This window comes from Pinus tabuliformis, chromosome 7, assembly GCF_031772625.1.
Source record: "Pinus tabuliformis cultivar Carrire ecotype Pingquan chromosome 7, CPIR1, whole genome shotgun sequence".
Taxonomy (NCBI): domain Eukaryota; kingdom Viridiplantae; phylum Streptophyta; class Pinopsida; order Pinales; family Pinaceae; genus Pinus; species Pinus tabuliformis.
The window spans coordinates 1,870,963,278-1,871,251,635 of NC_142293.1; the positions used below are offsets into that span (position 1 = coordinate 1,870,963,278).

Sequence of the window (288,358 nt, forward strand, 5' to 3'; positions counted from 1 at the left end):
CTAATTGGCGAAATATTGAGTTTATGAATGAGATTTTCTTGTTGTTCAATACCTTTTCTTTCTTAATATAGTCACTCATGTTATAAGCAAATATTTTCGGAGCCTTTAGCTAATGACTGATCTTCAAGCCTAATTGGCGAAGTGTTATGTTTATAAATGAGTTTACTTGTTGTTCATTAGTTTAGAGTTAGATAGCATTTTCTCATGTTATAAGCTAATATTTCCGGAGCCTTTAGCTGATGACTGATCTTCAAGACTAATTGGTGAAGTGTTATGTTTATAGATGAGATTACTTGTTGATCATTAGTTGCCTTTAGTTTAATTGCAATAGTTTTATTTTTGCTTTCTTGGATTTCATTTAGCTGTTATCATTTTTGCTTTCATTTCATAGATATTTTGTCGGCTTAGATTAATCTAACTGTTCAAAGTTTTGATTTGTTTCATTTTCTCCTTTCTTTAGAAATTAGATTCTAACATTAGAAGTCATTAGATTTAATTGTCCATTAACATTTAGAGATTTCACCTAGAAGCATAGCTTTTCTTTCTTATATTAATTTCCTTAAGCATAAGAAACAAAACCCCCAAAAACTATAAAACAACGAAGTAAGAAAAAGGATTAACTAAGCACATATAGTGCACCACACTTCATCAGTTTACGATACCCAAATTGATAATTTATGTAGAGCAATTTAGGACATTAAATTGACTAGACACTTGAGATGAAGAAGTTCTTCATATTGCATGATTATTCAGAGAATATGAAAGCCAAGATAGCAATCTTCAGTCTCAAGGAAAAAATAGATATCTGGTGGGAAGATGTGAAGTGTGTCAGAGGCATCGTGGTAGAGAAGCTTAGTTGGCAAGAGTTTAAAATACTCTTGAGGAAGAAGTACTTGTTTAAGAGATATTATAGTGGAAAGGCCAAGGAATTCTATGAGTTGAAGATGGGTTCCACGACAAATGAAGAGTACACAACCAAGTTCCTGCAGTTTTGAGGTATGTACCCTACCTTAAGGATGAGAAGAAAAAGTTCCAAAGGTTTGTCAGTGGATTGCCAGTAGCATTTAAAGATTGAATTGAGTATGATGAGCCTCGGTCATTGGAGGAAGTCATCAGGAAGCTGAAGCATTGTTATGAGCAGTTTAAGTGCAAGTCTGAGCCTAAGCGGGATTGGAAAAGTAATGAGAATACTAAAGGAAAGTGGGCTAAGAAGCAAGGAACACCTCAAGATGTAGGTGACAAGGAGAATGTAGCGTCATACAAGAAGTTCAATTTCATTGATAGAAGACATGGATTCAACCTAAGGAGAAGAATAAGGGTAATGATTGGAGTCCTTTGAGGTGTTGGACTTGTTAGTGTCAGTATTTTCATACTGCCATCAGTTCTCAAAATCCTCTTTTCATATCATATTAGGGTCCCATTCTGAATTTTTTTTCATTCCACTAGGTCATCATGCAAAAATTTGGTCATTGAAAGTTGAATTAGGGTTTCCTTTACTCCTTTTAGAAATTTACCCCTTGTTGGCTCATTTCACCTTTTGCTGAAGTATACCATTAGTCATGACTTGTCTTCATCATGACAGTCATTTTCATCATGGTCACGACCACTCAAAGTCTCCATTAGGTCTTAGGGTTTCCAAGCTCCACTAAAACACCATTTCCTGCATAAAAGACTAGTAAGTGAAGGAGTAAGAATAAACAAGATTTCATCAGCAAAATAGTTTGTAATTTAAATATTCAAGCAAAAATGTAATTTTATGGTTTTAATATGTAATATTTCTCATGGTTCCAAGTGTTGTAAGTTCAAAGTTCCATCAGCCAAAAGGGTAAATTTTCAAAAGTTAACTGAATGCCAAAGGGAGTTGTCTTTTCCCAAGGGTGTCCAAATCATCATTTTCCACAAGCACTAAACCCTAATTTCCTCTCCAACAGAGCTAGGGTTGGCTCTGGAATCAAATACATCTGAGAAGAGGAGGCCTAAGGGAGGTAATTTTAGAAAATATGAGGCCATTCCAATTCATAAACAGCATGCCTCCATCATTTTTCAACAAGTCATTCCAAGGGACAAATCATTTTCCACACATGGGGCCAGTTTTTCTTCCAAGTATGTTTCCAACCAAAAAGAGATGATTTTTACAAAAGTGAGAGAGGTTTTTGTCCATCATAGGAAAATCATGAAAAACCTCCTTCAGTTTTTACACAGGTGTTATGGTTTTGGATAAATGTCAAAAATACAGTTGCTACAAGAGAGTTGTTTCACTTCTGGAGTGACCTTGGGAAAATCAATTTTTATCCTAGATGGAGTGTCCAAATGACTTTTTGGATGAGTCAAATGATAACTAGGTAGAAATATCTTTCCCATGAGCTATCATGAGCTCAATTGGGAGTTGAGTAAGGCCTCCAAAAGTTTCCTTTAGGAAAACATTTCATTTTTGCACCCTCATTCTGCACTTTTTTACCAGCCTTGGGAGAATCAACTTTTTGAGGGTCCAATCATGTCCATTTTGGAAACTAAAGGTAGATTTACAAACTAGACAGGACAATCTTTCCAATGAGCTATCCTAGGATCAATGTGGGCACCGGGAAGGTAGTCAAAATCAACCTGCAAGTTGGAGGGCGCGTTTGACCAGAGTGTTGCGTGTTTGCCTGGAATTTCTATGCATTTCCTAAGGGTGTTGCGCGCCTGTAAAGAGAGGGCATGTTTGCCCAAAAACTTCCAGAGGTTTCCCAAAATGCACTACATTTCTCCAAGCATCGAAATTTGCCACCAAGGTGCTCCAGCAAGCAATTAGGATAGAATTGCATTATTCCTCTCCTTCAATTGATTTATATGGTGTTTCATTTTGTTTGGAGTCATACTAAGTTCAAAACCCTAGTAACATAGTACCACTCCTAAATATCATTTCCTAGATGCCCACTACCATTCCTACATTTCAAAACTACCCCTTGCCACCTCCCTCATATTACACATCCCCATTTCCATCTCCTCAATTTCCTCACACCATTCCATACTCTCTACACCTACATTCCATTTCATCACCTCCCTAGGGTTTGACTCCAAAAACTCAAAGCTGCAAAAGAGAAGATTGAAGCCTTGACCAAGCACAAGGAGAAATGGAGGCTAGACATTCTTGCTGAGGTGTCACTCGATGCCTCAAACACATGATCAGCTATCATCCCACCAATTTTGACAAGTTTTGAAGCAAATTTTGTAACTTGTGAATTACTGTGTTTTTTGAGGCATTTTTAGCACAGTCAAAAGGTCAAACGTGCAGCACCTAGGGTGTTGCGCTCTTTTTTGGGGCATCTGATGAGAAAAAGGTCAACATATTTGGATTCAGAGTGATGAGGACATGCACCCTATGCATTTTCTAAGCATTTGGAGACAAACGGGTCAGCCAAAAAGGTCAAAAACCACCAAAAAACCACATTTCTGCCTCATTTCTGGCTTGGGCGCTGCACGTTTACCAGTATTGGGAGATTGAGTTTTTGACAGGGAAAATTAGCTCCAAATTGAAAATTGAAGACATATCTGGAAAGTAGACTTGAATGGAGTTCCAACAAGCTATCTTGGAACAAATTTGGACACCGGGAACGCACCCAAAAGCGGTCCTAAACTTCGAGGGCGAGTTTGACACTGAAAGGGCGCGTTTAACAGCCTTCTCCAATTTTCACTGTTTCTCTCCAAGTTGATTTTCGCTTATGGGAAATTGATGTTTTACTGATTTAATTGATAAGGATGATGTAATTATTATGTTTCTTACTGTTATCTAGGGTAAATACATTAGTTAAATGGCCTACATGACTTGTAATGAATCAGTTTTCTTAAGTTAGGGATGAGTCACTTTGACCACCCTATACTCTAGCTATCAGTTCAGTTTTTCTTGCAATTGCTCCTCCTCTCATGGATTTGACCCTTGAGGCTAGGATGAGTTGGTTTGAGGCCTATATTATGTATTTTCTTAGTCATTTTACAGGTTGGACTCTCTTGGATGTTGTAATAGCTTTCAGACTTTGGCATGGAATATATTGGATGAAGTTGCAGCTATTTTGGTGGGATTCCTGTGGCATGGTATTTTGATCTTGTTTCTTCTTCAGTTTCATATGTGTGAATGTTTTGTTCCTTTCATGATCCATTTCACTCTAATTATGTTTGATTTTCAAGGTGTGATCAAATAAATTCATCTTTGTATGCTCTGTTTTGGGAAAATCATCATAGATTGTTTCATTTCTTCAGTTTAAAAAGAATTCATGACCCTCATGCTCTTTTTAGCATCTCACTAGTCTAAACCATCTCATCACTATACTATTAAGTTTAAAGTACCTTGCCCCATCAGATGTCTGCAATTCATATTCACTTTGCCCTAACCTAGTTCATTCTCTGACCTAATTCACTCATCCTTTTGACTACCCAACCAAAATCAAATCAAACAACCCTCTGCACTTTACATCTAGCCTAAAACCCTAATCTACTCAACCCTCTTGGCTGTGATCCTTTGGAGAGATCCCTCTCTGGTTTAGTAGGGCTAGCTACCAAGTCAAAACACTAGCCTATGGTTACCTTAGTTGGACTCTTCCTCAACCTTGGAGATCCAGAGGAGTGATAACAGGACTTGTGGTGGAGAGCATTGCACCAAGGTGGCAAGTCTCATATTTAAAGTGCTAAGGAGGCACATAGAGTTGGACATTTTGCGTAGCGTATTCCTCATATTTATGCAATAGTGGATAACAGGCAGGCTAATCATCAGACATCCATTATTGAGATGGAAGGTAAGCTTCATGATCAAGTTGTTTCCATTTTGATTGACCTTAGACCAAATTAGAGTTATATCAGTCCTAACCTAGTGGATAAGTGTTGCTTGAATTTGAATAAATAAGTGCATGCAAAATCTTGGTTGGTGTAATTGGATACAAGGACCAAGAGAAGAGTTCATCATTGGGTGAGATATTGTGCATTTAAGTTGAATGGTATGGGTCCATATAGTATGTCATTGGGCATGGATTGGTTGTTCATTCACAAGACTAAAGTGGACTTCTATGACAAGGTTATTGATTGTCTGGATGATGATGGCGAAAGGAGAATTTTGCAGGGTAAGAAGAATCCTACATTAGTGAGAATCGTTATAGCTATGGAAGCAAAGCACAGCTGCAGAAATGGATGTGTATTGTTTATAGTTCATATTTCGAGTGATAAAGGGAACGATGTTGAGGATGACAAAGTCTTGAAGAAGTATCATGTTTTGAAGTACTTTCAGGATGTCTTTCCTGCGGATATTTTAGAGTTCCATCCTCATAGAGAGATGTACTTTTCTATTAATTTAATATCAAGAGCATCAACGAAATCTAAGGAACCATACAGGATGAGCATTCTAGAGTTGGTGGAATTCAAGATGCAGCTTAAGGAAATGGTTGATAAAGGATGTATAAGGCCAAGTGTGTCACCTTGGGGTGCACCAGTATTGTTTTTAAAGAAGAAGGACAATACTCTTAGATTGTGCATTGATTACAGGCAACTGAACAAAGTGATTGTCAAGAACAGGTGTCCATTGTCAAGGATTGATGACTTGTTTTATCAGTTGAAGGGAGTAGTAATGTTTTCAAATATTGATTTGAGATCAGGATATCGTTAGGTGCGCATCAAAGAAGAAGACATCTACAAGACTGTATTTCATACAAGGTATGGAAATTATGACTTTATGGTGGTCCCTTTCGGTCTTACTAATGTTCCAGCCACCTTTATGTATTTAATGAACAATGTGTTGTGTCCTTACCTAAACAAGTTTGTGATAGTGTTTATTTATGATATATTGATATACTCCAAGAATGAGGAAGAGAATGTAGAGCACTAACAGTTGTGTTGAGATTGTTGAGAGAGCATCAGTTGTATGTCGAGCTCAACAAGTGCAATTTATTTCAGTCTCAAATTCACTACTTAGGACATGTTGTTTCCAAGGAAGGGGTAATAGTGGACCCAGAAAAGATTAAAGTTATCATGGGGTGGCCAAATCCTAGGAATGTGGATGAGGTCATATCATTCTTAGGACTAGCAGGTTATTACAGGCAGTTCATCAGTAACTTCTCAAAGATTGGCTATCCCATCACATCCTTGTAGAGAAAAGGGAAGAAGTTTGAATGGAAGGAGGATCTAGTTTTGAGCAGTTGAAGCATTTGCTTACAAATGCTCCAATATTAAAGATTGCAAATCCTGACAAGACTTTTGTGGTTTGTATAGATGCTTGCAAAGAAGGACTTGGTGGTGTCCTGATGTAGGAAGGGTAGGGGGTATACTATGAATCAAGGAAGTTGAATGACCATGAGTGCAACTATGTGACTTGTGATCTTGAGTTGGAAACTATCATTCATGTATTGAAGATGTGGAGACATTATCTTCATGGTAGGAGGCTCATCTTGATGAGTGATCATAGTGGGTTGAGGTACTTGTTTGACCAACCAAATTTGAATTCCAGGCAAGCTAGATGGTTGGCTACCCTCACTGAGTTTGACTTTGAGATCAGATACAAGGGCAAGGAGAACAAGATTGTAGATGCTCTCAGTAGGAGAGCGTGGGTGAATCATATTTCAGTTATGAGCTCTTATGGGACTCTTGTAGCAGCTGCAACACCCTCCAAAATTTTGGCTTGCACTCAAATTTTGAAGCCTTCCTTGGTCTTTCCCTTGATTGTTGCAAACACTTAAGCTCATTTCATGAGCTTTCCTAGAGTCCTTTGACCCTTTTTCTTGTTGGATCAGTTATCATCTTTTGGCATGTTTGACTATTTTTCCATGCTTGCAGACCTTTTCTGGTGGTTTTGAAGGTTGGTATTTGTCTATCTCAAGTGTCACACTTGTCGCTTCTTGTTATGAGACAATCACGCAGAGGGAAATTCTTTCTTGTTGTTCCAGTGGTCTATGTTTTCATGTCGACGAAGTATGTTAAGTGTGATCACAAGTTCAGGTTCATCACAAGTCTATCTTCCTCCCACACTTAGCCACTTTTAAGCAAATCTTCCTGATTGGGAATCTCAACTTCACTGGATCCTGACTGAATGCGCACTGTGCAGTCTCAGCCCTCAGCGATGTCACCTTGGTACCTAGAACTATGTCGTGCGCAGTCACTGTCCTCTAGGGCAGTTGTAGTGCGTAATTTCAGAGCTCAACAACCTTCCTTGACCGCCAGAATTGTGCAGCAGTTCCTCCCAGTCTGACTTGAACTACGCACTTAGCACTTTCAATCCTCAAGCTTTACCCTTGCTTGCTAGAACCCCACAATGCTAGAGAACCCAGCCTCCCTTGGCCTCTAGAATTGTGTAGAGGTGTCCCCCAGCATCCTCCCTCAACCAAAGCTCACTGATCTCAAGAACTACATAAATTTGTTCTCCATGTCTCTTTATTGCCGAGTCCCCCTTGCCTTTGAAAATTGTGCATATCTGTCTCCCAGGGTCCCATCCTGCATCAACCACTATCTGACTAAAATGTGCAATCCTCACTCCCAATGGCCACTGCGCAATTTTTCTCCTCGGTGAGGATTGTGCTCAAAAGTTCCTCAATCAAGCTTAAGTTGCACTTTGTGTAGTCTTAGTGATCAACCCCTCTCCCTATCACCTGTAATTGCACAATGTGCACTTACTTAGCCCTCTCTCCCAGCTTGTCACTGGTCTCAAGCTCATTTCATGGATAATAATGCATCATCTTAGACTAGGGAGTTTTCAAATAGATGTCGTCCCGTCATGAGTGAATTGCAGGAACAAGTACACTGTCAAATTCTGGTGAGATGATCAAGATGGAGAAGAAGGAGGTAGCATGCCTAAAGACTCAGTTGTAGGTGAACAGATGAATGAACCTTCCAAAGGAAAGAAAAAGGAACACAAGTGTGCAACCACCTTCCAAGACTGAATATCATTGAATACCCCACATCATTAAGCTATGTGGAGGTGAAGAGAAAGCATATCCAAGAACACGTCCATCACTAAGTAACAATAGTGGCTTGACATTGCCACATCATCAAGCCAGTCCATGTCAGCAGTGTCATTTTAAGTCATGTCATGAGTTTCCATATGCCACATATCTATTGTGTGCCATGTATATTGTAAATCAAATGTACTGTAAAGTGGAATTCCAATGGACACACATGAATATGAAGAGTCATGTAAGTTAAAAATTCATAGGAAGTTGAACATTCATGAGGGTAGTCAAAGAGTCGCAAGGGGTAATCATCACCCCTTGGTTATATATACCCCCTCATTGTATGAGCAAAGGACTTTCACCTTGGCTCCTCTCGCAAGGCATTAGAGAGATCAGCTAGTTATTTGAGGAGCAAGGAGTGGCTCCAATGTCCCACTATTGGGTCTAGTGATGTACAATGTAAATATATGTCTAGGAACTTTTGCCTAATTACTAAATCCTTTTAAGGCCAGCTCGTTCTTCATGCATGACTTATGAATGTTTGTAAGACTATTCTGTGAAAGTTTGTATTTCATGTTTGCTTTCACATATACTAATACGGTTGAACTATTTCAGTTATTTTAGTGCTTATCTTGTTGGGAATGTGTTGTAATGGTTTTCACTATTGTCTCATCCTTGTGGACTATTCTGCAGCATACTAGATAAACCTTCCTTTACTTATCGGTTATAATGACCGTCACATTCGCTATGGACTATTCTGTTGGATGTTAGATGAGTCTTCCCTTATTCATTGGTTGTAACAACCATCACATCCACTATGGACTATTACGTTGGATGTTGGACAAGTCCTTCTGGTTCATGTGTGTCTCTTCCTGGGTGGTATTATTACCTCTCACTTGTAGGCTTACTTTCTCCTCCCTTTTGTAGCAAGAGAATCTAGACACAGTTGCGCTGCACACTCAGCTTGCTTTTTGGAGATACCATTGCATCACTCTCTTTTGCTGACAGATAGAGCTAAGGAAAATATTTAACTATTTCGAAACCAGGCCTTTATATTAGATGGGACTCCTACACCAAATGGTGTGAGGTTTGATTGGGACTTCATATCGGGGAGATCCCCTGAATGTTGGCAGGTCTAGCACCGTCAACATTTCTGGCGCTAGAAGGAGGGAAACGAGTATTTTATGGTTGATTTTCCAACCAACCCCACTAATCCATATTCTGGTCAAGGAAGTAACGTTCATTCCCTCTCCCCTACTCGTAATTCTGAAGTTGGTAACTCTTCACTGCCCAAGCCCGAATGTAAAATCTCATACCATCAACTTCAGGTTGTCCGCCCCATCACCCGTCATGAAAAAGTTGTTGGATTGATTCTGAGAGTAATTGAAGAAGCAATTCTCACCACTCTTGAAGAACTAGCAGAAGTTGTGGAAAGGGAAGAAGAACCTACACTCTTTCAAGGAGGAGAAGGAGGCAACTCCTTACTCTCGGGTTCAAATTCCAGCGGGGAAGGCAGAGAGGAAGGAAACGAAGGAGAAGAAGAGGAGGAGGAGGACAACGAAGAAGAAGACATGGCATATCAAAATATGTATTGGATGAATAAGGGCCCACTGGCACTTCCAGGTGTCCTGCACAATATGCCGAGACACGCAGAGAAGCTCTTGACGAAATATGACCCTGGCAAGATGTTGGAAATACTAAGAGGGGGGTGAATCAATATTTCTTTTCAATTTTTATGATTACCAATTAAGATTCTTCACAAATATAATAAGAAAAATAAATAATAATAATTTTATTTGGAACAAGTGAGGACACCAATCCTCTTTTTTACAAACGTTTGAGTACAATGATGATGAGGGCTCCAACCTGTTGCCAAGCTCCAACTTGGGCTTTTATGAGGATCCAACCTCTAGGGATCTGACATTATCTCCTCAAGGCTCCAACCTTGTTTTATAGGCTCCAACCCTTCAAATTTTTAATAAATAGAATGTATAAGTAACTTACAGCAATTTCTCCAAAAATTTGTTCCGGACCTGCAATTTGTCCACTGAATTCTCTTCATTGTCTAATACTTCACTTATCAAAAACTCCAAATTCTCCATTATCCAGGGTCTTCAAATGCTTGACTCTACAAGGTGTAACTACTAACCTTCCACATGTGATTGGTTCCAAAATTATCATAGGTTTAAGGCTTTAGGCATTGACTATTTGAGCCTTCACAGAATTGTAACCAAACTTCTCCACAGTTATGTAAGCCTTCATCGAGCCTTCCACAAGATTATTATATCATAAATCCTTTACTATTCTATCTGATCTCCAAGGAAAGGTCGATAGTCTGTTGTCTGAGCTTCCAAGATAACATAGGTACAAAAAATTTCTCCACAGGTTCAAGCTTTCTTAACCCTGGTCTGAGGCTTTAACATAGGTCTGAGGTATTAACATAGGTCACAGGTCATAGGCATTATATTACTAATCCAAATACTGTGGATGATCATGTGCCAATTATCCTCCCAACTGTGCGAGATATGAGGTCTTCACTTCAACAAATTCAAGCCATAGATCTTAGATTTTTGTCCTCCAATCTGAGCCACAGGTTCGATCTAACAATATTGACTATTCTAATAGATATGAACCCTGAAGCTTATTCAGCTTTCTAAGCATTTCCTTATCGGCCTCCACAGTTGTACCATAGTTGAATTTCTAACAGAATTTCAATGTATAAGATTATTGTTCCGAGGCATAATTCAACTAGTCTGAGGCTTTTATTTGACTGCAATCTAAAATAGAGGCCCGAAGGGAAATATTTTTTTCTTGTCCGAGCTACAGAGATGACCCACCACTGAATTAGACCAAATATTTTTTTCTCAACATCCTTAGTTCACGAGTTGTGAACTCTATTTGTTGTTATGTATCTTTGTAATGATCTTCACCGAATTGATAATCTGAATAGACGAGTTTTTACTTGTATTTATAGTGATTTTCGACTATAAATGAAGGGACATATCTCATGGTGGTCAAGCTGACTTAGACCTGTAAGGATAGGTCAGCTAGGGAAAATTACGATATATTATCTTAAAAATTAATTGTCTCTTAGAATAACGGGAGTTAGAGGGCGAGTGAGGGCTCATTAGAAAGGGAAAAGAGTCCTCTATAAGTTGGTGAAGGAGTCATTGTAATACGATGTCCTCAAGATGTCAACAAATAATTTTCTTTATGATTGTTCAGGAATTATAGTACAGACCTTGGGGTTTTTTAGGATTCTTCAAGCATAAGGTCATTGAGACTAGGATAAGGGTTAGGGCATATTCATTAGGGCTCCAAGTGTGGCCTCCAACAACCATCCATGTCATAATGACCTTTAATAGTGCTCATATTGACATCAATGACACATATTGAACAATATAAGACATTGAAGGTTGAAGATCACCTAGGCAACTCCTACCTACATCTGCAAACACTAGAGGTACATTACGATGATGTTGCATGCAGACTTTTCCATGTACCTTGGATGGTAGAATAGTTTTATGGTACCACATCCTTCCTCCAAAGTCCATCCAGAATTGGTGGGCATTCAAAAGAATATTTCTTGAGAAATTTACTAAAGATAAGACCCTTTCCATGTTGCTGAAGGAATTGGGTAGTCTCAAGATGGAGCAAAAGGAAAAGGTTAAATATTTTAATCATAGGTTTAATCGCATCTTGAACAAGTTTTTGGATGACAAAAAACCTCATGACTCCATCACCATCGACTACTACACTTCTTCCTTTCCAGCAAACTACGAAACCAACATTAACATAAAACTATGAAGAGGCTATTTCCATAGAGAAGAAGCTCCGTGCTATTGGAGTCATCACAAATAATGAACCCATAAAGGACTCCAAGGACATAGGTAAGAGTTCTCAAGCTTCTATGAGAAATTCTAAGGAAAAGGAACTGAATGATGTTGAAAACCTTACTCTTCTAGTAAAGTTCCTGACCACCGAAATGGCTAAACTTAAACAAAGGACAAGTGAGACTATTGTGAGCAACAGGACCCCCAAGTACATGATGAGAAGGAATGCATCTTTTGGAAGTAGTAGCAATCAGTCGAAAAAATCTGCGTAGAGTTCCAATGTGGTGTTGAACATTGAAAAATTTGGCACGGATTCATAATGAGCATCATTCGAAAAAGACGTGCCCACAGTGGAACGAGCTCGCAAGAAGAATAGTTGTGCAAGTTGTAGACACAGTCATGGTTAAGGAACAGGCTGACCCTAATGAAGAGGAGGAAGAAGTTCCTGCAACTGATGAAGCTCCAAGAACTGGGCATGTAGTAAACATGTATCATTGTGTTCTTGCAACCCATAAAATTATTGCCAATAAGGAACCTCTGAGTGATGGTCTGACCCAGAAGCAGGGTAACCAATACAACTTGATAACTCAAGGGCCGAATACTATGATTGAGGTGCCGAAACATAAATTCAAAGAAAATTTGTTAGGAAAATTAAATCCTCTGGCTAACTTAGTGTAGAACACTCAAAGAAAGTTCGAGAAAACAATTCCAACAAAAATTGTTTCCACCAACAATAAAGACAAAACCATTCCACCGGAAACCATAAACCCAGTTACATCCCAGGACACCTCGGTCAACAACATTGCAGAAGATATGAAGAAGGTTCATGCAAACATCTCCCTATTTGAACTTACTAAGATCACGAGCCAGCAAGACATCTTTCTACGGGCACTTGGACAAACTTATACTAGTAATGCTACCTCTTTTGACAAGGGATCTAGTAAGTCTCCTAACACTCTCGCATATGTACTTAATGCACTTCCCTTGGAGGCAAACACACTTTTCCCATCGTTCTTGTTAACATTTTAAATCTTCAAATTCAATGTACGTATTTTCTTGAATGATTTCGATGCATCAGTTAATGTCATGCCACTATCTGTGGCCAAGAAGATCAATGCTCAATGGAACAAGAAAAATGCATAGATCATTCAGCTAGACAGAACTTGTGTTCCATTAATTGGTAGACTCGGGGATGTCATCATCTGGTTATCAGCTAACAGACGAGTTCATCAGTGCATCAACATTGTATTGTGGACATTCCGGAAGCATATTGGGTATTAATGAGCAGAGACTGGTCAAGCAATATGCAAGGATACTTTGCCACACACTGGTCACACTTATGGCTTCCATACAAAGGCAGGAACAATCAGATCCGGGTAGAGTCAGAGAGATACACAAAGCACATAGTAACTCCCTTGAATGGTCATAACGAACCATTTGCTTTCGCAGAACTTGTTTTTGGAAATTGTTTTCTGGAAACACAATTGGGGTGTTATATTGCAGAGCCCTCTCCAATTCCACTAGACACAAAGTTAGACCTCCTTCCATAACCAACTGGCAATAATGAACTTTGTATAGTTAGCAGTAGTAGCAGTTTCACTACTAGTACTAGTGGAGTGTTTGGTCATTGTACATATGATATTTGTATATGTACTTCTACGGATCCAAGGCATAGGAGGGCTCTGGAGATGGTTGTGTTTTAGTATACTCGCTACAGAGAAAACACTTAAGTTCTAGTCGCTTGGAGTTCAGGTGCAAGAACAACACTGTAGAGTATGAAGCACTTGTCTTGGGCTTACAGAAGGTCATTGACCTCAATGTTGTTGTCCTAAAAGTGTTAGGTGACTCTGAAATCGTGGCACGTCAGGCAACACCATACATTGTGTGCCACCTCATCTTAAGAGTTATCAGTAAGATGTATGGCGACTCATCTCTCACTTCCAAGCTTTTAATATTATTTCAATACCAAGAATGCATAACGCAGCTCCAGATGCCTTAGAAAACACAATTGTTAGGATGTTACCTTTAAGGCACGACTTTTCTATTGAAATTTTGTATAAACCATATGTCCCAAATAACATAACTAACTTACGTGTTTTTGATGACGATCAACAAATATTGTACTTTATGGCCAACATTGATGTATTCAAAGACGCAACGATTGATGAGGACGAGTACAAGTAAACACTGCAGGACACAGCTAGCACAAGTAAAGGCAACCTCATCCCTAAGGGTGTGGTATCATTGGAAAAGATGTATGATTTTCAGAACTGCTTTCGGGGACTTGCAAATGCTAAGACTCACAGTTCTACATTGTTGCATGAGAAAATCAACTTAGGAATTAAGAAATATCTGAAGTATGTTAATCTCCGTACTTGTTGCACACCATAAGAGCGGCAAGCTTTCATCTGCTTATTCAAGCAGTACTGTGATGTCTTCACGTTAACTTACAATGATCTCAAGGCATATGACACTCGAATAATCTAGCATCTGATACCAATCAAGGAATGGGCCAAGCCGTTTCAACATAAATTAAGGAAAGTACACCCAACACTTGAGCCCCTCATATAGAAGGAATTGAGAACTATTGGATGATCGAATCATTTACAAGGTGCGAAATTCAACATGTGTATCCAACTTAATCCCTGTGAGAAAGAATTATGGGGAAATCCGCCTGTGCATATATTTTTGTAATCTCAACCGCGCCTTGGAAAAGGACAATTTCCCAGTGTCGTCCAAGGAGCATATATTGCAAACAATATCTAGGGCCGAAATGTTTTCTTTGCTTGATGGATTTTCAGGTTACAACCAGATTCTGGTAGTAGAGCCTGACAGATTAAAAACTACATTCTGAACAAAGTGGGGCACGTTCGCATTTCGATGAATGTCATTTGGGTTGGTCAATGCTGGTGCAACATTCCAACGTGCAATGGACATCACCTTCCGTGGGCTTATTGGATAGAGCGTAGTGGTCTACCTTGATGACTTGATAGTATTTTCGAAATAATGGTTAAACCACCTGTGCCGCCTGAAGAAGATTTTTGAGTGATGTCGAAAATACGGGATATCCTTGAATCCCAAGAAGAGCATCTTTGCAGTGTCCAAGGGTAACCTTCTTCGACACATCATTGCTAAATCTGGGATAATGGTAGATCCGTACAGGGTTCAGACTATCATGCATATTCCCCACCCAGTGAACAAGAAAGCTATGTCATCTTTCTTGGGGAATATCAACTTCCTTAGAAAGTTCATCTCTGACTATGCTGAAATTGTTAAACCAATACAGGAGATGATCAAGAACGGCACAGTCTATAAATGGGATAAAAGGGAAAATGACACATTCATCTGTATTAAGAAAGCTATAGTATAAGCACCAACATTGTACAACCTAGACTTCAACAAAGACTTCTTGCTTTACACTTCCACTTCTGACATCTCTCTTGTTGTTGTACTCACTCGGAAGGATGAGTTGAACAACGAATGACCTATCTCCTTCGTGATTGCAAGCCTACAAGAACCAGAGCTCAATTATCCTGTCATGGACAAACAAACTTATGTAGTGTATAAGGAGGTAAAGCATTTCAGACCCTATCTATTGAAAAATCATTGTATTATCTTTGTTCCACACCCAACATTCAGGTCATTGCTTGCTTAACAAGAGTTGGGTGAGAGAAGGGAGAATTGGATGACCGGATTACTCGAACATGCTCTTGGAATCAAGCTAGTCCACACCATCAAGGGTCATGGTCTTTGCAAGTTAGTAGAAGAAGCAGTCAACGCAAAAGAGGAAGAAGAAGAACTCGCGGGATGGGAGAAAGAGATCGAAATGTACAACATTGAGCGAGCCACCCCCACTTTAGAAAAAAACTCCTGGTACGTAGATGTGTGCCAATACCTTGAGGATGGCACCGTGCCCTCTCACTTCTCTATGCAATAGAAGAGGGCACTCTAACTCAAAGCACTATCATATCAGTTGGTGCATGGGGTGTTGTTTAGGAAGCACCACAATGGGATATTGCTCAAGTATATGGAGGCACATGATTCAGAAAAGTTGTTACATGATCTCCACGACAGACTAGTCGGGGGACACTCCGCAGGAAACACTACAATGCACAAGGTCATGCGGGCCAATTTTTACTAGCCTAAATTATTAAAGGATGCTCATGCCTATGCTCACAAGTGTCGGTCTGTCAAAGGTGTGTCGATATAAATAAGAGGTCAGCAACCCCGCTACAGCTCGTTGTAGTAGAAGAACCTTTCCAACAGTGGGGATTGGAAATCATTGGGGAAATTTTCCCTCACTCATCGAAGCAACACCGCTATATTTCAGATGTTACATACTATTTCAAACGGTGGGCAGAGGTGGTTCCACTAAAACAGGTGAAAGATCAGGAAGTCATCAACTTTCTGCAACAGAATATCATCTCTTGGTTCGGCGTTCCTACATCACTTTTTTTTACAATGCAACATACTTTTCCTCGTTAAAGCTTTATGATTTTGCATTGGAAAATGGTATTATCTTAAACATTTTGCTAATATCCACAGGAGAATCAGGTCTTGCTGAATCCATGAATAAGAACCTCATTTGTATCATCAAAAAGATTGTATTCTCTGAACAGTGAAACTGGCACTTCACTTTGGTGAATGCCTTATGAGTTGACCAAGTCACGCCTTAGCCTTCTTTGAACACCTCCCCTTACTCCCTGGTGTATGGAAAAGAAGCCATCCTCCTGCCAAAAATCTACTTGGTTGCTCTCCAATTGTCCCAAGAATCCGAAGGCAAGCCATGTCTTTTAGTCCAACGTAGGATGGACACTTTGCACAAGCTACAGGAAGAAAGGTTGAAAGCAAATGAATTTTTTTTCACTTCACCAAAGTTGAATCAAGAGATGATTTGATAGAAAGTCTACAGGGAAGAATAGATTTAGTGTGGTTGACTTAGTCTTGAAGTGGGACAAAGCCCAAGAGGAAAAAGGAAAACACACTAAGTTTTAGTCCCTATGGATTTGTCCTTACACAATCCACGAAAAGCTTGGACAACACACTTATCATCTTCAATCACTTTACAGGAAGATTGACTCTCTCCCTGTACACGGCCAAGACTTATAGCAATATTTTCAGTGAAGATCTAGGGCTACTACCCGCACTATTTACATAGTCTTTTGTTGTTTGTTGTTTATTTCTTTGCTTTATTTTTGTGTTGTTTTGTCATGTAAATAAGTGTTGTGCCTTACTGCATTGTGGCTTCTAAGTGTGTGTGTGGTTGAAGTTCAAAGAGTCTTGTGACACTGTAGCGCTTGGCTTGCCTCCTATTTGTCTTCCTTGTGTTGGTTGTATCTTTTGGCCAATGAAGTTTTGACGGAAAATACGATCCGTCCATAAGGAGAGTTTTGGTCTAACCACGAACCCATGTCTAATATAGAAACTTCAAGACTATACTCAATTTTTCTTTGGTGCTTTCAAGCTTATCCAACTAATAGAAATGGAGAGAGGGAAAAACTAAATGAGCAAACCTAAATCAAAGGTCTTTTTATGCTTCTCTGAAGGAACAACCTCTCCTACTCTCAATAAGTCAGGATCCCCCTTCCGACCCAAAATAAATAAGTGTTGATGCACAAATCTCTTTAAATAAATAAATAAAAGCGAAAGAAGAGAAAGACGTCCTCCACAGAGAGGTGAAGAAAGAACCTCCACCAGGGTACTGTCCAGGATCACTAGCATTGGAGCAATGCTTGTGTTCCTGCGTGACTCCGCCAGGGTACTATCTAGGCCTTCTTGCAGCGGAGCAACACCAGAGATGAAAAATCATACTGTGACAATCTTAAGCTTGTAGGCTTAAACTACCCTTCCTAATTTGAAACATTATGATTACGTTGAATCTTATATTGTGTTCAACTGAGAAGGTACAGAGGGGACTGTGTTTGCTCATGGGTTAAGTGGGGAAGCCAAAGTAATCTACATGATGAATCAATACACCTTGAAGGACCAAGGCCCTGCACAAAAGAAACTAACCAAGATAGAGAAGTTGAAATTCAACCAATGTGTCGCCAAGTGTTGTAGTGGCTGCAACACCCTCCAAATTTTGGCTTGCACTCAAATTCTAGAGCCTTCCTTGGTCTTTCCCCTTATTGCTGCAAACACTTCAGCTCGTTTCATGAGCTTTCCTAGAGTCCTTTGACCCTTTTTACTTGTTGGATCAGCTATCATCTTTTGGCATATGTTAACTGTTTTTCCATGCTTGTGGACCTTTTCTAGCAGTTTCGAAGGTTGGTCTTCGTGTATATGAGTTTTCCCAGCTATGTAAACACCTATCGCACTCATACACAAAATTTTGAGCATTGTCGCAAAAGTGTCATCACAGTCGTCCTAAAGTCTATCTCAAGTGTCGCACCTGTTGCTTTTTGTTATGAGACGGTCACACAAAGGGAAATGTTTTCTTGTTGTTCTAGTGGTCTATGTTATCATGTTGACAAAGTATGTAAGTGTGGTCACAATTTCAGGTTCATCACAAGTCTACCTTCTTCCCGCACTTAGCCACTTTTCCGAAAATCTTACCAACTAACAAACTTAGCTTCACCGGATCCTGACTAAACTATGCACTGCGAAGTCTCAACCCTCAGTGATGTAACCTTGCTACCTGGAACTGAGCAGTGCGCAGTCATCATCCTCTAGGGTAGTTGCACTACGTAGTTCCATAGTTCAGCAACCTTCCTTGACCCTGATAATTGTGAAGCAGTTCCTCCCAGTCTAACTTGAACTACGCACTTTGCACTTTCAGTCCTCAAGCTTTCCCCTTTCCTACTAGAACCCCACAATGAGCAGAGAACCCAACCTCCCTTGGTCTCCAAAATTGCATAGAGGTGTCCCCTAGTGTCCTCCCTCACTTGGAGCTCACTGATCTCAAGAACTATGCAAATTTGTCCTCTAGGTATCTCTACTTCCCAATCCCCCTTTCCTCTGAAACTGCAGAGATATGTCTCCTAGGGTCCCATCCTGCATCAACCATTGTCTTCCTGAACTGCACAATCCTGACTCCCAGTGGCCACTATGCAATTTTTCTCTTTAGTGAGGACTGTGCTCAGAAGTTCTTCAGTCAAGCCTAAGATGCGCTTTACGCAGTCTCGGTGATCAACCCCTCTTCCTGTCACTTGGAACTGTGCAATGTACAGTTACTAGGCCCTCACTCTCAACTTGTCATTGGTCCTAGGCTTAGTTCATAGATAATAATGCATCATCTTAGACTAGGGAGTTTTCGGATTAATGTCGCCCCGTCATGAGTGAATTGCTGGAACAGGTACACTGTCAAATCACATCAAGATGATCAAGTTGGAGAATAAGGAGGAAGCATGCCTAAAGACTCACTTATAACTAAACAGACGAATGAACCTACCAAGGGAAAGCTAAAGGAATACAAGTGTGAAACCACCTTCCAAGATCGAAGATCATTGAAGATCCTTCATCATCAAGCTATGGAGAGCAGAAAAGAAAGCATATACAATAACACATCCATCACTCAGCAGAAATAGAGGCTTGACATTGCCACATCATCAAGCCATTCCATGTCAACAGTGTCATGTCAAGTCGTGTCATGATTTTTCATACACCACATCATTATTGTGGGCCATGTATGTTGTAAATCGAATGTATTGTAAAGTGGAAGTCCAATGGACACACATGAATATGAAGATCATGTAAGTTGAAAATTCATAGGAAGTTGAACAGTCATGAGGGTAGTCAAAGAGTCACAAGGGGCATTACCCCTTGGTTATATATACCCCTCTTTATATAAGCAAAGGACTTTTCACCTTGGCTCCTCCCGTAAGGCGTTAGAGAGATCAACTAGTTCTTTGAGGAGCAAGGAGTGGCTCCAATGTCCCACTACTGGGGCTAATGATGTACAATGTAAATATGTGTCTTGGAATTTTTTCTTAATTACAGAAGCCTTTTAAGGCCAACACATTCTTCATGCATGACTTATGAATGTTTATAAAACTATTCTGTGAAAGTCTGTATTTCATGTTTGCTTTCACATGTACTAAGATAGTTGATCTATTTTGGTTATTTTAGTGCTTATCTTGTTGGGAATGTGTTGTAATGGTTATCACTGCTATCTCATCCTTGTGGACTATTCTGCGAGATACTATACATAACTTTCTTTACTTATCAATTATAACAATTGTCACATCTGTTGTGGACTATTCTGCTAGATGTTAGACGAATCTTCCTTTGTTCATTGGTTGTAACGATTATCGCATCCGTTGTGGACTATTCCACTAGATGTTGGACAAGTCCTTCTGGTTAATGTGTGTATGTTCGTGGGTGGTACTATTGCCTCTCACTTAGAGCCTCACTTTTCTCCCCCCTTTTGCAGTAAAAGAACCTAGGCACAGTTACGTTGCACACTCACCAAACACACTCACCGTGCTTTTCAAAGATACCATTGCATCACTCTCTTGTGATGACAGCTAAAGCCAAGGAAAATATTTAAGTATTTGGCAACCGGACCTTTATACCAGATGGGACATCTACACCAAATAGTGTGAGGTATGATTAGGACTTCATATCGGGGATATCCCCTAGATGTTGGCAGGTCCAACACCATCAACAAGGACATATTTAATAGAGAAAATCTTGCATGTCGGGTAGCATGATGAGAGGCATCAACAGCTAAAGTAGAGATTGCAATAGCAAGGTGAAGGTGATAGAGATTAGAAGTATCAACTCATTGCAGATCAATTGATGAGATTCAGGAACATGATTTATGTGTCAGATAACAATGAGCTCAAGAGGCTTATCTTGAGGGGGATTCATGTCAACCCATATTTAAGCCACCCAGGATGACAACAGTCAAGAAGTTCTATCATTCGCTGAACTTGAAGAAAGAGGTGGATGAGTTTGTTGCAAGATGTTTGGACTGTCATCAAGTCAAAGCAGAGTGTAAGCATTCAGCTGGTCTATTGTACCCTATTCTAATTCTGGAATGGAAATGTGATGTCATTTCCATGGACTTCATTATAGGTTTTCTAAGGACATCAAGACAACATGATTCCATCATGGTTATGGTTGACAGGTTGAGCAAGGTAGCTTACTTCATTGGAGTGAAGTATTTTTTACGGTGCTGGAAATCTATCAACCAAGGGGGTCCTCCTGATGTGAAGTCCCAATTCGACCTCACACAATTTGGAATAGGATCCCGATCTAGGATATCAGACTAACTGCCATGTATTCTTATAGGTTTTCCTTGGCTACAAAGTTCAACACAAGAGAGTTATGCACAGGTAATATCGGATCAAAAAGTGAGTATGCATGGTGAGTGTGTGGTAGCATGTGTGCCAAGATTCTTCTACTGCGGAGGGGAAGGAAAGTGAGCCTCTAGGAGAGAGGTAATAGTACCACCCTAGTACACACACACACACACACACATAAAAAATATATGTCTAACAGCCAGTGGAATAATCCACAAGGTGCGATGATCATTACTACCATCATAAACAAGAAAGATATGTCTAACATCCAACAGAATAGTCAACAAGGATGTGACAATTATAGCAACCATTACAACACATTCTCATTATGATAAGTACTAAAATAACCGAAATACTTCAACTACTTTAGCACAGATTAAAGAAAACATGAATTACAAACATCCACATAACAGTCTTACAGATATTCATTATCCATGCGAGAAGAATGTGCTGGCCATGAGGCTTCTGATATTACGTAAAAGTCCCAAAACAAATGTATACAACAAACACCACTAGCTCCAACAGTGGAGTGTTGGAGCCACTCCTTGCTCCCCAAAATAAATAGCTTGTCTATCTAATGCCTTGTAGGAGGAGCCAAGGTGAAAAGTCCTTTGCTCATACAATGAGGGTGTATATATAACCAATTGGGTAATGCTTCACCTCCCTTGTGACTCTTTGACTACCCTCATGATTGTTTTACTTCCTATGAATTTTCAACTTTACATGACTCTTGATTTTTTGTACATGTCCTTTAGACTTCCACTTTACAATACATTTTCGAATAAGAAATTACATAATCCACAAGAATGATGTGTCATATAACAACTCATGACATGACGGGGCATGCCACCGCCGATAAAGATTTCTTGATGATGTGGCAATGTCAATCCATTCTTGTTGCTCCTTTGTCTTTAGCAAGAGATGTGTAATGCTTCATATTCATGAGAGATATGCTTTTTCTTCATATCCACCCTTCAAAGGGTTTTGAATCAAATGGAGTCTTCATGTGATCCTTACCTTTAATATTATGTTGTAATCTAGTGTTCCTTCATATTCTCGCCTGATGATCATCTTATCTCTTCAGCTCCATATGTGTCTTCTACTATGTCCTCCCTCTCCATATAATTCTTCATCATCTTGCCATAGCAAGATAGAGTACCTACATCTGCAATCCACTCATGACAAGACAACATTAGTCTGATAAACCCCTAATCTCAGATGATGCGTGTTGATCCACTGACTGAGCCAAAACTGGGTTGCAAGCTGAGGAAGAGACTTAGTGATTGTGTGATTACATAGCTCAGCGAGTCAAGGGTTAATCTTGAGCCTTGCAACTACGCAATGCGTAATTTAGGCTGGACTAGGTAGGAAGATTGTGCAGTTTTGGGACTCAATGAGCCGGGCTGAGGGGTTTTGCAATGTTTCAGCCAACTGCGTAGTTCTGGAAGGAAGGTCAGACTTGGTTATTGTGCAATTATGTAGATCAGGAGCTCAAGAGCTGGACTTGAGCTCAATGACTGTGCAATGTGCAATTGGGGCCAGGTTGGAGGGCTGAATTGTTCAGTTTTGGAGGCCAAGGCCCGACCTTGAGCACTAAAATTATGAAATGCACAGTATTGGAAGGATTAGAGACCAAGTGATTGTGTAGTTGTGTATTTCAGGAGCTTAGGACTAAGGCTTGATGACTGAGACTACGCAATGCATAATGTTGGCTTGGCTAGAGAGAAAGACTGTGCATAGGAGGCAGAGACTGCGCATTGCATAGTGCCAAGAGACAAGGTTGTTGCTTCATGACTGAGACTACACTTTGCATAGTTCAGGAGGGTCAGATGAAGCTGAGTGGCCCGGTCGGGAGTTTTTTCCAATTTTGACTAAGTGTTGGATCAATGAGAGGAAGTTGAATAAAAGCGAGACTTGAACATGATCACACACTTAGTTCACTTGACGACTCAATAAGGAATACTCATAAACATGAACAACATACTTTCTTCAATGCAACAACATTGCGACAGTCCATTACAAGTGCAACACTAAAGGTACACTTTGCAATGATAATGACAACACTTGGTGACAGTGTGTGAAACTTTGGAAATGAGAGCGGAACATTTCTACATGATAATAACAACTCATTATCACAAATATTTCCCCTTGAAACAAACCAAAACTCCAATTTACACGATAAGCGATATTTCTCACACCAAAAGAAAACACTTGCTATATGAAAATAAAAGTGCGAATGACACTTACGAAAACAAAAGTGCGCGAAAGCGAAAGTTTGCAAAACTTGCCGAAATAGGAGTACAAATGCAACTAGAAGTGAGAAATCGTCGATGTCAGTGTGCATTGACTGTCGAAATGCATTGGACATGGAACAAGCACAATATTGACGGATCGTGCTATCTTGTTCAAGCTTGCGTAAAATAATGCGCCCATGCACTTGTTACAGATGCTATATGAAAATAAAAGTGCGAACGACACTTAAGAAAACAAAAGTGCGTGAAGCGACAGTTTGAAAAACTCACCGAAATAGGAGTACAAATGTAGCAAGAAGTGAGAAATTTTCGATGTCAATGTGCGCTGACTTTCGACATGCATTGGAAATGGAACAAACACAGTATCGATGGACCATGCTATGCTTGTTCAAGCTTGCATAAAAGAATGCGCTCATGCACTTGTTATAGACGGAGCATGTGTGAGCAAGTGACTTGAACACTTCCAATCCAAAAAGGAAGCTCAAAAGCATCAACTGACCGAGAAGTAAATACAAAACAATCGATCCAAGATCCATAGTAGGCTCCAAAATTCGAGTGTAAGCAAAATTTTGGAGGGTGTTGTTGCAACAACAACACTTGGCGACTCACTGGTAGAACTCCAACTTCTCTACCTTGATCAATTATTTCATGTAGGGTCTAGTTCTTCAGTGAGTATTGATTCATCATTGAGATTACCATGGCTTCCCCATTTACCCCATGCATAAACATAGTCCCCTTCATTCCTTTACTTGGTTAAACACAAACATAAGGTCAATGATCACACAATGTTTCGAATCAAGAAAGGGTAATGAAGTTTGTGAGATTTAGATTTTCAGAGTATAGTTTTTCATCTCTAGTGTTACTCCTTTGCCAGTAGGCCTAAATAGTACTCCAACGGAGTCACTTCAGGAACACAAACATTGCTCCGCTTCTAGTGAGCCTGGATAGTACCCCGACGGAGTTGCTTGCTTCACCTCTCTGTGTAGGAAGCCTTTGTCTTCTTTCACCTTTATTTATTTATTTATATAAAACTATGCAAAATCACTTATTTATTTCATGGGTGGAAGAGGGATCCTGACTTATTGAGAGTAGGAGAGGTTGTCCCTTCAGAGAAGCATATATAATACCTCTGATATTGGTTTGCTTATTTATATTTTCCCCTTGTCCTTCTCTACTTGATTGGATCAGCTTGAAAACAATGAAACATAAAAACCCGAGTGTAGGCATGAGGTTTCCATAATAGACATGGAGATCATGGTTTGACACAAGGATTTCTTAACACAAGGATCATATTTTTCGTCAGAACATCATCAACCAAAAGATGTAACCAAGACAAGGAAGAAGGACAGAGAGTTAGCCAAATGTTGCAATGTCACAAAGTCCTTTTCTATTTTTCCACATTCCCTTTTGAGCCAACAAAGCATCACAAAATGAAAGGAAAGACAACACACAACAAGGAAACAAAACCAGAAGACAAGACAGAAAGTGGCTAAACCAAAACATGATGCAAAACCAAAACCAGAAAACACAAGATAAACTACAGGAAATGAATGCAGGATGAATGTGCAAGTAAACTAAAATGAAACTAGACCTACTCCTAATCTAACCAACTAGAAGGTCGGGGTCACGTATAATGGAATTTCCAATGTTGCCATCGTAACTATTCACGACCTGCAATCACAAAGATGCGATTGATTAAATTTGATATAAAATAACGTGCAAGTGAAAAAATGAGAGCTTGGAGAACTTACACAACAAAAGGAAGGTCTTGCCAATGGGCGGAAAGATGTCTCACAACCACTACTTTTATCCAGTTCACATTCTTACATTTTGTACATAAACCATAATCAGACAAACCTCGAAGACTTGTTGTGAGTGCACCTTCTTCTATTTCATTCCTTTTAGCAAGCATGAGAAAAGACCAAAAACTATTATTAGCAAAAGGGATTTCTAAATAAGATTTTTCCAAGAAATGGTAGATTGGATCACGAAACTCGAAACAAACCTCTTGAGGACCCCAAAATCCTTGAAAAGATAAATTTTCAATTAGGAGCATAGGGTGGGGATGAGAATCGTGTGAGATACAATTGATCTTATCACATTCAACCAGCATGTCAAGACAGTGAGGACCCGACATGGCCATTATTGAAGGCTGAAGTGCCTCAACTGCTTGGCAAGTATCCGAATAGTGAGATGTTGAACCGTGAGGATCAAAGGATGTAAAAAAATTGTCATTCGATATACTGGTGGAAAAATGATAAAACGAGTGACAACCAAGAGAAATAGAATGATGATCAGATGGCTTGATTAAAGCATCAGAGCTAGCATGATTCCATCATAGTTATTGTTAACAGGTTGAGAAAGGTATCTCACTTCATTATAGCGAAGTATATAAATTCGGCTAGCAAGGTAGCTCATATCTTCATTAGGGAGATAGTGAGGTCGCATGGTGTTCCCAAGGAGATTATATCAGACATAGATTCCAAGTTTACTTCCAGGTTTTGGAAGGAGTTGTTTGAAAGCTTGGGGACAAAGTTAGCTTTCAGTGCAACTTGTCATCTGCAGATAGATGGAAAGATAGAGAGGGTGAACAAGATTCTTGAGGATATGCTCATGATGTATGTCATGCATAAACATAGGAAGTGGGAGGAGTATCTTCCACTAGTAGAGTTTGAATATAATAATGGATGTCAGGAATCCTTGAAGATGAGTCCATCTATGGGTGGAGTTGCAATACTCCTATTAGCTGGAGTGATCCAGTGAACAAGGTGTTGATTGGACTGAATATGTTGGTTGATATGGAGTATGAGATGCAGGTTATCAGAAGGAATTTAAAGGTAACACAAGAAAGGCATAACAGTTATGCAGATAAACATAGAGCATTCAAAGAGTTTCAGGTTGAAGAGCATGTGTACTTATGAATCAATCCCAAGAGGAGCTCCTTGAGGATTGGGTCATGATCCAAGATGGCACCTCGATATTGTGGGCCTTTTGAGATCCTTGAGAGGATTGTGTTGATCATGTAATTGTTCGGTCAGTATTATATGTGGAACCAGAGGGAGAGTTCCAGCCAGATCCATAGTGCATTTTGCATCGAAAACAACTCATTCTCTGGAACCAAGCAATAGAGCAAGTTAAAGTGCAGTGGAAGCACTTTAGGCTTGATGAAGCTACATGGGAGATGGCTGATCAAATGTCAGCTTTGTATCCTTCCTTATTTGTTGGTTGAGAAGATGTGTTTGGTTTATATTTATATATGCATATGTGTATTGTAAATACAACAACGAGTTGTGTTATCAAGCTCTAATAAGTAATATGTTGTAAACACCGCATCGAGTTGTGCTATAAAGCTCCAATAAGTAGTATGGTGTTCATGGTTTCAACAACTTGGTATGATGTAAATGTTGCATCGATTTGTGTTATAAAGCACCATGGGAAACATTTTTTGTTGGTTATAAGTGTCATTGAACACCGAGGACAGTGTCCCCCAAAGGGGGAGGGATTTGTAACAACCCCTTGTTGATTTTCATATAAATAAAATAAGACCAAGGTCGTGGGACATGTAATCCAAGCTGAATGGTGGGAAAAAATTATAGTGGGAATCACTTGTGTTTTATTAATGGCTATGGAACTTGGCAAAGGAAAAGAGACAATAATTGGAATTTAATTATGAAAATAAAGGAAAATAGGAGAAGAGGAAGATGAAGAGACACAAATTTTCATGCAAGGGAAATTAGAGGAAAATGAAGAAAAAAGGAGACATCAATAATAAAAAGGCATCAAAGAATCAATTCAACACTTTTGATCAATTGATGGCTTTTGTCAGTTTAGCATTTGGCTCTCTTACACTCTTTCACACTTAGAGCATTATTGCAACACTCCATCATTCTCTTAGATTTGGAAGAAGACAAGTAAGAAAGTAAAGGGAAAGCAAATGAAAGCAAGGAAGCACAAGGACACAGTTGGATCAACAACTACAACACACTTACTTTGTAGGTAACAAGTTGCATGTGTGATCTCTATGCTGGTTTTTGGATGCATGATATATGCATGTAGTTTCTTCATTATGTACTTTCATTGACATGTAGATTTTCCTAGATTGATAGTGGCTTTAACCTTGCCTTGCCATTTCCTAGATAGCCATGGTGTAGTGGGTTCCCCATTTGGTTTTTCTGATTGGTTCTCAGGTTTCATATGGTTGTGGGTTGGAACAAATTCTTTGGAGCCCTGAAATTGCTTAGGTTCCCTAGAGGCTGTGGGTTGAGCTATTAGTTCATGGAGCCATGAAAAACTTGGGTAGAGACCAATCTCGTTGATGTTAATGATTTATGGACCATATAGGTGAGATGATTGTGCTTGAGGGTTGAGGTGGTTTGGCCTTTGGAAGCCCTGATTGGTTTTATTTTGGTTTAACCCTTATGATCCCACATTCATGCTTGGAATATGGCACAGGGGTGATTGGCTGAAAGAGAGATTTGGTTCAACCCAATTTATGGTCAGGTGGTACATGAAAGTCCCTAATTTGGTTGGCATTTTCATATGTTAATATGAGCTATTTTACTATTGTGATCTATGAGCACTTGTATTGGTTATTATGGTGATCTTATGGTTGATTTGTCATAGTTTCTATTCTAGTTATATGTTGATTATATGCATGGTTTTATGATGTGCTCTAGCTATGTCTCTTGTTCATGATTTGATAAGTTATTGGATGGTTGATGAATGCATGGGCCAAAAAGTATTGTTGTAGATAGCTTAAGAGGGCATAGAGCCTTCTTGGTGATTCTCAGATGAATTTCAAAAGTTTATGATCAAATAAGCTTTCATGACCTGTAGCTTATATGTTTTCTATCTATTCGATGAAATGTGTATCTTGCATTAGCCATGTCTAGGTCAAGATCTCACTCAAGCTTTGATTGTTTAACGTTGTTATCACCATTGCCATGATTTTGGAAATTTATATGCAATTATGGGAAGTGGTCTGGCGGCTAGCTTGAAAAAAGTGGCATAGAACTCGTGACCGCATGCTCTAAACTGAGGAATTTGGGTCATAACTGCATGCAGATAGGCTTATGAGTGTGGTTGGAGCCTCATAACTGCATGCATAGTGTGTTAAGGGTGCAGTTGGGGACTAAACCTAGTGAAAAAGAGTTCCAACTCAGGGATTGATCACCTGGGGTGGTTGGTAGGCTCCTGCGTGATCTCTAGTCTCTGAGGGATTTTAGTATACTTTTGGTTTGTAGGCCCCACTTCCATAACTGAAACTTGGAGGTCGGGTCATATCATAGTGACACTCAGCTCATGTTTACCTTGGAGATCTTATAAAAGTGGGTAAATGTGGGAGGGGTTGTTACACCTTTGTCTAATTGTAGAACAGAGCTTTCCTTTCAGAAGATAACACAAACACAGAGGAGAATTTGCTATTCATTGATTATTAATTGACTATTAGTCAAATGTTCTGTAATCACCCGCCATAACTTGTAGTTACCAAATTTAATCATTGAATAAGGATGAGGCACACTAGGTTGACGATTGCACCATCAAACTAGCCAAATCCTTCACCTTAGTACTTTTCCCCCTAGTAAAAATCCAAATTAGGAAGCAATCCTGACCTATGGTGTGGTTTCAACCATAAACAATGCCTCTTTCCCTGAATCCCATATGCATTTTGCAGTACCTCTATGTTGATTTTTGTTAGCATCGGATGTGTTATAGCCTTGAAATTTGGAGGAGAGGCTAAGGCACATGAGATCTCCAAGACCTAGAAATTGTTTTGAGAAATTCCACGCAGATGAGGAGTTATTAAAATAATTAATTTTTTAATGGGTTTCTAAGTCTAAACTTAAGAAAATAAAAATATTAATGAGTATTAATAAAGATAAGGGTGAGAAACTTCTAAGAGACGAGGACCAAGTCTATCTTAATCTTAGCCGTTGATTAGAGACTTAATCTCGGCTGTTGATTCATCAACATGAAAATTTTAAGAGAAGACTTGAGGATCATCTGGAGACACACTGACAGATACTTAATATCTCAAGGAAAATCGATTCTCAAGAGAAGGAGATCGATTTCAGAGGGAGAATTGCAGGCTGGAGGAAGAGGAGGGCATAAGAAATAGTCCATGACTAAGGAGGAGGTGACACAAGGACAGAGAAAGACGCAGTATAGAGGAGAGATGTAGCCCTCACGTAGGTTGACACAGAGGGACACAGAGCCACGCAAAGTGACGCATGAGTGAGAGAAGGGTCTCCAAAGTGTGAGAAAGTAAGAAAGGGAAAGTCTTAGGTGTTTTCTTTCAGTTTCTCTATAAAACCATTCATTGTAAAAGTGATTCTTGCTTAATATTAATAAAACCCTCATCTACTGCACCAGTTTTCCCGCATTGGGTTTTTCGGGGGACAATTGTCCAAAAACAACTGTGTTGATGTGATTGGTTCTTGTGCATGTATTTTCTTGTGTAATTATGTGATAATTGCAGTAGAATTTATTTTAATATTTGTTGAAGGGATTTTGTAAATAACTTATTGTGAAGAATAAATAGGCGAAATAAATCAGTTGTTGCAACAGAATTTCAGTTTAGAAATTTTCACTGTACATTATTCCTCATAATCACCAATCCTCTGAGATCAGTCATCGATGAAGGCATATGTCCTATGCAAGGACTATACTTCGGCTGCCGAATTGAGCTATGATCTTGAGGGGATTGTTGGATTATGTCATCTACATGTTGTGAACCTACCTGAGGTCCCACGACACCCATCGGCCCTCCTCCCCATTTCATATTATTATTCCCTTGGCCAATGTTGGGTTTAATAACACGGGCCTTGCAATGTTTGAAAATTCTTTTTAGGGCCATGAGTTCTTTCATAAACATTAATTGAGACTTTGTTGTTAGGGTAGGTTCCACCACCTAATCTTCTAATTATGTCTAATTTACCTGCTTGGAGTTGGCATACGATATTGGCACACCTATAAACTTCCTCATTTTCCTTCTTAAAATGTGGAATTTCTTTTTGTGAAATTTATTCTAGGAGCCCTTTGATTCACATCAAAATATTATCTAAGTGTTTGTCTCTCAACAAGGTTCCTTTGTGTAGGTGTTGAATAATGATGAGGGATCCCCCAAGACGTTAATGTTTAGTACCTGTGTAGTTTTTGCCAATATCAGACTTTACAACAAACCATGCATTTCTGCTTGTTTCTAGTCATTTGGCCCAATCCCCATGCATAGCTTTTAACAATGATTCCTTCAGGGCAATACAATATCCCTCCCCCTCCTACCACCCCTAAAACATCACTACATATTATAATATTAGTTCTAATATTATTAATTTATAATTAAAAAAAACATATAGTTAATATAATATTTATTTATTTATTTTATTTTGTACCAAAGGAATTGACAACTAGGTTGGGCTCATACTTGCGTGACATGGGGTCGATTCCAATAGTTACCACTACACCTCTAGAGCCTCTGACAATCCTCCTCTCTGTGGAGATTTGAACCTTGGATCTCTTAGTTTACACAATACTTCATATCATAACGATCGCTAATAGAGCTACCCCCTGCGACATTATATATATATATATATATCCAAAATTGAATCCAAAATTGAAAGATAATAAAATTAAAGAAAAAAGATTATAACTAATAGAAAAAGCGTTTTCAATTGTTCTTTTTCTCTCTTAAGTCTAATGATCTTGTAAAGATTTTTTGACAACATTATATACATTATTGTATTGGTATATATTACTTATTTTTAGTTACACAATATTAATAACTAGTATATATGTGATAGTATGAATAGATCCAATTATATCAATGGTGTCAATACCTAATTTGCAATTAATAATCATTCACGTGAATTTGTCTTTCATAAGATTTAAACCTTATTTTGCTTTAAGTATGAGTAAATAATTATCTTTTGACAAAGTTTACTTAGTTATATTAACTTCTACTATTCATTATTGTTTTTTCTTTCTTTCTAATTTTAGTCTTGCTATACAAGACTTGTTACTCTTTAGCTATCCTAGAATTTTATATATATCCATATATTTCTTATTACTTTTTGTCATGCAAGTATGACACTAGTTTAACCCATCCATATATATATATATATATAAAGAAGTGAACTATCCATAAAATATGTTAAAAGGAAAAAAATTATTCTAATTCAAACATATTTAAAAATAAAAATAAAATTATCTCTAAAATACTTCTTATGAATAAAATACTTTTTTTTTTTACAAAAGTAAGAAAATAATACCCGTGCTAATTAAAAGTGTTTTTTAATTGTATCTTTAATTATGCCAATTATGGAGGGTAGTCTTTCACCCTAGAGGAAGGCAAGTTTCTTGGAAATTAGGTGTCATGTCTAATAATCTTGTTGAAGGTTATGCTCTCTAACAAGGTATACTCATATCTCACTCTCTTTGTCCTCGCCACCTCATTGTCTTTAGAGAATATCTAATTCTCATTCATTATATGCAAAACAAAGACCCATGCAAGGGACCTTCGAATGTAAGTTATCCTCTCTAGAATTAGAGACTTGTTAGCTTTGATGGAGTGTCACATCGAGCATTAAGCCCTATATAAGCCTTATGTTAACCCTAAAACCCATTATTAAAACCTAGATATTGATTGATTACATTTCTATTGTTATATTGTTCTGTAGGCTAGAACTTCTCATGCTCCCATTTTATTATAATTGTAGTCCTTTCTCTCTTTCTCTCTTATATATATACACACACTAAGAAGACCTGGCCTTATAATTATCAAATATTGTCTTATATATTGTATTCATTATAAAAGGAGGTTTCCCTCTCGAAGAGGATTTTAGTTATTGGTTTCTTAACATGTTTAAGGCACATGATCCATAAAATTGGGTGGTTTCATATTCAAATAAACACCAATAATTCGGTGGACATTCAAGCCAACATGGCCATCCACCTTGTAGCAATAGGGGCCTTTGTTTTTAATGTCCAATGTGATAATGTACCATTTTCATGACAAGATTTCAACTACATGTCACCCTTGAAGGATCCATTGAATGGCAACAAGTCACATTAAGTTCACATGAGAAGCACACCTTACAACACACCCCCACTCCCTTGGCATTCACGTTGTTCCTCCATAACATCATGGGAAATAAACTTCCCCATCCGATCACCCATAACTCAGGTGGGATTTCTCCTATCACTGTGTCCTAACAAAGATTGTTTGTAAAGCAGGTTTATGACTCTCTCATTCGTCCCTTTTTAGGCATTGATTGCTCTGTCTTTGGCTTCATGCCCCAATTCCCTCTCCACTCTCAATGTTGTATTGGCTACACTTGTTGGAAATAATGGATTTTAATGAACTCTGGTCTACTTATTCTCAACTCCAGTGACATGGTGACACTCTGCAAGAAATTCAATTCGAAATGGAAACAATCGATTAAAGGATTGAGGCTTTGGATGTGATAGGTGGCGCGAGAGGCCTTAGTGAAGAAATTTGATTCTCAACACACCTCCATCTGAAACAACAAGTAGACCTCCTAGAAGCGGTTGTGCTCAAACTTGTCAACATTGGTAATGTTCTTCTATATGGTTCAAAGGCCAACGGTTCCACTTCAATCCAACATTATTTTTCTGTAGTTGCTCCCCTCTTTGGTCCTCCATTTGCCTCAAATTCATTTGAGTCTCTTAGGGATCACTTTGTGCCTACCTAGAATTGGCGAACTCCTTTACCCCCGTAGTCCAAGTAAAATGTTTCAACTTGCATCCATTATGATAATATATATGATAATGGTTACAATCTTTGTTTTTATTGTCTATCAAGGCCTCTGAGTCCAAATATGGTTATCTAGTTCTATGAATTTTAACTCTGCATCTTCAAAAACTTTGTGTCCTCATTCTCTTACATCATTATACTAGTTAGGTAATTACAATCACTCATTTTAGAGTAACTAGGAAGAAATTAATCTCAACCTAAGTGAGATGCCACATAAAGAAACTTAAAGAACCACCGTACAAAAGTTATGACCATCATAAATTCCATGAATATGAAATAGCAATTTCAAGGACTGTGAAAATAAATTTTAAAAAGATAATTCAATCTTAAATTTACCTTTTACACTATAATGATTCAAGACCTCGTGGGGAATAACACATTTTCATTATAATATCTCTATATTACTTTATAATAATTACTATTTAAAATATTAGTGAATAAGTTTAGTATTTATATATTACGATGAAATTCCATACAATAACTATAATAAGAATCAAATAAAAGGAATTTTGGTTTTAAAGTGTAGTGAAAGCTTAAACTCGATGCACGTGAGTGCATGATGTAATGGTCGGGGCGGTCGGTTTACACGCCCCACGGCCAGTATCGAGTCCTGCGAAGCTGCGCTGCAGCGTAGAATGTATTTGACAATATATAGCTTCTTCAGTGGGCCCCGCCCCCCGAGAAAAAAACAAAAACAAAAACAAAAACAAAAACAAAAAAAAAACACGACATTTCACAAAATTATGTAACCTTTTCTTTCCCTTAAAAAAAATCCATTACATTACACATTTTTCTTCATTCTTTCTTTTATTTTTATACCTTAACAGTAAAATTAAATAACGTTTATTAATCCAAATAAATAATGAATCTTTCTTACATCAAATATTCTATTAGAATATAAATTCGAATATATAATACCATATATCATATTGTTACAATGATGACTTAATATGTCTCGATGTGTCTATTCTGACACACATTTGTAATATATGTATAAAAAAAACCGCTTCTATAGGGAACTAGCCCCTCTCATTTCTAAAAAAAAATATCATATATTATTTCACTTAGATTTGATCTTCAATTTTATTCATAACCTTTCCATAGAAAAATTTCATACCATAATCATAATCGCACTAAGAATCAAAGAAAGAGATTTTTTTTTTAAAACTACCTAATGAGAGCAAACCTCAACAATCAAACATTCCACACAAAATTATGCAATAGTCTCCCTTTACTTTAAAAATACATTACACGTTATTTTCTTTCATTATTTTAATATTATATCTCAATACTATTTCAAACTTAAATAATATTACTCGACCCAGATAAGTAGTTCCCGCATCAAGCTTTTAGTGATTATAAACTAAGTATATAATAACATATATCCCATATTAGTGTAATTATATTAATATTCAATTCAATTCTTTATTTATTACTTCTTAATAAGTCTCATATATAAATACACACTTTCTACTGTGTATATTCCAACCGTATTTAAAATGCTTTTTGGAATTATAACAGGTAAGATACAATTTTAAAATAATAATAATATATTATTTTTAGAGTTTTTTTTTTTCTTTTTTCTGTTTGTTAGAAATCAAATATAAAAAAATTTAAAATTTTTCTCATGCGATTTTTTTTTTATTTTTTTGGCTTAATTCATTATGGACCACAGAAACTTGAATACAGAAAATATATTATTTTTTTAAATTAAAATTTTTTGTCATAATTTTTTTTAAATAATTTAATGTTTATTTAAAATTGAATAAATCTATTTTTATTATAAATTTTTCTTTTCCAAAAAATATTATCTAAGATCCTACTTTATTTCAAGAATGGTTTTTTACTTCAATGATAATGAATTGAAATCAATCATGTGTAATATTACCAGATAATATAATTACATTTAAGAAAATAAGTGTTAGATATTACCTAATTCACTCATCCCGCTTCAAATTTAAAAGCAGGCTTAACAAGCCAATTATCTCAGCTATTATTACTGTCATCTTCTCGGAGGAAGAAGATGAGCTCACAGGCTCTGTTGAAACCTCCAAGGAAAAGTCTCTTTCTCAAAATTCCAGTGACTCTCAGGGCAGCTTGGCGGGTGATGTCCTCAATAATCCCGCTGCGTTGCAGGAAGAAGGTCAACAAGAAGATTCTCGCCATCAGCAAGACTCTTCTCAAGAGGATATCATTGCTTGTGCGCCGGCGCAATTCTCTGGCAGCGTTCTGCACCTTGTGACTCCTCCAGGCTGCAACATGATGGAAGTCGAAGATAATGTGATGGTTCATTGGGTAAGCTCTCCCAGCAAGGCAAATGAAGAAGACACAGACTTGCCACCTCAGGCATAACTACCTCTGCCTCAGCAAGTCATCTCAGGATTGCTGGTTTTTTTGGATGTAATTCTCAGTGGGTATGGCTTCTGATATTATCAGTATGGTTTTTTCTCATCTTCCAGGTTATGATTTTGGCTTTCTAGCTTTTTTGTAATAGTTGCATAGAACTGCATTTTGTAATAGGGCGGCTCACACTAAAGTGTCGATCCTATCTAGCTCTATTGAGTTTTGGGTCTATGATTTTCATCTATGTAAACAGAAGGCCAAGTGTTAACTGCAACAGTTTTTCTGACAGAGGGCAGGCTACAGCCCCCTCAGAGGTTCAAACCTCTTTGTAAATATTTTTCTTTTTTATTCATAATAGAATAGTCTTTATACAGAAAAAAAAAAGAAAAGAAAAGAAAAAGAAATAAAAAAAAAATTGATTGCCCAAATATCTAAAAACATGGCATAAATATTCTAATTGCATTCATAAATAACTACAAAAAAAATTTGACGCATTGATGTACATGGCATTGTATTGTGAAAATTAATTGCCCAAATATCTAAAAACATGGCATAAATATTGTAATTGCGTTCAAAAATAACTACAGAAAAAATTGAGGCAGTGATGTGCATGTCATTGTATTGTGCAAAGGTTACGATAAGGCCTTCAAGTTATGGTTGAAGGCTGTGATGTGCATGGCAGTGTATTGTGCAAAGGTTACCATAAGGCCTTCAAGTTATGGTTGAATTAAATGTTTGAAAAATAAAATTTTCAATAATGTTGAAAAATAAATATTAGTTTTCAATATTAAATATTATAATTTGCATTGGTAAAATCTAAACTAAAAATAAATAAATTGCTAGAATCCTACCTTAACAAAAATTAATAATATATTGAAAATAATTATAAATAAATAAATAAAATAATTATGTATTTACTATATTATAGTATTTTGATTCACATTTATTTTTTAAAATACAAAATCACTGTTAGTTGTTTAGATATTATTATATTAATGGTGATATAAATATATTATTTAAATTCAAAATATTTTTATATAATAATAAGATTTTAAATTTTGTTTAATTGGGTAGATCTTGTTATATTTGTGAGATATTATTATACTAATGGTGATAGGACTATATTATTTAAATTCAAAATATTTTTGTATAATAATAAGATTTAAAATTTCATTTAATTGAGTAGATCTTATTATATTTGTGGGATGGTGTATATAACAATTAATTTAACAGTGATGAGTCAACCCAGCATTCGCGGATAGCAGCCAGAGATGGCTGTCCTCACTGTTGGTTTGACCCCTGAGTTGATAGGTTTTACCACCTTCGGAAAAAAAAAAAAAAAAAAAAAACAATTAATTTAATTTTAATGATTTATCTTTCCAAAAAATAAATTGTTCTCGTAATTGTACAATGCTTCCTAGGGCTTGGTGTGGGGTGTGGGTTTGATTGGAGGAGCGTACCATTTACTTAGCATGTGAGAGAAGATTAAATCTACCTCATAAAACTTCTATTAAATTAATCGCAACGCGTATATGAATTCAATGGCATTCATAATCGATATAGAATGACATGACACCTATACTTATATTACAGAGAGGAGAGTGGGTTGTACAATAGTCATTGTTTTTTTATTAATTACATTAGTACATAAGTAATGATGACAAAATAAGAGTTATAAGAATTGAACCAATTACATTTTAAATAAATAAATTTAAATATTATGAAAAAATAATAAAATTCAATTGTTAATGTTAAACTATGGAGGACTTGCAATTTTTTTTTTGGTCAAACACAACTAATAGCTAGTCAATGCAAAATTGAATGTGTTATATACTCCATGCGGTAGGTATAATAAGATGCATTCCACCTCCTAAATAGCATGCATGCACATGCTACCTGTAATAGGAATGCATTCCTGCACTAAAATAACATGCATATTTAGTGTAATAAGAATTCATAACAATTTGTTTGACACTATGAAAATAGAGTAAACAATTTAAATTGCAATATAAATATGTAAATTTATTTTTTGAAATAAATATCATGTTTTTTTTTGTCTTTTTTTTTTAATCTAGTGGAATTGGCAACTAGGCCAGTCTTTTTCTCGCATAACATGTGGTCAATTCTAGTCGCTACCACTATACCTCTAGGGGCCTACAATCTGTCCTCCTCTCCATAGATCGAGTCACGACTGCGACATTGAACCTTGGATCTCTTAGTTTGTACAATTTCACAACACTTCAATCACCAATTGAGTTTCCCCCCAGGACAATATCATGTCTCATTTTACCCAAACTTCTATGTACATTACAATAACAAAACATTTTAAATTCTTTCGAACCAAGTTTCTTTTAAAGAATGCATATTGGATCTTATGGTCTAGTGGCAACTTGAAGTAGTTGTTGTGACAATAATCAAGGTTGTAATGTATATCAATCAATTAGGTTATGGTCTAGTGACAACTTGAAGTTTTTGTTGTGACAATAATCAATGTTCAAATATCAATGGACATGTGGGTTGTGGACATGGGGTTGTGGTTTACTGGCAACCTGGAGTGGTTGATGTGACAATGACCTCGATTCAAATCTCGATGGACATGCAATACTAGGCTTAATACTAGGTCAACAATTAAAAATGGTTCACAAAGAGAGAAAGTATGTCACAAAATGGGATTTGAACCTAGGAGAGGGAGGATAGCAACTTTCATCTTAGTAATTAGAGCTACACACACACACACACAAAATAATTAACACAAGTAAGGAGGATACTACTTTTCCTCTTAACAGCTTGGATAGACCTAATTGACAAGTGCATGTGTGTTGTGTGTGTATGTGAGCGATCTTGGTCTTAGCAGGCATGCACCTTCCTTGTGTGGGGTTCACTAAAAGTGGCTATTAATAATGTTGCAGTTGTCTGTGAATAATTGAGTTCGCAAAATGTGTCATTCTTAAGTTAAGTGATGAAGGGTGTGATGTTTATTTCTTATTTACTATCAATTTAAAAAATGGATTCCATTTTAAATCATACACATCAAGGTCATACACTTAAGGAAATTGATCAAATAAATGATATTTCTATAATCATTCAGTAATTTGATCATATTAGTAGTACACTCATGTAGTATAGATTCAACTATGATTTTTCATTCAAAAAATAAAGTTGCACAATAAGATTGGACACCATTAAATTTTACAACAACTAAGAATCAACTCATCCATCAACAATTAACCAACCAATTTATAATTCAAGGTTCAATTATAAATAATGTATAGGATTACTTAATTTAAGTGTTTATGTCATAACACTAATAAATTATTTAATACTATATATATATATACATATATATATATATATATATATATATATATATAGTGATGGTTCTCAACTTGCAACAGACACTTTGTAATGTCAGCCCCCCTCACACTTGTCCTCTCGGTGTAATGGCATAACAGTGGGCAGTTAATGTAGCAATGTTTGATATGTGGGCAAGTTGTGACTCTAAATGTCGAAACATGAGGAGGGGTTGGTTGGTGTACGTGCTCTATGTGAAAGGAGGCAAGGACTTCTCCTTGCTCTCTAATTTGGGCTTCTTCCTGGTAGCATATTCCTTCATTCCTTATTTGTAACGGTGGTATTCATGGGCCTTTAGTCTCGCACGGACTTGGTTCTTCCATTATATGTTGGTGAGTTACTTATGGAGTGTCATGGGCCTAAAGTTTTTTGTATTGGGTCTACGTTCTAAATGTGATTAGTCTATCTTTTTGATTCCTAAGTTCTTAAGCAAATATCTCTTACCTTGGTGGCATTTGTGGTTAATGGTATTATTATGTTTCAAAAGAACTTTGTGTTTGAAGCTTTGACCCTTGTCTCTCTGTGTCTTTTTCATTTTGCACAAAAGCTTCAGTGGTAGGGGTTTGATAATGAATTTCAAGTTTTAATTTGAGGTTCGAGCTTGGTTTATAGTGTCACTATGTCAAGTCTCATTCTTAGGATCTCTTGTTGGTTGTCTTTGCCTTCCAGTATGTCATTGCAATGTGGTAGTTTTGACTATTTGCTGGCTTTGGGTCCTGAAGTGTGTTGTTTGGGTGACGACATAGTGTTTTCAGATCTAGGTTTAGCGGCCCTTTGTCTCGTCCTTTCTACTATAGTCTTCTCGATAGATGTTCTTCTTGACTCTGTCCACATTGTTCTTTGGCATCATTCCTAAGGCCTCCTAAGCAAAGAATGAATTGCAAAAGGTTTGGTGGTAGTAATATTGGGCACAAAAGGGCTTACCCTTTTGCCTATGACTCAGTTGCAACATTTTTCAATGATGTTCCTTTGGAGGTACAAAAGGAAATATTGTTGCTGGAGACGAAAGAGTCTAGGGAATGACCATATCATACAAACTCTAAATTGGCAGAGGAGGATATGAAATAGGTCCCTGACCCTAGTAGGTTTCAAAAAAGGAGACTTTGTTTTTTGAGTTCTTTGTTGCTTCATCAACAAATGCTGACTCTCTTGTGCCTTATTTTTTAGGACAAACAAATGGAGAGCTATAATGTTTTCTCTTCTTTTGAGGACATTAAGTGTATGTTGAGAAACCAATACTTTTTTCTAGATAATGTAGATCAACATATTTCTCACGTGGAAAGTTTTTGGTAAGTGACTATGCTTATGGTGATCTTACGCATCCTTCAGATGATAATGCTCAAACACCTGCCTTAATTTTTGTAGATCATGACTAGTAATAGAGGTTTAAGGTATTTTTGTCCTCAATTTTCATATATGTTCTACAGCTTGGTTTCTTTGGGGCAGTCTACATCTTATCTCTATTCTAGAGCATGGAGCAATGGTATGTTTTTGTTTGCATTTTTTCTCAATATCTTTTGCATTCATTGGAAGCCATGTATCTCTAAATTTTCTTATGGGATGTCTCTGGAGGGTTTTCAGTCCTTGTATCTACTAGTTTCTCCTAGTAGATGAATAATTTGATTTTTCTATCTTTTAGCAACAAATTATACTAGCTCTCTTTGGCAAACTGGGTACAATGCTTTTGGTGTGAATTTTGGTTTAGTTGTAGTGCATGGACTTACTTTCATTTACAAAATTATGTGTCCTATATGGAGGTTGTTTTATTTGAGCTACTTGGCAGAAAGGTCAAAGCTTTTCAAGGAGAGTCGTCTTCTCCCTTGAGATTGTGCGACTAGCCGTATCTTGTGAACACTCTTCAGGACTTGGGTCTAGTTTTAGGTGCCCTTTGACTACTATGGGGGATAGACTATTGCATCTTTTCATATTCTATTTGATGGTGTCGATGTGCCCACTGTGCAATTTATTTGGCTATAAATTTTGTGGTAATGTTGAATCTTCTTTTGTAGATCAACTGATTATTTGTTGGTCTTGAGCTTTTGGTCTAATATTATTTGTTTAGATTAGCTTCTCTAGTCGTCAACAATCTTACTCTGTTATTGTTTTTAGGTTAATAGATCTTATGTGAACTCTGAAAATTAATGTAAATTATGAATACAATTTCTATATTAAATTAAGATAATTTGTATATGATTTGAATACCATTAAGATATTTTTTTAATTAAATTTGTATATTAAAAAGTATATTAATAACAAAATTAATATGGAATCCCCACTACTCTTTTCACAGCTGCCAGGGGCCTCCGGCAAGGCTGCTCCCTTTCGCCCCTTCTATTTATTCTAGTAATGGATACTCTCAACCTACATATAAAAAGAGTTGTCTCCATGGGTAATTGCCATCCACTTTCTATAAACAGGGGTAACAACTTCTCGCATAATCTTTTCGTGGATGACATATTACTTTTTGCTATGCTCTGTAGACAGTCTTGGCAAATTTTGCATGAAATTTTAAGATCCTTTCAAAGGGCGACTGGTTTGTGTATCAATGAAGGCAAATCATCTTTTCACTATGGAGAGGTCAATATGGAAGATATGGAATATATTTCTCAACTCTTCAAGATACAAGCAATATCAATCAAAGAGGGCATGAAATATTTGGGCTATCATTTGAAGCCTTCGGGCTATTCCATATCCGACTGGTCTTGGATCCTCAATAGATTTTACAAAAGGATATCAGGTTGGGAATTCAAATGCCTATCTTTGGCTGGTAGGATGATTCTCACTCAATCAGTGCTTGCACAACTTATTGTCTATTGGGCACACCTTTTTTACATTCCAACAAGCATCATTAAAAAATTAAATAGTTTAATGACAATCTTCATATGGGGGGGCTGTAAGGAAAAAAGAAAATTCCATCTTACTAAATTGACAAATATTTCCCTCCCAAAAAAGATGGGGGGTTGGGGCATTATCAACCTTCGCTGCTTTGGAATGGCCCTTTTATGTAAATCACTATGGATAGCGGTACTAGGAGATAGCTTATGGAGCTGTGCTATTAGGATTAAATATCTGGGGAATAGAGATTTTACATATTGGTACAGGAACAGATCATTGGAACCCACTCATGGATCGGCAATATGGAGGAGTTTCCAAAAGATTCAACACATCTTTTTCAAGAATCTGGTCTGGAAATTTCAATCTGGCCACAAAATTCTCATCGGCCTTGATTCTATCATGGGTGTAGAGGTGGGTTACCCTATCCCACAACAACTTCTACTGTTCCTACAACAAAAAGGTATATTTTTCTGGGCTCAGGGTGCAATTCCTAGATGGAAATCTACTTTCGATCTGGGCCTTCATGATCAAATGGCTGCCCAATGGGATAAGGTTATCTGGGATATGAAGAATGGTGGGATAATCAAGACAAAGGAAAAAGACAACATAGTTTGGCGGGGTATGAGAGGCAGGACCAATGTTTTGGTCAAAGATATATATCTCTCCTTAATTGAAGAACATCATGATAATTCCCGGAAAATATTTCCAAATACATTCTGGAAATCTGGATGCCCATTAAAAATTATACTTTTCTCGTGGCTTGTATTCCATAACAAAAACCTTACATGGACTAATCTACAAAAAAGGAATTGGCACGGCCCAGCTATCTGCTCAATCTGTCTATCTGAGATAGAGGACAATATGCACATATTTCTTAACTACCCCCACACACAGGACCTTTGGAAAAAGTTGGCTTCACACTTTGGTTTCATCGTCATATCACATTCATCCATTATGGACGCTTTTGAATGGTGGGGCTCCCAAAAAGTTATTTGGCAGCCTATTCCCCTTATAGTGTGCTGGTATGTATGGAAATGACGGAATAGAGTGATTTTTCAAAACAAAAAATAGGATTTCAAGCACACATATGATAATATTACCCCCTATTATCTTTCTATCCTCCCTTATATTCCTCAACCAATGAAACAACAATCTAATGTAGATGCCCCTCCTCAGTTAATTTACCCGCGGGCCCACTTTGATGGAGCTGCAAAAGACGGTTTATGTGCATGTGGAATTTACATCAACATACTCAAAGACTAGCACTTTTCGATCTACTGGAATGGTGGCCCAGGGACTAGCAACAAAGCAGAGGCCATGGCATTATATGGTCTCCTTATTTTTTGCTCTTTTTGAACATTGGGCCAATCTAGATTTTCGGTGACGCAAAAATCATCATTGAGCATGTGACTGGAAAACATTCAATAAAAAACGCCAATCTATCTGGATGGATGCGTAGGATTTCATCAATCTGGAAGACTTCTCTTTTCTCCATATCACATGTAAAACGCTCATAGAATATGATGGCTGACGCGCTTTCGAAGAGGGGCTTACAAACTCAATGCGACAGTTGGTATCTGAGCATCACTGTGGGATCTACCACACACCAAATTCAACCATTCTCCATGCCGGGTATATAGGAAAACTTATCTATCCTGGTATGTATCATGAACCCGTCTTTAAATCATTGTCTTATGCACAGGTATTATGTATTTGGCTCCTTATTCTCTGTATTAGGGTCTAATCTTTCTATCAGTCAAGATATTTTGATCTATCAACAAATGCAGTCATGTTTCTGTAGATGCATATGGTCCCTTTTTGTAATTTGGCTGGAAATATTGTCAATATTCCCTCTTCACCATTCTGTACATGATGAATTATCATAATATGAAAATATGCAGCTTTTTCTTCTAAATATATATATATATATATATCTTAATTTTTAGAAGTAAAATTAATTTTTATTTTTATTTTTAAATTACACATTATTAAAAATAACTATTTATTTAATTTGGATTTCACATATACTATCTACTTCGACAATGAGATCTATTTGTTAAATTCAAAATATTAAATATAGTTTTATGATAATTATTACACAATATATGATCATTGACCATATATATATAATATCTTAATTTTTAGAAGTAAAATTATTTTTTATTTTTATTTTTATTTTTAAATTACACATCATTAAAAATAACTATCTATTTAATTTGGACTTTGACAATGAGATCTATTTGCTAAATTCAAGATATTAGATATAGTTTTATGATAATTATTACACAATATATGGTCGTGGTCATGGCCATGGCACATACTTACTTTTGTTGATTTTAACAAGGTTTTTGGTGGCCCAACGTAAGGAAAAATAATGGAATAAATGTGGAATGGGGTCCATTTGGTTGACCTATTTTTTTTCCATAAGAGGAGTATCTTTTTGTGTAAAGTGATTAGTTTATACTAATATATTTTAAAAACAAAAAATACATTTAACAATGGTTGTAATTGTGCAATGATACATATAAATATTTATAAATTAATTATTTATATTAATTATAATAAATTATAAATTATGAAAAAATTAAATGTATTAAAATTAAAAATATACCAAGTGTGACATATGATTTATTTGGTTGACATGGTTTCTTTTTCTTAAGCGGGTAAATTTTTGTGTAAAGTAATCTGATTGATTGATTGATTGATTGATTGATTTTTAGATATAAATATTAAATATGGACTTCTATTATAGACAATTATATTATTTATTTAAAATTAAAAGACACATAAAAAATGGTTGTGATTGTGTAACATAGATATATATAAGTGAATGGATTAATTGTGATAAAATGTAAATAATGATGATGATTAATGTTTATTAAGACCAATGTGGTTTATCGGATCTTAAGAAGAAGAATCTAATTGTAATTCTTTAGGATCTTATATCTCCCCTCAAAAAGAAGGGAAAGAAGTGTACCGTGATCACTATAGTTGGGTTGACTTAGTAAGTCAAGAAGATTGGAAGTGTGACAGATGTTAGAGAAATGAGAGCTGATGTGAGTAAAGGCCAAATAATCTAAAAAAAAAAGTGTTTTTCATCTTCCACTTTTTTAGTAAGTCAAGAAGATCGGAAGTGTGACAGATGTTAGAGAAATGAGAGAAAAAAGGGCTTTTCATCCTCCACTTTTTTAGTATCGCAAAGCTAACAAATTCTATCATCCCAAAGAATCTTGGGAGCAGACCGCCACCTAGTTTCACTTTAAAATTCATGAGAATTAGTTCTAATCTTAACAATGTTCATATTAATAAAACTATAACATATAATGATATAATAAAATATTATTTGTGTTAAATTTTAATTTTAATTTTGAATTTTAATATAAAGTTTTAATTTGATATTATAATATTATTTTTTTATAATATTAATATTATATTTTATGAATATTTGTTTATTAATTTATAATAATATTATTTTTTAAGTAAATTTTGTTTTATTTTAATAATTAATTTAATTTATTTAATAAACAAGAATGTATTCATTAATGAATTGCAAAATTTATATGTACTATTTGTATGGTTTCGTAGCTTGATTACAATTGTTTATTTAATGAACTTGATAAAAAAATTTAAAATGATTTTGCCTTTGTTAATACAATAATTTTTATTAGAGATTTTGCCCGTGGTTTGTAAAAGGGATTTTACTTTATATTAATATGATTGCCTTTATGACTTTGGAGATTTTTGAATGATTGTCTTTGTAATGATGAATGGTAAATGTAGCTTAAGAGTATTTTAAGTTGAGTATTTTTAAAAGAGGATGAATTCACTTTTGTATAGGGATGTTGGGTAGGTCACAATACATATATTTTAAATTAATGGTAATTTATTTTTCATTTATAATATTGTTAAATGTTTTAAATTTATATTTTGGTTTGTAGTTGGTGAAACTTGGGTTTTGAATATATCTTTTTGCTTATTAGGCACCCATATATCCATTGTAGCTTAAGATATTTGCAACCACTATGTACAAGGTTTTAATTATCATGGTTTACCTAGTTGATAGTAGTAATAGTAACCTATAACACAATTTAAATTTGGCACAATATAAGCATGATTTTGACAATATCACAACTTATCCACACATCGTTATGTCTAGGATTTGTGTAGGTTATCCCAACCCACTTAGTAAGACCTTTCAATATATTGTTTTCTTCCCCTCAAACTAAAGAACCAACAAAATCCTTATGACTATATTTGTCACCCAAACCTTTCAATGAGCCTTATGTTTATTCCCCTCAAAATTTGAGCTCTTTGAGGGGAATAAAACATAGTGCTTTTCATGTTTTGGTTGACACAGGACCTTACTCTCAAAGTATTGGCCTTTTAGAACATTATATTTCTTCTCCTCAATTCAAATCAAACTTAGAGGGTTTACGATGACCTCACTAGGTAAAATCTTACTTGGCATTTCAAGAATATCTATCCAATGAATTAGGAAGGACCATGATTATATATTTGTCGTTGCGTATGTGTGCATTCTTGTTTTTGGCCATTGGTTTTATATATACAAAATTTATATTGTAACACTAATTAGTAGATCAAGGTTAAATGATGCTACAAAAGAACCATTTGTATTGTGCACGTTTTTGTTAATACAATGAAAAAGGCGTGGTCATTGTCCGAGTTCCCCATTTTAGGTTTATAGGATAAATTTCGTGTTTACAATGAAGTTAGTATTGCTTCTCTTGCATAAGCTTATCAATCTTTATATCTCTTCATTAATCAACAAATTAGTGGTCCAACAAAAAACAATGATCCAAATTAATGATCACATCAAAAGATATACGTAACCAATAATACAACTCACAAGAAACACACCTTTCTATTGATAAAACAATAACACTTGACATATGTAGATATTTCAATTATCTTGGGAGATCTTGACTCCCCTACTCTCCTCACCATTCTCTCTTTGATAATGTTAACTTGGCTAACTCTCCCAATGCGTATTCAAACTATTTAATACTATGACTCTTTATTTTTCAATTGTATGTTAACTTGACAATTTCTTCTTTACCCTTTTATCACTTCAATTTAACATCTAATTATTTCAACGTCCATTTGAAATATCTATTTCTGCATTGTTCCTTCTACACTTTGCTTTATGATTCTAGGATGAACTACTTGTGTGTTCTTTACATTGCCTTCATAGTTTCTCCACTTGGGACATCTCTAGCACCCATCTATCCTCAATACTTGTATTCTCAACACACCTTGTTCAAATATATGGTGTGTTAGCTTTCCTATTTTAATTTGAAATTACATACACCTTAATGGTGTGCTAGTTTTCATTTTTTAAACTAGAATCGCACACTCAAATTGTGCATTAGTTCTATCTGCTTATGGGCATACAAGTTGTATGGCATTGACACTATTTCCTCTTCATTTCTTTTATCCTTCACACATACTTCTTGTGCTTATACAACTTAGAAATTCTATCTACTTATGCATGTATATGTTGTATGACACTTGTTTTATTTCTTCCACACTTCTTTTATGAGTTGGCTTCTTTTCTCCTTCACACACACTTCTTACACTTACGTAATTTAGAAAGCCCATTGATTTGCCTACATCTGAGAAGGTTGCATGTACTCATTTATATATTGATGATTAAGTAACAACATGCATGGGTACACATTCCAACTCTCTTAAGGCCTTTGATTCTCTTTTTCTATTTCCCTAGTACCATCTAATTCGATTGGTTTGGCGAACTCTTCCAATGCCTATTCAAACTATTTATCACTTTGATTCTCCACTTGCCAACTCTTTGCCTACTTGTTAGTCTTTTGGGTACACATTGGTCACTTCAATGTAGTGCTTCATTGCTTAGCATGTCTATATACACTATCTCATCTCGGTTTCCTTCTATGTGTTACTCTTCAGTGCTAATTTGAACTATTTACATACTATTAACTTGGCTTCACACTTGTTCCACATGGTCCATCTCTAAGCACCTTTCCTTCTCGACTTAACTTCTCACCCCACCTTGTCCAAATATTTGGTGCACTTTCTTATTATGAGTCAAACTACATATTAACATTGTGCTCCTCAAATTGTACATTACCACTCTTTGCATTTGTGCATTCATGCTATGTCATGCTTGTGTTATTTCATCTATGCTTATTTTTCTCTAGCATATTTTCTCTTTCATGTGCACTTTTAAGTGCTTATACTTTGAAAATTTCATGTGGTCCTACATTTAAATCACCACCCTCCAAACAAGTGAATGATAACAATATTAATTCCTTTATGTGTGCTTTGAAAAAAATGCAAAGCCTACATTTATAAGATTGACCCATTGGTTGCCTTTCACACCTTTGAAAAAGAAAACAAGCCTTATTAGACCCATTAGCCATCTCTATGTAATCTAAGTTAAAAAACACATACCACACGAGCTATAAGAGCAGTGAAAGGCACAAAAATCATGTGTTTGAAACACATCGTAAACTTTTTCCTTATCGACGTCTTCATTATCCTTTTGATGCTTCAATAAGTAATCAACATTTCACAATGTAATTCCCATCAATGTTGTTTCATCTAACTCTATCTGCTTTTGCATTATTTCCTTCAATATAATTTCACATGCTTATTTACACTATTTCTGTTTCCCTACATGTTCTCTTTAATTATCGCCAAACACCCTTCTTTTCTCAACAACTTGCTTTCTTATCTTTTGTCCAACTCTCTTATACACTTTGCTTTTTCCAATCACTTGTACACTCTTCTAACTCCATGGCTCTTTATCAAATTTATACATTTTTTATACACATATACACACTTTGCTATTACATCTGCATATACATATGCTATTATATCACATTTACACTACTTTCTTTTCAATTCCTTTCTAATTTAACATTTACTTAATAAACTTCGTATGTTCATATATGAAAAACACCTACATATCATAAGGGTCATGAATAAAAATCCATTGCTAGCTTATATTTGTTTTGGAAAAAAAAAGCAAACCCTTTAGAGGGATTCATAAGGAATCACCCTTACGTATCATTTAAAAAGAGACAAAACCTCACTGTTGCATTCCTTCGTCATCCTACAGGGAAACATTATCCACCATGAGGAGGCTTGCATGTAACCATGAAACATAATCCTCATCCACCATGAGGGGAGCCTTTGCCCATAACGATGAATTGATAAAACATTCCTACCGGTATTCCAAATTAGTAATAACAGTACACGATGCTTTCTGTCCCTGCGCGAGGAAACGCAACGCCCGAGGCAATACAAAGTCTACTCGCTATTAGACTGGGCTAAAAATCACAAGCTCAAAAATCAGCCACGTGGCATCCCATGGAGGGCTGGAAGAGATCGGACCGGCAAAAAGCACGGTGACATCATTTGGCAATTCAGACAACGGGATGGTGAAATATAATGCGGGACGGCTTCCTGTATCCACTTTCTTTCTTTATTTTCTTTCTGTCTTACTGTTAAATGTTGTTCAGCAGAGGGGAGAGAAGAAGGGTTAGGGTTTGATGGCGAAATCGAAATCGGTAGCGAAGAAGGTCTTGCAATCTTACAGCATCAAGGGTACGAACAAGCTCGTTAAAGGTAAGCAGATTCCGCACAGCGATGGCTGCCTTGTCTTTGGCTTTGAGTATCGTTGAAGGTTAGGTTGAATTTGAATTTGAATTTGAATTTGATTTGCATTATTATTATCAGCCGGGGACTGCGTATTGATGCGCGCCCAGGATCCCGAGAAACCTCCATACGTAGCGAGAATAGAGAGCATCGAGATCGATGGCAAGAAGAAGAACGTAAACGTGAACGTACGGTGGTATTATCGTCCCGAGGAATCGATCGGTGGGCGGCGTCAGTTCCATGGCGTTAAAGAACTCTTCCTGTCGGATCACTATGATGTCCAGAGCGCGGACACGATCGAGGGTAAATGCACCGTGCACAGCTTTAAGAATTACACGAAGCTGGAGTCGGTAGGGTCGGAGGATTATTTCTGTCGTTTTGAGTACAAGGCTGCCACGGGAGGGTTCACGCCTGATAGGGTTGCCGTGTGAGTTAATAATGATCTCTGTGGGATTTGAACCGTCGTCGTCCAACCGCCGGTGAAATTCGTCGGAAACTAGCTTTAGATTTCTTATGCGTGGATGTTAATGAAAATTTCATTTCATCTCGTTTCGTTTTTAGCTGCCTTGCTTATTTTGTTGACATTTGCGTCGTCTCGGGCACAGATATTGTAAATGCGAAATGCCCTACAATCCCGACGATTTGATGGTGCAGTGTGAAGCGTGTAAAGACTGGTAAGATGTCTAGCCTGCCTGGGAAAAACTAATTATCTAGCAAATTAGCTGATATTCTCTGAAAATATATTTTTTTTTCAACCTTCTGAAATGAAATGAATACAATGACAATTTTACAAAGCATTTTCTCATCTCTAACTAATTATTTAGCAAATTATCCGTTATTCTCTGAAAACATATTTTGTTTTCAACATTCTGAAATGAAATGAATACAATGACAATTTTACAAAGCATTTTCTCATCTCTAACTGTGTGCTTAAAGTATACGCAGTTGCAGTTTTACAAGGCCTTTCTCTAATTTTTTATTACAATCTGTTAGGTGCTAAAAATATATCCAGTTACAGTTTTACAAGGCCTCTCTCTTATCTTTAAGTGCAATCTATTAGGTGCTAAAAATATATGCCGTTTAACAAAGCCTTTTTCTTATTTTTAACTGCAGTCTATTCGGCGCTAAAAAGATATCAGTTACAGTTATATAGAACCCTTCTCTTATCTTTTACAGTATATCCAGTTTTACAAAGCCTTTTTCTTATCTTTAAGCACAATCTATTAGGTGCTAAAAATATTTCCAGTTACAGTTGTACAAAGCGGTTGCCTTATCTTTAACGGCTATCTGTTAGGTGCTATAGCATATCCAGTTTTATAAAGCTTTTCGTATCTTTAACCGCATTGCATCAGGTCCTAGGTGCTATAGCATATCCAGTTTTATAAAGCTTTTCGTATCTTTAACCGCATTGCATTAGGTCCTGTTGTAGTATTATGAGGAGTTTGCCTTACCTTCAACTGCAATCTGTTAGGTGCTAAAAATGGATCCAGTTTTACAAAGCCTTTTTCTTATCTTCAACCGCAATCTATAGGTGCTAAAATTATATCCTGTTACAATTTCACAAAGCCTATCTTATAGCTTTAAATCCAATCTGTCAGGGAATAAATATATATCCGGTTATAGTTCTAAAAACCATTCCTCCCATCTTTAACTACAATCGATTATGTGCCATATCCTGTTACAGTTTTAAGAAGCCTTTCTCTTATCTTTAATTGAAATTTATTAGGTGTACAGTGTTGATTCGTCCAGTATAAACTACCTGGACATGTCCTCCGATATTCCAAGACATCTGTAATATAGGATTAATTTTAAGTGCAATTCATATAGGCGCAAATAATATATCCAGTACACTGTAGACTTTTGTAGTCGTATTAAGTCTAAATCACCTAGACACGTTCTCCAATATTCCAAGGCATCATGAATGTACAGTTAATTCTAACTGCAATAAATGTCACTGCATGTGTTGAATTTTTCGTGTTGTCCTCAAGCTAGGGCGAGTTTAGTCTGTGCGTCCAGATTTTTTTGGTTCAGTTTTGGTCCAGTTTCAAAAACATAAAATGATTTATCTTGGACACTTATAAATTATAAAAAATAAACTATATTTTATATATATGCGTGCAATTTAAAAAGGACAAATATATGGATTATGTTTATATGTATGTTTGTAGTTCAAAAAAACAGAATACTTATATCTATGTATTCACATTTGATATTGAATTTGAAATATTTTAGATTAAATTTCAAGTTTTATATATATATTTATGTTGGCGTAACTAAGAAATTTAAATTTTGAATTTTTTGGTTTACACAATATTTCTTAACATGACAATAGTTAATTTTGTTGCTCTCTTTATTTATATATATATTGGTCTCAGAAAAAATTAAATATATATTTTGGATAAATTTATTAGATATTTTTTTTTTCATTTTAAAGATGATATGTAAGGTAAATTAGGCTCCATAAAGGGTTGAGGTTTTGTTAACACAATGTTCAATATTATTATAACAATATATTTATTAAGAGCTCATCATGTTACTTGCAGGAGTTGAACTCAGGTAGGAAGAATAACACTCCTCGCAACCACTCGAACTAGATCTAGTTGACAATATACAAGCATAGATCCATCTTAACTTCACATCTATCATGTTCTAAGAAGATCAAATTTCTGGAGGTGCAAACATTTTCTCAAGTTGTTTCAAATAAAAAAGGTTTTCACCTTGAGGGGCTTGATCTCTCTCCACACATTACGTCCCAAGTTAAGATGACTTTTAAGTTTTTATTGGTTTTATATACAGCTTGAGAGATCCTAATGGTTAAGAGCACGTGTTTCCTCATAAGAGGTCACATATTCAAATCCAGAGGGGGGTAAAGCATGTACACCTTTGTAGCTTTAGCAGTCACGTCCCAAGTTAAGATGACTTTTTATTGGTTTTATATACAGCTTGAGAGATCCTAATGGTTAAGAGCATGTGTTTCCTCCTAAGAGGTCACATATTCAAATCCAGAGGGGGGTAAAGTATGTACACCTTTGTAGACTTTAGCAGTCAAATCGCTGTGAGGAGGTGGGTCCCTTTGCCCCATAAACAAGATGGTCTCTTACACCAATTTTGTTTCTGGCTTGGCTGTGACTTAAAAGATAGATTATATATGACTTAAAAGAGAGATTATATATATAATCTATCTTTTAAGTCACAACCAAGCTAGACACCAAATTATGTGCCATGTGTCAAGTTTGGATCTATCTTAAATCCGAATTTATCATGTATCAACTTTCTCTCTCTCTCTCTCTCTATATATATATATAGTTGATATGTATGAGAGGGAACTAATATTAAACATGAAATGGAATGAATACACATCTCATTCATACTTATTTTTAAGCATAAGAACTTTTTTACTTTCAGTGGCTTCTCGCTCAATATATATATATATATATATATATATATATATATAGGCCTAGTCTAACATATAGACAAAATATATTTTTTCACCAAAATTCGGTAAAACAATTTCAAGAAAGAATGTGATTTTTTGTTGTTTAAAATGCATTTTTGAATGCATAAATGGATTTAGCACCTTGAAAAACCTCCTAGGGCACTCGAATTCTATAGATTAAACAACTTAAACTCAAGTTTATAAAAATATTTGCCGGATTTTGGTTAAAATTAATAAAAAAAATGTTGTAAAAGGCCATTTCGTCTATATATATATTAAGTTGATATTAAGATATTTATTAAAGGTGCACATTGAAATATTTTATATATAGTTGACATTGAATTATTAATTTTAAATGCCATGTGTCAAGCTAATATCAAGCACTGAAAGAATTACACATTCATTTTGTTGGATTGTCAAAAATATCTAACAATATAATAATTTCTTTTAACTTTTAATATATATATATATATCATTTTTTAACTTTTAATATATATATATATATATATATCATTTTTAACTTTTAATATATATATATATATATATATATATATATATATATATCATTTTTTAACTTTTAATATATATATATATATATAGAAGTTGTTTGTGTTCTACAGAGATGACTACAGGCTTAACTTTTGGCTTGAGAAACTGTGACCTAGGGGCATCTAAGCTGTCAAAATCACTAAGGGATCGAACCTAGCTTGGTCTCCACTAGTCCTTAACATGACTAGACTTTTGCCCCATGAAATTTCGAACCAGTGACCTTCACATCACAGAGTGACTTAAAAAGACACCCATCACTGTTATTCCAGTGTTCATAATATCGGTATCGGCAAAATATCAGCGAGGGTCCAGAAAACATCTTATTCGACAATATCGGCAAATATCAGCAAGCATACAAAATGCATGCATAATATATTCATTTTTTTTCTTCAGATTTTTAAACATATAAAGAACAACATGAAATAAACACATTGGCACATAAATATGAAGAAAGCACTGATATATATGATGTTAAATAGAAATGAATCATCAAAGGCTATACCAAATCCTGCTGATCCCTAATAATTGTCCAATCAAGGACTCAAATGTGGAGAACCAATACAAAATAACATCACATATATAAAAGTATCTTATTATCATGAGTTATATGTAGCAAAACAAATAAAACTAGCAACTATCTATCTGAAATCACTGCCCTCTCCCCATTTTATGGGAAAACATGATGGATTGTTTGGCAGGCCTGCCCCTAGTAGTAGAAGGCCCTGGCCCTACCTCTGCACCTAATGTTAAATAATGAGTGCTAGGTATGGAGTTGTGCTCTCTTATATCTATAGCAGATGGTGTTGATGTTGATGCTCCCATAGTGTCCTCCTCCTCCTCCTTGTGTTGCTCCTCTTTCGAGTCCTCTTCTCGCTACCCCTGTTTTAATGGATCATCTGGCTCTAACCATGAAGGTGACTCCTCCAAGATGGGCTCCTCAGGCTCTTCCCTCCACTGAGACAATACATCAATATTGTCTAAGGAAATGGCATCTGTATCCATTGGTGCTTCTATTTGCTTCACTCGAAGTCGGATATTGCAATGCACATACATTAAATCATTGAGGCGTGCGAACTCCAACCTGTAAGAGTGTTAAAAAAAACTAATGAGTCTTGACTCTTGACACTTGAAGGTCATAAATTAAAAATTAAAAATTACAATAAGTGTAATTGCTCAACTGAAGGTTGGAGCTCAAAGTTATACCTGTTGTGCTTTTTTGCATGTATCTTCTCAAATACACTCCAATTGCACCCACACTCTGAAGAGCTACATGTTTGACTCAAGATTTTTATGGCCAATTTCTGCAAATTTGGTGCCCTTGCACCATAACTTCGCGACAAAATATATACAACAAAATAAAGAAATAAAAAATTCAAAAACTTAAAACATAATTAAACTTTCAAATAAAAGTTACATAATTGAATTTTAAAAAACTAGAATTATAAGTAAGGAAGTTCTAAATTGAAAATTCTAATTTCTAATGAGTGATGACTTCTCACTTATGCGGCATGAAGAGGGTCCTTTCCCTAATAGCATCATCAAATCCAAATAGGCCATCACAATCCTGATAAAACTGTATCTCGCGATTGATTAGCTACGAAGCTCAGTATTAGGTACCATCTTATGAATACAGGAATGGAGCCCTTCCATCACTTCGCCATCAAAATCAAAGCCACATTTGTATGAAAATGCGGGGTTGAGGAAGAGTGTTGCTGCATGAATGGGTCGATGAAGCATCCCTTTCCACTGACTATCAATCACATCCCATGACATCATATGCCTATCAAGGCTATCAAAACCCTTGTCTGCATAATAAGAATGAATGGCCTTCTTGGCCCTATCCATGGCCACATACAAATAAGCCATTGCAGGCTTCTCCCCATCTACCAATCTCAAAACCTTTACTATAGGTTCACTAACTGAGCATGCTTCTTCTACTCTCTGCCAAAACGTGTCAGAGTACATTTTTGCAATGGCTCTCCCGTCCTATCTCCTGCTGTATCTATAATTATGCCAGTCATCAGAAACAAACATTTGCTTCAACTCGAACTGACATCGAAGCAAAGACTGAAGAGTAATAAAGTTTGTGGCAAAACGTGTGATCGCAGGACGTCGCAACTCCTTGTTTCTAGTGAACCTCCTCATGAGGCTAAGAACAAAAGCATGGTTATAAATAAACTTGGGGACGCTCCTAGCCATATCAACCACCTCCTTGATGAAGGAGAGTTTCCCCATATCCTCAAGCAGCAAATCGATACAATGTGCTGCACACGGAGTCCAGAACAATGTGCGATGTCTCTCCATAAGCATCTTGTCGGCAGACACATAATTCGCTGCATTGTCTATTATGACTTGCACCACATTCTGCACACGAATCTCCCGAATGAACCCATCCAAAAATTCACATATCATTGCTGCATCTTTGATATGTGATGATGCATCCACTGATTTAATAAACATGGTACCCTTAGGACAATGTACCAAGAAATTTAGAAGGGTCCTACCCTTCCTATCTGTCCAACCATCAGACATCACTGTGCATCTAGAAACTTCCCATGTTTTTTTGAACTCCGCCAATCTAGAGATGATGTCCTGCTTTTTTGCTTGAAGAATTGGCCCCCGCAACTCCTCATATGTAGCACTTTTGTACCCTGGGCCCACAACAACAATAGCATCACACATTGGCTGCCAAAATGGATTGGTTTTGGTGATGTTGAGAGGTAAGTTGCTCCAGAAAAGACACCTCCCCATGACTCTATCTACTTCTTGCTTCTCCTTTTTTTTTTAACAATTGATTTTAAGCCAGGGTGTGCTCCATGTCCTGTTCGTGGAACAAAAAATGATGGCCTTGCACTAGCAGTAGCGTGATGTTGTGGAGCCCCTCCCACTACCCTCAGCATCAAAATCAGAAGAAGATATCCCAAAATATCTACCTGCACGTTCAGTCTTGTTTTTTTCGTCTCTTCCTTCTTTCTGTCTTTTTCATCAATTGCTTCAAGAGCTTTTTGTATAAGCTCTGAACTAGAAACTATACAAATCCCAACATCATGTCCAGTGAGTCTAGCCAGATGGTATTTCAATCGCGTAACCCCTCCTGTCATCTTGCTCCCACACAATTTGCATGATAGATAACCGGATTTGTCCCACCATCAGGCTCCCCATACTGCGAAAATGGGTCCAAGGCTTTCGGCATATTTGAATTTTGTAGTGAGCTAACTCAAACCTAAGGCACCAAAAAAAATGGAATTAATAAGTAATAACCACCTCATTTTACAAAATAATTTTTTTGCTACATTATTTGCAATGTGAATTCAATGAAAAATCATAAATGACAATAAGAGGGTGCATTTGAAAGTTAAAAAAAAAGGAGTTTGCTGTCCAAATATGGAGAAAACCCTTGCATTTGCTCATGGGCATGAAAATCATAGCAAATGGAAAAAAAAAGAAGCAAAATGTTTGTAGGCAAATAGGCAAGCAAGAATAACCCTAAAACTATCAAAAAAATCATTAACATAGGGGTTTATTAGAACATACCTGTTAATGGAAGAAATGAAGATTGTCTCATTGTTCTTCAATCTTTGATCAACAAAATATTCGTTGTTGGTGGCGATAATGGCTATTCAACCCTCGAATCCTCCTTGACAGCAAGCACAATGCTCTCCCCTTCCTTCTCCAGCAATCAGAAAACAAAATGAGGGAAAAAAACGAATTCGGCCTTTTCTAGCTGCGGCGGCAAATTTTTCTCCATGCCCGACGATGTTTTCCATCGTAGTGCGATATTTTCTCGAAATATCGCCGTCGGCGATATTTCGGAAATATCGCGATATTTTCGGGGGAGACAAAATATTGTGATATTTCCTTGGTGATATCTTGTCTCCCCGAAAATATCACGATATTTTCGAATATCAGCGATATTGTCTTCACTAGTTTATTCTATACCCGGTGGGCTATATATATTATAATTGATTAAAAAATATTTAATTTAAAATAAACATTAAATATACTATTTTCTTTATTATAAATATTTTTTTAATATAATATATTAAATTCATGTTAAACCAATGTTGATAATATCGGTATCAGCAAAATATCTGTGAGGGTCCACAAAACATCTTATCGGCAATATTGGCGAAAATATCGTCAAGCATAAAAAATAAGTTTTTCGAATTTTTAAACATAGCCAATATTTTCAAAACATCGCCATATTTCGCCGATATTTACTCGGCGATATATTGTTTTGCCAAAAATATCGCAATATTTTCGAATATCGCCTATATTATCAATAGTGTGTTAAACACACCAAAAAAATTTACATTATTGATAAATTTTATCATATATTTCCATAATTTCTATGTATTGATAAATTTTATCACATATTTTCTTTGTATTGATAAATTTCATCATATATATATATTTAATTTCACTGACTTTTTTTTTCATTACATTTACTAACCAAACGCACTATACAATATTATGATATTTCAAGATATTCCTAGAGCAGCACCGATATTGTTTGTTTCAGATATTATTATCTCAACATTAACTGATTTGTTTAATCATTATTAACTTTTTAATACCCTTAAAGTATATATTTAATTTCACTGACTTTTTTTTCATTACATTTACTAACCAAACGCACTATACAATATTATGATATTTCAAGATATTCCTAGAGCAGCACCGATATTGTTGTTTCAGATGTTATTATCTCAACATTAACTGATTTGTTTAATCATTATTAACTTTTTAATACCCTTAAAGGAGAAACTTGGTTTATGAGATCTATTCTCGAGACACTACCTGGTTATCACTCACAAATTCTTGAACTGATAAACTCCATGCAAGGAAAAACAGATGAAAAAGCAAGACCTGATAAATACCAAGTGAACGAACCCAACACAAAAAGGAAGAAACGAATTGGATATAGATATGAAATGAAATGAATTTTAGTAATAAACATGAAAGGCCCTGAGAATATATGGGATGAACAAAATGGTTACTAATTTATAGAGACTCTCATATGGATTTTAACTGCAATCTATAGAGGCACTTTAAATATATCCAATAAGCTGTAGTTATGTCAAGTCTAAACTATCTAGACACCGTCTCTGATATTACAAGACATCTTTAGTGTAGCTGTCTCCTTGCTTAGCAGGCAGGCTCAGCAAAGCTTATGTACTTCTAAAAACTTCTTTCTTTGTTAAATGCTTCGATCTTATATTCTCATTATTATACCAAAATTATAGCTTCCTATAGGTTACAGCAACTGATTCTTTTATTAACCTTTTATTAACCTATCTCAAGAAGCCTACAAAATTAGAGACTAGTTCTCAGGTGAGCATTCTCTTAAAATTACTAACTTTTTAATACCCCTAAAAGGCAAAACTTGGTTTGTGAGATCTATTCTCCAGACCCTACCTGGTTATCACTGACAGATTTCTGAACTGATAAACACCATGCAAGTGAAAACAGTGAAAAAGCAAGACATGATAAACACCAAGAGAACGAAACCAGTGTTGTGAACATCTTGATAACATCCCGATTTTATTTCAAAATCACGATTTTTTGGCCTAGCCGATGTTTGCAGATTTTTAAAAATATTTTTATGGTATCTTAATTTGGCCGATGTTTGCCGATTTTTACTAATATTTTCCCGATTTTTACTATTTTTTGGTTTTCCGGACCCTTGCCAATTTTATCTTGATGCCGATGTTTCCAACATTGAATGAAACCAATGCAAAAAAGAAGAAGTGAATTGGATATAGATACGAAATGAAATGAATTTTATTAATAAACATGGAAGGCCCTGAGAATATAAGGGATGGACAAAATGGTTACTAATTTACAAAGATTCTCATTCGGATTTAACTGCAATCTGTAGTGGCACTGAAAATATATCCAATAAGCTGTAGTTTTGTCAAATCTAAACTATCTAGACACAGTCTCCGATATTACAAGACATCTTTAATATAGCTGTCTCCTTGCTTAGCAGGCAGGCTGAGCAAAGTTTGTGTACTACTAAAAACTTCTTTCTTGGTTAAATGTTTTGATTTTCTATTCTCATTATTATACGAATAATTATAGCTTCCTTAGAGATTGGCAACCACTACATCCATGAAATATTTGTATTAGGCAGATCCACTCGAAGGGATCACTTCCGGTCGACTCAACCATGAAGCCTGACTCATGAGTGTCGAGAGAATTGAACCCGTGAGTTCTCAATAAAAAAATGCTTTAATGATGAAGACTCGACCTAGCTAATCCTTGGGGCTATAGCTCCATCTAGTTTACAGGAACTGATTCCTTGAAAAATAGAAACTAGTTCTCAGGTGAGAATTCTCAGAACAAAACCTCTTAGTTTGAGTAAACACTACCGGAAGTATTTAAATCCAATACAAAAAGAAAGAAGCAAATTGGATATAAATATGAAATGAAATAAATTTTATTAATGAACGTGGAAGTCCCTGAAAAATTGCAAATATATGGGATAAACAAAACAGCTACTATTTTACAAAGATTCTCACTTGGGTTTAACTGCAATCTATAGAGGCACTGAAAATATATCCAATATGCTGTAGTTATGTCAAGTCTAAACTATCTAGACACATTCTCTGATATTAGACATCTTTTGTGTAGCTGTCTCCTTGTGTAGCAGGCAGGCGCAGCAAAGTTTGTGTACTCTTAAAAACTTCATTCTTTATGAAGTGCTTCGATTTTCTATGCTCATTATGATACCAACGATTACAGCAACTGATTCTATTATTTAATATTATCCTAGCTCAGGAAATGCCTAGAAAATTAAAGACTAACTCTTAGGTAAGAATTCTGTAAACGAAAACTTTTACATTGATTGAACACTACAGGAAGTATTGAAATGTGCCCTCAGTCTATGGTAATGACATCAAGTAGAAAGCAGCATTTTATGACAAGACTAAAATGAGACTGGAATCAGCACTGGTCCGAGAAAATAAGAGACTAGACCTTAGGTTAGAATTATGTAACATGAAACTTGGAGATTTGAGTGAATATTACAAGACTCGAGCACTTTTATGTGCCCTCAATCTATATATCAACTAGAAATCAGTAATTGACGACAACTTAGACTAAAATATTTATTATTTGATTTTTTAATGCTTTATAATTGCATGGCAATTGACGAATGGCTAAGTACATGAAATCTCCGGGAATTTTTCGTCGCGTTTTTGTATTTGAGCATTCTTTAATCTGTAAAATCATTGCAGCAAAAGGGATGCATGAAATATTTTCAAAGTCTCAGCTCAAAGAATGCATAGAAAAGTGGAGACTAACTCTTACGTTAGATTTCTCTAGGACAAGACTTGTAGATTGAAGAAACAGTACAGGTGTCAAATATTTATATGTGTCCACAGTCCATGTCAACCAAATCAAATTTGAAGCCACATTGGAATTCGACTTAGACTAAACTAAAATGCAAATCTGCATGCTTTAGAACAGAATGGCTACATGTCCTAACAACTGATAATCTTTGGGAGGGTTGTCCTTTGAATGCATTTTTGTTCAAATGGATCTTCTCATTTACCGGAATGTCTCAACATAGTATTTTATGCGATGCTTTGAAATTAGTCTTGACAACGTCACTATCCTTTGTCTAATTTTGGATATCTTTACATGTTATACGCTAAAGCTGAATTGACGCTGGTATAGGAAAATGACCATTTTTCTTTAGAAATCATAATAGCTTACTAAGTAAAGGCTAAGTCTTTCGTGTTTTGAATGATAGTCAATGGTTATACACCCTCCTGTACTAACTGTCTTTAGTTTAGTTCAAATGGATGGGATTTGTTCTTATCTAGAAATTCAATTGTTTCCATCATTTATTGAACATGAACGTATTCTCAAAGGACCAATACCTTCTCATCTATGAGAGGAGAACGTTTATTCATATCGTTTTTTTTCCTTCTTATATAAAGGGGATTATTTATTTCATGGATATCTTGCTTTTTTATGATAGAAAAGGGAGATTTAAGATACTTACAATATTGTTATTGTTGGCGTTGTTATTTAAATTTGGAGAATTTAACACCCTTTTCTGTATTTTCTCAAAACATATTTTCATATTTGAGAGTACTTATTGTTATTAGGGCAACTTTTTTATTTTAGGAAGTTGTATCCTGTTTGTTTGTTTGTTTTTTTTGTCAAGAAAAAATATGTATATTTGATATTTCAAGGAGAATTGCAAATATACATATCATTGTGCCATGGCACTCTAGAGGATTAGATCACTCTGTTTTTTTCAAAGGAATTGAATCCTATCTACTATCCAAAACAGACTGTCAAGACAGACTTCCAGTTTGACCTTGGCTACAGGTGCCCGTCATAAAATTACTGAGAATCACGACAACGATTCATTCCATTCTGATTATACAGTCTTCTTAAAAAGTCTTGGCTTAAAATGCCATAATACAATACTAACAAACAGTGAAAACAGACATTCGTATTTCCTTGAATCAGAAGGTTCAAAAAAGTCTTGAGGGAATTAGCTTCTTCTCAGTAAAGAGACATTACCTCATCAGGAAGAGGTTCTCTCTGGTTGATTTCATTTAGCGCCAGCAGGCCTTCTTGTAGGGCTAAATCTTCTTTTGAAATCTTATCAGGTTTCTCATTAATCTCTCTGCAAACATGATGAAAAGAGACCTCTTTAAACCTGTTATCTCCTCAACTTTTTCCATGTCTGTAGTAAGAATTAAATTTTCCAGTTTCACGATGCCATTCGCCCAGTATATAATTAGTTTTGAATCCCCCCATAATATGAAGATTATCTATTCTTCTGTCTGCTGCTAATTTTAAGAGTACCGACAGAGGACATAGCTCAGCTCTGTTGTTGGATCCTTGCCCAAAAGCTGCTTTAAAGGAGATGTAATGATTCTGACTAAAGAATGGGGTACCACCAGATCCACAGCAACTTAGAGTGCCTTGGCTTGCTCTGTCAAAATATCCCCGAGCTTTAGTGAAATCTAGTTCTGGAACTTTTAAGAATCCGGGGGACTTGCAAATTCTTTCGTATGAATATCTTACCTGTTGACTTACCTGAAATGAAATTAATCCCTTCCCTTGAAAAATCAATTCATTTCTGGCAACGGAAATTGCCTGTATAACTGTACCTGGTAAAGCTGTGTTTATGCACATTTCTGTCTATTCACCAATCCTTAAAACAGTCAGTGATAGTTCTGTGATTACACTTTCTTTTGCCTTCTGTTACTTGTCAAGCGTTGCACCATACCTCGTTTGAAAAACTGCAACGCACAAATAGATAGTCTACTGAATCTTCATTGATTTTACAGAGAACACGCTTTCCAGGCCCTTTCCATGTCCTCTTTATGCAATTATTCCAGGTTAGTACCTTATTAGAAAAGGCCTGCCATGAAAGGCCATGAAAGTATTCTGGATTTTAGGGACTGCTCAATTTCCAGTTTACCATCCACAAGTTGTATTTTGTTATTTTTATTTTGTAGGTAACATATCTCGGGGAAACCTCCTAGGCACTTCCCCTCATTCTATCAATGGTACCCAGGGTAAACTCTAGATTCTTCAGGACACAATGCCAAGTCAACAACTTATAAATAAATTACACATAACTCATCAAGGTTCAACAGTTAACTCATTAAGAGGATACATTCACAAAGTTGGATTTCACCTCCGATGAGAAGGACAATAACCTAATCTCACAACCGCTCAAGCTACACCCAATTGACAGATTGTATCTAGCTGTTATACACGACAGCACAGCAACTATTTTCTTCCTGCAATGGAAGCATGGACCAACCAGTTTTATTTTGTGTTTCATTTACCAGAAGTCGGATGTTTCCTGCATTTTATTTATCTATTCATTTATTTATATACACTTACATCTGTTCATTTATGTACATGACTTACCTTCAAATTGTCTATTACGTGGTATCAAAATGTATAAGCACTGTGAGCACGATAACCTCGTTATTCTTATTCTTATTATGTTTATTCAATTGGCTTTGTAAATTGTTCGTAGGTTCCATCCTACTTGCCTCAACATGACCACAAATCAACTCAAAACAATTGAGCATTTTATATGCCAAGATTGCTCAGATGATTCTAAAAGGAAGCCACGAAATGGTGCAAAAGATTCCTCATCTCTTGAAACAAAGGTGGGAAATATTTTCTCTTTTATTTATTTTCTTGCAGGGGATTGGTATTTTTCAGAATATAGGTTGAGTTTTGGCATAGTACACGTGATTTCAATAAAAGTTGCCCACAAGTTGAACGAGCAGAATTATCAATGTGGAACCATATGGAAGCATATTAAACTCTCTCGTGGTGTATATATATATAGTTAGTTAGTTTGTTTTTTTTGTTAATTTCTATTTTTTTCCAATGAAAGTTTTGTGGTGTAACTCAAGCATGCTTTGCCACATTTGCGGATGGAATTTCTAATAAATCCATTGGTGTAGATTAGTGCACCTAACCCAAGGGAATCTGAACCGAGCCCATGCTGAGACGAAACTAGCCAAATGCCCAATAATATTGGTATGATTTGTTGAGCTAACTCCTTAAACCATTAAGAAATATTTATCCAAATATAATAATCAACAAAGATTAACGAGGATAATTTTAAAGATAATATGAAACATATTTACAAACCATAATATGAGGTAGGACTCAAAATTATATAAAATGGCTACATTATCTAGGTTTGGAATGAGGTGTAGGTGAGAGTGAATTCATGAATTCTCTTCATAGTAAACCAATGTAATGCCTTGCTTTATCTTCTAAAATTATGATTGTAATACTGTTCAATGATAGTTGTTTACACATTGCAAATGAGCTTTATCTTCATATGGTAGTGATTGTTTTTTAATCCCTTATGTTGGCAATCCCTTGAGGTATTGAGAAAAGAAGCTATTGGCACTCGAAGAAGAAATATAAGATATTTTTGTAGAAATGGGAATACAATTTGATTGATGAATTGGAATATGCAGGATATATTTCACGGGTCAGGGAAATGTGCTTTTTATAGTCAACTTGTATTATGGAAGCATTAAAAAATTGAAGACATAATCTCCCATAGCAGGACATAGTTCTGGAGGGTTAAGATCTAGCTAGCTTTTATTATCAGGTTGGTTTTCAGTGATAGGAGCATCTGATTTCTTAGGGATTAGAGTTCATTTCAAAATTCAGAGGCATTTTCACAAAATTTCGAGAAGATTGCTAATTTTAGCAGTTTTTCTATTTTTTAGGAGTCAAATTATTGTTAGAGTTGATCAGATATTATTGGTCCTTGAGAGCTCATAATGCCAATGAGCTCTTTCAGGTAAATATGAGCATTTTCACAGCACTGCCAATTTTAGCTGCTACAGTTTTAGAAGTCCCATGTCGATTTTGAGCATTCATTTGGGTTCCCTGCAAAAAGGCTAGTCTGATGACATTGCTTTCATTGACATGTGAGATGCTGCCACTTTTAGCAATGCTTATTTTAAGACGTGTTGTAGTTGGCAGCAGTCACATAGCAGTTCCCTTCATTTTTTGTCTTTCCTATTTTTAGGAGCCGGGATGGTACTTTTGGCATGGCTATGCTTAGCAGTTCTATTTGTGGTAGGTATGGGGTCTAGTTTTATGGTTCAGATGCGCAGTAATGAGTAAATGGAGGTGTTGTCATTGTGGCATGTGGTAGCCATTGGCATGGTTGTCACTTGAGGCAAACCCTAGGTCGAATTTGTGCTGGCTATGCCAACCTCCAAATCCTAATCCAACCTCCTTCAATATATTTTGCATTTTGCTAAGTTTGGTTACTTGGTACAGTCTAATGCATATGTCCTTCTCGTGGCATGAGTTTTAAATACCAGTAGATGATCCTTTACCAATTTTAGAGATCCTAATTTGTCTTGGTATTTGTGCTATCTTTGGCCAACAAAAACCCTATTTCGACTCGTACTATTTTTGATCAACTAAAAACCTAGTTGCTTTTGCTATGATAAAAAAACCTAAGTTGGCCTCCTTTTAAATCAGAGTTTTGGCTGAAGGTCTGTATGAGCCACAGTCATTCAAGGGAAGTCTATGGCTGTTTTATTCTCGGTGGCATGGACTTTGAGGATGAATTATCTCTTGAGTTGTGTGCAAATATGTTTTTTAAAGGTGAGATTCAAGGTTGGACTGTGAGAATGGCCATATATGTGGCTGTAGCAATGCTGCAGTGAGAGTTTATTGGCAAACTACTGAGCTAGAAGTGAAATGACAACAGTTTTGAGTTTTGACCCACTCAACTTTCGCAGTTTGAGTGCTTAGGTTTCTTTTAAGAGGTTTCTCTTCACAGGTGGCAGCTTAGTGACAGTTTTTGGGCAGGTTCACGTCTTATCAGCCAGCTGCCAGCATATGTATGCACAAAATTTGCCCTGAAACAGCCTTTTATTTGTTTATTTGGTGTGATTTGACAGCAACTTGAGTTCACTGTTGACAGTAGTTCCATTTAGAAAATGACTGCCTGATATCCAGTGTACATGGAGCGTGGATCTTCAGTTTCTATTAATGCACAGTTGGGGCGTGTCATGCCCTAGATCCTCTGCAGTGTACGGTACAAATTTTTGCTGGATCAAGTGTAGAAGTGTTGGTTATCAGGTATCTTATATTCCACACGTGGAATACTCATGCCTAGTCCTTTTAGTCCCCATTGTTAAGGTGCTTGGTTTTATTTCCTTTATGGCTGACTATCACTTGGTGGGAGTAACTCCCTGCCATGTTGGGTATCTATGTTTTGGGTAGGTATGCAGGCATTCTTGGGATGGATCTACTTGGACAGATGATTTAGGGGAGCCCTTAGTTACTCACTTATGTTATTGCTATGTAAAGGTGATCTCACTATGTAAGGGTGGAAACACACATGTTTAGTGCACCTATGTTTGTTCCTCACATGGACCATTCTATCTTATTTATGCACTTCTTTCGCCTTGGTTATTTTATATCATCATTTTTACATGGCAGTCTCACAGTTCATGATGCATTTACACTTCTTGGGGGACCTATCATGTTTCCCAATGCAAGGAAAGATGTCCATTGCACTTTATAATGTGAGCCAAGTCATCTTCAAGTCAAAGCATTTTTCTGTAATGACAGTCTCCAAGCCTTTTGTGGATGACAAATCAATCTTTCTTGAAGTTCCACAAACATTTCTAGGAAGCAAAAGGGGGAGAGATCTTGAGAGCCTCATCTATATAATGAGAGCCCCCTCTCCTACCAAACCGTTGTAAATTGTTGAGATCATTATGTGACAATATAATATTTTCATAAAGCGTTGGTGTCAACTATTGACATCTCTCTTTCTTGTTTATTCTACATATTTTTTCTAAGGCATTATTTTGATGATTCAAAAGTACTATAAGGCTACATAGATCGATCCATTGAAGGGAAACATTGTCACTTGGACGGAGGCGTCAAGGATTTGTTCTTTCACTTCTCATTTGTTGGTGTGAGGTAAGTATTGAATCTTCTTGTTAGGCCATTGCCTCAAGGGGTCCTTAACAAGGGTTTTGATTTTATTTCATTCCATAGTTGATCTTGTGGTTGAAGGCTTTCCCCTAGAGGGATACCTTTATTCAAGGCTTTGTTTTCATAACTTGTCTTGATTAGACAAGAGGCTAATTTAATTTCTAGGGTCCTAACCTCTTTCCCTAATCTACAAGCATTAGATAACCAACTTTAAGAGGGGCATTCATCTTGATTCTTATTGATTTAGTGGAGATAAGGCACTTAAGCCCTAATCCAACAACCAATCACTTATCACGAGACTCCAAAATTATTGTCTTTTATTTTTCTACAAGTTAAAAGATACAAAAAAAAAGAAAAAATAAGAAATAGAAAAATCTAACTGTCAAAATATACTATTGAAAATTATTTATTTATTGTCCATAATAAATCCATGGATTGCATTTTTGAGCTAGATGTTTTTCTTGGGATTTGTGCCATAATTGCTTATCTAATGGGGTCCAAGTACAAGGTGATCCTCTTATTTTGTGCTTTCAAGGTTTTATCTAACATCATTTTAAGGGTTTGAAGGTGTCCTTAAAATTCTAGAATTTTATTACAGCAATGTCTTTGCAAGAATCAATAAGAGTGGTCTTAGGGCTTTGTGAAAAAGGTTGTTTCGAATGCTCATAATTCCTAATTTCATTTCTAAAATGTTTCAGGTGCGTGTCTTTTTTCCCAAGAAAAAGCGCAATTTTCATTAATTATAAGAAAATTACATGTTGTATCTTCAGCATGTGTGAGATGCAGTCACCAGTAAATGGAAAAACCATTCAGATCAGTACAGTGTCATAGTTCAATATTTACAATATCAACATAATATTTACATAAAAAGTTAAAATCATAACAGTCTTGTGAACACAAGGTTGATCAAAAAGCAAAATAAAAGACGAATGATCTTTATAAAGATCATTCCGAAATATTCCCATCCATCTTGATGAATGGTCGATGAAAAAACTGGTAGAACACCCGATCTCTGAATTCCTATATCAACCACTACCCCTTGTTTTGCTGCGCGGCCTCTTTGGAAAGAAAATCAGCGACTGCATTCCTTTCCCTGTATATATGAGAGCATACAATAAAATCAAATTGTGATTTTCGAGTGACGACTTCATCCAGTAAACCCCCGAGTGTGTGCTTCATCCAGTAAACCCCTGAGTGTGTGCAAGTGGCAATGATATGCAAAGTTGATCCAATTTATAACTAGCTGTGAGTCCCCAAAGATTTGTATCTTGTGGCAATTTTGTTCGAGAGCAAATATGAGAAGGTATCTTAGGCAATTAAGTTCAACATAGTTGTTGGTGCCTCTCCCTAAGCCCACTTTGATCTTGAAGAAGTGAAAGTCATTTATATGAAGTACAACCCCCCCCACAACCAGCGGCCTGAGCCGACCCATTGAAGTATGCCTAGGGTATGCTCTTGTCTATTACTTTCGGGATGATGACCCAAGCATGGTGGTGTTTAGAGTCTTCAAGAATCAGATTATAGATAGTAGCGATATAATTGCATGTGGCTGGCCAATGAGTCGGAGCATCCTGGAAAATACTGCTATTCTTGGTCAGCCAGATACCCCAATAGACAATTAGAGGGAGGTTTCTGACTTTTTGTGAGGCTGCCTCATTCCACCAAAGTTGCCAGGCATCAGATATATGCGGGCTTTCCCATCTGTGCATAATATTGAGGGAGGCAGTGATATGAATCCACACTTGACTAGCAACCGGGCAGTGAAGGAATAAGTGGTCGATATCCTCTATGTTTTCCTTGCAGAGACAACATCTAGACAGACCATGAAAGGCCCGTCGCATAAGGTTGACCTCCATGGGTACTTTGTTCGATAGTATACACCACATAAACAACCGAGATTTGTGAGGTGCCTTAAGCTTCCATAGTGGGCACCACCACCAGCACCTTCTACCGGGTCTAGAGCATTCATAAGAGCAGTGTACCCATCCTTTGGAGTATATCGGATATGAGGTGCTCTCACCCATATGATTTCATCTTCCTGTAGAGTAATTCTGATATTTGCTTCCTCCAATGCACTGATAAATCTATGTCATACCCTTCTCCATCTGCCCGATATTCTGAGGTCCAGTGCATCCATCCATTTCTGAGACCTGTTTGGATGTCTGCCATCAGCTATATGAGAGATCTGGGTGATGCCAGCCGTTCAAAGGATTTGTCGTAATGCCAGTGGTAGTATGTGTGCGTTCCCACATCCAGACTAGGCATCAATAACCAGTTGTGACTCGTACCTTCTCTCCATTCTCGATTCACTAAGCCAGTCCATCCTTGATGATACTAATAGACTGCGAGATAGTCTTCCATATGATAGATCCATCGGATATGCATTGTGTTGGCCTACGAATCCATTCAATGATAGATAGAGGGTGAATATATTTAAAGTAGACCACCTCTTTCCATAGGCTATCTGATGTGATAATTTGCCATCCCATCTTGGTAGCCAGTGCCTTTGCAAAACCATGTAGGTCCTTTATACCCAATGTGGAAAAATTCGAAGTCGGGATTAATTCGGCAAGGGTCCAAAAGTTGAAAAACTCGTCAAAGTCAGGAGTTTTTTGAAAAAGTTGGCAAAATTAAAAAACCACAAAATTATTCATTTTTTATTTATTTTTTTAACATCTAGAGTATCCACAACATCAAATAAATGCATTTCCAGATAAACATGTAAAGAAAGCTAATATATAATATGTATATGAAATCTAATGCTACATCACATATCAAAATAGTGAATCAACTCCTGAATTTTGAGTCCTGTCCGAGTCTCAACTCTCAAGAGTCAAAATATCAACAAAAAATATAATAAATGTATATCCAAGTAATCAGTCACTGAGATCCTCTTCCCCTTTTAATTTTTGTTTCTGCTAATTGTATTAAGAAATAAGTCATGCATTTATTCAGTAGATTGTAATCTGCTTGGGTAATAAGGTGTCAGGTGGTAGGTCCAATGAAAATTAACAGTGAGTATCACAGTAGATGTGAAAATTAACGCTTGGTGAATCCACGCTGCTTATTTTCTGAGAAAACAATAGATGTCAGATTATTAACCTAGCCTTGGCATCTATTGCTCAAAAACTCTTGGAGGTAAAATCCACTTCTGATACATAACCTTTCCCCACATTTATAGGGAATTCACCACTAAAGAAGATTCCCTTTCAAAACGTGCTCTCATTGCAGGAAGGATCTTTGTTGTCACAAGATTTCACAGGTACTTTGTTCCTGTCTGATAAATGGGTTCTTTTTTGAGGCACTGGTTTTGTTTTTTTTGGACAGATTGTTGCTATTTGATCTTCATTACCTCCTCTTTGTTGTTTCTTCTGGAAGCATTCAACAACTGTAACAATGTTTTTGATGGTGTGGGGTTCTTTCTACGGAAGACTATTGTATGCATGTCCTTTTGGTACTTTTGTAATCTTTTGAAGGGGCAGTGGTTGTTAGAGTCTGGATCACTGAAAGTCTAGAGGCTTAGCCAATGTATACTTTGCTTTCTAACTAGAAATATGAAGTATAAAGATTTGTTTTTCCTTGGAAAACAAAAACATATCTTAACCTCAAAACTAACAGATTACAAATGAGATTGCTATGCTCGCAAGAAGTATGACAAACAATACAATGCAATAACTTGAAAATGCATGGATGAAAGCTTCAATTTATAGTTTTTTCACTTTTGCGGCCTCTTTATCCGCGACCTGGGAAGGGAGGAAGACTTTTTGGGTCGACTCCCAATTAAATCGGGAGTATAAGGAAAAAATCGCGTTTTTTTTCGTTTGTGAAAAAGTCACCAAAAAGTCGGGGGATTAAATCGTTTAGTTCAAAAAATCGCGTTTTTAGGATTAAATTGGGATTTTTTGCAAGACTTTTTCCACACTGTTTATACCCCAACCTCCCCATATTTTAGGTTTCCTTATCCTGTCCCAGTGGACCCAAGCAAATGTCCTCCCCACATTTTTCCCTCGCCATAGGAATCAACAACATATTTGTTGAACTTTGTTGATGATACCTTTTGGAATCCAGGCAAGGGTCATCCACTATACCGGGATGGCCTCCAACACATATTTGATCAGAGTGAGTCTGCCAGCTTTGGATAGCCATCTATATTGCCATATGTTTATACGACCATCGATTTTTGCAATGAGCCATGTCCAATCAGCAATACGATAACCGTTGGGTTTGAGCTTGAATCCAAGGTATTTGTGTCCCGTCTCCAGCTCTTTCCTGACAAATTGAAATTGTTGTAAATCATGTCTTTGTTCATTTTGTAAGAAAGACACCAGTAAGATGGTGGATTTGTTGAAGTTGGGCTCCATACCTGTAGCTTTACAAAACAGGGATAGTATTTTCTTGAAGCATGTGGTATCACAGATTGAACCATTTAAAAAAATTAGAACATCGCATACAAACAATAGATGTGAGGGATAAGACACTTCAGATATCTTTACACCACCCAATGACCCTTCAGCACGAGCTTTAATTAACAATCTACTTAATCCCTCCATGATCAAAAGAAATAACAATGGTGATAATGGACATCCTTGTCTCAGACCACGTTCAGCATGGAAAAACCCCAATGCAGCCCCATTGATGAGAATACTATAGGATGTGGATGTGAAACAACACATGATCCATTTTATGAACGAGTGAGGAAACTTGATATGGGTAAGAATAAGCTGAAGATAAGACCAACTGGCACGATCAAAGGCTTTTGATAGATCAATTTTAAGGATGATACTCTTGGTGTTCTTTTTTTTGATCGAGTGGAGCCCTTCTTGAGCGGTCCCTATGGCTTCATGGATATGGCGCTGGTTAAGGAAAGCAAATTGTTCCTTGGAAATCATCTTGGATAAGAAAGGTTTGATGCGATTAGCAATAATTTTAGAGATTATTTTGTATATACAATTACAAAGGGAGATGGGTCGATAGTCGTCAAAGGATAGAGGGTTATCAACTTTGGGGATGAGGGCAAGAAATGTCGAGTTGAAACCTTCATACATCGGCTAGAAAGTCTGCATTCCTCAATAGCCAATAGAAGGTCTGGCCCAATATGATAAAAAAAGTGAGGTAGAATTCCATAGGCCAACCATCAAGTCTTTGGCTCTTATCTCTTTTGAACCATTTCAGGATAGCTTCTATTTCCCCCAGCGTCACTAGTACATTTAGGGTCTTTGCATCTTCATCCTCCACAAATCTAGGAAAAACTTCAGCAATGCGAAATATCTCAGCTATGGAAGCTTCCCTAGGCACTTTGAATATATGTGAGAAATGTCTAATGCCCATATCAGCAAGTTGGTTGAAAGTGCTGGCCTCCCTACTAGTCTGATCCCTCAGTGACCAGATAGTGTTAATAATTTTTCTCCCCTTGGCATATTGTTGGAAAAACTTTGAGTTTTCGTCCCCGACCTTTAACCATATCGCTCTGCTCTTTAATCTCCAAGTCTCCTCTTTCTATCTCAGGAGGCGAATCTTTTCAGTTTCCAATCTGATTAGATGATCCTTTGATTCAGTGTTTGTGTAACTTGTAATCCACGAAATTTCCAGTTCCTTAATGTCAGATTCAATCCTCTGTAAAGTGGCCTCATCCTTTTGTTTCTTTTCTTTGGCCCAACTAATGGTTTTGAATTTGATGTGAGTCAAGTTGCAGGCAATCACCTCTGCCGGTGAGTTGCTGTTGTCTAGACCACAATGAGTCTAGGACTCCATGACCAACTTATGGAATTCAGCTTCAGCAAGCCAAGTGGCGTTAAATTTGAAAGGGGAGTTTGGTTTATGGTTGGAGTCCATAATCTCCATAAAAATCGGGGAGTGGTCGGATATACCCCCTGATCCCACCCATTGACGAATTCGGTCCAAGCTAGCCAACAAAGGAGTTTTAATCAAGAAGCGGTCCAGTCTTCTGGCCAGAGCATCCTCGCCTGTTCTTCTATTCCTCCAAGTTGGCAGAATCTTGGTCGAGTCTATGTTCATGAGATTATAGGAGTCCATCATATATTCAAAATAATCCGTCAGGGGGTCAGTCTGTGCCCTATTGCCCCAGGATTCTGCATGCCCCAAAGAGAAGTTTAGGTCACCCCCAATGATCAAATTGTTCACCTGCATGAAATTTGCACTTAGCAGCTTGTCCTAGTAAGCCTCCTTGTTGTGGTATGGTCCATAGATATTAATCAATCTTAAAAGTAAATCGATATTAGTGGGGCTTTGAGATCAGCCCCTAGAAATCCTCCGCGCCCCCAAATATTGTCTACCTTAATAGTCTTGTTATTGAAACCCAAAGCGCAGCCCCCAGATCTCCCTCTTACATCCAGTGAGTGGAAATCCCAATCCGGGAGCATCTTTAGCAAGATCTTGTTAATGGAGATCCCTTCTCCCAGAGTCTCCTGCAATAATATTACATCTATCCTATCTGTTCCAATCAGCCTCCTGAGAGCTAGTTTCTTATCCAGGCTGGCCAAACCCCTGCAATTGAAGGAGAGGCATTTCATGGGGTAACCCTGTCAAGGTTTCCTTTTGCTCTAAGTATCGGTCAATAGGAGTCTGTATGCCCGTCACCACCGCAATACCTGCCCTCTGGATGGCTTTGGATAAATGAGATTGTTTGCCCCTAGGTAGTTTGAGGGTTTTAGAGGGTATAAGGTCCTCGCCAAAGCCGAAAGAGAGGGTTCGAGGATGGCGTAGCGATCTCAGGTTATATCTATGGGATCCACAACAGCTCGAGCCTTCCCTAGAGGTGTTTGGTAGAGGGTCCAAATGAGTGGCCGAAGTAGCAATTAGAGGAGAGGGGGAGTGGACACCACATGACAATTTATATAGCTCAATTTGCTTGCCCCAATACCCGAACCCGAAACGATAAAAGATGATAATGCATTTTCAGATATCATAAAATTTTGAGTAGAGAGGGGAGAGGATTGAAGAGTACCTAGAAATAAATCAGGGCCCCTTGATCGAGAGCGGGTGACTGGAGCATTGGGAGTCCAGGAGTTTGTCTGGTGTGCCACCTCCACTTCCCCTCTCCGACTCATCTGGGGTTAGTTTGTGTGCACAACTGGAGTTGTATCTGCCTCCGCTTTTGTCTGCGTACTCACTGATACATAGCTTCTTGGGGGTTCCAGCTGTTTCCCAGTGATAAATGGGCAGTGTTTGTATAGGTGATCGACCTCATGGCACCTCCTATAGCGGAAGGGTATCCCCTCGTAGTCCAGTATCTGCCACCACACAATTTCCCCCATCTGAAGCAGATAACTCTCCACCAAACCCTCACGGGTGTCCAAATGCACCAGTATTCTGGCTATGTCTAGGCACCCTGTTTCATTATAAGATTTGTTGTGGTCCAGATAAACGCCTAGATCATCCCCAATGCACTTAAAGATCTCCTCTGACTAGAATTGCAGTGGCAACCCTGGGAGCCGCACCCAAATCGGCCCTGCCCCCATTTTTTCCTTCTCCGGGTCGAAGAGGGGCGACCATCTCTTAAGGAGCACTGGCGTCATCTCAATGTGCCAATATCTTGTTAAAACCCAGTTAACAGGTTTCGGTTGCGGGAAAATAAGAGCGAACCATCCCCTGGACATGGTGATTACCGCAGGCAACTGTTCCATTAGATGACCCCATATCTCCGCTGTACACCGCTTTAGCGGCGCCGGTGTATAGTTTCGGCCCTAGGCCCTTCCCACCAACAAAGTGCTCTCAGTGAGCGTCACTTGAGCCATGCTTATACCATAACCAAATACCAGTAGATGCCCCCTTTCGCGCACCTTTGAGCACTTGGTTTTTTTATGCCCTCCCGACCTGTGTTCCTGTGTTATTGATTGCTGCTCCTCTCCCGCTTGATGATTTTCGTCCGAGTCTGAGGCCTTGTTTTCCTCAGGACCCAAGTCTTGTCGGGTAATACCATCGAAGCACCTAGATGTTCGGGCCGCTGGAGCAAGACCCGAAGATGGAAGATCAGCAACGATAGCCCCAGGAGTGCAGTAAGCTTGATTTAAACCCCCATTCTTGTCCACAACCGTTCTGCTCTCACTTCCCGCAGCCACACACGAGATCTCCTGTACATTATGCTCAATACCTTGTTGTTTGTGTGCCTAGTACAACAGCTTTGAAGGCAAAGGAATATTCAGAAAGGGTTGTTCCTGTTCCACCCCCAGGTTGAGTAATCCCTTGGTCACCACTAAGTCCGGTTGTGTAAACCCTAACCCTTGTAGGGTTACTTCCATGTCCTCCATTACCGAGGAGTAAACAACAACTTGGGCGTCCGGTGGCAGGTTCGGGTCCGGTGAAATCCCTCCCCTCGACAGATGTTTATCTTCGACCCATATTTGGGATGAGTCCATGGTATCGGATGAATAATTTATTAACTCTTCATCCATGCATAAACGCCATTTCTATCCACCGGTTGCTGTTTCGAGCAAAGGTTCACGAGCCACGACAAGCGCTGACTTGGGTTCAGTATCCGCCAAAAGACCACCATTATTTCTTGTTGTTGACCTTAACACCCTCAGGTAAAACACCACTGACAAACCTCCGCAGCAGGGAAACCTAAAGGGACCGACCCTCCAACTGTTGCCGACTAAAACACTACCCGATAACAATTACCGTAGCATATGATAATGGTGTATACTCTCCCCATAGCGTCCAGGTATAAACTAGTCACGACTAAGCTGCACCGCCATAACCACCGACTGAGGATTTCCTCCCTGAGCTTAAACCCTAATTTCGCCATTTTCGCCGCAGAGCCCATTCTAACTATGCTCTAAATATAATTTTATTATTATCATCATTTTTGTTTCAGGTGCATGTTATTAACATTTGGAAGTCATTTAAGTTACCCTAAGTGCTGCAAAAATTTTCATTCTTGTTTAGGGCATTTTTCAATTTTGACCCTAGTGGAATTGACTCCCCTATTTCATGCAAGTTTGGATCAGATTGCTGTAGTTTACTGTTTACTTGCATTTTATTGTTGTTGGGCTGTATTTTCTTTTTTCAATGCCCAGGCTCAAGGATCCATCATTCTAGTGTGTTTATACACCTTCGGGTTGCTTGAGAGACACTCCAAATTTGGGATTAATTTTGCAGGTCTGGATGTGTAGGGCAGCAGCAAACTAGTCCAGATCAGGTAACAAAATCAAGTGGCAACCAAAGGCAAATCGTCTCATTTGATATATGCATCCTTCCCTCTTTATGTGAGCTTTCACATGCTGGTTTGAATTTTCTGCATTCTTATTCATATATCAGACCTATCATTTTCTTCCAATCAATTCCTAACGTTCATCATCTATAGGCACTAGTCTCTAGAATTGTTGGTGAAGTGTGTGTAGATTGGAATACCCCTTGTGGTTTTTTAGGAGTTGGCCTAAGGTGATAGGCAATCATGCTAAATTAACTATGGACATATATTTTGTGTGCTTACCCCCTAGCACCTTGACTGTGACCTTACTAAGGCTGCTAATTTGGATGGTAACAGCTTGCACTTATCCTTTGACCTTTTACTCCTATAAAGATACTGTGGAGGAGACTTGAACTAGGGAGACAAAAGTTCCAGCAAACAGTCTATATAATACAGTCCCTTCATTCTTTCATTTGTAGTCTTCTTTCATTGCTGCTTCTTGAAAAGTGGGGCAGCTATGGGATGGATTTCCCATAGAAATCCTAAGTCTCCAAGAACAACCGCTTGAGCCCCAAAGAAGATTTATATTGGCAATAAGGAAAAATTCGATTGGATTAAAATGAATTATTATTATTATTAATTTAATAACAATGTGAAAAAAATTATGTAGAAAAATTTCGAATTTGAGATCCCTTCCATAAGCTGGCCTCAAACATCAAGATGGCTCATCCTAAGATGTGATAAAACTTCTATATATTGGCTTTCCTATTCATCTATTTCACAAGCACAATTTGATAATATTCTATGGTGATTTCTGAGGCAGAAACAACTCGTATAGATGGCTCTTCTTGGTTGAAGTTCTAGGCGTCTAAGGATGAATTATCTCTATGAATTAATCAGCATTATTATGGTTCCTCTTCTGCGAAATATGAGAAGCCCTAATCTTTTGTGATGCGAAAAACTAACCCTAGCTTGTGTGACGTGAAGGCTACAAGTTCAATGATCTCTGTAGTTTGCTTTATTTTCCATGACTTCTTGACCTTCTTTGCGGCACATTGGACGGCTCGAATATTATATTTTGTTTTTGATTCGTTGACTATTTTCATATATATGTTTGAGAGATGTAGTCTTTGGCTCGCAACATGTCTACACGTCTCGCATTCTGTATGTTACAGTGGCATGCTGTCCACTCCTTGTAGCTCGCACTCTACATGAACAGTAGCTTGTTCTATTCATCACAGTGGCTCGTAATACAATATGTGGTTTGCATTCTCCATGTGGCATTGCTATGCTCAAAGAAATTACTGTGACTCGCTCCTATCTCTCTGAGGTTTGCTTTAATATCTGTGACTCACTTTATGGTTCGTAATTATGTCTTTAAGGTTTGCATTTGCATAGCCCGTGGCTCATGTTATCTATGCTACGCATTATGCATCGTGGTTTAAATTGCTTCCACTGAGGCTCGTTTTAGCTATGACACATATTATTCACTATGATTCCTATTGCAGAAGATATATGTTAGTAATACCTTCGACTATGAAAGTAGGACTATGATCATGATATATGGCAATACTAGCTACAATGTATTTATGACAACGTAAGCATGGCTTGGGTGAAAATTTCAAAGATGCATGGTTATATGAGAGAGACTTTGATGTGATTATTGTAACAATGATATGTGATATCGTGCAGTAACAGTGACCTTGTGAGTCTGTGACAACATACTCTTGTTGACAATAACCCACGTGAGACAATGACTTATGTTACAGTGAGACAATGACCTATCTAACATTGAAACAATAAGCTTTGATATGATAGATTATTTGTGATGTGCGGGTTATCTCATGAACAATGACATAGATGTATGTGACTGTAATACCTTGATGTATAACTGTAACCCTAACATTTCAGTGACCTCTAGAGCATTGCAGTAACACTGATATGACAACAACTTTGATGACGATAACTATAATACAGGATGGCAGTCACACTCTGATGTATGGTACGTTCCTTTTATGATGTCTTGACAGTTAAGATATTCTTTGACAACGATATGGTAGCAACTCTCTAGAGATCAATTCACAAAGAAAGTTATGAACTGTCTTGAGTTGGCTCTTGGAAGCCTAATGTAATTGTTCTCATTGTACTTTGTGTCTCAGCTGAACAATCAATGAATATCTAATAGAAGAAGATTCAGATGGGTTTTCCCCTTTGTGGGGTTTTGCCCTGGTCTCTGACCTAAATCATGGTGTCTCTATTGTGCATGTTTTTCTTCTGTTGTTCTTTGTTGTTCTGTTGCGCTGCTGATGTTATTGTTTTTTCTATATAATTGCTGATGATTTTTTGATATTATGGGGTGAGTGCAATATATGAATTTTTTTGCAAAATGCAATTATCTAAAGCAAAGAACAATCTAGCCCAATGAAAATTTAACACTTCCCTCACTGTGCCCACTGCTTGTTATGCAATCAGTCTCGTGTTCATCATTGTGTTGAAAACATTTTTTGATTACTATACAAATAGGGTTCAATTATGTCGTGTCTTAGCATCTCTTTAAATCTCATGGTTGAATAATTGTCTTTTGTTATAGTGATGCGCATGGCCTTGGTACCCTTATTTTGATTCCATATCCACTTAAAGTGCATATCTGTTAATTTTTGGTAACAATGGTATGTTCTATGCTTTAGAGCAATTTTACTTCAATTTCTGTATTAGTCCAATATCAATATCCAATTTAGCAATCACATCAACTTGATAGTAAAATGCAGATAGAACATAAACATAAACAGTAGAAGACAAGCCAAGACAAGAGGACACAAGATGTGGCACCAGCCAGGGACAAACCTCAATGTGGGGAAACCCTTGATCAATTCTTCTTATATTCTTTGATAGTTCAGCACAGAGAGAGATAGTACAATTTACAACTTTGATAATTTATGACAACAGTAAAAAAAGCCCTAACCAGAAAAGTCAATGTTGATCAGTAGGGCAAAATTCTTCCTCAATTCAGCTTGGTCAAACCCAATCAACTTCAGCCTCCAACAACAAGTCTAATCAGCCCAAAACAATCCGAAAAAGTCTAGTAAAAACTGGTCAATAAAAGTCAACCCTACGACCAACCCTAGTACAGTCAACGTTGGTCAAAGGAGAGGTCAGATTGCCTCGGTTTTTGTGCCCAGATCTGCGGCCTGCTAGGACAGAGATACCTCACCCAAACCGAATTAAAAAAATTTCAACGTAGTCAAACAACCTCCCTGCAGCTTGGTCAATGCAGTCAACAAAATTCTGTCTTCCTTTCCTTCGCACGTGTGAGACAGAAGATTGCCTAGAAATGCATACCCAATCACAAGAGGAGAGAGAGATGTGAGATGAGATGATGATCAAATGACTTGAGGTCTCCTTCTTTTTATATGCAACGTTGAGGATGAATTGGGGGTTTGAATGCTTGTTTTGCTTGCTAGACGACCTTGACAAATTGTCCATAATATAAATAAATTCATATCTTCATTTGTACATGTCGGAATCGGATGATCTTTAGATCAATCCTACACTTTTCGTAGAGAGGAATCCAAGAAAAATATCAACGGCCATAAATAAGATGACCCATGTGGAGTTTGGCCCTAATTGCCAATTTTAACAATATCCATTTTTTTTTTTTATCATTAATAGCTCTAGTTGGTTAATGAAATTAAATCTCTCTTTTATTAATTTGGCTAAAAGTTTACTTTCATCCTCAGTTGTTTACACACATCTCGAGGACAAATATTTTGTATGCTAATCACTTGTGCTATTTAGACAGATTTGTTAGGTTGTTGACAATGTCTGATCACTAAGGACACCCCCTTGTGATTGGAAAGGCATTGGTTCAAATAGAGGAGTAATTAGCAATGACCATAGACTAGTTGCTCATAATTATTTTGTAGACTCGCTAGTGCAGATTTGAGAGATGATAAATTGCAATTGTTTTTTTTTGTGAATAAGATAAAATATATTACTGTAGGAACCAACAAATTACATATTTTGGGTTGTGTGGGAGAGAGAGCCTGACACAAGACCCAACAAAAATCCTTGAAATGGCCATGGATTTATCTTTTTTACAATGCAACCTTGACAACAATGGGTTCTGAGTCCATAGGTGGAAACAGAGAAGAACCCTCTTTACAACATTCTCAAAACTCAAAGTATAGAAACAGAGAGAGTAGAAGTGTTGTTTTGGGGTAGCATAGGATGTGCTCTAGCCATGAAAATTGGTGGAGAGGCTAAATCACATGAGATTTCCAAGACTCAGAAATGGTTTGGGCAGATTCTACCCGGTTTAGGAGATATTAAAATAATTAATATTTTTAATGGAGTTCCAAAGTCTAAACTTAGGAAAAATAAAATATTAATGGGTATTAATATAAAACTGGGTTAGAAGGTTTTAAAGGACATGGATCAAGCCAAATCTAATCTTAGCTGTTGGTTAGAGATGTAATCTCGGCCGTTGAAGGACCAACATGAAAAGTATAAGAGGAGGCTTGAGGGTTAGTTGGAGAACACACTAGAGTGATCAGTCATTCGATTGTCTAGAGTGGGGTTTGCTAAGAGAAATCGAATCAGTGTTCAGTTGCAGTGAGGGGCAGTGAGTATGAGGCAGAGATAGTGTCGAGAGACCAACGCAGAAGCAGAGAGAGGCAGACACTGAGCTAGAGGGAGCCACACAGAGGCAGAAGGGACTGCGCAGAGGCCAGAAGGGCTTGCGTCATCCACACAGAGGCTGCAGGAGTGACGCAGAGGGCCGTAGAGGTTGTGTAGAGCCTCATAGCGCTGACGCAGAGGGCCGTAGAGGTTGTGTAGAGCCTCATAGCGCTGACGCAGAGGCTAGGAGGGCTGACGTTGACCTTCAGATTGTGCTGGAGAGGGTTTCACGGGGCAGACTTTCCGAATATATGCTTCCGAATAGAGAGGTATTACTGCCGGACTATTTTCTCTGTCGGGTGAGCCGGTTTGGCACCCAGTTGTACTCAGAAGGATTGCATAATAAAATAACCCTCAGAATTGTTGCATCGGTTTTCCCAAGTTGGGTTTTTCTGGGGATGAGTTGTCCAAAAATAACGGTGTCACTTGTGTGTTTGTCTATTTCTTTCAGCTGTTGATCTGTAGATGGTTGAGACTGTATTGTGTTTATTTCAGTATTTATATGGTTAAATAACTTGTTCGTAATTAACAAGTAGGAGAAATAAACTAGAGAATCCAGATAAAATTTTTAACGAGTAATACTTAGAAATTTCAACAAGAAGAAAGCCATAGCGAGGCAGACAAGGCGAGAGTCGTTTTCCTCCACGACAGACAGTCCTCCGCGGAGGAAGAGAGACAAAAAGGAGGTTGTCGAAGTCAATCCTGGTTGGTGGTTACCAGATCTTCGTCCAGACGAATGGGAGTCTCCTGAGAGCTTCCCTCCTGTTGCGCGGTGGTGTTCGGACGACTGGTAGAGGCCCCAACGGCCTCTTTCTTGATGCTTGGGGATCCTTCAGCAGTCGAATGGACCTTCGTCATCGACTTCTTCCTGATAACAATGTATTGCGGTGCGTCCCGAGTTATAAATCGGCAGTGGTGGATGGCTTCGACATAAATCACAAACTTCTCAGTCAGACTGTCAATCTTTGTTTCGAGTGCCTTGGTGCGCTCCTCCTGCTCCTGCATCGCTAGCCCCATGATGGTTTTCATTTGCCACCATGTTTCGATAGTTTGCGTGTAGAGGTTTTCGCGCGCTCGAGTGAGGGTAGGATCCAGAATCCAGGCAAAGTCGGTGTCGACTTCCTCAGTCGTGACCTCTCTTCGAAGATCATTTGCTTGGGCTTCTAATTCGACAATGCGCTGTTGAGTTTCAGGATTAACCGCTGCCGCGTAGCACAAAGCTGCGCACCTTGCGGAGGTCTCCACATGAGTAGTGGGGGGCAAACCTAGAGACTGCCAATGGGAGGCTGCACGACTGCGTGCACCTCCCCCATTGGAACCAAGGGTCGAGCATTTCTTCGGAGCCATGAGAGGAGCAGAAGGGCTTTGCGTGTGAGAGGAACCAAGGAGCGAAGGACCAATGGAGAGGGATGAAGGCAGAGAGGAGAATGAGGGGGAGAAGGGGGAGGGGGAAATATATAGAGGCCGGGGGATGGAGGGAGGCCGGGAGCAGGGAATAGGGGTGGGAAGGGGAAGCATGCGAAGATTTGATGTGAGGCGGTGGAAGAATAACCAAGCAGAGAGGATGTGACTGGGAGGCGGGGGTCGCACAAGGGAGAGGGAAGGTGGCAATGAGGGCTCTAGAATCAGGCAAGCCAAGGATGAGTCTGGGCACGTGCGCCATACTTCTGTCCTTCCTATGGAACTGAGAATCGACCTTGAAATGATGAAGGGGACATAGACAATTATTGTTCAGTGGAGTGGTTATCTTCGACATTGATTGATGCACAGTGCTAACAGAGTTCACTCTCCTCCAAATCTTGCCAAGCTACTTCATGGTTTATGGTTGGATATATCTTATTGTCATCTTGTAAGTGCTTTTTGTTGAATATTTTATCTTGAAATAATGTCTAATGTATGGAATTTTGCAACTAATTAATGCCCTTGTGCCCTAATTTGTTGAATATCATTGTAAAAGACTATTTGGTTGGAAATTGCATATGTTACTCATTACATGATAATAGATAAATATTCCTAGTGGATGATTTTGTCTTTCTTCCATGAAAATCCATAATTCTTGAGTGGGTAAATGTTAAAGGTTGGTTGCTAGGGCATCAATCTTTAGCCTCCTTCAGCACGGTTTTGGCCAATTTTAAATCATCTTAGACTCCATAGCCCAAGGGACTAGCACCGGCTCGAAAAGTTTGGTGATCAATCCCTCTTTTATCCCACTTTACTTTCCTCCAAAATTTCAGCCCCTCTTTCCTTGGACGACTAGCTAGGGCATCAAGTGAATTCTTTTAGAGAAGGAATTTTTGAAATCTATTCAGATAAAACTCTTCCTTCAGACCTTGTCTTGAGGATCTCCAAATTTGGTTGAATTCTCACGGTTAAATCTCCATAAATCCTTGTGCCCTAGGTGTGCCCTAGAAGGGAGACTTAGTTGGTTTTCCTTAGATAGGTAGCTTTCTTGAGGGTTGTATGAGCCTTGTATTCAATATGATAAATCATAAGAGACCCCTTCCTTCCTCTCTCTTACCTTGACCTACAGAATACCTTGGAGGAATTTCTTCCCACGGTTATGTCTAAAAACCCTAGGTCTAGAAAAAGTCCTTAGTAGGTCTCTCAAGAAGAGTGAAGAGCCTATCTGAAGTGTCAAATCATCTTATAAAGCTTCCTGGGAGGTCCTACCTCACCTTTGGAGTCTTGATCTTAGGTATACATGTTATCATTGCAAACTTCAAGCCCTAAGTCTTGATCTCCATCCTAGGGTTTTCTTGGAGAGCCTTTAGCTTCTTTGAAGCATTGAACCATTATTATGCCTCCCCTTGAATGGGCTTAGTGGAATCACTTCACACATAAATCACTAATCTTCCCTTTTCAAGTGATTCCTTTCCTACTGGGGCTCCTCAAATCGGTGAAAGTTTGTAAAGAGAAAGGGCCATTGACTAAGGTGACAATGGGTCTTTCCCCATTGTTGTCACTTGGTGTAGTAGGCATCCCATAGGTTCCCCTCACCTGAACTTGTTCATTGCCCCACATTATATGCGAGATGATGCACTTGGACCAACAGTGCCCCTAGCCGGCTTAACAATATATACAAGGTTTGGTTGCTGATTCGAGGCCCAAAGGAGGTTTGTCTCATTTGGAGCAGTCTACAGGCTTATTTTTCATCAGGATACCCATGAGACCACTATTTGTGCTCCAGAGACACTTGGAGCACCACATGATGTTTTTCTTAGATATTAAAGCGCCATCCCCTTGTCAATCATTCATGGAGCCCTCACCCTCATTGTGGCACCTTGAGGACTTAGCGAGGCCCTCCAATGGCCCTTCTACACCATGATTTCATCATTTCGGTTCACTTTGGATGGCTTATTCTTCACTTTATGAGCTACTTGGTGGGCTTGTCACCAAGGACATATTATTTGCACATTATTTTATGATTTTAGGCGATATTAGGCTAATTTGAATTAGATAGAGGATCGTATAAATTTACATCTCTCCCATTGTGAGAGATCATCATCATCACACTTGGATATATTCTCTTGAAGAATTTCGCACTTTTTCTTGGGTAACTATTGGAGACTTCTATTGATGCATTTCGATATCTTTGGAGGCTGAAATTTTCTTTCTTTCTTGGAGCCACTTCTTGTTCTATGGATGGATATATCTCTTGTCATCTTGTAAGTGTTATTTTGTTGAAGATATCTCTTGAATAATGTCTAATGTTTGGGATTGTTGCAATTAATTAATGCTTTTGTGTCCTAGTTTTGTTCAATATCATTATAAAAGGTTATTTGCTTGGCAATTGCACATGTAATTGTATAGCAATAGATGAATGTTCCTAGTGGACGGGAATCATCTTTCTTCCATGAAAATCTATAAAAACTTGGGTGGGTAATTGTTGAAGAGTGCTTGCTAGGGCATCACTCTTTGGCCTCCTTGAAGACGATTTTGGCAAAATTTTAAATCATCATAGACTCCATAGCCCAAGGATTAGGCACTAGTCCAAGCAAAATTGGTGGTCACCTTTCCTTTCCTTCTCTTTTCTCTCCAAACTTTTTGGCCTCTTTTCCTAGACGACCAACTAGGGCTTTTGCGAAATCTTATAGAAGGGAGATCTTTCAAAACCATTTGGATAGGTATCTATGTTGGTATCTCCTCTACAAGATCTCCAAGTTTGAGTGAATTCCCATAGAAAAATCTCTGGAAATTTGATGCCCTAGCTGTGCCTTTGGATTGAAACCTAGTTATTTCTTCCCTTGGATAAGGTGGTCTTCTTCGGTGTTGCAAAACTTGGTATTTGTTGGAATAAATCATTCAAGACCCCAATCCTTCTCTCACCTTGACCTAGTGAGCACATTAGAGGGGCTCCTCCCATGATAATTTGTAAACCCTAGGTCTTGTGTGGGCTTCTTTCCGTGTCTCTCTCATGTATAGCAAGATCATATTTCAAAAAGTAAACCATCTGAATTAGCTTCTTGAGAGGTCCTATGACATCTTGGAATCTTGACTCTAGGCACACCTAGCCTCATTGTGTTATCTCAACCCTTAGTCTTGATTTCAATCCTAGGTCTTTCTTGGAGAGCCTTCCTTGCATTAGGCCTTTAATTGAGCCTTTTTCCTTGAATGGGCCTTGGGAATCACTTTATACCTTATCATTGATCCCATCATTACAAGTGATTTCCTTTGTATTGGGACTCCTGCCATTGGTGAAAGTCCATAAAGAGAAGGGGACATTGACTGAGGTGATAGTGGGTCTTTTTCCCATTGTTGTCACTTGGTCTAGTAGTTGTGCCTTAGGTACCCCTCCTTGGACGCCTGCTAGATTGTGTGGCAACAGAACCCCCAAAATTATAAAATAATGTGCAAATAACAAGCCTTGGTCACAAGCCGACCAAGTAGCTTTCACAAGTTATGAAAAAACCATCCATAAGTGAGCTGAAATGATGATGTCATGATGAAGAAGGGTCGTTGGAGGGCCTCATTGAGTCCTTTTAAGTGCCACGATGAGAGAGAGGGCTCCAATAAAGATGAATTAGGGGATGGCCCCTAATTTTCCATGCAAGTCATCATGTGGTGCCCCATAATGGTTTTGGGGCATAAATGTTGGTCTCGTGGGTCTCTTGATGAAAGATAAGCCTATAGATTGCTCCAAATGAGGGCTTTGATGATGGTACTCTCCCTCCCATGTCTCAAGAGTGAGACTAACCTCCTCTGGGCCTTGGATCAACTACCCTGATTATGCTGGTCCAAGTGCATCATCTCACGAATAATGTGGGGCAATGAACAAATTGCTGGAGGTGCTGAGAGTGCCCATGGCATGAAATGATGCTCTAACACACTATGGAGTTCCATGGCTCTCAACACATCCCCTATAAATGTCAATATGATCCTATGGTTGGCTTGGGCCCCAGTTAAGTTTCCCAGCCCATGATGAAACCACCTGCCAATTACATATAAGATCCAATGTGCTTCCTCACCATCAGGTACAATAATTCATTAGTGCATATATGTGAACCAAGCTTGTTAGTCAAGGGCACAAATGAGACTTCATAATGGGCTTCCCTTCCAAATTTGGGGCTTTATGCATGTAATAGTGTTACCTCCCTAGGTATGAGTGGCTAATAAACAACTCTATTAGGTGTTCCCAGACCCTAAAGGGAAACACATGTCTAAGGTACACCCATCAAGTGATAGTTGTCATGTGAATGATTATGCAATGGATGGGGACACAGGGGTCTCAAGGCCAAATGTCATGGGCTCAAGGGTGGTAATGATGAGGGATGTCCACATACTTAGGTGTATAGATGTAGGAGGAAGCAATCATGGTACATGAGTTACCTTTGTTTTCCACCCTTTTTCATTTTCCTTTTGCCTTTCCTTGATTTTTCTTTGTATTTCTGCTCGGGGCTCTAGGAGATGAGAGCACGCTGTGTATGATATAAGATATAAGTACCCCCTTAAGGTGGGGCACTTCATTGCTCGCCAGGGGTTGGGACATGCATGGGTTCCTTAATGATGTGGGGGCACTCATGGGGCCCTAGGAACTAGGGTGATGGCTATAATGAGGGGTAGAGCTCATGTTTGGGTTTTGCCCACGTGCTAATATAATGCCCCAACCATCTTTTGCATTTTATAATATTCTTTTCTTTTGTTTCTTGCTTGTGGCCATGATATGCTTTTAATTTTGTTTTGGCTACATCAACCTGTAGGGAAACATTTCCAAGTTCGACCCAAACATGTTGACAAGGGGAGGGGGTGTAGCAGAGCCGTGTGGACCCAGTGGTCATGTGGACCTAAATAGGGAAGATGATAAAATAGGGCTTGTGATGTGCAGAAGGGAGCAACAAATGTGAAACAGGAAAATGGGACTGCGCTACCAAAATCGGGGTTTCCTTGTTGATTTTTGGTAGCATCGGATGTGCTTTAACCATAAAAATTGGTGGAGAGGCTAAGGCACATGAGCTCTCCAAGACCCACAAATCGTTTGGGGAAATTCCACCTGGATAATGAGACCCTAAGTCTAAACTTAGGAAAATTAAAATATTAATGTGTATTAATATAATATGGGTGAGAAAGTTCTAAATAACGAGGATCAAGCAAAATCTAATCTTAGCTGTTGATTAGGGAATTAATCTCGATCGTTGATTCGTCAACAGGAAAAGTATAAGAGGAGGCTTGACGGTCAGTTGGAGACACACCAAAAGAGATCAAGAATTCGATTTTCTGGGGCTGGGTTTGCTGAGGAAATCGAGTTAGAGATCAGTTGCAGTGAGGGGCAGTTCAACAAGGGATTTCGATCCAAGGCTAAAGAATACATATCAGAGAGGCAACGAAGTGCTGGAAGAGGCAACGTAGAGCCTAGGAGGGTTGACGCAGAGGCTAAGGAGGCCAGCGCAGAGGAAGCAGAAGTCGAAGAGGCAGACGAAGAGGATACAGAGGTAGACGCAGAAAGCCGCAGAGGCTGACACAGAAACATAAAGGGCTGTAAACGCTGACGTTAGGCTGAAGAGGTTGCGCTGAGGAGGTTTTGTGGGGTAGACTGAGAGCAAATTAGTCGGGAGAGGTTGACGCAACTCCAGAGAGGGTGACACAGTTCTGGAGGAGTGCTTGGAGTAGCTTTCGTTGTCTAGCACAAGGAACAATCAGAGTCACTATGGGATTGTTCATCCGATTGTTGGTTTGCTGGTATATTTGTCTCCGGATAGAGGTACTACTGCTGAGGATATTCTCTGAAGTGTGAGCCATTTCTGGCACCCTAGTTGTATTCAGAAATTTGCTTAATAATAAAACCCTTATATATGCTGCACCGATTTTCCTGAGTTGGGTTTTTCCGGGGACGATTGTCCAAAAATAACGGTGTCCCTTGTGTTGTCTCAGTTTATTTCAGTTGCTGATCTGTATATTTGTGAAGGCTGCAATTGTGTTTAGTTTGATGTTTATGTTATTAAATAACTTGTTAATGTAAAGAACAAGTAGTAGATAGTAAACTAGATATTGCAGTAGGGGTTTTTGATGTGTTAGATTAAGAAATTTTCACATGGTAACAGAGCGATTGCATATCAAAGAGGACTGAAGACACCAGTCGAAGAAATCTGAGAATTTGCAGCAGAGAAACCGCTGTCCTGAGAGACAACGCTATTCCAGAGCTGAAGAGGCAAGAGGAGTGACGCCGTGCAAAAAGGGTGATGCAGAGGCTCATGCAGAGCTTGTGTCAGCATTCTAAGCCAGGAAAAGGGCCAATGCAGAGGCAGAATAGGCTCATGTAGAGCCACGTCATCTTTCTCAGCCAGGAAAGATTGACGCAGGTGGCCGGGAAGGGCAGATTCTGCCCAAGACGTGATTGCGCAGAGCTTGAAGGGCTCAGATTCTTCAGTTTTCAAGGCTAAGGGAGCTATGCAGATTGTGATTTGAGGAGCTGGTGAGATGTTGTTTCTGTCTGTGCAGGACAATGTCTAAGGAGACAGAACGAAGGTAGAGGGAAGCACTACCTCGACAGATTTCTAGCTAAGAAATTTAGATTCGAGTTGCAGCGGGAAAGGAGGATTGGAGAGGAGTGATTCGACAGTTGGCTGAAAGATTTCTAGGAGGGGGAAGTTGAGACTCAGAGGGAGTCTAGAAGAGAAGCAGAGATGGCAGTCAACGGATTGAGGGATCAAGACAAATTGGACAAGGCTTCCAATTTTGTCATTTGGAAGGCGAAGATCCTGACAATCCTAGATAAACATCGCATCAAGGACTATGCCTTGAAAACCATAACTGTCCTAGTTGACCCGAATGCAAATGAGAAGTATGAGGAGGCCGAGGCGAAAGCGAAATGCATGATTCTAGATGGGGTCAAGGATCATATCATACCACATATTGTTGAGAAGAACACAGTAAGGGAGATGTGGTAGACGCTGACCACCTTATACCAAGGCTCTTCTATGCTGCGGAAGATGTTATTAGAGAATCAACTAAGGTCATATCAGATGCAGAAAGGAGAGGAGATAGATCACTTCCTTCTCAAGTTGCAAGGAATTCGCGACCAGCTTACTTTCGTGGGGTCTACACCGGATCCAGAGTTTATGGTCAGGACTGCTCTGAATGCAGTCTCCGAGGACTGGGAGACGTTTGTCCAAAGCATTTTGGGCAGAGCGACTCTCCCCAGTTGGGAGGAGATGTGGGCAGCTCTTCGACAAGAAGAGATCAGGAGGTTGACCAAGGCGGGGAGTAGCGGTAAGGGAGTTTCAAGTCAAGAAAGAGGAGGAGGAGGATGCAGCTCTAGCATTGCAGGACAACAGGGGGTTCAAAAGTGGAAGAAGAAAGATATCTCCAAGGTCAAGTGCTTCAATTGTGGGGAGCTGGGACATTATGCATCTCAGTGCACCAGGAAGAAAGGCAAGGGAGAAGCTTCCGACTCAAAGGCAGCTCCAACAAAGGCAGAGAAGGATGTTGAGACTAATGACGATTGTGCCATGAGTGCTCATGCACCTCTAGAGAAGAGGTGGGGAGACATTGAGTTGTAGTCAGGAGGACTACATGCAGGGGCAGGATCCTTGAGGTTCCCAAACTCTTGGATCACATCCGGCTACGGGAGCCCTTAACGACAGTAGCATGATGATAGGTGTCGGGTGGAGCAAAGTGTGGTGGAGTAGCAAGGTAGGGATAGAGTGCAGAGTTTTGTAGCAGCGTAGTAGAGGTTGCAACAGTGTGAGAGGCACAAAAGAGGTTGCAGCAATGCAGTGGCAGCAAAGGGAGCACAGGATAGCAACAGAAGCTTCAGCATCACGAGGCTTCGAGACTGACCGAGATGTCAGTATTTGGGTGAAGTCGGTTACTTACTTCTCGGTGACTGATTTGCAACGCAGCAGTTAGCAGTGGCAGTGCTATGGGCATCATGATGCAACATGTTGAGAGGGAGATGCAATACAGATGTAGTAGTGGCAGTGGTAGTGTCATGGGCAGTAGTATAGGAAGCAACAGTGCAGGGGATGTGAGGCAGCAGGCCAAGCATTAGCACAGGTACCAATGGGGAGGATCAGTGTGATGTTTCTATGGTGAAGCATTACTAGAGCACATTCCTTGCTAAGAGGGCGTGTTGATTTTGGGTAGCATTGGATATGCTTTAGCCATAAAAATTGGTGGAGAGGCTAAGGCACATGAAATTTCCAAGACCCAGAAATCGTTTGGGGAAATTCCACCCAGATGGAGAGATATTAAAATAATTAATATTTTTAATGAGACCCTAAGTCTAAACTTAGGAAAATTAGAATATTAATGTGTATAAATATAATATGGGTGAGAAAGTTCTAAATAACGAGGATTAAGCCAGATCTAATCTTAACCGTTGATTAGGGACTTAGTCTCGGTCGTTGATTCGTCAGTAGGAAAAGTATAAGAGGAGGCTTGAGGGTCAGTTAGAGACACACCAAAAGAGATCAAGAATTCGATTTTTTGGGGCTGGGTTTGCTGAGGAAATCGAGTTAGAGATTAGTTGCAGCAAGGGGCAGTGCAACAAGGGATTTCGATCCAAGGCTGAAGAATACATATCAGAGAGGCAACAAAGTGCCGAAAGAGGCAGCAAGAGCCTAGGAGGGCTGACGCAGAGGCCAAGGAGGCTAGCGCAAAGGACGCAAAAGCCGAAGAGGCAGACGCAGAGGACGCAAAAAGCTGTAGAGGTTGACGCAAACAGCGCAAAGGGCTGTAAAGGCTGACGCTGGGCTAAAGAGGCTGCGTTGAGGAGGTTCTGTGGGGTAGACGGAGAGCAGATCAACCGGGAGAGGGTGACGCAGTTCTAGAGAGGGTGACGTAGTTCTAGAGGAGTGCTTGGAGCAACTTTCGTTGTGTAGCACAGGGAACAGTCAGAGTCACTGTGGGGTTGTTCATCCGGTTGCTGATTTGCCGGTATCAGTGAAGGACGACCCTTATAAGACCCACGAGTACCCGCGGGTCTTGATGGGTTCTATAGCGAGATGGTTTCCTCGCATAGGACCCGCGGTCTCTACTTGTACTCGTCCAAACCCTCATAGAACCCGCCTACTTGTATTGAACCCGTGAAGACCCAAATGTGACCCGCATAGGACCCGTGGACCCACTCAAAATTCATATTTTTTTAATATCTTTTTTTGGGAGATAATTTTTTTTTTGGTCCGTCTTTTGGTTGACTCTTATACGAGTTTTATATGGGTCATTCTCTAGTCTTATACGGGTCGTCGAGTCAAAAGCCAGACGAGTCTTATACAAGTACAAGTCGTGCAACATTTGCTGGTATATGTGTCTCCGAATAGAGGTACTACTGCCGAGGATATTCTCTAAAGGGTGAGCCATTTCTGGCAACCTAGTTGTATTCAAAAATCTGCTTAATAATAAAACCCTCTTATATGCTGCACTGATTTTCTCGAATTAGGTTTTTCCGGGGACGATTGTCCAAAAATAACGATGTCCCTTGTGTTGTCTCAGTGTATTTCAGTTGCTGATTTGTATATTTGTGAAGGTTTTACTTTGATGTCTATGTTACTAAATAACTTGTTAATGTAAAGAACAAGTAGGCGATAGTAAACTAGATATTACAGTAGGGGTTTCTGATGTGTTAGATTCAAAATTTTTCACATTCCCAAGTAGGGTCATTCTTGAAGCTATAAGCTAATAGGGGAGATCCCACGCGACTAGGATTGAGGATCAATGCCCCCCCGGATTAGGTGAGGGAACGATACTACAGTCAAAAGCATTCCTTCTTCCAGGTTAGCCAATAATTCATGTCCAAAGTGCCCAAGGAAAAACAAGCATAAGCACTCAATTGCACAATGAAGAACATACCTTTAGGATTGGATGGCCCACCTTCAAAGATATGCTCTCGACAAATGGGCTAGGGGATATATGACTGGCTCAGGGAACGAAGATCAAATGACACAACATATCGAGTCTCGACTACATTGGTGGATGTCACGGGTTGCTGGCTGCCGACTAAAGACAACTCCAAGAGAAAAATTCTCTTATGGGGTCACCCACTTATGGTGGGAAACAAGACCCATGGTATTTTGATAACCCATGGTATAGGTCCATAGTATTGCACCCTTTGGAAAAGTATAAGTACAAGGGTGAGTGATTCATCTTGTGGGTTACCAGAGAGCATCTTGTGGAGGAGAGGCTATGTAGGCCTTACACCCCTCAAGGGCCTATAGAGTGTGGTCAACAAAGAGAGGTGTCTTATGCAGCTTGGAGGGTCGAGAGGGCTTTTTGTCAACAAAGAGAGTGGAGAGGGTCTGTTGTTGGAAAGAGGGCTGAGAGGGCTTGTTGATAGCAAGAGGGCCTGTTGAGAGAGAGATTCTCCCAGGTAAGCAAGAGATTTGCATGAGTAATATTGCAAGTTTGTTGTGAGTGAGATACTTAGTTGTGCCAGGTCAGAGGAAAGAGCACGAAGCAGCAAAGGAGATCCACATTAGCTAGTGCGAGGATGGATCTAGAGCTTGATCTGTTGGACCACATTGAGAGTAATCGTTGATATGTAATTTCCTCAACGACCATTATCCCAATAAGGGATCTCAAGTAGGTTTCGAGGAGAATTTAGTGAAGAACTATTGATTGGGCAAAACTTGTGTGTAATATGTTATTGTGCATGATCTGATTGTTGGTGTTATAAGTTCCACTGTGCAATTTTTTTTCCTAGTTAGGCACATCATTGTGTTTCAGTTAATTAATTAATTTGAGATTGCTACCAGATCTGGTGTGTGTGTGCATTGAGTCTAGTGCCTAAAAATCTAACATATTGAAAGTGCCTGCCAAAATTTGGAGGAAACAACGTAGTTTCGGATGATGAACACTTAATTGCTTTCTTGAAATTTGTTGATGATTCAGAGGTGGAGTATGAGGATGGGGTGATGAAGATGTTCGCATAGACCTTAGAAGGGGATGCAAGAATGTGGTAAAGGTCTCCATTAATGGTTGGGATGTGTTTAAATGGAAATTTATAGAAAAATGGGGTTACAAACAAATGACAATTCTTTTGTATTAATATAGTTTACCTCTATTTGCAAGGATGAAAATGAGATTATGTTTGAACTTGATAATAATTTTTGTAAACTTTATATGAGAATTCCTCAATCCATGTATCTTAATGATGAATTTGCTTTAGTTTATTATTTTAAGGCAATTGATGAATCTATTGGTTTCTTGCTCAAAGAAAAGTGAAAAGGACTTCTAGAATTCAAACACTGCCTTGGCGACTACTTGTAAGTTAGGGAAAAAGATCATTGCAACCTAGAAGGTCTAATCAAGTCCTTCCATATTGTTTCATACACAAGGCCGAACATCTTAAAAGGTGAAGAAGGAAGGGGCCTGTTAGAACAAGGAGATACTTGTGAGCTTTGTTGATTTGTTGTAGGATTTGAGCAATGAGATAATTAGGTTAGAGAAGAATTTGCAAATCAATAGGCTGTCTTGATTAATCAATGAACATTCCAGCCAAGGCAAACCCCTCACTAGAGACCTTTCTAGTAGGAAAAGAAGGAAAAGATTTGTAGGGGTCTTGTGGCCATGAATGGAAACAATTTCATGGTTATCTTTCTTCCAATCATTACTATAGAGCTTGTGAGCTACCTCATAATGAAGAAGGCTATGGGGTATTTTCTTACTCAATCTATTTGTTTCTTTCAAACCATCCCGAAGATGTTTTTGAACAACTAGAGGACAATTTGAATATGTTGTCTTTCATTGAAGATGATAGCATCCCACATGTACCAATTTTTCAATAGTAAGGAGGGAAATTGGCCAAAGGTTTTTCCTTTCAGTTCAAGATAGTTTGATGCATGCAAGAGCACTGTGGTAACCACTAGTATGGTTGTTACTAGAGGGAAAATGACAACCTCCAAGGTTAGCAATGCACAATCTAAAGCAACAACCATGGTGGCTGAAATAACTACAACATGCTAGAAGGAAGAGGGTGCTAAGTGACCAACCAATGAAGGTTATCAAAAGAATGATATTCAATTGTTAAGTGTTGCAAAACACCATGATCCTTTACTTATGCTTAATTTGAATTTCTATTTGGTGTTTGAATTGTCAAAGATAAAAATTCCAATGCTTCTTAAGGAAGCTATTAGCAAATTATTGGGTTTGGGTGGTTACATTAATGCATCAAACGATCATCTATAGATATATTTGGGTATGACTAAGGTGGATGGACCTCTTCCCTTTTACATTTCTTTGCTGGTTAATGTTTTATTACTTAGAAATTGCTTGTTCGATTTAGGAGCCTCGACTACTTAAGATTAACAAGACCATATAGAAAAGTGCAAGCCATGGATTCATGTGAAATGTAGGTTCGTGGGGTGATTAAAGGTGTTGGGGTCCAATAACAAAAGTATCTAGATAAACTTTTGACTATGGATTTGGTGGTCATTGATTTCCTTGTTAAGTGGGGCTTGCTTTTGTCTAGGAAATGGGTGGTTTATGCAGAGGGCAGTGTCTAGATGGATTGGTCATATGTCTACATTTTTGTGACTCTAGGATATAGTTTGAGGTTGTTATGAGAGAAGATGTTACACAATGTAGAATATCCCCATAAGATGAATAACAAACCTTTATACCTTGAGGCTTCAGGTTTTTGAACTTGACTTAGAGACATGGCAGTGAATGATCATGATGAACCACTATCACCCGAGTCTGTCATTTAGAGTTGACCATAGAGTTTGTGGACTATGCACTTTGATAGTGTACGATTTTGATTTGGAGTTGTTGTGGAGGTTGTTTTAACATCCCATTTAGGTAACATCTTTCCATTTTAGTTTCATTTGGAGTTTGATTTCTCTAACTAGTAACAATATGGCCAAGTGTGAGGCTTTGTTGTTAGGTCTTCAATAGGAGAAAAATGAGCATAAATTTGTTGAAGTTTTGTGGGGATCGAGAATGGGTGGTCAATCATGTAAGGGCTTTATGTGGCATAAGAAAAAACATGGCTCAAGAAGTATCAAGATGCAATTTAGGATGAGATCGTATGTTTTTAGGCATTTTCTTTTGTTGTTGTTCCAAAGGCTTAGAATCACTATGTAGATTCCATGGCGTCATCTGATGTTTGTTTCCAACCATGAATGACTATTCTTCAAAATTGTTATTTGGTTAACGTGATATTCAGAGTTTCTATCCTTGATAACATAAGTTGTTGCAAGGTATTTAAAAACGTTAGAAACATTTATAATTTTTTAAATTGCATAAATGAATTCATGTCTCATTTGGTTGATGAAGTGTAAGAGGGTGATCTCCCCCACAGTTCCAATTGTGGACTAACATGACACTAGGAGCTTTAGTTTCTTTAGAAAAGTTATTTGATAAATTTGAACTTTTTAAAGGAATCAATAAATCTAACTCGGATGAATAGGTGATTGAGGTGAACATTGGCTCTAGGGAGTCCCCCAAAATTATCAAAGTTGGTGAGGTTGCACTGAAGCAGAAAGGATGAAGATGGAAGTTTTGGTACATGAATATAACAATGTATTTGCATTGTCTTACGATTTATTGAAGATATGATCCAAAGGTAATAGAGCATGCAGTTCCATTAAAGAAAGATGCCAAACCATTGAGACATTGTCAACATCACATGAACTCAAGGTAGTGCTCGTTATACAAGGAAAGTTATCGAAGCTCCTTGAGATCCATGTCATTAGGTTGATTGGGTATTCGAACGAGGTGGCTAATGTTGTTCTATTTAGGAAGAAGAATGATGAGATTTGCATTTACATTGATTTCAAGGACATTAATCTCACTTCTTCCCAAGGATAATTATCCTTTTCCTAATATGGAACATGTGGTGCGATTAGTAACTAGATTGAGAATGATGTCTATGTTAGATGGATTCTTAGCTTTAGAGGGTGATAGGTATAGAATTGCTTTTACTACCCCTTGGGGGTTTTATGTTAATGCTAGGATTCCTTTTGGTTTGACGAATTTTAGAGCTACTTTCTAGTGTGCTATGGACTGTTTTTTTTAGATTTCTTATATAAGTTCATAGTAGTATATTGAGATGATATAACTGTGTTTTCAAAGAACTTGGATGCCTATGTTGTGTGCTTATGCAAAATTTTTGATAGGTGTAGGTCTTTGGGTATATTGCCAAATTCGAAAAAGTTTGTTCTGAGGGTTTTGAAGACAAGCTGTTGGGGTATATTGTCTTAAAGGAGGTTGTAAAAATTGGCCTTTAAATGGTGAAGGGTATTTAGGAATCTCCCTTTACCTAAAACTAGTTAAGCTATTTAATCTTTCTTTGGTCGCATTAATTTTGTTAGGTTTTTTTTCATTATTTTGCAAAGATCATGTGGCATATATCTAACATGTTGAAAAATGGTCACTTTTTGAAATGGAGTGATGAAGCAAAGAAAGCATTTATGGATATCAAACAAGCTTTGTGTTAGGCTTATTACCGCTCAATCTAGCAGGGGCCCTCTAGGTCAAGTGGCAACAATGGAGCGATAGCTCATTGTCACCTCAGCGAAAGCTCCATGCTCTTTACAGAATTTCACCGATGGGAGGAGTCCTGGTATTAAGGAAACCACTAAGAATAATATATCAATGGTGCGAAGGAAGTGATTTCAAAAGCCTATTCAAAGGAGAGACTCTATTGATGAGGTTTACTTGCTCAAGAAGCAAGAGGAATGACTCTCCAAGAAGAGCTAGAGGGAGACCTAGACTTATGGTTGAGGAGTATTTCTTGATATGAAGTTCCCTAGACCTATGAATCCTAGGAGAATAGGGTCTTCTAAGTAATCCTTGTGAAATTGGAGTGACAAGGTTGCAGGACCACAAAGAAACCCTAGTGGACCCAAACGAGGTCAAGGGTTTGGGATGAAACTTCAAACAATAGGTCTTGACCAAGTAAGGGGAGAGGAAAAAGGATCAAAGAGATAAGATTTATCTTGAATTTTTTAATGCAATGATCCTTGATGAAACCACTAACCAAAGGAAACCTAGGGAGAAACGATCTTTGAGCTAGGGCTTGGGAAAATTTGAGATTCAATTGTCGGAATGGCTTCAAAATTGGAGGACATCTCAAGGACACACAAACGTAGTTCTAGACCAAGTTTCAACAATTTTGGATGGCTGCAATTAATTTCACATGATGCCCTAGGGAGCCTACTAGGGTCAGGGCCTTATTTGGAAGAAAATATGAAGAGACAAGATTATAGTGACCACCAAAGGAATTTGAGGATCAGTGCCTTGTCTTTTGGGCTTAATGGAGTCAAGATACACCAAGATATCAAATTTTGATATGCTAAGGAGCCCTATATGACTTTCGTTAGCCTTCCCAAGTGCAACAACTAGGTCATAGGGATTTACACTTCGATTTGCAAGATAGATGAAGTTTCAAGGTTTGTTAAGCTCTTAGGCCACCCCTAGGAACATTCGCTCTTCCTCCCAATGAGTAACACATGCAATATATCAATCATTCAAGATTCAATAAAATTTCACATTAATTCATGGCATGTACAAGAACAATGATAAATATCCCATGCGTTAGACAAGTAATAAGACAAAATATCGTTAAAGTGCACTTACAAGAGAGAGACAAGTATATCCTTTCATCATATTCGCAAAAATAGAAGCTCCAAAGACAATAGCGAAAATCCAAACATCGTAATGCATCAAGATACTCCAATTTCGTCCAAAAAGAACAAGTGCGGAAATCTTTTTACAGATACTAATCCAAATCCAAGTGATGATCAAATGAAATGATCATCACATCAATATATATCCTCATCGAAGGGGTTCAATTTGCCTAATTAGGCCTAATGATGCCCCAACTAATAAAATAATGTGCACAAATAACATTACTTGGTGACAAGCCCACCAAGATAGCTCCATATACAAAAATAGGTCTCTCAAGAGGGAAAAATGACAGAGAAAATAGGTCGAGGGGCCATTGAAGAGGCCTAGTGGAGTCCAATATGTGCCAACATGAATAAATGGGCTCCAAACATAGTGATAAATGAGGTAGCTCCAAGCAAATGACCTGTGGTGACCCAAAGTGGCTGTGGGGGGTCGGGGGGCCAAAAAACATCCTCATGGGTCTCCAAATGGATCAAACATGCCTGTATCCCATTTGTAAGGGCTAGAAGGATGATGCAAGTTCTCCCTTTGTCTCCCATGTTGAGACACATCCTCATCTAGGCCCTGGATCAACTGCCAAGTGTGTGGTGCAAGCGTGTAGCTGGCTGGGTAAGGTGGTCCAGGTGCATCACCATTGTCAAATAAATGGAACACGAGCAAGAAATGAGTGGAATTGTAGGATCCCATGATGTAGTAATCTGCGTGCTACTGTGGTGGAGGCCCATGTCTCTCAACGCTCACCTTAAAAATGCCCGTATGACCCTTTGGAGGGCTTGGACCCCATATAGGGAGACCAAACCCATGATGAAGACCCACCCGCAATATTGTATAAGATCCAATGAGTTCCCTCATCTTTGAGTACAACAAATCATTAGTGCAATCGAGTAAATAAGCTTACAAATCATGGAACCCAGTGGACACTTCATAGTGGCATGCCCTTCCATAATTGGCTTTAGAATGTACAAGTGTCTCCAAGCTCAAAAAGAAGGTTAACCAAGGCACGTGGCATGTGATAAATGATGGAATAGAATGGGGCATCAGGGGAAGGCTCCAAGCCACATGCCACAGTACAAGGGTAGCCATAATGAGGGAAGCCCACACTTCAGTGTATGAATGCAAGAGGGAGCAATCGTGGTATATAAGTTACCCCGACCTTTGTTTTTCCACCCTTCTTCATATGCCTTTTTCCTTTTATTGGTTTTTCTCTTCATAACTGCTCGGGGATCCAGGGGATGAGAGCATGATGTATAAGATGTAGCAGTGAATACCCCTGTAAGGTGGGCAGTTCATCACCCACCAGGGGTTGGGACAATCATGGGTTCCTTAGTGAGGTAGGGGCCAAATATGAGGGGCCCTAGGAACTAGGGTGATGGCCATGCTGATAGGGGTAGAGATCGTGATGGCTTTTTCCCATGTGCTAAATTTGTATGTCCTGGCCATCTTTTGTATTTTGTGGTACTTTTCTTATTGAGAGTGACCAAATTATGCTTTTAACTTTATTTTCAGCTGCCTCAACCTCTGGCGCATCGTTCTAGGCCTGACCCAAAGTGTGTAGAATGGGATAGCGAGGCTAACTCCTTGTGGACCCAGTGGACAAATGTGGACTCAGATGGGAACTATGTGAAAAGGGGTTATAATGAGCAGAGGAGAATGATGTGTGTGGTGTCAGGAAGCGGGACCACGCAACCAAAATAGGGATTCACCATGTAGTGGCACCCCTAGAGCTAGTAGTCAATAAAAGAGATCCCACAGGACTAGGATACAAGGTTAACCACCAAATTGGACAACGGGACGAGTACAAACCAAGCCCATTATTTCCGCCAAATCCTCCCACTAATCCATGTTCAAAAGTGTCCATGACAACAAGTAAGCAAAAATACACAACTACATAATGAAAGCCATACCTTTGGGGTTGGAAGGCCCACCCTCAAACATACAATCATAACAAATGGGCGAGGAATCATAATGGCTAGCTCAGGTGGTGGAGATGGTGGCACATCGAGCTGTCTAGTGGTTGCAAGGGGCTGCCGACCGAGGATTATCTAAGAGAAAATTTCTCCCATGGGTGTCACCCACAGGTGGTGGGTAACAAGGCTCTAGTTTTAATCAATGTAGATTATGTTAAGGAGATTTGATTATTTTCCTTTGCTTCTAACTTTACCATGGTTCCAGTGTTATTGCAGAAGAACCAACAGGGAAGTGAGCAACAAATTGTCTTTATGAGCAAGATATTTCAAGGAGCAGAGTGGGCTTATGCCTCATTAAGAACTGGGTTTATGCCTTGGTCAAGGACTTAAATATTTTCGTGATTACTTCTAGAATGTTGAGATTGTAGCCTTTGTTCCTGATTCCATGGTGAAGGATAGATTGTTGTAGGAGTGCAGTGGGATGTAGGTTAGGTGGATTACTATGATTCAAGAATATGACCTTGGGATAAATCCACATTGGTTTGTAGTCAAGGGTTGGCTATGTTGATGTTTGAGAGTAGCATTGGCGCATTAGGATTTGCAATTTGACAATCAAGTAAATTCATTGTTATCTTTGTTATAGTAGGACTGGTATTTTAATATTATGTATTATTTAAAAATTGTCATGTCTATCTAGTTTAAGACACAAAAGGCAGTTAAGTATTGTTTGATGCAGGGTGGACTTTGATGGGGAAACCAAATAGGGTTACCCTTTGATTTGTTTATCCATTTGAGTCGAAGGATCTTTTGCAATAGTACATGCAAGTGTTTGTGGAGGACATCTCTTTGGTAGAACCACTATGCATAAGATCATGTGCGTTGGGTATAACTAGTCCACCTTGTTTGTAGATACACATGTTTTTATCTGTGCTTGTGACGTTTGCCAAAGATTTAAGGGAAAGCATATGTTGTTGGCTTTACCTCTTGATCCTGTCATAGTGCAGGCTCCTTTCCAATAATGGGGCTTGATTTTATTTTTTAGTTGCATCCATGGTTTCAAATGTTGCTCGGTTTGAACCAATAACTAGTCAAAGTGGCCGATCAACAACCCTCAACCAATGAATCAACAAAAAAAATCTAGTTTGGGGTTTGGTTAGTACTACTAATCAGTTTGTTACCTAACTAATACCAACTGGATTGAATTGGCTGGTTACACTCCAAACCTGACCAGTTCATATAATGACATGTATGGTAAATTGTGGGAACTGTATGCGTTTTTTGGAGGGATTTCTAAGGAAACCAGGGGTTGTTTCTAGTTCTACTAGGCCTATTTTTCTTGCTACTACTACTGAGGTTGAAGAGGAGTCCTCATACTCTGAGCTAGATGATGTTTTTGTAGCTCCTAGTGATGATCTCATGTCTAGTAGTGGTGATGAGTTTGATGAGTGATCATGTTGATCAATGATTTGTAGTAGGCGAGTGGTCTAGTAGCTTGAAGCATTGTTTTTGGACTCTAGAAGCCATTTAAAGCCTCACTGATTAGGTATTTTTTGATGATATGTTTAGCACTTGGTGTCATTTTTATATATGCAGCCTTACATGGTATGCAGATGAGCAAATTTTGTATATTTTGTTCTAATGGTTTGGAATCATGGTTTGAAATCTTAAAAATATTTTTTTCCTTAGAAATTAATTATTTTATGTATTTTTTCAATTCCGATTCATTGAATCTATTTTGATCCAAATCTGGTTTGATAGGTGACATGGTTCAAAACTTCGTTCCTGTTTTTAAAACTATGGTTGCGTCAAAACCACATCAGTGGGTTTAGTTGGATTGTTATAGTTTCGTACTACTTTACTAGATGGGCAGAGACAATATCATTGAAGACTTTTTTCAAATGCTAATATTATTAAGTTTCTGTAGGAGAACGTTGTTACACGATTTGGAGTATTGACCATGATTACCATAGATAATGTATGTGTCTTTCAATCAACAAAAATGATGGCTTTCTGTTGCCAATACAACATTACTTTGGTTCATTTAGCCAATTATTATCCTTAGGGAAATGTATTGGCATATTTTAGTACTAAGAACCTCATTCGGATCATCGAGAATGTCATTAGGAGAACAAGAGAGTGTTGGATGGTTGCCTTGAATTTGCACCATTGGAAGATCATAGTACAAACGAAATGTGCCATTGGGAAAAGTCCCTTCAAGTTGGTGTACAGTCTAGATATGGTGTTAGTCGTCAATTTGAGGTTGCTAGTTTATAAACTTTTCGAGGAGTTTACTACCAATAAATAGGCGTGGTAGGTTCATGTTGATCACCTAGCCCAACTTGATAAGGACCAAAGCATAACTTACAATCATTTTGTTGATTATCAGGGTCAGGTAAATACGGTATTTGATTGAAAAGCAAGGGGTAAGTTATTATAGGTGGGGAATTTGGTGTTGTTGTGGGGCAAGAAGAGTGAGAAAGTAGGAGACTGTAATGTTCTCTCCAAATTTATGGACTAATAGAGGATGAATTAGCCTATCTGACTGCATAGGTTATAGTCTTGATAAAAGGGTAAAAACCCAATTTTTCCTATGTTGGGGCAACATTGGGAAAAAGTTGGGTCGACTGGGGCAAAATAACCCAAAATTAGCGACTGCACCCACAACCCCTCACATTTTGGAGCCCATGGAAAAATCTGTAAATACAGAAGAGTTGAGATGAAATGAATCATCATAGATATTGGATCAAATCATCTACTTTCTTGAGTTGTGGCTTTGAGGGTTTTAAGACCCTTTTTTCTCCTTATAATTTCGGTGGTGAAAGATTCCACCCTAGTTAGTAATTCTACTTTTTTGTTTGTTTGTTTTGGCAAGCAGGGAGAGTTTCTGTCTAGAGAATATCAAGGTTTTGGTGGACAAAGGCTAAGGCAAGGCATTCACATTCCTTCTGAAGCTAGATAAATCGTCTAAGGCAAAACATAGATTGAAGTTTGACGCAGATCGAAGTTGTGAGGATGAAGACATGCAGATCCTTTATGAAATGAATTGATTTGAGGTTGGTCGAAGTGCTTCCTGAGGCTGGACGTCACCTTTCTTCTTTGTTTTGAGACCATTCGAAAGGCTAGCCCTAACTTGTAGTAGATCCGAAGACACCCATAAATAATTTAATTTGTTCTAAGATAAGGCATAGGTCTTGTGAGGTATTACTGCTCTGAATTTTGGGGGAGAATTTGTGTTGTTGTACGAAGTTAAGAGTGGATAGCTGAGGCCATGTGAAGTTCTAGTCAAAGGCTGTAAATCGATCAAAATTCTCTGAGGAAATACAAAAGCATTGAAGCAATTTTGGAAGAGTTCCTGAAGGAAGTTGTATTCAGAAAACATACGATTATCAATCCTAAAGCTAGCTGGATATTCTCTGAACAATACTTGCAAATGTGTTTTCCCAAGATTGCAGAGTAGTTTAGAATAGCTCAGGTTTGGTTTAATATAGTAGTTTAAGTCTGTTGAATTCAGATTACACTGAACTATACTGGAATTGTTGAATCTGGGTTATATTGGCACTGTTGGATTTGCTACAATGTTTTGTTGAATGTTTATTGTGTGGTTGAAGAAAACAATACTGCTTTGCTGAAGACTACATTACTTGAAATTTCTATGTCATTATCTGAATAAGGAAAAGAGGAATTTGTTGGCAACCCTAGTTACTTAAGAAGACCCCGGGGCAAAATTTTCCTCGGATATCACAGTGGTATTAGAGCAAAAGCATCCTGCTGACTTTTGAGTGCATGAGCCTTGTATTCTTCCTGAAGATACGAACAATGCCATTATAAGAAGAAAGAGAAAAACCTATGAGCCAACTATGGGGCACAAAACAGGGTATAAGGGGAATAGGATCCTGGTGCCCTACTAAATGCAATACTCCAACAAGAACAACAAATGAAAAGCATACTAATGGAAGGGTAGCAACAAAGGGCTTAGGTTATTGTCCAAGCCATAAATAATCTTGGTAACAGTGGATTGAACGTAGGTAACAGGGCTGGTACGGAAGTAAGAAACAACCATAACCCTGGCTCCTCTAGTGCTGTTGCTCAAACAAACACAAGTCAACCAATGGAAGGAGTCACAAACCTTTACTTCCTCAATTTTTAAACCATCAATAGACAACAACCCAAGAAGCAGCTGAGTCGAATAGACTCTCTGACGAATACTTTCGGGAGTATGCAGCGCTAGAAGAGAACACTCAAGCAACCATGACTTTCCAAGAATACAGTAGCGCTAGATACAAAAATAGACCTAGGGGAAAGCCTAATTCTGATGGTAAGCACATGGTAAGTAAACTTTCCCTCCCCTCATTTGATGGATTATCTATATGTTCAGCTTGAGCTTGGGTGCAAAAGTTGGACACATACTTTAGGCTCAACCCTATGTTAGAAGTGAAAGCTATCCAATTCACCACACTTCATCTAGAAGGAGAAGCGCATGATTTGTGGTACCATGGTCTGGTTATGTGGAGGCATGCAAACATCAATTCTTATGTAGACTTTACGCAAAGATTGATAGATAGATTTGATCGAAAGAACTCGGACATACATTTCAGAGAATTGGCACAACTAAAATGGATAGGATCACACTACGAATACATCTCATAATTTGAACGAATTGTTGTCATGGCAACAGACATATCTGGAGAAGACTAGTCATGCTCTTCATGGAAGGACTACGAACCCCTACAAGGTTGGGTTAAGGCATTCGATCTTGTAACTCTATAAGACGCCATCAAGAAGACTCGTGATATGTGGAATGCATCAACCAAATCTAAGGCCTCGTTCAAGCCTTTTGTCCCTCAAAAAGATAAGGAGAAGAAACCCTTTCAATATGATTGGCCCAAAAGGGACAGGTTGGATGAGGAAACCTGAAGTGAACTAAGGCAGAAGAAGCTTTGTTTCACTTGCAAGGAGCCATGGGAGCCAAGACATCGTTGTTTAGGCAAAGGAAAGATCCACTACATCAAAGTGGTCTCCAACAATGAGGATGAAGAAGGAGAACCCACCCCAAATGATGAGCCTAACAACCCAAAGAAAGAACAAACCCATGAGGAAGCTAAAGAAGAGGAAATGCCCTGCGAAGAGAAGAAACCCCGACCACAAGTTAAGATTGAATCTATATCAGGGAACCCCATATATTACCCCTTCAGAATTAGGGGAGTCATCAAGGGACAATGCATCACAACATTGGTTGATGGAGGAGCTACACACAACTTCATTGATGCAACATTAGTAGCAAAGAGAGGGCTTCCCATAGAAGAGTTCGAAGGCCTTGATGTGATAGTAGCGGATGGGTACAACTTGGATTGCACATGGTTGATCTGAGGTTTGAGCATAACACTTGGTAATTATACTTTCACCAGTGATTTTTATGTAATAGATCTTGCAAATCTCAATATGTATTGGGGGTTCAATGGTTGTATTCGTTGGGAATGCACACTATGGACTACCAAGTAATGGAGATGGAATTTAAAGCCCCCAATGGAAATAAAGTAGTATTGAGGGGCATGTCTAGTGGTAGTCCTCAAGTTGTTTTTGCCAGAAGAATGGAGGCCATATTTAGGCATGGAGATGTAGCATATGCGACAGAGTGCATGATTACTAGCCAGAAGGCGCCCAACCATAACAAGCCATAGTATAAAGCAAACATTCAACAAGTGTGAGACAAGCATGGTCAGGTATTTGGTGATATTCCCCTAGGATTACCTCCAAAAAGAAGATTTGACCATACTATAGAGTTGGAAGAAGGGGCCAAGGTTGTAGTCAGTACACCATATTGACACCCAAAGAAATTTAAGGATGAAATAGAAAAGGTTGTACAAGAATTGCTAGCGATGGGCCACACCAGACCCAACTCGAGTCTGTTCGCCTCTTCAGTGGTTTTAGTGAAAAAGAAGTATGGCATGTGGAGGATTTGTATTGATTATTGAGCAGCCAACAAAAATACCATCGAGAACAGGTATCCTATTCTCAGTATCATTGAGTTAGATGGAGCAATTTACTTTTCAAAGATTGACCTATGGTTAGGATATCATCAAATTTAGGTTCGAGAGCAAGATGTGCCAAAGACAACATTCTGATGCCACTATGGACACTTTGAATTTTTGGTCATGCCATTTGGTCTAACCAATACTCCCACCACATTCCAATCTTGCATGAATAACATCTTTAATAGACAGTTGAGGAAATTCTTAGTAGTAATTTTTGATGACCTTCTCATATACAATAAGACATGGGAAGATCAGTTGGGGCACCTGAATGAAATTTTGGGCGTAATGCAACAACAATCACTCTATGCTAAAGCATCAAAATGCGAATTTGGAATAACAAAGATTCTCTATTTGGGACACATAATTAGTGCGAAAGGAGTGCAGGTACATCAAGAGAAGATTCAGGCAATATTGGACTAGCCAACAACCAAGAATTTGACGATTGGCCAACACCCAAGAATTTGACCGAGTTGTGAGGATTTTCAAAATTTGTAGCTATTACCGACAATTTGTCAAGGGATTCTCTCAACTAAGCACACCATTAATATATTTGACAAAGAAAGGAGTGTTCAGGTCGATGATGGAATCATACAAGACATTCAATAAGCTCGCTAGTACTTCCCGACTTCAGTCAACTTTTTGTATTAGAATATTGTGATACATCAGGAGAAGGAATAAGAGTAATGTTAATGCAAAAGGGCTTGTTACCCACCACCAATGGGTGACCCCACAGGCGAAATTCCCCCCTAGATTTGTCTTTAGCCGACAACTAGCAACCCCTTGGCAGCCACTTGATAGCTTAGATGTGCTAGTTTTCTCCGCCATTTGAGCCAACTGTTGTGTATCCTCACTCATTTGTCATGATCGCATGTTTGAATGTGGACCATCCAATCCTAAAGGTGTGATTTTTCATTATGTAATTGGGTGTTTATGTTTGTTTTCCTTGGGCACACTTGAGTATGGATTACTGGGAGACTTGGAAGAAGGAAGGGCTTTGACTGTACTCTTATTCCCTTACCCTAATTCGGGGGTTAATCTTGAATCCTAGTCCCGTGGGATCTCCTTTATTGGTTGTTGGCTTTAGGAATGACACTACATGGGAAACCTTGATTTTGGTTGTGTGGCCTCGCTTCCCGATACCATATATCTCACGCCCCTCTGCTCATTACAAACCCTTTTCACATTTTCCTATTGTTGATTTTGGGTAGTATCGGATGTGCTCTAGCTCCGAAATTTTGTGGAGGGGCTAGAACACATGAGATCTCCAAGACCTAGAAATCATTTGGAGAAATTCCACCCGGATGAGGAGTTATTAAAATAATTAATATTTTTAATTAGTTTCTAAGTCTAAACTTAGGAAAATAAAAATATTAATGTGTATTAATAAGATATGGGTGAACGAGTTTTAAGTGATGAGGATCAAGCTAGTTCTAATCTTAGCCGTTGATTAGGGACTTAATCTCGGTCGTTGATTCGTCAACAGGTAAAGTATAAGAGGAGGCTTGAGGGTCAATTGAAGATACACCAAGTGATCAAAGAATTCGATTTTCTAGGGCGAGATTCGCTGAGGAAATCAAGCTAGTGATCAGAGTTGCGGTGAGGGGCAGTTCAACAAGGGATTTTCATCCGAGGCTAAAGAATACATAGCAGAGAGGCAGCGCAGTGCCGGGAGATACAACGCAGGCCCTAGAGGGCTCACGCAGTGAGACGAAGAGGCTGACGCTGGGCCTTAGAGGCAGCGCTGGGGAGGTTCTGTGGGGCAGACTGGGAGCAGATCAACAGATTTTGAGCCGGAAGAGGGTGATGCAGTTCCATAGTAGTGCTTGGAGCAGCTTTTGCTATCTAGCATAGGGAACAATCATAGTCATTGTGGGGTTTGATCATCCAATTGCTGATTTGCTGGAATATCTGTCTCCAGATAGAGGTACTACTGCCGAGGATATTCTCTGTTGGGTGAGCCATTTCTGGCACCCTAGTTGTATTCATGAAATCTGCTTCATAATACAAACCCTCTATATGCTGCATTGGTTTTCCCAAATTGGGTTTTTCTGGGGATGATTATCCAAAAATAATGGTGTCCCTTGTGTTATTGTCTCACTATATTTTAGTGCATGATCTAGATATTTGTGAAGGTTGCAATAGTGTTTACTTCGATGTTTATGCAATTAAATAACTTGTTAATGTAAAGAACAAGTAGGAGATTGTAAAGCAATAATTGCAGTAGGGTTTCTTATGTGTTAGATTCATGAATTTTCACACCTATCTGGGTCCACATTTGTCCATTGGGTCCACGAGATGTTAGCATCCCCTTCCCCTTGTCCACTCCTTGGGTTGGGCCTAGAACGATGCCTCGAATGTTGATGCAGCTTAAAAAAATGATAAAAGCATAATATGGCCACATGCAACAGGAAATGTACCACAAAATGCAAAAGATGACTGAGACAATTAAAATTAGCACATGGGAAAAAACCAAACATGAGCTCTACCCCCTATCATTATGGCCATCTCCCTGGTTCCTAGGGCTCTATGAGTGTTCCCTGCATCATTAAGGAACCCATGAATGTCCCAACCCTTGGTGGGCGATGAAATGCCCCACCTTAAGGGGGTAATCACTGTTATATCTTACACATCATGCTCTCATCCCCTGGAGCCCCGAGCAGTAAAATAAAGAAAAATCAATAAAAGGCAAAAGGCAAATGAAGAAGGGGCGAAAACAAAGGCCGAGGTAACACATGTACCATGATTGCTTCTCCCTACATTCATATACCCAAGTTGTGGGCACTCCTTATCATAGCTGCCCTTGTACCATGACATGTGTCTTGGAGCCTTCACTTTGTCCCCACTCTGTTCCATCATTATTTCACATGACACCTGCCATTTGAAGGGTGTACCTTGGACATGACATTCCCTTAGAGGTTGAAACTTGAAACCACATAATAAAGTCCTTCATTAACCACTCCTACCTAGGAAGGTAACACTATTACATCTCGAAGCCCTAAATTTGGAAGGGAAACCCACTATGAAGTTTCACTTCTGTACTTGATTAACAAGCTTATTCACTTAATTGCACTAATGAATTATTGTATTTGAAGGTGAGGAGACGCATTGGATATTATACATGATTGCGGGTGAATTTTCATTTTGGATTTAGCCTCCCTATATGGGATCCAAGCCCTCCAGAGGATCACAATGGCATTTGTAGGGTGAGCGTTGAGAGCCATGAGCCTCCATTCATGCAGAGCATTGATTGTGACACCATGGGCTGCTTCAGCACCATCATTTGCATGTTCGAGCCCCAATTATTCGAGATGATGATACACTTGGACCAAGATGCCGTAGTCGACTACACATTGCACTTGACACTTGACAGCTAATCCAAGGCCCAGAGGAGGTTGTGTCTGTCCTAGGGAGACATGGAGGGCATGTGACATCTTCTAGCCCTCATTGATGGAACATTGACATGATTTTGAGCCACTTGGAGACCCATGAGACCGATTTTGGAGCCCCAAACCCAAATAGGGGTCCTAGAGATGTTTTGCAGCATAAGGTATCACCTTCTTCATCATCATGTTTGAGGCCCTCTCCCACATTTATAGCAGAAGAGGCCTCAACGCTGCCTCTCTAGGCCTCCACGCGTGCATGATGTCAACCTTGCCTAGACTTTGGAGAGAAAAGAATTTTAAAAGCTATCATGGTTGGCTTGTAACCATGGGTGGGTTGCTTAGCACATTATACATGTTAGAGGGGCTTCTTTCATTTGTTATTCGAACTACTTAGTCTTGTATTGATTGGAAGGCTCTCTCCCATTTCAAACCATGAAATTTTGGATTTTCGGCCTCATTGGCAAATTCAAACCTGCAATTTGTGGATGATTTTGGAAGATTATGGATGAATTTTGATGTTTGAATGATCTTCTCTCTTGTAAGTGCTCTTTATTGTTGAATTTTTGATTTTCGCTAATTTCTAATGCATGGAATAATGTCTCATGGTTATTAATGTGCCCTAGTTATTGAATATTGTTTAAATTTGTAACTATTGGGAATTTTTTATTGTTGAATTTTTGATTTTCGCTAATTTCTAATGCATGGAATAATGTCTCATGGTTATTAATGTGCCCTAGTTATTGAATATTGTTTAAATTTGTAACTATTGGGAATTTTTGCATGTGTTATCATTGGATAGTGAATGAATGAATGTTCCTAGGGGATTGTTGCATTTTATCCGCGAAACTCCATTAACAAGTATCTAAGAAGTGTAAATATGTAAACGGGTAGTGGAAGCCTTAACCTTTATGTCTCCTTGAAGAGTGAGTTACCTATATCAAGATCATTCATGACTCCAAACCTCCCAATGGCCAGACGCTGATCCTAAATCCTTGGTGGTCATCATAATTCAAAATTTCTTTAAACCTATATTTTTCACCCCTTTAAGGATAAGAAGACTTATCTAAGACTTGGTGTGAATTCTATTAGAGGAGGAATTTTTGAATTTGGTTTGGATAGAAATCTTCCTTTGTGTTTCCTCTAAAGTTGCTCAAGTTTTGGTGGAATTCCCATGGTGGATTCTCCATAAATTTTGATGCCCTTTAGTACTTGGTGAAGTAAATTATTCATTGCCTTTTCTGTCTCCTACCTTGACCTTGGGTGCGTATACATATCGTGTCAAATTTCAACCCTAGGTCTCGTGTAGTTTCTTTTCCAAGGGGTTTTTCATGGAAAGTCTTAATAACTTGCATATTTGTTGAACCTTTCCATTGAATGAGCTACCTTGCCTCGCTTCAAGCTTATCATAGAGACATATATCACAAGTTAGTAATACTGGGACTCCTCCCGTGGGTGAAAATATAAGAAGAGTAGGTGACTTAGGCTGTGGTGACAATGGGCCTCTGTCCTAGGTGTTGTTATGCCCTCTAGTTTTTGCCTATTTACAAGGCCTGCTAGTTTGTGTAGCAACATGGCCATGCAGTGGCATTCAAAAGTCGAAAACTCCAGAACACAAAGAGATTTTACTCCATATATGAAATGTTGGCTATTATGCACGCCTTCGCAAAGTTCAAGCAATACTTGGTGGGGAACAAGTTTGTAGTGAAGACAAACCACAACAACTTGTGCCATTTCTTGGACCAAAAGACTCGAATGAACAACAACAAAAGTGGGTAAGCAAGGTCTAGGCTTATGATTTTGATATTGAATACATAAAAGGAAAAAATAATATTGTGGCCGATGCACTCTCCATGAAACCAATAGCATGTTCCCTCATGGAGCTCAGAGAAGATTGGAAGGCTCACCTCTTGGTGGAATATTCCAAGAACAAATTTTCCTCTACTCTGATGGATAGATTCATTCAAGATGACAAGTACAAGATACTTAATGGTATTATTTACTATAAAGATAGGATATACTTGGTTTTTGAATCTACACTTAAGGAGAAAATCATGAAGGCTGCACATGACATACCATCAACTGGGAACCAAGTATTCTTCAAAATTTATTGACAAATAAGGGAGCGATTTTCATGGAAAGATCTTGTTACCCACAAAAAGTGGGTGACCCCATATGGGAATTTTCCTCCTAGATTTGTCTTCAGCCCTTAGCCAGCAACCCTTGACAACTACCAATGTAGCTGAAATATTGTGCCATTTGATCTCTGCTCCCTGAACCAGTCATATTTCCCCTCCCCCATTTGTCGAGAGCATATGTTTGAAGGTGGGCAATCCAATCCTAAAGATATGTTTTTCATTGTGTAATTGGGTGCTTATGCTTGTTTTTCCTTGGGCACTTTGGGCATGGATTATTGGGTGACTTGGAAGAAGGAAGGGTTTTGACTATAGTTTTGTTCCCTCACCTTAAATGGGGGGTTAATCCTCAACCCTAGTCTTGTGGGATCTTCCATATTGACTTATGGCTTGCTGAAGTGCACTACTTGGGAAACCTTGATTTTGCTAGCATGGTCTCTTTTTCTCGTTTCACATTTTTCACCCCCATCCACACATTACAAGCCCTATTACACCATCTTCCCTCTCCGGTTCCACAAAACCATTGGGTCCACAAAGCACTAATACACACCCCCTCCCCTTGTCCACATGTTTGGGTCAGCCTGGAAATGTTGCCCAAAGGTTTATGCAACTAAAATAAAGTTAAAAGCATATCATGGCCACAAGCAAGAAACAAAAGAAAAGAATATTATAAAATGCAAAAGATGGCCAGGACATTATATTAGCACGTGGGAGAAAGCCAAACATGAGCTCTACCCCTTCATTATGGTCATCACCCTGGTTCCTAGGGCCCCCATGAGTGCCCTCACATCATTAAGGAAACCATGCATGTCCCAACCATTGGTGGAAAATGAATTGCCCCACCTTGAGGGGGTAATAACTACTTATATCATACACAAGATGCTCTCATCTCTTGGAGCCCTAAGTAGTAATACAAAGGAAAATCACGAAAAGGCAAAAGGAAAATGAAGAAGGGTGGAAAAAGAAAGGTCGGGCCACAATTGCTCTCTCCTACATCTATACACCTAAATATGTGAATATCCCTCATCATCACCACCCTTGAACCCATGGCATTTGGCTTTGAGACCCTTGTGTTCCTATCATCTCATCATTATTCACATGTCCCCTATCAATTGAAGGATGTGCCTTGGACTTGTCTTTCCCTTTAGGGGCTGGGAACACCTAATAGGGCTATTCATTAGCCACTCCTACTTAGGGAGGCAACACTATTAGAAGCTTAAAGCCCCAAATTTGGAAGGGAAGCCCATTATGAAGTCCCAATGTGCCCTTGATTAACAAGCTTGGTTCACTTAGATGCACTAATAAATTATTGTACTTGATGGTGAGGAGCACATTAGATCTTATATATAATTGGTAGGTGGTTTCATCATTGGATGGGCAATTTAACTGTGGCCCAAGCCCACCAGAGGATCATATTGACACCCCTAGGCGATGCATTGAGAGCCATGGGACTCCATGTGTTAGAGCATCATTTCATGCCATGGGCACCCTCAACACCTTCAACCATTTGTTAATTGCCCCACATAATTCGCAAGATGATGCATTTGGACCAATGTGCCTCGACCAACCTAGCATGATAATGGTAGCTGATCCAAGCCCAGATGAGGTTTGTCTCACCTTTTAGACTTGGGAGGGCAGGCACCATCGTTAGAGCCCTCGCTTGGAGCATTTTACAAGCTTATCTTTTGATGCAGGAGCATCCCACTTCCATGTCAAAATGTATTTTGACTAGTATAGGGGTTTTTCATTTACCAAGGGAGTTGGTTCCCTAAATGTGTGAAATTATTTGATTTAATGTATTTTCCTATGTTTCTTAGAATAATTGTATATAATTGACTAAAGTGAGGATTGATGTAATCAGATCTCTTCTAAATGAGAGATCTCGAGAGTATTTGGGAGTGTTAGAGAGATTTTAGAGTTAGTTTGATTTATGAAAGAATTTTGTGGATTTAGAGATCTAGAGATAGGATTTTTGAGAAGGTTGTGGATCTGAGCTAATTTAGGTTCAGAATCCTATTATTATATGAATGTAATCAAATTTTTGTAATTAGAGGAACAAAGATCCATCATAGAGAGTATAAGACGAATAGAGTGGATAGGAGAAGGAAAGAGGATTTGAGGGTTGAGTAGGGCAAAAAAGGCCGAGGGGTCCAAATGTTGTATTCAGGCCAAGGGTCTTTTGTAATTATTTGTATATAATATATGGGGACACTCTATTTGAGTGTATGGATCCAGAATACCTAGTCATTGTTTATTATTTGCAAGCCTAGTATATATATGCATGGTTATTTTGGTGTCTGCAGGTGTTAAATCTTATGAGGGACTTGCGTTGTGCATGATTAGAATGTCATAGCAGAAGAGCTAATCGAGAGGGAAGATTATCACAGAGGAAGAGTAACGCTAATTGATGACTTTATCAGAGTTGCGCAATAGAGATGTAATAGAGGGCGCAACAGAAGTGCATAAGCTGAGTGTAAATATACATCGAGGGAGTCACAGAGCTTAGTTAACAGAAGTAACACAGACAATGCCGAGGAATGCAAAGCTACAGTAGAGGAAGTAAACAGAGGAAGGATGAATGGCAAAATACACAGAGGAGCCATAGAGGAGCGGAGCCAGCAAAACACTTAGTGTTTTTAAGTCATGATGAGAGTCCGCCATTCAACAATACTGGGAGATAGAAGTTAGAGTTTTGTCTGGAGGAAGACCGTCAGTTAACAGTGTCGGGCCGGAGGTATGTTTGTTAGTTAATAGCGTCGAGCTGAAGGTATCATCTCGGAAGTAGAAGCTTTGAGTTCACCTTTGGAGAGATTGAGCTGAGCCAGGGTGTTAATTTTAATCCCTTTACCCCAACAACCTTTTGGTAATCCCTTTACCCATGAGCCAGGCTATTGTGAACGGGCTAGAGGCTTTATAGCCAGGGTGTTAATTTTAATTGCAAGTGGGTATGGAATTGGTCGAGCCGAACTTTTATATGCGAGTGGACCATACTTGGAAAGTTAAGGCTGGGAATTATTTTAATTGATGAGCGAATTTATAAAGTGGCTCATGTGCAGTTAGTGGCGCAACGAAAGTGTGAGGAAAAGCCATATAGAAATAGAAATTGGGCCAACTCGGAAGGGTGAAAGCCCAGATACTTCGAGGAATTGCATATAAAGAAAGGTCGGGCTCGGGCTTTTATAAAGCCTTGGTCATAACAGATGGTCATAAGGCATAGTCACAAAGGAGGCAGAGGAGCTAAACAGTGGGGCACATTGCGGAATCATTCAGGCATGCACAGACACACACACATTGTGTGTGCGCATGCCTGCATGATTCATATATCTAACAATGGTATAAAGAAGAGTCGGGCGCATATATCAAACATAAGCTCTCATACATAGGTAAAGGCGGCTGAGTTATAGTTTAATATTAGGGCATATGTTTGTTAAGTGTGCGCCTGTATTGAGTTTGCATAAGGGATGAGACAATATAAAGGGACCTGCATTGATAGTTTGAATGTGTAACCCTTTCGGATCCTCCCACTGGTGATTTTATATAAAGGGATTTATATCTAGGAAGAAATTTGTTCAAACAAGGATGACGAGGAAGTGCTTATTTGAGATAAGTTTGGGAACTATGGGTTCTTGATATGGGCAAATGATTTGGCAAGTCTCAATTTGGGCCTGCATCGTCTTTCATCAGGAGATCCACGAGACCAACATTTGTGCCCCAAACCCACTATGGGGAACCATATGATGACTTGCTTTGAAAATTAGGGGCCATCCCCTAATTCATATTTATTGGAACCCTCTCTCTCATCATGGCACTTGGAGGACTCAACATGGCCCTCCATCGACCCTACATCATCATGACGTCATTGATTCAACTTGCATATGGATGGCTAGTTCATAACTTGTGATAACTACTTGGTCGGCTTGTGACCAAGACTTGTTTCTAGCACATTATTTTATAATTTTGGGGGCTCATTAGGGTAATTAGATTTAGTGAGACATATAAATAGAAGCGGATTTCATTTGTGAGAACTCATCATCACACTTGGATTAGTTCTCTTGTAAAAGAATTGACACTTTTCTTTGGAGTTATTGGAGATTTTTTGATGCATTTTGATGTGTGGAAGATAATTCACATTTCTTCTTTGGAGCTTCTTCTTGAATGATGGATGGATATATTCCATGCCTCTTTGTAAGTGCTTCTTGTTGATGGAATTTTTCTTTGAAAGTTGTTTAATATATGGAATTGCTGCTCTAGAATATGCAAATTTGTGCCCTAATTGTTGAAGATTAAATTTGGAAAGCTTTTCTAGTAGAGTATTGCATATGTTATCCAATGCAAGGCATGTAATGAATGTTCCTAGTGAATGAATGTCTTTGAATTCTTCATGAAACTCCATTATATCTTGAAGAGGGTAAATGTTTGAAATTGGTACCTAATGCATCGATTATGAGCCTCCTTAGAAGACATTTTATCTTGAGCATCTCAAGACTCCATTGCACAAAGGACAAGGCACTAGTCCAAGGATTTCGGTGATCAAATTCCTCTTTCTCCATATTTTGTCCTCCTAATTTCGGTCCCCTAAAGGTAAGGAGGAAATCTAGGGCTTGCAACAAAATTTTAGGGAGGTGATTTTTTGGGAATCTGAAGGTTCAAACATCTAGCTTGGGGTCTAGGCTACCTATGCTCCAAGTTTGGTGGGCATCCCCTCGAGTTTAATCCATAAAATCTCTTTCCCTAGGTGCTACTCCAAGAGGGAAAAATTAGGTGTTTCTCTCTCACCTTGGGGACTTCTTTGATGGTTGCATGAGCATAGTATTGGTTGGAATAAATCATAAGAAACCCTTTCTCCTCCCTTGCTTTGACCTAGTGAATGCCTTGGAAGTATTTCTTCCCACGATTATTCATAAAACCCTAGGTGTAGCGCAAGTCTTTCTTAAGTCTCTTAAAGGGAGTGAAAGAACCTCTTGGAATTGTTAAAGCATCACACATAGCACTTTTGAGAGGTCCTACCCATCACCTAGTGCCTTGATCTTAGGAATACCTATTATCATATGCATATTTCAAAACCCTAAGTCTTGATCTCCTTCTAAGCCTTTCTTGGAGAGCATTTAGCTCCCTTGAAGCATTGATCCGTTGTTGTGTCTCTCCTCGAATGGGATTTGTGGAAACACTTCACACCTAATCATTAGTCTATTCATTTTTGGTGATTCACCTCTTACCGAGACTCCCATTGGTGAAAGTCCATAAAGAGCAGGGGACCTTGACTGAAGTGACAATGGGTCATCGTCCCATTGTTGTCACCTAGTCTAGTAGTTGTCCCTTAGGTTTTTCCCTTCCTTAAGGCCTTGCTAGATTGTGTGGTAGCATTTTTGGCATCGTTGCTGGGGAGGAAGCAGGTCTTCCTCGGTCAAACATTTGAAGAGATGATTCCTTTAATGACAAATTAAATCCTTGTGCTTTGTGGAATCACTTCACACCTAATCATTAGTCTATTCATTCTTGGTTATTCCCCTCTTACTGAGACTCCTCCCATCGGTGAAAGTCCGTAAAGAGCAGGGGACCTTGATTGAAGTGATAATGGGTCATCGTCCCATTGTTGTCACCTAGTCTAGCAGTTGTCCCTTAGGTTTTTCCCTTCCTGAAGGCCTTGCTAGATTGCGTGGTAACATTTTTGGAAACATTGTTGGGGAGGAAGCAAGTCTTCCTCATTGGTCAAACATTTGAAGAGGTTATTCCAATAACAATAATGTAGATCCTCTTCGGGTGACTCCATTGGAAGAACGAAGCCCTTGTTCTTCATTCAACCTCAAAGTCAATGCTTGTAGGGTGAAGCAAGCATCTCTCAAGGCATCTTTGAATTCACCCTGGCGACTCCTACATGATTGATATGTGTAACCTAATAGGATGTCTTACCTTGATGAAATCCCCGCCTTGGACATCGCTAGCATTCCTGGGTACCCGAACTGTGTCACCTTACGCACAATACTCAGGGTGCCCAAGTTTGATGGTGATCCATCTTCTACTATTGATCATGTGACAAGATTTGCTACATATACCACAAAAGTTGATGTGGTTCATCATGATGTGCTCATAATGTTGTTCATAAGGTCCCTTCAAGGTCATGACTCATGGTTGTATAATTGCAAGCCTAGGAGTATTTCATCAATTGAAGCATTCTTTGATAACTTTCTGGAGCATTATCAAACTAAGGACCAAGCTTGCCCAACCTCAGATATTGATTTTCAAAAGGAAGCCTTCATTGAACATAATGAGGATCATGAGGAAGAAGAGGATCCCTTTCTAGATCATCAACATGAGATCATTGATGAAGACATTAAGGGAGATCTTGAATGGAAGCAAGATAAGGAGTTTGAAGGATGTTATCTCTGACATTGTACATATCAAAGACCTTGAGAAAGACAACCCCATTAACCCCTTGGACATTAGTGATTTCTTGCATATTGAAGAAGGGAAGTGGGAGATCATAGGCCATCATTTCGACAAAGATCCTATCTATGACATCGATGAAGAAGGGGAATTTGTGGAAAGTGAAGTTGAGGCTAGCCCTGTTTCTGTCAAGGATATTATTCTTAATGATACGCATTTTGAGCCCCTTGAAGAGAAAGGTGATCCCATGGCTCCTTTGAGAATTGACATTGAAGACTACTTGCATGTTGTAGAAGGGAAATGGGAGATTATTAGCTATCGCTTTGACAAAGACCCCATTTATGATGTTGATGATGAACTTGATAAGGATCTTGATTTACCTTGTATTCCATGTCATCAAGAAACATTGATCACTTTTGAGCAATCCTTGGGCATTAGTATTAAAAATGATGAACACATGGTGGTCTCCCCTTTTCAACATGATCCTTGCAATAGGAAACCTGATTGGTGTAATTCCCCTTGCCTACCTTATTTTCCCTTCTATCCTTCTGAGTCAGAGCATGAGGATATAAAAGGGAACTTCATGAATAAAAAAATCTTTGAGAAAGAGTTATGGATTTTGATCATTGATTTCTCCATATTCTTGATTAAAGAAAAGACCCAATGTTGCATGCTTGACTCATGTTCCCCTCCTTTGTCTGTTTTTCCTTTACATGATTCATGGTCGCTTTATTTTCCCACCTCCCACCCTTGTGACCTTGCATATGAGTGTCATGATTGTCATGTTTGCTTTCAAGTGTATATCATAATTGATCATAGGGATAGGAAATATAATCTTTGATTATACTTAGCATTTGCATAGTGTAGCATTCTTGTTACAGTAGGATGCATTGCATATTGATTTTGCATAGCTACTATTATCATATCATGTTCTCATGCTAGAATAGGTGCATTTAGATTAGATTTGCATCATAGAATAAATTTTATTTTTTGTATGTTTTTATTATTTGATGAAAACAGGGGCAAGAAAGTGTGCCTAAGATAGATGCTTCCAACATTGTTTGTGATGCGGAGGAGACGAATCTAGGGTCCCAAAGGAATACTGGTGTTCTCATGACCTCCTGTTCGAGTACATGGTTTGTGCATTCTCAAGTGAGCTCATGTCCCAGTTAGAGCTAGATGTTACTGTTGGAATTTCTAAGTCTATCCGTTAGAAATTCTTCCTGTACTATTTGATTTATTTCTTCCTACTTGTTCAGTTACTTAACAAGTTATTTACCATGTAAACACTGAAAATAAATACAAGTACAATATCAACACATACAAATCATCCACTAAAAGAAACAAGCACACAAGTGACACCGTTGTTTTTGGACTAATGTCCTCAGAAAAACCCAATGCGGGAAAATCGGTGCAACTATTCAGAGGGTTTTATTATTATGTAGTTTTCAGAATACAAACTGGGTGCCAGAAATGGCTCACCCAACAAAGAATGCCTTCGGCAGTAGTACCTCTTAGTTGGAGACAGGTATTCTGGCTAAATCACCGGATGAACGATCCCACAACAACAATGTAGCTTCTGTTTCTCTGCGTCACTTTGATAGGGACTACGTCACCCTATCCAGCTCTCCAGCTCCAATCTGTCCCACGAAAATCTCCCAGCGCTGCCTCTAGGGTTTGCATCAGCCTCTATGGCCTAGGGTCAGCCTCTCGGGGCTCTGCGTCAACCTCCCGAGGCTCTGCATCAGCCTCTGGAGCCTTTGTGTCTTACACGCTGGCCCTCTCTGGCTTTGCGCAGCTCCTGGCTGCCTCTGCGTGGACTTTGGCTGCCTCTATGTGGCCTCTTGTTGGCTCTGCGTCAACCTCTCCTAGCTTCTGCACTGATCCTCCCGGTACTAACTCTGCCTCTCTGCTATGTATTCACTGTCCCTCAGCAGCAACTCAGATCACTTCCCTCAATTTCCTCAACAAACCCTGCCCCGGAAAATAGAGTTCTTGATCTCTCTCTTGGTGTGTTCTCCAATTGACCCTCAAGCCTCCTCTTATACTTTTCTCGTTGGAACATCAACTTCCGAAATTAAATCTCTAATCAATGGCTAATATTAGATTTGGCTTGATCCATGACTTTTGGACCATTTTAACCCAGTTTTATATTAATACCCATTAATATTTTATTTTTCCTAAGTTTAGACTTAGGAACTCCATTAAAAATATTAATTATTTTAAGATCTCCCAAACTGGTTAGAATCTGCCCGAACCATTTCTAGGTCTTGGAGATCTCATGTGCTTTAGCCTCTCCACCAATTTTCATGGTTAGAGCACATCCGATGCTACCCCAAATCAACAGTTACCCACCAAAAGTGGGTGACCGCATAAGAGAATTTTTCTCCTAGATTTGTCTTTAGTCGACAACCAACAACCCTTGATAGCCACCAGTGTAGCCGATATATTGTGCTATTTGATCTTCGCTACCTAAGCAACTCATGTTATTTTTGGTAGCATTGGATGTGTTCTAGCCATGGAATTTGGTGGAGAAGCTAGAATACATGAGTTCTCCAAAACCCAGAAATCGTTTCTGGAAATTCCACCTAGAAGTGTCTCAATTAGATTATTAACCGTTTTTAAATATTTTCTAAGTCTAAACTTAGGGAATATGGTTAATTAATCAATATTAATTGAGATAAGGTGAGAATTATCTAGAAACTCATATAGATTGACTCCGAGATGATCCTAGCCATTGATTAAGTTTTAATCTTGGCGTTGGTGCTCCAACAGTGGATTATAAGAGGAAGTCAATGGGCACTTGGAGAAGACACTTTTGTAGTTCGATTTTCTTGGCAGATCGATGTCCAGAGAGCAACAACAGTTGCCGGAGAGCCAAAGATCGAAGCAGGTTAGTGAGGGGTAGAAACAATGATCCTGAGGAATTTTTCCAGATCCAGAGAGGCAGTAGCAAGGGGGCAGAGGGTCTAGAGTGCCGCAAAAGCGATTCCCTCAGTAGAGATAGACAGAACGACTTCATCAGAGGCAGTTCAGAGGCTTGACATCATAGGGTCTGCATAGAGGGTCCAGAAGGACGAGTTTCCGAAGAGAATTCATGCCGGGGTTGGTTGTGAAAGAAGGGTAATTCCCTTAAGATAATTTTGGTCAAATTTACTTGCTGTTTGGATTGCTAGTTGGGCATCCATAGATTGTACTTAGATTTCACTGTTGTATAATAAAATAAAACCTTCATCTGTTGCACTGGTTTTCCTGCATTGGGTTTTTCCAGGGACATTTGTCCAAAAATAACGGTGTCATTTTTATTGTGTGTGCTAGTATTTTCTCAGTTTCTAGCGCTATTTTCTTTTGCAGTTTATTTGTGAAAATCATAATGTGAATTATTTGATATTTGTCGTAGCAGGCAACAAATAAATTGTTAAATAAATTAACAATTAGAAAAATAATTTCTAGTTGCTGTGATAGATTAAATTTTCACATGGTATGAGAGTGTGACTGATCAAACGGGAAGATCAAAAGGGAGAAAGAATTTCGCTGCTCAGAGGGAGCAGTAGGCCGAAATTCTTGAGGCAGTGCAGTGCTTAGACAGGAAGGCCGAATTGCTGATTTTTAGTTGCAGGGGTGCAAAAAATTTAATTTGCTGAGGAGAGTGATTCCAACATTCAGAGGGAGCAGTTGCAGCTTAGATTTTCTCTGAGTAGATTTTTGGTTGGACGCAGAGGGTTTGTGCAGCAGCAGAACCAACGTTGGGTTGAAAAAAAAAGCACACACAACAAAGGGAAAATTTCTCTCTGGGAACTTAGAGTCTCAGAAGTTCAACGTTTCCTTGTAGATTGGCAGTAGTTGTGAGCAGATCTTCTCACTCCAGAAGGGCGTGCGAGTAGCAGCCAAGCAGAAGGAAAGAGGGGATTTTCAACAATTTTCGAGATGGCCATTGTAGGGCTTAGAGATTAGGATAGGTTGGATGGAACTTCCAACTATGTCATCTGAAAGGCTAGGATGTTCTTCCTTCTAGATGAATATGGCTTGAAAGCCTACATTGATAATGTAGTGGCAGTTCCTGAGGATGCAAACTAACTCAAGGAATCTAGGAAGGAGATGACGTGGGCGGAGCTTTTGATCTTGGATGGAGTCTGGGACCATATAGTCTCACATATAGCGGCCAAGGGGACAACCAAAGAAATGTGGGATGCTCTCTCCACGCTCTGCCAGGGTACTTCCGAGCAACGAAAGATGTCGTTGGACGAGAAGCTGAGATGCATTAGGATGTAGAAGAGGGAAGGAATAGATCCCTCCCTCAACAGGATTTAGGAAGTCCAAGACCTGCTTTCAATTGTTGGGGCAGTGCCTCAACTTTTAAAGATAGTATGATTGGCACTCAACAGTGTCTTAGAGGATTGGTAGGTCTTTGTCCAAAGCATATTGGGCAGGGACATGCTACTAGGATGGGACAAAATGTGGGCCAATTCGCAGCAGGAGGAATTGATATGAGCTTTGCTAAAGAGCTCCATCAGTGGCAGCACTGAGCAGTAGTAGTGGATCGAAGGTGGTGAAGGAGGAGGAGAATGTGGCCCTCGCATCAAAGGGTCCCAGTCAGGGGTAAGGGGAGCAGAGAAAGACGAAGGAGGACTTGTCAAAGGTCAAGTGCATCAGATGTGGTGAGCTTAGTGACTACAACACGTAGTGTCTTCTCAGGAAGGACAAGTCGAAGAAGCAGGACCACCACTGAGCGTCCATTGAGATCGACAAGTTGTCCTCTAGGGTAGAGGAAGATTTCACGATGATGGAAGCCATACCTCCAAGATTGAGGTGGGGTGACCTGGAGTTGTAGCCCCAGGGATCTACAGAGATTGGGGAGTCCACCTCATGGATCATTACCTTGCTATAGGGGCCCGGATTAGTGGCAGTTGATGCTGTCAGAACTAGAGTGATAGTTGCAGACTAGTAGTAGTTAGCTACTGAGGAGCGCAGTGCAGAGTTGGGAACAGTGCAGAGTCAGCATCAACGTAGATACTTCAGTGACAGTGCAGAGACTAGTAGCAGTCGGGACTTGGGAGACAGATGCATCATACTGAACACAGTTGATTCAATATTTTGGATGCTTTTCAGTTGCAGTAGTTGCAGTTGCAGCAACAACAGATGAGAGGAAGTTGCAGTGATGGCAACAGTATGGCAGTGTCAGCAGCACCACAAATGCAGCATCAGAGTTGTGCAGTGGTTGGTGGGTAGTATAGCTAGATGTCATCAATGTGACAGAGGTGATATTGAAACAAGGTGTTGTAGTAGCAGGATGCAACAGATTGCAACATGAGTTATTGAGCACTAGTTGGAGAGAAGACAGTCCTCTCTAAGAGGGAGTGTTAGTGTCTGTAGCATCGGATGTGTTCTAGCCACGAAATTTGGAGAGGCTAGAATACACGAGTTCTCCAAAGCCAAGAAATCGTTTATGGAAATTCCACCTAGAAGTGTCTCAATTAGATTATTAGCCGTTTTTTAAATATTTCCTAAGTCGAAACTTATGGAATATGGTTAATTAATCAACATTAACTGAGATAAGGTGAGAATCATCTGGAAACTCACACAGATCGACTCTGTGATGATCCTAGCCATTGTTTCAGTTTTAATTTTGGTCGTTGGTGCTCCAACAATGGATTATAAGAGGAAGTCGGTGGGCACTTGGAGAAGACACTTTTGTAGTTCGATTTTCTTGGCAGATCGATTTCCAGAGAGCAACAGTAGTTGCCGGAGAGCCAGAGATCGAAGTAGAGTCAATGAGGGGCAGAGACATTGAATCAAAGGAATTTTTCCAGATTGGGAGAGGCAACAACAAGGGGGCCGGGTTATTCCCAGTGAGGCAACACAGAGGACTACGTAGTTGCTTTAGTAGGAATTTGTCTTTGCTGGAGAGAAATTCGTTTTCAGTTCCAGAGGCTGGGTAGATGGTTGAGAGTGCCAGAGAAGGGATTTCCTCAGCAGAGACATGCATAACGACTTCACCAGAGGCAGTTTAGAGGCTTTACATGATAGGGTCTGTGCAGAGCAGTGCAGAGGCTGACGCAGAGGGTCGAGAAGGATGAGTTTCTGAAGAGAATTCGTGTCGGGGTTGCTTGTGGAAGAAAGGTAATTCCCTTAAGATAATTTTGGTTAGATTTACTTGTTGTTTGGATTGCTAGTTGGGCATCTATAGATTGTACTCAGGTTTCACTACTGCATAATAAAATAAAACCCTCATTTGTTACACTGGTTTTCCCGCACTGGGTTTTTTCCGTGGACATTTGGCCAAAAATAATGGTGTCATTTGTATTGTGTGTGTTAGTATTTTCTCAGTTTCCAGCGCTATTTTTCTTCCGCAGTTTATTTGTGAAAATCACAATGTGAATTATTTGATATTTGTCGTAGCAAACAATAGATAAATTCTTAAATAAATTAATAGAAAATAATTTCCATTTGCTGTGATAGATGAACTTTTCACAAGTTATATGTACCCTTGCCCATTTGTCGAGAACATTATGTTTGAAGGTGGGAAATCCAATCCTAAAGGTATATTTTTCATTTTGCAATCGGGTGCTTATGCTTGTTTTTCCTTGGGCGCTTTTTTTATAGATTATTGGGTCACTACCCTAGAGGGCAATGAACTACCCTACCTTAAAGGGGTAATAACTGCTTATATCATACACAACATGCTCTCATCTCCTAGAGTCCCGAGCAGTAATAGAAAGAAAAATCAAGAAAATGCAAAAGGAATATGAATAAGGTTGGAAAAATAAAGGCCAGGGTAACTCATGTATCCACAGTTTCTCCCTCCTACATCTATACACCTAGATATGTGGATATCCCTCATCGTGAGTACTCTTGAACCCATGACATTTGGCTTCAAGACCCCTGTGTCTCTATCCATCTCATCATTATTCACATGACGCCTATAAATTGAAGGATGTGCCTTGGATCTGTTTTTCCCTTTAGGGGTTGGGAACACCTAATAGGGTTATTCATTAGCCACTCCTACCTAGGGTGGCAACACTATTACAAGCCTAAAGCCCCAAGTTTGGAATGGACACCCATTATGAAGTCCTAATGTGCCCTTGATTAACAAGCTTGGTTCACTTAGATGCTCTAATGAATTATTGTGTTAGGATATTCCGACACATAGGAAATATTTAAGTACACCTTGGTCTAGTGTATAGTTAGGTAGAGCGTGTTTCTTTAGTATGTACTTTTTGTAACTTACAATCCGAAGGTCATGATATGTTCTAGACATGAAGTGATCTGACAATTCATTCTCTCCTCTGTATTACCGACACTTGATCCGTGGCTTAACACCCGATTGGTCCATGATCTCTATTTAAAGAGCATGGTGGGTCATTTGTTAGTTGACTGTTCATGAGAGAAGCTTATGTAAATTTTTTTTCTTTTACATTAATAAATTGCCTGAAGTGGCCGCGTTGGCTTAGGTCGTGGACTGTTTTCCTCTTTAAGGGTTTTAACCACGTCAAGGATACTGGTGTACTGATCTGTGATCTGTTTGTGAGCGGTGTCCTTTGGTGTTCAATCTAAGGAACTTACCTTGAAATTCGTACATGGTATCAGAGCTATTCGAGGGCCGCATCCGTTGGTGATCTAAATACGAAGTCGGTGCAATTGCATCCGACTGTTGTTTCGTAGATTTACTATTTCTGGCCGCTTTTGGGCTTAGAGGACTGCTCTATTGTGTTGGGAGCATCTGTTCCAGTGAGGAACCCCTTTCATTTCATGCTAAAAGGTTTCAGGTAGTCCTAACTACGTCATTTTTAAGATCTGGAGGTATACATTCTTTATTTGCAGTTATAGTTATTTATCTCTCTGTTTATTTCGGTTTCTCTATATTTTTGTTTTAATTACCAGATCTATACCTTTCATTTCTGCGTATGCTTCTTGCCCTGCGACTCTGTGCGATCTGGGCAAATTAGAAACAAAAAGAAATGATTTTTCTCATGCTTATGCGCTTTTCTGCTGTGCCTTAGTGTGATCTCGGAAAACCAGAAACGTTGAGGAAAATCTATAGTTTCTGGCCAAATCTAAGTTTATGCCGTAAGGCTTGGATTTCTTTTGCGTGTTTGTTTTGGTTTGTGTGGTTGTTTTTTGTTTTCTAAGCAAAAAGGGGTTTTTCAAGTAAGCATGCACTCCAAAGCTTCAGTGAGCAAAAAAAAAAACCCTTCCTCATTTCCAAAAATTACTAAATTTTTGAACTAGCTCACTTGGTCCAAAGTTACTTTTGAGAATAGAGGTCTTAGGTTCAAGTCTTTCTTTTTGTTGAGTTACTTTTTCAAAAAGCACATGTAACTTATGTTTTAAAGTTACTTTATGTAAAAGTGTTTTCACCCATTATAAAAAGTGAGTCACCTATAATTCTAAAGTCACTTTATCTTTTATTTAAGTTACAATTTAGTGGATAGTTCATAAAATACCATTGTAAAATTGACTTTCACTTATTTATAAAAGTGGGTCACATAAAGTAATCTTTTTTTAAAAGTGAGCTAATTAGATTAAGTTTGGAAACGGGGAAGTATTTTTTATAACATCATCATTCAGTTCCCAACATTCACATAGTTCGTCGGCATCTTCAACAACTTTTCTTAAAAAAAAGCCATAACTTCTTCATTTGGAAGCCGTTTTCAGAGCTGTTTTTTTGAATCGGCCTAATTTTTCGAGATCTTTCCATTGGAACACTTAGTTTCAGCATCTATAGTTTCATTTTCTTTTAAAATGGAAAGTCCATGCGTAGTTATTCTTGACAGCACCAACTACTTCCAATGGTTATCCTACATTGTGGATTCACTTAAAAGTAAAGGTTTTTTTAGAATAACCTCATGCCAAGAGTCTAAACCTAAAGATGAAGATAAGCAAGCTAAATGGGAAAATAAGCAAGATCAAACACGTGGGTTGATATGGATGTCTATTTCTCCAGACCTTAGATTCCATATCCCAGAAATTGATACCCTCGATGAAGCAATGAAACAACATAATAAAGTTTTTGGAATTAAAAATGAAATTAGAGCCCATCAACTTGAAAATGAGTTGCTTACGTTGGACCCCAATAATTTTTCTTCCATTGAAATTTTTTTGTCTAAGTTCAAGACCTTTAGACTTCTCTTGGAAGGTGTTAAGGTTAAGAAAGAAGATGGTAGCCTTATCTATTCTATTCTTACTAAGTTAAGACCAGCCTGCTCTGTGTTTGTTTCCAACTTCCATTCTACTAGAGAAGACTTTATTTCTCGGACAAGACTACAAGTCCCCCTCTTTTGATGCCTTTTGTGATTCTTTAATAAGAGAGCGAGAAAAACTCTTACATCTTTGTCTTCTTAATACTGGAAACTCTTCTAAGAAAGTCTTAGTAGCCCAACAACAACCAAGTTCAAAGAATCCTAAAAAGCAGCATCCTAAAAAGAATGGTCCTAAACCAAACAAGGGTCATAAGACATTTCAGTCTCACAATGAAAAATCAACTCAACAAAATGATAAGGCAACTAAAAACAAAGGGAAGACTGATAGACATTGCAACTTTTGTAATCGTGATGGCCACATAGAATCCAAATGCTTTAAGAAGATGGAAGCCTTGGAAGCAACAATGGAGAAACATAACATCCATTTGGACCACTCTTCAACTTCAACTTCAACTTCAGGAATAACACTTTCTGCATGTGGTTGTCAAGCATCTTGGTCTAGTTATGCACTATATGTATCTTCTTCTTCTCATTCTCATGAGTGGCTCATTGATTCTGGAGCTTCTTATCACATGGCCAAAAACAAAGCCATGTTGTCATTTTTAAATGATTGTAACACCAAAAATATATATGTTGGTGATGATAGATCTCTTAGTGTTGTAGGGACTGGAACTGTTCATCTAGACGATGGTCAATTTAATGATATATTATGTGTTCCTACCTTATCCTACAACTGTCTATCTGTATATCAGATAACTCATTCAGGTGAAGGTAAAACCGTTGAATTTTCACCTCATAATGTTGTAATTAAGGACCTAAGAGATCCTAGACTGATTTTAGCTATTGGCATTGTTGATGATTCTACAAGGTTGTATAAGTTTAACAACTTTGGGTCATCAACTCTTCCCTCGGTGTTTGTTGCTCATAATGATGAAGTGAGCAAACTTGGGCATGAGCGATTTGGTCACTTAAAATATCGCTCACTTCAAAATCTATGTAAAAAAAATATGGTGACAGGTCTTCCTATTGTATCTTGCAGAGATGGTGTTTGTTCTAGATGCGTGCTCGGAAAAGATCACCAGGATAGTTTTGAAAAACGTGCCTCTTTGCATGACTTAGCCCCTTGCAACTTGTGCATAATGATTTATGTGGTCCACTTCCAGTTTTTTCATTCTCTAGCTACAAGTATTTCTTAACTTTCATTGATGATTTCTCAGACGCACTTGGGTATACTTCTTAAAACTCAAGAGTGAAGTCTTTAACATGTTCTTGGCCTTTGTTGAGAAACAATTTGGACATCAAATTCTTAAGCTAAGATTTGATAATGGCGGAGAATATGTTAACAACAAATTCATCAACTTTTGCACTGAGCATTGAATTCAATTGCAACATACTGTTCCATATACTCCACAACAAAATGGTGTAGCTGAAAGGAAGAATCACACCTTAAATGAAATGGCTAATTGTATGCTTCAATCTAAAGGACTTAGTCTTAATTTTTGGGCAGAAGCAATTAACTGTGCAAATTACATAGTAAATCGCACTCCTGCTAAGGTTTTAAAGAATATCACTCCAGAAGAAGCATGGAGCTCAATTAAACCAGATCTAAGTCACTTTCGTGTTTTTGGAAGTGAAGCATGGGCCCATATTCCAGATGAGAAACATAAAGCCTTAGAATCTAAGAGTGAAAAATGTATTTTTGTTGGATATTCTGAAGATGTCAAAGGATATAGACTTTTTCAACCTAAATCCAAAAATGTTATGATTAGAAGAGATGTAAAGTTTGCTGAAAATATATCAACCTACGAGCCTAGTTCGGCGGATGTGCCACCTCTCTCTATCCCTTCTACTTTTGAAAGTATTTCTTCTTCAAATGATGGCAGCAAGGATGACAATCCTCCCCCACCTTCTCAGGATACTCCTTCAGCTCCTCAACTTCCAAAATGGGTCCGTGCTACTCGGGATGCAGCAGGTGCTCTTGCAGGTGATCCTACAGATCAACGTTGTACACGTTCTCAGTTTGATAGAGCCTCTTCTTCACTGGCTTAAGCTTCAGTGAATTATGATCCTAACACTTTTGTAGAAGCTTCAGGCCATCTAGATTGGGACATAGCTATGAATGAAGAATATCGTTCATTATTGACAAAGATATATGTGACCTTGTTCCTCTTCCAAAGGGACGAAAATTGGTTAGATGCAAATGGGTTTACAGAACCAAGTTTGGATCAGATGGAAAAGTTGATAAACATAATGCTCGTCTTGTTGCTAAGGGTTTTTTCACAAGTTGAAGGCATTGAGTATACTGAAACCTTCTCCCCTGTTGCCAAAATTAACTCTATTCGCCTTGTTCTTTCCCTTGCTACCTTTTCAAATGGGAAGTCCATCAGATGGATGTTAAATCCACCTTCTTGCATGGGGACTTGAATGAAGAAATCTATATGTAACAACCTCCTGGCTTTATACAAACAGACTCCAGCCTTGTATGTCGGCTTAAGAAATCTGTTTATGTTCTCAAGCAAGCCCGTCGGGCTTAGTATGCCAAAATGGATAGCTTTCTTTTAGATACTCACTTTTCTAGGTGTCATTCTGACAATATTGTCTATACCAAGAAAGTGGGTGAGTCTCTTATCATTCTTGGTCTTTATGTTATGATCTTATCCTTATTGGTAGTGATTCCAACCTTATCAACCATGTAAAGTCCAGCCTTAAAAAGCATTTTGAAATGATTGAAATGATAGCAATCCAAAGAAGGTATTTTCCTTTCCCAGTCCAAGTATGCCTGTGATATTCTACGCCACTTTCACATGGAAGACTGTAAACTAACCCCTTCTCCCTTTCAGTTTGGAGCCAAACTTTCAGTCACTTGTACTGCCCCTGAAGTTCATGCTACCGTATACCGTCAGCGTGTTGGAAAACTTTTGTATCTGACCTATTCCCGTCTTGACCTTTCCTTTGTTGTTGGCCTTGTTGCTTGGTTTATGCAAAACCCACATGAAAGTGTCATTGGAAAGCAGCTAAAAGAATACTTCGTTACGTTCGAGGTACAATTCAGTTTGGGATTCATTATAGTGCAGAAGCATCTCCTCTATTGGTTGGTTTCATTGATTTTGATTGGGTTGGTGACCTTGATGATCGGAAGTCTACTGCATGTTATGTCTTCACTCTTGGTTCTGGATCTATTACATGGGCTTGCAAGAAACAGAGTGCCATTTTTCTTTCTTCAGTAGAAACAGAGTATCGTGGTGTCGTTGAAGCTAGTAAGGAAGCCCTGTGGTTTCATCAGATCCTGTCAGAGTTTGGTTTTCAGCAGCAACATCTGACTACACTTTGGTGTGATAATCAAAGAGCCATTCAACTATGCAAAGATCCAGTCCAACATCATCACAACAAACACATTGAGCTACACATGCACTTCACTAGAAATCTCATTCATGACCATGTTCTTGAAGTGCAATATTGTTCAACTAATGATCAAGTTGCAGACATTTTTACAAAGGCTTTCACAGAGGCAAAGTTTATTAAACTTCGATTTATGGTTGGAGTTCAGGAAGGTGTCACTAAGGGGGATAAGCTCTAATGCCTCTTTCATTCTCCTATTCTTTCATCTTTGTACATCCTTCAATCCTATCCCAAGTTGTTCTTAAGGGGGGATGTTAGGATATTCCAACACATAGGAAATAATTAAGTACGACTTGGTCTAGTGTATAGTTAGGTAAGGTGTGTTTCTTTAGTATGTACGTTTTGTAACTTACAATCCGACGGTCACAATATGTTCTAGACATGAAGTGATCTGACGGTTCATTCTCTCAGTATTATTGACACTTGATTCGAGGCTTAACACCCGATTGGTCCATGATCTCTATTTAAAGAGCATGGAGGTTTATTTGTTAGGTGACCATTCATGAGAGAAGCTTATGTAAATTTTCTTTCTTTTACATTAATAAATTGCCTGAAGTGGCCACGTTGGCTCAGGCCGCAGACTGTTTCCCACTTTGAGGATTTTAACCACGTCAAGAATACTAGTGTACTGATCTATGATCTGTTTGTGAGCGGTGTCCTTTGGTGTTCAATCTAAGGAACTTACCTTGTAAATTCCTACATATTGTACCTGATGGTGAGGAAGTGCATTGGATCTTATATGTAATTGGCAGGTGGTTTCATCATGGGCTGGGCAACTTATCTAGGGCCAAAGCCCACCAGAGGATCATATTGACATTTATATGGTATGCTGCGTTGAGATCCATGGGACTCCATCATGTTTTAGAGCATCATTTCATGCCATGGGCACTCTCAGCACCTTCAACAGTTTGTTTATTGCCTCGCATTATTCGCGAGATGATGCACTTGGACCAATGTGCCTTGGTTGGCATAGCATGATCATGGCAGTTGATCCTAGGCCCATACGAGGTTTGTCTCACCTTTGAGACTTGGGAGGGCAGGCACCATCATTAGAGCCATGATTTGGAGCATTCTACAAGCTTATTTTTCATCAGGAGATCCATGAGACCAACATTTGTGCCCCAAATCCACTATGGGGCACAACATGATGACTTACGTGGAAAATTAGGGGCCATCCGCTAATTCATCTTTATTGGAGCCCTCTCTCTCATCATTGCACTTAGAAGACTAAATGTGGCCCTCCGTTGGCCCTAAATCATCATGATGTCATCAACTCAGCTCGCATATGGATGGCTAATTCATAACTTGTGATAGCTACTTGGTCGACTTACGACCAAGACTTGTTTCTAGCACATTATTTTATTATTTTAGGGGCTCATCTGGCCAATTCAATTTAGAGAGACTCATATAATAGAAGTGAGTCTCATTTGTTGTTGATTTGGGGTAGCATCAGATGTGCTCTAGCCATGAAATTTGGTGGAGAGGTTGGGGCACATGAGATCTCCAATACCAAGAAAGGGTTTGGGAAGATTCTAAACAGTTCAGGAGATATTAAAATAATTAATATTTTTAATGGAGTCCGTCAGTCTAAACTTAGGGAAATTAAAATATTAATGTGTATTAATATGAAACTGTGTTAGAATGGTCCAAAAGACATGGATGAAGCCAGATCTAATCTTAGCCGTTGATTAGGGATTTAATCTCGGCCGTTGATATGTCAACATGAAAATTATAAGAGGAGGCTTGAGGGTCACTTGGAGAATACAACAGAGTGATCAATCATTCTATTCTCTAGAGCGGGGTTTGCTAAGAGAGATAGAATTAGTGATCGGGAGTTGCAGCTGAGGGGCATTGAGTACAGAGAGACAGAGATAGTGCTGGGAGAGCAGCGCAGTAGCCGCGGAGAGTGACGCAGAGCCAACTAGGGTTCACGCAGGGCCACACAGACGCAGTCAGGAACTGCGCAGAGCCTCAGAGAGGCCAGCGTTGCTGACGTAGAGGGCCAGAAGGCTGACGCAGACCCATTCGGGGTGATGCAGGGCTAACGCTGGGCAGAGAGGGGCTGATGCAGTCCAGAAAGGCTAACGTTGGGGTTTCTGGGGCAGATTGGTGCAGAGGAGCTGCCAGAATGATTATACGGGGTTTCAGCCAATTGATTTGTCTCAAACTGAGAGGTATTACTGCCAAGGAAATTCTGTGTTGGGTAGGCCAGTTTCGGCACCCAAATTGTACTATGATATTGCTTAATAAAAAAACCCTCAGATAGATGCACCGAGTTTCCCACATTGGGTTTTTATAGGGACATTGGTCCAAAAATAATGGTGTCATATGGTGTGATTGTTTTTGTTTCCTTGAGTTGTTGATCTGTAATATGTTGAGCATGCATTAGTGTTTATTTTCAGTGTTTACATTGTAAATAAATTGTTAAGTAACATAACAAGTAGGTAGGAATAAATTAGATAAAGTGCATGGAGGGTTTTTAACTAAGTAGACTTAGAAACTTCAACATTTGTGAGAACTCTTCAACACACTTAGATTAGTTCTCTTGTAAAAGTATTCACACTTTTTCTTTGGAGCTATTGGAGATTCTTTGATGCATTTTGAGGTGTGGAAGATAATTCACATCTCTTCTTTGCAACTTCTTCATGAATGATGGATGTATATATTGCATGTCTCTTTGTGAGTGCTTCTTGTTGATGGAATTTTTCTTTGAAAGTTGTTTAATGTATGGAATTGCTGCTCTAGAATATGCAAATTTGTGCCCTAATTGTTGAAGATTAAATTTGGAAAGCTTTTCTAGTAGAGGATTGCACATGTTATGCAATAAGGCATGTAATGAATGTTCCTAGTGAATGAATGTCTTTGAATTCTTCATTAAACTCCATTATATCTTGAAGAGGGTAAATGTTTGAAATTGGTACCTAGTGCATCGATTTTGAGCCTCCTTATAAGACGTTTTATCTTAAGCATCTCAAGACTCCATTGCCCAAAGGACTAGGCACTAGTCCAAGGATTTTGGTGATCAAATTCCTCTTTCCCCATATTTTATCCTTCTAAATTCCGGTCCCCTAAAGGTAGGGCAGAAATCTAGTGCTTGCAACGAAATTTTAGCGAGATGATTTTTTGGGAATTCGAAGGTCCAATCATCAAGTTTGGTGGGCATTTGCCCGAGTTTATCCATAAAATCTCTTGCCCTAAGTGCTACTCCAAGAGGGAAAACTTAGGTCCATCTCTCTCACCTTGGGGAGTTCTTTGAGGGTTGCATGAGCATAGTATTGGTTGGAATAAATCATAAGAAATCCTTTCTCCTTCCTTGCCTTGACATAGTAAATACCTTGAACGTATTTCTTCTCACGATTATTGATAAAACCCTAGGTCCAACGCAAGCCTTTCTTAAGTCTCTTAAAGGGAGCGAAGAGCCTCTTGGAAGTGTTAAAGCATCACACAAAGCTCTATTGAGAGGTCCTACCCATCACCTAGAGTCTTGATCTTAGGAATACCTATTATCATATGCATATTTAAAAACCCTATGTCTTGATATCCTCCTAAGCCTTTCTTGGAGAGCGTTTAGCTTCCTTGAAGCATTGAGCCATTACTGTATCTCTCCTCGAATGGGCTTTGTGGAATCACTTCACACCTAATCATTAGTCTATTCATTCTTGGCGATTCCCCTCTCATTGAGACTCCTCCCATCTGTGAAAGTCTGTAAAGGAGAGGGGGCCTTTATTGAAGTGACAGTGGGTCATCGTCCCATTGTTGTCACTTAGTCTAGTAGTTGCCCCTTAGGTTTTTTCCTTCCTTAGGGCCCTACTGGATCGTGTTGTAACAGGGCTCAAAGATGACGTATTAAAATATGTCAAGGAGTGCATGACATGTCAACAAAATAAGGTCAAGCACACACATCCTGTAGGTTTATGCCAACCTTTACCAATTGCAGAGCAAAAACGGGAAATCATCTCAATGGGCTTCATTATTAGACTACCCAAAGCACAAGGATGAAATATCCTATCCAACCCCATAGGCTATATTATTGATAAAGCGATAAAATCCCAATTTTTCCTATGTTGGGGCAACATTGGGACTTAGTTGGGTTGGTTGGGGCAAAATAACCCAAAATTAGGGGTTGCACCCACAACCCCTCACATTTTGGGGCTGATGTAAAATATATAAATAGAGAAGAGTTGAGATCAAATGAATAGTCATAAAATGTGGATCAAATCATCTGTTTTGTTGAGTTGTGGCTTTGAGGGTTTTAACACCGCTTTTTCTCTCTACTAATTTCAGTGGTGAAAGATTCCACCCTAGTTAGTAAATCTACTTTTACCTTTTTGTTTGTTCGGAGAAGCTAGGTAAGTTTTTGTCTGGATAATATCGACGTTTTAGTGGAAAAAGGCTAAGGCAAGTCATCCACATTCCTTCTAAAGCTAGATAAAGTCTAAAGCAAAACAAAGACTTGAGTTTGAGGTAGATCAAAGCTCTGACGCTGAATACATGTTGATTCTCTATGAAATGAATTGATATGAGGTAGGCCAAAGTTCTTCCTGAGGCTAGACGTCACCTTTTTTCTCTGTTCAAAGACCATTCAAAAGGCTAGCCCTAACATGCAGTAGATCCGAAGTCACTCATAAATCATTCAATTTGTTTTGAGGTATTACTATGCGAAATTTCGGGGGGGAATTTGTGTTCCTGTACAAAGTTCAGAGTGGATTATTGAGGCCATGCGAAGCTTTGGTCAAGGGCTATAAATCAATCAAATTTCTCTGAGGAAATCCAGAAGCATTGAAGTGGTTTTGGAAGAGTTCTTGAAGGAGACTGTATTAAAAAAAGAGATAACTATCAGTCCTAAAGCTAGTCGGATATTCTTTGAACAATACTCATAGAAGGGTTTTCCCAAGACTGTGGAGTAGTTTAGAATAGCTCGGGTTTGGTTTAATACAGTAGTTTAAGTCTGTTGAATTCAAATTATATTGAACTATACTAGAGTTGTTGAGTCTTGGTTATACTGACCCTGTTGGATTTGCTACAACATCGTGTTGAATGTTTATTATGTTGTTGAAGAAAACATCACTGTTTTGCTAAAGACTACATTACTTGAAATTTCTGTTATTTTTTGAATAAGGAAAAGAGGAATTTGTTGGAAACCCTAGTTACTTAAGAAAACCCTAGGGAAAAATTTCCCTAGGATATCACAGAGACCACAGCAAGTTTGATAGTTTATGTTTGGGACCTTATCTTACTGATGCAATAGTCAGTCCCAACACATTCTAGCTCATGGACCTAGATGGAGAGAGTGTTGTTGCTAGTGCATGGGCTATGTTTGATGGTCTTGGGAAACAAAAAGAAAAAGAATAAAAGAAAAAAAATGGATAAAAGGGAAAAGAAAGACGAAAAAGAAGAAGTGAAGGAAAAGATAAAAGAAAAAAAGAAAAAAAGCAATGAAAGAAAAGAAAAAGGTGAATTGTGGGTTTTGCAGGGCAACCACCTTTTTTTCTTGTTATGGTCCTTTGGTTGATTTCCCTTCTAGTTTGTTGCTTTGTTTCCAGATAACTGTTTTGACAAATTTTATTCTTTAGGTTAGTTTACTTCATAATAAATCCTTCGCATAAATGTAGGTTTTTGTTTTCCTTACCTTTAATTTTTAGCTAAAATTGTCATTTTTGAGTCAAACCCTTGAGCGTTATAACATATTATTATTAGCATTTGCTTGAAGGTTAGTCTAGTTTGAGCCTTGATGAGGATGTCATTCTTTCCATTGTGTGAGTATGATGTCTAGTAGGTGTGGGTAGTGTTGAAGAGACAATAGGAGACTTGGGTGACTTGATTATTTAGTCATTGTATTTCTTTGTTGCTTGGTCGAATTCTCATCCATTTTGATAGATATGGTGCCATCTCTTCGTACTTTCTAATTTCCATTTCATGCTAGCAGAAAGGCTTTTATCATTGCCTTCCTATCGACAGATCATTCCTCATCAACTTTAACACACCATTTGAGGGGCGATTTAGAAGCTAGAGCACCTTAGCGGTTGTTAGCCTGATTGGTGCTTGTGTCACTCTCAACAAGACTAATCATCATTAGTCTTTGGTTGGTGTTTTACTTCAAATAATTATTCACATTGATATGCTATGCTTGTACATTAGGACCCATTAGCATCATTGGTTGGTTCCTTTATGCTTGGGTGGTGTTTTTCATATTGACATCTAACCATATGGCTTTCTCTCATTTGTTGACTTTAGCTCATTTTATAATAGGAGGAGCATACATGATAGGTGGGTTGTAGCTAGCAATTGTAGATGGGTATAGATGGTTCGGTTCTTATTCCACTAGATCAATTGAGGCATCATGCATATGATTCCATTACCAAGTGGATAGGCACATTGGTCTACAAGCTAAGTCTTCTAAAGATTAGTGTTATTCAAGGTTGAAAATGATAGAAATCTTGAGGTTTATGACATCCCATAGGGGAATGCTACCCCCTTGTGTTGCTATTGAAAACCCCTAGATTCACTTGGGAATTTGGAGGGTTAAGATTTAGCTAGCTTTCATTAGGCTTGTTTTTAGTGACAAGTGCATTTGATTTCATAATGATCAAAGTGCATTTCAGATGCATTTTCACTAGATTTTGAGGAAATTGTGTTTTTTAGTAGCATTCCTATTTTCTAGGTGCTAGAGTTCAGAGTTCCACATATCGGAGTTGATCACATGTTATTGGTCCTTATGAGCTCATGATACCAATGAGTGTTTTTGTGTGATATGCAAGCATTTTCATGACATTGCTATTTTTAAAAATTAGGGTTTTAGGGTTTGCATGTCAATCTTGAGCATTTATTTGGGTACCTTATAGAAAGGTAAGTTTGATGAGACCACTTTCATTAACATGCAAGATATTGCTATCCTTAGTAGTGCCTATTTTTAAACATGTTGTAGTTGGTAACACTCAACAGATCCCTTCATTTTATGTCTTTTTCTATTTTTTAGGAGTTGGGTTGCTATTTTGGCATGCCTCTATTTAGCAGTTCTATTTGTGGCAGGTAGAAGGTTTAGTCTCATGATCCAGGGGTGTAGTAATGAATTGGTTCCAAATTGAGTGAATGTAGGTGTTCTCATTGTGACATGTGGCAATCATCGACAAATTGTCATGCGAGACTAAACCCTCTACCTACCACAAATAACATTGCTAAATATGTGCAGGAGTGTAGTGATGAATTGGTTCCAACTTGAGTAAATGGAAGTGTTCTCAATGTGAGATGTGGCCATCATTGGCAAATTGTCACTTGAGGCAAACCTGAGGTTGAATTTGTGCTAGGTATGTCAACTTCAAAAACCTAATTCAACCTCATTTGGTATATTTGACATTTTTTTGAGTTTGTCTAGCCTTTACCCATATGCCCTTCTTATGGCATGAGTTTTAAATTTACCAATGGATGATCCTTTACTATTTTTGGAGACCCTAATTCACCTTGGTATTGTGCTATATTTGACCAACTATAACCCTAGTTTGACTTGTGCTTTCCTTGTTAAGCTACAATCCTAATTGCTTTTGCTATATTAGAAAATCGAAGTCAATTTCCTTTTTAAATTGAAATTTTGGCTGAAGCTTTGCATAAGCCACAACCATTCAAGGGAAGTCGATGGTTTTATAATTTATTCTTGGTGGCGTGGATTTTAATGGCGAATCATCTCTTGAATGCATGGAAGTTTATTTTTTAGAGGGGAAGTTGGATTGCGAGGACAACCATATTTGTGGTTGTCCTAGTGTTGTAGTGAGATTTTACTAGCAAGCCATTGAGCTAACAATGAAATGATAACAATTTTGACCCTATAAACTCGCATATGTTCAATCTTGAGGTTTTTTCAAGAGGCTTCTCTTCACAAGTGGCAATTTAGTGATAGTTTGTGAGTAGTTCATCTCATATTGGTCAATTGCTAGCATATCGATGCACATAATTTCTTTTTTTTTGTGACTAGAGGAATCAATAACTGCGCTGGTTTTGTACTGACGTGACATGGGGTTGATTTTCGCTGCTACCACTATAACCTTTAGGTGCCTATGTATGGCCCTTCCGCAGACACAGGTAAGTTGGGGGATTTGAACCTCAAATCTCTTGGCACATAAAACTTCATTTTTCGGTTGCGTGCCAATTGAGCTGCCCCCAACAGCGATGTCAATGTACTTAATTCACCCTAAAACAACTTTTTAGTTGTTTTTTTTGGTATGATGTGATAGTAGGTTGAGTTCACTATTGACAATAGCATTATTTAGCAAATGAATGTTTGATATCCAACAAGCATGGAAGGCGGATCTTCAGTTTGTCTCCATGCATAACTAGGGTGCACTTATTCTTTGTTCTCTTGCTCCTATAAACATAGTGTGGAGGGGGCTTGGACATGAGAGGAAAAAAAATCCGCCAAACAGTTTGTAGTGCAACTTCTTCATTCTTTCATTTGCAATCTTATTTCATTGTTTCCCTCATCACATCCATTCCTTGTTATGTAGCCAGTCTTTTAGTCATTATCATGATGAAAACAATCTTTTGATTAATATACAAATAGGGTTCAATTATGTGTCTTTGCAACTTTTTCAATCTTCTAGTTGAATAATCGTGTTTTATTACATGGTGTTGGTGGCCTTTGACCTTATTTTGATTACATATTCACTTAAGGTGTATATCCATTTTTTTCATTCATAAATTGTAGTTGGTTAATGAAAGTAAATATCCATCTTATTATTTTGACCAAAAGTTTACTGTTGTCCTTAATTGCTTATATGCAACTTGAGGACAGATTTGGTATACCTAAGAGGTAATGATCCAAGTGGATATTGGTGGCCATCCGCCTATTCCACTTGGACCCCCACCATTGTTTCTTTTAGTTTCCTTAATCACAACACAATTTATTATTTTTGGCAGTTTTTCGGCTCCTAAACTTCCAGAGATGTTTTGAGGCCCTAAACGATGTTTTTTTTGGAAAATGGGCAAACATAAATCTTTGACTAACATTTGTAGTCGAAAGTTGTAGCCCTCGGATAGATCTTTCTAACGAGGTATCATGTGCGTCAAACAGAGAGTGTATGTCAAAGTTACGACACCAGGAAGTTGATGTACCAATTTACCCCAACGGGGCCCACAGTTTTGTTACTTTATCTCCTAGGGTTAGTTTTTTTTGATGTTTAGGGTTTCCCATTGTTTCTTAATAATAAATAGGCCTTCAAGCGTCATTGTAACACAGTTTTGAGCAATGTTGCATGAGGCGGGGACGAAACGGGGACATTTTTTGGAAGCGGGGATGCGGAAGCGTCATTTTCCAAAAATCTAGGAAGCGAAGCGTCTGCTATATATATATATTTTATTTTTTTTGCATTTATACTCAAAACAAACATCCCAAATACCAAATTAGTTGTAGAAGACATGAAAACATGCATATATTTGCATAAATCAAGATAGATATGGCATCCATGACTCCATTGTAGTTACTAGTATGTACATCAATGATTAATTATTCGAACATCAAACATCTATATTCTAGCAATTACAAACATACATCAAATTTTTAAGCATATTATAAAACATAAAACATTTAAGCATATTATAAAACATAAAACATAGAGCATATTATGATAAATCTAGCAAGTGAGCAACTGTCAACATTTGTCATGTCCAAAATTCAAATAATAATGTTTACAAAATAGGTCACTTGGTCACTGCCAAGACAAAAAGGTTCAAATTCACAAGCCTACAAGTCTAATGATTAATCTATGACAAAAGTAGTAAATTGTGAATATATCTACTAATCTCTCCTCGTTGCACCACGAAGAGAACGTGGTGGCGGGCCTCCACGTGGTGGCAATGAAGAAGATGGTGCCTGTGGAAGTTGTGGCACTGAAACGGATGAAGATGAACCCGCTGTTGTTGGTGTTGAACCATGGAACCTAGGAACCAAGGGACCAGAGGCGGGTGACATCTCAACACGATCATCATCATCCTGGAATTGCTCAAAAAATTCATACAAAAAAAAACACTAGTTAACAAAAAAAATTAAAAGCATGAATTAGAGAAATGCTTTATAAGCAAAATTCATACCACAATGGACATACTTGGATAAGAGCATCCTCTAATTTCTCTAATCGCAACACTCCATCCTCCAAATTGGGCTCCTCTGGATTCCTGTCCCAAATCTTAAGGTCTTTATTAGTCTTTGCATCATCACAGTAATGGGACAACAATCACAAGTTGTAATGAACATAAACCAAGCTCTCTGCCCGGTCTAAACTCAACTTGTTCCTTTTAACACTGTGGATGAAAGAATAAGAGCTCCAACACCTCTCTGCAGAAGAAGTGTTTACCACCTGTGATAGCACCCGCAATGCCAAAGTCTGTAGAAGTGGAGTAGCCCCTCCATGCATGTTCCACCACTCAAGAGAAGAAAAAGTCTCTCGATCTCTAATTGCATGCATGCTCCCAAATGGACCAGTGTTAAGTGTATAGTTGCTCAACTGTCTCTGTACCATGGCAGCCTCCTCCTCATCAGGGACTAATTTACTTGATGCAATCATATATTTTTTGTGAACCTCTTGATCTTGGTGTGGTTTTCTCCTGCTCCCCCCCTAGGTGCTGGTGTTGAAAGCCATGATGGATGATAGTATTTAGGTGTCAAAACATATGCTAATGCATGCAATGGAACATTTAGCATTTCCCATCGGTTTTCCACCTCTGCACGAATATAATTGTACAAGGTGATATCTCTAGGCTCAGCAATGTCTTTAATCTGCCCCAACATGCTATCCATTTGCTCATACACCTCCCCAATTATTGGTCGATCTGAATCTCCAAGCTTGATCATGTAATAAATTGGTTTGGTGAATTGCAAAACATATTTAACCTGTGACCAAAAGTACATGTCAAGAATAGTGTCCTTGGCTGCATTAGCACCATCTCTATTAGTGTTAATTTCATCCCATGTTTCAGCACACACAATATTAGTTAAAGCTTGTCTCACCTTCACTAGCCGCCTAAAGGTGAGGTAATAACTGGCAAATCTTGTCTTTGCAAGTTTAAGCAACTGCAACTTGGAGTAAGTGCCATAGAAGTAGTTTACCCTTGTATGCCCTGTGATGAATTTAATGAGTTGCTTCCCTCTCCTGTAAAGCTCATTAATCCACCCACATTCTTTATGCTTCACAATATCATGCATCAAAAGGTTCAATGTGTGAACCAGGCACCCAGACCAAAAGATGTGTGGATGAGTACGCTCAATAATTTTTCTTGTTGCCTTACAATTTGCTGCATTATCTGTGATCACTTGAACCACATTATTCGGACCAACATCTTTGATTGATTGCAATAGGAGATCTGCAATGTTTTGGGAAGATGCACTGATGGAGGAGGAGTCATGACATGTAATAAACACTGCACCACTAGCAGAAACGCCAAGAACATTTATCAAATGTTGGTTTCTAATATTTGTCCACCCATCTGATGTAAAATGTGTCAAAGCTCTTTGAACCATTGATTTTTCTCTTTCTAATAACACTGTTCTAGCTTTCTCATAGTTGGGGGACTTGTATCCTTTTGGGGCTTCATTGATGGCCTTTACCATTTCATGCCAATAGGGAGAGCGAAGCAAATTGAATGGTACACTGCAAACACAAAGAAATCATACTATCTTTCCATCCACATCATCCCTCCCAGCAACATTAAGGAAATCCACTATTGTTCTTTTACCTCCATAGCTTCCAGAAGTACCATGAGGAGATGAGCTACCAAATCTAGAGGTTGCACTTGATTCATAATGAGTTTTTTGTTTCTTGCTTTTTTGTTGTGCAACCTCTTCTATTTGGATGTATTTTCTTCTTTGTTCAGTTGAAATGTTTGGGCAAATTTGTATCCCCACAAAACCCTTTTTATCATCACTGTCCATCACCCCACAAAGATGCCTCCTCACACAGGTATATGAACCACTAAATGGTTTTCCTCCATGACAACCACGAGGGCACAAAAATTTGTAGCTGCCACCACCCTTTCCCCCTTCAAGTTTGGCCACATAGGTCCACAAGGGTGTTAAGGCAGTGTTCCCCTCTAGCGTTTTAGTTTCCCCTTTAGGTTTAACTTTATCCCCTTCCTCTTCAAACCCTTCCTCCTCATCATACATTGGGTCACTCATATTGGGACCACTATCCTCTTGTGCTTCTTCCCTTCTATTCTTACTTCCCCTTGCCATCATTAAAACCAAAAGTGGAATGATACATAGAAGCCAAAAGAACACCATCTTGGAATATGGATATAGGTGGTGGACAATCTGCAACTAAATGAGCAAGTAGAAACAATGGGAAAGAGTAGAAGAGGGAGGAGAAAAAAGCAAGAAAAAATGTCAAAAAAATAAGGGAGTTTGGGGTGTGCACTTACCTCTTTAGCTCTTGTAGATGGAAGTCCTCCAAGCTCTCCTCTCTTCTCCTCTCTTCTCTTCTCCAAGCTCTCATAAACTCAAAGTGAGAAAATGAGAGATGAATGGGGGGTTAAATCCCTTCATTCCTCACCCTAACCTAAGGTCGACCCACCCCCAACAAAGCAAAATGCCAAAAAAAAACCGCTTTTTTGGCTGCGTGGCGGAAACGGAGGAAGCTGTACAGAATCACTCGCGATCCTTCGTTTCGTACTCCGAAGCATGATGCTTCATATGGTAGAAGTGCCGTACGAAGCGTGTTTCAGAAAAACCGAAACACGTTTCAGAAAAACTGAAAAGCGTTTCGGTCACACGCTTTCGAAATTTCCAGGAAGCGTGTTTATGAGCTCGAAATACGTTTCAGTTTTTCCAAAACGCGCTTCGTACGATGCTCCCCCCACACATTTGTATGGATCACGGATCGGGGTTTTGATCCGGGGGGGGGACGTTTCCTGCGACACTAGTTTAGAGGCATGTAGCCACCACATCTCTTCTCAGATATAAGCTACCATTGCCTGAGCTAGTTTATTTCCATTCTGTATGTAAACATATTTTTGTTCTTTGATGTTATTGAACTGAAGTTTTATTTTTGCTGCATCTCTGTGTTTATGTTTATACCTGTGTTTTGTTGCGTTCCTGCATAAGTCTGGTTCAGTGGTATTAGAGTAGTCTGCGCTTTCTCTATTTTTCTTTGCATGTCCCCAACGAGGTTAGGGTATAAAGAGTTAGGGCTTGAACCTTTGCAAGACCAACCTCACAAACCCTGATCGAGCATAAATTTAAACAAAAGAAGTGAGACTTTGGATTTGCGAATCCGAAGCAAGGGAAAGGCACCCCCAAACCGCAGAACAAAGGACAAAGCCAAGGCAGGGCGACCCAGGACAACCCGCTGAACCCGCAAGCAAAGAACAACACCACGAAGACAAAGGACACAGGAAAATGGTGTGAGTTCCATAAGAGCCCCACTCACAACACAACTTTTCCTGGTGTGAGTTCCATAAGAGCCCCACTCACAACACAACTAAGTGTCTAGCCAAACAATCACTAATGGACGAGTTGAAGGCTTCTGAATCAGATTCATGTTCCGACTCTGAGTCAGAACTTGACAAGGGGAATGACAAATGGAAGCAAATTATTGATGCGAAGCCTAGTGCCACTGTTGCCACCACCAAGATCCAAAAGATTGAGCCCGAAGATCTAGAGGAGGGGGAGCGACTCTTCCACTCACAATTGTGGGTGAACGGTTCTTTGTTGCAGTGCATTGTTGATAGTGGAAGTCACAAGAACCTCATTTCAATAGAGGTCGTGAAGCGGTTGGGCCTACCGACCACATCACACCCACAATCATACACCATCGGGTGGTTTCACAAAGGACGAGATCTTCGTGTTAGCCAACAGTGTTGCCTTCCCTACATCATCAAGCCCTTCACAGATGAGGTACTATGTGATGTTTCTCCTCTTGAAGTTTGTGATGTATTATTAGGCCAACCATACTTGTGGAAGCGTCATGCTGTGTATGAATCTAGGCTTTACACTGTTATTATTACTTTGGGCAATAAGTTATACAAGATACTTGAGGTAGCACTGCCTACTACCATCTCTTTGATCTTTGTGAAGCAATGCAGTAAGGTCATTTCCCAGGCCGAAAAATTTGTCTTCTTTATGATTCGCCCTCAGGGAAAGAAGAAGATTGTGGCCACATCCACAACCTTCAAACAAGGCTCCTCCACATGACAACAACAAATGGACAAGGTCATGGAGGAGTATAGGGACATCTTCACCTCACCCACAGGAGTACCCCTACACTGTCCGGTCAAACACTCCATTGATCTGACCTTGGGCGTGCCGCTACCCAATAGACTGATCTATTGACTTTCTGTTTTGGAGAACGATGAAATCAAGAGGTAGATTCCAAAGTTGTTGCAGAAAGGGCAAATAAGGCCAAGTTCATCACCTAGTGGGAGTCCGATCGTGTTGGTACAAAAGAAGGATGGGACCTGGAGACTCTGTATTGACTATTGGACACTGAATAAGATTATGGTCTGGAATAGGTATATAATCCCACATATTGATGACCTCTTGGACGAACTCAAGGGGGCCAAATATTTCAGCAAGATTCACTTGAAGTTTGGTTATCACCAGGTACCAATCGAACCCTCCGATGTATGGAAGATCGTGTTCAAATCCAAAGAGGGCCTTTTCGAATGGTTGGTCATGCCTTTTGGGTTGACGGATGCCCCCACAACCTTCATGAGGCTGATGGACGACATCTTGCAACCCTTCACCAACTCCTTCGTTGTAGTGTATTTGGACGACATCCTGATCTTCAACTAGAGTTGGGAAAAGCACCTTCACCATATTCGACATGTCCTCTAAACCCTGGGTCAACACAAATTGTGTGCTAATTTGGAGAAATGCACTTTTGGTATGACCCATGTTCAATATCTGGGGTACACCGTTGACGAATGGGGTTTACATGTGGACCCAACCAAGATACAAGTTATTTGGGATTGGCCAACCCCAACCACTCTAATAGAGCTCTGCAACTTTCTGGGTCTTGCCAATTTCTACCGCAGTTTTGTGTTGGGTTTCTCTCATATCACTTGGCCTTAGAGTCAAGTCACAAAGGGGAGAGCGAAAACAAAGTTCTTGTGATGTGAATCCCAACAGAAGGCATTTGCCGAGTTGAAGCGTTGCCTTTGCTTTGCACCATTGCCAACATTACCATACCTGGAACAACCATTTGAGATTGAGACAGATGTCTCTGACTATGCTATTGGTGCAATTCTTAGTCAGCATGGGCATCCAGTGGCATATCACAGTGAGACACTTTTAGACATAGTTTGAAAGTATCCCACCTATGACAAAGAGATATATTCCATTGTGCAGGCTTGCTGACAATGGAAACATTACATTCTGGGGAAGGAAACGATCATCTACACAGACCACAGACCTCTGCAATGCGTACTAACACAAGGAAAGTTGCAGAATAATTGCCATTAGAAGTGGTCCACATACCTGCAACAGTTCCATTTGAACGTTAAGTACAAGAAGGGAAGCACCAATAATGTTCCAAACTGCCTCAGCGGATCGCTGGTCATGGCGCTGGCTACTGTGCCTGACTCTTGTGGACATGAGACTTCATAGTGGCCACATCGTTACAAGAGTGATTTGGAATTCGATACCACATACCAGATGCTCCTGGAGCAGGTTCCAGACTTTCACCTCCAGGACGCACTATTATGCCACTTGGGAGACCTCTGTGTACTGTCAAGCGAACGTGCCAAGATGATTTGGGAGGCGCACTACAGTGGAGTCACTGAACATTTTGGGGTAGAAAAGACAGTGGTGGTACTACAAAAATATTTTAATTGGCTAATCCTTCGACAAGATGTTGGGAAGTACATCAGATTTTGCACTGTCTGCGTTATTGCCAAACCTACAATCAAGAAGCAAGACCTATATACTCCTCTTCCTACTCCTAACTGGCCTTGGGAATCCATCTCCATGGATTACATGTCGGGCCTTCTTTCTACCAAGCATGGCAACGACTGTGTTTTCATGGTCGTCGACAGATTCTCTAAGATGGCCATTCTGGTGGCCTGCAAGAAGACTATTTCAACAGAAGCCACTGCCAAACTCTTCTTTGAACGAGTATGGTTACACTTTGGGATCCCACAATACATTATCTCAGATCGGGACAACTGGTTCCTAAGTGCATTCTAGTCAAGCCTCTGGTCATTGTTGGATAACAAGCTCATGAAGTCCATGGCTTTTCACCCCCAAATTGATGGCCAAATAGAGGTCGTCAATAGGATGATCGTGCATATCTTGCGCATGTACAACTTGAAGCACCCACACACATGGGATGAGAGCATCCCCTATGTCCAACACCACTACAACAAGGCTCTTCACAGCTCTATTGGCCACAACCCTTTTTCGGTGGGACTGTGATTCCAACCACTATGTACCATTGATGTTGCCATACCATTTGTAGCTACTCAGGCAAATTTGGTTCATGTCCAGTCCAACGCTGACAGGGCTAACAACTTCATTGAGCACATCAAGCACATTCGCTAGCAAGTCCATAACATATTGGACAGAGCAAATGCAAAGTACAACCAGCGTCATGATCAACATCGGATGTCACACAAGTTCCAGGTGGGTGACAAAGTTTGGTTACATTTGCAGAAGGAGTGCCTCGTTGTGGCCCACCACAAGCTTCGCCTGCTCCGATATGGGCCTTACACCATAACTAAGGCTATAGGAGCCAATGCTTTCGAGCTCAACATTCCACTGTTCCTTGGCCTGCACCCAGTGTTCAATGTGTAATGTCTTCGACCATACTTTCCACCATTACTGGACACATAAGACATTGCAGAACAACTCACACCAACAAAGTTAAACCCAAACTGCATGGAACATGCCACAACTGATCAGATCATGGACATGCAGATCAAGACCACTTGTCAGCAGAATATCCCATTGTATCGGGTTATCAAAGCTGGCAACTTTTGCACCAAGGCAAGTGGCTCACCAGGGACCAAGTTCAACAGAAGTTTCCCCATCTTATGGAGGCACTCAACGCAATGGGGACCATTACTTCTTGAGGGGGGAGGATTGATCCAGGTGGATATTGGTGGCCACTGCCTATTCCACTTGGACTCCCACCATTGTTTCTTTCAGTTTCCTTAACTACAACACAATTTACTATTTTTGGCAATTTTTCGGGTCTTGAACTTCCGGAGCTGTTTTGAAAACATTCAAATGTGAATCTTTCGCTGACGTTTGCATTTGAAAGTTTTAGTCCTTGGATAGATCTTTCTAACGAGGTATCGTGCGCATCAAATGGAGTGTATGCCAAAGTTACGACCTCTGGAAGTTGATGTACCAATTTACCCAGACGGGGCCCACAATTTTTGTGGAAGAAAGCGTAACTAGGTTCGGTCTCCATAAATGTACTTTTGATATTTGTGTTTATACAAGAAAATAAATATTATTTTTGTTATATTTATCAATGAGTTTCTTGCTCATTGAAATAGGTCTAGCACATGTCAAAGTGCTATAGGTAAGTCAAAGAGTCAAAAGAAAATGTTGAAGACCCTTAAGGGCATGTTACACTATGTATACATTTGTATAAGAGTCAAAGATATCCCTCCAAGCAAAGTCACAAGTCCTCCATACAACGACATCACCAAATGAGGCAAAAACGAAGTGAAAAAGTCAAGTCGGCCTTAAGTCTTCAAGTCGGCCTCAAGTCGACCTAAAGGAGGGACAAACCTCTATATATAGAGGTTGTCCACTCCTCCAATGACAAGCAATCAAGTCTCTGAAATCAGTGAGATAAGAAGCTGAGAAAAGGGTGAAGAGAGACGAGCATAAGGAGCCTCTAGTGGAACGAAGGAGGAGACAAAACCAAAGCGTAAAGGGCTGTTCTAAGGGTAGATTACAGTCAAACATGCGAGGAAAGGAGGGCTGTCTACGGTCACTACAACAGCAATATCGTAGTTGCATATTTATCTTTCTTTGGGCTAGAAACTTAGGCCTATAAGGCCTCCCACTAGAGCGAAGAAGAGGCTCTCCCAAGCGAAGGAAAAATGAGTCTCAATAGACATCCCTATCAACCCACGTGCTTGATCTTGCCTATTTTCCCATTTGGCTGCCTTATCTTCATCTTTCGGTTTGGTTTCTTAGCCTGAGGCTATTCTATAAATACCTTTACTTCTAAGTAAATCCACAATGTAGGACCACCATTGGAAGTAGTTGGTGCTGTCAAGAATAACTTGGCATGGACTTTCCATTTTAATAGAAACTAAAGCTTTATATGCTGAAAATAAGTGTTCTAATGGAAAGATCTCGAAAAAATAGGCTGATTAAAAAAAACAGTTTTGAAAATGACTTCCGGATGAAGAAGTTATGGCTTTTTGAAGAAAAGTTGTTGAAGATGCCGACAAAGTGCGGGAATGTGCAGAAATGAATGATAATGTTATATTTAAAAAATTCTGCCCCCTTTCCAAACTTAATGTGCGGAAATGAATGATAACATGTAGGAATTTACAGGGTAAGTTCCTCAGACAGAACACCAAGGGACACCGCTCACAAACAGATCACAGATCAATACACCAATATTGTTGACGTGGTTAAAACCCTCTAAGAGGGAAACAGTCCACGACCTGAGCCAACATGGCCATAAAAGAATGAAACAACTAGAAGTGGACCACATAAATCACTATGCACAAGCTGTGAAAGGTTTGAGGCGTGCCAAGAGGCACGCCTCAACCCCTTCACAACTTGTGCATAGTGATTTATGTGCTCCACTTCTAGTTGTTTCATTCTCTGGCTACAAGTATTTCTTAACTTTCATTGATGATTTCTCTAGACGCACTTGGGTATACTTCTTAAAACTCAAGAGTGAAGTATTTAACATGTTTTTGGCCTTTAAGGCCTTTGTTGAAAAACAATCTAGACATCAAATTTTTAAGCTAAGATCTGATTTGCAAGATTAAGAAGACCAAGGTGTAAGAGTTTTTCTTGTTCTCTTATTAAAGAATCACAAAAGGAATCAAAGGAAGGGGACTTATAGTCTTGTCCTTGAGAAATGAAGGCTTCTCTTGTAGAATGGAAGGTGGAAACAAACACAGAGTAGGCTGGTCCCAACTTAGTAAGAATGGAATAGATAAGGTTACCATCTTCTTTCTTAACCTTAACACATTCCAAGAGAGTTTTAAGGGTTTTGAACTTGGACAGAAAATCTTCAATGGAAGAAAAATTATTGGGGTCCAATGTAAGCAATTCATTTTCGAGTTGATGGGCTCTAAGTTCATTTTTAATTCCAAAACTTTTAGTGATCTGTTTCATTTCTTCATCGGGAGTATCAAGTTCTGCGATATGGAATCGAAGGTCTGGAGAAATAGACATCCCTATCAACCCACGTGCCTGATCTTGCCTATTTTCCCATTTGGCTGCACTATCTTCATCTTTCGGTTTGGTTTCTTGGCCTGAAGCTATTCTGTAAAGACCTCTACTTCTAAGTAAATCTACAATGTAAGACCACCATTGGAAGTAGTTGGTGCTGTCAAAAATAACTTGGCATGGACTTTCCATTTTAATAGAAATTGAAGCTGTATATGTTGAAAATAAATGTTCCAATGGAAAGATCTCGAAAAAATGGGCTGATTAAAAAAAAATGGCTCTGAAAACGGCTTCCGAATGAAGAAGTTATGGCTTTTTAAAGAAAAGTTGTTGAAGATGTTGACGAAGTGCGGGAATGTGCGGAAATGAATGATAATGTTATATTTAAAAAAATCCGCCCCCTTTCCAAACTTAATGTGAGGAAATGAATGATACCATGTAGGAATTTATAGGGTAAGTTCCTCAGACAGAACACCAAAGGACACTGCTCACAAACAGATCACGGATCAATACACCAGTGTTGTTGACGTGGTTAAAACCCTCTAAGAGGGAAACAGTCCACGGCCTGAGCCAACGCGGCCACTTCAGGCAATTTATTAATAAAAGAATGAAACAACTGGAAGTGGACCACATAAATCACGTAAAACTCAAGAGTGAAGTATTTAACATGTTCTTGGCCTTTAAGGCCTTTGTTGAAAAACAATCTGGACATCAAATTCTTAAGCTAAGATTTGATAATGGCGGAGAATATGTTAACAACAAATTCATCAACTTTTTCACTGAGAATGGAATTCAAATGCAACATACTGTTCCATATACTCCACAACAAAATGGTGTAGCTGAAAGGAAGAATCGCACCTTAAAGGAAATGGCTAATTGTATGCTTCAATCTAAAGGACTTAGTCTTAATTTTTGGGCAGAAGCAATTAACTGTGCAAATTACATAATAAATCGCACTCCTACTAAGGTTTTAAAGAATATTACTCCAGAAGAAGCACGAAGCTCAATTAAACCAGCTGTAAGTCACTTTCGTATTTTTGGAAGTGAAGCATGGGCCCATATTCCAGATGAGAAACATAAAGCCTTAGAACCTAAAAGTGAAAAATGTATTTTTGTTGGATATTCTGAAGATGTCAAAGGATATAGACTTATTCCACTTAAGTCCAAAAATGTTATCATTAGAAGAGATGTAAAGTTTGCTGAAAATATATCGGCCTACGAGCCTAGTTCGGCGGATGTGCCACCTCTCTCTATCTATTCTACTTTTGAAAATATTTTTTCTTCAGATGTTAAAGCGAGGATGACAATCCTCCCCCACCTTCTTAAGATCCTCCTTCAGCTCCTCAACTTCCAAAATGGGTCCGTGCTACTTGGGATGCAGCAGGCGCTCTTGCCGGTGATCCTACAGATCAACGACGTACACGTTCTCAGTTCGATAGAGTCTCTTCTTTACTGGCTCAAGCTTTAGCGAATTATGATCCTGACACCTTTGCAGAAGCTTCAGGCCATCTAGATTGGGACGCAACTGTGAATGAAGAATATCGTTCATTATTGACAAACGATACATGGGATCTTGTTCCTCTACCAAAAGGACGAAAACTTGTTAGATGCAAATGGGTTTATAGAACCAAGTATGGACCAGATGGAAAAGTTGATAAACATAAAGCTCATATTGTTGCTAAGGGTTTTTCACGAGTTCAAGGCATTGACTATACTAAAGCCTTCTCCCTTGTTGCCAAAATCAACTCCCTTGTTGCCAAAATCAACTCTATCTGCCTTGTTCTTTCCCTTGCTGCCTCTTTCAAATGGGAAGTCCATCATATGGATGTTAAATCTGCCTTCTTGCATGGGGACTTGCATGAAGAAATCTATATGGAACAACCTACTGGCTTTATACAAACAAACTCCGGCCTTGTATGTCGACTTAAAAAATCCTTTTATGATCTCAAGCATGCTCCTCGGACTTGGTATGCCAAAATGGATAGCTTTCTTTTAGAAACTGGCTATTCTAGGTGTCATTCTGACAATACTGTCTACACCAAGAAAGTGGGCAAGTCTCTTATCATTCTTGTTCTTTATGTTGATGATCTTATCCTTACTAGTAGTGATCCCAACCTTATAAACCATGTGAAGTCCAGCCTTAAAAAGAAGTTTGAAATGACAGACTTAGCACACTTGCATTATTTTCTTGGTCTTCAAGTCTTGCAATCCAAGGAAGGTATTTCCCTTTCCCAGTCCAGGTATGCCTGTGATCTTCTACGCCATTTTCACATGGAAGACTATGAGCTAGCCCCTTCTCCCTTTCAGTATGGAGCCAAACTTTCAGTCACTTGTACTTCCCCTGAAGTTGATGCTACCCGATACTGTCAACTTGTAGGAAAACTTTTGTATCTGACCCATACTTGTCCTGACCTTTCCTTGACTATTGGCCTTATTGCTCGGTTTATGCAAAACCCACATGAAAGTAATTGGAAAGCAGCTAAAAGAATACTTCATTATGTTCGAGGTACAATTTAGTTTGGGATTCATTACAGTGCAGAAGCATCCCTCTATTGGTTGGTTTCACTGATTCTGATGGGCCGGTGACCCTGATGATCGGAAGTCTATTGCAGGTTATGTGTTCACTCTTGGTTCAGGACCTATTACATGGCCTTGTAAGAAACAAAGTGCCATTTCTCTTTCTTCCGCAGAAGCAAAGTATCGTGGTGCCGTAGAAGCTAGTAAGGAAGCCTTGTGGCTTCGTCAGATCCTGTCAGAGTTTCGCTTTCAGCAGCAGCATCCAACTACACTTTGGTGTGATAATCAAAGTGCCATTCAACTATGCAAAGATCCAATCCAACATCAGCGCAACAAACACATTGAACTGCACATGCACTTCATTAGAAAGCTCATTCACAACCATGTTTTTGAAGTGCTATATTGTTCAACAGATGATCAAGTTGGAGACATCTTTACAAAGGCTCTCACAGAGGCGAAGTTTACTAAACTTCGATTTATGGTTGAAGTTCAGGAAGTTGTCACTAAGGGGGGATAGGCTCTAGTGCCTCCTTCCTTCTCCTATTGTGTCATATTTATACATCCTTCAATCCTATCCCAAGTTGTTCTTAAGGGGGGATGTTAGGATATTCCGACACATAGGAAATAGTTAAGTATAACTTGGTCTAGTGTAGAGTTAGGTAAAGTGTGTTTCTTTACTATGTACTTTTGTAAGTTACAATCCGACAGTCACGATATGTAGTGATCCGACAGTTCATTCTCTCCTTGGTATTATCGACACTTGATCCATGGCTTAACACCCGATTGGTCCATGATCTCTATTTAAAGAGCATGGATGGTCATTTGTAGGGTAATCGTTCATGAGAGAAGCTTATGTGAATTTTCATTCTTTTATTAATAAATTGCCTGAAGTGGCCGCGTTGGCTCAGGCCGTGGATTGTTTCCCTCCTAGGGTTTTAACCACGTCAACAACACTGGTGTATTGATCTGTGATCTGTTTGTGAGCGATGTCCTTTGGTGTTCTGTCTGAGGAACTTACCCTGTAAATTCCTACAAAAAATGAGTCAAATATACAAGGAAGCCTCCCACACATGCAAGAAACTAGGGCTGCAATGCTGTCATATTAACTCTGCAACTACACATCAAGAAGAAGCTCGGTTGGACGAGAGAAGGAAGATATCTTCATAGGTGGAGGATCTCACTAAGTATCAAAGATAAGTATATCTTTTAGAGCTCACATAAACAAGGTCTATCACCAGTTGCCAAAGGAAGAAGGAGGATGAATTGCCGGAAGGAGGACGAAGTGTCGGGAAACAAATTGCCAGAAGAAGGAAGGACTTGACTTGTGCTTGGAGGACGTTCTTGTCAAGGGTCTAGGGTTTGGCATTAATCAATAAGAAGCTTTAATAAGAGAAATTTACGAAAGGGTTTTCCTCTTTAAGAGAGATAGGTTTTGCCCTGGCAGAGAGCCAATATCTTGTGTTCTTGTTTCTTGTGTTTTAGTAGCAGTTTGATGAAGTAAACACATATTCAATAATAATAAGAGAAGAAGATCAAGCTAACAAGTTAAATTGAAAAAGTGCTTCACAAATTGTTATCAAGTATAGAAGAATCCTACTATATCTTATTTTCTTAGATTCTTCAATAGTTTTGGTGCTTCATCTCCTCGGGTTAGGTTTTGGATGTTTAGGATTTTCCATTGATTCGCAATAATAAATAGGCCTTTGAGCTTCATTGTAACACAGTTCAGAGGCATGTAGCTGCCACATCTCTTCTTAGAGATAAACTACCATTGCCCAAGCTAGTTTATTTCCATTCTGTATGTAAGCATATTTCAGTTCTTTGATGTTAATGAAATGAAGTTTTATTTCAGCTGCATCTATGTGTTATGTTTATATCTGTGTTCTGTTACGTTCTTGCATAGGTCCAGATCATGTAATATGGGGTATCCATGGAGGTAACTAAGGGAATAACAATAGTTAGTTGCTTATGTATTGTTATGTATGGAGAACATTTCTAGTAAATAAGGTCCATAATGTGGAAGTAATAAATGTAAGAAAGTTCACTAGAAGGTTCCGCCTACTAGAAAGTTCTTTAGAATGTTCCTACGAGGTAGATGGTATAATTAAAGAAGTATAGGCAATGTAACGAGGTATGGTGAAATATATTGTAATTGTAGCTAACAAATATTGTTTGTTTGAGAAGTGTTTCTTTTCTTAAGAAATATTACATGTTGTTACACTACCTCGGGGGTTTTGATATTAATAAAGTGTGGAGAATTTCTATCTTATCATTGAATATTTTATATGTGATTCTATTTCTAGATTTATTGAGTACATAACATTTGGTATTTGAGCTCTTTTTTCGGCCACAAAAAGATCTCTCTCTCTCTCTCTCTCTCTATATATATATATATATATATTTTAAATTCTACTTTGCAAAATTTTCAAGAGAAAAAAAGGCCAGTGAACTTTAGATTAATATCTGAAACTTTTGAGAAGAATTTGAATAAACTTTCTGGATGTTGAGATCCCTTTGGAAAAATAACCATTTCAAAAGAAAAAATGTTCAAAACAAAGCCCGGGAAGTGGAGATATTGCTGATTTAAAATAAGCTATTTTAGGGTTTTTCCTATGACTCCCATAAGTGATTTTCTTTAAAACCTAGTTCTCTTTTTCGGGTCTCAGAGCATGTTGTTTTTTATTGGAAAAGAGGATGGTCCTAGTATTGAAGAATACTTAAAGTCCTAACAATCACTATGGAAAAAGAATTGGAGAGTTTTGTTCCACTATAGTTTCAAAGAAAATGTTGCCATATAGTAGAGATCGTTGGATTTTTGTAAGATTAGGGCCATTTCTGAGCAATCGTGGAGGCATGAGTTACTCTTTTCCTCATTCTGCTTTTCCCACCCCTCTGGTGTACCTTTTAATTTAATGATTTTTTCTTTTTTGCATAACCTAGGAGACTAAGGTTGCTTTATGCTTTCCCAATACCCCTTACAAATGTAGCAATTTCTTGCTCATCGGCGTTGGGACATTCAAAAATTCCTTTTAGATGTAGCATGAAATGCTAAGGAACTGGGTGATGGCTATTAGGGGAAATGCTAAGGAACTGGGTGATGGCTAATGAGGGGTTGGAGCTCATGCTAGGTTTTTTCCCATGTGTTTATTATGTCCCAACCATCTTTTGTATTTTTCTTTTCTTTTATTTTGGCTTCATACGTTTTTATCATTCTTTCTTATTGGGGATTTTTTTTGGACCCTGACTTAGAGATGAGGATATAAGGTGCTATTCCCAATGAAAAATGATGATCAAAGCCAAGAATGGATGTGGTCAGAATGGATTACCTTGGGCATGCTACCTCAGTCAGTGCCTCCTATTAGTATGAAAGAAGGACCTTAGGGGAGGTCACATTGGGTGACTGGAAAGGGGCAAAGGATATCATCCCAGGCGAAGCATGGGAAAAAGGGTACAATTCCAATGAAAAATGATGATCAACCCCAAGAATGGATGTGGTCAGAATGGATTACCTTGGGCATGCTACTTCAGTCAGTGCCTCCTATTAGTATGAAAGAAGGACCTTAGGGGAGGTCACATTGGGTGACTGGAAAGGGGCAAAGGATATCATCCCAGGCGAAGCATGGGAAAAAGGGTACAATCAGTAGTGGTCAATCTTCTAGCTTGGTTTGTGATCCACATTAGTATGCCCCCAAAACATTAAATGAAGATACATGATTACACGAGTGGTTAATGTACCTTCCGATAGACGATCCACCTTTCTTCAAGAAGGATGCTAGATGGGAGAGAGTATTGACTAGAGCATAAGTGGAGCATTGTGATGTAAAGCTATTTGTGGGACATCATAGGGTTGTTGACTGGATGGTTGACAAATGAGGTCAATTTTTTCTCTTACGAGTTACCCACTTTTGGTGGGTAATAGGAATGTTGAGATTAGTAGCTTGGGAGGTACTCCAAACCCCAGGGTTCAGGGTAGTGGAGGAATTGGTACCACAAAAGGGCTTTGTGTGTTACGAACCCAACATGTGGGCTTCACACCGACGCTGGTAGGTGTGAATCCATGAGGAGATTTGGACATTTGGCTTTTGGAGATTGTAGGGCACCCTTAAAGGAGTAAGGGGCCACTTGAAGTACCAAGAGAGGCCTTGTAGAAGTTCTGAAAATAATTTATTTATGTTTCATGTGGGCTTGCAACAAAGAATTCAAGTCGGCTTAGACTTAGTGATGCCCCCAATGGTTAGTTGTTGCATGGCGACACTAAATGATAGCAGAAGTGATAAACAGTGCATGCAAAACATGAATGGAGGATTGAGCAAACAGATCAACATGCATGTGGGTGAGGTCATTCGCCGGTTGGGCGAACGTCCATGCAAAACAATTTCATTTATGCGATAGCAGTGAGATAGCAACGAAAATTGAAACAGAGCTAGGACAAGCTAGAATATATGTAAATGACAGCAAGCGTTCAAAGAAATCAAGCAAATAACACTCACGCAAGTGAATACACAAAAAGCGACAGAAATTTTGAAAAAGACAAGTTGAGGCCACTTACCCGTGAATAACTGAGCCAGATGTGTTGAAGAGTCCTAGATGTGTTGTGGGATGTTAGAGCTCCAATATTGATGTGAATGAATGAACTCTGATGCGTCGAATAGCTAAGTTTGGTCTCAAGACGCGCATGCCACAAATCTAGGAAAAAGCGACACTTGGAGGAAAACTTCTAAAACAATTTTGCATGTAACTCTCAGCTGCTAAAAATAGCTCCCTGAATCATCGGATGTCTTTTGCATGTTGCCTCTTGCTATTCCGGAAAGATCAAGTCATGCATGCATGCAAGTCAAGTTTCCTCGGTCTCGGGTGGAACTGGTCAACTGGATTGTTCATGCATGCCAGTGCTTAACTGCTTGGGAAAAATGCGCATTCCTGATTGTAAGCTGGGCTGACTGCCCAAGGGGATTGTGCAATTTTCGGGTCCTACAGTTGACTGCTGCCCAGATTTGCGCAAATCCTGGGCTGAACTGCCTATTGATAGGAAAAATTGCGCAATTCTTGCTAGGAGGGTTGGCTGGCAGGATTGCACAATCCTGGAGCCCAGCAGCTTGTCAGAGGGAATTGCACAATTCCTGAAGGGAAAGGCTGGTTGCCCTCTAGAAATGCGCAAATTTCACTGGGAAGCTGCTCAGCCTGCAGCTGGACCAAGTCTGGGTGAGCAGCCTGTGAAGGGAAAAGATCAAACTGTGATCAACAGGCTGCCTTTGAGCAAGAAAGACACTGAAGCTTGAGGACTTGATGAAGCAAGGCAAGTTGTTGTGTAAGGTTGGTAGGGAGGCTCCAAACAGGCCAAGGAAAATTTTTGGAGGGTGGTTGTAGCCGCTACAACACTTAGCGACACACTGGTAGAACTCCAACTCTCTGTATAGACCTTGTTCGTGAAAAGAAAGTCTAACACCTCCGGAATTATTGTTCAGTTCTTAGCTCATCTTGGTTTCACACTAGCTTGATTGTAAGATGTAGCATCTGCGAAGCCCTTCGTCGATTGACACACATTCCAAGCCAAGGCAACACAGTTGTTTCGATTTGGGTTGAGAGGTATATAAGTGCATAAGAAGTATAGTCGTCAGAGTCTTAGTTTCATCTCTGGTGTTGCTCCACTGCCAGCAGGCTTCGACAGTACCTCGGTGGAGTCACATAAGAACACAAGCATGGCTCTGCTGCCAACGAGCCTGGTCAATACCTTGACGAAGTTACTTGCATCACCTCCCTGCGCAGGAAACCTTTCTCTTCTTTCGCCTTATTCATTTTTCATTTTGAATTTTTGACTTTTTATTTTTTCATTTTTTATTTTCATTGTGCATAACACTTATTCATTTCAGAGGTGGAAGAGGGAACCCGACTTATTGAGAGCAGATGAGGTTGTTCTAGCAGAGAAGTAGTTTATTATGTCTCTGATGTGCTTGTTAAGGTTTTCCCCCTCACCTTACTCTACTTGACTGAGCTGACAAGGGTTAACCCAAAAAAAACAATTGACTAGAGAAGGTGACAATAATGTTAATTTTTGGTATGTTCTATGCTAGAGCAATTTATTTGAATTTTCACAGTTAGCAATCACATCAGCATTACGATAAACTGCAGATAGAACATAAATATAATATGCAGAAGACAAGCCAAGACAAGAGGACACAAGATATGGCGCAAGCCAGGGACAAACCCCACAATGCGTGGGGAAACCCTTGATCAATTCTTCTTTTATTTTCTTCAAAGTTCAGCAGAGAAAGAGAGAGAGAGAGATAGTACATTTACAACATAAGTCGACACTTTGACTTATCTAGATCTAGCATTAGATCATTTCGTATAACGATGAGATCAGTTGAAGACATTTTGCTTCAACTGATTCTCAAGATGATGGCTTCTATCCATTTCATTCATTTGTTGCACCTTACCGTGTAGCATGTATCATCATGCTGCTCATGATCTCATCACTATGCTGCCCATACATCATGCTGTACTCCAAGTCACTACTACATGTCACAGAGATCCATATAACAGATCTCTAATCCTCTTTTTCATCACTGCGGAGATCCTCCTTATTTCAGCACCATTGGAGCCATTATTACGAAGATCTTCACTCTAGCTTCATATCAACGTGTTCCACTCATTGTGATATCTATGCTGTCATTGATGCACTAAGACAGTTATTATTGAAGTCATCATTATGTGGACTGTTGCAATATATCTTTGTCATCACTGTATATTTGTTGAGACAGTGAGTCTCATTACAACTTTATTATGCAACCCTTGTCACTGTTATACATCCTCAAAGACCAAGACATCAATCCTCTTTCTTGAGCACTGCTGAGATCATCATCTTGCTGCTCCTCTAACATCATTGCATCACCAAGAACTTCATTGTTGTCGCAATATCATTTAGTGTATCATTGTTACGCCATGGTTGCCCTTAGGATCTCTGCACCATAAAGACCACGACAACACTTCACTGTACTGCTTCTTTCATTATACTTAAACTGTAATAATCATGTTACTACTTCTTGTGATCCTTGTCATTGTGACTGCTTCTGAGATCATATTCATGTTGAGATCATTAGATCCGAATACAATGGAGACTATTGATATGGTATATCTCCTTTTTCAGGGATGCCGAGAATCAATGTCATCACCGAAACATACTTCATTAATCTGGTTATGCTGAGACAGTAATATATATGAAATAGAGATAACATTCAACATGACCTTCGTTGATCCGAGAGAGTAGATCCATCATTGCTCCCTTTGAGTATACCGAGACTGCAGCTCTTGATTTGATTGTCACTGCTTAGATTGCAGTAGACACAGTCATCATTGAAATTCTCTTCAACGAGATTATATGCCGAGTCTGAGACAGTATCTTCAGGATCACTGTGATCTCTATTAGGCCGTGAATATGATTAGCCTAGACTTCATGCCAAAACTGCATCCTCATCTGAGATCTTCTCTGGTCCATCTATCCGAGATTTGCACTTGCAATTTGAGAATGTATTTAGCCCAGAACTTGCCTCACTGCTGCGTCCTCATCAAAGTCATTACTGCTCCATACAACCGAGATCATAACTGCACCTAAAACCGAAACAAGGTGCAGTCAAACCCTACTGCGGCTCTGCTCCTATATGCGAAATTTCAGAGGCAAACGAAATTTTTGTTGGTCTTCATGATCAGCGTATTTCATAATCTGACCAGCGTGTAGATGTCTTCATAATCTGCGTGTAGGTCTTAATGACTAGCGCTATGACTGTGGCTCTTCCATTATGACTGCGGCTCTTCCAGGAGCAGATTCTCACGTTGACTGTGGCTTAGGGCAACATACAACAGCTAGGGCATCAGGGCATCACTTGAAGACTAGCGTATCACTCTTGGTGTCTCACTCCTCCCAAAACCCAAGACGTGGAGAGGAAGAGATCACTCAAGAATGAGTGTGTAAATGATATCAAATCCTCATCTATTTATACCACAACGAGGATGATGAATAGACACGTCGGTTGGGCTTCTAGAGCCTACATAAGAGCTGGTCGGCTTGGTAATAATTACATAAACAAAATAAATTCATATCTCCATAAATACTTATCGGAATCGGATGATCTTTGGATCAATCCTACACCTCTCGACGAGAGGGATCCAATAAAATTATCAGCTGCCATAAATAAGCTGACCCACATGGAGTTTTGCCCTAGTTGCCAATTTAACACTCCCTCTCAACTAGGGGGAACTCCATCTGCTGATCCATATGTCCGACTGTACTATCTCTGCCATCAGTGCCCTGCACTGCTCTGCCCATCTTTGCTCAGCTCTGCTGGCTCTGCTCTACTCTACTCAACTCTGCTGGCTTTGCTTAGCTCTGCTCAGCTCTGCTGGCTCTGCTAGCTCTGCTCTGCTCAGCTCTGTTGGCTCTGCTAGCTCTGCTCTGCTGGCTCTGCTAGCTCTACTCTGCTGAACTATGAAGAAGAAGAATTGATCGAGAATGTCTCATACCATTCTCCACTGACTCGAAGTCAGACTCAGAGTGCGTACCACTGGTCCCAGACCAGTCTCAACTGACCCAAAGTCAGCGTCATAGTAGGTAGCACTCGCACTGGTTCCATACCAGTCCTGCACTTACACGAAGTCAGTCTCGGAGTATGTACCACTGGTCCCAGACCAGTCTCAGCCGACCCGAAGTCAGCGTCATAGTATGTACAACTCCTACCACTGGTCCCAGACCAGTACTATTGATCCCAGATCAATGGAGGACATCCTAGCGTAGGGAGTACGGTATATACAACGATGCGTCCATCGGTAGTACTATGGTCCCTAACTTCATTTCCCTACTCATTGATCAGATGAGAGGTACTTCCCATGAGTCCCGGACTTCATGGGTAGGATGCCTCGACGGGAGAACTTAATCAATCCTGTCCTCATAGGAGAACACATCAATCCTGCTACAATCGCCATGGAGAACACATCAATCCAGGCCGCCATGGAGAACACATCAATCCAGGCCTCACAGGAGAACACATCAATCCTGCTACACAGGAGAGCGAATCATCCTGTTCCACAAGAGAGCGAATCATCTTGTCCCACAAGAGAGCGAATCATCTTGTTCCAGTGCGCACCACCAGGGGAGGGTGAGTCACCCTGTGGTCGTATGTTGCTCCAGTAGATTCTGTAAGCCCCACAGAGCTCCCAGAGCTCAATGTATGCAACATGCAGGACCCTTTTACAAAGGTCTCTTGATGACTCCAAGTCATTCGGGAAAATCACAAATTTGATCTTTCCCCCGGGGCTTTAGCGACCTGTATATCATCTCAGTGCGATGGAGCCTCCTTGCTCATCGACTTTCCATATCCTAGATATGGCAGTATCTGATGTCTGTCCGCTGGAGCAATTGTTGAATACAGGATTCCTCAATAATCGAAAACAGCTAAGAAATTTCGCAACCATGCAGCTTCATACAAGATCATACTCGTAGCCATGTATTCGGTCTTGGCGGTGCTTATAGTGACCGACTTCTGCTTCCTGCATCGAAGTAGAATCCAAAGAGAACCAACACTAAAAAGTGCTCTAATGATCCTCCACACTGCCTGCCCACTCATCATTCGAATAATCATGTGGTTTCATATTTTCGGCAGTGTATCTCAATCCATGAGAGATTGTGCCCCTGAAGATATCTCAGAAGATTCTTGGTACCAATCCAGTGAGGCTCAACCAAATATGAGCTCACCATGCTAACTGCAACACATATGTTCGAACGGAGGTTGTCCAAGAACATCAATGCGAATGAGTTTATGAAACTCAAAGGCATTTCCCAAATCTGGTCCGACATCATTACCATATAACTTCTGAAAGTTAAGATCCTCGAGGCAGTCACAAGCTTGCAGCTTATCTTCCCACATTCCGAATCCAACTCCCTTTGTCTCCTATAAATGAGAGGGCTTGCACCTGTCAGACATAGGCGCTGGTACGAGAGGTTTATCATCCACAACCTTCGAGTAATGGTTTGGATCGGTTTCACTCCTAGTGAATCTTAGCTGCATTAGACAGCTATCAATCCTCTCATACTATGCCCGAGGTGTTTTTCTTCAAGCCATAGAGGGCTTTCTTCGTCCTGTATACATGAGATTCCCGATCATGAGTCTCAAACTCCTCGGGTTGTTCCAAGCCTGTGGACCTGCTGCATGAGGGGAATGATACTCTTATAATATTTTCCTTCGGTACATTTCAAACATGTACCTTCATGCTCCTTTTTGAATTCAGGCATCCTAGTCACCATCTGACTCACAAACCTCTGGTGCTAAGTCAATGGACATGGTCCCTAGTGAACTTCCTGCAACTTGATACAACCCTGAACTCAAAAACATCTTTGAAATATCTATTTTCAAACACGTACCTTTCCATCGATAAGTGCCACCCTGTAACCTTTGACTTCCATTTCCGAGATGGACATCAGGTTATTCTTGCGATCAGGTACATAAAAGAGATTCCGGGGTTTCTTTCTTTCATGGAAGAGTCGACCATTCCCTTGATGACCTGCATTACCAGTCATTCCTCTGATTATTGAAGATGTCCCAGGAATCATTGATATCAAGAGATGTGTCTCTGCCATTCAGACACTCCTTTGCATAACGACCAAACTTATTTCAACAAGGCATCTGCCTTTCCTTCCACCTGTAGGTTTTAACCCTGTACAGAAATTACCTGCATACGAATTCTTAAACAAAGAAAATAAACAATGCGAGAGCATAACCCATAAAACACATATGCACAGAGATTTTTCCCTGGATCCCAAAACCGGGACTACCAGCTTGATTTTTCATTATGTTCCTTTCAATGTTACAATACATATTTATACATGCCGAAGCATCCAATACCATGGACCGAAAACCATCGCGTCCAATACCATGGACCGAAAACCATCGCGTCCAAAAAACATGTGTGAAAATCATGCACAAAACCATAGGTGGGTCCGCCCAACTTAACATATGGTCCAAAACCAAAATTTTCCGGGGCGCTGCCCCGGACCCCATAAAGTGGGGTTACGGGTCCCCTTCAAACCCCCTATTAACTACGTGGAAAGAATATAACACAACCCAACAATCTCCCACTTGTTGTTTTCTTTCTACAGGGGGCCACAAGAGAGCTTAGACATTTTTTCAGCCCTGAGATTCCCATTGCTTCTCTACACCAAGAGAACTTCTCAGAGCTCACAGATTTTGTCAATGCATCTGCAGTATTCTTCAAAGTGTCCACCTTTACCAGCAACACCTTTTTGTCTTCTATCATATCCCTCACAAAGTGATATTGAACATCAATGTGCTTTGTCTTTGAATGATAAGCAGGGTTCTTTGCCAAGAAAATTGCACTTTGGCTGTCACAGTCTATTCTTATAGCTCCCTGTACTAACCCCATACTTGAACACAATCTCTGCAACCAAACTGCTTCCTTGCTTGCATGAGTGGCTGCCATGTATTCTGCCTCTGTAGTTGATAGTGCCACTACAGATTGTTTCTTACTCATCCAACTGACTGCACCTCCAAATAGGTTAAACACATACCCACTTGTAGATCTTCTCTGATCCAGATCTCCAGCCCAGTCTGCATCAACAAAGCCATGAATATCCAACACTCTGCCCAATCCTGGTCTTCCTTGGTAGCACAAACCATAATCACTAGTGCCACACAAATACCTGAAAACCCACTTCACTGCTGTCCAGTGCTCCTTCCCAGGTTTTGAGATAAACCTGCTCAATACTCCCACTGCATGTGCAATGTCTGGTCTAGTACAGACCATTTCATACATCAGGCTACCCACTGCACTTGCATATGGAACACGGGACATGTCCTCTTCTTCTTCTTGTGTCTTGGGACACTGTTCAGCAGATAACCTCACAACTTTAGGAATAGGAACCTTCACCGGTTTACTATCCTGCATATTAAACCTCTGGAGTATTGTCTCGACATACTTCCTCTGGTTTAACCAGAGCTTCCTCTTTGACCAATCTCTTTTAATTTCCATGCCCAAAATATAGTTTGCAGCACCAAGATCTTTCATGTCGAATTTGGAGGACAATTGGGTCTTCAAATCCTGGATAATTTCTTTGTCATTTCCAACTAGCAACATATCATCCACATACAAGACCAGATAAATAATACGGTCACCAATTAATTTAAAATACACACGATCTGCTTTGCTTCTGGTGAAGCCAAGTCCCTGTATAAATGTATCAAATTTCTCATACCACATCCTTGGTGACTGTTTTAACCCATACAGAGACTTCTTTAACTTGCATACCAGTTCTTTCTTACCCTTCACGCAAAGCCTTCAGGTTGCTTCATGTAGATTTCCTCTTCCAAATCCCCGTGAAGAAATGCTGTTTTCATATCCATCTGTTCTACCTCAAAATCAAAAGCAACAGCAACAGATGAAAGTAATCTAATAGAAGTTACCTTGGCAACAGGAAAAAAAATATCACCAAAATCAATTCCCGGCACCTGGGAATAACCTTTTGCTACCAACCGAGCTTTGTATTTCTCCACCTTTCCTTCAGCATTTGTCTTCTTCTTGAACACCCATTTGCTGCCAATGGGTTTCCTTCCAGCCGGCAACTCCACCAGATCCCAAGCCTCATTTTTGTGCAAAGATGCCATTTCATCGACCATGGCCTCTTTCTAGAGTTTTCCATCCTCTGAATCCACTGCTTCCTTCACAGTTCTGGGATCATTATCAGTAACAGACAAAGCAAAATTTGAACTGAAAGCAGATGGACTATACCTTTCTGGCTGCCTTCTTTCTCGAACTGATCTTCTCACAGCCAGAGTTTGTGGCTCTTCATCTTCTGATTCCTCCTCTGCTGCAGAGTCTGATTCTTTCTCCTTTGGCTAAACTCTATCTTCTCAGGTTCCTTTGGTTGGACTTCATGTTGAATAACATCTTTTACCTCTCTGAACAACACATCTCGGTTGTACACAACCTTCCGTGTGACTGGGTTCCAAAGCTTATAACCCTTTAAACCATCCTTATACCCAATAAAGATGCACTTTTCAGATTTACTATCCAACTTGGTTTGTTTCTCCTTTGGAACATGTACATATGCATCACATCCAAATACCCTTAGATGTGAAAGAGAGGGTTTCTTACCAGTCCATACTTCTTGTGGAGTCTTATCCTCCAACGCTGATGAAGGTGATTTGTTGATCAGGGAACATGCAGTATCCACCGCCTCTGCCCAGAATTCCTGTCCTAACCCGGCACCACTGAGCATGCTTCTTGCCCTTTCCATCAACGTCTTGTTCATTCTTTCTACGACTCCATTTTGCTGAGGTGTATATGGAGTAGTCTTCTGCCATGCTATACCACACTTCTTACAAAATTCTTCAAATTCCTTGCTGCAAAATTCTCCACCATTATCTGTGCTCAGCACCTTTATCTTCTTCTCTGTCTGATTTTCCACCAGAGCCTTAAATTCTTTAAACCTGTCAAAGACTTTAGATTTCTTCTTAAGAAAATATATCCATGTATTCCTTGAGAAGTCATCTATGAATGATACATAGTACACAGACTTACTCAGTGATGGAACCGTCACAGGTCCAAACACATCACTGTGCACAAGCTCTAATATCTGTTTCGTCCTCTTACCACCAGAGGGGAAACTCACTCGATTTTGCTTCCCATATACACAATTTTCACGGAAATCAAAATCCAAAGAACTATTATTCATACCTTCTACCATACCTTTACCATGAAGTATTCGAAGGCCCTTCTCTCCAATATGTCCAAGCCTTTGATGTCACAACATGGTCTTCTCTCCAGAGACCACTAGATTCTCTACTCCATTTTCAGGAACAATAGAACTATGGCACCCATCAACAACAGTGCTACCTTGCAGCTTGTACAGAGTTCCAATCTGAACTCCCCGCATTAATATCAGTGCTCCTCGAACCATCTTGCAGGTATCTTTCTCGAACACCGTCTTTACACCTGCATCATCCAACTTGCTTACAGAAATCAGATTTCTGGCCAATGCAGGAATATGTAGAACACCTGGTAGTGTTCTAACCCTTCCACCTTGCAACTTCAACTTTACTTTTCCCCGACCAATGATTCTAGCTTTCTTATCATCTTCTAAGAAGACATCACCACCATCGTATTTCTCATACTCGCAGAACCACTCTCTATGGGGAGTGAAGTGAAAAGATGCACTTGAGTCAATCAACCATGCCTCATGATCTACATGTGTACTTGAAGAAGCCAAGTACACATCCCCACCTTCATCTGAGGTGGTTTTTGTCTCTGCAGAAGGAGCATCATCAGATCCCTTTCCTTTATCAGGAGCTTTAGATTTACAATCCCTTCTGAAGTGCCCTTCCTTTCCGCATTTCCAGCACACCACCTTTGTAGGTTTTCCTGGAGATTTAGATCTCCCTCTAGATTTAGATCTCCCACTCGATGACTTATTTTTGTTTCTGTTCTGGGACCGTCCTCGTACAGACAAGGCATCACCATTCTGGTTGTCCATATTTTTCCGTCTCATCTCCTCCGTCAGCAAGGCTGAGACTATTTCATCAAACTGCAAAACAGTTGCATTGCTACCTATTGCAATAACCAGACTATCCCACGAATCTGGTAGAGAACACAACAAACTGATGCACTTATCTTCATCTGAAATTTTAATATCTGATCCAGGTGGATGTTGGTGGCCACCCACCAACCCATTTGGACCCCCAAAACTGTCTCTTTCAGTCTTTTCAGTTTCCTAAATTGCAGCACAGTTTACTATTTTTAGCAGTTTTTCGGGTCCTGAACTTCCGGAGCCATTTTGAGGCCCTAAACGACGTTTTTTTTGGGAATCTGGGGCAACATGGGTCCATGGACCGATGTTGCCTCCCAAAGTGGTAGTACTCGGATAGATCTTTCTAACGAGCTATCGTACGCGTCAAACGGAAATCGTATGCCAAAGTTACGACCCCGGGAAATTGATGTACCAATTTACCCAAACGGGGCCCACAATTTGGCGTTTCATCTTCTAGGGTTAGGTTTCGGGATGTGAAGGGTTTTCCATTGTTTCTCAACAATAAATAGGCCTTCGAGCCTCATTGTAACTCAGTTCGGAATAGTTCAGAGGCATGTAGCCGCCACATCTCTTCTCAGAGATAAGCTACCATCGCCCTAGCTGGTTTCTTTCCATTTCTGTTTGTAAGCATGTTTCAATATTTTACAGTAATGAAATGAAGCATTATTTCCGCTGCATCCTAGTATTTATGGTTATCTCATCTCTGTATTTATGGTTATCTCTGTAATTTATTGCGTTCCTGTTTCAATCCGGATCAGTGGTATCAGAGCGGTCTGCTTTTTCTCTGTTTTTCTTTGCATGTCCCCAACGAGGTCGGGATATAAGGAGTTAGGGCTTGAACTGGTCGAACCTTTGCAAGACCAGCCTCGCAAATCCCGACGGCCTCCCATGGCAGATGAGAAGAAAGACGAGGGAGCAGGAGATCCTATCAAAATCTTGCTCGAAGAAGCGCTCGAGCGGCAAAGGAACGCGATGATGGATAGCTTTGTGCAAATCCTTCAGCGGCTACCCAGAGGCGACGCATCGGCTTCCAACAGCGACTCTGGAAACGCCACACCATTTAAGGTACAAGTTAATTTTGAAATCCCCATCTTCGAGGGTCAAAGATGCCGTAGATAAATGGTTAAATCTGCTAGATGGGTATTTTTCTGTTCATGAATTTTCAAGTCGGGAAAAGATCGTTTTCGCTCTTCTCAAAGCAGCCCCCCACGTCAAGGACTGGTGGGAAACCTATTGCGAATAGAAGGATGAAAGTACAGGCTCACTATTTTCAGCCGCACCCACTTGGAATGACTTCCGAGATGCCATCAAGGAGCAGTACTACCCTGTCGCAAGCTATGAGGACAAATACATCAAATGGACCACACTGCGGCAGGGACGAGACCAAGATGTGCTGGAGTTCACAAACATTTTTCATACCCTTCGCACACAGTTGGGTATCAAAGATACTGAGCGGCATATCGTACTCAAATACCGCGGCTGCCTACACAAGTACATCCAGGAAGAGATGGTGTTCTTGAACATCTCCTCACTCGGCACAGCATACCGATACGCTGTCAAAATCGAACAAAAGTTCAAACAGAAGAAGCGAGACTTTGGATCTGCAAATCCGAAGCCCAAAGGACAAAGCCAAGGTGGGGTGACCCAAGACAACCCGTCCAAGCAACAAGAAAAGAACAATACCACGAAGTCGAAGAAGGACACAGGAAAGTGGTGTGAGTTCCACAAGAGTCCCACTCATAACACAAGTGAGTGTCGGACCAAGCAGTCGCTGGTGGCTGAGTTGAAGGCTTCCGAATCAGATGCATGTTCTGACCCTGAGCCAGAACCTGACAAGGGGAATGGCAAAGGGAAGAAGATCATTGATGCGGATCCTAGCGCCACTGTTGCCACCGCCAAGATCCAGAAAGATGAGCCCGAAAATCCAGAGGAAGGGGAGCGTCTTTTCCACTCACAGATGTGGGTGAAGGGTTCGCCGCTACAATTCATTGTCGACAGTGGCAGCCAAAAGAACCTCATTTCAACAGAGGTCGTGAAGCGGTTGGGCCTACCGACTACACCGCACCCGCAGCCGTACAGTATCGGGTGGCTTCACGAAGGACGAGATCTGAAAGTTCGCCAGCAGTGCCGCCTTCCCTACAGCATCAAGCCCTTCACAGACGAGGTATTGTGTGATGTTACACCTCTGGATGTTTGTGATGTATTATTAGGCGAACCATACTTGTGGAGACGACATGCTGTGTATGAGTCAAGGCCTCGCGCTGTCATTATTTCTTTAAATAATTCATTATACAGGATACCGGAGGTAGCCCCACCTACTGCCACATCTTTGATCACTGCTAAGAAAGGCAGCAAGCTCATCTCCCAGACCAGGAAATTTATCTGTCTGGTTCACTCCCAAAGTAAGGGGAAGATCGTTGCTACATCCATGACCCCTGCAAAGGGTTCCTCCACGCAGCAGCAGCAACAAAGGGATACAGTCATGACAAAACACAGGAACAACTTCTCCTCACCCACAGGGGTACCACACAAGTTTCAGGTGGGCAACAAAGTCTGGTTGCATCGACAGAGAGAACGCCTTACCAGAACCCATCAGAAGCTCAGACCACTCCGACATGGTCCTTACAGCAGTACCAAGGCTGTGGGGAACAATGCTTTGGAGCACATCATTCCTCCATTCCTTTGCCTGCACCAAGTGTTCAATATGGACCATCGTCAACCATGCTTCCCACCATTACTGGACATATCAGAGATTGCAGGACAAGTTCAGCAGATGGAGGAACTCAACGCAATGGGGACCATTGCTTCCTAAGGGGGGAGGAATGATCCAGGTGGATGTTGGTGGCCACCCACCAACCCATTTGGACCCCCAAAACTGTCTCTTTCAGTCTTTTCAGTTTCCTAAATTGCAGCACAGTTTACTATTTTTAGCAGTTTTTCGGGTCCTGAACTTCCGGAGCCATTTTGAGGCCCTAAACGACGTTTTTTTGGGAATCTGGGATAACATGGGTCCATGGACCGATGTTGCCTCCCAAAGTGGTAGTACTCGGATAGATCTTTCTAACGAGCTATCGTACGCGTCAAACAGAGATCGTATGCCAAAGTTACGACCCCGGGAAATTGATGTACCAATTTACCCAAACGGGGCCCACAATTTGGCGTTTCATCTTCTAGGGTTAGGTTTCGGGATGTGAAGGGTTTTCCATTGTTTCTCAACAATAAATAGGCCTTCGAGCCTCATTGTAACTCAGTTCGGAACAGTTCAGAGGCATGTAGCCGCCACATCTCTTCTCAGAGATAAGCTACCCTCGCCCTAGTTGGTTTCTTTCCATTTCTGTTTGTAAGCATGTTTCAATATTTTACAGTAATGAAATGAAGCATTATTTCCGCTGCATCTCAGTATTTATGGTTATCTCATCTCTGTATTTATGGTTATCTCTGTAATTTATTGCGTTCCTGTTTCAATCCGGATCAATATCAACAGATAATAACTGACTTACCACAGTATTAAATGCATTCAGATGCTCTGTCACCGAGTCTCCATCTTTCATCCTTAGGTTATACAGCTTTTTCCGCAGGAACAGTTTATTCACCAGAGACTTAGATTGGTACAAAGTCCCTAACTTGACCCACAAAGCCTTTGCCGTAGCTTCCCCTGATACATTCAACAATACTGAATCCGAGACACACAATCGTATTGTGCTCTTTGCCTTCCGATCCAACTTCTTCCATTCTTCATCAGTCACTCCCGATGGTTTAGTACCCGGATCTACCGCGATCCACTGATCTTTATCCACCAACAGATCCTCCATCTTGAGTTTCCACAACTCAAAATTCTGACCATTGAACTTCTCAATCTCTATCTTTCCACTGCTCGCCATCTTCTTTCACCACCAGAATCGATCTCGCAGATCTCTCACTGAACAGGGTCTACCACAGGCCCGAGCGAAACCCCTCAGCAACAAAGGCGTCCCTTTGAAGCCAAAACAACTCTGATACCAAATGTAGGTTTTAACCCTGTACAGAAATTACCTGCGTACGAATTCTTAAACAAAGAAAATAAACAATGCGAGAGCATAACCCATAAAACACATATGCACAGAGATTTTTCCCTGGATCCCAAAACCGGGACTACCAGCTTGATTTTTCATTATGTTCCTTTCAATGTTACAATACATATTTATACATGCCGAAGCATCCAATACCATGGACCGAAAACCATCGCGTCCAATACCATGGACCGAAAACCATCGCGTCCAAAAAACATGTGCGAAAATCATGCACAAAACCATAGGTGGGTCCGCCCAACCTAACATATGGTCCAAAACCAAAATTTTCCGGGGCGCTGCCCCGGACCCCATAAAGTGGGGTTACGGGTGCCCTTCAAACCCCCTATTAACTACGTGGAAAGAATATAACACCACCCTTAGATCTGAACTTCCTAATGAAGTGATCTTTAGATGGGTCATCAGAAACTTCCGCTGCGCCATTTTGATAACATTCTCTGCTTCGACTTTACCCTAGGTGAATTATGAGGAATCCATTGATCCTTCTGTCTTGTCCCAACTGTCTTCGGTGATTGCTCTTTCACTCTTGCTTGGGCATTGTCTTCACCTCAGCTCTGATACCATGTTATTTTTTGGTATGTTCTATGCTAGAGCAATTTATTTAAATTTTCACAGTTAGCAATCACATCAGCATTACAATAAACTGCAGATAGAACATAAGTATAATATGCAGAAGACAAGCCAAGACAAGAGGACACAAGATATGGCGCAAGCCAGGGACAAACCCCACAATGCGTGGGGAAACCCTTGATCAATTCTTCTTTTATTTTCTTCAAAGTTCAGCAGAGAAAGAGAGAGAGATATAGTACATTTACAACATAAGTCGACACTTTGACTTATCTAGATCTAGCATTAAATCATTTCGTATAACGATGAGATCAGTTGAAGACATTTTGCTTCAACTGATTCTCAAGATGATGGCTTCTATCCATTTCATTCATTTGTTGCACCTTACCGTATAGCATGTATCATCATGCTGCTCATGATCTCATCACTATGCTGCCCATACATCATGCTGTACTCCAAGTCACTATTGCATGTCACAAAGATCCATATAACAGATCTCTAATCCTCTTTTTCATCGCTGCGGAGATCCTCCTTATTTCAGCACCATTGGAGCCATTATTACGAAGATCTTCACTCTAGCTTCATATCAACGTGTTCCACTCATTGTGATATCTATGCTGTCATTGATGCACTAAGACAGTTATTATTGAAGTCATCATTATGTGGACTGTTGCAATATATCTTTGTCATCACTATTCATTACTGCTTTATTATGCAACCCTTGTCACTGTTATACATCCTCAAAGACCAAGACATCAATCCTCTTTCTTGAGCACTGCTGAGATCATCATCTTGCTGCTCCTCTAACATCATTGCATCACCAAGAACTTCATTGTTGTCGCAATATCATTTAGTGTATCATTGTTACGCCATGGTTGCCCTTAGGATCTCTGCACCATAAAGACCACGACAACACTTCACTGTACTGCTTCTTTCATTATACTTAAACTGTAATAATCATGTTACTACTTCTTGTGATGTCGAGATCGTTAGATCCGAATACAATGGAGACTATTGATATGGTATATCTCCTTTTTCAGGGATGTCGAGAATCAATGTCATCACCGAAACATACTTCATTAATCTGGTTATGCTGAGACAGTAATATATATGAAATAGAGATAACATTCAACATGACCTTCGTTGATCCGAGAGAGTAGATCCATCACTGCTCCCTTTGAGTATACCTAGACTGCAGCTCTTGATTTGATTTTCACTGCTTAGATTGCAGTAGACATAGTCATCATTGAAATTCTCTTCAACAAGATTATATGCCGAGACTGAGACAGTATCTTCAGGATCATTGTGATCTCTATTAGGCCGTGAATATGATTAGCCCAGACTTCATGCCAAAACTGCATCCTCATCTGAGATCTTCTCTGGTCCATCTATCCGAGATTTGCACCTGCAATTTGAGAATGTATTTAGCCCAGAACTTGCCTCACTGTTGCGTCCTCATCGAAGTCATTACTGCTCCTTACAGCCGAGATCATAACTGCACCTAAAACCGAAACAAGGTGCAGTCAAACCCTATTGCGGCTCTGCTCCCATATGCGAAATTTCAGAGGCAAACAAAATTTTTGTTGGTCTTCATGATCAGCGTATTTCATAATCTAACCAGCGTGTAGATGTCTTCATAATCTGCGTGTAGGTCTTAATGACTAGCGCTATGATTGCGGCTCTTCCATTATGACTGCGGCTCTTCCAAGAGCAGATTCTCACGTTGACTGTGGCTTAGGGCAACATACAACAGCTAGGGCATCAGGGCATCACTTGAAGACTAGCGTATCACTCTTGGTGTCTCACTCCTCCCAAAACCCAAGACGTGGAGAGGAAGAGATCACTCAAGAATGAGTGTGTAAATGATATCAAATCCTCATCTATTTATACCACAACGAGGATGATGAATAGACATGTCGGTTGGGCTTCTAGAGCCTACATAAGAGCTGGTCGGCTTGGTAATAATTACATAAACAAAATAAATTCATATCTCCATAAATACTTATCGGAATCGGATGATCTTTGGATCAATCCTACACCTCTCGACGAGAGGGATCCAATAAAATTATCAGCTGCCATAAATAAGCTGACCCACATGGAGTTTTGCCCTAGTTGCTAATTTAACAACTAATTAGCGCGCAAGCATTGTGTTTACACCAAGGTTCACTTCAAAGAGTACGTATTTTCCTTCGACGTATCATGGACTAAGAGTAACAAATTCATCATACAGAGGCAAGATGACAGATAACCAAGTAGCAATAGCTGTACAAACCCTCTTGTACTTTACCCAGCTCGTTTCATGAGTCACACATGGTTTCATGCAAACTAACCTACGAACGAACGAAACAAACAACAAAGCAAAGCAAGAGCAGAAGTAAAAGTTTAAGCAAAACAAGCAAACAAGCAAGCAAAGCATGAAAGTTAACAAGCATGCAAGCAAACAATTGAAAGCAAACAATACTCCTACTCCTACACTAACAGTGCATAGCCCTGATCAAGTGAAGTGATACTTCCAATGTAGCCACCGGCGCATTGGTAGACCCATATGGTGAAGGCTTGGTCCGCTAGTAACCTAGTTATGCAGAGCAGCGTACAAGAAATATATAACAGTGAAGACAACCACATTTCGTGTTTCAAAGTGCCCACGAGACATAAGTGAGTGCATGTGCATGACGAACAGTCCATGGACTTATCATGGTGCTGTGTGACACTATGTGCAAATTTGAAGCAAAAGCACACTCTTGACTGAGACATGCAAGCAAACGAAAGAAACAAAGATAACTTGCATCGCGCACGAGTGCTTGCAATGTAAGACTCCTCCAATGCATGAGCAATGGGATCGTGCAGTTCGAGTGGAGGAAGTGTGATCTGTGTGTGAGATGGATCTTCAATGCATACAGATGAGTGATGAGGAGCCTTGGGTGATTGAACAATTTCATGATCGGAAGTGAGACTAACCCTAAGAGAGCGAGGACTTGACATAACCATCAGCTCGGGCTGAAGTGCCTCGACAGTCTTGGGTGTCTCAACTTCATCATCAGGTAGATCATCATAAACTGGTGGCTTCGAAAGATCAACTACGATAGATTCATGATCGTGATAAAAATGGATGCAAATGGATCACCACTGCCACGATCAGAAAAATCAATGAACTCATCCTCTGCGTTTTCCGAAAAGACAGACAAAGGATCAAGTGGATCTTCAATGAATAGCATATCCTCTCCATTGTCAAATGATGGACTAGCATCTGGTGAGTCCTACGAGTGATCAACAATGGGTGCATTCGTAGATGAAGACACACATACAAAATCATGGATGGCAGGTTCACCAAAGAAGCTAGGAAGGAACGAAGGGGGCTCGGACGGAAGGGAGTCATCCTTCGCCGAGTGTTGATGTTCAAGCTCCCACTCATAATCTTCATGAATGACAGCGCATGTTGTGCAACACCAACTCTTTCAGTGGGTTGTTCCTCGTTCACAACAAGTGAAGAGTCCAGAATGGACGAACATAAGACAACATCATCCCGAGAAACACCTGGGTGCGAAGACCGAGGTCGAAGAAAATAATGCATATGGGAACTCGAAGGAATCACAACCAACTCTACGCGAAAATTAAGTGGAGTGATGTTGGGAGGGTGTGAAGAATGAATAGATGTGCGAACATGATCCTCAACATCACTGGGCGATGGTGGAACTGTTGAATGAAAGGGAGGCGGACAATCCGTTGAGACAGTTCCTGCTCCCACATGGGATTATGCAGTTCCATCAACGAAGAAGGTTGAGTGAGGCTTGACATCAAGCTTTCTCTTGGGATGGGCAGATTTCTTAAGACAATACTTGAACCGGTCCCAAAGATAAGCGAACTTCATCTGGCTCTTCGGAGCTTGAAACTGTAAGTCATAGAAGCGCTGCCAAAAATCAATAATGGATTCATGCAGAGCGCTTCGTTGCTGTAACAGTTTCTGGTCAAGATGGTCTGGATCAAAAGGATGGAACGTGTCTTCAGTAAGATCACAAAAGTGCTCACATGATTGCACGGTGTCAGCGAGTAGGCTAAGCACCCAATGAAATGGGGATTCACGAAGTGTGAATGCAAGCAACAGACCAGCCTGTTCGTCAGTGAACTCATCTTCCTCATAAATCATGGAAAGGAAGTTATGTAAGTGCTCAGGCCAGGCCACTTCGCCTTCACCATCGTACGTGTGAGTGGACAAGAGATTGAAAAGCTTCCCCGAGATGGAGACATCTTCACGATTCGAAAAACACCTCGGGGGAAGAAGAATGCAAGATTCCATGAAAGATATGCAAAGGTTCAAAACTGGATGAGAGGACATTGCTTGTCATCAGGCCCTCCTTCTAGCGCCAGAAATGTTGACGGTGCTGGACCTACCAACATGTCAAGGGGATCTCCTCGGTAAGAAGTCCCAATTAGACCTCAAACCATTTGGTGTAGGAGTCCCAGCAGTGGGTCGTAAGGTAATGCCTTGACCGCGATGTCGCACAGAGGCAAGTAAGATACCTCTGTCAGTAGCAAGGGTGTCACTGATGCAGTGAGTCAAGGAATGAGTGTGAGGTTCCAACACTTCAAAAGGGGAGGAAGCTGAAGGTGAGTTCCAGGTTGAAAGGGCTCAGTCCCGACTCCCAACTCGGCTAGGAACACACAGCACAAAGGACATGCACAGCTTACGACAGAACAGTCGACACGGATGCGGCAGTCCCAACATACAAGGTAAGATAAAACAAACAACACTCACGGATCAGTCCGAGACGAGTGTGATGATTGATATAACAAGGTTCAGAGAAAGGTCTGTCTGGTGTCCGGCAGAGCAGTTGACATGGACGGTGACAACATTAACAACATATGCAACACATTAACAACAAGATTCATATAATTGCATGTGAATCAGTTGATACACAAGTAGGTAAGTTAAACAACATATATCATTAAGGCAACCGGAGCAGTCCAACTACTATAACAACATATGCATGAAAATGTGTTGGCTTTTATTATATAAAGAAGTGTAAGTCACAATCGTACAATACACCATGTAAACTTGCTAGTCTTATCAGTAGAACGTTACAGCCACATCCCCCTGCTCCTCCAAAGAGATGTATTAGCTCCGTGCAGTGGAGAAGCTAAGGTGCGTTACAACACTATCCAAGTGTTCTTCAAGATAGTCTTAGTAGAAGCTTGGCTGACCAAAAGCCTATACATTGAGTTATGAGGGACTATTTATAGCAAAGGGTGGGGTGACCCTTGACATTCCCCTTTGTGACAGTTCAACTACCCTCATGGCTCTTCACCTACTTTATGACTAATACATCCAACTGTGGGCACTTGACTTACACTTGACATGACTCAACATTACAATGCACATGTACTCATGTGAGACAACATGGCTTGAGTAAGCCTTGCAAGACATCACTGACACTCGGTCTGCTGTCATGAGACCAACTCTTTGACATGCTTGTGATGGTGAAGGTGGTGAGCTGATGCCAAGCTTGGTTGTCCGTGATGATGTGCATGCATCTCATGGTGACATCTTGTTGAAGCGAATTCTTTCCTCTGTTGCAACCGGTGCATTGGTTCGACCCCTTCCTCCAACTCGTCTGCTAACATGCGCATGGTCTTCTTGAGTATGGTTGAATCGGAAACACACTAATGCATAGTGTCCGTGCTGATCTCCAAGTGTGTGCTGGTGGTCGTGCACATCAACTTGACGAAGTACATGTTCAACGCCAGTTGGACTTGCTTCTTGTCTTCGCCTTGGTGAGTGTGTTAAACTGGTTGGATTGCATGCGTGTGCTCAACGACATGCATGCTGTTGGATCCTTTGCATGCGATCAACAACACTGCTCACCATGTTTGCTTTGTGTCAACTGCTGGGATAGATCCTTAACTTGCATTGGGTCAGTTTCATCCGTGAGTGCATGTTGTGCTCACAGTTGTTCCTGTTCATGTTCTTCCAGAGTCGCTGCTTCAATACATGCAATTCCTTCTTTGTTCTATTTTCTGCCTTTGCGTGATCTTCATGTCGTGTCGTCACTTCATAGCCTGAGTCTCCAAAGTTGCTTTCATTATTAGTGGATCTGCTTGATCTCGCAACTTTGCTCCGTTTCTATGTTGTTAACAACCTTCCTCTTGCATTCACTACGTTCGCTTCATTTGCTGTATTCGCTACATTCGGTATGGTGCCTTCAGCTGTTGTTCATGATGCTGCTTGCTGTGATGCTGTTGCTTGATGTCCTTCTCCACGAACAACTTGATGTCTTCGTGAGTAGCTAAGCCCATGGACACTTGATCCACTGCATCCCCAAGTGTGCTCTGAACAGTGTCTTCGTCTTTGCTCTCTTGGAAACCATGGTACCTGTACTGCTAAGAGGCATATGAACACTTGTGATACCTGGAGACATGGAAACACTCATAGCAAGCAGTCTGTCAATCGAAAACCAAAATGAACATGAGAATTGACTTGAAACATCCCTGGGTGAATGATCATGAAGGTTGCGCAATTTCCGCTGGGAGGTCAGGAGACTGACTGCCAAGACTGCACAAGGCACAGTCCGGGATGCTGGAAAACTATTGACTGTTGGAACTGCAAAATGCGCAATCCAGTTGGGCAGTTGGCTGCTGGGATTGTAGAATGCGCATTTCCAGTTGGAGAAAACTACTGGCCCAGGGACAAATTTGGGCAAATTTTTGGGCCAAGCAGCCACTGACCTCTAGAAATGTGCAATTCAGTCCAGGAGGCTAGTGCTGGGCTAGAATGTGCAAATCTGGAGAGGTTGGTGAGCCTTCCTTCTCCAGATTGCACAATGCAGCCTGGTGAAGGCAGAGATCGAGCTGTGGTTGGCCCGACTCGCCGACGGGCAACTGAAAACAAGTAAGTCGATGAAATGCATGGCGACACTAAGTGATCCAGAAGTGATAAATAGTGCATGCAAAACATGAATGGAGGATTGAGCAAACAGATCAACATGCATGTGGGTGAGGCCATTCGTCGGTTGGGCAAACGTCCGTGCAAAACAGTTTCATGCATGCGACAACAGTGAGATAGCAACGGAAATTGAAACAGAGCTAGGACAAGCTAGAATATATGTAAACGACAATAGGCGTTCAAAGAAATCAAGCAAACAACACACACAAGCGAATACACAAAAAGCGACAGAAACGCTAAAAAAGACAAGTTGAGGCAACTTACTCGAGAATAGCTGAGCCGGATGTGTCGAAGAGTCTTGGATGTGCTGTGGGATGTCAGAGCTCCAAGACCAATGTGAATGAATGAGCTCTGATGCGTCTAATGGTTAAGAGCATGTGTTTCCTCCTAAGAGGTCACAGGGTCAAAACTAGAGGGGGGTAGAGTATGTATGCCTTCGTAGACTTAGCAGTCAAATCGCTGTGCGGAGGTGGGTCCCTTGTCCCACAAACAAGGGGGTCTCATACACCAATTTGGTGTCTGGCTTGGCTGTGATCTTAAAAATAGATATTATTATTATTATTATTAGCTAAGTTTGGTCTCAAGAAGCGCATGCCAAAAATCTAGGAAAAAGCGACACTTGGAGGGAAACTTCTAAAACAACTTTGCATGTAACCCTCGACTGCTAAAAATAGCTCCCTGAATCATGGGATGCCTTTTGCATGTTGTCTCTTGCTATTCCGGGAAGATCAAGTCATGCATGAATGCAAGTCAAGTTTCCTCGGTCCTGGGTGGAACTGGTCAACCGAACTGTTCATGCATGCCAATGCTCAATTGCTTGGGAAAAATGCACATTCCTGACTATAAGCTGGGTTGACTGCCCAAGGGGATTGCGCAATTTTTGGGCCCAACCACTTGTTGCTGCCTAGATTTGCGCAAATCTTGGGCTGAACTGCTTGTTGATGGGAAAAATTGCGCAATTCCTGTTGGGAGGGTTGGCTGGCAGGATTGCGCAATCTTGGAGCACAGCAGGCTATCAGAGGGAATTGCGTAATTCCTGGAGGGAAAGGATAGTTGCCCTCCAGAAAAGCGCAAATTTCACTGGGAAGTTGCTCAGCTTGCAGCTGGACCAAGTCCGGGTTGTTAGCACTTGAAATTTCACCTCAGGCTGAAAAGGTAAATCTCAAAAGCTACATCAAACCATTCAGCCTCGTAGCTAGCCCTACGGGGCAGGAGAAGGCTCTCTCCGGTCAATCTCGATAAATTTTCAATAGGAAGAGATGACCAATCAAGGTAACACTGATATTAGGCTAGTAAACTGATTTGAAGGTTGATTTGGGGGTTTTTTGGGTTTTTTGGTGGCAAATTGAGGAACTGCAATTTAGGGTGCGGGGATTGGACACAGTTTCTGCAAGGGGGTCTTTGGGGCAAGGTAGGAACCTGTATTGATGTCTTTAGCTGAAGTTGATGATTAAGAAGAAAGAAACGAAGGCTAAAGAGAGCAAACAATGGATTTGAATTCTCTTTAGACAGCAGAAAACATAGAAATTAAACAAATTTAAAAGTAGAGCATGGCAAGCATGAATTCTGACTTTATCACTTCATTTGTTTAATATGCAGCAGTATAGAAAGGAAATGAATCACATAACAAAGCTTACAATAACATGAAGAAACACACCATCAACACCTGAGTCCACATGAATCCCAAAGATGACTGCAAAACCCTGGTCTTCCTTAGCCAAAAATTGCAGAGATACAAGTGAAATATACAATAATAGCTCCTCCCTCAAGAGTCCAACATGAAAATGAGCATGAAAGTACATAATATAGATGATCTAACCTCTTTCCCTGCCTCCATGGGTCGAGCTCACTATCCTAGGAGCTGTTTGAACAACTTCTAAACTAAGCACTACAAAATAGGCAGTCAAAACAACTTGCCTCTATAAACTTGGAAACCAGTTCATACAGTCAAATTTACCTTTTTACATGAGAGAAACTTCTAGAAGAGTAAAACAAGAGTAAAAGTATCCAAAAAGTGCCACAAGTACAGTCAAAAGGACCACCATCGACCTCAGCAAGTCAAACTGGAGCTAAACTGCAAATTCTGGGCTGAACTGGTCAAATCTGGCACAAATTCCTCAACGGGTCACGCACATCCTCCTCAACGGGTCGCGCACTTTGGAGCCCTGTTTGGAGGCCTTCCCGGTGTCAGAATCAGGTGCAGGATAGCTCGTTGGAAAGGTCTCTGAGTCTACTTTCCAACCCAACCAGAATTTTTGGATTTGGATGTCATTTGCCCAGTCAAAAGTCAATTCTCCCAAGACTACTTCTGCAGCTCAAAAAGGGGCAGAAAGTCAAAATTTGGCTATATTTTGACCTTTTGGAGGCCCAAAACTCCATGAAAACTCAAGGTAATGGATGGGCATATGTAACTTTGCATGACAAATCCATCAATGCTGAGTTTTCGCAAAACGGAGCTACGATGACAAAGGGTCTCACCGGGGGTGAGACCCGTTGAGAAGCCAAAACCTGTAAATTTCCCAAAAATGCCAAAAATGAGCCAAAACTTCCAAAATTTTTTGTGCTTGGTGCTGTGAAGAGGCTAGTGAGTGTCATGATGAGTGAGAGAAGCCTCGGCCAAGATGCGGAGTGGGTTGGCCTTCTTCTTCCTCTTAAGTGCCTCGGTCAACCTTCTTTGGAACATTTTCATCTTTGCTTTACAAACGTGCATCCTAGCCCAATAGTGGTTTTTCATGTTCCTCAGCAGCCTCTTGTCTTGGTTGGCCTTAGCCAACAGCCTCTCCAAGTGGGCATTCTCCTGAATAAGCAATGATTCCCGGTCAACAGGCAATGGGTCACCGGGCCTCCTATGGTTTAGGACTCGGTCACTACGAATCCTCCAAATCTCATCAAGTGCCTTCTCCTCCTCCAGCTGTGTGTTCCGCTGCTCTAGATATGTGATGGTCCATTGGGCACCCTCAAGTCTCCGCTGCAAAATATCATTCTCGGCCCTGAGCTGCTGAATGATCTCCTTTGCCTCTTGGCTAGGAGAACTGTCCTCAAGATCGATCACTGGATCCTCATGAACCATGGGCTCTTTGCCCCTCTGCAATACCTGTGCTGACGAAGAAAGCGAGGCCCCTTCCACCTGCTGTGGAGATAACACTCGCTGCTCTGAAGATGAAGGCGAGACCCCTTCCACCTGCTGTGGAGATAGTACTCGCCTAGCTGCTGCAAATAAGGCCCTTGGGCCTTTCTGATAGGTGACCATAGGAGTGGAGCTGACATGTCGGGTGATGGGAGCATCAGGCTGCTGAGATGGTCCTCCCTCCTCATGAATAGCCTCCTGATGTGGCTGAGGTGGCACTGTGAAAAACTCACGGGAGATGAACTCCTCCCATGAGATACCCTGCTGAGTCAACTGATAAGAGACTATAAGCTGGATCAAACCATAGTGACAAAGGCTCCTGTACTGCTGGGCCGGGGTCTTCCTCTGCAACATGGGTACCATCCTCTGAATGTTCTGAAATAGGAAGATCGGGAGGTTCATCATCCTCACCCGGGTGAAATGCATCAACAGGCGAATGTGATATGAATACACCTGTGAAAATCTGCCCTCACATGTAAAATAATGCATGATAAGTCTCATGAGGGGAGCATACTCACTCCGAAGAAATCTGAATGGGAAAACACCTGCCAACAGTTTCACAAATGATGGCCGGACATAAGGCTCAAAGTGAACAAAATCAAGTAATCTGCGCTTAGGCCACACCTCACCCACATTTGGTATCCCTGTAGCCTCTGAGATCACCTCGGGTGTCAATATGAAATTCACCCCTGCAAGAGTGACATGTCCATCATGGAGGTGTAAGACAAACAAGCGGGCCAGCTCTCTATGATGCTGAATCTGAGAGAGCCTCTCACAAAACTGATAGCATGACATGTACCGGAAACAATTCAGTGCCAAAGGACAAGCCTGTAACTCTGCCAAAGAAGTAGGCTCCTCCCTCTTATGATGACCTCCCTTACCCCCTCTACGAGGCCTCCTCTGTTCCTCAATCTCTGTAGATGATGAATGGTCATCACCTTGCTCATAAGTCTCGGTATCTGACATGGTTTTGGAGCAAGGTGGGCAAACTGAAGGACAAATTGAACTGCTGCCTCTGCCTGCAAAAGTACTGAACTCTATGTTGTTTCAAGGGGAAAAAACATGAGGGGAATGTTAGGGGAGGGAAATTCTTAACGAGGAATGGGAATATATGAAAATAACAGGGAATTTTCAAGGGAAACTTTACAAATTGTCATGCATATAGGAACACATTTTAACATTGGGAAATCATTTGCAAAGAACATCTCATATGGGATAAAAACATGTATGATAATGAACATGGAAGGGGCATACATGTATCAATAGGGACATAGGGACACCATACACCAAATTTGCTTATATGAGTTCATGTGTGTCATAAGGCAAATTTTGCTCTTTTTGTTCTTTAAGGAGTACATGCACATTAAGGAGTACATACACATTATTTTCACATAAAGGGAAAGTGTTCATGTACAAGGGGATGTCAAGGGTATATAGGGGTTATGTACATGCCTTTAGATATACAGCAACATTTTAATTTCACATGACTCTTTTCTTTATTTTCAAATGTATCTTTTCTTTTTGTTTTATCTTTTTGCATATGTATGGTTGAGGGAATTAGGGTTTTGTGTGCTTGTGAGAGGGGTAGGGTTTATAGCTTAGAGATGAGGGAAAAAGGCAACATTTTATGTACAAATAGAATGGGACAGAGATGCAAGCATGACTATAAATGAAAGAGGGGAAGAAGGAAGGGACCAAATGGGACAAAAACACTTGAAACAGTCACAAAACCCTAGCATTTTACAAACATTAGCAAATAGCCACATTAATCCATTCATTTGCAAATTTAGAAGATGAAATCATAGCATACATCATTATTTTCACCACCAATATCAACATCCATGGATTAAGAGCCTACCTCGACCAATTGAGCAAACTTGAAGTGGAATAATGGAATTTGTTTGAAGTTTTGATAGCAGGCAGTTGAACGGGTCGCGCACAGCCCAACGGGTCGCGCCCGTTATGATTTTGCACCCCCGGAGACCGCTGGACGGGTCGCGCACGAGCCTGGACGGGTCGCGCACCTGCAAACTGCCCGAAACCCTTGTATTTTCGCCTCCTTCGCCTTCCACTCTCTCACAATCTCTCTTACAAGCTTGAAATGCACAATGAGAGTGAAAGGAAGGAACAATACCTTTATAATCTCATTTTGAAAAAATTTCTTTCAAAAACCCACTTTATAAAGTCTATTTTGTCACTTTTTTAAAACATTGATTTTCTTGGTTTCCTTTATCCTGAAGTTGATATTTTGAGTGCTTTGACCTGATTCTTTTTGCAGGTAGATCATCTGAAGGACTGTGGCAAGGGGACCAGGGTTGTTGCTGCCTTTTTTGAAGATTTTTTGGAAACTTATTCTTTTTTTTTACAAAATTTATCATGACCTTGGATTTAAAAACAGGGTTTTTAAATCCAAGGCTAAAAATGAACTGTACATGATGAAAATTTCAAAGGAACATGTTTACCATCCTCCCTCTGGCTTGCTGGTCACTCAAGGACTTTCAGAGACATGATCTTGCTAAAACAACTGACCAAAACCCTAGACCTAGAATTTTGACATTAAGACCAAACAAGAGCAACTTGACAAACTCAATGACCTGATATGACCTGATCCAGCAAAGCCAAGAGGGGTATGAATAGACCAGCTCCTCCATCAGGATTATGGCATGCCTAACGGGATGCAAATTTTGACACTGATGAGACACCTACCAATGCAAATGCAAAGAGCTTTGATCACTGATGGAGGGCTTTCAAGACCGACACTAACACGGGTGAGCAACCTGTGAAGGGAAAAGATCAAACTGTGATCGACAGGCTGCCTTTGAGCAAGAAAGACACTGAAGCTTGAGGACTTGACAAAGCAAGGCACGCTGCTCTGTAAGGTTGGTAGGGAGGCTCCAAATAGGCTAAGGCAAAATTTCGGATGGTGGTTGTAGCTGTTACAACACCACCATACTCTGCGAGCTGTGCTCCTCCTCCTCCTCCTCATCCTGCTAGTCATCCCAACTGCCAAGTAACTTAACCTGAAATTGAGATACTAGCTGAGGCTCCATCTTGAGAGCTCTATCTTGCTCTTGCTCAACCATCACTTGTCTACTCTATGTACTAGATGCCTTGCTTCTCAAAGCTGCACCTATCTCTATTTGCAACTTGTAGAGATTGTTTGCCCTCACACCTATCTGCTTCTTACATCCAAAAGGTAAGTGTTGGAGGTGCGCCTTACCTTTGCTGAAGATGATATCATATCCCTTGTCCTCATGGGTGGCTACCGAAACAAGATTCTGCCTCAATCCTGGAACTTAAAGAACATCTCTGAGATGAAGGGAATTACCTAACTCCCTTTGAAAGATGACGATACCAACTCCTCTAGCTACATACTGACTCAATGTAAACCTGCATACCATCTCCTAACTCAATCTAAACCTGCATGTCCTTCTCCTTCAGGTGGCTGAAACTATTTTTGTTCCTAGTCGTGTGTAAGGAAGCTCCTGAATCAATATACCGCATAATGCTATGTGCCGAGCTTGCCCTGCAAGCTATCAATGAGAAATCCTTTTCGAACTGGGCAAAAAAGTCATCTACCTCCGTTAATGTAGCAACATGATCCTTCCCAACTGCCTTCTTCTTACCAGGACACTTAGAAGCATAGTGTCCAAACTCATGGCAATGGAAGCACTTGATCTTAGTTAGATCCTTCTTCTTGCCCTTCTCATTGGACTCAACCTCTCCTTGGCCCTTCTTGCCCTTTGCCTTGCTACTCTTGCCTGCCATAGCATAATTCTCCTCGTCCTTTGTCATAACTGATTTCCCTTCTATGGTTCGTCTTCAAATCTCTTACTGTATGCATTCAGTGTGAAAATTCCTTAATTGGAATTCCTATTGCAACAAACTGATGTTACTTCTCCTACTTGTTAATCTGTACAAGTTATTTACTGTGTTCAACGGTAAATATTGAAGTAAATACACGACAACCTTCACTTAATTAAATATTATGCGGAAACAAGAGACTGAGCAAGAAAGAAAATACAACATAAATGACATTGTTATTTTTGGACAAATGTCCTTGGAAAAACCCAATGCGGGAAAACTGGCGCAACAGATATGAGGGTTTTATTTTTATGTAGTAGTAAATCTAAGTTCAATTCTTGGATGCTCAACTAGCAATCCGATACAGAGAGAAACTGGACAAAATGAATGGTGAAGTGTTCTCACCCTGTCACTGGGAGAATCTGAGTCTAATCACACTGGTGACTGAACTAGAGCCCCTGCGTAGCCTTTGCGCAGAACTGCATCACTCCCATGCAGTTCTTGTGTCACCCTTGCTGGGTATCACGTAGCTCCTTCTTTGGATCCTCTGTTGGCTGGAAAATCCGAATCTTTGCCTCCTGGTCTCACACTCCTGCTACTGAAACTCGATTTCCTCAACAGGAATTCGATTTCCCTCTAAGGCTTGTGCTGCCATTGCGTCAGCTCTGCGTGGGCCAGTGTTTTCCTCTCTCTGGATGTCGTTCTACCTCGTACTCTCCGACCCAGGAAAACTTCCTTCTTTTGGATACTCATTGCCCCTCATTGCAAGAAATCTACTCAATCAAAATTTTCTCCTGAGAACTTCTTGTTGAAGAATCTAGGGCAAAGTAGTGTAGTGTGATTCTTTGTTACTTGATAACAATTTGTGGAGCATTTTTACTTTTCCTTATTAGCTTATTCTTCTTCTTCTTCTTATTAGTGCATATGTGTGTACTTCATCAAATTGCTACCAAAACATAAAAACAAGAACACAAGATATTGGCTCTCTGCTAGGGCCCAAACCTCTCTTCTCTTGAGAGGAAAACCATTTAGTGAATTTCTCTTATTGAAGCTTCTATTGATCAATGACAAGCCCTAGACCCTTGACAACAGGATCCTCCAAGCACAAGTCAAGTCTTCCCTCCTCTCTGCACCTTATACTCCGACACTACTTCCGGCACTTCGTTTCTTGATACTTCGTCCTCCTCCTTCCGACACTTCGTTCTTCTTTCAACTTGTTAGTAAACCTTGTTGCACTTGCTCTAGAGAAGAGACCTTTGATGAGACCCTTTTCCTATGATGGTTCCTTTCTTCTTTTCACCAATCAACTAACTTGGATGACTGTAATGGAAGGGCTACTATGACAGTGGAGGCAGCCTCGCACGTGTGATTGTAATGGGCCTTAGAACAACCCTCTTACCTTCGTTTTTCTTCCTTGATCCTTTGCTTCAGAGAGTGGTCTTCTTCTCTTGACTTAGGAGGCCTTGTAGGCCTAGTGAGTAGCCCAAACAAGGAAGAATATATAACTGTGATCTCACTGCTGATATAGCCACAAACTATCCTTCATTTCCTCACATGTGTGACTGTGTATACCCTAGAAAACAGTCCCCCAATCTTTGTTGTTCTTCCTCCTTACTTCGCTGCCCTGGTAGACCCTTTACCTCGGCTTCCTTTGTTCTTCTTGTCCCCTTTCTCTTGCGGATTTCAGAGCTAAATTTGTGCGTTATATTTGGAGTGGATAACCTCTATAAATAGAGGACTATCCCTCCATTTAGGCCAACTAGAAGGCCGACTAGTCAACTGTTTGTAGACCGACTTGTAGAGTGGACTTCAGATGGTTCTTTGGTGGAGTTGTATGCTTGAATGAGCTTCTTGATGATGCCATTGCTTGGAGTAGACTTGACTTTGATTGGAGGTTATCCCTTTGACTTAAATATATATTTATACACGGTGTAACATGCCCTTAAGGCCTTCAACAGTTTCTTTTGACTATTTGACTCACCTATAGCATTTTGACATGTGCTAGACCTTTTTCAGTGAGCAAGAAACTCGTTGACATATATTATAAAAATAATATTTCTTTTCATGAATAAGTACAAATATCAAAAGTACATTTATGAAGACCAAACCTAGTTACACTTCCTTCAACACTCCCTCTTAACTAGGGAGGTATTCATACAACATTACAAGGTGTTTGGCTATTATCAATCTTGAAGAATTCACATAAGAGAGACCGTATAAGCAATCCATCTGTTATAGCATCGTATCCATCAACATTGTCATAGTGCAAGGCCTTGATTAATAGCTCCATCTCTCTACGAGATCATGAGCTACAATGTTGGCGAGACCAATGATTTATAGACACCTTCATCATTGTCTCTCAAGGTACATACCCACCCGGGTGTTCTCCAAGTATGACCTTCTAGGACTATTCTTATCTTGGGTTCCCAACCCTCAAAGAATATCGGTCCTCTTGCCTACTCTTGTCTTGGATGCCCTACACATCCTCAAAGAGTATCAGATGCTAGATGATTATCTAATCCTCCCATTCTTTCTTCTCAAGTGAAGACAAGAATGTTGTGTCTATCTTGTGTCTACATTTCCATTCATGGCCTTCATCTAGACTTATGACTGTTAGTCCTGGTCTAGTGCATGACCCATGAAATGGAAAACACAATTGTCACTCCTTTGTAATCAAGGGTGATTCAAAACTTCCTCTTGATCAGGGCCCTGTCAGAGCTCCCTCTTAACTAGGGACTCTTTCATTCATCAGTAACTTCTTCTTCGGGGGTCCTTTAGCTGACTGATCTCCTTCCTTTCTTTGATGTCTTGAAGTCTTTGCTCGAACTTCTTTTAGGTAGGGCACCATCCATCGACCGCTTTCCTTCTTGGTTTATCATGTTGTTGTTTCCTTCGTGGAAAGTGATTTGCTTGTCATTCATCAAGTTTTCTTGTCATCTTGGCTTCTCCTTTGTCATCTTGTCCATGCTTTGGAATACTCTTCTCATGGATGCTTTATTGTACTTGCTTGGTTACATGCTTCAACCTAGTAGCCCATCATGACTTCAACCTGATATTTCTTCAACATTGCTTTTTCTTTTGTTGGATGGCTTCTTCATCACGACATCTTTGTAGAGTAGAATCAGTTATCTGCACCTTTAGTATCTCCAAGGGCTTCATAGGTGTCAAGGGTTGTTTCTTCCTTTATCAGGGTTGTCTTGCCTTCTTTCGGGGGATGTCTTCAATGTAATATGTCAGATAGTGATTCTTGGTGATCATGGTGTTCTTCCACATGCTTGATCTCTTTCTTCATTTGCTTCTTATCAGATAGATAGGTCAACCATCTAATGCTTCTTGTGAGAGCATTCCTTCATTGCTTGCTTTCTGGATAGTTCAGCATTTCTTTTTGCTTCTTAGCCAGCGATCTTACACTCCTTATGTGAGCATATTCTTTTGTTGACCTTCATAGCATTGTAGCACATGCCTTCGAGCATGTCCTTGGTGAAATAGATTCTTTCATACTTGATCATGTTATAAAACTATTCCCATGACTCAATTATATACAAATGATATCATGACTAAACTTTGATGCATACATACCTCATCTTGATTCTCCTTTGATCATCTTTCGGTGTGGCCCTTCTTGCTTCATCTTAGTTTGCCTACATATCATCCTTTTTCTTGAATCTCATGAATTAGATTCCCAATGAGACATCTACTTTGGTTCATGAACCTTCTTTTGAAGATTCCATTATAGGATCTTAAAGACCCTTACCTTGCAAATGTTTCTTTTCTTTCAATGATGGAGGTCTTCTAAGATTCTTGATCATGATCAAACTTTCTTTCATTGTGGATGAGGTCTTATACTAGGTATGCTTCTTCTACATGAATGTCTTGAGCTATATCTGCCATGCTCCTATATTCTAGAAAATATTTCTACTCATGCGTTTTTGTTCTTATTGTAAATGCTACATCTTTATGAGTATCTAAAACTCTATGTACATCATGCTGCTAGATTCTAGAAGATGTTTCTAGCCATGCAATTTTAATTTATTCCTACATGCTCCTATCCTACTCAAAACTTTGAAAGAAGTCTAGAAGTAAAGATTTTGATTGAGTCATAGTAGAGATCCGAAGGATCTTCCTTCTTTTGCTTCTTTCCTTCTTCTTTCATCTCTTGAGTTATGTGAGCTTCTTCTCTCTTCCTTTTGTTGTTGTTGTCCTTCTTAAGCTTAGGACAATTCCTTTTGTAGTGTCCATATTCTTGGCATCCAAAACATTGGATTTTGGACATGTCTTTGTTGTTTGTTCTTCGTGGACCAAACTTGCCAAATTTACCCTTTCTCTTGGCCATGGTAGCAAATGCTTGCTCCTTTGATCCCACATCTTCCTTTGCCTTAAGTCTGGTTTCCTCTGTTTTGCATAGAGACCACATTTCACTGAGAGTGGTTGCTTCCTTCTTGGCATATATGCTTGATGTGAAGTTTCCCCACTCCTTAGGTAGAACATTGAGTACTACAGTTGTCATCTCTATGTCAGACATGACTTCCCCAAGCTCTTGAAGTTGATCTCTCATTTTAGACATGAAGTAGGGAGCTATTCCTTCCTTTGTTATCTTCATCTTGTATAATTCCTTCCTCAGAGATATTACTTCTCCAGTTGTGGATACCGAGAATAGCTCTACTAGGTTATCATAAATTTCTTTTGATGTCTCAAACTTGGAGACATAAGGGATGAGAGAGTCTTTGATTGATTCTACCAGAATCCTTTGACCGCTTGTCTCATCCTTATTGTACTTGGCTAAGGATTGAATTTGTTCGTTAGCAGGGATAGTGATATTCCCTTTGACATGTTCAAGGAGTTCATTCTCCTTGAGAGGTAGATCAATCCTCTTCTTCCATGCAAGAAAGTTATTGATACCTACCAATTTATTGCTTTCCTTGCAAAAAGACATTGATGTATATTTAGAAGGGGACATGTACTTACTTCGTAGATTTTGAGATGTACTGGATTTGCTTCCTCCTTGAAGACTTGATGGCTTGCCTTCCTAGGATCTTGATGTACTTCAAGTTGCCTTCTTCAAGTAGACTTGCCTGATGATGAGATTTGTTTGATGACTTGGAGCTTGATGTAGGTCCTGCTTCAATGTGCTCTTCTTTGTAGGTGCCTTTATGTAAGGCTCTTCTTGTTTCTATGTAGACCTCCTTGATGAATGATGGATGGTAGACCCTTCTTGTCCTTGAAGTGAGTGGGACTTCTAGGCTTGAAGTTTCAACTTTGTAGGTGCTTCTCCTTAATGAGTGTTCTTGAGTTGCCCTTTCCTTGATGTGTTACCTTTGCTCTGATACCATGTCGAAGAATATAGGGCAAAGTAGTGTAGTTAGATTCTTCGTTACTTGATAACAATTTGTGGAGTATTTTTACTTTTCCTTGTTAGCTTATTCTTCTTCTTATTAGTGCATATGTGTGTACTTCATCAAACTGCTACCAAAACATAAAAACAAGAACACAAGATATTGGCTCTCTGCCAGGGCCAAAACCTCTCTTCTCTTGAGAGGAAAACCCTTAGTGAATTTCTCTTATTGAAGCTTCTATTGATCAACGCCAAGCCCTAGACCCTTGACAAGAAGATCCTTCAAGCACAAGTCAAGTCTTCCCTCCTTTTTGCACCTTATACTCCGACGCTTCTTCCGATGCTTCGTTTCTTGGCACTTCGTCCTCCTTCTTCCGACACTTCGTTCTTGTTCAAATTGTTAGTAAACCTTGTTTCACTTGCTGTAGAGAAGAGAATTTTGATGAGACCCTTTTCCTATGTTGGTTCCTTTCTTCTTTTCACTAATCAACTAACGTGGATCACTGTAATGGGAGGGCTATTATGACAGCAGAGGCATCGTCGCACATGTGACTGTAATGGGCCTTAGAACGACCCTCTTACCTTCGCTTTTCTTCCTTGATCCTTCGCTTGAGAGAGTGGTCTACTTCACTTGACTTAGGAGGCCTTGTAGGCCTAGTGAGTAGCCCAAACAAGGAAGAATATAGAACTGTGATCTCACTGTTGATATAGCCGCAGACTATCCTTTATTTCCTCGAACGTGTGACTGTGTATACCCTAGAAAATTGTCCCTCAATCTTCACTGTTCTTCCTCCTTACTATGCTGCCGTAGTTTAGACCCTTTACCTCGACTTCCTTTGTTCTTCTTGTCCTCTTTCTCTTGCGGATTTCATAGCTAAATTTGTGCGTTGTATTCGGAGTGGACAACCTCTATAAATAGAGGACTTTCCCTCCATTTAGGTCGACTAGTCAACTATTTGTAGGCTGACTTGTAGAGTGGACTTCAGATGGTTATTTGGTCGAGTTGTATGCTTGAATGAGATTCTTGATGATGCTATTGCTTGGAGTAGACTTGACTTTGCTTGGAGGTTATCCCTTTGACTTAAATATATATTTATACACGGTGTAACATGCCCTTAAGGCCTTCAACATTTTCTTTTGACTATTTGACTCACCTATAGCATTTTGACATGTGCTAGACCTATTTCAATGAGAAAGAAACTCATTGACATATATTATAAAAATAATATATTTTTTCCTGAATAAGCACAAATATCAAAAGTACATTTATGAAGACCGAACCTAGTTACACTTCCTTCGACACTTCTCACATCAGAAATTCGATCTCTTGATCTCTCAGCGTAGTTCCCAAATGACCCTCAAGCTCCCTTAAATAATCTTCTCGTTGATATTCAACGGCCCCTAAGATCATTTTAGCTTGATCCTCAACTTCTTCTGGAAGTTACACCCACAATTAGATTAATACCCATTAATATTTTTAATTTCCTAAGTTTAGACATAGGGGCCCATTAATAAATATTAATTATTTTAATAAAATTGTTTTTGGGTGGAATTTCCCAAAACACTTTCTGGGTTCTTTCGAATACATGTGCCCAAGCCTCCCTGCAAAATTTGAGGTCTAGAGCACATCCGATGCTACCCCAAATCAACATTCAGTCCAGAACCTTTCCCAATTTGGAAAGTTCTCGCTCCCACTAAGAACATCTTGGAACCCTTTCCCCGACTTGTGAAGAACAAGGCAAAACTCACAAGATCATTATCAGATACAACCATGCCACCCCACCTAGTTCAGCTCGTACTTGAGTGAACCTTGACAAATATGGGACGATGGGCTCATCCTTGCTCATTCGGATACTCCTCAACTTCTCCTTAAGAGCAAGCTTCCTGGTATCACTGGTACTCTGATACAACTTCAGGATTGTATCGTACATCTCATACGTTGTTTTCTTCTCATGGATGTGAGGCACTATATGATCTTTGATCCCTTCTAGAATGATCCTCTTTGCCTTGATATCATTCTTATTATGCTGGGCCAATTGTTGGGGGTCTTGAGGTGGTGCTATCGCTTGCTTGATGTACTCACCCACCCCATTATCTTCTAGCACTATTGTGATGCTCGCTTTCCAAGCTATGAAGTTCAATGTACCCTCTAGACAATGATCCGCGCTCAACCCTTGGTAAGCCATATTGCTCCCCCTAAGAGCTCTCTAAAACCTGTCCACTAACAATCTTGTAGTCTTCACAAAAAGTATGCTTAGGGCCTCTAAAACTACCTTTCCTTGCAGACCAAACGTTCTTCTCTGATTTGCACTTAGGCCTCCTTTTGACGCCTACTAGAAACCCTCCTCACTGCTCTTAAGATGCCAAACAAATTCTGTCCAACTTGGACTATCACTCTGCAATACACATCAACTTAGAATGGCAAATATACCTCTTGAAGGCTCCTCCTTCCATCTTTCTGAAACCCTCGGCTTGTGCACTATCTTTCTGGGATCTTGGCCCTAGTTAGGACTGCCTGTAGCAATTGCTACAACCCTTCGACTCTGCCTCATATTCACTCTAGAACTGTGCTATCCTCTCTTCTAATCATGCCATCTCATGCGCTGCCTTATGTGGTAATTCGGGCACTATTCCAGTTGTTTGTAAGGCCTAAGACTCTCCAAAAACTCAGGTTTAGGAGCTCGACCTCCTTCCAATCCTTGCACAAAATTGCTGCCTATTTCTTAAGAGATTTAGAACTTCAAAAGCTACACAAAACAACCCTCAAACATCTGCCAGCTCTGCCCTAAGCTTGGTCTACCTCAAGGCACAAAAAAGACCCAGAACTCACATCCTTCTTCTCTTGAACAAACTCCTATAGTGGATGTGACTACCTCAGACAATATGCCCCTTCTCTATGAAGAATTTTCTCTTTTGATGTGCTATCTATATTATGATCCAAGCTCTAATACCATGTAGAATTTCCATGAAACTCTGATATGTTAGTATGAACAATCTGAAAACAATTTTTCTTTTCACACAGTCATAGAATTTCTCTACCAAATAGTAGTAGAATAGAACAGAAATAAAAGCACATTCATACAATAAAACACATTGTTTTTCTAGGGAACCCAACTGGGAAAACCCTCTGCTTGATGAGAATCTTATTGATAGAAAAATTGAGCAATTGATCTCTTACAATACACTATTTCAATAGAGAATACAACCTTCTCTCAACCTTAAACTATGCTTGAAAACACCTGCAAGAATACTGATCTTTGCTTCTCTATCAATCTTGTGCACAAGCTTTTCTTGCACACTCTTCCTCTCACAAGCTCCAAGTAGAAACTTGTGCTTCCTATTGCTTGATCTCACCAACTCGTGCTCACCAAAAAAATGAATAAACTTGTGCCTTCGTTCCTTCTTTTAAAGGCAATTCAAATGGTTAAAATTAGTGAATTTCTAATTAAGGAATTGAACTGGAGCTTTTCTAGTTAACAAAAGTCAACTAAAATAGTTAATTGGAATCACTTCCTCTGCTTCCTTTGCTTGCTGGAATCACTTCCTGGACAAATCGATCCTTCCTGCACACTGCAACTGGAAATTTGACTCCTGTCCAGCAATTCACAATGCCTGGCTAGGCACTGTGCAACCCTTGGGAAATTCGTGCTGGTGCTTCCACTCAACAACGAATTTCTCTCTTTTTGTCTTTGAGCCTCTGATCCTTCAGACTTGCTCTGATACCATGTGAAAATTTCAACTCTACTGCAACAACTGGAAATTAGTCTTCTAATTGGTTAATTAATTAGCAATTTATTTGCTACGACAAATAACGAATAAAATGGCAACTGCAATTTTTACTATAAAAACGTTGTAGAAAATAAAACGCTGGAAATTGAGAAATGCTAGTACACGCAATAATTTTGACACAATTATTTTTGGACAATCGTCCCGGGAAAAGCCCAATGCAAGAAAACCGATGCAGTAAATGAGGGTTTTATTATTATGCAACAACAAAAAATCGAAGTACAATAAAATGGACATCAAATTGGAAATCCACTCTGAGAGAAACACTAGCAAAATTATTGACCACGTCAGACTTCCGGCTACTCCCCACGTCAGACTTCTGCACAGACCTTGTGCATGCCAAACTCACACTCCTTCGGAATTGCTTCTGAATCAGTCGTTCCGCTTATAGCTACTGTTGGAAGTTACTGGCCAGGCCCTCTGGAAATCTTCACGGCCTTTGGCCCCTGAGACGACCTACCTCTCAACCAAATCGGACTACCTCTATTAGGCTCTGCGCAAGCCCCTGCGCAGCCTCCTGGAGACTAAACTCGGACTCCTCTCGCTGTTGAATCACTTGCTGCTGGAAAATTGAACTGCCTAGATCATTTAGTATCTGCAACTGGCGTGTTTCTCCTCAACCCCATTGACCTCCTCTTATAATATTTAGTTGAGTCTTTAACAACCATGATTTAATTCTCATCGATGCTAGAGAATTCTCATGATTTGTTTGAGTTTCTAGAGAATTCTCACCTTTCTCAGTTAATTCCTATTAATTAACCAATTTTCCTAAGTTAGACTTCGGAAAAATTTAAATGATGGTTAATTAATTTATTTGATCTACCTCTAGGTGGAATTTCTAGGAATGAATTTCTGGGCTTTGGAAATTTCCTGTGTTTAAGCCTCTCCACAAAGTTTGAGACTAGAACACCATCCGATGCTACAAAGACTAACAAGCTGTTGCTAGTCTTTTTCCCACATGGTTACTATGTTCCAACCATCTTTTGCAGTTTTCTTTTTCTCTATTTGTGGCTTCATATGCTTTTATCTTTCTCTCACCTGTATCGACCTCCTAGGGCAAATTCATGGGCACTGAATCAGAAATGAGGATAAAGGGTGCCAATCCTAATGACAAATGATATCCAACCCAAAGAATGGATGTGGATAATAAAAGGAACATGAAATGTGGAAATTATGGGTTACCTTGGGTATGCTACTTCAATTAGTGCCTCCTATTAGTGTCCCTCCTAAGGGAAGGACCTTAGGGGAGGTCACACTGGACTAGGGGCAAAGGATGACCTCCTAGGTTAAGCATGGGAACAAGGGTACAATCAAGAGCATTCAATTATCTAGCTTGGCCTAAGATCCATTTTAGTATCCCCCAAAACATTAAATGCAAGCACATGATTACAAAAATTGTTAATGTACCTTCCAATAGATGACCCACCTTAAAGAACTATGCCAGATGGGGGAGAGCACTGATTAGAGCATAGGTAGAGAGATATGATGCAAAGCTATCCGTGGGCCATTCATAGGGCTACTAATTGGCTGGTTGGCTAATCAATGGAGAGGAAAAATTCCTCTTATGGATTACCTACTGTTGGTGGGTGACAAGCCTGTGGCATTAAAATCTTTGTTTTGATGAGTTGACCATTGGAATATCCAAGGCAATTTATAAATCAAAGTTCCCACATTTCTTGTTCCTTTGTTTTTCAAGGACTTTTTGATCCATCTAGACCTTTTTTTGTCTTTTTCACTTTTTGAAAGTCATCTTGATCTATTTTAGGTGGGGGATTAGATGTCTTTGGTTCTTCCCTTTGTGTGAAGCTCTCTCCTAGGGCAGGTTGTGATTAGATGGGCTGTGTCCTGGCAGATCCCGCACTTAAATGTCTTGTTTGCATTGTCTGAATGTTTGTGTACACTTCATTTCTGTCCATGATTATTTCTCCAATAGCTCTTTACTTTCTTCCATCTCTATGGTTATTATTACATGAGTTAAGATGCCTTCATTATACTTGCTTTTGTCATAAAAGATGAATTTACCCAAAGAATTGCCCATCTCTTCTATTACCTCATCTCGGAAATGAAATGGGATATTTGGAAGTCTCACCTAAATATGGTTTATGGAGATTGTCATTTTATTGTATTGAATTTTGTAAACCATGGCTCTATGAATAGTTGGACCCTAGTGCAAAAGCATGGTCCCTCTTCCAGGATTTGCTTTCTCTTGTTATTGTTCCTGAAAAGCTAAAGACCTGTGAAGAAGCCCTTTGCATAGAAATAGATTGATACCTCTGACCAATTCCTAGGCTTTGAATTTAGCATTGTCAAACAATTTGGCCATAAGTTGTTAAACCTGCAGGTTAAGTTCCTTTTTAAAAGTTGCAATGCTGCTTCTAACATTCTCAAAAGCGATTTGTACAATTGGTTTAGTTTCTTATTTTTCTACTATAAACATATAAAACTTCCAAAAGGTTGTCCCTGACACTATGTGGTCCTTTTCTGTGGGCCCTCTGTGATGTGATCATTACCTTACAACACCTCTAAATGGTAGTGGATTTGAAGAGGAAGTCATTGCCTTCAAAGAGAGTGGCTAAATGTAACCTTTTTGACCTCTTTTGATTTGCAGCTACGTTGGTAGTTACAATGGTTATTGTTGCCTCAAAATCTAGCAAGCCTTGTAATTGTTGATTTATGGTAGCATCACATGTGCTCTAAGCTTCAAAATTTGCAGGGAGGCTAAGACACATGTATTCCACAATACCCATAAATCAATTTGGGAAATTCCACCTAGAGACAATTTTACTAAAATAATTAATTATTTTTAATGGGTGTCTAAGTCTAAACTTAGGAAATTAAAATAATTAAAGGTTATTAATTAAACTGAGGGTGAAACTTCTAGAAGAAGACGAGGATCAAGTCAATATGATGTGAGCCGTTGATTAGAATATAATCTGGGTCGTTGATTACTCAACTGAAGGATTATAAGAAGGACTTCGATGGGCATTTGGGACACACACCAGGTAAATACTCAGTTACCCAAGTAAGATCGATTTTCTCACTGGTCGAAGTTTGGTAAGAGGAAATCGAATCATAGGGAGAGTTGCAGGTAAGAAGGAGAGAGGGCATTAGCATCAGTTGGTAGTGCAGGAGTAGAAAGAAGAAGCAAAGCAGAGGAGGGACAATGCAGATGCAGTGACGTCGGGACTGCGCAGTCCCTATGCAGAAACTGACGAAGTGAGACGCAAAGGGGGCAACAAGTCCTCTCCAGAGTCAGAGTCTCGCTGAGAAGCGTGAGAATATTATCTGTAAAATTTCTCTTAGAAATTCCTCTTCTATTCTGCTGATTGTATCTTGTACATGAGATTTTTGTTAAAGATCAATAAATAAACCCTCATTTGCTGCATCGATTTTCCCACATTGGATTTTTCCAGGGACAATTGTCCAAAAATAACTATGTCATTGTGATTATACTTGTGCTTAGTATTTTCCCTTGCATTTACTTTCTGCAATAGTCTATCGTGAAGGCTGCAGTAGAATTTATTTCGATATTTGCTGTAGAAACACTGTGAATAACTTATTTCTGAATTAATAAGTAGAAGAAATAATATTAGTCATTGTAGTTGGATTTCTATTTAGAAATTTTCACATGGTATCAGAGGAAGGTTAAGCAAGAGTGCAGATCGGAAGAGCCAGCGTTGAAGAGGAGGGAGTTCGAAATTGCGGCATAGGCAGAAAATTGAATCCCCAGAAGGATTGTGCAGTCTAGTCCAGGAGGGCAAAATTTTCATAGGAAAATCTCTCTCTGAGAGAGTCGACAGAGAGAAAGATTTCCAGATCGAAGTTTACCAATGACAAAGGGAGCAATGCAAAAGCTTCAGCGTAGTCTTCAGGTGAAGATGCAATTTTTCTGCAGCAGTTGCTGGGGTAGAAAAGCGTTAGAAATCAATAGGAAAAATAGCACAAAGAAGGATGGAAAATCAAGATGCCTCTAAATTATCTTCCGAATTGAAAAAATTCGCATGCTTGTCAAGTTCAACGGCAACAGATGTTTGGTATATTGATAGCAGGGCTTCAGCCCATATGACTGGAGTACGAGAATATTTATTGAGCTATCAAGAAGAGCAAATGGACTTCCAGATTACTATGGGAAATAGAACGAAGTGTACTCCAGTAGGGAGAGGCACCATAACATTTCTGACGGAAACAAGAACCAACATCCGAGCCATCAATGTTCTCCATGTGCCTGAGTTAGGAAGGAATCTGATTTCAGTGCCCTAGTTATAGGACAAGGGATATGATGTATACTTCATTGGAAGGAAAGTATACATCAAACATCCAAGCTAGAAGAAGAAGAGACAAATTGGAGCTCGAAGCAACAGATTGTATAGATTGCAACTCGAGTCTCCAATGGCACTGATAGGCAACAATCATAATGGTGAAAAGGAACTGAATGAACTGTGGCACAGGTGAATGGGACACTTACACCACGAAGAATTGAGGATGGTCGTAGAGAATTTTATAGGAGTTCTTCTGTTTCCCCTGTTTGGTTCTTCTGTTTCTTCATCTGAATAAATGATTCCTTTGTCAAAACTGACATCATGATCATTATTCTGGGTTTATTGAATTATGAAGAGAACTTCTCTTTCTTCCTCTTCTTTTGTATCACTCGCATTTGAAGAACTACTGTATTTTTTAAAATAAAGATTTTTCTTGTGGAAACTTTTCTTTTTCCCAAAAGGACATCTCTTAGCATAATGACCTATTATGCCACAATTAAAACATTTAAAGGGTAACTTACCTTTGTGTTTACCAGTTACCCTTTTGAGCTTCCCAACGAAATTCACTTCTACTTCATCTGATTCATCGCCTAGTGTTCCTTCTAACTTGAGATTTTTTTTTTCTTGTCTTTTTCATGGCTTTAAAAGCTGCTTCTCTGCTTGATTGTCTAGCTTCTGTATCTGTTCTCATTTCGTATGCTGCAAGGGTGCCATGTAATTCATCCATTATCATTTTGTTCAAATCCCTGGTTTCTTCTATGGCAAATACCTTGGCATCATATCTCAAAGGAAGCGATCTTAGCACTTTTTGTACAATCAAGGATTCTTTGACTTCTTCTCCTAATCCTCTGATGGCGTTGACAACTTCATCTACTTTGAGTAAATAGGTTGCAATATCTTTTGTTTCATTCATTTTCAGATTTTCAAACTGTGCTCTATGTCGTTGAAGTTTAACCTGTTTGACTTTATCATCACCTTCATAAATAATTTTAAGTTTATCCCAACCTCTTTGGCTGTGGTGCATGTCATCACCTTGGTCTTAATGGTTCTTGAAAATCCACTTGTGATGGCATGATGAGCTTTTGAATTACAACTAAACAATTTCTTCTCATCAGGATTAGTTGGAGGATTTTTTTGATTTTGTAGCCATTAACAATGGAGAGCCAAACATCCACTCCTAAAGCCTTCAAGTAGGTTTCCATGCTATTGCTCCATAATGCATAATCATTTCCATCAAATACCTGAATTGTTCTTGAAGAGATGCTTTCCATTTGATCCATATTTATTCACAATCTTCCCTCTAGTGATTAGACTATTTTCTGGGTAACCTGTTTTGATTCCAATTGTTGGAAATATCAGCAATACCAAAAAAAAGGGGGAGGAGGGGGGAGAGGTGAATTAGTATTGAGCTCCTTCAAAACTTTTTACTTCATTAGTAGTCAATAAACTAGTATGCTAGAGATCATCAACAAGACTACATCTATATATTGATAAAAGTACTCAATGATGAGAATATATTGATAAAACCATAATCAATTACATATACATGAGGAGATAACAATCTCCAAAATTTATTAGCAGCAACTCAAAGGAAGCTACAACTGCAGAGGTTTCTGTTAGCTACAACTGACAGGGAGCACCAACCCCGTTGGGTTTTCCTGCACCAATAGGAAATAGGCTACAACCCCTTGAGGCACAAGGTCCAATTTGTGTATGATTTGCTTCTAAGTGGACTGCTTGGGAGGTACCCAGCTTGGGTTTTCCTGCACCAATAGGAAAGAGGCTACAACCCATTGAGGCACAAGCTCCAATTTGTGTATGGTTTGCTTCTAAGTGGACTGCTTGGGAGGTACCCAGCTTGCCTTCAAATCTGTTTTCAACTCTGCTGAATCTGCCCTTAACATGTTATCAATTACCATCCGTACATGGTTACATACCTGATGGATCATACATAATTATGATGCCACAAATCTGTCCCAACGAATACCCACAGTAATTCTGTTCCAATTTGTATGAAGGGGCTGCTTCAAATCTATTCACAACTTCATAAGAATTCTTGGTGAAACATGGTTCTAAAACTGGTATAAAATTAGGTTGAGATTGAGACAAGGAAGCAAGCCGAATCTGAGGCATCGTAACAAGCCGAGTTAACAAACCGAGACTATTCTGCATGTACTCTAATTTTGCTTCAAAATACTCCAAGATATGCTTCTAATTTCGCTCCAAAATCCTTCAAACTTGCTTGGAAAGCTCCTTGCTGTCACAACTTCATGAGGTATGAACCAGATCTTTTTCTCTTTTTTCCTCAGATCCACGAGTTCACCTTGTTTCCTTTTGTTCACTGATTTGTATTTATACACAATCTTGGATGTCAACTTATGGGGGGCCGACCTGCCCATATTATGTCTTATTGTGTTTTTAAGTTTATATTTTTTGAGTCGGCCTTGAAAGTGACCAGATTTCACATAGTCACGAGGGTTATGTGATGATATAGTCATTTCTTGAATTTGCTTTGGCTTTGACCACCTTTTCCTTGATTTTCTTTGGACTGTCAGTTTTGCATTTGAGGGCTTAAACCCTTATGCTCTTTAGGACTTCTAGATTATTATCACATGCTTTGATCACCGAAAAACTAGGGCATCATCCCTAAGATTAGAGCTTTGGCATCAATGACATCTTTACTCGACATAATAATACTTCAAATTGAGATCACCTTCTAATATCTAACTAGACCAAGTCTTGCAAAAGTGTTCCCTATCTTTGTGGAAGTGGTTAGGTAATCAACCCTATTAGGTGCTTGCAACCCTTAAGGGGAGGTGGAATTTCCAAGGTCAACCCTTCAATTCATAGGTGTTAGTGAAAACATATGGAAATGGAGGAGAATGACTTCATAGCTAAGAGCCATGGCCAGGGTATTAGTTGATGGAGGTCCACATCTTGAGTGTATAGATGTAATAAAGGGACCAATCATGGAGGCATCTGTTACCCCTTTCCTCGACCTTCTTTTTCCACCCCTTTGGTGCCCTTTTTACTTCATTTTGATAATGCCTTGATATGGTGCATAATTGAAGGATATAACATTGATTTATCACTTAAGATGATTCAGAGTCTTGCTCATCGGGGTTGGGAATGCAAATGTTCCTTATAATGAGATGGAGCATTAAGTGCATAGGAACTAGGTGATGGCTAATGAGGGGGTAGGGCTCATGCTATACTTTTGCCCACGTGCTAATTATGTCTGGGCCATCTTTTGCATTTTAATTATTTGTTTTCTTTTTGTTGTGGCCATCTTATGCTTTTTCACTTTTGTAGCTGCATCAACCTATAGGGAAAAGTTTTCTAGCCCTACTCAAGGATGTGGATGTATGAGTGCCAAATCCCAATGAACTAATGACAATTAACCTGAAGGATGAATGTGGTATTAAGGGAATGATGAAAGATGTCAAGTATGGAACAATGTTATCAGAACCAGACCAGAACTGGTGGAACCGACCGGTCTGGCAATTTTTGGCCCAAAACCGGTCTGAACCGAAATAGGCTGGGTCGGTACCGAATCAGCTTGTTCGACTAAATTGGACGATTTAGGACCAGTTTTGTGCAGTTTGTACCTTCCCAAGTTAGCGTAAAAAATTTGCCTTTTTGATTTTTTCATTTGGTTGGCCCACTTCTAATTCTCCCATAGGCCAAACTAATATTCAAGCCTATGGTCCTATTATTGCTCTGCGTTTCATGGTAATGTTAAATTCTTAAAGTAAGAGGATGGAAATGGAAGATTAACATTACCATGAAATGACTCAGGATGTTTGAGAGTGGTTCCAACCTCATTGGATTTCATACGGAGAAAGTAGAATTTTAGATTTCACTCAAAACCCAGCAGACTTAACAATTTTTCAGGATATCATGATTGTTGGGATTGCTACGTTTCCATTGGATTTTGTCATGTACAAGGGTAAGGAACTAGCATTTAATAAAGAGCACCAATCCCTCTATGTACTCTGTGTTGATTTGTGTAGCTTGGGAGGTACTCCAAGCCTTAGGGTTCAGGGTTTGGAGGACAAAGCGCCACAAGGACAACTTGTAGGCTTGGAACCCAAGTGTGGGTTTTGGCACCCATTGTGTTTTGGGGCAACCATGATGGATTCACGACATGTGATGGATGGGGGTGATAGTGCTTGAAAAGATGATTCCAACGCATCGAAAATCGTCCAAATTCGAGTTGTCGTTAGGGAGATATGAATTTTTGAAGTTGACATAATTAATTAATTGTCAAGTAGGCCGACTTGATAAGTGTCACTTCAAATGTGACGTTGAGCTTTCATATGTGTATAAATATGAAGCGTATTGAGTCATTTTAAGCATCCATTTTGTGTGCAACACATATACATCAAAGGGAGCTCATTGAAAGAGGGATTACTTTTGAACTTAGCCGCAATAAGAAGACTGGACAACGAGGGTGTTTAAGGGTTGTTTCAGGGGTTCATTTAGAGGGCAGAGCTGCTAGAAGGGAGGCCGAGGCAACTCCCTAGAGGGCCGAGGCAGAGGTAAGTCTTTTCAGGTTTGTTTGGAGGCAGAAACGAGGTAAGGAGAGGCTGTTTGGGTGGGTTGTTAGGTAACAACAAGGACTGTGGTAGGTCGCAACCCTAACCACCTCAAAACAGGGCAGCATGGGAGTTTTTGGGGTTGAAAGGTGCCCAGAACAACAACCCACAATGAGAGCACCTCACCTTGCCTAGGACGCAGTTAAAAGGAGGTTGTTGTGTGGGAATTGAAGGGTTGTTGCAGCATGGACAAAGCCCTAACCAAGGATAGCAGGAACAACAGACTTGGAGAGCAACATTGGCGTGTTTTGGGTCACAGTTTGTTGATCAGTTTACATTGCAGCCTGTTGGTGCCATGTGGATGACATTCTGTGGTGGTGAAATGTCCTCCTAGCAGCAGAATCGACAGTGATTGGATTGGGTGCCTTAAATCTGATTGGAGGGCAGTGCGTTGGCTACCCAAAGTATCCCTAGAGCAGCAGACAAGAAGGACGTTGTTGGTACATGTTTGGGTGAAGGATTGCAACCTTATGTGCAACACTTTGATGGATGAAAGTGACTGTTAGATAGGCAGATTGGAGCTCGGGAATTAGGCCTACCCAGAGGGCAGTTGATGAGCCCGTGTTCATTGTAGCAAACATGACATGCATCAGTGATAGGTGGCAACCCTCCTGGAGTCTCGATGTGTATTGGTCTTGATGGACTAAGGCATTACTAGTGAGCAGTATGGGTGCAACGGGCTGGTAGGACAAGATACGACATAGAATTGCTGCAGCCAAGTTTGTCATTGTATTTTGTAACCATAGACTGTTGTATTTATCAGATTTGGATTAATATAACGAAGATTGGTGATTGTACATTATTGTATGATTTTGTTTAAAACTGTACATATTGTGCATATGTGATTTACTACTTTATATTTCTGTTGTGCAAAGTAGTTTATGGTTGAGATTCTTGGTTTGGTAGCGTCAGTGATTTTAAGACTTTAACCTAGACCCTAGGTTGTGGAAATTCAACACTTCGATGTTAGTGGCAATGTCGAACTCCTTTATCATGACTCTACTAAAAATGTACCTATCACTCAAACAAAGTCTTGACTTGACATGCGACGCTTTTTCTATTGTATTTAATTCTTAGAGGGTTATATTGGTGACCAAGAATCCCAATATAGGCAATGATCACAGACTTGGATGCTACTCGTTCTTCAAATGAGGATGAGGAGGATGATCAGGATGATGATTCTGATGATGACATCGACAATTAGCACTTGTAGGTTGTAGCTGTAGTATTGTTGATTGTAGTATCATACTATCATGTTATTTTGGACTATAAAGGCGTTTTAGAGCCTTCTTCTTGATGTTTTTTGGTTCAACGATGTTTTGCACCACTTTTGCACTAACTGCTATTTTGGTTATATGCACTATTCTTGCTATATAAATGAGAGTTTTTGCATATTTGTATATAAATGGCTTGGATTCATATGGATGCACATGAATATATATATGCTTTTCTTTAAATTATGAATATTTTATGTGTTTTTGGTAAACCGGTTTTTTTTTCTGGTTTTTTACCGGTTCCAGTCTGGTTCCAACCGGTTCCTGGGCCACAAGGTTTTTCGGTTTGATCACCGGTTCGGGTCTGATAACATTGGTATGGAATGGTAATGAACATGCTACTTCAATCCAACTCTCCCAAGTAGTGCCCCTTTTATAACTGTAAGGTCCTAGAGGAGGTCCCATTGGACTAGGGCTAAAGACTAACCCCCATAGTAAGGTGAGAGAACAAGTTTACAGTCAAAATCAATCAGTCATCCAGATCACCCCTTTATCCATGTTGGAATGCTCAAAACATTAAATAAAAACACTTGATTACAAAATGGTTGAAGTACCTACCAAGTGGTAGCCCACCAGCCCACCTTCATTCAAGACTCAAGAGGAATGGAGGATGGTGAGAGGTGCATGACCAATACAAATGGGGGAGGAACATGGCATATCATCACTGAGCAACGTGTAGGGCTGCTGGCTGTCCAAGATAAGAGAAAAGGTTTTCTCCTAAGGGTTCCTAAGGGTTACCCATTTTGGTGGGTGACAGTTATTTACCATCCCCTTGTTCTGCAAACCCATACCTGGTAGAGGGTTGCAACTTGCTAGAATATGGATCTGTAACCGCTACTGTGCTTTGGAGTTACAATTTTACACACCGCTTGCGCTAGCAGAAGCAACAACAGAAGAAACAACAACTGTTGAAGAACCTTGCAACTGCATAAAACGTATTGTTGCAGATGGAGTAGCAGCAGGCTTAAAACCTATTGGTGGAGGATAACCCTCATTTATTGTACCTAAATCTGCTGGTGGCTGCAATTTGCTAGCGGGGACCTGAGATGATGATGTCTCTACATTATTAATTGATGATTGGAGGTTTTATGGTGATCTTCGATCTCTAAGGTTTTTTTTGCTTTTAACATTGAAGCCTGTCTTCAGGTCATCTCTATACGCCACAGAAGCCAGAAAGAACCACACAGGGAACTATTGGTGTGAAACAGCAGCATTCCAGGCCAATTATCATAGCTCAGAAACAGATGGTGATGGCATGAGAAACCCTCGTTTCCATCGTGTTCAGGAAATGCCTTATCCCTCCTCAGTCAGAGATCGATATCAATCTCGCCAAGCTCCATGTTTTCTGCTTTTGAATAATTGGTCCTCTTTTCTGTCAATCATAGAGTGTGAGCCGTTTGGAATAAAAACTGGTTCAATGTCTTTGACGAGGTTTTGTTGGATCTCCACCTTATCTCTCTTTCGGTTATATGTATGCCCTTCAATTGTACCCATTAGTAATTACCCCAATAGCTTGAAATAAATTCTTTGCAGCTCCTTGGTGGCCTGTTGCCGTCATTTTGTTGTTGGCCAAATAGGTAAGCTTCCCAGGAGAGAAGCCATGAAAACCATGAAGTAGCCTATGGTGAAAATCCCCGTACTGTTTTGCAAATGGGAGGACCAACATTAACAGAGAGACTGGCCCATATGTTAATTCATTGCACAACTGAGGACCTGCAATGGAGTGTAGAGACCTGTGGAAAAGGAGGGATCAGTGAATTCAGCCCCAAATCTTACTCAGTCAACAGCTTGCAAGCCTAGTTGCTGTCAACAGTGGCTTGTGTATAGAAACAAAGTTAACTTGTTCTCGAGTCTGAAATCACTGATTTTATTCTTTGAAACCCTTTGAAGCTGGGAATAAGTGGAGAAAACCTTAGCTTGTTTGTTCAATGGTCAAAGATGGCCAAAAGAAATGAAAATCATTGTACCTAGAACAAAGAATCACTTTGCACAGAAAATTAGAACAATACAAGTCCGATAAACCAAAAAAAGGACGACCTTATTAAATCGATTTAGAGGGAATTTTATCATTTATTGTGCACAGGGAGAATGTATAGGAAAAAGAGGGAATTTTATTATTTTGCCTATGAATGGAGCTTTTGGGCAGGGTAGAGGGATGGTTTGGTAAGGGGGGCAAACTTATTTGTCCGGTCTAATAAAGGGTTCATCCGAGATACATAAAACTGAGATATATAAATTCTAATGACACACGTAAAGGTCGGTGGTCCCCTGAGCAGAGTCATTGCACAACGTAGAAGATTCTCTCTTTCAAAACATGCTACAAAGCTTACAAAATAATTGAACAAATTTATGTGGAAATAGCCATGGAGTGACTAAACTGGGATAAAAATTGTGTTATGGAAATTTAAATCCTGATAAATGAATATCTTAATTGTTACAGGTGAGCTGCTAACTCGTATACGGTGTTGTTGAATATATATAGATTTCTAATCCTTCAGATGTTTTTCAAGTTTGTCTCTTCATTTGTAAAATTTGCAGAATACTTACTTTTATTTTATTATTTTATTATCGTAGCAGCCGGAGGCAAAACGGAGGAGGAGGTGAGAATTTATGGGGCAATTTACCATTTCTGAAGAGCAATATCAGATAATGGGGTTTATGAACTGAACTAGATTAAGGTGGCATGACTCCATATATATATATATGTGGATCACAAGGCTTCATGAAGTTGGAATTTCCTGTAGTTGTATGTCATTGGGAAAACTGCTTGAAATATAAGTGCTGCAATGTGTCCCTTGGTGGGCGATATCTATTTGGTGAAGTTTGGCTTTTAAAATTTAAAATTAAACAAAGAGTTGAAACTAATATTTTCAGGTTGAGCTATTGGACATAACAGTGAGGGAAATATGTTGCAACATAGTCTATTGCACTGCACTTGAAGATAGCTGGTTCCACTTCAAAAAGCAACACACATGGACTGTTAGCATTCGTGCATTTCAAGGTCATATGATGCAAACAGGCAACTTTGTTCTTGTATTTATATTGTAAATGGCCAGGCTTACAACTTTTTATTAACTGTGACGTTTGTAAGACATTTGTCGACTCTTTTCCCCTTTTTTTCTTTTCTTTTCAATAATAAAATCATTTATATTAACTAACATACGAAATACTACATAATGACATGTTTAGGCTGCATTCACGACAGCAGTGCCAACTTATTTATTTTATTTAATAAATAAAGTCATTTATATTAATAACATACAAAATAATACATAATGACATATTGAGGCCTGCATTCACGACAGCAGTGCCGTCATACATCATGACATGTGAGATAAAGAGATGGAAGTGATTTTATAATATCCGATTGCCAACAGAGATAAAATCAATGAATGCGACATCTCCAGAAATCTCTCTATCTCTCAATTACGACAGAAAATATTATTACACAGTAATTCAAAAGAGCAACCTGCTGCATAACATATTTGCTGCTGGTCAGGGTAGTTGGAAATGTTGAGGCAGATGTCAAGATGTTTTATTACATACCATGAAATTTGATAATGTATATTGCTAAACTACCACGATATAGATCTGGATCTGGATAGCCAGAGATTCGCAAGATTTTTGAAAAGCAGGATTTGGATACGTCAAGAAATGACAAGTGAAAAAAATATGAAAATGTTTTTATAATAAATAAAAAATAGAGTTAGGAATAAAAAACAATAAGGAATTATAGAATTAGAACTGTAAGTTATAACCAAAGCCAAAAAGAGAGTTCTCGTGCGGATTAGTATTAGCCATCCATGTACCTTAACTGATAATTTGATAAGTTGTAAACGTCCTTGATTGTTGATAGGTTTGAAAGGCCATTTCAGCATGACAATCCAGCAGGTTATGACGACATTTTTGTGAACCACATCCAACTGTCCATGTCAGCTTCGAATAAAGTGGTTTTCTTGAAGTCTATGGCAGGATTAAATAACAGTGTTGGTGAAGTGAGCAACAACGTAGCACATAAGGATAGATCATACATTGACAACAGGCCTTAACCATAATGATAGAGCAAACCTTGATAGAGCACACCTTGATAGGTCAGATCTTGAGAGCAGGTGTTGACACAAGGATAGAGCAAACCTTGACCAGTAATGGTGTTTAGGATTTTATCCGTTTGGAGTAGTGTAGTTTGGCTTGGCCAAGACTCCCAGTCTTGGCAGGGTCTTAGCTGGGTCGAGTACTTGTCTCATACTCATCCCTAAACTCGCCACTTTACCAAGATTTGGCCAAGACTCGCTAGACTTGCCTAGACTGTATTTTGATTGTTTTTTTGTATTTACAAAGTATTTTTTTCCCGGGTCACCTAGTCTTGTTGAGCCCCAAGCCCACTGGCCCTTGGCAGACTTGTCCAGACTGTATTTTTTTTTCTTTTGTATTTACTGAGTCTTTTTTTCCCGATTCACCTAGTCTTGTCGAGCTCCAAGCCCACTGGCCCTTTGCCAAGTCTAAATTTGACAACTTTGTTAAGGAGTTCAGGGTTTTGGAAAATTTTCTTTAAAAAAAATCAAATTTTGGGGATTGGTGGGTCATAAAAGTTCTGCGAGTTTGTGGTGCGGTTCAAAAGTTCAGGATCTGTTTCATTTTCGACAGGATCTGTTTCATGGGTTCAGTATCTGATTCATTCACCAGGGGATCTGCTTCCACGACTCCCCGGTGGATCTCAGGGAATTCAGATTCGGATTGGATCTATGGATCCTGCACATAGAGGTGGCAGATTTGGTAACATAGTTATATTGTCATCTATTTTCATAATGAAACTAGTCTTTTGGGTTCATCATTTCTTTCCATTGAAGACCCCTTATCATCGTTAGTCTTTCATGTTCTGTATCTATTGTCCTAAATCTCTCTAATATTCTAATTTTTTGGGACCCTGTCTTGTCCATGGGCCTTTTAAAACTTGTGTACCACCGTAAGCACTAGTTCATATATGTGTTTTTGTTTTAATGCATGCATATTCCACTGAAAATAATCAAGTTGAGCTGTAAATTTCTGATTTTCTCAATGTCTAATTCTGTAACTTAGGTTAACATTCTCCACTATTCTGAGTTCACATCGCTGGAATTATTAACTGTTTATTGAGCTGAGAGACTCATTCTACAGTCAAGTACAGCCCAGTATGAGGGGATGTGTAAGTTTGTCTGTCCATCCATGCCCCTTTAAAATAGAAATAAAAATAAAAATTATGTTTTAACTAGAAAAATAATGCCGGCTATAATTAAAAAAAATATGTTGTAAAGTAATTAGAAGTAAACAAATGTATAAATCAGATGTTCAAATCTTATACCTTTCAGAAATATTTCAACAAGATATTTAAATAAATTATTTGAAGATCTATGTTAACGAATTTATGTCGATATCAACTTCATATATATCTATATATAGGAAAAATAGTTTTTATAGTTAAATTTTTTATTTGGTCCTATATATACTCTATTTAAAAGTAATTAGAAGTTACTCTGAAGTAAACAAATATGTATAAATCAGGTGTTTAAATCTTATACCTTTCAAAAATATTTCAACAAGAGATTTAAATAAACTATTTGAAGATCTATGTTAACTAATGTATGTTGATATCAACTTGATATATATTTATATATAGAAAAAAAGTTTTAATGGTTAAATTTTTTATTTGGTCTTACATATACTCTATTTAGCATTCAAAAATACAATTTAAACAATGAAAAATAACACATTATATTTTGCAGTTTAAATTTTTTTTTCTACGTGAAGAAATTTGATCTCTCTTAGCTCATGTTAGATCAGTACTTAATATGGATCTATGCTGGTCTTATGCAATAATGTGTATGTGAAGGTTGTAGTTTGTTATTAAGTGTCATTGTGATGTAGAGTTTGTCTCTACTAATTATTCTTTTTGCAAGATTAAGAGTTTGTTAAATTTAATTAGATATGAGAGATTCTCTATATTTTAGTTCTGAGTTAATGCTTATTTGAGATATTGACAAAATAATGTCTATCTTGAAACAAATCTTCATCTATTTGTGTATACTATTACATTGTTGAATCATGTGATCACTTGAGAGAGTTTTAAGGGGGTGAAAACAATGTCTACTCCAGTTTGTCAACCTGGTATCAAAATCAATAGAGACTTGACCTTTTCATGAGAAAGATTCGTAATGAATAATGGCAATGTTCAACATTGCTAATCTTCTATAAATACAGGATTAGTGTAGGAGAGTAAATAGTTTTTGTTGAGACTGGTTTGTTGCGACATTGTGTACATGATAGTGCGTTTGGCCATTATTTGTGCAATGCCATCGTATGTGAGTTGTGCATCTATGGGTGTGACACTGTCTAGAGTGATGCCTATGTGACTCAGCCACGTGACATCCGGAGTCGCTGGATGGAGACTATGCATATCAGTTGAGTGCTCGGTATGTTTCATTTTTGAGCTATTTGAGCGTGGTGCATGTTTTTGTGCATTTTATAGGCAATTGCTATTCATGCTAGTGGTTATGCCATCTGGGCGTGTGGTGTGTGAGCTCGTTGTAACTTGCTTTTGCACATCAATTGAATGTGGATGCCCATATATTGAGTTATACCGTGCTTGATGAATTGACGCTGCCAGTGCATGTTGATTGCTGAGTACTCTTAAGTTTTTAAGAGAGCCAGTGTGTGCGGATGCTCTTGTTTGTTTCCATAAGTTGTTGTTGCGTGGTGCTTTCGTGGACCTGCAAAGGAGGAGTGTGGAAATTCGCACACTTTAAGATTCTCTGTGGAGGGGATTTGTGGCTCTTAAGTTCAGAGCACAGTTGGTAGCGTGGTCGCGGTAGTGCTCAATCCAGAACGCGAGAAGTTTCGGCATGCTTTTAGCCAGTGGGAGATCGTTCTGGATTGCAATAAGATTTACGCTACAATCTGCTGCCCAGAAACTAGATCCACCTCCTATAGATACTTGTGTGAAAATCGAGAAATCAGATCAACTTGATTGGTCTGGGACTCTTCACAGTATCAAAGCATGCATGAGACTCTTCACAGAGTGGAGAGCATAGCCAAGGGAAAAAAGGTATGAGAGCAGGTCTAAGACACTTCACAGAGTGGAGAGCATAACGGGTCATAAGATCCGAGGGCCTGAATTTCAGATCGAGTAGGTCTGTGCGAAAGAGTTGAGCTATTTTCCACCGAACTGTTCATTGTCTTCTCGGTAGTGGATCCTAGAATAAGAGTGCCAAATTCGCTACTGCAACACATAAATCACCCCGCCACGGTATACCGCCGCCATACACCACCACCAGAGCCGTCGCACAATATGACCAACCTCCTTGCACCAGAATCTGTCGATTTTAAGCGGAAGCGGTAAAGGCTTTTTGTTGAGTGCCAATAGTTTTTACTTTGTGTGGTCCACTAATTGGTATGCCCATTAAAAATAATTCATTGAGAATATTTAAGGGACCTTAAAATCAGTGTTTTATTTCTTCATTTGGAGTAATTCTATTTGATAATTTGTTCTCTTAAGTTTTTGGTCAACGATTTAAATTGAAGGTTATGATGCATATATTTAAGCGAAGTTTTAATTTTTAAAGCATTGAGGTTAAGAAAGTTGCAGTCGCTGCTGTTTTGAGCCACCCTATACGCTCCGCGCAGGCTTGGAGTACAAGAGATCAAGGAGTTTCTTTTTTAGAATTTTCCAAAAATTAGTTGAACCGCAATGAGGTATTCGCCGTAGCCGCGAGGACTCAAGTTACAAGGAGAATGTCTTTTTGGGAAGGTCAAAAATGTTTGGACCTCAGAAAGTTATTTTAATTTCAGAAATATTTGAATCACTCATATTTGGTAAGAACGTACCATTTTCTCTTTGAGATGATTAAAAAAATAAATATGGTGGTTTTATTAGTTTAGAGAAGCTAAAAGAGGTTTCCGTATGCGTGAAAATAAATTTTTGGTATTTTACATAATTTTCAAGTGTGGTATAAAATATGATATATAAAGATATTATTTTTAAAAAGAGGTTTTATTTAATTGTGATAAGGAGTGTGTGGCGGTATTGGTAAAAGAGATATTTTCCTGGGCTTATTTTTTGGTTTAAGGAAAGTATAAAAAAAATGTGATTATGAGTTTTTTTGGGAAAAAATATCAGTATGGATTTGTTTTTTTTTTTTTCCGTCATGTTTTATCATTATGAATTTTCTTACTGGTTTTTATCTACGATCACCTATTTTCATTGGTAAAAGTTATGAATTCAGACTATTAGAATGAAAACCAGGCTAGAAATAGATGCTTTATAGAATATTTCCGACCATTAGAATGAGAACCAGGCTAGAAATAGATGCTTTATGGAATATTGTTTTAAATGAGTTTGAGGAACTCTCAAGTCAGGTAGCATATGAGGCGATAGGATAAGGTCCAAAGGATCAGCTCTTTGTGAATAGGAAGGATGATGCAGCAACATTGTTTCTCATTAAAAAAGGTTTGGATGACAAATATTCTTCGCAAGATAGTAATAACAACCACATTCAAAGAAGCTTGGAATATTCTGAAAATGACATATAGTGAAAGGAAAAGCAACATCATTCAATGAGTGTTGCAATTGTTAATGAAATTGCTATCGTAACAGAAGCAAAAGAGTTTTGATATCGCAGAAGTAATAAGAGATGGTATGGAAGTGAAGCCCACCATGTAGGTGACATCGTGGAAGACCGCGCCAAAGTAGAAGAATATAAACAAGACATGGACACTACAATTGGTGTCAACATTGCAAAGACATCTATGATAGGAAGGAAAAAGTGACGATGTACAAGATCCAGATCATGAACATGGTGAAGATACTAAAGTCTAGTATACATATACATGTGTCAAGGATGAAATTGGAATTGTGTTTGCAATAGCAACAACAGGTGGGGATAATCTAGCAGTGAAAGTTGAATTTGCTTATGACACTGAATTGACTTTTATTGAAGAGTGGTTTGCAAAGCCTAAGTAGGGTAAAGACGAAACTGGTTATGGAAAAGCTACAATCACTACAATAGAAAATTCAGCAGGAGAAATCAAGGAAACCATTAGAGTTCTTGAATACTTTGTGACAGTGGAAGAGAAGATGAAAGGTCATGAATATATTGTTTTCTATTATATAGAGGTTGATAGCAAAGTTCAATCAGCAGTGGCTGAGGTACAAGCAGATGCAGAAAATAAATAAGATGAAGACAATGATGATGAGAAGGAAATATTGAAGAAAAGGAAAAGAGATGCAGAGTATAGGGTTTGGAGGAAAAGGAAGAAAAAAATTGTACACATAGAGCTTAGAACAGTTTGTGCCAAAATGCAGAAGTAAAACTAGTTTTTGAATTAATTTCAAGTATTGCAAGCCTAGTTGAGACTTAGACCGATAGTTAGTAGTGGTTGTAATTAAAGGGGAATTGTTAGTGAGTTGTTTTTGAGTTTCATAGATAGCACTTAGGCATTGTTAGTGTTGAATGTAATAGTTGAGATTAAGGGGAGTGATAAAAATAATCTCTCCTATTAGCTGAAGTCGTTGTAGTCAATTGTTAATCCGAGTAATTTTTAGAAAGTTATTTTTAGCAATTGGTAGCAATAACCAAGTGCATTTCCTTATTCTCTCTTCATCTTTGTAAATCTTTTCATGTAGAATGGATTGACATCAGTGCCTCTCTTAGAGTTCTTGCACTTCTAAGGTTGATGTTGTTGTGCATCATTTCCCCAGGAAAGAAATTGATCCTCCCATAGAGCTCCATTGTATTGAGCCATCTTAGAAGCGACTTATTTGTTGTAAGAGGTGAAGTGAACCAATGTGTTAAAAGCCAATGAATGCTTAATTTTTGAAATTCCCGCCATCAGTTAGTTTCAGAAGAAAACAATTCGATTTTTTTGATATGTAGTTGACTCATCAGAAATGAGTAGTGCCGATCTTAGAGTGGCGTGTGCAAAGAATCTACCGATGTACTCATTGCGCTGCTTAATTTTTCAAAGAGAATGTACTTTAAGGACACTTGCACATTGTGTTTATGTTGTTGATGTGTGTTGTAGAGATGTATGTAATGTACTCACCCATGATGCTATAAAATTGCAGAGTAAGATGAGATGTTCATTCATTTTCTCTTTGTGTGGCAATTGGTTGATCAACCTGAGCAAGAAAAGACAGGGATGCTTGGGGGCGTGGAGTATAGATCTATAGTTGTTTTGCAACAGTGGAGAAGGTTGATTCCATGTGATATAGATGACCCAATTTCTAGTTGATGTGTGGTAGCATCTTACAATCATGAGCGAGATAATTTGTGTCCATCTACTCTAGTGTGGATCTTTGCATTCAGTGGACAAGGATGATAGTAATCTACTTCCCATGCTCGTGGTGATCATCATGATCAGTGGCATTGACATTATTACATATAATGTGACATGATAGTTGGAGAAGTTTGCAAGGCTTATGATTGTGGAGAGGCTAGGAAGCCGTACAATCGCGTCATGTCATATGTCAAGTCCAAGCTATGGTAAAAGGTAGAGATTTGGGAATTTCTAGCTTCTTGTCGTGAATCTGTTGGGTGTGACATGGTGGAAGATTGGTGGTGCAAGAAAAGATCCTATGGTCGAGGTTGTTGTTGCAAGGACAATATGTTGGTGGATGTGGTGACAAAGTATAAATTGGCTTTGTTCTACTAGAATTGTTTAAAGTGAAGATTGAGCTACTCATAGAGGTTGTTTTGGATATGCTAATCTATTGGTGATCTAATTTAGTGCGAGTCCCAAACAAACGACGGACACCACGAAGAGCTTCGATTGCCCAAGGAGATAGAGCCCTTTGGGATGCCCCATAGAGGGCGACTATGGAGATCTTGACAAAAGGAAAGTGCTTAGGGTAGATCCCTCATGCCATGGAGAGTCGACAAAAAGGATGTGATCAATCATGAATGTGTTTGAATAATTGAAGAGGTTCACAATGAAGTAAAACATCTATATTTCATGGTACCCAAGTAGATTTGAATCCTTGAATATTGTGTTAGTGATGAGAGCAATGTAAGCTACCGCATATGAAATGCACGCACGAGATTTAACGAGATGTATATTGTGCATATTTGTGGTCATTGGGCATCTATTATGATTGCATATTAGTTGAGGACTCCATATGGTTATGGTTAAATTTGCGTGTCCCTGCTAGAAAAATGTTGTGAATGGTCACGTGATACTTAATGTGATACGTTGAGCACAAGATATGTTAAAACTGTGAAATGGGTGGAAACATTTTATTTTGCAAATCAAATCTTGGCGTATGGGCATTTTTGGTATGTGTAGTTTTTGATAGCATTGACAAACTATAGAATTGGTTGTGCTCTATAGATGTTAGTGTAGATATATGGTGGTGGTGGTGACAAGAAGAAGAAAATCTTCCCTACTATTTAGAGTATATATAATTTTCTTTTAATTGAAGTCTCAGATTCATTGAAGGTAATACACATGGTGAGTTTCACAATTTCGATATGTGAGAGAGAAGTTGTTTTGTTAGAATTTGTGAGACTAATAAATGAATAGTGAAGTATAGAAAATCTAAGATGAAGATTGGACTAAGATGCTAAATGTAAAGGTGAAGACACCAAGTATGTGAATGACACTAGAGAAACATATATGTAGGAGCATTTGGTCATATGCATCATTATTTCTTGGTAATTATTGTAGTCTTGTGTGGCAACACTTTGTAATGTGAAAGTCATTATCAAGTTTGCTTGATAAGGTGGGTTGTAGTTGGAAGAAAAATACAATGACATGTTTTGTCTCTAGTTGTTCCTTGAAGAAAGGATGCTTGTTAAATGTGGCACCATAAGTCCTCAGATTGGTAGAGACATGGAGTGTAGGATTAAAATAAATACATTGTATATCTACATTATTTTCCAGGCAATTGAAGAGAACCATGGTTGGGTACTTCGATGTCTTAGTAAATGGAAATATGTCCATAGGATGACCAATGGTTGAATGTTTATGGTTAAGTTGATGTTAGGCCCTTGGCTACAATAGGTTACTACTTAATCTATGTGGTATGATGTTTGGCTTAAAGGTATGGTTGGTTCCTAGTTAGAATTGTGTTCAAGATGATAATCATTAAAGTGAATGCATAAACATTGACACGTGTTAGAGAGATGGAAGTGAGGTTCTTGGGTGAAAAATCATTGGTTGAGTATTGTGGCAGTGAAAGATGTAGTGAGGTTGCATTGTCAAACTAGATAAGACAATTGTCAATAGTAGAGTTCATTTTGAGTTGGAATGATGGGGTTGCAATAGAGAGACACAATGATGTTTTTTGGATACAAGGGAGAGTGTTTAGGGTCTGGACCAAAGGATGCCGAAGATAGTTCTTGCAGTAGTAGTGGAGATATGTTGATGATGGAAAAATAATGTAAATTTCACATATTGTGTTTAATAAAAAAATAATGGCCATATGGAATGTGAATCATGTCTTGTATTTGTAGCAAAGCCTAGGATGGTATGTGTAGATCCTACGCATTGGTCCTTGACGCTGTTGAGCTTATATCTTGCCAGTGATAGTTCTTGTGGTAGTAGTGGAGATTTGTTGATGATGGACAAACAAGATTAAGTCACATGTTGTGTTTAATAAAAACAATCACCATGTAATGTCCTTGACCACTTAGGAAGCATATGATGGATTTTGATATGGTTCCAATAGGTTAAGGTGGGGAAAATTTTATAAGGGGGCTTAATTCGCATATGGAAACATTATAAAAGTATAAGGGGTGAAAAGGGGGACACTTTCTAGACAAGTGAAAAGTTACTTTAATTTTATAAAGAGAAAAGATTATAAAGTGACTTTATAAAATTTAAAAGGATAAAATGATGACAAAAATGGCCATAAGTTTATAAATGAGAAAAAGTGAGAACACTCTCTTCATTCTTTCACTTGCATTTTGGAGAAAAGAGCTTTTGGGAGAAAAGATTAGGTTTGAGAAACCCTAGTTGCCATCCCTAGTGTTAGTGTTGAAACTAGAAACCCTAGTTGGTTCCAAGAGTCAAATCACTCAGATTTCACCATTGTGCCTACATGGGGAAAATGATTTGAAAGATATTTTGAGCTGGAAGAGGTTTGATCAGTTGATTTATATTTAATATGGTTTCTCATCTCTTGAACAGGGTGTGCAAACCCATTAAAAGGTGAAGATTCCAAGCTCAAGGTGTACGAGTTCTGCAACCATCCAATCCAAGATCACTTTTAGAACAATGGGTCGAAGTTGGGCTGAATAAAGGTTGATTTTCTCATTCATTGGGTCAAGTTGTCTTGATTTATGTTACTGGTCATTTTCCTTAGTAGTTGGTGCAAATTTCTTGTGGGAGGGATGATTTCCCTTGAGTTGAAATGTTGAACATGTGGCTTTTCTGTGCATTGAGAATGGGCATCATTCTTGTTGCTGAGTTATGTTAAATAGGGGGTCGAGTTTCTATCTCTTGAGCGTGGCGTGGGCTTACCAATTAGCAAACTTCACTGTTGAAGGAATACATTGTGTGGGACGAGCTTGTGGTTTAGTAAGAGGGCCATTGGTTCTATCATCTCATGCTGCAAGGATTCCATTTGAAGGGCAATGTATAATCTCTACTCTTAGATGAGTTCCTTGCTGAGGACCACATATTAATTACAACAATGCTGTACGATTGGACAAAGTATGATTGGTGACATTCCCTTACTGGTTTGTTGGAGTTTATGGGAAAAATATGCATCACAACTCTTGCTGAAGTTTGTATGGACGTGTAGGTGGAGTTCTGGTCCTATATATGTATCTACAACTAGTACACTCCCTATTATACACTGGTATTTCGAAATCTCTGTTCTCATTAGGGCTGAAATGTATGCACCAGTGATATGTTTGCCTTAAAAATTTAATATAAGTGGATATTTATTGTCCTCAAATGCTTATCTCATATGTATTTAGCACTGTTCATGATATTTTAATTCTAAACTATGAAAGAGACAATACACCAATTGTAAACTATTTGTAAAAACTTGACAGTGAATTAAAACAATCAAACTCAGAAAATTAGTGGGCATCTTGAAGATATTATGGAAGAGAATCTTATAGTTGTATCAAAGTATGTTCTTGGACAACTGTGGAGTCTAAGGACAACTTGCTAGTGATGAAATGACAAAGGAAGTTCCTTTTAGTGGGATAAATTACAAGAGGAAGCACACACACACAGAGCCCACTCCTATTAGAGAAGAAGATATTCCAGATAGTGAGAGTGAAGAGACACTTGAGAAAGGAAAAGGGGTAGAAGAAACACTTGAAATAGAAGAGGAGGTACAAGCCTTTAATAGTTTGCTTAGTGCAGTAAATGATTTGGCTAGAGGCCAAAAGGAGATGGTGGACCTGATGAGAGGGATGACAAACAAATGGAATTCCACTGGAAAAGAACTAATAAATGGGGAAGGGTCTACTAGTGCAGAGGGCAATCATGCTCGTACTACTACACATAGTCATTCATGCTCATCTAGCAAAACAGGCAGGCCCAACATGCCTCAATTCTTACATGAGACAATAGAGTACCAAACAGAGCAGTCTAGTCAAGGGATTCCTTATGCAAATTATTTGCAGGAGTATAGAGCATTGGGACGGGAGTTCCATGCTGTCATGAGTTTCGTTGATTTTTTCCACCTTTAGTTGAGGAGTAGACCCAAACCATTTCAGAAAGTTTGGACGGAGAATTAGGAGCTACAAAAGACATTGGGGAAGGTGACCATCTCTTGCTTTGATGGGTCATCCAAATGCTCAACTCGGTTGCGGGTACAAAAATTTGATACATATTTCCAGTTGCATCAGATGACAGAGGAGGAGCATTGGATGTCAGGGCCCATGATTGGTTGTACCACGGGTTAGTGACTATGGGTCATAGAAACATCACTTCATATTCGAAGTTCACTCATAGACTCATTAAGCAGTTTGACTGGAAAGTCCCAGAGCTTCACTTTAGAGAGATGGCATAGCTTAGGAAGATAGCAATCTGAAGGCTTACATTTCATAGCTTCAGAGACTAGTAGTTATGTGCGCAGATTTCTTAGAGGCTAGATTGGTGATGCTATTTGTAGATGGGTTGTCAGAGCCCCTACATGGATGGGTCAAACGTTTTGAACCCACTACTCTTCATGCAACAATTAATAAGACCAAGGATATGCAGGATGTCGCTTTTAAAAACAAATTCGCTCCTAAACCCTCTTTCCCTTAGAAGAGTAAAGAGGTCAAGCCTTTCAGAAGGAGTGGATTGGGAAGCCAAGGTGGATGAGGAGACCCGGAAGGAGTTAAGAAAGAAGTAGCCCTGTTTCCGCTGTAAGGAGTCGTGGGCGCCAGGACATAGTTTTGCAGGAAAAGACAAGGTGGGCAAGGCTCACTATATTGAGGTGTACTCAAAGAGAGACAATGATAATGGAGATGAGGAGTTGGTGCAAGAACAGACACATGGATAGATACATATGACAATTGGGGGTGAGACTTCACATGTCATGATTCCCCAGGGATCATACTTTCAGAGTCAGAGGGCTTCTGGCAGGACACAAGGTGACGATATTGATTGATAGTGGAGCCTTCCACAATTTCATAGATGTGGTCATGGTAGAACAAAGAGGGATTCATACTAAGGAGTGTGATGGTTTTATGGTCATCATACTTAGTAACCATCAAATATGGTCATCATAGCTAGTAACCATAAGATGGATTGCAATAGATAAGTGCATAAAGTGCAGCGAACTATGGGGAACTACACAATGATTGAGGACTTTTTCGTGGTGGATGTGCCAAACACTAACATGGTGTTAGAGTGTTAATAGCTCTCCTACATCGGGAAGTATAATACTGACCAGTGGAACTTGGAGATGGAATTCAAAGATCCAGTATATGGCAGAAGGGTAGTTTTGAGGGCCATGCATCAATAGCCACCGAGATTAGTATCATCCAACAACATGGAAGTAGTATTGAGGCAGGGCGATATGGAGTGGGTGGTTGAGTGCCTTATTATAGATAACAAACAACCAGACTAGCCACAAGAACATCCCGACGACATTCAGGTACTACTTCATAAACACCAGAAGTTTTTTCTGGCATTCCTCCAGGTAGACCACTAGATAGGGGTTTTGAACATGTTATAGAATTGGAGGAGGGTGTAGAGACAGTTATGACCAACCCATACCGACATCCAAAGGTTTACAAAGATGAAATTGAGAAGGCCATTAAGGAGTTGTTGAGGTTGGGTCACATTCATCTTAGTTCCAACCCTTTAGCTTCTTCAATGGTCATGGCTAAGAAGAAGGACGGTACCTTGCGAATGTGTAGTAACCATTGGGCTCTCAACAAGAGGACGATTAAAAACTGATATCTTATCCCCAGGACAGATGAGTTGATGGATGAACTAAGGGGAGCTAAATATTTTTCGAAGATTGACCTTCGCTCGGGCTACTATCAGATTCGAGTTTGGGAGCAAGACATCCCGAAGACAACCTTGGGTGCCACCATGGGCACTGTGAGTTCCTGGTTATGCCAGTTGGGCTAACTGACGCCCCGTAACTTTTCGGCCATGCATGAACCACATGTTTAATAAAAAGTTTCAAAATTACTTGCTGGTTTTCTTTGATGATATATTGGTTTACAACAAGACATGGGAAAACCATATGACACACTTGGACGAGGTGTTGGGAATTCTAGAAGAGCATGAACTATGTTTTAAGGAATCTAGGTGTGAGTTCGATATTGTAGAGATGCTCTACTTGGGGCATGTGATTGGAAATGATGGGTTTCAGGTCCATCAGGATAAAATCCAGGTGATCATCGAATGACCTACCCCAAAAAACATAACTGAATTTAAAAAATTCCTTATCCTCTACACTTACTACAAAAGTTTGTTAAGGGGTTCTCACAGTTAACAATGCCTCTTACAGACCTTATGAAAAAGGGGGCATTTAGTTGGACCGAGAAGGAACATGAAACATTTGAAGGTGATGAGTCTGTGTCCTATGCTTGCATTGCTAGATTTCACCCAGCCTTTCGTGCTAGAGTGTGACGCTTTGTGGACCAGGATAGGAGCAGTTTTATGCAGGATCACCATCCCATAGCATTTGAGAGCCACAAACTCAGAGACTATGAGCGACATTACTCAATTTACAACAAGAAGATGTTGGCAATCATGCATGCCTTGGCCAAATTCCAACAATATCTAGTGGGGAATAGGTTCAATGTAAAAATAAACCATAACAACCTAAGATTCCTCATGGAGCAAAAGGAACTGAGTGAGAGATAACAAAATTGGATCAGTAAATTACAGGCTTATGACTTCGAGATTGAGTATGTCAAGGGAAAACATAATGCAGTAGCAAATGCTTTCTCGAGGATGACATCCACTCTCTCACTCATGGAGATAACAGATGACTAGCAGTCACTGTTTCTTGTGGAGTATTCGAAGAATAAATTTTCTCGTGAGATTCTTAAAGGGTTGAATCATGATGACAGGTAACAAGTTGTGGATGATATCATTTACTACAAAAAAAGAATCTATCTAGTGCCAAAATCACAACTCAAGGAGAAAATCTATCTAGTGCCAAAATCACAATTCAAGGAGAAAATTATGCATGTAACTCACAACTCACCCTTAGGGAAAGGTTCACTCTAAAGGGCCTCAAGATGGATGTGTTGAGGTTCGTGAAGGAATGCAACACTTTCCAATAAAACAAAGCAGAACACATTCATCCGACAAGTTTACTACAACCACTCCGTATCTCGGAGCAAAAATGGGAGAGCATTTCCATGGACTTTATCACTAGGCTACTGCTATCATAGGGCAAAGACTTTATCTATGTAGTAATAGATCGACTTAACAATTTCGCTCATTTCTTTGCTATACCATTAAAATATTCAGCAACACAGGTGGCCGAGTTGTTCTTCAAGGAGGTCTTCAGATTACGTGGGTTGCCAAAGACCATCATCAATGACAGGGATGATAGGTTCATGGGCGACTTTTGGCAAGAGCTATTCAGACTTGTGGGGACCGACCTGACATCGAGCACCAACTATCACCCATAGACTGATGGATAGACAAAGATAGTCAACAAATGGTTGGAGGTCTATCTCCGAAATTATGTAACCGGAACAAAAAAGCATGGGTAAAGTGGTTGCATATAGGGGAACATTGTGACAACATCACTTTCCACATGTCCATTTGCATGACACCCTTAAAAGCATTAAATGGCTTTGACGCTCCAACTTTTGCAGGTAGGATATTTGGGGATAGTCGGACACCTCTGGCCAATGATTGGATTCAGGAGAGCCAAGACATTTTAAATGTCCTCAAGGACAATTTACAGATGACTTAAAATCAACAAAAATTATATGCAGACACGAATAGAGTGGAGTGCAACTTTGAAGTGGGAGATATGGTGTACCTATATCTTTAACCCTTTTAACGTTCAAACTAGTAGGGGTCCTAGGAGGTGTTCCTATAGAGAAACTAGAAGGTCAAGTGGCAACAATGGAACTATAGCCCATTGTCACCTCAGCGACAACTCCCTCCTCTTTATGTACTTTCACCTATGGGAGGAGTCTCAATATTAGGGAAATCACTAAGGGAAGTATATCAATGGTGTAAAGGTGGTGATTTCAAGAGCCTATTCAAAGGGGAGTCTTTAATGATAGGGATTGCTTGCTTTGGAAGCAAGATGGAAGGCTCTCCAAGAAGGGCTAGAAGGAAACTTAGACCTAGGTTTGAGGGGTATGTATTGATATGAAATGCCCTAAGCCAAAGAATCCTAGAAGAACAAGGTTTCAAAGCAATCCTTGTGAAATTAGAGTGTCGAGGTTGCGGGATCACAAAGAAGCCCTAATGGACCCAAACGAGGTCAAGGATGTGGGGTAAGACTTCAAATAGATGGACTTGACCAAGTGAGGGAGGAGAAAATGATCAAGGAGATAAAATTTGACTTTAATGTTTAATGATATGATCCTTGATGAAGCCACTGACCAAAAGCAAACTAGGGAAATGGTCTCTGAGCTTGGGCTTGGGATATCTCGAGGTTCCACTATTGGAAAAGCCTCAAGTTTGGAACAACTCTTGAGGAATCACCAACTTTCCCTAGACCAAGATTCATCAAATTTTGATGGATACAATAGAATTTGTATGATGCCCTAGGGAGCCTACTAGGGTTAGGGCTTAGAAATACAAGAAAGGAGGTGAGAATGATTTCGTTTTGTGATCACCTGTGAAGCTCTAATTTAGAAAATTAACATATTTCAATCAAATTTATGCTCAAAACCCACACAATGAAATTTTAAAATAGAATTTATTAATTCATTACTGTGTGCTTACCTGGAACTCTTGTTTGAAGGTGTTTCTGGCCCCCTGTGGCTCTTGCTCCCGTTACCAAACCACCATTTTCCTCCTAGCCTATATGGGGTCTACCGTTATGGTCCCCAAATCCATAAGACTTCAAATGGAGATCTTCTGGACCTCGTGCCGAAAACTCCAAGAACAATCAAGGCTCAATCTTCCTCTCTGACTAAGACTCTATCTGTAATTTTTCCTTCGTCTGTGAGACTAGAAAATCAAAACTCCTCTCCCTTCTATGTTGTATTTCCTCTCCTTATATCCCCAAAACCACTGTCTTCCCCCCCCTTTCATTGTCTCAACGTTCGCCGTCTAGTTGTTTTCCCTGCACCTGTCCTGTTAGGTGGAAAGAAAATGATCTTTGGAGATGGTCACACTGTTTCAGGAATAAGTACCCTAAGGCTTTGGGTTAGAACCCCAATAGAGCAGAAGCAAATTACAACAAGAAACACTCATACAACTCAGGAAAAATTCTTATATAATCAAACTACGTAAGAACGATCATACCTAGATTTTCTTTGTTCGAGTAGGTCCCGTAGGGTTCAAACCCTCTGCAACTCCCGATGTTCTTCAAACCTGAAAATCATTCAATTCGAACGTACATAGCAGTATAGAAGTAAAGCATATTCATGAAATTGACTTTCTATCATATAAACAAATGATTGATCATACATCAAAACAACATTCATATATGAATTACAACATAATCTGATGCATAAACATAGTTAATTTCGGAAACAATACAACATTTTTTTTATTGCAGTAAGCTATAAATAACATGGAGAGAATTCGCCCGAGTCTTTTTCCGGCTCCAAGCGGAATCGTCCTCCGGATTCGTCCTATCCAAGCCTTCAACAATCTTCTGTCATAACCAACACCATGATATCTCAAGCAAGAGTGAGAATATCTAAAATCAAGGAAACAAGGGTTTCCTGAAGCTTGGGAAGTGCATGAGGCACAGGGATTCATCAGACTCAGTCAGGGATAATCTCAGTATAATAACTCTATCTCTTTTCTTCATTTAGGCCTTCCCATAGAAGTCTATTTATACTTCTCCCAATTAGTTTTTTAGTTGGGAAACAGTTGGGCCACGGGCAATAGGAGGTAATCAACAGGTAAAACCCGTGAACAATGCCCATAATTAATGAAATTTAATTTTTTTAAGTGTTTTAACACATATACGCGGGTTGGGTATTGACTGACCCACGTGTACATGCTTTTATCTTAGGGCAAAGTGGCGTACAAGGAGTAAAACATTGTTTTTTATATATTTGGACCAAGTCTAGAAGGAGGGGTTGCCTTAGGCCATAAACCAAGCATTACAAATACTAAGGGTGGTAAATGGTGCTATAACACACACCTTTCATTTAAATAACACTATTCGGTTAAATTAAATTGAATTGATTTATTTCACCTTTAACAGATAGGTTTTGTCAACTAGTTTAGTCCATACATTTTATTTAAGAACTTATTCAACGTTTATGTCATATGCCTTTTGATTATATTATTTAGTTCCTTTTCTTGATATAGTTTTATGTATTATATTTCTTTTAGTAAAATAAAATGTATAATTCTTTTAGTTAATATAAAAATGTTATATATTTTAATTTCACTTTTATCTTATACAATCCTTTGTATGTATATATATATATATATTGAATAGTACTTTAATTAGTTTCATATTATAGGGGTGGTATAACAAGTACCCCACTCTACATATTCATTATATTCTAGTGAGTTAGGTATTTACTTAGTACTTCAATAATTAATTCATTACTCTATACTTAGACATTTTCCAATATCAGCTAGTATGTATACTAGTGTGATACATGTGATGCATGCATATGTAGCTATCATATGCATGCTTTGTACGCATGCTAATATTCCTATGTTCCTTGTAATTCAATGAGTCATTACATCATCTAGTACTAGACCATTGCCTAGCCTATTAGTTGAAATGGACTCGATGAAGTTCAATGTTTGGAGACCTTTATATTGATCAAGTAGTTTCCCAACAACTTGGCATGGCCCTAGAGGCAACAACTAGGTCACTAGGAAAATTTACACTTCTTTGATGTTGGAATTGATGACTTATCAAGGTAACTATGAGCATTCATGTATCTCTAAGATATTTGTTCACCATACTTTGCATGAAACATATGAAAAGGCCCTCACAAAGACAAGATTAACAAATTCACATTTCATTAAGGCAACTTCACCAGCTTCATGAGCGAAAATTTCATACATTACATAAGTGACAAAAACATGAGACATAAACCATGAAATTACACTTACAAGTATAGCGAAAATCTTCCAATCATCAATAGACAAGAAAATCGAAGCTCCAAGATCAACAATAAGCTCTTCCAAACATCGAAATGCATCAATATCCAAATTCGTCCATCAATAAGGCTAGCAAAATTTTCAAGAAGAGATACAAGTCCAAATCCAAGTGATGATCAAATGAAATGATCATCACTTCAATATATATCCTCCCTAAGGGGTTCAATTTGTCTAATTAGGCCTAATAATGCCCCAAATAATAAAATAATGTGCAAAAATAACATAACTTGGTGACAATCCCACCAAGATAGCTGCATAATACAACAATAAGCCTCTCAAGAGGAAAAAATAGTAAATACAATAAGTCGAAGGGCCATTGAGGAGGCCTAGTGGAGTCTAATGTGTGCTAAGATGAATGAACGAGCTTTAAACATAGTTATCAAGGGGTTGGCCCCTTGATATCCAAGCAAACAACCTGTGGTGTCCCCAAGTGGCTCTGGGGGCACAAAACATCCTCATGGGTCTCCAAATAGATCAGAAAAGCCTGTATACAATATGGGCCCTGGATCAACTGCCAAGTGTGTGGTGCAAGAGTGGAGCCGGATAGGCAAGGTGGTCCAGGTGCATCATCATCGTCCAATAGGTGGAACATAAGAAAGCCATGAGTGAAACTGAAGGATCTCATGGAGTGACAATCTTCTCTCTGTTATGGCGGAGACATGTGGTAATCAACGCTCACCCTACAAATGCTAATATGATCCTCTTGAGGGCTTGTAGCCTGTATGGGGAGACCAAACCCCTAATAAAGACCCACTTGCAATCCTGTATAAGATTTAATGCGTCCCCTCACCTTCTAGTACAAACAACAATTAGTGCAATTGAGTAAATAAGCATACAAATCATGGGACCAAGTGGACACTTCATAGTGGCATGCCCTTCCATAATGGGATTCAAAACGTACAAGTGTCTACAAGGTCAAGAAGAAGGTTAACCAAGGACCCTATTAGGTGTTTCATCCTCTAAAAGGGGTGACATGTCCATGGTACATCCATCAATTGGCAAGTGGTACATGATATAATGATAAAACAGAGCGAGGCATCAGGGAAAGGCTCAAAGCCACATTCCATAGTACAAGGGTAGCCATAATAAGGGAAGCCCACACATGGGTATACGAATGTAGGAGGGAGAAATCGTGGTAATGAGTTACCCTCACTTTTTTTTCCCACCTTTCTTCATATGCCTTTTTCCTTTTATTGATTTTTCTTATTGTAACTGCTTGGGGCTCCACGAGATGAGAACATGATATGTAAGATATTGTAGTGAATACCCCCATTAAGGTGGGGTGGTTCATTGCCCACCAAGGGTGGGACAATCATGTTCCTTAATGGTGTGAGGGGCCACTAACAGGGGCCCTAGTAGCTAAGGTGATGACCATGATGATAAGGCTAGAGCTCATGTTTGGTTTTTGCCCATGTGCTAAATTTGTAATCTATATGTCTCAGCCATCTTTTGCATTTTATGGTACATTTCCTATTGAGAGTGGCCAACTTATGCTTTTTCTTTTCTTTTAGCTGCATCAACCTTCGTGGCCTCATTCCAAGTCTGACCTAAGGTGTGGACAAGGCGAGGGGGAGGTTAACTCCTTGTGGACCAAATAGAAAAATGTGGACCCAGATGGGAAATATGGTGAATGGGGTTATACTGAGCAGAGGAGAGTGATGTGTATGGTGTTGGGAAGCGGGACCACGCAACCAAAATCAGAGTTTCCCATGTAGTGCCACCTCTAAAGCTAGTAGCCAATTAATGAGATCCCACGGGACTGGGATACAATGTTAATGATCAATTTGGACAGAGGAAACAAGAGTACAAACCAAGCCCACTCTTTCTGCCGAACCCCACCCACTAATCCATGCCCATGATAAGTAAACAAAAATACCCAACTACACAATGAAAAACCACACCTTTGGGTTTGGAAGGCCCACATGTCTTCAAACATACAATCATAACAAATGGGTGAGGGAGCATATGGCTAGCTCAGGTGGTGGAGATAATGGCACATCAAGCTATCTAGTGGCTGCAAGGGGTTGTCGGTTAACGACTGAGGACCATTTAGGAGAAATTTTTTCTCTTATGCATACTACCCACGAGTGGTGGGTAACAAGCCCCATAGGCAGTCATCACTCAAAACAAAGGGGGTGGAAAAGTTGAAACCCAAGTTCTACGAGCCATATAGAATCACGAGACGCGTAGAAGTGGCTTATGAGCTTGAGATTTTAAAAGGATGTAAGATTCACAACATCTTTCATGCCTCATGCCTTGAAAAGGCCCTAGGACAACACGTCACTTCCGCATAACTCCCACCATTGGACGAGGAAGGAGAGTTGATCTTAGTTCTAGAGAAGATCCTCGAAACCAGGGAGAGGAAGTTGTGAAATAGGACAATGAAAGAGTACCTGGTAAAATGGAAGGATTTACCTGTGGAGGATGTGCCACCTGGAAAGGTGAGCAGGAGCTCAAACATCCTGAGTTAAAATTGCTTGAGATCAAACAACCTTGGGCGGGGAGGAATGTAATTTCGTGAACACTTAGGAAGCATTTGATGAATTTCGCTAGCCTAATACGGACTTCATTGGCTAAGACAAGGAAAATTAAACAAGGGGACTTAATTTTCTTAGGAAACATTATAAAAGTCTAAGGGGTGAAAAGGGGGACACTTTTTATGCAAGTGAAAAGTCACTTTAACTTTATAAAGTGAAAATATTATAAAGCGACTTTATAAAAGTGAAAAGATTAAAATGGTGTCAAAAGTGACCACAAGTTTATAAAAGAAAAAAAGTGAGGAGACTCTTTATTCTTTCCTTTGCATTTTGGAGAAAAGAACTCTGGAAGAGTTTTTGGGAGAAAAGCTTAGGGTTTGAGAAATCTTAGCCACCATAGGTAGTTTCGGTGTTGAATCTATGACGTTGAAACTAGACAGCCTAGTCGGTTCCAAGAATGAAATCACTCAAATTTCACCATTGTGCCTTCATGGAGAAAATGATTTGTAGGAGATTTTGAGCTGCAAGAGATTTTATCAGTTGATTTATATTTAATATGGGTTTCTTTTCATCTCTTGAACACGCTGTGCATATCCATCAAAAGGTGAAGATTCCAAGCTCAAGGAGTACGAGTTCTATTGCCATCCAAGCCAAGATTACTCTCAAAACAGTGAGTCTAAGTTATGGGCTGAATAAATGTCAAGTTTCATTCATCGGGCCGAGTTGAATTCATTTATGTTGCTGGTTGTTTTCCTTAGTAGCTGGTGTGAATTTCTTGTGGGAGGGACGATTTCTCTCGAGTTAAAATGTTGAACGTGCGGCTTTTCTATGGGTTGTGAATGGGCATCATTCCTATGGCTGATTTATGTTAAATAAGGTGCCAAGTTTCTATCTCTTGGGCTGGGCGTGGGCTTACCAAGTAGCAGACTTCACTGCTGAAGGAATACAGTGTGTGGGACGAGCTTGTGGGTTTGGGTTAGCAAGAGGGTTGTGGGTTCTATAATCTCATGCTGGAAGGATTTCATTTGAAGGGTAATGTATCATCTCTACTCTTAGACGAGTTCCTTGTGAGGAGGACCATGCATTAATTACAACACTATTGTACTATTGGACTGAGTATGATTGGTGACATTTCCTCGCTGGGTTGTTGAAGTTTATGGGTAGAATATTGTCATAGATCTTGCTGAAGTTTGTATGGCCATGTAGGTGGATTTTGGTCTTATACATGCATCTACAAATAGTACACTCTATTATACACTGGTATTTCAAAATCTTTGTTCTCATTATTGCTTGAATGTATGCAAAAGTGATGTGTTCACTTTAATTTTTTTTATATAAGTGGATATTAACTGTTCTCAAATGTTTCTCTCATACCTGTTTAGCATTGTCCATGAGATTTTAATGGTGAACTATGAAGGAGATACCTATAGTACACCAACTGCAACCTGTTTGTAAAAACCTCTCAGTGAATTAAAACAAACAAACTCTGAAAATTAGTGGGTATCTTAAAGATGTTCTAGAAGGGAATCTTACACACCATATGGAATGTGAATCACATCTTGTATTTGTATGAAGCCTAGGATGGTAGGTGTAGATCCCATGCATTGGTCCTTGAAGCGTTTGAGCTAATATCTTGCTGAAAATTTAGAATCAATACTTGAGAGTATTGTAATGGTATTTTGGCTATTCTATAAAAGCTTGTACTTGGTATCTCTATGACAAATGATACTTACATGGAATATTACTCTAATATTTTTGTAGGCATGCATACCCTTTTGCGTGTGTCCCTGATGATTTGGATAACTTGTTCAATATAGCGTAGAACTTTAACATTTGGAGGAGTAAGTCATGTGTCTGATGAATGCTCTATGAGTGGATTTTGTTGGTTTTGAACCCTAGGAGGTGTGGTAGGTCTTGAAACCTATTGTTTTCTATATATTGAAGGGGACTTCATAAAAGAGATGAATGAACCATATATCTAAAGGACGTACTACTAGATTGGTGCTTCTTGTGGTTAGGCATCTAGTTGTCCCTTTATATGGACATTGATAATTTGATGACATGTACATGATCGAGGTTTGAGATGCAAGTGTTGATTTGGACTAGATATAATATTTTCTAATTAGTAGGTTTTTCAATTCATGGTGAATCATCTTATGCATCAAAACATATGAAAGATGATGGAGAAGACCTAACCTAGTAGAGATTAAGAGAATTACATATTAAAGAGTGTTAGAACTATAAACTCCTAAACTTCTAAAATGTGATAAAAATACGCCCATTAAATTTTTTCAAACAATCACAATGAATGATGCACATTTATGTGCATATTATTTCGACAACCTTTAGAAACCTGTTCAAAATAGGGTGGATCTCTATCGTGACTAAATTTGGTATCGGGACAAGATCTCTCAATAATGGATATTTTAATATTTTCAACAGAGATTCCAAACTCAAGTTTTATCTACTACTCTGTGGCAACCAATATTTAACAGGCCATATGCCCATTAATGCGGTCGGGTTGTATATGCCCACCGCTAATTATGTACTTGTTTAAATAATCTTGATATGAGGGGTAATTATCTTAGCCTGGATCTTGCAACCGGTCTAAATTCACAAGTCATTCATGTGGAAACTTTGAAACTTTGTTGGACGACTCAGAATCTGTTTAATCTTACCAGTGAACCAAGAATCCTATCGGTCACTTTTCACTCGTTTTGAAAACTGAAACCCAATATCCTTTGGCCTGTGAGTTCTCATTGTAGAGATTCTTTCATAGGATGCCCCCTGCAAGTTGGACTTTACCAGTGGTCATATGAATCACGAGTTGGCTAAATCAGGAGTTAACTCATTTTTCATGTTATAGTAGAGATTTTTCATGTTTGTATATATATATAGATGGGATTAATTTGTTTTATATAAATGAGAGATTCAAGTTTCCCATTATCACAATAAATATTATAGCAAAGGGCCCTTTTTAAATTGGAGATTCGAGTGTGTCAACGACACAAGAAATAATTTTATGTTGATTTGTTTGTGGTTTTAATGTCATTGCAAAATATCTTATTTTTGGAAATTTATTAATTGAGCTACTCTTTTGTGGGCTAAGTGATGTTAGTTTTATTTTTTATTAATTTATTTTATTAAACAAATATATCTATATATTTAGATAGAGAGACATTGTTTTTCATTAAACTCTAAATTATACTTATTATCTTTTCATTTTAAATATGAAAATGTATATTGAAATTTAAACCTTATTTATTTTTTCAGTCGGATTTCAACTTTATTTAACTTGTCATTTTAAATATGAAAATGTAAATAGAGGTTTAAACTTTATTTAATTGATTTATTATAAAAATAATAACTTTATTTAATTTGTCATTTTAAATATGAAAATGTAAATAGAGGTGTAAAATTTATTTAATTGATTTATTATAAAAAGAATGATTTGGTATTGGATGATTAATAAACTTTTTCAAATGTATCATATTCTAAACATTTCAATATGATAGAAAATTTGGGAAATATGGAATGGTTTTATTTCACTTTATGTATGTATAGGTGAGAAAGAAGCCTAGTTTTATTTGAATTAATTAAGTTCATTGTTCGACAATTTCAATTCATGATATAGAATATAAGACTCAAAATTTTAATTTAAATCTAAATAAAATTTTATGAAAATAATATTTAAAAAAACAAAAATATGTAAAAGTATAAATCAATCAATCTAAATGAAAATATATTGAAAAATGATAATATTTAAATTATTAGTAATTAAAGACAACATTATTCCCTTCTTATATACAATCTTGTTCTCAATTGAGTTTCACATTATTTATGTTTGGATAAGTTATCCTTACGTTCATTGCTCTATGGTTTAAAACACTGATAGACTTGTCAATATTTTGTTGTGGATGGCCAAGTGTTTCCTTTATTATAGCTTTGATGTGTGGTTATGATAGCTATCATCCATATCATAATGACATTGAAGTGGTTGGTGTTTAGTTTTTAATTTGTTGATTTGCAAGTTTAACTTTTTTTGGTATTGGTAATTATGCTTTCAAACTAAAAAGATAACTATTTTTCTAATAAACTTTCTATCATAAGTTATTTTAAGTGTGATTTATAAGAGTTATGGTATTTTAAGTGTGATTTATAAAATTCTTATATATTGTTGTGTTGACATGGTGAATTTTCGCTATCCCAACAAGGGGAACTAACCCGATCACAGACCCCAATTAGACATGCTTTCGTTTGGAATAGCCAGTTCCAACGGGTTTTAAGGGACCCCGTAAACTGTTAAATGTGTTGAAAGATTTCTTCTCGGAAGAAGACTTCAATTAAATCAACAAAATAAAACAGCTAACCTCTATGTATTGAATCCTATCTACACTTATTCTAACTACTCTAGTCTATGTCCTAACTATCTTAATCTATCCTGCAAGAGCATGATACAAGAGAGGTTAAACATCATATATGAATTCCAAGTCTAAATGAATCAATTATTGATTCACATAAGAACAAGGTTGCATCAATTCTTAATTGCAATCCAATCATTTATACAGGAATATATTTTCCCTTTTATAGAAATAAAGCTTGCAACTGATGTCTAACATAGTTTCAAATCAAGGACTGCTTATGAATTAACTATGATGAAGAATTACATTCAAACAACCAAGGCTAATTATAAGCTGTATTGTTATCAATATGCACAAAAAAAACAAAACACATTTGTATTTATGCCAGCAACAACACCCTATCTCAAAACACATAAAAGCAAAGGATCTTAAATCTGAAACAAAGGGCTCCTCATTGAACCAAATAGTCTCCTTTTATTCACAATAAATCAAAGTTGTTTTCTCCAAACAAAAATCCCTTCTTTCCTATCTGGAAGTAATATTTATGCCTCGGGCCATGACCCTTCGTCTTCCCCTATTCTTTTCAATATACTGATTCGAATACACAGATGTAGAGCCATCGGTGTCACTGTTGACATGTAGAAGGCATTTCCTGTCACTGGAGCGCTTCATTTCCTGGGGAAATGAATAGATGTTGATTGGAAGAGGATGATTGTGTGTCATCTATTCACACATGTATAAAGCGAACGTTATCCCTTATTATTTCCTGAAGGAAACTGAAAACACTGCGCTCATCATCCCACATCTAGCATGATTGAATGTGTGTTTGGAAGTAATGACATCTTGATGGATCAACATTGTCCTTAGTGCTTCTGCTGAACACAAAGAGTTCCTTCATTATGCACTATGGCGGTCCATATTCCCTTTTGTAGAGTGTGTTTTTGCAATATTGACACCGGTGGTGCAGAGGTGTCATCTTGATATAGCTTCCATTTATCCGTCACCGGGTCTACTCGAATTTTCCTGCAGAAATAATTCATATCAGCTATGATTGTGAGAAATATGGCAAACATGCTTACAAAACATGAATCTTGCCTTCATTAAACATTTGTAACATCAAATGTGAAAGAGACGGCCCCTGGTTTTTAATGTATCCATTGATTAAGTCCCGCGAGTGCAAATCCGATTTACATTGAAAATCATGGCATAACACATAACCAGATCCAAAATCTGGACTTGAAAGATTATAGACTGGAGCCTATAACTTATCGGGTCCACCATATGGGATTTTCCATTAAAAATCGCGACCACAACATTTTATCGAACACACAGGGATATACGTGAAAACCCGTAGTCGACCATAAAGCCGGACTTGAAAATTTATGCACACGCATTGATAGTTATCGGCAGGTCCAACATATGGTGTTGCACCTTAGGCATGAGCGCTAGACTCCGCCGATAGTGATTTGCGATGGGGCGGGGGGCGGACCCGATATATATATATATATATATGTTTAATAGGATCGACGAGTTCGCCATATCGCATATCGCAATATGCGCAGGCCTAGGGCTCCAACGATTGCGATATGCGATTAGGTCGGACCATATATGTGTGTGTGTGTGTGTGTGTGTCATATTTAATAACATGGCGGGTTCGCCATATCGCATTGTCTTTTATATATGATTCCCGGGTTCTGCCGATTGCGATAAGCGATTGGGGAGGCGGACCCGAAATACATGTGCTGAGATTAATAGCCCCAGTGGGTCCGCCATATCGGACTGCGCTTTATGTTTATGCCATGGACACTGCTGATTGCGATATGCGACAGGCTCTGGACCCGAAATATATAAATTGTGGTTTATAATGTTGTTGGGTCCAGTGCCTCATGGAACGCGTTGCGCGCCAATGTTGCATGCGATAAGCGAAAAGGGATGTTATGTGTATTTTGCAAAGTAGTCCCATTATAAAGAGTTATGATGGGAATAAAGACACAATGGAAGATTTTGTGGGTTAAACACACAAACGATTATAATAAGGGTGGGGGTGATTATATGTACGGGCATAAATATACCATGAATGTTTATGGAGATTGAAAAGTCCCGATGAAGGGAATGAATGAAGGGTTAGGTTGGGTCATGAATGAACCATGCAACAGAGGTTTATTCAAGGGGCTTAGCCATTAGGCATTGAAAATTTGACTCGACAAAGAGTTAAAATCCCTGAAATAAAACAGATAATTCAGAAAGATGAAAGATCAAACTTCTAGGGAACCCATTCAAAATTTGCTATCAGAGCATGTTTTAATAGGGTGGTGGTTATGGCCACAACAAATGTCGAACCGTTGGGCGAACCAATTATCTCTGTTTCCAAATAAACCTCAGATCAATAAAACATCAGGGAGTTAAGATAAACTTGAAATGCAAACTGTACAGATGAACAGGAATGGGTTCCACTTCAACATTAATTGTTTCAGGCGGGATAAAGACAAATAGCTACTACTTACTGATAGGGTTTTGACAGGCATTCTCCAATTGTAATATTATGGAATTTATTGACCTTCCTTTACCTGTTTCCTACTTTCAAAAATCCTTCCAGGGCCATCACTCGTCTATCAATACCTGTTCAGGTGTGTACTTCAACTCTTTATTTCTCATCAAACTTGATGTAGATATGTTTATCTGCACTTTATATGAGAATTTCAGTGTTGTATTTTCATATGATTGAATGGGGTGAAGTCATGGATCATGCCATATTTTTAAACCCTTAAGCAAGGTTAGGCTTGCTATGCCAACCGATACTCTGAGCCCAGCAACAATCCTTACTCTAACCGGCTTCCCAAACAACCTGTCCTTCCAAATTGGCACAAGGGCTTGACATTTCATTTTCTTTTAATTAAGTCCTTCTAGTTTCAGGCACAAGGACTAGAGCACAATTAGATTTGCCACATGGTATATGACAGTGAGTTTTAGCCTATGAAAGGAGGTTTACTTGTAGATAACAGGTATTGGACAATTTAGTGTGGTCGATGGGACCAATGGAGAATGACTGCAAACCTTACAGGAAATTATAGGCTAGGTCTGAGTGGGATTTATTCAAAATGTTGCATTCCTCCATGCCAGTCCAGCTGTAGTTACACATTTTTTGTTTTATAAAGATGCCCCTACATGCTTTAGATATCCAAGTTATCAATAGATCTTACCCAGTTCCCAACAAATGCCAATGAGTGGCTTTGGTTTCAATTCCACAGCTGATTTTCAAGTTCTCATGGGCTAATTGATTTTTTTTTTTGATTTGCATGGTAACGATGGATTTAGAATCAGCAGACTCATTAGGAGTTAATGAGGAAGGGAAAGGCTAAAGGTGGTGAATGAGGGCAAATCTGAGAAAGTTAAAAACAAGATGGGAGGACTGAAATCAGTTGGCTGAAAAGCGCTGAAATTCAAAACAAAAGGAAAATAAACTTTATAGAAAAACAAGAACGGTAAAGACGAAAATGGAACTAAGCTAACAGAAAAATGAAATGAAACCTAACCTATTCAGGAGGTAAACACCATGTGGTGGCTACATGAAGTATCTTTTTAGATGCTGGCCATTAACAGGGAGTTTTTCAGTTTCCCTGTAAAGTTTTTAATATGTAAGTTTCCTGACCAATTTTTTCCACAACTTGGAATGGGCCCAGCCATAAGTGTTGGAATTTTGTGTGTTTACCTTTTGGCTCATTCAACTTGTCCCATTTTAGGACTAGCTCTCCTACTTGGTAATCTTTATCTCCTGCTAGATGGTGATCAAACCATCTCTTCACGATCATTTGGTGATTTCTGAATTTATTCTTGGCTTTATCTCTCAATTCCTCCAACCTCATCAATTGGTTAATCCTCTCTTGAAGTAAGGTTGAAGGGGTTCCTCTTGAAGCTTGGGAGAGCTGTAGAGAGGGAAGGGTAACGTTGGGAGGCAAGATGGCTTCCTGTCCATAAACGAGGAAGTATGGGGAGTTTCCTAAGGCCACTTTTCGGGTAACCCTATCGGCCCAAAGGGCATTTCTTAGAGCGTTGTGCCAGTTCCTCTGGTTGTTAGTGACAAACTCACGGATTATGCGTATGATGTTCTTATTTGAGGACTCTGCAACTCCATTTCCTGGGGATAATAGCTTGATGCATGCCTTATGCGAATTGATTTATCGATAGCAAATTCGGTCAACTTTAGTGATGAGAAATAAGAAGCGTTATCAAACATGAGAACGTCAGGGATGCCAAACTTGTTGACGATAAATTTCTCCATGAAAGATATTACCTCGTCTTCACTCTCATTCACAGGCCTATCATGCTCTTTTTCCTTAATGAGTGCATTTTTGAATGTCCTCTCGCAATGCAGGAGCTCAAGGATCCGCTCGTCACCTTCGAATGCCTGCCAATTTGAGATGTTATCAGGTACGGAAGGTATGAAAATCAATTCAACATAACATTTATTCTTCTTTAGTCTAAAATCAGGCAAAAGTTTTGCATCCATACCAGCAATTAGGTGGGCATCTTGGTTTTGCTCTCAAGGTATGTATGTGATATTAAAAGAATCAAGACTATCAATTAAGCTCCATAACTCATGCTGGTACTTTACCAGGTGTGGCACATTGCAGTGTATACTTTCCCTTACCTGGTCCACAATTATCTGTGAATCACCAAAAACTTTAAAAAATTTACCTTCAGATCAATGGCTTTTTTTAGGCCCTGCAGCAAGACTTTGTATTCTGCCATGTTGTTGGTGCACGCGATCTCCAACCAGCTCGCCATCAGATGTTGGTTCCCTTGTGGGTCAATAAGAATGCTCCTAGCACCTGCACCTTCAAGGCAGTTAGAGCCATTAAAATAGAGTGTCCAAAATATAGAGTCTAATGTTACATCAACTGAATTGCTTCCTACGAGACTAGTTCTATCATCTACTATATTACAGGGTGGTTCGTCAGTTGGACTATGGGGGAGAGCTTCCAACCATGTGTTTATTGCAGTTTCTTCAATTGTTTCTGCATGGAATTCTCCAAAATAGGTTTCCGTGGCACAAACATTGAAACTATAATTCCCAAGGATAGAGTTGGTAAACATTACAGGTTCATTGGGGCCGTTTAATTCCGTCACCACATCATGTATCTTTCACTATCAACTCTCAGCATAACACCCTTTCCCTTCTGAGGCAGCAAGAGATGGGACCAATCAGTTGAGAAATATCCATTGAGTTTTACTGACCAGTCCCTACTAAGCAGCATTCCATAAGCCTCGGGTATATCGACTACCATTATATCAATGACTTGTGTGTATTGTGGTTTAGCAGCCATCCGAATCAACACATCTTTCAGTTCCCCAATTACTTTCACATTTGTCCTGTCTAATTGCATAATTCGAGTCCCAGTTTTCTCGGGTATCGCATGCAGTCTTTTAGCAACAGCGTAAGGCATCACAATGGACGAGGCACCAGAATCTACTAAGCAATTGTGTACGTTCATGTTGAGGATTTCAAATGTGATAAGGAAAGGTGGAGTCATGGATTTTGATTTTTTCCCTATCATGGCTGCACTGACATCTTGGGGGTTTCGATTCATTTTGGACAGAGTGGCTTCCATAGTTGATGGCATTTGGGCTGTAATGGAGGTGTTGACAGGTTTGGACACCGACTTCTTGGTTTGGCTGCTTGGGATGGTGGGAATTTTGCAGTTCCGCTCATTCATAGCTTTCAAGAGCAAATCTCTTTGCTGCATTAATTTTAGCAAATCAAAGTATGTGATATTAGCCCTAGATTTCTTAAGATCATCCACAATGTTGTAATCAATGTTATAAACAGGGTAGGGCAGAGTAAACATACTGGTTTTGTCATTCTTAGGTGGGGGTTTACCATTTTGAGTTGCCTTCGTTGCAGTCAGAGGTGTATTCTCTTTTTTTAGAAAGTTTGCAACTGGAGTATTCTTGGACTCACCACTAGGTCTTCCCTTCTCAACAGAAACTTTGGGAGCGGATGCTTTCACAGGGGCGAACATCTTTCTTTGTCTGATCTATAGGCTTCATCGCACCTGGAAGTGGCCCTTTACTTTGTGTGTGGATTTCATTAGTGTGGATTTCTGCCTTGCTACCTTCTTCGTCATCATCATTTTCATTTTTATAGAAATCCCACAGTACGTTGACCTGAGATTATTTGTCCAAGGGCTCTTTTACTTGGTACTCTTCCTCATTTTCTTGTTCTGGCTCTAGCTTGGCTATAGGTTCTTCCTGGTTAAGGAGCGATCCGATAAGAGCCAGCTCTTCTGTATTTAAATTCCCTTCATTGGGTAGAGCAGGCAGTGCAAGTGGACCATGACCACCTTCTGTCTTCTTATGATAAAAAGGTTTGAAAGATTTGTTGTTGTTATACTCTCCTCCACTCCTGCTTGTACTCTCTCCAGAATTCCTTTTCATATCGATCACTGTGTTTGTCAGTTTCTTAATGATCCAATGCAAACCTTCCACATCTGTGGTATCCTTTTCTTTGGTTTCAGCACCTTTTTTATCACTTCCATTATTCTTCTTGGAAGCTCGAGAGGCTTTCTTTTCTCTGGTTGTATGATGGCATGCTGTGAGACTGAGCATTTCATTCTCGACTTTTACTGCTTCATCGATAGCACCCTGTAAGGTTTGTGCGTTACTCCTTTTGACCCACATCGCAGTAGGGACAGGGAGAGCAGTGATGTATAATTCCATGATCACCTCCTCAGTAGGTCTAGCATTAGCCAGGATTCTGTTGAACAAGGTGTTGAACCGGATGTTAAAATCCTTGACCTTTTCTTTGGTTTCCATTTTCAAATGGGATAGTTCTAGAACTAAGGCCGCAGGTGTTTTGTCATTGCCATGCTTGTCTAAGAAGGCCTGTTGAAAGGCAGCCCACGAGGTGATCGATCATGTTCTCAAGCTAAAGTACCATGTGGAGGCCGCACCAACCAATGTAAAAGGGAATAGGCGACATACTATATTTTCATCAGCTACCCCCAACATGCGCACGGCCAAGAAGAAAGAGTGAATATGGTTATCAGCGGTGTCTCCCTTCTCAGGGTCGAATTTAGGCAGTACTCTTTCTGCATTCTTGGGTAAGGGATGCTGCTGCCCGGGTACCGCCACGACATCCTGAGTGAGCCAAGGAGGGAGTGCTCCCAGAGGAGGTGGGAGTTGGTTTCCACCCGGTTGGAGCCTATTCCCACCCGGAAGAGGAACGTTAGCCATATTGTGGATAGGGATGTTCTGGTTGAAGGTTTCTTCGAGGTGTTCTTTATTAGGATTTCCCAAATCAGGCCAGGGATTACCTTCAGAGAGTGGATCTTCAGGAATTTCTTCCCAGGGAGTGTCAATACTTTGCAAGGATTCAAGCACAATATCTTCAAGAGACGGGGCTACAGATGTCTCTTCATTTATGGAACGGATCCTTGGCTTTCTTTTAGTTGTCGGAGGTAAAGAGTGAAAGATGGGGAGTTGAGAAAGGGAACGAGCATAAGCCCGAGTGAGTATTCTGACTGGTTGTTTCTAAGTGACAGAATACTCCCACAGTGTCTCTTCGTCGAAATGATGCTTTTCCGAATGAGAGGAAGGGTCTTTTCGACCTTCACGATCCATGCATTAACCTTTTCGAGTCCATGCGCGACATTTATAGATAAAATCATAAAAAGCTGTGGACGGCGGTTCAGGCCCTCCTTCTAGCACCAATTTGTTGACATTGTGAATTTTCGCTATACCAACAAGGGGAACTAACCCAATCACAGACCCCAATTAGACTTGTTTTCGTTTGGAATGGCTAGTCCCAACGAGTTTTAAGGGACCCCGTAAACTGTTAAATGCGTTGAAAGATTTCTTCTCGGAAGAAGACTTCAATTAAATCAACAAAATAAAACAGCTAACCTCTCTGTATTGAATCCTATCTACACTTCTTCTAACTATTCTAGTCTATGTCCTAACTATCTTAATCTATCCTGTAGGAGCATGACACAAGAGAGGTTAAACATCATATATGAATTCCAAGTCTAAATGAATCAATTACTGATTCACATAAGAACAAGGCTACATCAATTCTTAATTGCAATCCAATCATTCATACAAGAATACACATTCCCTTTTATAGAAATAAAGCTTGCAACTGATGTCTAACATAGTTTCAAATCAGGGACTGCTTATGAATTAACTATGATGAAGAATTACATTCAAACAACCAAGGCTAATTATAAGCTGTATTGTTAGCAATATGCACAAAAAAAACAAAACACATATGTATTTATGCCAGCAACAACACCCTGTCTCAAAACAGATAAAAGCAAAGGATCTTAAATCTGAAACAAAAGGCTCCTCATTGAACCAAACAGTCTCCTTTTATTCACAATAAATCAAAGTTGTTTTCTCCAAACAAAAAGCCCTTCTCTCCTATCTAGAAGTAATATTTATGCCTTAGGCCATGACCCTTCATCTTCCCCTGTTCTTTTCAATATACCAATCCGAATACACAGATGTAGAGCCATCGATGTCACTGCTGACATGTAGAAGGCGTTTCTTGTCACTGGAGCGCTTCATTTCCTAGGGAAATGAATAGTTGTTGATTAGAAGAGGATGACTGTGTGTCATCTCTTCACACCTGTATAAAGCGGACGTTATCCCTTATTATTTCCTGAAGGAAACTAAAAACATTGCGCTCATCATCCCACATCTGGCATGATTGAATGTGTGTTTGGAAGTAATGACATTTTGATGGATCAGCATTGTCCTTAGTGCTTCTGATGAACACAGAGAGTTCCTTCATTATGCACTATGGCGGTCCGTATTTCCTTTTGCAGTGTGTTTTTGCAATATTGACACCAGTGGTGCAGAGCTGTCATCTTGATATAGCTTCCATTTATCCGTCACTGGGTTTACTCGAATTTACCTGCAGAAATAATTCATATCAGCTATGATTGTGAGAAATATGGCAAACATGCTTACAAAACATGAATCTTGCCTTCATTAAATGTTTATAACATCAAATGTGAAAGAGTCGGCCCTTGGTTTTTAATTTATGCATTGATTAAGTCCCGCGAGTGCGAATCCAATTTACATTGAAAATCATGGCATAACACATAACCGGATCCGAAATCCAAACTTGAAAGATTATAGACTAGAGCCTATAACCTATCGGGTCCGCCATATGGGATTTTCCATTAAAAATCGCGACCACAACATTTTATCGAATACACAGGGATATACGTGAAAACCCGCAGCCGACCATAGGGTCGGACTTGAAAATTTATGCACCCGCATTGATAGTTATCGGTGGGTCTGGCATATGGTGTCGCACCTTATGCATGAGCAATAGACTCCGTCGATGGCGATTTGCGATGGGGCGGGGGGCAGACTTGATAATATATATATATATATATATATATATATATATATATATATATATATATATATATATATATATAGGATCGGTGGATTTGCCATATCGCATATCGCAATATGCGCAGGCCCAGGGCTCCGCCGATTGCGATGTGCGATTAGGCCTCCCCAATCGCTTATCGCAATCGGCGAAACCCGGGAATCATATATAAAATACAATGCGATATGGCGGACCCGCCGTGTTATTAAATATGACACACACACACACACACATGTATGTATATATACATATATGTATATATGTATGTATACATATACATACATATGTATGTATATGTATACATACATATATACATATATGTATATATACATATACATACATATACATACATATATATCTATACATACATACATGTGTGTGTGTGTGTGTATATAAATATGTGTGTCATATTTAATAACATGGCGGGTCCGCCATATCGCATTGTATTTTATATATGATTCGCGGGTTCCGCCGATTGCAATAAGCGATTGGGGAGGCAAACCCGAAATATATATGTGCTAAGATTAATAGCCCGGCGGGTCCGCCATATGGGACTGCGCTTTATGTTTATGCCATGAACACCGCCAATTGCGATATGCGACGGGCTCCGGACCCGAAGTATATAAATTGTGGTTTATAATGCCATTGGGTCCAGTGCCTCATGGTACGCGCTGCACGCCAATGTTGCATGCGATAAGCGAAAAGGGATGTTATGTGTATTTTGCAAAGTAGTCCCATTATAAAGAGTTATGATGGGAATAAAGATGCGATGGAAGATTTTGTGGGTTAAGCACACAAATGATTATAATAAGGGTGGGGGTGATTATATGTGCGGGCATAAATGTACCATGAATGTTTATGAAGATTGAAAAGTCCCGATGAAGGGAATGAATGAAGGGTTAGGCTGGGTCATGAATGAACCATGCAACAGAGGTTTATTCAAGGGGCTTAGCCATTAGGCATTGAAAATTTGACTCGGCAAAGAGTTAAAATCCCTGGGATAAAACAGATCATTTGGAAAGATGAAATATCAAACTTCTAGGGGACCCATTCAAAATTTGCTATTAGAGCATGTTTTAATAGGGTCGTGGTTGTGGCCACAACATGTTGTTCATAATATTATAAAATTACTTCTTACAATAAACATAAATGTATGTCTAATTAATTATTAAAATTGAATATGGTTTTAGTTTTTCCATTTTAATGATAAAATAAAATTTATAAAATAAAATCATATAAAGAAGAAAATTTCATAACTCTTAATTTTAAGCAATTAAGCTAGATGGATAATTCTAATTTCTTAATCTGAATTTGATCTAATTGTTTAGTCTAAATCTAATTTAGTTATTTTATTAAATAATATAAGGAATATTCGTGGCCTATAAAAAATTGCAAATTGGATGGAAAGTTCTAGCTACCATTTTTAAGAGCAAGAATGAATCGATAACAAAATATGAAATATTATGGTTTAACAATAATGTTGTACTTCAGACTTACTAGTTTCATTTTTTTTCTCTGGGGTTTGAGCATGCTCCGCGACCTCCCTTCGCGCCTCTGGTTCAAGCCTTCGGTGCCCTGCCAGTCATGGCGGATCCACAATAGCATACTGGCACCCTCTCCTTCAAGGATATGGTCTGTGGTCGACCGTCATACCAAGCTTCATTCTTCACAAAGTTTGCCTCCAGCTCCGCCTTTTGTTCGACATCAGGAGGAAACTCTGACAAAGAAGAAATCACACATCAACAACAAAACGAGATGCCAAAGAGGAACGAAGATATAGTGAAAAGGATAACCAAGGATACTCAGGCAGAAAAAGGCAAGGCCGTAGACTTGCCCTTCCCTGCTAACGTCAATCCTTCAAAATATTAGGAGTCATCGCAGGATCAGGGAAAAAGACTAAGAATAACTGCAACCCCAAAGCCAAGAAAATCCCAGCACTGGAATCCAGGACCCCGAGGCAGCTGAATATAGAGAATACATGCTGGAACACACATTTATATGTAAGTTCATGGGCATTTGGCCAACTGAAAGAGCCCTGAACTGGTGGATTCAAAGAAAATGGACACCCAAAGGGGAGATCAGACTTCAGTTGGGCTCCAAAGGATTTTTCATAGTCATCTTTGACCTCCTAGAAGATAGAGACAAAATATTTGAAGGAGGACCTTATTTCTACAATTCAGTTGGTTTATACATGAGATTCTGGAGGGAGAAATTCACAACAGAAAAAGAGGATTTTACTAGGGTTCCAGTCTGGGTATGCCTCTATTCCTTACCAACTGATTATTGGGATCCTTCAATCTTAAAAGGAATAGGAGATCAGCTGGGGGAGTACATCAAAATGTCTGAAGGCACCAGAACGGGTCACTATGTTTCCTACGCTCGAATTTGCGTATATATAGACATCTCTGGTGCCCTGCCAGAAGCAATTAAATTAATCTTCAGGGACAAAGTCTGGCTACAAAGTATAGACTATGAACATATTCCCTTCCGACGCAGAACGTATCATGAGCATGGGCATCTGTTCCAATATTGCCCAGTGAATAAAAATCCTCAAATGCAAGAGCAAGCAAGTAAACGAAAAGATAGCGAAGGATTTACTAAAGTCATCTCCAAGAACAAGAACAACAGGAAAAGGGCTATCCCCAAGAAGAACCTATTTAAAGAAGCATGCCAAAACAAGTTCAATGTACTGAACAGTACCCAAGAGAAAATGGATCCTAACAAACTGATAGCAGATGAAGTAGGAGAGGAAGAAATGAACCCAGTAGACATCAAACACGATGAGAGGGAAAGAAGTAATACCAACAGAGGAAAGGAGCATGCACAAGAGGATACAAAATGGAGAAAATAGAAACAGAGGAAACACTAGAGGAAAACGCTATAGAGGAAGCTCTGCAGGGGGTAGACCTTGCAACAATTGCAGAGGAATGGAAACAAAAAGGAATAAATGCCATATCAAAACTAAAGCTACAAAAAAACGAAGGAGATTATCTCCATGAAGAATTAAAACTCAAAGCTCACCATCCAGTACAAGAAAGCACGGTTTCAAAGGGCATATTAGCCAATATTCTAGTAGAAGGACTCAACCTCAAAGGCTCCAGCAAAAAGCAAGGTCGAAAGACCACCAGTCAGCTCCTTCAACAATTGGGTGCCAAGTTAATCAGTGAAGGAAAGGTAAAGGCTTTGGCTCTATACCCATCTCCATGTCAATGAGTTGCATCTCTTGGAATATTAGGGGACTTAACAACCCTAGGAAGAAACGCATCCTAAAAAATAGAATCCTGTCTGACCATCCTGACATCCTGCTAATTCAAGAAACAAAACTTGATTCGACTCACCCCCCCCCTTCTCAACTCATGCTTCATGCCATACAACTCCTTGGCCAACATGACTACAAGTACGACGGGGGCATAATGACATTTTGGAAAAACTCTAAATTCAACGGCATTTCCTCTCTGCCCACTCATCATTCCATAACAGTGATCCTGAGAATCATAGGTACCAATGAGAGCATCTGCATAACTAATATTTATGCCCCGCATAAGGTGACAGGCCGTATCAAAATGCTCCAAAAAGTCTCCAATCTCCTTGACCCTCATCAACACCCTCTCAAAATCATAGCTGGTGATTTTAATATGATAACTAACTTGTTTGAGAAGAAAGGAGGTATCAGGGAGTTAGATAAGGACTCTAAGGCTTTCCGCAAAACCATTGAAAACCTCAACCTCATCGACATTCCCACTAGCAATGGCATATTCACTTGGAATAATAGAAGAGGAGGAGATCATCAAATAGCCTCCCATTTAGACCACTTCCTTCTATCCGAGGCAACTTATCTTACCTCCTAGGAAATGGAAGTGAGAATCCTACTGCAAGCAGGCTCTAACCACTGGCCTATCTCTCTCAAGATTCATATTTCCAATGGTCCGAAAAATAAGCCTTTTAGATTCGAGGCCTTCTGGTTGGATCACCAGGACTTCATGGAAAAAATGAAACAATGGTGGAGTTACACTCCCATTAGAACTGGAAACAAAATGTATACTTTCCAACAAAAGTTAAAACATATCAAAGAGGAAATAAAAAAATGGAACAGAGAAACATTTGGTCACATCATCACGGATAATTTTTTTTTGGAACACCAACTAGAACTTCTCCAACAAAACATAATTGAAGAGGGGTTAACTGAGAACAATAAGCAGGAGGAACAATGACTACAACAAATTTGGGAGGAAAGAGCCATTCAGGAAGAAAATTTGTGGCAACAAAAATCTAGAATAAATTGGCTGAAATGTGGGGAAAGGAACATGAACTTTTTCCATAAAACAATGATACATCACAGGAGGAACAACATAATTCTGGCTTTGAAGAACCAAGATGGTCATCTCATTCACTCTCAAGAGGAGTTGGAAACAAAGCTCAACCACTATTTCAGCTCTCTTCTCAAAGAGCCAAGGAATGACCAGGATCAAGACATCAAAAAGATCACCAAGAATATCCCCAAAATCCTCACGGAGGACCATAACAAAATGCTCCTAAGGAAAGTCTCCCTCTAGGAAGTGGAAGATGTGGTCATGGGAATGCCCAATGACAAAGCTCCAGGTCCGGATAGTTTCACTATTGATTTCTACAAAGCTTGTTGGCCTATCATAAATTTGGAAGTACATGCCCTGGTGGAGGAATCTTGAATTCAAAAATTTGTCCTCAAAGCCCTTAACTCTATTTTCCTAACTCTGATTCCCAAGGGCACCTCCGCGGATTCCTCGAACAAATTTAGGCCCATAACCCTCTGCAATGTTCTCGCCAATCGAATTAAAGTAATCCTCCCTCTCCTCATCTCCCACCAACCGATTGGCTATGTGGAAGGAAGGCAAATTATGGATAGTATCATCCTCTCTCATGAGCTTATCCACTATCTTAAATCCAAAAAAAACCTGGAATGATGTTTCAGCTAGATATGTCCAAATCCTTTGACAAAATTAGTTGGAACTATATGAGATAGGTCTTGGATGTGTTTGTGTTCCACAAAGAAAGCATCAAGAGGATCATGGCTACGGTGTCGGGATATTTTTTCTCCATCCTCGTGAATGGATCACCTTCGCAACCCTTTAGTCGTTCCAGGGGTATCAAGCAAGGGGATCCAATCTCTCCCTTCCTCTTTGTTATAATGGCAGAAGGGCTAAGCCACTCTATCTCTATTGCCCTGCATGAAAATAAGCTCTCTGGTTTCCAGCCCCATACCTCTACCTCACCTTCAATGCACCAACAATTTGTGGATGATACCCTTCTCATGGGCCTCCCATCTATCAAAGAGGTCCCCTGTTTCATGTCCATTCTGTCGGACTTATCTGCTACTTCGGGTACCTCCATCAACCCCCTGAAATCCAAGTTGTTCTTCTTTAACACTCCGTGCCCATTTAGAAGAACATCGCCAGACTTCTGGCCATTCCCATTAGTTCCCTCCCCTCCACTTACCTTGGTGTTCCCCTTATAGACAGACCTCTCTCCCCGGCCACTTGGGATAACCTGATTAGCAAAATGGAGAAAAGAATTGCCAACTGGACCTTCAGATCTCTCAATTTGGCAGGTTGTCTTATCCTGGTTAAATCTATTTTACAAGTCATCCCGCTTTACTTGTACTCGGCTCTGGTAGCCCCAAAAGTGATTTCAAACAAAATCAGAAACCTTCAAAGGAACTTCTGATGGATAGGTGCAGAGATCAAACAGAAATGGGTTCTAGTAGCATGGTAAAAAATTTGCAAGCCAAGAAAAGATGGTGACCTTGGTCTTAGAGACATAGACCTCCTGGGAAAGGCCCTAGGAGCCAAAAACTTATGGAGATGGATTGCAAACCTCAATTCCCCTTGGGGAATCCTTTGGAAAGAAAAGTACACCTCCTCCCTAATGCAAGAGCAAATCATCAGGCTCAATGGAAATATCAAAGGTTCAGCCATTTGGAATCAAGCGTGGGAGAATAGGGACATCATTCAAAATCATAGTTTCTGGGAAATAGGCAACGGGAACAATGCTCTTTTCTAGGAGGATGCCTAGCAACAAAGGCCAGAACTTGATCAAGATCATTATCACCAAATCAAGGTTGAAATGCAAAATAGAGGGAAGATCAAAGTCAGCCAGTACTGGAAAAAGAGTGAAGAAAATGACAGATGGAGAATTTGGATGAAACAAGAGGAATGAACTCCCAATATGAACCCCTAAGCCTGGTCAAACCTCTCATCAGAATTACAAGAAAGAAAAATCTTCCTTGACTTTGCCGAGGATAAACTTAGATGGGGGAAAAACTCAACTGGACACTTCATATTAAGAGAAGCCTATAGATACATAGCCAAGCACGATCAACTTCAACCAGAACCGAAGTGGAATGCAATTTGGGACAAGAAGCATTGGTCGAAAATTTCTATCTTTCTATAGTTAGTCATGCATATAAAGGTTTTAACGTGGGACAATCTAAGAAGAAAAGGCTTTATTGGCCCATCGAGATGCCCTCTCTGCCAGCAAGAAGAAGAAACCCCAATCATCTGTTAAATGTCTGCCCTTTCGCGTCCAATTTATGGGATTGGATTTCTCTAGTCTTTAACAGCTTTGATCGGGACCCCTCTTCTATTCAAGGTACCATCGTGAATTGGAGATCCGTCTTCTCCCCACATCCTCTGGTTAACCGCTCATGGAATTTAATTCCTAGTCTTATCTGCTGGGCTCTGTGGAAGGAATGCAATGCAAGAATCTTTCGTGGCATCTCCACCCAGGAGGAAATCATTATCTCGAAGATCAAAAGTGTGCTCTAGGAAATAGTGACCTCTTTACCCACTTAGATTGTCAAAGCCCCTCCCACCTTCTTCGAAGTGAGAATTATCTCAATGTTGGATCTCATTAAGATCAAGGTCCGCGAAGTCTCCCCCCTCCCCAAGCCTGAAAATAAAAAATAACACCTGGCGGCTGCCAGAGATGGGGACCTTCAATCTCAACTACGACGATGCAACTAAAGGGAATCCGGGCCCAACCGGTTTTGGAGGAGTCTTCAAAAACTCTAAAGGAGAGATAATTTAGATATATGAAGGCAATATAGTTTCAACCACAAACAATGTCACAGAACTTCATGCCCTCGAAAATGGAATCACCACAGTGCACAACCTAAAGCTCAGTCCTCTGGTTGTTGAAGGAGATTCCACGCCGGCCACCCAGATTGGAAAGAAACTTCCGCAGGACCTCGATGTGGACAAAATCTCGGAAAACTGGTGCCTAAACAAAATAATACAACGGATTAAGGAGGGAATTGACAGCATGGCAGGCCTCCAATTTTAAGTAATTAGAAGGAAGGGAAATAAACTCGCGAACAGATTGGCGAATGAGAGTACGGCTAGTACCGTACGCCTGAAGTCCGGAGCGTGGAAGGAATTGGAGGAAGGTGAACTTTGTCAATAATTCGCATCAATCAATGATGAAGATAACCACTCTACCGAACAATAATTGTTCACGTACCAATCGTCATTTCAAGGTCGATTCTATACTCAGCTGGAAGGACAAGTGGATGGCGCACGAGTACGAACTCTTCCTTGGCTTGCTTGATTCTAGAGCCCGCGATACCACCTCCCCTCTCCCTTGTGTGACTACCGCCTCTCAGTCACATCCTCTCTGCCCAATCATTCCTCCACCACCCTGCATCAAATCTTCGCATGCTTCCCCTCCTTGCCCCCTCACCCTAATTCCAACCTCCCTCCATCACCCGACTTCTATATATTTACCCCTCCCCCTTCTCCCCCTCATTCTTCTCTCTGCCTTTATCCCTCTCCGTTGGTCCTTCACTCTCTAGTTCCCCTCTCTCCCCAGCCCTTCTGCTTCTCTCATGGCCCTAAAGAATTGCTCCACCCTTGGTTCCAGTCGGGGAGGTGCGTGCAGTTGCGCCACCTCCCGCTTGTAGTCCCTGGGCTCGACCCCTACCACTCGCGCGGAGACATTTTCTAGGCACAACTTTGTGCTACGCGACGATGATTAAACCGGAAACTCAGCAGCGAATCTCAGAATTAGAAGCCCAAGCAAATGTTCTCCACAGAGAGGTCACTACTTAGGAGGTTGATGTCAACTTTGCCTGGATTTCGGACCCTGCCTTCACCCAGGTGCACGAAAACCTCTACGCGCGCACTATTGAAACATGGTGGTAAATGAAAACCATCATGGGGCTAGCAATGCAAGAGAAAGAGGATCGCACCAAGGCTTTGGAAACAAAGATTGACTGACTGACTGAGAAGTTTGTGATGTATGTCGAAGCCATCCACCATTGAAGATTCATCACTCGAGACACACCACATTACACTGTCATCAAGAAGAATTTGAAGACAAAGGTCCATTCGACTGCTGAAGGATCCCCTAACATCAAGAAAGAGGACGTTGGGGCTTCCACGAGTCGACAGATCACCACCGCACATCAGGAGGGAAGCTCTCAGGAGACTCCCATTCGTCTGGATGAGGATCTGGTCACCATCAACCAGGAGTGATGTTGTCAGCTTCCTTCTTTGTTTTTATTCCTTTGTTTATGTTTTTCTTCCTTTGCGAAAGGCTTTCGGTCGCAGAGAAAAACGCCATTTGCTTGGTCGGACGCGATAAGGCTTTCTTCTCTTTTCTCGGCTTCTATACTCTCAATTTTGAGAATGTTGTAAAGAGGGTACCTCTCGGTTTCCACCTTTGTACTCAGAACCCTCTTTTGTCATGGTCGTACTGTAAAAAAGACAATTCTATGGCCATTACAAGGATCTCGGTTGGGTCTTGTGTCGGGCTCTCTCTCCCACACAACCCAAATTTTGTGATGTATCAATTTACCCAATAATATATTTTATCTTATTCACAAATATATATATATATATATTTATTAATTATTAATTATATAATTTTTGATATAAAAATAATTATTTTAATTTTAATAAATATTTTTCTATAATCATAATATATGATTTTATCTTAAAATTTAAATATCATTTCAAAGGATGGAAGAAATTAGATCTTCAAAAATACATAAGTGCCCATAAATGTAACAAATATTTACAACTAAGCTTAGCTAATCAAAACATATTTGAAATATATATTGTACTCCCACTTAAACATCTTTGACTGTTATATCACTTATCATTTATATTTATATTTATATTTTCGTTTCTTTTCATTTTATTTATTTATTTTTAATATCCTTAAATCACAAATATATTGTTTTCTATGTAATACAAATACACGTTAATGTATTTATATAACATATTTAATTAGAAAAATAAAATATATGGCATTTCTTTCTTAAATTTTTTGTTTTCTAGAGATATGAAATATTATTTAAAAGGTTTTATATTTGAATTATTATTTAGAGGTTATATGTGGTTCATTGCAAAGGAATTCTACAATAGTAACATTAATCTTTTTTGTAGTTATGTTTCCTTCAAAAAAGATTTTGATAATATTTCTGAGATAGAGTTGTGGAAGAGGCTAAAAGAGATGATGGTTCCTCTTGAGTTGAGGGTTGTTGTAACAACACTATATGAAAGTGTTATTCCAAGCTTAGGACTATTGAGCATTGGTCTAAATAAATTAAATGTAATCTCAGAGGTAAGCAAGGGTGCCATTTATCGCCTACTTGCTTTGGCATATACATTGATAAGCTAGAGAAGTGTTTGGAAGGTGTTGGTTGTGTTGGCCCCACACAAACTATATAGTCATAACTCTTCTCCTTTATGCAGATGATATTGTTCTTTGAGCAAGGGTCCATTACGATCTTGGCAAAGCAATTAGGAATCCTCCAAGATTTTTGCTCCAAGATGGGTATACGACTATTAATACAGACAAAACTAAAGTCATGCTAATTAAATCCAGAAATATCACATATCTATTTGGAGGATGTTACTTCATACAAATATTTTGGGACTGACATCCATCACAAGCTCAATTGGAATTATAACATTGATAAAAGGATAAATAAAAGATGGAAAGCTTATTATGGGCTTGCAAACAATTGTAAATTAACATATCTTTGGAAATGAGAATAAAAAAACTCGTCTTTGAGACTCTTATCACTCTTGTTATGTTACATGGATGTGAGGTTTGGGGTTGCAATATCTTTTGAGAGTCGTGGAGGAAGATTGAACATATGGAAAAATAATCTATAACCTGAAATCTCAAACTTAAAGGAAATACTCCCTACCATATCCTCTTGATTGAATTAAACCTTCCCACATTGAAAACATGGGTATGACTAGGTATCTTATGTATAAGAAGAAGTATACAACATGAAAGCCAAGGTGTTTCCTAAAAGTGCTTCTAACTCTAGCCAAAACCCCCACCTTTGGCTCAAGTGAGGATGTCACAAGGATGCATAGTTTTGGATAGACCATACGGGGGTAAAGGAGATCATTTTGCAGAATTCAAATAATATTAAAATTACTATTATTTCAAAATTTAAAGAGAAATTGTGGGGCAATAAAAGGTTATAAGGAAAAAGGAAACAAAGATATTATAAGGAGGTGATCAACCCCAATCTCAAAAATAAAAAATTATTTATTTGTCTTGAATCGTGTTAAGAAGAAAATGAACATTGCTAAGATGCAATGGTTTCTGCGGTTATAAATCTCTCTCAACCTGTAAAATGTGATTGCACTCAATTCTATCCTTAGTCTGCACAAGTGCGAAGTATATATAGAAATTTTTACTCATGACTTAGGGTTGCAATATATATTTTTAAAATAATAAAAACATAAAGAGATTATAAATTTTAAAACATTATTTGACTAATTTGAATTTGAGTAATTTAGATTTAAATTTGTGAATGTAATTATTTTTAAAATAATAATATTATAATTTAGTTTAGTTTAGTTTGTCGTTTTTATTTATCTATTTATTATAATTTGAGTTGTTTTTATTGAAATTTTCCACATAAATTTTTTTATAAAATGATTAAGTATAAAAATCTGTTATATTTAAAATCAAAACTTCCCTTCAAGACAAGTATTAAGAGGCTTCATTTTTTTTAGATAATTATGATAGCTCGATCAAGGGTTTCTTAAACCCTCGATCTGTTGAAGGAAAGGTAACTAGGTTCGGTCTTCATAAATGTATTTTTGATATTTGTACTTATTCAAGAAAAGAAATATTATTTTTATAATACATGTCAATGAGTTTCTTGCTCATTGAAATAGGTCTAGCACTATTTAAAGTGTTATAGGTGAGTCAAATAGTCAAAAGAATAAGTTGAAGACCTTAAGGGCAGGTTATACCTTGTATGTATATGTATTATGGTCAAGAGAACACCTCCAAGCAAAGTCACAAGTCTCCTCCTAGCAATGGCACCATCAAGAAGCTCATTCAAGCTCACAACTCCACCAAAGAACCATCTGAAGTCCACTCTACAAGTCGGCCTACAAGCAACCAGACAAGTTGGCCTAAGGGACAGTCAAGTTGGCCTAAAGAGGAGGGACAAACCTCTATTTATAGAGGTTTTCCACTCCTCATACAATGCACAACAAGAGCTCTGAAATCAGTGAAGGAGAAAGCAAGTAAGACGAAGTAAGAAGGTCTCCAAAGACAACGAAGAGAAAGGGTACACCACCGAAGTCTTGAAGGCTGTTCCAAGGGCTGCTACAGTCACACGTGCAGAAATCTGAGAGTTGTCCCTGTGGCTAGGACAGAAGTAAACCACAATCACTTATCTACCTTCAGTTGGGGCTAAAACTAGGCCTACAAGGCCTACTACTCTAGCGTAGAAGAAAGACCCTCAAGCGAAGAGGAAGGGCACTCAAGCGAGGAAGGAAAGAGGCTACAACAGCAAATAAACAGTCACACGTGCGAGAATTTAGGGTTGCTGGACAATCACATCCAATCTGCACCTACACTTTGAAGAAGAAGCTCATTTGGTTAAGAAGGTGAAGGAATCATCATTTGGAAGGGTTCTCATCAAAGGCTTGTTCTCTAGAGCAAGTGCAACAAGGTTTACTAACAAGTTAAAAGAAGAAAGAAGTGTCGGAAGTAGGAGGACAAAGTGCTCAGAAACAAAGTGCCGGAAGAAGTGTCAGAAGAAGTGTCGAGGTATATGTTGCAGAAAGGAGTGGAGACTTGACTTGTGCTTGGAGGATCTCATTGTCAGGGTCTAGGGTTTGGCATTGATCAAAAGAAGCTTCAATAAGAGAAATTCACTAAAGGGTTTTCCTCTCAAGAGTAGAGAGGTTTTGGCCCTGGCAGAGAGCCAACATCTTGTGTTCTTGTTTTATGTTTTGGTATCATTTTGATGAAGTACACACATATGAACTAACAAGAAGAAGAAGAAGAATAAGATAACAAGAAAAAGTTTAAAAGACTCCACAAATTGTGATCAAGTAACGAAGAATCTCACTACACTACTTTGCCATAGATTCTTCAACATGGTATTAGAGGTAAGGTGACACATCAAGAAAAGGGAAACTCAAGAACACTCATCAAGGAGAAGCATCCTACAAAGTTGAAGTATCAAGCCTAGAAGTTTCAATCACTTCAAGGACAAGAAGGGTATACAATCCATCAATCATTAAGGAGGTCTACAAAGCTAGAAGAAGAACCTTACACAAAGGAACCTACAAAGAAGAGTAGATTGAAGTAGGACCTGCATCAAGATACAAGTCTTCAAGCAAAAATCATCACCAAGTAAGTCCACTTGGATAAGGCAACTTGAAGAACATTAAGATCCATGGAATACAAGCCATCAAGCCTTCAAGGAGGAAACAAATCCATTACATCTCAAAATCTATCAAGTAAGTACATGTCCCGTTCTAAATATACACCAATGTCTTTTTGCAAGGAAAGCAATAAACTGGTAGGTACCAATAACTTTCTTGCATGGAAGAATAGGATTGATCTACTACTCAAGGAGAATAAACTCCTAGAGCATGTCAAAGGGAATATCACTATCCTTACTAAGGAACAGACTCAAGCCTTAGCCAAGTACAATAAGAATGAGACAAGAGCTCAAAGGATTCTGATAGAATCAATCAAAGACTCTCTCATTCCTTATGTCTCCAAGTTTGAGACATCAAAAGAAATTTATGATAAGCTAGTAGAGATATTCTCGGTATCCACAACCGGAGAAGTAATATCTCTGAGGAATGAATTATACAAGATGAAGATAAAAAAGGAAGGAATAGCTCTCAACTTCATGAAAATATCTGAAATGAGAGATCAAGTTCAAAAGCTTGGGGAAGTCATGTATGACAGAGAAATGACAACTGTAGTACTCAATGCTCTACCTGAGGAGTGGGGAAACTTCACATCTAACATATATGCCAAGAAGGAAGCAACCACTCTCAGTGAAATGTGGTCTCTATGCAGAACAAAGGAAACTAGACTTAAGGCAAAAGAAGATGTGGGATCAAAGGAGCAAGCATTTGCTACCATGGCCAAAAGAAAGGGTAAATTTGGCAAGTTTGGTCCATGAAGAACAAAAAACAAAGACATGTCCAAGATCCAATGCTTTGGATGCCAAGAATATGGACACTACAAAAGGAATTGTCCTAAGCTTAAAAAGGACAACAACAACAAAAGAAAGAGGGAAGAAGCTCACATAACTCAAGAGATGAAAGAAGAAGGAAAGAAGCAAAAGAAGGAAGATCCTCTGGATCTCTACTATGACTAGGTCAAATTCTTTACTTCTAGACTTCTTTCAAAGTTTTGAGTAGAATAGGAGCATGTAGGAATAAATTAAAATTGCATGACTAGAAACATCCTCTAGAATCTAGCAGCATAATGTACATAGAGTTCTAGATACTCATGTAGATGTAGCATTTATGATAAGAACAAAAATACATAAGTAGAAATATCTTCTAGAATATAGGAGCATGATAGATATAGCTCAAGATATTCATGTAGAAGAAGCATACCTAGTATAGGACCTCATACATGATGAAAGAAAATTGATCATGATAAGAATCTTAGAAGACCTACATCATCAAAAGAAAGGAAACATTTGCAAGGCAAGGATATTTAAGATCCTATGATGGAATCTTCAAAAGAAGGTTCATGGACCAAAGCAGATGTCTCATTGGGAATCCCATTCATGGGTTTCAAGAAAATAATGATATGTAGGCAAGCTAAGATGAAGTAAGAAGGGCCACACCAAAGGATGATCAAGGGAGAATCAAGATGAGATATGTATGCATTAAAGTTTAATCATGTTATCATTTGTATATTATTAAGTCATGGGTATAGTTCTATAACATGATCAAGCATGAAAGAATCTCTTTCACCAAGAACATGCTCGAAGGCATGTACCACAATGCAATGAAGGTCAACAAAAGAATATGCTCACATAAGGAGCATAAGATTGCTGACTAAGAAGCAAGAAGAAATGCTGACAAGTCCAGAAAGCAAGCAATGAAGGAATTCTCTCACAAGAAGCATTAGACAATTAACCTATCTATTTGAGAAGAAGCAAATGAAGAAAGAGATCAAGCATGTGAAGAACACCATGATCACCAAGAATCACTATCTGACAAAATGTCTTGAGAGATATCTCCCAAAAGAAGGCAGGACAACTTTGATAAAGGAAGAAAGGACCCTTGACACATATGAAAGCCTTGGAGATATAAAGGTGCAGATAACTGATTTTACTCTACAGAGATGTCATGATGAAGAAGTCATCCAACAAAAGAAAAGGCAATGTTGAAGCAATATTAGGATGAAGTCATGATGGGCTACTAGGTCAAAACATGTAATCAAGCAAGTACAATGAAGCATCCATGAGAAGAGTATTCCAAAGCATGGACAAGATGACAAAGGAGTAGCCAAGATGACATGAAAAACATAATAGTCACTTTCCACGAAGCAATGACATGACAAACCAAGAAGGAAAGTGATCGATGGATGAAGCCCTACCTAGACTTCATGACATCAAGAAAGGAAGGAGATCAAGCAGTTGAAGGACCCACGAAGAAGAAGTTGCTAATGAAGGAAAGAGTCCCCATTTAAGAGGGAGCTCTAACAAGTCCTTGATCAAGAGGGAGTTTTGAATCACCCTTGATTACAAATGAGTGACAATTGTGTTTTCCATTTCATGGGTCATGCACTAGACCAGGACTAACGACCGTAAGTCTAGATGAAGGCCATGAATGGAAATGTAGACACAAGATAGACACAACATTCTTGTATTCAATTGAGAAGTAATAATGGGAGGATTAGGTAATCATCTTGCATCTGATACTCTTTGAGGATGTGTAGGGCATCCAAGACAAGAGTAGGCAAGAGGACTGATATTCTTTGAGGGTTGGGAACCCAAGATAAGAATAGTCCTAGAAAGTCATACTCAGATAACACCCGGGTGGGTATGTACCTTTAAAGACAATGATGAAGGTGTTTATAAATCATTGGTCTCCCCAGCATTGTAGCTCATGGTCTCATAAAGAGATGGAGTTGTTAGTCAAGGCCTTGCACTATGACAATGTTGATGGATATGATGCTATAACAGATGGATTTCTAATCCAGTTTCTCTTATGTGAATTCTTCAAGATTGATAATAGCCAAAAACCTTGTAATGTTGTATGAATACCTCCCTAGTTAAGAGGTAGTGTTGAAGGAAAGGTAACTATGTTCGGTGTTCATAAATGTATTTTTGATATTTGTACTTATTCAAGAAAAGAAATATTATTTTTATATTACATGTCAATGAGTTTCTTGCTCATTGAAATAGGTCTAGCACTATTTAAAGTGCTATAGGTGACTCAAATAGTCAAAAGAATAAGTTGAAGACATTAAGGTCAGGTTATACCTTGTATGTATATGTATTATGGTCAAGAGAACACCTCCAAGGAAAGTCACAAGTCTCCTCCTAGCAATGGCACCATCAAGAAGCTCATTTAAGCTCACAACTCCACCAAAGAACCATCCGAAGTTCATTCTACAAGTCAGCCTACAAACAACCAGACAATTCCGCCTAAGAGACAGTCAAATCGACCTAAAGAGAAGGGACAAACCTCTATTTATAGAGGCTATCCACTCCTCATACAACACACAACAAGAGCTCTAAAATCAGCATAGTAGAAAGCAAATAAGATGAAGTAAGAAGGTCTCCAAATACATCGAAGAGAAAGGGTACACCACCGAAGTCTTGAAGGCTATTAGAAGGGATGTTATAGTCACACGTGCAGAAATCTGCGAGTTGTCCCTGCTGCTAGGACAACAGTAAACCATAATCACTTATCTACCTTCGGTTGGGGCTAAAACTAGGCCTACAAGGCCCACTACTCTAGCTTAGAAGAAAGACCCTCAAGCGAAGAAGAAGGGCACTCAAGCGAGGAAGGAAAGAGGCTACAACAACAAATAAACAATCACATGTGCAAGAATTTAGGGTTGTTGGACAGTCACATCCAGTCTGCACCTACACTTTGAAGAAGAAGCTTAATTGGTTAAGAAGGTGAAGGAATCATCATTTGGAAGGGTTCTCATCAAAGGCTTGTTCTCTAGAGCAAGTGTGACAAGGTTTACCAATACGTTAAAATAAGAAAGAAGTGTCGGAAGTAGGAGAACAAAGTGCCAGAAGAAGTGTCAGAAGAAGTGTCGAGGTATATGTTGCAGAAAGGAGTGGAGACTTGACTTGTGGTTGGAGGATCTCATTGTCAGGGTCTAGAGTTTGGTATTTATCAAAAGAAGCTTCAATAAGAGAAATTCACTAAAGGGTTTTCCTCTCAAGAATAGAGAGTTTTTGGCCCTGTCAGAGAGCCAACATCTTGTGTTCTTGTTTTATGTTTTGGTAGTAGTTTGATGAAGTACACACTTATGCACTAATAAGAAGAAGAATAATGAGCTAACAAGAAAAAGTAAAAAATACTCCACAAATTGTTATCAAGTACCGAAGAATTCTCACTACACTACTTTGCCCTAGATTCTTCAACATGATCGAGCGTTTTAAGTGCTCAATCAAGCTGTTGAGGGTCTAAAAAACAAAGTTTTAGCTCATCTTTTGTAGATTTATTTGCAACACCATTTTGTACCTTAGTAGACGCCAAGCAAAATTTGTCCTTAAGTGGTGGAGTTGATCATGTTGGATTCGGGAAAGAATCCTCTATCCAATGGCATATTAGTTCTACAATTTCGAATTCATATGATATTTTTTTTATCTAATTTCCTTTAAACATAATGCTTGAAACATTTTTGAACAGTTTCAAAACTTGGTTGAATAAAAAATGAATAACATAAAATATACACAACGAATTTTTTTTAAAAAATACCAGTATCTTCGTTTACAAGTCCTCTTCAAATGGGTATCTTGATTTTCAATTTATTTAAAGAATTGGAAAACGTTTGTCCAAAATGCAATTGAAATATTACTTTTCCAACTTCGAAAAGTGATAAAAAAATATAGTTTTGCATAAAAAAAAATTTAATATGAAAAACTTAGTTATCTTCATGTAGATCATGCTCATATATATGTTTTTTTTAAATTACACATTTATACAACACTAATTTTTTTGCAAAAAATATCATTAGGACAACAACATAATTTCCACATATTGTTTGTTTACTCCAAATCGAAATTCATAATTCTTATATGAATTTTGAGGGTTGCGACTCTATAAAAGAGGAAAATTTTGAAATTTCATCGCCACATTTGGCCCAAAAGTGTAATCCATCTTCATGCTTTCAACCCAAGGCGAAGCAGGGAACAAGCTCTCATGGACACCCTCCTTGGGGGATATTAACATATTAATATGTATTTATCTTATATGAAAAATAAAATATGTATAATATATATATGGAAGGGGAACACACTCTCTTGGGCGCCGTCTTTGGGATATATATATAAAAGATGTTGCTATAATATCCCCCAAGGAGGGTGACCGGGAGAGCGTGTTCCCCCCTCCGCTTTGATATGATGCCAACTCACATAAAAGGGAGTTGTGGCTCCCACTATACTTGGTATATTGCATATGCTCTGGTCACTTCATCGATCATCGCATGAAGCTAACACAAAATTAAACATCATTTGGATATTGCGGGTGGCATAGGGAGGTACAAGAGGAATCAACAAGATAATTCTATTAGATCGACAGAGTTGGAAAAAACAATTGAAAATATTGATCGCAAGCTGACCAATCTTACTAGGAGATCAACCAACATCTATTTCTCCTTGGATGATGGTAGTTACCAACCAACACAGATGCATGAAGATTCTGCTCAATAGTTGTTTTGATTCATTAGTTTTTTGCTTGCATTACTAGTAGTCATTTTTTTCTTTTCATGTTGATGTATGTCAAATTCTAGTATAACTAACCCATTTTTATAAGTTTCTTTTTACAAGATGGTCTAGTTACATGTGGTTTTAGCAACTTCAAGACTTTGAACTTATGCTTTTGGTCTGGTTTCCCTTCATAAAAACTAGTAATGGGAAATGTTTGATCTATGTAATCCTCATTTAACGCAATGCAGAATCCCTAACTTCAAAACAAAAAAAATCATATAATATGATTTAATTGAAGATGTGAATTATTCATTAAAAGTTTGTATGAAAGGAAAAATTTATAGTATTTCTAAAGTATCTTGCAAATGATTTGATTATTGACACATATTCTTATAAAAAAATTAGTGATTTGATTATTAACTATTTATGCATCTTCATAACTTTAATAAAATTTAATTAAAATATAAGTTTTTCATTATTTTAATGATTTTTTTAATTTATATATTAATTTTAATTATATACTTAAATAATTTAATCATTTTAAATTATGTTAACATTAATTAAATCATAATTATAATAATATATTTTTATTATGCAAGATTTAAAATAATTTTTTAAAATATAAAATAATAATTTTAATGGTTTTTTCCATATATATTATTTTTTTCTTTATTTTATTTTTATACTATGTATTTAAAGTTAAAATTTAATTATGTTTTCAAAAAATTTAAAAAATTTTAAAAAATATATTTTTATTAATATTAATCAAATCATAATTATAATATTAAATAAGAAGTGTAAAATATTCATGAATAGCATTTATTGTATAATGGTTATTAATTCAAAACTTGAAAAATGCCTTACTTTTCTAACCCCTACCCTAAACATGAGTACAAAGACCCACTTAATTGCCTACTCTTCTCATCACACCTAAAAAACATAATAAATTTTTATTAAAAAAATTAAATAACTTCTTAAAATATCAAATATTTAAAAATAAAATATTATTTGGCTTTCATTTATATTATTAATAAAAAACCAAATACTGATTCATTATATACAGTTTTACTATTTTTTTTTACCATTCTTTATTTTATAAGTTTTTAGCTAGCATAAATAATTTCCAAATATATTTTTAAATAATTTCCAAATATATTTTTAATATAATTTAAATTATAGATAATAACTTTTTTTAATAATGTGTTTGGCCCAAGTTATCACACGAGGCACCCAGGGGGTTGACGTGGCAATACACCCCTTCAACACCACCAAATAATCACGGACCATTTATTCCCCATATCTGGCGTATAATGACCATCAACTATTCTGTGACGGTTCACTTTGTCACTAGTTTTAATGCATAGCGTTATGTGGAGATTTATCAAATATTGGATGAGATTGTTAAACCTAGACTCCTAGACATCTAGTCAGGCTTAGTTTTATGCGGAGATTTATCAAATATTGGATGAGATTGTTAAACCTGGACTCCTAGACATCTAGTCTGGCTTGGCCTTCCTATGCGTAGCAGTCATTTCGAGAGATGGCAAGGACTCATGGCTTACGGTGCTACCACCTTGCATGAGAGAAACATGAGAGTTACAATTAGTTTTATGATTCTTCATGGCAAGGTTCAGTGCTCTGTAGCTGCTACCACATCGATTAGCAACTTGGTTTTCCTTAATATTTTTAGTTCTATTTTTTGCTAGGTTGTTTAACGAGTTTTTGGGTGAGTTTTTTTTGCCAGCTTTGATGAATGGATTTAGCGAATTTCTATTTTTTTTTTCAGCCATGGTTTTCTCATAACTGTGTTAAGTAAGATTTAACCTCCATGGGTCCTCGTTGGCAATATTCCAGAGATTTTTGGCTCTACGGAAAAGATCCGAGAGCGCTGCGCTGAGCCGACCCTACTTCGAGCTGTGACTCTCGGCCCTGCGGCCCCCTGAGGGTTTCCGAGCAGCGAACCTCAACTCTCTTGTTGGTCTGGCAGGCTAGTTCGATCTGCAGGCTGAGATTATGCCCGGTGAGAACTGGAGGAGCTCGATCCGTCCGAGCTGAGATCTCCTTCATGGAGTCTTCTTCACCCTCTCGCGCCGAAGCAGAGGCCTTCTCAAATCTGCTGAAATCTCTGCCAAAAAAGAAAACTTCAGAGGTTTCGAAATTTGTGAAACGTCTTAATGATATCCCGGAGATCTCACTCCCGCCTGAGAAACCGATCCAGGTTGCCCTTTCTTTGTCTGAACGTGCCTTGGTGGGACAGTTCACTGAAAGCTGGGTCTCAAGGAACTGGGCGCCCTTGATATCGGGCAAAGTCACTTCTTACTTTCTGGGGAAGGGTTTCTTCCTATTCGAATTTTCAGAAAAGGAAGATAAGGATCTGATCTTTCGAAATGGACCCTATTTCATGGGCCCCCAAGGACAGTATCTCAATAAGTGGACACCAGACTTTGATCCAGCAGTCGACGTGCCCACTGCCGTGCCTGTGTGGGTTAGATTGCCTAATCTGCCAATGCATTGTTGGAACTACGAATCCCTCAAGCATATCGGAAATACCCTGGGTAAATTCATAGATCGAGCTAACAGCAACGATCAATATGACTGCACGAGAATTTGTGTTGAAGTTGATCTTGAGGTCGGTCTCCCTGAGGCAATAAAGATCAGAGTTCGCAGTTGGACGCATCTCCAAAAGCTGGATTATGAGCAGTTGTCGTTCAAATGCAGGAAGTGCCAGGTCTATGGCCACTTCGCCAGAGGATGTCCCAAAAACGCAAAAACAGAGAAAGGCAAAGAGGACGGGTGGATGCAGGTCAAAAGGACAAAAAACAAAGCCCCAAAAACAGAAAATATCAACGGGAAAACTCTTCAAATGGGGTCTCAAAACCCACATAGGGAAGAGCAAGGAAACAAATTTATACAACTCAGTTCAACATCAGAGGAAGTCCACGATCTAGAGACACAAAAGAAGGAATCGGCCCAAAAAGAACCGCCCCAGGAACCAGAGCAAACAGATAGCAAAACAGACAGAATGGAGGACTCACCCTCAGAAGAGGCTGAGGAAGTTCAAGGCTCAGAAGATTCAGAAGAAGAAGGTGAGATAGGAGAAACACAAACCTCGGCAGGAAGATCTTTGAGGGGCCGAAAATCAGCCCGTGAGAAAAGAGAGCAGGAGACATACAAAGACAAACTGCAAGGAAGTCAACCCACTCTTGAGAAACTCCTGGTTAAGACTCCGAAGATGAATAGAAATCCGCCCCAAAGCTCTAAAGGAGCTCCCTACTCCAAAAATAAGTAATGAGAATCGTCTCCTGGAATTGTAGGGGTATGGGGAGCAAAATCAAGGAAGAAGCAGTTAAAAATTTGATAAGATCGGAATATCCTGACATACTCCTCATCCAGGAGACTAAAATGGAGGACAAGGCCTTCCTCCAAATAGGCAAAATCTCTGGAAAAAAAGTGAAGGGCAAGTTGTCTCAGCCAGAGGTGCCTCAGGAGGCCTGGGCACCCTTTGGAATCCAAGCAAGATCACAAAGGTGAAAGAGATCGCCAACACCCACTGGTTATTCTCAAAACTAAAGCACGTTGATACAGATGAGACCCTTTGTCTCTTTAATGTGTATATCCCGGTCAGCGCAGGAGAAAAAAAGAATTGCTGGGATTCTATCAGAGAGCTGGCAGACTCTGAAGATCTAGCAAATATTATCATCGCTGGAGATCTTAACCTCACACTATCTACGGCTGAAAAACGTGGTGGAAGCATAGTAAGGGATCCAGCGAGAGAGTGGGTTGAAGACCTACTCCAGGATTGGGACATGATCGACATCAAACCCTCGTCGGGCAAATATACCTGGTCCAATAAAAGGCTTGGCCCAGGCCACATCGCTGCAAGGTTAGATCGATTTCTTGTTCAAATTTCTTTTTTACTTCTTGGTCTAGATACTAGAATGCATATTCTTCCATGCAGTGTCTCTGATCACAGGCCCATTAAGCTAGAACTCTCGGCTCACTGGGATAAAGGCCCCACTCCTTTTAAATTCAATCCTCTCTAGATCAAGGAGCAATCCTTCTTGCAATTAGTAAAGGACATGTGGAAGCAACCTGTGAATGGCTCTCCGTTCTTTGTGTGGGAGGAAAAACTCAGGAGAGTGAAGGCAGCGCTTAAAGTTTGGGCGAAATCTCTCCCAAATCCTGCAGTGGAAAGAAAGAAGTTACAAGAGCAGCTAGAGATCCACCAGCATAATTCAGAAAATGAGGAGATCACAAAAGAAATTCTCGAAAAAGAAGCAGATCTCCAGCAAAAGCTGCTTAAAGCAAGCCTGGCCGAGGAAGAATATTGGAGGACCAAATCTCGCAGACTCTGGATCAAGGCAGGTGACAGAAACACATCCTTCTTTCATAAACAAGCCCAAGCTCGAAAAAACTCCAACAACATCATCGAAATCAGGAAAGAGAACACTATTCACAGAGACACTCAAAGCATAAAAAATGTGGCCTTTCAGCATTTTAAAAAGTTGTATAGCGAAAAAGAGGGACAGGCTCAAATTCCATTGACTGTAAATGAGGTTCCCAAGCAGATATCTAACAGAAAGAATCAGTCCTTGGAAGCAGAAGTCACAAATAATGAAATCAAAGCAGCCCTCTTCTCTATGGAGCCGGACAAGGCTCCAGGGCCTGATGGCTTTACAGCAAGATTCTTACAGCACTGTTGGCAGATTATCGAAAAAGATTTGTGCAGGATGGTCCGGAAGTCTCAAAATTGTCAGAAGATAGGGGGAAGCACTAACTCGGCTTTCTTGGCCCTCATCCCCAAGGAAAGAGGTGCAAACTCCTTCTCTAGATTCCGCCCTATCTCTCTTTGTAATATAGGCTATAAGCTGATAACAAAAGTGATAGCGAACAGGTTGAAAACAATACTCCCGGACATTATCCCTGAGAATCAGGGGGGTTTCATTCAGGGAAGACAGATAGCAGACAATTACACTCTGGTTCAAGAAGCAATCCACTCAAGTTTATCCCGGAAGGAGAAAGGAATGGTTATCAAACTTGATCTTGAAAGTGCCTTTGATAGGGTTAGACACAGATTCTCGATGGAGGTCCTTCATAAATTCGGGTTCAGGCATAAGTTCATCAATTGGATCAAGGCTTGCATTAGTGAGCCATGGATTGCCCCACTGGTGAACGGGAGAGCCACGGACTTCTTCAAAGCCTCAAGAGGGTTGAGGCAAGGGTGTCCCCTCTCCCCCTTGCTCTTTGTCCTCCAAGCATCAGTATTAAGCTTCCTCTTGAACAGAAAACAGTCAGAGCAAGAAATAATGGGAATAAACATTGCAAGAGGAGTAAAAAGCATAAATCATGCGTTGTTTGCAGATGACACTCTGTTGATGGGAGCCGCCTCAGTGGTCTTGGCAAACCGATTTAAAGAGGTAGTGGATGATTACTGTGCAGACTCAGGAAGCAATCTTAACAAAGGCAAATGCCAAGTTTACTGTTGGAACACCTCTGCCAGATTGACTCAAGCAATTTCTATTTGTCTTGGTTTCACAGCCTCCTCTACTTGGACTTCTTTCAAATACCTGGGGCTCCCTGTCTTCCAAAAAAAGATCTTCAGCAGAGAATGGATGCCACTGCTGGATAAATTCAAGCTCAAAATTCAGTCCTGGGGATATAATTGGCTCAACCTAGCAGGCAAGACAGTACTGATAAAGTCTGTATTGAATAGTCTGCCTATCTTCCAGGGAACAGTTATGATGGCGCCCATGGGTATAATGAGGAAGATGGAGGAGTATATAAAAAAAAAAATCTGGAAAGGGGGCAAAGGCAACGAGAGAAAAATCCCATTACTAAACTGGAAAACGATCTCTCTGCCCAGATTAGAAGGCGGCTTAAACTTTAAAAATTTCAGTATCCAAAACACAGCGATGGGTGCCAAATTGGCTTGGAGAATCATCGCTCCAAACCCGGGTTGGACACAACGGGCTTTGTGGAAAAAATATTTCGGAGGGCAGAGAATGCGCTGCCTGAGTAATCCAAAGGGAAGAGCAGGTGCGCCTGAGTAATCCAAAGGGAAGAGCAGGTGCGTTGATCCACAAACTATGTCAAAATTCTGCAGCTCTGATCAGACAACACGCCCATTGGATCCTAGGAACAGACAGCGAATATGCATTTGGGATGATAACATTATGGGAAGTGATCCGTTGGCAGAAGATCATTCCTTAGCCGCTCTGAGAGAATGGATGAACACAGAAAATATCAAAACTCTGTGGGATCTGTCCCTTTGGGATAATGACGATTGGTGGCGGTGGAAGCATCTAGAGGTGCCTGCGAATCTTGCTCAGGATTATGTTGTTCTCCTTTCCCATTTAAAAGGCAAAGCTCCGTTAAACAGAAGGATAGCTGACAGCAGAGGTTGGGGATCGATTCCAGGCAATTACACTGTGTCGAAGGGATATGCCCAGCTTACCCGAATCCCCAGCGCACCGCCTAATCCGAGGCCATGGCAGGGGGTATGGACTTCTGTAACGTTGCCCAAAGTGGATACGTTCTGCTGGCTTCTATGTCACCATAGAATTCTGACAGAAGATAGGCTTAAAAAAATAGGGTATTCAGGGCCATCCCGCTGCTCTCTGTGTGAGAATCATGAGGAAAACGCATCTCACATGATGTTAACCTGCAACTTCGCTTCAGAATTGTGGAAGGAGGCTTTAGATGCATGGAACATGAAATTTGGTCCATTCAATCACTGCTCAGAGCTCTTTTCTAATTGGAAACGAATATATCCAGGTGGAGCCGCCCAGAACTCACAAATCAGAGATGCTTGGCTCGCCCTGCCCAAGCTAATTTGCTGGCATATCTGGTTAGAAAGAAACCAAAGGATCTTCAAGAATAAGAAGAGAGTTTCTAAGCTAATCTGGGTTAAAATTAAAAGTCATCTTAAAGAATGTATGGGAGACCAGCTAAGCATAAAGGACCTCACTAAACAAGATATAGCCTGGGGTGCCTCCCTGGATCTTCACTTCTCAGATATTGTAAAGAACCCCCCTCCCCCCTTAAAGTCTTGGCAAATTCGCTTAAATGACACAGAGTTTGCCGAATTCTGCAACAAAAAGGCGAGGAAAGCTCTCTTTTTTTACGGTGCAGCTAAAGGAAATCCTGGCAGTTCTGGAGCTGGTGGGGTCATTAAAAGTGCAGAAGGTATAACGGAAGCTAGATATGCTTGGGGAGTAGGCGTCAACACCAGTATTCAAGCCGAAGCACTAGCTCTCCTACAGGGACTCAAGGTGATTAAGAATTTGGGAATCAGAGAGGCAGTAGTGTTTGGGGATTCTCAGATCATTATAAACGCCATGGTGAACAAATCCTCTCCCTCTGATTTAAGACTTTCTAGATTGCTGAGCAGAATCAACACCCTCACATCCTCCTTCCAGAAGCTGGAATTTCTTCACATAAAGAGGGAAAACAACAAAGAAGCAGATGTTGAAGCCAATATAGCAGTTCTTCTCCCTCTCGGAAAATATATAAGAGATGGAGAAGAAGGTTGGGACCCCATCCCCTAGCAGCCCAATAAGAATGTATTACTGTGTACTTCTGAAGCAGTTTGTTTGTATTTTTAAATTAGGACAGATTGAAAATTCTGCAAGAAGAACAAAATGTAAAATCAGCAAAATCTTTAAGAGGACAGCTATATGGATACTGGATGAGGCAAAAGCTGAGCCTCCCCTCCCATTTTGTAATTTGAATTGAGGCATTTCAGCCAAGAAGGAATATATCAGTCTAATCGTTTCTTTAAAAAAAAAAAAGATTTAACCTCCATGAAATATTCTTAATTATATTCACAAATCAAACGCTGAAGTTTATTTCTAAATTAGTTATACTTTTTTTATCTTTTTAAATTCTATTTACAAATAAAGAATCTTCATAATAAAGTGGGGTGAATGTTCATAAAAATCTCTATAACAAAGTGGGGTGAATGTTAATGATTAAAAATGTTATTACAAGTTTTTTTTTAAATATATTTAGGTTTAACTTATATATTAATTCTTTTATTAATAATAATAATAATAATAAAAGTTATAGTTTAGTTAATTTGTTTATTTTGTAAGAGGGGTATTAAAATTTCAATTTAATTGTAAATACTTATTAAATAAATAGTAGAGATTTAAACTTTTATCATGGTAATAAACACAAATTAGTTGAGATTTATCTTCAAAGTAGTTATGTTTTTTAATTTTTTTAATTAAATTGATTAATTAAAAAAAATGTTCTATGAAAAAGTGAATTATCTTTTTTTTGTCATGTGATATTGATACAACTATGGTATTGGCACATTGTATTGTAACAAACTCTATTTACAAATTAAGAACCTTTGTGATAAAGTGGAGATAAATATTTATAGTTAAGAATCTTGTTCCCTGATTTTTAAATATACATATGTTTAACTCATAATAATAATAGTATTTGAAAATAAATTTTTAATTTTTTAAAATATACATGTTTAATTACTACCACTAATAATAATAATATTTTAAAATAAATTTATAATTTATTTAGTTTTTAGTTTTTTATTTTTATTTTAATAATATATGTATCAAGTAGATAGTGTTTTGATGTTCTTTAGCTCTTGATTTTTATCTCTATTTGCTAAACATTTAATTTATATAACTGTACTAGTTTTATCATTAAAAAATGTATCATTTAGATAGTGTTTTGATGTGTTTTAACTATTGAATTTTATATTTATTGGCTAAACATTTAATTTATATAATCATACTAGTTTTACCAATAAAAATAGATCATAAAATATTTTCATGATTTAATTTAATATATATATATATATATATATATATATATATATATATATATAATTTAATTTAAAAAACTATGAAAACTATATAAATCAAATAATAATATCTAACATCAAAGTTAAAGATCAAACAATTGTGAATCGGGGAGCAGATAAAGTGAAGTAGGGAATTGTGCAATTAGAACCGTGAACAGATCAAACAGATTTTTGAGGTGCATTTCTCACAGATCTGCTAAATCGAGAGGATTATGCGATCAGACATGAACAAATCGAAAACAAGTTATAGATAAGAAGAGGCGCAGCCAAGACATCCGGATAGGAGCGCGTGCGTCAGGACGGAGAAGCCAATAACAAAAGCCATGGTTGCCTGTGTCCAATAGCCATCAGTCCAGAAGAACAACTCTCTTTCGAAGTCATTCTAGCTGATGATCTCTCGCCAATAGTATATCGCCCTGTTTCGAACGTGGCGTTTGCATGTGCTTTGCCCACAGGCGGACTCTGCAGCATCAGTTGATTATTGGCGCCCTGCATGAAAGCGATTATCAGGTGGATACATCTGGCTTCTCTCTGCATGGTATCCGTCACCTTTCTCACATAGCCCCCACGTCGAGCTGGGAACGTGGCACAACGTTGTCTCCTGGTCATGCATGGTTCAGGACACTTGGTGTTCAGCTCTTCCTCCGCTCTTTCTATTTTAACCTCTCCTTAGGGGTCTTTCCGGTTTCCTCCTCCAGCCTTGTGGGCTGGAGGCTCATTTTCTGGCTCTCAGCTCTGCTTCTCCTCCTTCTTTGCTTACATGGCGATTCTGGTTCTCTCTGTATGGTTTCGGCTCTCCGTCCCTGGCGTCTGCGCGGCTCCTTTCACAGGTTAGTGAGCTTTCATCTTGCACCTCTTTTCAATTATAGATGATTTTTGTTAAAAAAGGGTAGGTTTTATGCTTATTTGAGGATAAGTTATTCCAAAAAGATTATCTATTACTACTTTTCTCTGGTTCAAATTAATTCTTTCAACTGATAACTTCCTCAGCCGTTATTGGTATCCTTTGGTTTCATTTCCATTCCTGGCTTTGGGGACTCTCGGTCTGCTGCGTAGCTATCCTTTATCTAATCTAGGGGGGAGTTTGGTCCTGTAACTGTCATTTTCCTGAGCGGTTTCCCTTTCTGCTTAAGGTATAAAATGTTAAAAGCTCTCCTTAACAGAATTAGAGCCTCCTTTTACATATACAGTCCATGTCAAGATATTCGATTTCGTGTAGGAAAATGGTGGTGTGTCTTTCAGTTTTACTGTTGCTGTTTCGACTGCAACAGTCGATCTGAAGCGCAATAGTTTCTCTACACCCGCTTTCGAATCTCTTTGGGGCTCCTGGGATTTCCGGCAACTTTCCCGGCATCTAAATTCAAATCCCATTTCCGGCGACTCTTAATTGAGCCTCTGAATCCATCAGGGTTTTCCAGGCTTTTCTCTCCTGCACCATTAATGAACCAACCTCCAATTTGTTCGAACATGGCCTTTCGGCGGCTGGCTATCGTCACTGATCCCACCAAAGTACAATTCTAGAGTCTTCCCTATCAAGTGACTGTCCTTCTCGCCTGCCAGGATCTCTGGAGAATGATCTATCTCTAGTTCTTTTCCAGCAGAAGTCTTATTGTCCAGGTATCATTCTCCGTCGGTGACATTCCTTGGGATCTTCCAAAAGCTCGGGTGGTACGGGGGATCCCCTTTTGGGATTTTCCTTCTGACTATGATGGCAGAAGATAGTGACTCCCCGGCCACGAAGGCTCTATTCGCCGCGGCCATTGAATCTGAATCAGCACGTAATCTTGCCAGTGGGAATCCTCGCTGGCACAACACGTTGTCTGATTCGCTTCCTTCCGGGTTACGGGACCCTCCCCTTCTTGGGAACCTTGCCTCTCACAAACATCTGAAGGGTCGTTACAAGCATAAAGCCCCTGTCAAAACGGTTCCTCCCCCTAAGGCGATTTCAGTTTCCAGCTCTTCTTTGGTGGAGCGCATTGAGAGTCTTCAAAAGTATGCTTTGGTTGGGAAATGGTATTTCCCGGAAATGGACGAGGATCAAATGAGGAGCTGGATTACAAAATCTTGGTCCCCCATCATAGGATACACTCCAATTATCTCTCGACTTATGAAAGATTGGTTCTCTTTCCATTTTCAAAAGGAGTCCGACCTGGAGCTGGTATTGAACAGACCTTGGGTCTCGGGCAGAAGCTTCCTCTCCCTGTCAAGATGGTACCTCGGTTTCGACCCCCTCAAAAATACTCCCTCCCACAGTATGATTTGGGTAAAGCTCCCAAATCTTCCGCTTGAACTATGGACGCCGGAGATCCTGGCCTTAATCGGAGACGCGATTGGCAAGTTCATCTATGTCGATCCATGGGTTAGAGGGAAAAGGACAAAAGAATCGCCTGGATTCTCATTGAAAAACCATACAAGGGAGGCTATCCTGACCAAATTGAAATTTCTTGGGATGGTTCAAAGATTTGTCAAAGGCTCGACTTTTGGGGTATCCCGTTCCGTTGCTCCTCCTGCCATCGAACGGGACACCTCATCAGAGACTGCAGATTCCGTCGCCACAGGCAAATCTCTCTTCCCTCGGAAAAGGTGAGGCAAATGGACTCTGATCCCCGCTCTGATAACGCCAGTCCCTCGGGGAATCATTTCTCTTTCAAATCTACAGAGATTCGAAGTTCACAGGAAAATTCTCAGAATAGGCCAGAGTCGCCTAACTTTGCAGATTTCAAGAGTCCCCCATTATCGGCTGGGTTTAAAGAAGCAGCTCCCTCCTCCCCTCCGCTCATGAACATGGCTGATTTCTCTAGCCCTCCAGTCCTGGAGCAGTTCGAAGAGGACGCGGTTCCTCCCCCTCCGGCGATGAATGCAGCTGACTTTGTAGTAGGATCGCATCCCATCCTTATTTCCTCTTCCTCGCCCTCTCCAATTAAATCGCCCTCTGCCATGCAAAAAGGGAAAGAGCCACAGCTGACCCCGACCCCATTCAATTCTCCAACAGATTCCCCGGTCAACAATTATGATAGCGATATAGACCTTCTTCTTAATCGACACCCTTCGATCCTCGAACCGCTGACCATCCACAAGCCGTCCTTCCCTATCATTAGTCCCAACTCTGCTAAAAATATCACTGTAAGGAAAAAGCATAGAGGTGGGAGTCGACATTTCAGAGGCAGGACGATTGCCTCCGATCTGGGTGTCACAAATCTCCCCCTGATAGATGTTCCTATTCTGGAGTCATCACCGCCTCAGCCCCTTAGAGCAAGCACGGCTGGTCAGCCCTCAAAATGACCTTCCTAATTTCATACAACATCAGGGGCCTGGGAGCCGCCCCAAAATTTTTGGCTCTGAAGGAGACTCTCGTTTCTGCTCGATCCCATATCATATTTATCCAAGAGACAATGCACTCCAGCTCGGTGTCTTTGGCTTTTTTCAGAAAAATGTTTCCAACATGGCACATGGCTGCTACAAATGCAGAAGGCCTGTCTGGTGGACTGGTGGCTATGTGGGACCCGCTCATGGTCAAAGCAAAGGCCTTCAAGTGCAGTGCTGGAATTCTTATTTCGGCCTCCATCAGAGGAAGACCACAAATTCTTAACATGTTGAACATTTATGCGCCCTACAGGAACAGACTCCCTTTTTGGGATTCTCTTTTTAACTCGGAAATTCTAGACATTAATTCTTTGCTAATTGCAGGTGACCTAAATCTGACTCTTAGTTCGGAAGAATGCTGGGGTCAATGCAGAACTGTGGATAGATTGGCTGATAGAATGAGAAGGGAGCTTTTAAAAAGGGATCTCGTCGATATCATTCCAGAAAAAATGACTCCTACATGGGACAATGGTAGGCTGGGCTCTGCCTACATAGCAAAAAGAATTGATCGCTTTCTGTTAAACTCTAGCATCATCGAAAAATGGGGAATGCCGACTGCAAAAACTGGTGGGGACTTTTCCTCGGATCACAAGCCCATCCTCCTGGACTGGGTGCACACCGAGCGTAGGATGGGCTACTCTTTCAAATTCAACAGTATCCATCTACAGGATGAATCATTCAACGAGCACATCAAGTCCTGCTGGAGAGACATCAACCAAGCCGAGGACGCATTCCTACATACTTTTCGCGATAAAATCCAATTGCTGAGGGAGAAAGCAAAGACATGGCAGATAAAAAAGAAGCGAAAAGATTCACAAGATCTTCATGACATCAACCAAGAAATAAGTCTGCTTGCTTCTACAATTCATCTTAGTGGCCTGTCGTTTGACAAGAAAATTCATATCAGATCCCTGGAAAGAAAGAAACAAGATCTGCTTAAAAAAGAGGAAGCAACTTGGAGGTTAAAAAGTCGAGCAATTTGGCTCAAGGAGGGGGATAGAAACACTAGATTTTTTCACAACTTCGCCAATGCCCGCAGAACAAAGAACGCAATCTGGAAAATTGAGAATGGTAATGGAGATCTCCTTTTCTCCCAACAGGAAATATCCGCAGAAGCCACAAGATTCTTCAAGGAGCAATACAAAAGACAACACAGTGATCTAAATGACATGCTATGGGCAGTGGACCTTTTACCGGTCATGTTTGATGAAGCTGCCAATGATGATTTCTACAGGCCTATCACGGAGGAGGAGCTTTCGGAGACTATCAAGAGTTTCAAAAAAGATAAAAGCCCAGGGCCAGATGGTTGGCCGGTGGAATTTTTTGTTCATTTTTATGATCTCTTCAAAAATGATTTGCTGGGCATGGTGGACGCCTCTCGCCTCTCTGGAAGCATAAATAGTGCTCTTTCGGCCACCTTCATTGCATTAATTCCCAAAAAAGACAAATCTACATCTTTTGGGGACTACAGGCCGATCGCTTTGTGCAATTCGCTTTACAAGATCATCTCCAAAATTATTGCAGAAAGAATGAAGAAAGCCCTTAGCTCATTCATAACAAAGGATCAGCACACATTCCTAAAGGATAGACTCATCCTGGATGCTGTCGCCATGGCTCAGGAATGCCTTTTCTCTATCTGCACCAAGAATATTGATGCTGCAGCTCTCAAGATTGATCTAAAAAAGGCTTTTGACTGCGTGGATTGGAGCTTCCTCAGAATCCTCCTTGCAAAAATTGGGTTAAGGCCTCTGGCAATAAGCTGGATCATGGCGTGCATCGAAAGTGTTCACTTCTCTGTTATTATTAATGGAATACCATCTACATTCTTTCAAGCCGAGAGAGGGCTCCGCCAGGGATGCCCTCTCTCCCCCCTCCTTTTTATTTTGGTGATGAATTGTCTTAGTACTCAGATCAATCATGCTGTTGCTGAAGGAAGATGCAAACCAGTCAAGATTTGCAGAGACATCTCTCTCTCCCACAATCTTTTCGTCGATGATATTTTAATCTTTGCAATGTTGTGCAAATCCACTTGGGTGTGTCTTTTTGTGCTCTTTCAGAAGTTTCAATCCGCCACAGGCCTCAAGATTAATAACGGGAAATCAGTGCTATATCACAATGATACAAACCATGTAATAGCATAGTGGATTGCAGATCGTTTTGGGATTAATCTTGCTCTGATAAAGTACGGTTTCACATATTTGGGGTTCCGCCTAAAAGCGAAGGGATATCGCTGCCAGGACTGGCTTTGGTTGATAGACCGTTTCTACAATAAGATCTCAAGATGGGAAATGTGTTTTTCGTCCCTCGCTAGCAAATTCATTTTGGTACAGGCGGTGCTCTCCCAACTTGCGGTGTATTGGGGCCACCTTTTCCTTCTTCCGGCTACCGTCATGAAGAAAATGAAGTCCATTGCAGCTAATTTCATGTGGGGTGGTCGATCGTATCAGACTAAATTTCACCTTGTGAAGATGGATTTAATCACAAGACCGAAAAAGAAAGGTGGATGGGGCCTTCTAAACATGAATTTTTTTGGCAAAGCGCTTATCTGCAAATCTCTTCACAGGGGCATATATGGGAACAGTCCGTGGAGCACTCTCATCAATCAAAAGTATCTTAAAGGCAGAAATATGGCATACTGGCACAGAAGGTCTTCTCTCGGCATCAGAAATGGCTCCCCCATATGGCTCAGTTTCAGAAAGATCCAATCTTTTTTCTTGAAGAATTTAAAATGGACAATTTTCTCTGGCTCATGTGTCTTTATTGGTATAGATCCTACCCTATACAACTTAGAATCCATGGTCCCACCGGCTTTACTTTCCTTTTTCCACTCTAGGGGCCTTTTTACCTAGAACAAACTTATAGATTCTTGGTCCTCTCTAGAACCTATCTGGAAAAATGACCTTCAATTAGCCATCCCTCCCCCTCTCCGCCCTCTATGGCTCTCATTCACTAATAGATTCTCTCACCGTGGGATCCTTCAATTGGGCACAAAGGATGAACTGATCTGGTCCCCTGATAATTCAATCCACCCCATCTCTGTCCGGAACCTCTACTCAGTCCTATCATCTGATTTTCCTCCTTCCCCCTCTATCTTTCCCGTCAAGCTCTGGAAAGCCCCCTGCCCTCTCAAATCTATCCTTTTTTCTTGGCTTCTTTTCTCCAACAAGAACCTCTCCTGGGAAGTTCTTCAAAAGAAAGGATGGCACGGTCCAGGCAGATGTCATCTTTGCCTAGCTGAGGCGGAAACGAACATTCATATGTTCTTTCAATGTGCCGCCTCCTCTGCTATCTGGTATGAGCTCTCCTTGATTTATGGTTTTCCTCACCGGTTGTTTTCTTCTGTACAGGAAGCTTTCTCATGGTGGGGCACCCAATGCCCCAACTGGCATGCTCTCTTCATTCTAACTTGCTGGCATATCTGGAAGTGGAGAAATGGTCGTATTTTCCAGGACTGCCGTTTGCCGCTTGACTCCATTTTGTCTACAATTTCGGGGTCCATGCCTACTCTGGTCTAAGCAGGCCCCCTCATGTTTTTTCTTATAAGTCTCTCTTTTTATTCAGCATATGTTCCAGCCATTTAGAGTCATTCAGCGCATGTGTCTATATGCTACTTTATAGAACTTTTTTGCTACATTCTGAACAGCATCCACAGAACTTTTGGGGACCTTTTCTCCCCATACACAAATGATTTTGCTCAAATGTTTTGCTCTATTGGCTGAGGCCTTTCTCTCTCTATGTATACTTGATCATTTTATGCTCTTAATATAATCTATAATGCTTTTTCTCTCTGAAAAACAAGTTATAGATAAGAATGTGCCTTCACTGATTTCACTTCCACTATGATCAATTAAATGGGCCAGTTAAGGCCCTTGACAGTAATCTCGAAAACTGGCTCCCGGACATGGTGAAGTTTGTTTGCAAAGATAAGGTGCACTTAAAAAGGTGAGACAATTGTTTGATAAATGGAAATGTCAACCAACAATGTATCAATAGCCTGGTTGCAACTCTCCAGACAAATTGGGGAGCTATTTGACTAACTTCAGAAGAGACTTGGTGGCTTGCAATTCTAAACAAATTTTGGTTTCTCCTTTGTATTTTGGTTTGAATAATTTCACTAGTTACGGACCAGAATTTGGATTTGAATTCAAATTCGATAGAGTTTAATTGAATTAAAATTAGAAAGATACAGAGAAATTAACATAGTCCCTGCCCAAAGATAAACGAATTAAAAAAAAATAAAAAAAATTAACATGGCCCTGCCCAAAGATAACACAAATTAAAAAATTCAAGATAGATGTGGAGGGATCTGGTGCTGAGGTAGGTCTTCTTGATGGCGAGAGTTTGTAGAAGCGATAGCATGTAGAGTTGTGGTGCTCGCTACAGAGTCCAACTTCATCGGATCGATTTCCTGGGGGACAGCATGAGGAAGCTCGAACGTAGAGAAGCAATAGTTTAGTTATTTACTAGCATTACTGCGGTTTATATTTGATGCGGTCGAAACATGTAGTAGATGGGAGGACGGAAAACTGCTAAGCAGAAAAGGCCTGCTGGGGGTGCAGCAGAGGGGATGGCCTTAAATTTGATTCTCGACATTGCATCATTAGGGAAGAAATCTTAGTATGTAGAAAAAATGAATTTAATATGATTGGTGATTTTAGAAATAATTTTTTATGGTAAAATTTGAAAATGTTTTGAATTTTGATGGAAAAATTTGAGTTCTATCAAATTTGGAAATATTTCTAAAATCTAAATTTACAAACAAAAAAATTAATATGTAAAAAAAATAAATTTAATTTGATTACCCATTATAAAAATTAGTTAAAAGAGGCAATGGCATGGACTTGGGATATGTCTTATTTGTAAAGAGGAATCTGAAAACAACAACCTTATCTTTCTCACTTGTCCTCTCACTACTTAGGTTTTGAAAGGACTATTTTCTCATTTTGGCTTTCCATATATCCAACATATTTGCATTGAGGACCGTCTACAATGGTGGAGATCTCAAAACGCTGATTGGAGGAACATTCCACCTATACTTTTTTGGGAAATTTCGAAGTGGATAAACAACCACATCTTCTAGAATTGCACTGAGAATTTTTACAAGGTTATTGAAAATATTATCATTTGCTACACTCTATATTCCACAAATGACATTTGCTAGAATATCATCTGCTACACTCTATATTCCACAAATGACATTTGCTAGAAGGCCCTTAGACACAAGAGGACTGAAGTTCAGCTGATATACCCTATGGGATTTTTTGATGGGGCTGCACAACAGCACATATGTGGTTGTGGTTTTTGGCTTGCCATCTCGAAGGAACTGATTTTCAGAGCTTTCTTGCAAGGAGGCAGGGGCACTAACACTAAAGTTGAGGTAATGGCCTTATGGGGCCTTCTATGGTTCACAATTTTACTGGATATTCCTCTCATTCACATCCATGGAGATTCAAAAGTTATAATTAATCATATTATGGGATCAACAAAAATCACAAATCCTTTAGTACTTGGATGGCTGACGAGGATAGAATTGTTATGGATGGAACTCAACAATTCCACTATCAGGCATGTTGACAGGGAACATAATATGGATGCAGATGAATTATCAAAGAGGGCTTAATTGGCACCACTGGAAAAATGCACTTAACTATTTCCCTGGGCCAGAAGGACATTGATGTTGAGGACTTCCCCTTCCCTGGCTAAGTTTCCACCACCCTCCTTTTATTTTTGCAAAATTTTTGATATTGTGCTTGTCTTTTAACTTTTTTATCTGCTTCTTAACATCTGCTAGCGAAGAAATGCTGCTTATTCGCATTGTACAGGCAATTTTGATGGAGGGATTATGTTTTGAGGGTATCTTTTGTTTTTGTTGTTTCGGGCATGTATTTGATCATGCTTATTTCACCTGAATATGTATATGGACTATGGACTATATATTTCTCTTTACATGCCATTTTAACATTGCCAACTCTCGACGGGCATGTGGTTGGCATTTTTGATGGAGCTCATATATTGTGAACTTATGAAGGCATCTGTTATCCTCAATATCTGATATTAATATAAAATTATGCTTTTTTCGTACTAACAAAAAAAAAAAAATAGTTATTTAATTATAGGTTTTGAAAAAAATTGATTAAAATACCTTGATCTCCATTAAATTTTGTAATATTGTTAAAATCTAAAATTGAAACAAAAATATACATAACTCTTGTAAAATCCTTCCAAATTTAAAAAGAGATAATGTGATCAAAAGAACTTCCATAATTATTCACAATGTCATAATTTACACTTCACATATCTATATCTAATCTAAGTTAAGTGAGAGTTAAATATATTACTCTATTTGTTAAGTGAGAGTTAAATATATTACTCTATTTGTTAAGTGAGAGTTAAATATTTTAGTCTATCAAGTAGAATTAAAAAAAAAGTATAAATATGTGTTGTGGTTAAATGTATTACTCTATTAAGTAGAATCAAAGAAAGTATCAATAAATATACAGACGGAGAGGTGATATAATGCACTTTGTTTATTTACATGGTTTACCATTAGATTTAGATAATATTACTATTGAATTTTGGAATATCTTCAAAACTTGTAATTCAAATAAATTACCACTACTATTTTGTAAAAACAAATAAATTTTAATCAATAATGTAGGGATTTACAAGGTAAGTTCCTCAAATAGAACACCAGAGGACACCGCTCACAAACAAATCACAGATCAATACACCAGTATTCTTGACGTGGTTAAAACCCTCAAAGAGGGAAACAGTCCACGGTCGGATCTAACGTGGTCACTTCAGGCAATTTATTAATAAAAGAATGAAAATTTACATAAGCTTCTCTCATGAACGGTTACCCTACAAATGACCCTCCATGCTCTTCAAATAGAGATCATGGACCAATCGGGTGTTAAGCCTCGAATCAAGTGTCAATAATACCTAGGAGAGAATGAACCGTCAAATCACTTCATGTCTAGAACATATTGCGACCGTCGGATTGTAAGTTACAAAACGTACATACTAAAGAAACACACCTTACCTAACTATACACTAGACCAAGTCGTACTTAATTATTTCCTATGTGTTGGAATATCCTAACATCCCCCCTTAAGGACAAGTTGAGATAGGATTGAAGGATGTAAAAATATGACACAATAGGAGAAGGAATGAGGCATTAGAGCCTATCCCCCCTTAGTGACAACTTCCTAAACTCCAACCATAAATCGAAGTTTAGTAAACTTCGCTTCTGTGAGAGCCTTTGTAAAGATGTCTGCAACTTGATCATCGGTTGAACAATATTGCACTTCAAGAACATGGTCATGAATGAGCTTTCTGTTGAAGTGCATGTGGAATTCAATGTGTTTGTTGTGCTAATGTTGGACTGGATCTTTACATAATTGAATGGCACTTTGATTATCACACCAAAGTGTAGTCGGATGCTACTGCTGAAAGCCAAACTCTGACAGGATTTGACGAAACCACGAGGCTTCCTTACTAGCTTCTACGGCACCACGATACTCTGCTTCTGTTGAAGAAAGAGAAATGGAACTTTGTTTCTTGTAAGCCCATGTAACAAGTCCAAAACCAAGAGCGAATACATAACCTGCAATAGACTTCTGATCATCAGGGTCACTAGCCAAATCAGAATCAGTGAAACCAACCAATAAAGGAGATGCTTCTGCACTGTAATAAATCCCAAACTGAATTGTACCTCAAACATAACGAAGTATTATTTTAGCTACTTTCCAATGACTTTCATGTGGGTTTTGTATAAACTGAGCAATAAGGCCAACAACAAAGGAGAGGTCAGGATGGGTATGGGTCAGATACAAAAGTTCTCCTACAAGCTGACAGTGTTAGGTAGAATCAACTTCAGGGGAAGTACAAGTGACTGAAAGTTTGGCTCTAGACTGAAAGGGAGAAGGGGCTGGCTTACAGTCTTCCATGTGAAAGTGGCGTAGAAGATCACAGGCATAATTGGATTGGGAAAGGGAAATACCTTCCTTGAATTGCAAGACTTAAAGACCAAGAAAATAATGCAAGTGTCATAAGTCTGTCATTTCAAACTTCTTTCTAAGGCTGGACTTCACATGGTTTATAAGGTTGGGATCACTACCATTAAGGATAAGATCATCAACATAAAGAAGAAGAATGATAAGAGACTTACCCACTTTCTTGGTGTAGACAATATTGTCAGAATGACACCTAGAAAAGCCAGTATCTAAAAGAAAGCTATCCATTTTGGCATACCAAGCCTGAGGGGATTGCTTGAGACCATAAAGGGATTTTTTAAGCCGACATACAAGGCTGGAGTCTGTTTGTATAAAGCTAATATGTTGTTCCATGTATATTTCTTCATGCAAGTCCCCATGCAAGAAGGCATATTTAACATCCATCTGATGGACTTCCCATTTGAAAGAGGTAGCAAGGGAAAGAACAAGGAGGATAGAGTATGTTTTGGCAACAGGGGAGAAGGTTTCAGTATAGTCAATGCCTTCAACTTTGATGCAGGGGTCCCCCAGCATATAACCATACTTAGCAAAATGATGCTAGGGTTACCCAGCATATACCCACAGTATGCATTTAACAATGCATCCACACTTCTGTCCCAGGTATTTGACTCTACAATGGAGTCAAATCTTCAACCATCATTGGTTACAGCCCATTTATCAGTACCTATGCATAGGAACTTAATCACCCTGCCTAAACCCTCCTATCGGGATTATATGAACCCTCAAACCTTTGATTATGACTTGGATTAAAGTCTTTCCTCAAATCCTTCTTATCGGGAATTTAAATCCTTCACAACCTGCAATCGATGCTTTTAATTTCCTGCGTAATCCTTACACAAAGGATTTTCACACAATACGCCTTTTCCTCCCTTATACGGGTTCTACACAGAAACCGAGGTTAAAACCTCATCGTAATCGCTATCGGCGATCTTCCTCGGCCTTACCACATATGTGGTTCATCACCCCTCCAACTCCGATATTCAACCATCATAACATATTATATATGTTTTAGTCTTGGCAGACTCAACCCACACTTTACGCCAATACATAGGAAAATCACTCTAAAACACATATAGTGGATCTCAAAGGTTATAGATGCGCCATTATAACCTCTGTCGAGTCCGTGTCTTTATCACTCCATAGCACTGCTCCGACCTCTGCCTTCTCCGAACGTCGATAACTTTTACCTCCAATCGCTGACACCTCCGACTCCGCTTATCGGATATCGCTCTTCTCCTCACTCTAATGCGATCATATCTTCAGACCCGATAGGGATTTAAATCCATTGTTATGGGGCTTCGGGTCCATTTATATCGCTTTATCGGAGTTCGGCAGTTCCATAGGCCGGTTCCTCTTCCACTTGAACTTTTGCGATGCGATATTTTGGTGTCGATTCGATCTCAGCCGTTGATATGCCCAGATCTAACGGTTCCTGAGCATCGATATTTGTTCCTCCGTTCATTCCTTTACTTAGTTTTTTGCCATTTCAATGGTTCCTACGGTTCTTTTGGGTTCTTCAAAAGTTCTTCCCCCTTCTTTGTTCTGTTGCGCCACTATGATCTGAGCTTAACTCCTCACTCTCCTTTGATCTCTATCCTTGCAGAGCTCTTCAACTCCGCCTTCTGCTTCCACTTGGGTTCTGTTTGGCCCAATTTCCCTTCATTGTTCTGTTGAACAGTACTCAATTTCTCCTTTGTGTGTCCTCTGAAATTTGCCTGCAATCTCCTGTAACAGAACCTACGAGTTCAAACCATAATTAATCACAAACACACAATTCACACTCTCTTGAGACAGTCAGGAATAAATTTGAATGTTATTAATGTAAAAACACACGATTACATTCGAGACTCATCAGTCTCGCACACACACAGAGGCATGGTTTCTACTATTCGTGGCCTCCTCCTTTATTGAACGCGCAGGTTCACTATTTATAAGAATACATTGGATTGGATCATTGAAGGATCTGATCAATCCTCTAATAAAATCCCTAAAGCTTGCTATGTGCATACATATGTGGCAGATAAATAAGTCTCCTCGAGACTTTATCCCTTCCATTCTTTTTCTCTGTTTTAAAACAGAAAAGTCCCCTGTTTTTCTCAATGGTCCACATCTATTCTCCATTTAATGCCTAAAAACTCTCTCTTGCTCCTAGAGAGTTGGATTTGACTTCTACCACTCATGTTCTCATTTATTTATTTTGAGAGAATTTACATATTCTCCCATTATCTAATTAAATCACTTAAAAGCCTGAATATTACATTGACTTGAGACTTATGAAACTAATTTATCTAAAACACATGACCCCGTATGTCTACTAATTATAAATATTTTCTCTTGGGTTGAATGCTCCTGCATCAGACTCCTAAAGTAGAAAATATTCATGATCTCCTGATCATGTGCCTTCTGATCTTGGTCTTCATGTATCCCACACTTTGTTTTGTAACTTTCCAGATGCCTTGTACCTTTGCCGCTGCTATATGTCTGTTGTATTCTTCTTCTTGTCAATCAAGTTCAAGTTCTGATTGATCTTGATTCCTGTTGCTAACATTTTCCTCCATTTGGATTGTTTCATCATCAGCTCCCACATTTCTTCAATTTCTATGTCCAGCATATCTTTGGGCTGGTCCATATTCTGCTCCTTACTTCTTGCTCTTTCTTTTTGTTTCAGGTTACTATTGTTGTCTTCTATGCTGACTCCTATGCTGAATCTTGCTTTGGTTGCTTCAACTTTTTGTTTGCTTGCTCTTGCTTCAATGCTTGTTGTGACTCCTATGCTGACTTCTCTTTTACTTGCTTCATCCTTTGGTTTACTTGCTGCCTCCCTATCATCCTTACCCTCTTTCATGATTGAATCATGACTGTTCAGCACTCTTTCTAGCAAATTAATTTCTCCATTCCATGGATTGAGTTCTTCCATAGAATTCTCTTCTTTCACTTTTATTTGGTTGTTCACTTGTGCCAAATCTCCTCCAGCATATGCAACAAAACTTGCATTCATAAAACACTTGTTAAAATTAAAAACATAAGGTTGTTGTGCCTTATCTTCCTTTGGCAACAATTTAGTTTGTTGCTCTGTTTTCTCCTTCTCCTCTGTTAGTACATCAGTATGCTGATTCGAATTCTCAACAAAATTCATGAGACTGTCAGTTAGTCTCTTTTCTACACCATTTGTTCTATTGATGTCTTCTTGCTTGGGTTCACAGTAGTGAACTTCTCCTCCTTTAACCTGTTGCTGGTTATCTTCACTTTGAAATTGTTTGATTCCTACTGCCTCCTTATCGTCTTCAAACAATCTCTACTCAATCTCTTTGATCACATGCTCATACTCATTCATGGTTTTTAATGAACCTGCAAACAAATAATTACATATTCCTGTCTCCATGGCTACTTGAGACACCATTCTTCTTCAGAAACTGTAACTGTAGCTTCTGTTCTACCGTCAGGTGCTCTCATTAATTTCTCAAGCAGTGTAATCTCCTCTTCACACTTAGCAAGAACTTCATCACAGTGCTCTTTTCTTCTAGCTTCATCCTTTACATGTTGTGTTACAATATTAAAAACCTGTCTTCTTCTGACCCTTGTAATCTGAAGGCCTTTCTGCAGTAGAAAATCACTACTTCCCTCATTCAAGAGGTCTTCTCCATTATACTCTGTTCTCCTAGAGTACTCCGCCAGACTTTCGACATCTTCAAAATATTGTCCATCCTCTTCAAAACACTTCTTTGTTAGTGTTCCTTTTCCCAAGGTTAAATCCTTTGCATAGGGTTCCTCCTTCTTAACATCTTTCAGTAGATGTCCTTCTTCCTGTTGTGGTCAGCAACAACCCCCCCTTTTTATTTAGTATTAGTAATAACACTAAATAAATGGGGAACTTCTAAAAATAAAAACTAGCACTTAGAATTCCCTTTTAATAAAACACACTATCATAAACTTAGGAAAAAACATCCGCAAACGCAAAATCTTAAGTGTTATGATAAGTCTCAAATAAAATTGTTCTCTTAATAATGAACATCGCATCGCAAAAGGGTTAAGGAGGATATCGTATAAAGAAACTTTCGAAATTGCGAAAATGCGATGACACGAGATCGCGCGCCATACAGACTTATCGCATATTGTAGACTTCATATGTCGCAGTGCCACCTAAGATAAAACGTCCTGGTCCTACGATATTGCGATCTGCGATATTGCGAAGCAAATCGCAAAATTGCTTTATCACAGATCAACAGGGCATATCGTTCAATAAGATATTTCTCGTAAACCGATACCGAGTTATGGGCATTAATGTCAACTTAGTGCTTTATTGATGGTTATTTATGAGAAAAGATTTAGATCTGAGCGAAAGGTTATTTCACGTAGGGTGATATATTTGATATGATTTTGAAATTAAGAGCTTTCCCATCACCTTATTACTTACCATCATTCGTTATCTTTCTCATTATATCTTAGTTCTCTATTTTGTGAACTTACAGGAGCGGTACGCAGAACAATATACAGAGCAGTGTGCAGAACGTAATGGGAAAGAAGGGAAAAGCTCCAGTTACTGAGAAAACAGAGATGACGCCCTTATTCACAGACACCACCTGTACCAGAGAAGCAGGCATATCTACTTGGGAGGGCATGTACAGTCTGTTGGAGGAAGAAAACCCGAGAGTTATGGAGGTTACAGTCACAGCAGATGCACGCGGGTCATCCGAAGCATCACTTATAGAGCTTGCATGCTCATTCCTACACCGCATAGCAGCAAGGCCTAAAATACTTCCCTATACAGATATGGTCAAATGGGTAATAGATGACGCTGATATAACAGACAGGCAATTCAAGTCTCGGAACCAAGAGCTTATTGGGTCATTTACCCCACAGGATTTAAGATGAATGTATCATTTACCAGAGCCGCGGGCTAGCTACAACAAGCAGTTCGTGGAGAAATTCGCCAAGGAGAACGAAGATTTGGCGGAATGAACCAGAAGATAGTCAACAAAGGAAGAGCCATTAAAAAAGGACAAATATGGTATGTATAGTATTGGTTCCCTCTCCTCTCCGTATTGTTTCGCTGCTGCAATGTTATGTAGGCTATTTGGAAGACCTGATATCAACAAATTTTCATCCAAGTGGCTACCCCTATTAGATGTGGCCACCAACACCACTATTATGGATTGGGCCCAGATATTGTCTGATAACTTAGCCTCTGCTATTATATAACTAACAACAAGGCTGAGGCCTATAGTCTTCTTCTAGGTACTTGTATCCTAAAAAATCTTCAAGATAAAAATCCAGTTATAATAGGCGACTCAGCAATATTGATCGTAGCTTTGGAATCAGGGGGTGATTTCAAAAACCAGGCCCTCAACAGAATCAAGCAAAGGATCATGGAAAACACAAATCAGTTGGGGATCATCCAATTTAAACATGTCATGAGAAATTATAATACCAAGGCTGACTCTCTAGCCAATAACGCAGTAACCAGATCTATTGGGCAGGTTCAAGAGAACAATAATTCATATGAAAAACCAATTCCTTAAGTCGTCTCGCCTCTCAGTCGGGCACGTGATCCATGGTTCCATCAGTCATCTCAACAAAAAGATCGCCTCTCCCCTCAAACAAAGCAGTAGGATGTCCGATCCCCTCAGCACTGACTTTTTCCTATTCCATATCGTCAGAACAGTCAGGAAAATCTGCAGGCATAAAGGAAATCTGTATTGGATAACGGAGCGTGAAGAGTCTCATGGGAAGAATACTTAGAGTTTAGGCAACAGTCATTTTGTAATCCACAGAGGCTACTCAAGAAAAATTCGACTTGACGTTTGGGTCAGGAGCAATCCAGTGCGGTTTGATCTGCCTTTTGAGGCTCTGAGGAAAGAGCGGGCTTATAAGCAACCCCGGGCGCATTGGTCCAGCCAGAATCCCCTCGCCTGCATGATGAAAGAGCTCTATTTGTTTGGCGAAGGCTCTTGTTCTTGTCGTTCCTACTCCAGGTCGCCCCCTACGCGCTTCAGCTGCTGGTGCTCCTCTTCGACAAATCTGCTAGGTATCGATTCCGTTTGCTGAGACGGTGTTTTCTTATTTTTCACTAACGTTTGGTCTGTAGTTGTGAATCAGCCCCATCCGATTCTGCTGGCTTTTGTCTCACTTCACACTGTCTCTCATCCACTCTGTATTCATCCCCTCACTCTCTCCTCTGCTCCTTATCCTCCTCTCAGAAGCCGCTTCCTCCCCCCCTCTGTGATCTTTTGCTCCCCGCTCTTACATTTTTCTGGAGCTCTGCTCCTTTTCTTCTCCCTCCTGAACTGCCCCTCTGTCATCAATTCTCTGGCCCGCCTGCCTTCATCTACCAAAATCTCTGTTAATCTTCATTCTCTCTTCTGGAGTAAGTTAATCAAACTCCGCATCAAGAACAACAAGCATACTCAAGGCACTTCAACAATGTCAGAAAACCCATTGGACCGTGTCATTACCAACAGCGGTTGCACCCTCTGCAAGGCACAGTGGCACACTGCTTCATGATAGCCCGTTTCATAAAGCATTTCAATGAACTCAAAGAAGAAGTCCAGTCAGAGAACAAATCTAAGAAGAAAAAACTTGAAAAACAGAAGGCGGAAATCGAAGGCCTTAAAGAGAAATGCAATCACTTGGAAGAAGCAATCAACCACATAAGATCGCTGAATCAAAGCCTGCAAGGGGAGGCATCCACCAAGAACAGCGATAAAAAAGAACAGCCGCCTAATGACTCGGTCAACCAGTTCTGGTGATAATTTCACATGCATTGTAAATATTGTTTGCTCCTAGGTCAGTTCTTACAGCAATATAGTTGTTATGTCTTTCAAAATTTAAAAAAACAAGAACAACGAATTGGATCAAGGGATTGCATGCCCATTCTGTACCAATTCCACCAAGCTACCTCAAGCACTTGTAATGGGACTTGTCCCTTTTCTGAAAGTTTTATAATATAACAATATTCGACCGTGTTAAAAAAAAAAAAACTTAGCCTCTGCTATTTGGAATTATCGGTCTAGAACTCCCTCTCAAAGAATTTATCCTCCTTTCTTTTTAGCTGCCTATGTCATGGATGCTATCTGTTCTGTTTCTAAATTTCCTCTCATGGGTTGGAAATGGACGGTACAGAATCCCTTGCCCATTCAAGTCTACCATAAGGAACTGTGGGATTTTAAGTTTACCCCATATTTTTATAGAATCTTCCATGGAGTTATGCTACCCATTCACAAAATGTTGTATAATAAAGATGCCCCAAGATTTTCTCCCGAAGCTAAAATTGGTATTCTCCTTGTCGGAAGATGGTTTGGAGAAGAATTCTTCACTTATATCAGAGTATTCGGAAGCATTGCTTCCCCTCATGTACTTCTCTTGTATGTTCCTAACAAGTTAATGGCCCGTGAAATAGCCTACCAAACCTTTGGGATTGGAGGAATGAGCAGAGAACTAAAAGACAAGAAAAAGGCAATCTGACCGCAATTCTCTGTGGCCTGTGGAGCTTTTGCATTGTTTGATTTAGGTCATGCTTTCAGAGAAGTAGACAACATGTTGAGTCTACGATTGTTTAAATTCCCAGGGAGACAGTTTGACCCCTTTGATGTAATAAAGAATTTTACTACAGCTGTTAAAATAAAGGTGTTCACTAAAGAAATGATCTCTTTGACGACATCTTCCAATAGAAGAGCACACTTAGAGACATTTTGCACATGGCCCAAATCTAGTTTGGCCCAGTAAAATTCCAAGAGTTCAAACTCTACAAAGAACAGAGATTGGCAAACGTCCTCTTAGGCAAGTTGCGCTTAGAACCAATAAGGGAACCCACTCCCA

General features: G+C 39.3%; 1 protein-coding gene across 6 annotated transcripts; it reads left to right on the forward strand.

Moving 5' to 3' along the window:
* Positions 1-48,790: 48,790 nt before the first annotated feature.
* On the forward strand, positions 48,791-211,979 carry LOC149255942 (chromatin remodeling protein EBS-like). Of its 6 annotated transcripts, none has more exons than XM_089460607.1 (5): positions 48,791-49,158; positions 49,270-49,615; positions 49,794-49,862; positions 63,198-63,333; positions 207,068-207,351. In XM_089460607.1, the coding sequence occupies exons 1-5, from the start codon at positions 49,083-49,085 to the stop codon at positions 207,239-207,241; spliced, it is 801 nt and encodes a 266-aa protein (XP_089316733.1). In that variant the 5' UTR covers positions 48,791-49,082; the 3' UTR covers positions 207,242-207,351. The 6 variants fall into 6 exon arrangements, 5 of the variants coding, with proteins under 5 accessions (XP_089316733.1, XP_089316734.1, XP_089316735.1 ...); XM_089460608.1 differs by lacking the exon at positions 207,068-207,351 and adding an exon at positions 211,850-211,979 and having other exon boundaries at positions 48,795-49,158; XM_089460609.1 differs by having other exon boundaries at positions 48,797-49,158; positions 206,768-207,287.
* Positions 211,980-288,358: the final 76,379 nt, after the last annotated feature.

Coding starts and splice junctions, on each gene's coding strand:
- LOC149255942 (XM_089460607.1), top strand. CDS start 49,083: ATGGCGAAATCGAAATCGGTAGCGAAGAAGGTCTTGCAATCTTACAGC. Junction 49,159..49,269: donor TACGAACAAGCTCGTTAAAG/GTAAGCAGATTC, acceptor TATTATTATCAG/CCGGGGACTGCGTATTGATG. Junction 49,863..63,197: donor TGTGAAGCGTGTAAAGACTG/GTAAGATGTCTA, acceptor AATTGTTCGTAG/GTTCCATCCTACTTGCCTCA.